This window comes from Kogia breviceps, chromosome 12 (genome assembly GCF_026419965.1).
Source record: "Kogia breviceps isolate mKogBre1 chromosome 12, mKogBre1 haplotype 1, whole genome shotgun sequence".
Taxonomy (NCBI): Eukaryota; Metazoa; Chordata; class Mammalia; order Artiodactyla; family Physeteridae; genus Kogia; species Kogia breviceps.
In genome coordinates, this window is record NC_081321.1 from 94,342,376 (window position 1) to 94,588,267 (window position 245,892).

A 245,892-nucleotide genomic window follows, 5' to 3' on the forward strand; every position below is an offset into this window, starting at 1 on the left:
CTTGAACTCGAGCCCAGGGCATGTCATTTCACCACCTCCCCTTTGCTGGAAGCTGTGAAGACTGAGGGATATGATATTTTGTGCCCAGCTTGGTGCTGGGCCGGTGTCCAGGTTTCTTAGATGCCCAGAACAAGTCTGCTGGGGAAGCCAGACCTGAAACAGTGCTCCACTTCTGGGCCGAGGGATGCCCAAGCTACTGCAGGAGGCCGTGGGAGGAGATTCTCCTGGGGACGTTGGGGGCAAGGGAAGTGTCTCTGAGAGCACCCTTTCCAGGTGGCAGGAATCCCCAGGCAGGGGCACGGCGAGGTGGAGGTGAGTGTGTGTGAGCAGTAGTGAGGATTCCGTGGGGGTGGAGAGACAAGGGCAGAGAGTCGGCTAGAGAGGCAGGTGGGGGAGAAGGGGAGGCTGACATTTTCAGGGTAGAATCGACGGGATTTGAGGGGAGTGACAGAGTAGCTAAGCAGGTGAGTCATGGGGATGATACATAGGGCTCAGGGATATATATGCCTAGAGCAGTGACAGCTGGGAATGGTTTTTACATTTTCAAGTGGTTGGGAAATAAAATCAAAAGAAGAAGAATAGTTCACCTTGAGTGGTCATAAATGAAGTTTTATTGGAACACAGCCATGCTCATTCCTTTACACAATATCTATGGTTGACTTTATGCTACAATGGCAGAGTTGAGTAGTTGAGACAGAGACCCTGTGAGCAGCAAAGCCGAAAATATTTACTATCTGGATCTTACAGACAATAGTTTTCCCATCTTCGGCTTAGAGGGGACTTTCAGGCAGAGATGAACAGTAGGGGGTGATGCAGAAAAACTGGATGGGTCCAGGTCACCAGGGCCTCCTTCTTCCCTGCCCAAGAACTGAGCTTAAGCTGAGAGCAAGTGGGGACCACCTGGGGTTCAGGGAGGAGAGTGACCTGCTCAAATGAATGCTGAAGAAGCATCAACCTGGCTGCTTAGCAAGAATGGATAAAGGTGGGCCCGGAGCACCTGGAGTAGGAAGACCAGCAGGAGGTGGCTCCAAAGGTCGTGGGAACATTTGCTGGGACCTGTAGCCTTGAGGGACCTCCCTGCCCTGTCCCGCTCTCCTTTGCCGATGGTCTACAGTGGTGCTGCTGCATAACCCAAGATGCCTTGCACACACGGGTGGAAGTGATTGCTCAACGGGACCCCCAGAGCGGAAGCTTGAAGCCCACTGCCCTGGAAGGGCAGGAAGCACATGGAGGGCGCCTCGAGCCCCGAACAAGAGCATTAGGAGCCAAGGTGTGAAACGGGCACTTGGAGAACTAATGCTGACCGTGTAGCAGGAGAGGACGCCCCAAAGGTGGCCAGGGCCTGTGGGCTTTGAGTGCCCGCTGCGGGGGGAGGGGAAGTTTCCGCCCAGAGTCAGTGGGCCATGCCTGGGGGAGAGGGAGCACACAGTTGTGTTGGTCATATGCACGGATGGAGGGGGTCAGAAGGATACAAGTAAGCCAAGGCCCAAGGCCCACAGACCAGTGTACATCGGGGATCTTTACCTACACACAGACCTGTGTAGACGCAGTAACAGGCCCAGCGCTATGCGCGCACCACAATACAAAACCAGGCCTCTGCCCACGGTCACAAATGCGTATATACATCATCACAGACGCCCAGGGCCAGGCACGCACACAGTACAAGACCTAGAGGCCTCTCCGCACACGGTCACAGATGTGTGCACACAATCACGATCCAGGTACACACAGGCACAGTGCCCGGGATCCACGCCCATGCGCACACGGGAACAGACCCGGGTACACGCCGCAGGTCACACAGACCCATTCACACTGCAAAGCAGACACACGCATCCAGGCGCACACAGAACCGGACACGCTGACGCATGCACATGCCAGACACACACACTCTCCGACCCGCTCCGCCTCCCATCGCACACACACAACCGCACAGGACGCACCGGGCTGTGGGCCGGCGCACGCACGGTCACAGGCAGGGGCGCGCGCGCGCACGCGCGCGCACACACACACACACACACGCGCGCACACACACACACACACACATACACACACATACACACAATTTGATCGCACGCGCGGGAGGCGCGGAGCGGCGGCGGCCCGAGACTGCGGTCCGAGGCACCCCCGTCCCGGCGCTGCGAGCGGAGCCCGGCTGGAGGCGGAGGGGAGGGGGCGCCGGTGGGGGCGGGGCGGGGGCCGGAGCCGCCCGAGCCCGGAGGGAGCGGCACCTCTGCGCTCGGCGCTCGGGCCTCGGCTCCGCACCCCCCGCGCGCCTCCCGTGGGGCCCTCCCCGGCGCCGGTCTGCTCGTCGGGCCCCCGCCGCGGCCCCGTGGTGCAGGCGGGCGGCCGCGCCTGGCCCGCGGGACGGGGTGGAGGTGGGGGCGGGGGGCGGGGGGCGGGGATCGGGGCCGGGCCGGGGCCGCGCCGCCTGCGATGCCGGGCGCCCGCCGCAGCCGCCGCCGCCGGAGCCCGGGATGGGGCGAGAGGTTGCGGCGGACGCCAGCATCTCCCCGCCGGGGGCCCCGGGGGCCGCGGAGCCGCCGCCGCCGCTGATGCCGCCGCTGCTGAGACCCGGCGGGCGATGGGTGAGTTGACCCTGGCGTCCTGGGGACCCGAGCCGCAGCCCCTGCATCCCTGCACTCCGGCCCTCCGCCTCCATCTCCGCGCCTCCTCCTCCGCGCTCGCTGCGCCCCCAGCCACAGCTCCCACAGACCCTCTCCCTGAGCATGACCTTTGGGGGCGGGGGCGGGAGAACTACGCTGGGGGGCCGGGGTGGGGGGCCGAGATGACGGGCGGATGCAGAGGCGGCTACTCAGTTCTGGCGCCCCCTCCCCCAACCCGGCTGCTCAGCGGAGCTTTCCGTGGCCCGGGAGGGCAAAGCCTCATCCCCTCGACCCCCCACCCCCGGCCTGGGCTGGGGGCGTCCCCGAGCCTCGGGGCTTGAGCCAGGCTTTGTGCGCTGCGCCCCCGACAAACCTCCCGCGCGGCGCGGGACTGGGGGTGGGAGGCCTCAGCGCCCGCCTTCCCCCATCCACCTCCCCCAACCCCGGGTTGCGGCGGCGGCGGCGGCGGCGGCGACGGCGGCGGCGGCAGGGGCCCAGGCGCTGTCTGGGTGCTGGGAGGGTGCGGAGGCCGGGACCAGGCAGAGGGGAGTGGGGGAAGAACCCCAACCCTTCCTGGTGAGGGGGCTCCCGCTCTTTCCACTGCACTGCCCAGGGCGGGGGAGGCAACCAGGCTGGGGGAGGGCGCTATAAATATCTGCAAATAGTGAGTTCTGGAAACGGGGTGGGGAGGGGAGTGCACCTGGATTATACTGGGGGGCGGTGACTGAGCTGGGGTGCCAGAGAAGCAGAGATGAGTCTCAGCCAACCCTGGTGACCCGAGGTCGGGTGACTGTCTAGGCTCTAGAAGACTTTCTAGAAGGCGCAGGGACACTACCCCAATGAGCTCTCTCCAGGGTCCCCCAGTACTGGTACTCTCCACCCCAGAGCACTCCTCTTCACTCTTGGGCCACCAGGCCAGACCTTCCTTGATGGGGGAGTTGCGGGCGGGCGGGCACTGTTGTGTCACCTCCCGGGCATTTACTAAAAATCCAGGCAACGGGCCAAGCCTGAGGATGGAGGGAAGAGCAAGACAAGTGCCTCCCCACCCCCTACCTGGAGGAGCTGGCAATTCTGTGGGGTTATCAGCGCTAAAGAGATAGGCACAGGGTCCTAGGAAAGTTGGAAAAAGGGGCTGCCAGCCCAAGGGGGAGAGAGAACTTGCTGGGAAACACAAAAGGAAGCTGGAAGGGTTTGCTTGGTGGAGAAAGTGGGAAGGGCATTCTGGGAGGAGGGATGGCGTGAGCAGAGGCTCAGAGATGTACGTGCTGAGAGATGGAGGTGGGGGATGGTCAAACACTGCGCCAGAGGCCAAAAAATCAGAAGCCAGATGAAGAGGGGGAGCCAAGGCTGGAGGGAAGGAGGGCCAGGTGGAGGCGAGACGGCGGGTCACACCAGGGAGCTGGCACGAGGACAGCACAGTGAGGGGCTGCCTTGACTGGGATGGCGCCATCTGGCTCAGCTGCCCCCCTTCTGAGGGTCTGCCCAGTGCCCTTGATGTGGTCAGGGCTGCTTGACCCACACTGGTGATCCCCTTTACTGTGGAAGCTGGACCACCGCAGGCTGGGCAGCTTTCGGAACCTCAGTTTCCACCTCTGTCACGTGGGGAGAACCCTCCCCAGAGTTGCGGTGAGGACCGCACGAGATGCTGCATGCTGCACCTGAGAAGCACTCGGGAAGCGCTGGCTGCCGCATCCGTATTTTGACCTGTAAAACAGGGACATGGATACCAGCCGGCCGGCCACGTCCACTTCATGGCTGGTGGTGAGGATCCCGTGAGGGCTGGATGTGACTAGGAGGTAGCCGAGGCCTGGGGGAGCTGTGTGTCCATGTCCTCCTTCTAGGAGGAGCAGTGAGGAGTGACCGGGGACGGGGGGGGGGAAGGTCTGCACAGACAGCCTCCTCTTGCCCTCGTGGGCACCCACCACCTTCTGGCCCCCAGCCATGCCTATCAGGGGGCTCTGCTCTGCTCCCCAAGGCCAGAGCCTCTTTGTTCCCCACACAGCATGGTGCACCCCACTCCCAGCTAGCTCTAGTCTACCACATGGGGACCAGGGCTCCCTTCCAGAAGTTTCTTCATATATTCTGAGCAACAAACATGATGTCCTCCTGTGAGGGGCACTGTGCCGGGCACCCAGGTGGAGAGGACACAGGCCTTGCCCCCCGGAGATTGGAATCTAGTTGGCCAGCAGGTATCCCTGGGCACCCGTGGTCTGCCTAGCTCTGTGCTGGCTGCTTGGGGGTAGGGGGAGAGTCTCAATAATTGTGCCACGAGGCAGCCAAGTGCAGAAGTTAAAAAGCAAGGATTCCAGATCCAGTGGCCCAGGTTCGAATCCCGATCCGGTCACTTCTTACCGTGTGACAGTGTACTAGCGAGTCTGCCTCCCTGCGCCTCAGTTTCCTTGTCTCTAGAATGGGGATGATGCACATTATTGCTATTTGAACAGCCTGGTTCCATTTCCATTGGGCGTTCGCTGCCGCCCTTCCTGAATGAGTCTCCCTCTTCGCCCCTGCTTCCTCAGAGACTACACAGCCTGCCCCAGTACATGTCCACTTCCGTTTGTCTTTCCCTCTGTCTGTGAGTCCCCATGGGCCAGAGCCTGCCTCTCTGTACCCATTGCTTGAGCAGGGGCCAGTGGTATGCTGGCGACTGGGTCTCGAATGAGCCGGGGTGTCTTCCTTCCACCCTTCCTTCCCCTTCTCCATCCCGGACGGAGGACACTGACCCTCCAGAGGGCAGCCTCACTTGCAGCAGAATGGTCACAGGGACCTTGCTTGTCCCCACCTTCCAGAAGGGGAAAGAGAGGCTTCAGGAGCGGGTGGGAACTTCCCAAGAGCTGGAAGCGGGCCTGGGGGGTGAGGGGGTGGAAGGGTAGTGGCCCGCGGTCCTATGATCTAGAATGGGCTGACAAGGGGGCCCAAGGTTTTGCCCATAATCCAAGAAGTTAACAGAGCCCCCAAATACTTTTCCTTGCACTGCTGAAATTCCCCTGTTGGCTCACTTCTTTTCATCTTTTCCATAAAAATAAAACTCGAACAATAAGAATCATTCACATACCTAATTACTCTGTTGCTTTATGAATTTAGAGCTTATTTGGCTAAGACTTTGGTTCCCGCTGCAGTGGGACTCCCGGGGGTGGGGTGGCATGCAGGGTGAAGGCCAGGACAGAAGGTAGGAGTCTGTGTGGACACTGGGGCCTCCTGAGGGCCCAGCCTCTGGCTACCTCTCTAGGCAGGCCAGGAACTTCCCAGAAGGAACAGGCCAGACAGCGTCTGGTTGAGGGAGGGTGGCCAGAGGCAGTCTCTGGGATTCTGGTTGAGAGACCCATGATGGAGGACTTTCCAGTCATAATAATTTGCTGCTATTTATCGAGCACTTACTATGTGCTGGGCACTGGGCCAAAGCACTTTGTCTGCATTTAGAGTTGCCTCTAACTTCCCTCGAGGTAGCTACTATCAATATCATTATCCCATTTAGCAGTTTGAGGGGGCCTGGGGCCCAGGGACGGGAAGTGGCAGGTCTGGGATTATGTCCAGCCTGTAGGACCCCAAAGCTTGATGGGGCTGCCTGTCTAGGCCCCCTCAATCACCCAGAGGTGACTGTTCTCTGAGGCTTGGATGCCTGAGACAGCTGCCTCACCCGGGCCCTGCCCTCCAGGCCACCCTCTTCAGGGCCCCGGTGCTACTTCTTTCCTCCCCAGAGCCCTGGGACCCTGCGTCAAGAGGGCCTGCTCGGCCTCACCTGGGCAGCTTTTGGTGAAAGTACGGATTTCCCAGGCCTCACCCTGCCCTGCTGAGTCAGAATCACACCATGGGAGGGAGGGCTGGAAACCCTGATTTGAATCCCCTGGGGATTCAGAGGCCTGTGGACTCCAAGAACCACCGCTTAGTCCCATGAATTCCAGGATGAGACCCCCGCCCTCTGGGACCCAGATCCCTGTGACTCAGCCCCCTCCTGTGTTCTCGGCCTCGGCTCCACCCCCAGCCTCAACCCAGCTCCGCACACACTATGCCACGCCCCCCGCCCGCTCCTCCCCTCCTTCCGCCCATTGCTTTTATCCCAGCACCTGCTTCTGTCGCTTTCTCCAGGGAACAGGTCCTGGGCTGGCTGTGGAAACCCCAGGGCTTGCTTAGTACTTTGGCCAAATCCCTCGTCACCACTCTTCCCTTGTTCCTGGGGACCAGCACACGGTCTGGGTGAACCGTGGTGACCAGGGAAGGGGGACCAGGGAGCTGCCCATTAAGGCGGGGGACTCGTTCCTGGGCTGGGCACACAGGCACTCGCTGGGGGCTGGCACCATGCCTCACGCAGAAGAAGCACTCGGGAAGGTATTTATTTATTTTTTAAAATTAATTAATTTATTTTATTTATTTATTTTTGGCTGCGTTGGGTCTTCGTTGCTGCGCGCGGGCTTTCTGTAGTTGCGGCGAGCGGGGGTTACTCTTCGTTGCGGTGCGTGGGCTTCTCATTGCGGTGGCTTCTCTCGTTGCGGAGCACGGGCTCTAGGCGTAGGGGCTTCAGTAGTTGTGGCGCAGGGGCTTCAGTAGTTGTGGCTCCCGGGCTCTAGAGCGCAGGCTCAGTAGTTGTGGCGCATGGGCTTCCTTGCTCCGCGGCACGTGGGAACTTCCCGGACCAGGGCTCGAACCCTTGTCCCCTGCATCGGCAGGCAGATTCTTAACCACTGTGCCACCAGGGAAGTCCGAGAAGTATTTCTTTAGTACTTGTTGAATGGTAATTTTGAGAGTGGAAGGTAAGGGCCACTTCCGGAAACAAGGCAGATTGGCTGGTTTAGGTGAAAGATAGAGAAGGTGCCTTCTCGACCCATCGCCCAGGACTGTGAATGTTAATGGTCGTAACTCATATTTACGGCACACATGGGAACGAGATGTTGGTGCTTTCTTGCGTGATTTCATTTCAATACCTCAGGGGCGATGCACCAGCTCCCGCAGCCAGACCAGAAATCCAGGTTCCAGCTTTCCTCTCAAGCCTTTTCTGCTGCTGTCCCTCTGTCCAGAATGCCCTTCCCCTCCTCTCCTGACTCATCCTTTAAGACTCCTTCAGGGAGCCACTCCGTACCCCTACCCCAATGGCAAGGCTGATCCTCCTCGCCGGCCATTTCTGTCTGTCCGTCCCCATGGGATGAGAATCTTGTGCAGGACAGGTCTGTTGAGGGTCTGGCAGGGATGCCAGTGGAGTGAACAGATCGGACTGGGTCAGGGGACTCGGGCGCAGGTCACCAGGGCCAGCAGTGGCGTTGCTTTGCTGTTCCTTGTGTCTAGGTGGCAAAGGGAGGGGATTCTGGGAAAGACCAAGCGACCTCCCGGCGCAGCTCCTGAAGGCAACTGGAAAGTGCAGCCCAGTCGGTGACTGTGACCTCAGTCCAGAGAGAGGTCCATACTGGGGAGCTTGGGGCCACCGGGGAGCTGAACCGGCTCATTTCCCAGAGGGAAGGTGGGATCCCGGGGTGCTTGGCGCTGACCCAGACCTTTGTGGTCTGTAGGAGTAGAGCCCAGGGCTGTGGGGCTGCACCCCACCCCCTTTCCTCTCCCAAGCTGGGGAGTTTCTCAGTGGGGTCCAGCTTAGGGGGTGGATGAGAAGGAGTCAAGGAGAGCAGCGTCCCCAGGGCTCAGGCCTGCCCTCTGGTCCTCCAGTGTGGGAGACAAAGCTCCTTAGGAAAAATGTGTGTTGCCCCAAAGCTGGCAGGAGATCCATGTCAATAGCTCATTCCAGCAAAAAGGTGCACAGGAAAAAACTCCATAAGAACTTAAGCCAAAATGTTAGCCCAGGGGGTGGCGGGATGGTGGGTGGTATCATCCTGTTTCTTTCTCTGTGATGTCCAGATTCCCTAGAATGTGTGAGAAACCTTTATAACCAGAAAGATGAAGTAATATTCTAAAGGAGAGGGGTCGTGGGCTTCCCTGGTGGCGCAGTAGTTAAGAATCCACGTGCCAAGGCAGGGGACATGGGTTCGAGCCCTGGTCCGGGAAGATCCCACATGCCGCGGAGCAACTAAGCCTGTACGCCACAACTACTGAGCCCACGTGCCACAACTACTGAAGCCCATGCACCTAGAGCCCATGCTCTGCAACGAGAGAAGCCACTGCAATGGGAAGCCTGCGCACCGCAACAAAGAGTAGCCCCCGCTCGCCACAACTAGAGAAAGCCCGCGCACGGCAATGAAGACCCAACGCAGCCAAAAATAAATAAATTAATTTTAAAAAAAGAAAAGAAAGAGTGCCGTGAGAACAGCCACCTCCCCATTTTTTGGATTCTGGGGTCACTGCTTGTGGGCAGCCTCCAGGGGGACTGGCTGTGGGGCCTCAGGGTGGGAGTTGGCCCGTCCCAGGCGCATCCCCCAGAACAGGTTGCACACGTGGCAAACGGCTTGCGTCTCTCTCATTCCTGGAAATCGGGTCAGTGAGAGTCCAGGCCTGGGGCTACTGGGATGCAGCGCCCCGAGAATTCCGTCCCAACCTCTGACTTCCTATGGCGCCAGTCCGGCCTTCGCTCCTCTTCTCCCATGGACCCCACGTTCCAGCCTCGGGGCTGTTGCTGTGCTGGACCCTCCACCTGGAAAGCCAACCCGCTCCACCCCAGGTGCTGCCACCCACCCAGGAAGCCATTCCTGCCCCTCCCAGCCAGGGGTGACCCCAGAGCTGTTGGCTTTACCCCCGCACCCCTGTGCCCAGTGTGTGGGCATAGCTGTTGACTGCCTTCCTGACGGACTCCTGCCTCGAAGCGCCTTTCCGCAGTCCTGCAATGTGGTCAGGTTCTCCTCTGTGGTAATAGTATTCCTAATCACAGCTCAGCCCTGAGTCCGGGTGGGGACTCAATCTCTGACTCCCCCATGGCCCCTGACTCTGTCCCTGGTACAAAGCACTCATTCATTCATTCATTCAGCACTTAATCACCAGGTGCCCCCTGTGTGCCAGGGGCTGGGCTAGGTGCCAGGGCACAGATCTGCCGACTGCAGGGTGTGAGCGTGTCTGTTTCTGTGCATACTTTTGTGTGTGTGTGTGCGTCACCAGCGCATGTACACAGCAGGAGCACCTCCGTCATCTGAATGCGTGTCCCTTAGGCTGTGCCCATGTGTAACCTTGCCAGTCTTGAGCATGCCTAGCTAATTCATTCGGCAAGCGTTTATTGAGTGCCCACAAGGGGATGCCAGGCCATGACCCTGAAGATGAGTGTCCCAAGGTCTCTGCTCTTGGGAAGCGCCCATCTTGTCGGGCCATCCCAGTGCGGACTGGTGGGGACAGAGGCCGGCAGGGGTGGGTCTGGGCAGGATGGCATCCTGGACGGACGGGGAGAAGGGTGAGGAGGGGCATTCCTGCCCAGCTGTGGGTGTGCTCTGCAATCCCCCGATGGCCCTGGGACCCCAAGCTGACCCTCCTTGCTGGTTCGCTGCTCCGAAGTGCTCCTGAAGGCTGATGGGGCTGGAACACGGAGTTGTGGGCTGTGACCCCTGCTGCCAGTGCAGGGAGGAGAGTACAGTGCGCTGAAGAAGTAGCATGTTGGCTGGAGAGCCCGGGCTGCAGAACTCTCCATGAGAGGAGAGCCTCGGGACCAGACCCCAGAACACAGCACCTAGAAGTAGAACCCCCTCAATTCAGAACAGAGAAACTGGATTATGGAACCTGGAGGGGGGAAATGGAGCAGCAAACCTAGAATGCGGCCTTCTGGAACGCGGAACACTGATATCAGTCAGAGCTGGAAGGTCGAGTCCGTGCCCCCAGGGGTCAGTGGGAAACTGAGGTCCAGCGAGGATGGGGCGGTCCTGCACCTTGGTGAGCAGCAGTGGGCATGCACGAGGTCTCTGCTGAGCCAGGCCCTTCCCATGGCCTGCTGGTACCTGACCTGGGACAAGGCATGTCCCCTCTCTAAGCCCCGGTCCCCATCCGCGAAGTGGGCTCGCGGAGATGAGCTGAGATGAAGCCCATCCCCTGGGAAGGGGGCGCTGCTCTGGGCGCCCAGGGTCTCCCGGGAGGTTAGCAGAATTGCTGAGACTGGGACCCCAGCCACCTGACCCCTGGAATGACCTTCTCACCTGTGGTGATGCTTCCGTCACTGCTGTTTCATCCCCTCTCTCCTGCCCCACCGTCAGTGGGAAGTTTGAGCACTGGCAGGCCTGTTCCAGAATGCTCTCTGGATCCAGCAGGTGGGAAGGACTAAGTAATTAAAGGAGCAAGAACAGATTGGTGGCTTATGAAATTAAGGAGCAGGGCCCAGTGCCTGCAGCCCTGCGTGGTGTCCTCTGCCATTAGGTGACTGAGAGTCTGACTGAGAGTCCCCGGTGGGGACTGACCCAAGGAAGCTATGGCCCCTCGCAGGCAGGGGCGGACAGAGAGTAATCGCGAAGGGAAAAGAGAAAAGGCTCATTGTTCGGCCTCGACAGGCTCACTGGGTGCCCAGAGCCGCAGAGCCAACCAGCTGTGCACCTGCTCCGTCAGAACCACTCCCAGCAGGAGGTTAATTGTGGTGCCCAGGTTCCCAGGTTGCAGGAGCCACAGGCTCTGGGCCAGGCGCAGCCCCACAACCCTCCGAGGACCCTGCAGGTGGTGTTACCAGCCTCCCTACCAGGCCTGGAGAGGGTAGGACTTTTGCTTGGGGCCACAGAGCTAAGGGCGGCAGAGCCAGGGTTCAAGCCCATTTCTTCATTCAGCAGCGGCTGCTTGAGGCCAGGCCTGGCTCCGGGCACCGAGCACACAGCGGCGAGCCGTGGCGGGGAGGATCCTAACCTGCCCGGAGCCATTGCTTCCTTTTCCACCTTCTTCCTTCCCGTGCTGCCTCCCAGCCATCAGCCGTCGTGTCGCTGAGCACTCGGAGGATGGAACCATTCCCTTCACCACCAGCAGCCCATTGGAAGAGACCCTTAGAATTCACGTAGATGGCTTCCCTGGTGGCGCAGTGGTTGAGAATCCGCCTGCCCATGCAGGGGACACGGGTTCGAGCCCCGGTCCGGGAAGATCCCACATGCCGCGGAGCAACTAAGCCTGTGCGCCACGGCTACTGAGCCTGCGCGTCTGGAGCCTGTGCTCCGCGACAAGAGAGGCCGCGACGGTGAGAGGCCCGCGCACCGCAATGAAGAGTGGCCCCCGCTCGCCGCAACTAGAGAAAACCCTCGCACAGAAACGAAGACCCAACACAGCCAAAAATAAATAAATAAATTTATTAAAAAAAAAAAAAAAAAGAATTCACGTAGATGAGCCGCTTCACTGGGGCGTGCTGAGCCCGAGGTCACATGGCAGGCAGGACTAGGACCTGCAGGCACTTTTCCAAGCCCCAGACCAGGCCTGAGGGCCCGGCGGTATTGACTGAAAAGTGCAGGTGTGTGAATTTGGGAGGAAGGTCTTTCATTCATTCAGCAAACCTCTGTGTCAGGCGCTGTGCTGGAGCTGGGGGCCAGGGGAGTGGGGTCGGGCCAGGGTTGAAACAGCTCGGCTCTTCCCATCGCCTGGGGTCAGGGAGACCCGGAGCAAGTCTAGTTCAGCTGAACCCTCCCCAGACCGGTGTGGGGAGGGGGCGTGTGAGATCACACAGAAACATCGGGCCTCCTGGAAGATCTGGACTTTATCCTGAGGACACTGGTTCCAAGCTAGGAGGGGCAGCGTCAGATGGGGCTTTTGCTTGGCTTACAGGCACCTGGCTGGGAGCCCTCTCGGGAAGGCCACTCCTGTTGTGCAGGTGAGCATTGGTGGCGGACACAACCAGCGTGGAACAGTGGCACAGGGAAAAGGGTGGGGCTGGAGAGGTATCAGGGCATGGAATAGACAGGCCTAGTCGTGCAGGGTCAGTGAGGGAGGATTTAGGGCGGTTCCTGGGTTCCTGGCATGGGCGGCTGGGTGGATGGTTACATCCCTGACGGGTTCCAGAGGGAGGAAAGTTGGCAATGCCCGAAGCTGGACAAGCATCCTGGGTGCCAGGCGCAGGTCACAGGTTATCAGCTCAGGTTGTTGGAACAACTGTTCGAGCAAGTTCTTTGCGCCCTTTTTTTTTTAAAAAAAAAATATTGATTGATTGATTGATTTTTGGCTGCGTTGAGTCTTTGTTGCTGCGCACGGGCTTTCTCTGTTTGCGGCGAGCGGGGGCTACTCTTTTTTTTTTTTTTGCGGTTCGCTGGCCTCTCACTGCTGTGGCTCTCGTGTTGCGGAGCACAGGCTCCGGACGCGCAGGCTCAGCGGCCATGGCTCACGGACCCAGCCGCTCCGCAGCATGTGGGATCTTCCTGGATCGGGGCACGAACCCGTGTCCCCTGCATCGGCAGGCGGACTCTCAACCACCTCACCACCAGGGAAGCCCACGGGGGCTACTCTTCATTGCAGTGCGCGGGCTTCTCATTGCGGTGGCTTCTTTTGTTGCGGAGCACGGGCTCTAGGCGCGCCGGCTCCTAGTTGTGGCACGCGGGCTCAGTAGTTGGGGCACGCGGGCTTTGTTGCTCCGCGGCATGTGGGATCTTCCCGGACCGGGGCTCGAACCCGTGTCCCCTGCATTGGCAGGCGGATTCTTAACCACTGCGCCACCAGGGGAGCCCCTCGCGTCCTGTCTTGCAGTGGAGGGCCCCGGGCATGATGGGAAGCGACTCTGAAGCCCAGGTCCCCCCCTCCCTGCAGCCTGGCCCAGATCCCACTGGCTCTGCTCCTCTCTCCCTTACCCAGCCGGCACTCGGGCCTCCCGCATGCACAGGGGTACCCACCACCTGCCTCCCTGTACACGTGGGGAGGTGCCCGTGGGAGTCCTTCCACTCCTGCTGCCTAGGAACACGGGGGCCAACCTCTGCCTCCACCCTGGGCATGGGCACCGCCCCGCCCCCCACGTGGGCACTCACCTACCCCGGCCCCCCAGGGTGCAGCACATGGGACAAAGTGTCTCCAGCTGTCGCTTGATTCTGTCACCCACCCTGCATCCTGCCTGTGCTTGAGAAAAGCTCCACGAGGACAGAGGAGGGGTGGGGTGTTCCCTCCCCTCTCTTCCCCCACACTCAGGCCTGCTGGGCTGGAGATGGAGCTGAGGCTCCGAACTGAAGTGGCTCTTTGTACATTGTCCCTGGAGGATGGGCGAGCCTGGCGGGAGGGGCTGGCACCGCCGGGGCTGCCTGGGCAGGACGGCGCTGATCTCAGCAGGGCTGGGGGGGCTTTCTCTGGAGCGGTGGAGGGAGCCCTGCTAGGTGTGGGCATGCACTGGCGGGCCTGCTGCCTCAGACGCCCCCAAACCAGATGACACTTGCCACCAGGGGTCTAGCATCACTTCTCATATGAGTTCCGTTCACATCCAACAGCTGTTTATGGAGCTCCTGCTCTGGCCAGGCCTTGTGCTACGGGGTGGGAAGCAGCAGTGACCGATGACTGGGGCCCATGGTGACCCTGCTCTCACGTTGTTGACATTCCAAGCGAGCAGGGTGTGGGTGGGGGAGACAGACCACTAACACATACACAAGGAGACAGATAGCTTCCGCGGTGAGGAGTGTTGTGGAGCAGACGACCCGGGAGGGGACGGCCCCTTAGAGCAGGCGGCTGGCATGTGCAGGTCTGCGGGAAGGGCGTTCCAGGCGGAGGGAACAGCCAGTGCGAGGACCCTGAGACGGGTGAGCCTGGGGTGTGGAAGCGATGGGAAGGCAGGGACTGGGGCTGGAGTCAAGTGGACAAGGGAGGCGAGGTCAGCAACGATGCAGGGACCTACCTGATGGCCAGGGCCTGGGGGTGCCGAAAGGAGTTTGGATTTTATTCTGAGTGTGATGAGGCGTTTGAATAGAGGGATGTGGCCTGATGGGGATTTGCAGTGACAGAATTTGTGGGGCTCGGTGCCAAGTGAAAAGGCAGGGGCCCCTTGTTCAAAAATGAAGAATTTCAAGATGGAAAATAAATAAAGGCAAGGGGAGCCAGTGAGGAGGAGGAGGAGTAGAGGCGTTTTGGAGGGAGGTGCCAACAGGCCTAGCAACGCCCCAGCCAGGCCAGCCAGGCACGTGGTGAGGCTCTGTGGAGAGCCGGCATGAACCTCAGCCTAGGAGACCAGCGGACTGGTCTCTGTCAGGGTGCTTTGGGTGTTACCCCGTTTAACTCTCCCGAGCTGAGGGGCTGGCATGCTCCCACATTGTAGACGGGCCTCCGAGCTCCAGGGATATTGAGTGACCTGCCCAGGATCACACAGGGGGTCGAGAAGGCGCAGGGGCCGGATTTGAGTACCGGTCCCCTGGAGTTTGGATTCCAGGGAGCTGCCGCCCCATTGCTCTGTCATTGAGCGCCCTCTCTCCTGAGAGATGGGGCTGGGGGCATCTCACATCGTGCCGGGCCCAGAAATGAGTTCTTGTAGAGGCAGGAAGTGCTCAGCCCCGGCCTGACTGGCCTTGTTTTTGCTCGCTCTGAGTCTGGGAGGTGTGGGTGTTCTGATTTCCATTCCACAGATGTGGAGACTGAGGCAGGGCAGGGCTGGTCTCGGCCCCTGGACTTGTCTGCTCTGGCCGCCCTCTCTTCCTGACGGGCCAGGGTGGGTCATTTGGGTCTGGAAGGCCGAGTGGCTGGGAGGTGGGCCAGGAGCTGCAAGCCCGAGGTGCAGGGGTCTCTGGGGGGTTTTCCTCCCCACTGGCCTCAGCGGGCTCCGTGAGGATGTGAGCAATAGGCCTGCGTGGGGCGGGGCTCCGTCCACATTCGTTGAAGGACTGGCGGCGTGTTACTGTCCTGAACGGGAAGAAGCCGGGTTCTTCTCACTCCTTCCATCAGAAGCTCTATTAATGAGTAATCGTCTGCCTGAGTCATTACTGCAGCCTCCTGCCGTCTAGGCTCCACCTCGGCTGGACCCTGACCTCCTCTCCCTTCCTCCTTTCTCTCCCTTTCGGCACCGCACACCGCCCCGCCTCTCCCAGCCCTCTCCCTGCAGAGATGACCCGGTCCCTGGGCCCTTGGGATGTCCCTCTACTTGGGGGTGTCCTCTCAACTCTCCTCACTTGGGCCTCCAGCCACCCTACTGGGTGGGGCTGACCCTATGTGACAGAGGGAAACACTGAGGCACAGGGGACTGCAGGGCAGGCAGACAGACCAACAGGAAGTTTCTCTCCCTAGCAGGCTGGGGTTGAGGCGCCCCTGCAGCGCCCTCCGCCCCCCACCCCTCCCCGGGAGGCGAGGGCTAAGCTGGATTGTGAGGTGGGGGAGGAGGAGTCCCAGGGGTATGGGGCAGTGTGTTGAAAGGCCTCTGATGCATCCTACCCTCCAGCAGCACGAATGCTGGCAGCTCTGCCGGCCGGCGCCCTTCTGCGCCAGGGCCTGAGTTACTCTTCACCCTCTCCGGAGGAGCCCGGAGAGGGCCGTTCCTAACACAGAGAACTAATGCCTTGCCAGTGGTGGACTTGGACGTGGAGACAGTACGGTAGCTGTTTGGGGGTCTCCTCTGAGCCCTCTGACTTCTCATCCCTGGCCAGCCTCTTTTCCCACCCCCGGAGAGCTGGGCCCCCGTGCAGGTGAACGGCCCAGGTTCTCTAATGGGCAGAGTCGGATTCAGACCCAGGTGCCCCAGCTCCTCTCCCCGCCCCCAGCCCCCGCCTTGTGTGAGCTACTGGGTCGCACCAGTGGAGCGGGTTTGCTTCCGAGCTCTTCTGCATGGACCTCCGTGTCCCATCCGCGTCCCGCTAGACGCGCCCGGCAGCCCCTTGGGAGTCAGGGCACAGGTCACGGTGACCTTCTGCCCAGAGAGCGAGCAGGGAGAGACTCCAAGAGGAGTTGGGCTCGTGGTTTACTGAGCACAGGGCTCCGACAGGCCCCTCACCTGTGACACAGAAACACCGGATGCCCTCACTTCCTCGGCTCCTGGCTTCGGGGAGCGGCTTCCGCAGGGTGAGGCCGCCTTGCCGTGCCCCTCGGTTACCTGTTTGTACCTCGCAGATGAGGAGACTGAGGCCTGGAGAGGTGAGGCCACCCAACTGGGAAGAGGTGGAGCCAGGAAACGAGCCCCGACGACGGGCAGAGCTGGTGTCAGGCCAGGCCAGCGTTGGCTCACCGCATAGCCACCCAACTTCTGCCTGTGCTCAGCTTGGGGGTTGGGGGACAGCCTCCAGGGAGAAACAGCTGCCATCAAGCCACGTAGGCCGGGAGCGGGGTCAGGGAGCACGGTGCAGCCGCCGGGATGGGGCCCTGCCTTACCTGTGGCGTGCCACGCTGGGACCCGAGGCAGGTACTGGGTCAGGCGAGGGGAAGGTGGGCCTGGGGGTTCCAGGGAGGTGCCAGGCAGAGATCAAGGCAGGGTGGGGTGGTGGGGAGCAGGAGGGCCGAGGGGCTGGGTCGGGCACTCTGCTGCCCCTTAGAGGGTGAGTCAGGCTGGTCCCTCAGACTCTGAACCCCTTTCCTCACCTGTGATGGTGATGGGGGCTAAAGTCAGAATCAGATTAGAGCTAAAGCACTCAGTGCACCTGCCAGAGAGAGGGTCTGGGATAGGCCTCAGGTGGGCCCTCTTCTTCCCCCCGTACGGTGACAGGCTGGTAGGGGTGGCCACGGGCGCGGTGGTTTGTGTGTCCCCGGGCCATACAGCCAGGCCCAGCTGGCAAACTGCAAGCAAACAGAAACCCCTGAGTGGTGGGTGCAGTCTGCGTGGGACCCTCCCTCACTGTCTCTGAGCTCCAGGCCAGCAGGGCTAGGGAGAAAAGAATGGGGAAGGTGGGGATAGAAGTTGAAGAGAGGGGAGGGTGTGGGCAAGAGGGCAGTACACACGGGCAGGCGACAACCCCTGGCAGGGGGTCTGCAGGAGTCAGGTCCCCTAAGGAGCTTCAGGCCGCCAGAGCTCCTCAAGTCCAGACCTGGCCTCAGAGGTTTCTCAACGTTTTAGAGCACCAGACCCCCTTCAGGCTACTGGAGACCCCGACACGGAACCCTGTCTAGGGTGATCTGTTCCCGTTGGGGTTGGTGGGGGATGGGAAAGGGCTCTGGGGCTCCTTCAGCTTTTCAGGGAACCCTGGGTTTTGTGAAATGCGGTTTTAAGGCAGTGCAGCCCAGCCTTGAGAGTGCCACGGGGGAAGGGGGCCTTCAAACTGTTCCAGGGGGAGTCGGGGGGGAGGGCAGGGGGCAGGGAAGCTGCAGGCAGAGGGGTTTGGGGGAGGGTGCAGCTCTCCTGGGCACGGGGCTCTGGTGGCTGGTCTGGGCGTGTGCCAGAGCCAGGGAGGACTGTGACCCACAAATGCAGGCCCACGGGCTCCTGCTGGGGCCCGGGGCAGACGTGCAGGGGCCTTTGGCCCAGGCTAGGCTCAAGGCAGCAGCCTAGACTTTGTGCGGGAAACCCTGAATGGGAAGCCGAAGCGGTGGCGTGTGCTTGTGAGTCCTGCTGGGGCCTGCTGAGTCTCAGTCAGGTCCCCCAACCCCCGTGCCCCTCTCCTCACTGCCCAGCTGCCTTGAGGATAATGGAGTAAGGCTAGCGCACGCAGCACCCGGCACCCACGGGCACTTGCACTCAGTAAGTGCCAGCTGCCCTGAAGAAGGCGGTGGTGATGGAGGCGCCGTCTCCTGGGAGGCATGTTCCGGGCTCGCTGCTCTCCAGCCCTGCCAAGCTAGAGGGTGTAGCTGTGTTGACCTCAATAAAGAGGTAAACTGAGGCCAGCTCAAAGAGGTGAGGACTTGCAGTTTGGGACAAGCAAACTGGAGCCAGCTACGAGCGAGTCTGTGGAGGGTTTGGGGCAGGTCATATTTAAGGGTAGGGACTGTAGAGGGGAGAGTTCAGTGAGGGTTTGTTAAAATCAGAAACAAAAGGAGACCAGCCTTAAAAACTTCTTGAGCAGACAGAATCGGTGTAGTCACACAAACAAAGCTGAATCTGGTCCACTTTGTGAGACCAACTCGACCTGGGTCATCTTCCATTCTGCCTCTGGCAAAACTTTACAAGGGTGATAGGAGGCAACCTCTGATCAACCCTCCAATCCAAGAAAATTCCATCGCTGTCAGTTTTCTGGAAATCCGGCATTTACGGGAAATCAAGTCTCCTGGTCTTTAAGTTTTGTCTCCCTGAGGGCACATGCGTGAGACTCTCCATTTTACATCCTCTGTTTCTATTTTAGATTGAAAATCTTTCACAGCAGCCTTAGGATTGCTGAACCAAGAGGGTGCTGACCAAGCTGGGGTGCCCAGGCTTCCGCCTAAGGAGCCCCTGAAGTGTGGGGAGTGTCCTCGCCACTCCTCGAGGCCCTACACGCCCTCACAAGACTTGGGGCCCCTGCTTTGCTGCCGCTGCACTGGGGTTCCCAACACACAGGCTTCTGTGCCCTTGGCCCAATGCCTGGGCCGCTGTCCCGACTCTGCGCGGTGGCTCCTTCTTGACCTTGGGTCTCGTCTGAAGTGTCCTCTCCTCGGGAGGCCCTCCCTGCTGCCTGGCATCCTCTGTTGGCCGGTTCTCTCATTTGTCCTCTGTCCCTCCACTGGACTGAGCTCTGTGACGACCTCATGCCCCCATCTGGCTCCTGCTGCACCCCCAGCTCCACTCCCGGGGCCGGTCTGCTCTCCCCACCCACCCCAGGACAGGGCAGAAGCGCCAGCGGCCCGACCTCAGTCCTCATATGCCCGCAAGGCCCTCTCGCAGCCCCGGGGTGGCTTCCCTCCACCCTGGCCCAGCGCCCCCACATCCCCGTGCCTGAAATTCCGCCGTACTGCTCCTCGCTATGGCTTGTCCCAAACACTCACTGAATGTCTGTCTGTCTGGGCCCCGGGCTGGGCGCGGGGAGCACGGGCCCCACCTGACTTGGAGAATTCACAGTGTGGGAGCGGAGGCTGGCGCAGCAGGGGACCGGCCCAGTTGCTGCTGTGGTTGGCTGTGACAGGGCCGAAGCAGGGGTTGGAGGAGATGGTCTGGTGGTGCCCGGTCACATGGAGGGGGCTTAGGGTTAAGGTTAGGGCTGGGGCGCCTTGGAGGGGTGCCCGGTCACATGGAGGGGGGTTAGGGTTAGGGTTAGGGCTGGGGCGCCTTGGAGAGGTGCCGGATATGGGAACACCTGTTCTCAACGCCCACAGAGCCCTTTCTGTGGGGTGTTTGTATATCACCACGTCTAGCCCCTCTCCTTGTCCCCAGAGCCACCCAGGAGTCCCTGCTTCCACCTCAGAGGCCTCGGTCTCCCTCCTCCTGTGACAAATGTTCACCGTGCGCCCCTCACCAGCTGTTGTTTCACACACACTTCCTGTTCCAGGCACTTTAGATACGCGGACCGCTCACCACAGACAGCCCTGAGGCATGGACGCCATTACAGCCCCATTGCACTGATGAGGAAACCGAGGCGCAGGGAAATGGCGAAGCCCTGCCGTCTGGCTGCAGGCTCTGGACACTTCCTCAGGCGGCCTCTGTGCAGACCCAGGCCTCAGCCCCTCCCCCAGGCTTGGGGCAGTGTGTGTCCCGGCCTTGCACTGCACTGACCACCGGCACCTGCTTGTCCTCCACGGCTCTACTTCTGCTCTTTTTCCTTCCCAGACTTTCCCCAGGCCCCGCCTCTGCCCCCCACCCTCGGTCCCAGGATGCCAGGCCCCAATCCCCCCGGGGCTGCACCTCTCCTCCCGCTCCCTCCCTCAGTCGCCTAGGATTTAGCAGGTACCCCATCAACAGCTCACCACTGCCCCTCACTGCAGCACCACGGCTGTCCTGCTGTGTCCTCCCCGTCTCAGCTCCTCCTCCACTCCCACAGGGCGGGTGCCTGGTAGACCCGGCTCCCTGCCTCCCTCCTGCAGTCTGTCTAATCCTGGGCGGTCCAGTGGAGCAGCCGGTAGCACATGTGGCTATTAAAACTGAAACTTAAATTCGATTATTAATTAGTTCCTCAGTCTCCCCTGTCAATTTCAAGTGCTCAGTAGCCACACGTGGCTAGCGGACGGCGCATGGACAGCCCAGGCCTAGACGTTTCCACCATCGCAGACTGTGCTGCTGGGCAGCTCTGGAAGCAAACAGATGGATCGGTTGCTCCACCCAGAGCCTTCAGTGGCCTGGGGCTCAGGCCAGTGTCACCTCTCCCTGCCCCCTTTAAAAGTGGAGGCTGTGTGGGTCTCAGACCCTGGAGAGCGCTGGGGTTGCACAGATGAGCAGAGGAAGGTGATTTACAAGGTGATTTACCCTCTGAGCCTCAGTTTCCTCATCTGTAAAATGGGGACACTAATTCCTACCTCTGAACATGGTTGTGAGGGTCGAGTATAAGTCACACCCCCAGCTGAGAGCTGGCACAGATTTAAGCACGTGCTGGATGGTGACCATCGAGTTAACATGAATAAGGCAAGACGGAGGCAGCTTTCAAGGCAGGGGTCACAACAGCTGTGAACTTCGGTTCCGGACGGTGGGGGCCACTGCAGGCTTCTGAACACAAACACCCCGCTGGCTGGTGCCTGAGGATGACTCATCTGTTTAGCCTCCAATGCTAATGTCCAATAGGACATTCTGGGATGGTGGAAATGTTCTATATCTTCACCGCCCATGGGCTTTTGGGGACCAGAAGCTGATGTCCTGGGTGGGCCAGTGACCAGTGGGGAGAGGGGAGGAAGCCCCAGGGAGTCGAGGGCGGGTCCCAGCCTTGGAGACTAACTTTCCCAGGCACGTGCTAGCCACTCTGTGGGCAAGTCCTCAGGAAGCTGAAGGGGCTGCGATCAGGAGGAGTGGGGAGGGGTTTGGAGGAAGGAGAGAGAGGGCCAGGGTGCACAGGGGCTTGCTGTGGAGTAGCAGGGAGGGGGTGGGCTTCAGCATGGGCGTGGGACTGAGCCTTGAGCCAGGCTCCCACCTGGGAGCCGAGCCAGCAGAGAGAGTGGGGCGCAGACCCCTGTGCCCAGGGAAGAGGCCTGGGTGCCCCGTCCAGCTAGTCCAAGAACTGGCTCCCAGTATGGCTCTGCCTCGCCACTCTCGGCCTTGGTGTCCTTATCTGTGGATGAGAAGAGCAGCAGCTGCCCCCACCCCCAGCCCATGGTAAACAGGTTTTGCCAGGACATTCTGGTCACCTGGGTAGAGGAGTCCTTGGCCGGGGCTGGCTCCTTGAGCCGATTCCCTCTCTCCGGGGAGTGCCAGGGGAGCAGAATTCCTGGGGACTGAGGGTCATGAGACACCAGACCCGCCCTTGGCCAAGACATTCATGCTTGACCTGAGACTAGACTCCCAAGTCCGCAGCCCCACTGGGCTCCAGGTCTACCCGTTGGCAGGTGCAGGATGCCTGGGGAGTCTCAGTGTCCATCTGCTTCATTCCCACAAGCCCTGGCTGGCTGAGCAAGTAGCTTAGCCTTTTATTTATTTATTTATTTATTTATTTATTTATTTATTTTGGCCACGTTGGGTCTTCGTCGCTGCACGCGGGCTTTTCTCTAGTTGCGGCGAGTGGGGGCTGCTCTTCGTTGCGGTGCGTGGGCTTCTCATTCCGGTGGCTTCTCTTGTGGCGGAGCACGGTCTCGAGGTGCGCGGGCTTCAGTAGTTGTGGCCCACGGGCTTAGTTGCTCCGCGGCATGTGGGATCTTCCCGGACCAGGGCTCGAACCCGTGTCCCCTGCATCGGCGGGCGGATTCTTAACCACTGCGCCACCAGGGAAGCCCCAGGCTAGCCTCTTGAAGCCTCCGTTTCCTCAGCTGCAAAATGGAGACACACATATACCTTCCTTCAGGGTTGGCCCCATGAATGTGCCCCTGATTTCTCTCCAGCCCTTGCATCGGCAGTGCCTGGCTCACGGCAGGTTCTTGGTAAATGTCCGCCAGCAGCCAGGATGATGTACCGGCTGTGGAGTGATCCCAGGGTGTCGGCTTGTTTTTTGTGGAGCCTGCCTGATGGATATGAACCCAAGGAATGAATAAAACAAGGAGAGACGAAGGAATAAACACAGCGTCAGCTGTTTCTCCCATCTTGCCAGAACTCTGGAATCTCTCATATTCTGTAGCCACCTCCTCTGCCTGTCTTCTCCGTGTGGGATTATGGAACCTCACGTTGGAAAGACCTTTATTTAGTTTCAGAGTCAGGTGGTGGTTGCCGTCTTCTGATCCCTGAGACGCTGATTGGTTCTGCTTAACCCCAAGGAAGAACCCAGAAGTGGTAGCGGAAGTTCCGGGGAGGCTGATCTAGGCCAATAGAAAGAAGAATTTCTAGCAGCGCAAATGGCCTGGAATGGGCGGTACTAAAAATTGGGCAAGCAGAGGCCAGATGGGCACTTGGCAGGGACACTGGCCTAGGGTGAAGGTTTGGGCGATATTCTTTTTCCAGGGTCCTTCAAACCTTGGGAGAGGAGTCTGGACCCTCCATGGGGCTCCAGATTTCCCAGTTCTGGCCTTGGTTCTGAAAGCCAGATGAGTCACTGAGAATGCCCTGCAGGGTGCTGGGTGCCAGTCCGTAGTAAGCAGCCCCCCAGTTGGCCCAGTCCTTTAACAGAGCTGGCCAGCAGCAAGGCCTGGCACACGGAACTGGCAGAGCCCTTTGGTAACATGGGGCAGAACGGGGTTGGGGTGGAAGTCAGCTTTCAGCTGAAAGTCAAGATGCCCTTCGAAGCAGATGGGTGGCGGTGAGGGTCCATCTGAAGGTACTTTGGGGTTGGGGGTTGTAGATGGGCCAATTCCGGCCAGGAATGGAGACCGAGGGTGGGCTGTGCGACCTCCAAGATCCCCCCATGGATATTCCAAGAGCACCCCTGGGCACCTACTAGGTGTCAGACCTGTTCACTGCTGGCCCCTTCTCCCCGTTGGAGGAGTTGAGTGCCCTGCGGATCTCCCAGAGCTGAGGACACCAGGGATCACAGCTGTCACCAGGGTGTCGTAAGGCAGGTGGGGAAGGGGGCCAGAGGGGTGGCAGACAGGGGAAGGGGCCATTAGGACAGAAGCTGCTGAACCACAGAGGAGGCTGGCAGGGGCCAGGGTGAGGCTGGCCAAAGGCATCCCAGGGCCGAGCTAGGACCCTGGTCAGCGCATGTGAGCTCAGGACCACGGAGAGCTCCACGGGAGACTCCTGTCACCCGGTGACAGCTGTCGGGGTGCGGCTGCACCCGGGAGGCTGCTGCCCACCTGGCTAGCCCTGGAGTCACAGCCTGTGGCCTCCAGGGAGCACCTGTCTTCTCTCTGGCCAGGAGCCCCCACTGGACTCAGCCTGAGCCCAGACCCCAAGGTTGTGACTGGGTTGTGGGGTGAGGCTTATCTGCTCCGTCTCTCACCTCGTAAGCTTATCAAGCAGAGCTCAAGGAAAGAGGTCACAAGGAGAAGGGAGAAGTGGCAAGAGGGAGGGAAGGAAGAAAATCTGCCCAGCTAGAACCTTCTGGGCATGGGCACGGCTGCAAGTCAGTACAGAAAGAGGAGGCCCAGGGTGGGCTGGTCCTGCCACTATCCTGGGTCTGGGTCAGCCTCCTGCATCCATGATTATCTGGCTACCAGGAAGTCCCCGGCCCATCCCCCATCACCTTCACGCCGGAAACCCAGGCCCCTGGGGCTGGGAGCCACTCACGGAGCGTGTGTGTGGGGAGGGGGAGGGGGACACTTCTAGGGAGGCCCCCAGAGAGCTTCACGGTTCTTCCCTCCTTTCCTTGGAGCCCCAGGATGCGGGTCACTCATTTCCCAGCCCACCCCCATCAGGCTCAGGTTCTGTCCGGGCTCCACTTGGGCTCCCGCTCTGCTCCTTGCTGCTCTTAAACAAGGCAGCACCCACCAGGGCCCAGGCCCTGCCAGGGGCTCAGCTGCGAGCCTTTGCACCAGGGGAAAGTCTCATCATTTTTCTCAGCCTCAATTTCCCCACCTGTAAAAATGGGGCGATCACAGTCCTCAGTCTCCCAGGGTTGGCGAGACTTACATGAGACCCCGGGCGCCAATGCTTATTTATTTATTTGGTTTCTTATTAGAAACTTTTAGATTTGCCATTCAGTCTAAAAAACGGATCTGAAGCACTTATCAAAATACTTGAAGACAAGATAAAAAGGGATCGGGCCAAGAAGAATAAGTTTAAAAAACACAGGCAGCTGTGTGCGAAGGTGTCCCGGAAAACTTGGCCTGTGAGGCACTGACTTGCTGTGAGCCTCCTAGCAGCCCGAGCGATGAGGGAGACGCACTCGATTCCATGATTCTTGGCAGCAAGGCAGGCTGGGGCCTTATCAAACGGCCTCACCCTGAAGACCCCAGTGATTAAGAGGGGACTCCCAGGCACTGGTGAGTTTGTCTTCTGAAGCGCACAGCTGGCCAGGTGTAACTAGATCCTGAAAGCCAACCTGACCAGGGAGCCAAGGGGCAGCTGGGTCAGTGCGACCTCAGCAGGGCCGTAGGGGCCCCTTTGCAGGGCGTCCGTTTGCCTCCCTGAGTTTCACTTACCTTCCTAGGGCCTTTGTTCACTGCTGCCAGGGAATTTAGTCTGGGCGGCAGCCCCGGCCTTGCCCTTCACCGCTCACGGCCAGTTCAGTCCAGCAAGGGCTGGGGTTGGGGTGCCCCACAGAGACACGCCCCACGTGGGGAAAAATAATCCGCCAGAAGTATCAGGGCTGCCTTGCCAGGTCCTAAAAGCCCTCGGGTGGGTCACTCTGGAGGCTTCTGCAGTGTCGCCTTGTGCCCAGTCCCCACCCCAGCAAGAGCTCCTATCCGCCTGCCTCTGTTGGGCCTCAGCCCTTTGCCTCCCCCCTCGCCCTGCCGGCCTGGCCAGCCTGGTCCCGCTTTACCAGAGCAGGGCTGGCACCCATGGTGGGGAGAGGAACCTGGAAGACCCACTTCAAGATGTTGCCAAGGAGCAGCCCTCCCTCCTGCCTCCCAGTGGAGAGCTGTCCCCGCTCTGCCCTGGGGCAGCTGACATTTAGCAGAGGTCAGGCCCTCACCCCCGACTGTCCTGCCTCCTATAGTCAGCTGTGCCGGCACCCCGATGGCAGGCTCCAGGGCGTCAGCATTTAAACTGGTGGAGGGGGGACGTCTGGGTCCTGAGAGCACAAGTACCGCCCTGGCCAGCGGGATCGGCGACTCCACTGCTCCTCACTAGCGTACGCAGGACTCCTCACCGACGTGAGGCCGGGGAAGGCGGGCCTCCTCCACAGAATGAAAGGGTTGGTGGAGATGGTCCTTAAAGTTTTGTTCTGGGTCCAACATTTCATGATTTTGCACCTTATGGCCATGTAGCTTAGGGAAAATTTATGTTGGAGTCTTCCAGCCTCGAGCTTTGAAAGAAGCGAAAGTTTATTGAGCGCCTGCTGCACAGCAGGAACTCTGTGCCCATTTCACAGATGCAGAAACTGAGGTTCAGAATGGTGAGGAGCCTTGCTTAAGTTAGGATATGGAGGGGAGGGCGTGGCAGGAAGGCACCCACATGACCCCGAGGAAGAACCAGAGACGTAAGGGGAAGCCACAGAAAGGACAGCGTCCCCTACAAAGGGATCTATGGAAGGGGACATGAAAACACCAGGTGCCAAAGGCCGGTTTCTCTCCCAGCCCCTCCTGTGACTCTGTAGGTCATCCCAACCAAGTATGATAATAATTATAAAAAACTGAGAACAGACAAATTGCATGTAAGACCGGTGATACACCTCAAACACATGAACTGTTTATGGCTGGATATCAATCTACTGCCTTGCATGGGGTAATGAAGGGGAACTTCTACTTAATTTTGTTCTTTAACTATGTTAGAATTAAAAGTGTTCCCCTGAGACCTGGGAATTTTTTCAGTGAAAAAGGTTTGTCAATATAGCCACAAAAAAGATAGATAAAGACACAGAGAGATGGACAGATAGAACGAGAAAGCACCCTGGGTGGTGCAGGGAAGGGACCCCCACCTCCGCAGCCTGCAACCCACTCTCCCCCTCCCTTGGGGCCTGGAAGCCCCCCGGGGCAGGTTCTGCATTGCAGCGTTGCGCTTTTCCCAGGATGCATTTTGTTCCTGGAGCAAAGCCTAGCAATGCAGCTGGTACAGTCAGGGTGGGGTGGGCCAGGTGCTGGAGCAGGTTGCCAGGGGGATGTGTGGTGACCTGGTGGTCTCGGAGAGGACAGGTTGTGGGAGTGGAGGGGTCCTGAGCCTGGTGGGGTTTCCTTGATGCTGGGGCTTCCAGGGGTCCTTGGTGCAGTGAGTTGGACTCACAGGCTTGACTTCTAGAGGAGTCGCCTGGAGGTGACTTCCTGCAGGGTCACCCGGCGCTCGTCAGGACATGCACAAACACGGTGGCAACAAAGCCCTCCCCGTTCCCTCCCTTAGGAGAAGAGCCTCAGGCTCCCCTTGCCCGGGTCTGCAGACCCCTGACCCCTCTGCTGTCTCCCTGTTTCCTGCAGGATGAAGATGAGACGCTACAAGCTCTTTCTCATGTTCTGTATGGCCGGCCTGTGCCTCATCTCCTTCCTGCACTTCTTTAAGACCCTGTCCTATGTCACGTTCCCCCGAGAACTGGCCTCCCTCAGCCCTAACCTGGTGTCCAGCTTCTTCTGGAACAATGCCCCGGTCACGCCCCAGGCCAGCCCCGAGCCGGGCAGCCCCGACCTGCTGCGTACCCCTCTCTATTCCCACTCGCCCCTGCTCCAGCCGCTGTCGCCAAGCAAGGCCACGGAGGAAATCCACCGGATGGACTTGGTGCTGCCCGAGGACACCACCGAGTACTTCCTCCGCACCAAAGCCGGGGGCGTCTGCTTCAAGCCAGGTACCAAGATGCCGGAGAAGGCGCCATCAGGGCGGCCAGAGGAGAAGGCGGAGGCGGGCGAAGGCGCGTCGGCCCGGGGAGCGGGCCGGCAGCTGCTGAGCAACCGGCAGCGGCCGGGGGCGCGCGCGCGGCGCAAGTGGGTGGAGTGCGTGTGCCTTCCGGGCTGGCACGGGCCCAGCTGCGGCGTGCCCACCGTGGTGCAGTACTCCAACCTGCCCACCAAGGAGCGCCTGGTGCCCCGGGAGACACCGCGGAGGGTCATCAACGCCATCAACATCAACCATGAGTTCGACCTGCTGGACGTGCGCTTCCACGAGCTGGGCGACGTGGTGGACGCCTTCGTGGTGTGCGAGTCCAACTTCACGGCCTACGGGGAGCCGCGGCCGCTCAAGTTCCGCGAGATGCTGACCAACGGTACCTTCGAGTACATCCGGCACAAGGTGCTCTACGTCTTCCTGGACCACTTCCCGCTGGGCGGGCGGCAGGACGGCTGGATCGCCGACGACTACCTGCGCACCTTCCTGACGCAGGACGGCGTGTCGCGGCTGCGCAACCTGCGGCCCGACGACGTCTTCATCATCGACGACGCCGACGAGATCCCCGCTCGCGACGGCGTGCTCTTCCTCAAGCTCTACGACGGCTGGACGGAGCCCTTCGCCTTCCACATGCGCAAGTCACTGTACGGCTTCTTCTGGAAGCAGCCGGGCACCCTAGAGGTGGTGTCGGGCTGCACGGTGGACATGCTGCAGACGGTGTACGGGCTGGACGGCATCCGCCTGCGCCGCCGCCAGTACTACACCATGCCCAACTTCCGCCAGTACGAGAACCGCACGGGCCACATCCTGGTGCAGTGGTCGCTGGGCAGCCCCCTGCACTTCGCCGGCTGGCACTGCTCCTGGTGCTTCACGCCCGAGGGCATCTACTTCAAGCTGGTGTCGGCCCAGAACGGCGACTTCCCCCGCTGGGGTGACTACGAGGACAAGCGAGACCTCAATTACATCCGGAGCTTGATCCGCACAGGGGGCTGGTTCGACGGCACCCAGCAGGAGTACCCGCCGGCCGACCCCAGCGAACACATGTATGCCCCTAAGTACCTGCTCAAGAACTACGACCAGTTCCGCTACCTGCTGGACAACCCCTACCAGGAGCCCAAGAGCACAGCAGACGGTGGGCGGCGGAGCAAGGGTCCGGAGGGAAGGCCGCCCGCCAGGAGCAAATCGGACGTGGTTGAAGGCTAAGGCTGCATGAGCTTATAGGGCCGGTGGCCGGGGTAGGGGGGTGGGCAGCTGCCCCCCGGTTACCTTCCTGTCTCCTTCCGCCGTCTGGGTGGCTCTTAAGAGAACCAGGAGCGGATAGGTGGGGGAGTCTCTCGTACTCGAGCCCTTGTGAATCCAGGGTCAGGCCTGTGAGCTCAGAAAACATCCTTCCTCGTCAGGAGAGGAGAGCAGGCCCTTTCACCCCTCCAAGAGTGCTGCAGCCAGGAGGTGCCAATGGAGAGTGCATGGTCGTTACTGGGGGGCAGGGGAGGGTGGGGAAGGCAGCCTGCAGGAACTCCCTAGGGCAGCCAAGTGGCAGCTACGGTCCCCTCCGGGGAGAAGCCCACCATTCGGCCTCCTGGGGCTTTGGACCTGCAGTGGGAAAGGGGGATGCCGGGAGATCCCAGGGCTCTGTAAATAGATGCATTTGGGCCCAGGAGGAAGAAGGGACACCAAGGTGGGAGGGTATGAAAAGTGGCAGCTGGAAGGAAGCCCCGATGGATGCTCTGTAGTGTCCTCAGGAGTGCTGGGCCAGAGGGAACAGGGACCTCCACGCCCCTGCCCCGCAGGACCCGCTGCACGGATGGCCCTGCGCCCCCAGCCCCTCCGGACCTGACACGGGTGTGGGGCCTGGGGAAGCCTGGGAAGTCTTCCTTTTGGTTCCAAACCTGGCCTTGACATTCCTTCTTACTTTTGATATCACTGTCTTGTGGGCTGCCCACCCAGTCTGTGCAAGACCAGGAGTCCAGTTCTCAGGGTGGGACGGGACCGTCAGCCAGCCTAGTAAGTCAGACCTGGGGGAGGAGCCTCCTCCTCCCCCATCACCCCTTCCCGCTGGAACCCACAGCCCCAGCTCTCCACCGTCTCAGGTGGGGTCACCCATGTGCCCCTCCTTGGGGCTGGCTAGGGGCCGGGAAGGGGCCATGAGGCTGCCCTGGGCCCGAGAGGGACATCAAGGCCAGTTGTATGTCATCTCATTCCTTAGTTGCCTCGTGGGGGAGGGGGATGTATTGTTAGAGTAGATTCTAAGCTGCTGTAATTAAGAGACCCCCAAATACAGTGGTTTAAGCAGACAGAAGCTTCTTTCTAACTTATCTCTCCAGGGGGAGGCTGTCTGGATCTGGTAGGGCCGCTCTGCTTTCCTTCATCACACTTTCCAATTCTGGGTAGAGTGGTTGCTCGAGCTCCCACCGTCACACGTGCGTCCGTGTCTGAGGGAAACAGAAAAAGGCATGCAAGCGCACACCCTTCCTGTTAAAAGCATGAGCCAGAGAGGGCACCGTCACTTCCGCTGGCATCTCACTGGCCAGGACTTAGTCACACGGCCACGAGGAGCTGCGAGGAAAGCGGGAAAAGTAGTTTTCAGCCGGGCTGCCCTGTTCATTTATTAAAGGACGGAGGAGGAGAGAATGGATACGGGTGCAGGAGCATCTCTGGCACAAGGGGAGGAGGGGAGAGGGTAGAAAATGACTGTTGCAGTTGTAGATCCTGCTCGCATGTTCAGAGCTCCTAAACCTGCCCCTGCCCCCCTCACTGCCAGCCCAGGGCCGGGGTGCAGTGAGAGCCTGCCACTGTGGGCCGGGAGAGATGCCCCCTCCCCGAGGCCCCCTCAGATGTCTACCCAGTGATGCCGGGTCGCAGAGCCTGCCTGTGGAACCATACGTGTTTGTGCGTGTGTGTGCGTGCGTGCGTGCGTGTGTGTGTGTGTGTGTGTGTATTTATGGGCATGGGTGCATGCTTGCTGTATACTTGTACGTGACTGTGTCGGTGCGTCCCTGTACATATATGCTTGTGTGTGGACGTGAAAGCAGAGCCCAGGCTACCCTTCCCGAGACCTGGCGCCTGGGGCCGCACCTCCTGCAACTTCCCCAAATGACTGAGGCAGAAAGCAAGCTGGGGAGCCCAGAAAGCCAGGCTAAAGGGGATGCTGGGTCCGTCTGTCTGTCTGTCTTGCAGTCCAAGGAATGAGAATCCTCCCGACCAGAGTGCTGTAGGGCTGAGAGCCCACCACGACCCCCCGGCCCCTTCCCTCCACCCCAGCCCCTCCAGCCTCCAGCCGGGACTTTCTTGGGGTGTCTTATTGGGGGTCTCCTGATGGGCCGGGAGAGGAGGGCGTCTCCTTTGCCACAGCTCTGCCTGGGGAGGCGCCGGCGTGGGTGTGGCGCGGGGAGCTGGCCGCGGAGCAGTCTCGGGCGGGCGGGCGTGAAGCAGGCGTGGCGGTCCCTCCCGTCGAGGGGGTGTCCCGAGGGAACCCTTCCCTTGGAGGTAGAGCAGCCCCCTTCTCTCTGGCCCCTCTTGCGGCTAAGGGGCTCAAGAGGTCAGGGTGTCCCAGTGGCTCTGGGTCACCCAGGCCAGGGTGACCTGGCCTCTCCTCCAGCCACGTTTGCTCCCCGCCGGGCGGGCAGTCCACGGGGGCTTCTGACTCGTGCCTGAGCCCCAGCCCAGGGCCCCCCTCCTTGACAGCTTCCTCGCCCCACGCCCCTGGCACCCTCTGCTGCTGCAGGGATGCCCCCCTCCAGGCTGTCAGGGGTCCCTGGCCTCCAGTTCACCAGCTCAGGGGCAGGGGAAGGCAGAGGGGAGGAGCTCAGACCCGCCAGGCCCCACCTTCCCTCTCAGACCCAGGACGGCCGGGCGCGTTCACGGTCACCGCCAAGTGGAGGCCTGGCCATGGAGCGGGGCGCACGGCTGCCAGCGTGCTGTGGGGGCCAAGGCGTGGGGTTAAAGAGTTTCACTTGTAGGCACGTCAGACGCTGGGAATTTCGGGGGCAGGGGAGCCTTGGGCCACTGCCCCAGTATGAAGGGAAACCAAACTGTGAATGTGGGCGCCAGTGCACTGCTGGCCCTGGCGCCGTAGCCAGCTTTCTTTCTCTGGGAACCACCCGCCCTACGGCCTCCAGACTCAAGGAGGCCCAGCACACCTTGGATCATGTTGTTTCCCACAGGCAGGCGTGGAAGAGCTTTGGGGACAGAGGTGACAGGGTGGGGAGACGGGACTTGCCCAAGCAGCGGGCAGGGTCCTGGGAAATGTGTAATTTAAGGACACCAATAATAATAATAGTATTATTTTTTTTGTAAGGGAAAATCAATATGTACATTCTGAAATCATTTTCTCTGTAAATGGTTGGATTTCATTTCACCCTTAAAGGGATGCTTAAAGGAGAAGATAATATTAATAATAAAAACAGCTACAAAGTCTGCAGTGTGTGCTTGAGTGGCCGGTTTGGGGGTGCTCTGGGGCAGGGAGGGGCGCGAGTGGGTAGCTCTGGTCTTGCTGGGTCGGTGGGCTGTGAGCCTTCCTGAGGGCTGGACAGTGAGTGGTGAGGGAGGGGCCGTGCTGAGCGGCTTCATTTAGAGATGCAGTGACCCCCTCCCCTCGCCCCGACCAAGGGAGCATCTGTCCCTCCCACCGGTGGACACGGGCCTGGAAAGGGAGGCCGCTGACAGTCCTTCACAGAAGGACCTGGCCTGGCGATACCCACCCTCCTGAGGTGGGTGGGGTCCCCTTTGGGGATCTAGATGAAGACTTCTGCGCCTCTGGTGAGAGTGGCGCGATTCTCCCGCAATTGTGCTCTCGGTGGTCTCCCTCCATACGCCTGTCAGGGGTCCTAAGGCCACACAGCCACTTGGTGGCAGACCAGGGCCAGATCTGAATTCCCAGGACTAGCCCTGTCACCAACCCTCCGGGGCCCGGTAAGGGCGGCAGCCTCCAGGATGGGTCATCTCCCCTGTGGAGCTAATCTGGACTTGTGCTGTGATGGTGTCTGGGCTGTGGAATGTGGGGACTTCCTGACAGCTCCCTCTAGGCCTTTTGGATCCTGGCATTGTCCTGGGGAGGGGACCCTCTGGGTATATTCTAAGGAGAGTGTCAGAGATGGTGAGAGCGGACACACTTTGAACTCTGCCTTGGTCCCTCACGGGGTAGCTGTGAAGCAACTAACTGTCCGTGGGGAGACTGAGGCTGGGGATAGGGAGAGGAGGGACAGCAGTGTTGGTGGCTGGAGCAGGGGCTAATGCCTCCTGAGCCCCCTGCAAATGGCCAGGCACTGTACACACGTAACTCTGATGCCTGGACTCCCGGCCACACCCCCAGAGCCCAGGAAGGCGCCCGCAGGTGCAGGATTGAGCAAGAGTGGAAGAGATGTAGATATCGCATCTTTCTGGAAGAGAGCGGTGGTGACCCACTTGCCACTTAAGATAAGCTTACAGCCCTTAAGTCACACCTGAGGGAATTCCCTGGCAGTCCAGCGTTTAGGACTTGGCGTTCCCACTGCCGGGGCGGCGAGGCCAAAAAAACCCCAAAAAGTCTGAGAGGGAATCGTGACCATCATAAACGTTTACAGACATTATTTATTAAATGCCTATTTTGTGCCAAACTCTGGGCTAAGCGTGTTCCCTCCCCATCATTCCCATTTTACAGATGTGGAAAGTGAGGCTTGGACACATTAAATAGGCAGTGAATGGCAGAGTCAGAGTTTGCCTAAACCCAGAAGCCGAGCTCTTAACTGCCAAACTGCACTCCCTCTATCAGCATCCACTCGGGGAGGAGGAGGAAGGGGGAGAAGAGGCGAGGAAGCGATGAGGAGGAGAGGAGGGTGGTAATGCCTGTGTCAATGTTCAGACGCCATCCAGGCTCCTAACTGAGCCCGGCACGGTGCTGGGTCACCACTGGACACCGAGAGCGAGGACAGTCCCCGTTCTCAGGAGGACCAAAGTCAGTGGGGGAACACAGACAGGTAAGCACGACCTCAGGACGGTGAGGTGAGGCTGGCGCAGAGTCCTCGGAGCCCAGGAACCGGCGTGGTGCTCTGTCCGTGAGCATCGGGTACAACGCTCCCCCTCAGCTGGCCGTCCAGGAGGGTGTGGGGTGCTGACGGGCTCCATGACCTTGGGAAGGACGCGTATTCCCTTCCAGACTCAGTCTTCTCTCTGGAAAAATGGCCCATAGAAAGCTTTACTGCACGTAGAGGGTAAAATGAAATAAAGGGAAATGCATGGCAACCTGTTAAGCTCCATCGGGATGGAAGAGACAAGAGCCAAAGTGATGAGTGCAGTCAACACCAATCATCAGCCACCGCCCGGCCCAGTTCGCTTTGCAAGTCGGAGCTTCAGCTGTGTGCACATAAAACCCCCAAATCCCAAAGGCCCATCGTCCGGGAGCCCATTGCAAGTCCCCACCCATGTGCCCCAAATCATGAAACATCCACACATCTCTGGTTTAAGCTCAAAGGAGTGAAAGGCCTTGCCCAGGGCCAGCCTTCTGGCCGGTGTCCTTGGCCCCTCACCTGCTGTTCTAGTGAATTTCCAGAGACTCTGTTATTGCAGGAAACGAACTCTTTCAAATTCATATAGTCTTTTAATAGTTTTTTTTTTCCTTACTCTATTGCTTATTTATTGCTGTAACACAAACCACCCTGAAATTTAGTAGATAAAACAACCATCTATCTGCTCCCAGTTGCACCATTCAGGCTGGGTTCAGCTGAACAGTTCTGCTCAGCAGCGGGCGGGTAGCTGCTACAGGGACGCACCCACCTGCTCAGACCTGACCTACATAGTTGGTGACAAAGAAAGGGATAACGCACAAAAGAATGAGCCTGTCAGCCAGTTAGCCATCACACACACAGACGAGACTCCCCCAACCTCACAGACCCACTGAGAAGATGCTCTGAGAAGAACCCCACATCACCCATGAGGTCTACTGCCAAAAAAGGCATTGCCTGACGATGATCCCAAGGAAGCATCACACAAACCCACACTAAGGAACAATCTACAAAATAATGGCCCTTCATATATATACCCCACTTATTGCCTGCAACCCTGTCCTGCAGTATTTGTGAGAAAAGCCCACCCCTGTATCAGTATCACAGACAGACCATCTTTATATATATATATATATATATATATATATATATATATATATTTGTTTGTTTGTTTTTGGCTGCACGCAGGCTTTCTCTAGTTGCGGCAAGTGGGGTCTACTCTTTGTTGTGGTGCGCGGGCTTCTCATTGCGGTGGCTTCTCTTGTTGTGGAGCATGGGCCCTTGGCACGCAGGCTTCAGTAGTTGTGGCACTCAAGCTCAGTAGTTGTGGCTTGTGGGCTCTAGAGCACAGGCTCAGCAGTTCACAGACCATCTTTGAAGCACCTCTCCTAGACTACTGAAAGCTTCCAAAGACAAAACATCAACTGTGACACAGATCACTACCAGAGTGGCCTCGACATGTGGCTCGATTGTCCCCATCATCCCAACTGGTCAAGGCCAGAGAACTTCCCGGTCAAGTCCAACCAAAAGATCGATCCAGTCTCATGAGCTGAACTGCTTTAGCCACTAAGCTGTGGGGTGATTTGTTACACAGCTAGTTGTGGCCCTACATAACTGATACAGTTTGCTTTCAGTTAATGACAGAAAAGCCAACCCAAACTAGAAAAGCAGAGAAGGAATTTATTGGCTTGCTGGGGGTAAAGTTCAGTAATGGCGAAGGCTTTGGATCCAGCTGGAGGCAGAGCTCAGTGTCACATTGTCATCCAGCTCTCTCTGTGGCTCAGCTCAGTTCCACATCCCAAGCTGTGTTGTCCTTATTCTCAGATGGGTTTACCCCTCATGCCTGCAAGATGGCTGTAGCAGCTCCAGGTCTCACACCATCTCATCTTGTGTACTCAGCACAGAAGTAGAGCTCCTCTCCCTAAAAATCCTGTGCCTGGATCTCACTGACTTGGATGTGGTCATGGGATCATGCCTTGAGCACTGAGACTGGAGGGGGTTGGAATATACTGATCGCCTTATTGCAAAGGAGGGGGGATGGTCCCCCCCAAAGTGGCGGCAAAGATGTCACCATTGGTACAACCTCAACTGCCTCCATGAGGCCTTTTACCAGCGCTTGGTAAACTCCTCTCCTGGATCACCTGTGAAATGAGGCTCTTCGCAGGACAGATTCCAGAGTGGTTGTGAAGATGCTCAGAGCTTGGGACAAAGCCTGGAGCACTGTGAGAGCGTCATAAGTGTGAGTTATCATCGTCATGACTATGTTCTCCCGCTCCATTTCCTCACGTGGGGCATCTGACACACGGATCACACAGCCTGTCTCAACACCCCTTCCCTCAGCCTCTGTGGCTTCCTCTTCCTCCTCCCTGACATTCCTCCTTGGTTGCCTTTCTGGGCTCCTTTTATGCCATGCACCCCTTCAATAAGGGGGCTCCCCATGGCTTAGTCCTGGGACCACTGCTCTGCTTACAGTATATGACTCTAGTCAAGGTGGCGTCGGCTCACTCTCTCCAGGGAGTCCCCTCTCCTGAGCATCTGGTCCGTGGATCCCACTGTTAAGATGAGTCCCCAAGGTGTCAAGGTCACCTCAGACACCAAGGAGCCACATGGAACTCAGCTTCCCCACGGGCCCTTCCCCCAGTTCTGTACTTTCCATCCCATTGATGAACCTTCATTTTCCCAATCACAACAGCTGGAAATCTGAGAGTCTTTCTTGAATTCTCCCCAATAGTAGCTCCCGTTCTGCCTGAATGTCTCCAATGATGCCTTTTCCACACGGACTTAGAATTGACTGCTTTTGTGTTTGTCTCCCAGAAACAGTTCTGGCACAGCTCAGTGGCTATCAGAGGAGTGGATGACTAAACAACTCAATGCCACTAAACAGCGGAGGCGCCAGGATGTGAACCCGGGACTGTCTCCAGTGCTGTCTGATACCCCCCACTTCCCTGACCCCCTGCTCCTTGGTCACCCCACTCTGCCAGCCCGAGGGCTGGCGTTCTGTCACAGGCACCCTCCCTGCCCACCCGAGGGCAGTAGGTATTCTACGGCCCAAACTTCCTCCTCTGCAGGGCTTGCCCACGGGATCGGCTGCCCCGCAGCTATGCACCCAGCCTGGCCCCGACTTGCCACTTCTATTGAGTAGCACACTGGATCAGCCTCTGCGGCGTAATTAGAACCTCCAGCCTGTCCTGCCAGGCTGCCTCTCTGAAGACCCAGCGTGTCTCACACAAGCCCCCTTTAGGGGGCTCTGCCTTGTAGAGGGTCACACAGGACAAAGCCAGGCCCTCATCCATGTGACAGGTCCACCAGGGAGGCAAAAATAACAATCCTCTCCCTTCCTTGATCTGCTCTGCCCGCCACTCCCTTGTCCTTCCAGGAACGGGACTTCTAGACTTTCTCCCATTTGGTTCCACAAACATTGGTCAAGGCCTGGGGCGTAGGTTGAGGGGTGGGAGGAACAAGACACGACATTCTTGAGATTTGTACGAGGCAGAGAGTTTCCGGATTCACCCGTTCCAGTTAATGAGACCACGTCTTGGGACAGAAGGCTCTGCTGGGGGTGCTCAATTCAATAAAACTTTCAAAGAGGCCCCTTGATCGTTAGCGTTTGAAGCGATCTGACTAACGTGCTTAGGAGGCAGTTACCTTTTTTGCAAATCCCGGTCAGCCCTCAGGAAGCCCCACGGCTAATGCACTCAGGCACGTGACCCTGCTCCATGACCATCAGTCCTCTGGTCTGACGCCCGCTGGTCCTACCACCATATCCGGGCCACTACTTGCCTTTCAACTTGACTCTCCGCTCAGTTACAGACTGCTGTGTGACAGGCCCTGAAGAAGATATAGAAATGGACAAGACACATTTTCTGCCTTCGAGGAGCTCAAAATCGATTAGGAGTAGACGGGGGTTTCCCGACCTCACCGCTGCCAACATGGTGGGTCAGAGCGTTCTTTGCTGGGGGCGCTGTCCTGTGCACTGAAGAGGGTTTAGCAGTATCCTTGAGCTCTATCCGCTAGACGCCAGTAGAATCCACTCCCCCAAGTGTGACAACCAAACATGTCTCCAGACATTGTTAGAGGTAAGGACCTCTTGAGCAGGAGAACCCAACCACTGCGCATCTGCTGTGTCCACGCCAGGCCCTGTGCATATGCGATCTCCTGTAATCTGAATAGTATTTGGGGGGGGGGGTTCCTCCCACTTTCCAGCCTGCGAGATTGGAGGTGGGGAGCCTAGGATTTAGGGACATTAAGGGTAGAATTTGCTCAATGGCACACAGCTTCCCAGCTGGGATTTAGGACCGGGGTTCCACCAGCCTTCTCGTGGTGCAGCACTGCCACCTGGTGGGAGAGCCGGGCATGTCCGTGACCCGCTGTGCTGGCTTCTCTTATCTCCTTTCCTTCCTCTTTCTTCCTTCTCACTGGACACCACCCAGGATATGAGGTAGATTATACAAATACAGGCCACAGAATGGAAAAGCAAATGTATAAAAATCAGAACCGTGGAAAATGATAACGATAAAAGAAAACCAAACCTAGGAAATAACTCAAAACGCTGAAGGCAGTGCTGGGGGAATGTCAAAGTGCTAAAGGCAGACAGAGGAAAGGGATCCTTTTCTCCCCTTTTACAGAGGAAATGAAGTTTCCAGAGCTTGCATGGGAGGTGTCCTCTGACACCAGGAAGAACACTGGTGGAGGACACCCCTCTGGGGCATTTGTCTTGTCTACCAGCAGGGCTGCGCCTCACCTCTGGGTCCCCAGCACTCTTCCCAGGGTCTGGCCATGCTCACTAAATCCTTGCTGAATTCTACTGACCCGAGATGCACGTGGTAGCTCACCCTTCCTTGGGTGACTGGTCTCCCGGGCCTCTAACTGGCGTTAGAATTAGTAGCAGTAGATGTTGCTATCTGCTCCACCGGCGTGTCCCCAGTCGGGCCCCAAGGACTCAATTACTGGCCTTGCCATACACCCCAGACCTTGACCTGGAAATGCAGAAATCATCCGTTGTTCTTCCTTTGCCCTCTTCCAGTCTCCCTCTACTAATCCATTCTCCATGCAGGGCTGCTGCCAGCGCATACAGGCTTTTGTGCAAAATTGGGAAGGGCATCTCTTCCTCGAGACATTTTACTTCCATCTGTTGGAAAATTGCCATAATGTACTGATTTCATTAGAATGAGACACATCACTGCCTTCTGCTAAAGAAATGTCATAAGAAACATACAGCTCTACAAGGTCTAAGATGTGACAGGTGCTCCTTGGATGTGGTGTCCTTGTGCAGTATGTAACCTGAACAACCACACCCAGCAGCCCTGTCTCTACATTCTAGATCTGATTCTATTACCACCCTTTCCCAACTTAAGTATAGTCTATAGCTACTCATCACCTACAGTGCCAAGTCAAAGTTCCTAATGCAGTTCCAGGGAGACTTGCGGAGGGCACACTCACCCGGAGGTTGGAAGATGTAAAGTTGTCACAATATTCTGAAGAACTGGAGATGGGGTGCTTACAAACACACAAGAATTTAATATATGATCAAGGTGGCATTGGGGGAAAGAAGGATTATTTCATAAATATCTGACAGCCATTCAGAAAAAAGGCTAATTACAACCCCTCCCTCACTCCTTACACCAAAGTGAATTCCAGATGAATACACCACAGATATAAAAATTTTTTAAAGTACAATTTGGCCAGTACTTTCTGTCTCTGGGTGGCTGTACAGTTGAGTGTGTGTGTGGGGGTGGGGTGGGGGGGTCAGTAGGGAGGATTGAGCTGGATAAACTCCCAGGTCTAACAGCGGTGACAGCTGCCATTCATTCATTTCACCCCGACTCTAAGCCCAGAGAGCTCAGCCCACCACACCCATCTGCCTGCTGTAGCACTTTCTCCTTGACTGGAATATTCTCAGCTCTCGGACACTCCTACCCCCTGGGTGTGGGAGCCCTGCAGGTCCCAGCATCCCTCAGGAGCCCACCTCCCGGGCTGCACCCAGGCCTTCTGCTTCAGTTCCTTTCCGGGCTGTGGAAGTATTTACCTTGGACTTGAGCACAGCTGTGCTGTTTTGGTTTCCTTGTGCTGTATTTTAAGGTTTGGTGCTTTGTAATTGGAGCTGGGAAGATATGTCAGAGAGGGTATTCATCCTGACTCTGGTGGGCAGTCAGGCTTTGTCTCCGAATCCCATTCCTTCCTATATCATAGGAAAAATGCTCATGAGGCCTTGGCAGACTCAGCAGACTAGAGGAGCCCAACGGGTCATGCAAACGAGTGAACACCCATGGAGGAGACGAGAGGGAGCGGTGTGGATTGGGGTAAGCTGGGTGGCTGCTCCTCAGCATAGGTGGGGAGTCCAGTGCTTCCAGATCTTCTCAACATTCGAGCAAACCTGGAAAGCTGTCTTTTATAATTGTCTGCATCTTACAAAGCTCTTTGTGGAGCAAGGAGAACACTTCTCGGTCCAGTCCAGCACGTGGACCTCCAGTTTGCCCCTTGAGGAGGTGGAAGCTATAGTCGGCCTGAGTGGTGCTGCCTCATCTGTAAGATGGGTACATTGATATACAGCCCTTGCAGGCTGTAGCAGTGATCCAGGGGGATGAAGGATGTAAAGGGAAACCAACTAACATTCATTGAGCGATCGCTCTGGGCTGGGCACGGTACTCAGTCTTCCTGTCCTTCTCCTAAGCCCTGAAATTCCCTGTGCAGAGGTACACAGGCGGGAACTGGGGAGATGGGATCTGGGCTCTGAGCCCACCCATCTGCCGCCCTGGCCACCCACTCCTGCTGCCTGCCAAAGGGAGGTATTCCGTGAACAAGCCTACGTTCCCTTCGCCCATTGCAACAGCACCTGGCACAACGTGGGCAGCAAAGATTTCACAGGACAACGGGGGAACCTCACTCCTGTCCAGGGGTGTCAGGTTTTAGTTTGGTGAACACAGGATCAATGACGTCTGAAGACAGCAAAGCCCGTTAGGAGAGGGTTGGCTCTCTGAGAATGATTTCCAGGTCCCTGGCTGCTCACATTCCAGAGCCTCACTGATCTGGTTACAGCCAACATCTCGGTCATTCTGGGTAATAAGAGCAAATGCACCTTCACTCCACCCTGAGTTCCCCTGGGAGGGCTGCGGAGGGCTGGTGGGCTGGACTGAGCCTTCTGTCTTGTCATCCATCCCGAGCCCCAAGCATTTACAGAGCGTCTCAATTTTATAAGGCATCCTCCCGGGCAAAGTATAGGGAATGAGACTGGAAAGACCCAGGCCTCCGGGCTCTCACTCTCTCTGCCTTCTTAGGGAAGGCTGGGGCTGCCCTGAGCCACCCCTCCTGCAGGTAAAGGGGTACCTGGCCCGCTCTCACTCTCCCCTCCTGCTCCTCTGTGACAGCACTCCAGGGAGGGCTTACTCACACTGGCATTTTCAGCTTCTCTCCCTCTACTGGCTCCTCCCCTCCCCTGCTTGAGGCTAGAACAAGCACCAGCCAACCCCAAAGCCCAAACGCACTCAACGCAACCTGCTTTTCTTCCCCTCTAACTGTCCTCTCATCTTACTCTTTCCCTTCTCAGCAAAGTCACTGTGTGTCTCTCACTTTCCATTTACTCTTCAGCCCCTGGGCCTCTGCCCCCACCTCTTGCTGAGCCAGTCAGTCAGAGACTAGCTCCCACCTAACAGGGGAAGGATGATATGGGACTTGCTGGGGCACTTGGCCTCTGTGACCACACCCTCCTCCCCCCAAGCCTGCAGGATACTCCTGTCTTCTGACTGGTCCTCTCCAGCATCCTTTGCTTCCGGTTGGTGTCCCCAGGGCTGCTCCTCCCCTTCCTCCACCCTTGTCCTGAGTGACTTCATCTATAGCCCTTGGATGGTTTGGAGTTTAGACCCTAGTCCCACCGCTTATGGCTCTTCAAGATCCCATCTCCTTGGATGCAAATGGGACGAGGACAGTCTTATCCTCACAGGACTCTGATGGCAGGTGGGGGTTGGTGCGTGTGTCTCGGCACAGGCGGAGAGCTCAGGAACTGTTCACTCTTACTGTCCATTGATGACCCCTTCGAGGGACACCACAGTGGCCTGGGGACTGATCTCCTGCAGGTCTCAGCCTGCCTGTCCTGTCGAACCAGGTAGAGCTCTGAGAGTTTGGCACCATGGATGCCTGTGGGTGCCAGATGCCTGTCCCACTGCCCCACCTCCGGTGTCATGGGAGCATGGGGCGGGGGCAGGGAGGAGACTTGTGACTGTGGAAATAAAGAGACCCTGAAGAGTGAGAAGAGTCCGGGGGAGCTGATCTGAAGGGCAAACCCCTCCCTGCCAAGGGACCTCCCTTCTTCCCTCCTAAAAATAATGTTCTGTAGAACAGGAGGATTAGGAGAGACATAAAAGGTCCCCTGGCCTTCCAGCTGGGAACGTCACCAATTAGATTTATTTGCGTAACAAAATTACTTCTTTAGGGCTTCCCTGGTGGCGCAGTGGTTGAGAATCCGCCTGCCGATGCAGGGGACACGGGTTCGTGCCCCGGTCTGGGAAGATCCCACGTGCCGCGGAGCGGCTGGGCCCGTGAGCCATGGCCGCTGAGCCTGAGCGTCCGGAGCCTGTGCTCCACAATGGGAGAGGCCACAACAGTGAGGCCCACATACTACAAAAAAAAAAAAAAAAAAAAAAAAAAAAAAAAAACAAAATTACTTCTTTAAAGAGCAAAGTAGGGCAGCCTCGAAGAGCGGAAAGAACACACATTTTGGAGTAAGACAGACCTGGGCTCCACAGCGAGCTTTTTCGCTGCCTGGCTCAGTGTCTTAGAGAAATGCCTGAACCTTTCTCTGCTTTGGTTTTCATCATCAGGATAATCATGCTGACCAAACAGGAATGTTGGGATTAGACGTAACACAACATTTGTAAACTACTCGATCCAGTGTCTGACACGCAAGAGATGCTTAATAAAGGCAGATGTAGAGGCTGGTGCCGTCTCAGTGTGAGTGTTTCTCCCACACCAAGCCAGCCCTGGAAGAATGATGCCTAAGATCCCAGATGCCACACGCATCATTGCTCTTAAATCTTAAGCCTCCTCAAGGCCCCCATCTGGGCCCCTCCCTTTCCTAGAGGTTCCAGGGGTTCACGGTCTCCCCAGTATTGATGGGGCTCCCTATGCCACGGAAAGTCTTCCTTTACCCGAGTGGGGACCCTGGGGCCCTGGAAAACTGCCTTCTTTTAGCAATTTGGAAGGCCTGGAAGATGTTCCTGAATAGGCTGGAGCAGAGGGGCAGCAGAGCAATTGCTCAGGCAGGACCCTGAAGCCACGGTTGACCCTTCTATCTCACCCCCACATCAGCAACTTCTGTGGCTCTACCTCCAAATACTTCCTGGATCTGACCACTCCCCTCCACATTGCCACCTCCTGGTCTGAACCCCAGTCCTCTCTCCCCTGGGGTTTTGCAGCAGCCTCTCGACCAGTCTCCCTGCTTTAGCCCTGCCATCCTTCCGTTAGTCTCAAAGCCAGACTGATCCTGTGAAAAATAGAAGTCAGGGACCCTTTTCACAAAGATGGCGCCGAAAGGGAAGGAAGCCCCTGCCCTCCCAAAGCTGAAGCCAAAGCAACGACTTTGAAGGCCAAGAAGGCAGTGCTGAAATGAATCCACAGACACACACACACACACAAGACACAGCAGCTCCAACGGCAGCCTAAATATCCTCGGACGTGCGCCCCCAGGAGAAACAAGCTTGACCGCTACACCAGCACCACGTTCCCCAGACCACTGAGCCTGCCGTGAAGAAGAGAGCGATACACTTGTGTTCACTGTGGAGGTCAAGGCCATCGACACGTATCAGACAGGCTGGGAAGACACTTTTATGACATCACATAGCCAAGGCCAACACCCTGATGGGGTCTGATGGAAAGAAGAAGGCATATGTTCAACCAGCTCTGACTATGATGCTTTAGGTGGTGCCAGCAAAATTAGGATCATCTAAACTGCATCCAGCTGGCTAATTCTAAATATAAATTTTTTCACCATAAACAAACAAACAAATGGAAGTCAAGTCCCATCACTCCTTTGCTCCAGACTCTCTGGTGGCTCCTGTCCCAGCAAGATTTCCCCTCCCCTGCCCCTGATAAGGACCCCCTGTCCTGCCTCTTCCCCCCCCTCCCCGGACGCCCCCCCCCCCACGCCCCAGCCCTTGCTCACGCTCTCACGCTATTCCCCATGCACTGGCCTCCTCCCTGTTGCTGCTAGGACAACAGGTGAGCCTGAGGGTCCGCCTGAAGGCCAACACCTGGAATGCCCTTCCTGAAGGGGACTCAGGTCCCCTTATCAGACAGGCCTTCCAGCAACACTCCAAGTAAAAAAAGCAACTCCTTTCTCTCCATCCTCTCACCCAGTATTTCTCCTCCCAGTCCTTCTCACCTCCTCTCACATCAGCCCCCACTAGAAGATGAGGACTTGATTTCTCTGTCCCTTGCAATGCCTGTGGCAGTGCTTTGCACATTAGACACCCCAAACAAGGATTTGTGCAAGAATAAATGGATGGGTGGGCAACTGCTCTGTGTAAGTGCCCACCCCTTCCTGAGAGATGCCTTTTAAATCCTCACAAAAGCTGAGAGGGGCTGAGGAGGTTGGGAAAGTTGTCAGAGGGCGGGCAGCTCTCCTCCAGTGGTGGAGCTGCATCTGGAGCCGCCTGGGTCTGATTCCAAAGCCTGCCTCTTCCCCTCTCCCTCTACGGATTCCATAATGACATGGCTCCTGCCCTCAAATCTGATGAGAGACAGAAACTAATATAGCAATTAAAAAACAGTGCCTGGCAAATAACAGGCGCCAATAAACACGTTTCGTTGTTTGAAGGAGCCAAGCCCTAACGACGGTGTGCAGACATTTCTGTGGGGCCCGAAGGAGACACCTAAGTGTGTTGGATGAGGGGCGAGGAAGGGGTTGTAAAAGACTTCTAGAGGGGGACATTTGAGGGGGACCTTGAAAAGTAGGTCCTTGACAAGGGTGCGGGAACAGCACGGAGGGATGAAAAGAAAGCCATCTGAGAAAATGGAAGACCTTTAAAAGCCACGATATGGAATACCCTTAGTGTTAAACCTCCCCCAGGCACCCCCATGGCTCCAGCCCGAGATCAGCAGACAGTGCTGGGGCCTGACAGGCTACAGAGCTGGCAGCAGGTTGGGGGACTACACCGCACAACGGCAACACCCTTCCCTTCCCCAGCTCTGCCCAACCCGGACCACCGCTCCTCGACTGGGCGGGGCCCGAATGGGTGGGCGGGTCCCGAATGGCCTCGGCCGGCCCGTCCTTAGGTGACGTCACGTACGGAGGCGGGACTCCGGCCTGTGGGGCGGAGCCGCGCAAGGGGCGTAGCATGACGCAGCTCCTGGCCCACCCCGAGAGAGGCATAGGCCTGGAAGACCGGAAGTCCTCCATCCCCCGCCTGCCTCTAGGCTCCGTTCGGTCCCACTCCTCAGCTCCGTGCGCAAGGTCGTGTCCCGGAAGTGAAGGGGCCATGTTGGTGGGTGACCCCAGGAGAGATACCGGGCGAGAGGCGAATCCCGAGGAGTGGAAGCGCGCGCGGTTCGCAGGTGAGTGAGGGGTGGAGTAAGGGCCGGGGTGGGGGGCTCTCCACGCCTTCTCTCAGGGCCACTGTCTGCCCCCCCCCCCCATCCATCCCGGGCCCGGGCTACCGGCCTGGTCGTCTGGGGTCTCGCCCCAGCCCGCCCTGGGCTTTCCCCTGGAGGCCGCTCCGGGGCCCCGCCTCAGCCTCCGGAGCCATCCCGGGGCCCTTGAGCCGGCCTGCCCCAGCCTCGGGGTCTCTCCACCCCGGCTCGGTGCGACGCCCCGCAGGGTCGCGGGAGGACCTGGGGACCTGCCGGGGCCCAGCGGTCCACTCGCCGGTCGACCTTGTAGTAACAGTCCTCGCGTGATAATCGCCTCCTACTTCGTAAAGCACTTATCCTGTTGATTTCTGGATTTATCTCTCCCACTCCGGGAGGCCCTTGGGGCCGAGGGGCGCTCTTCTACAGCTGAGGAAAAAGGGACGCGGACAGTGGCTTCCTCAAGCTCACGCAGCAAGTTATGAAGGCCGGAGGCTGATGGCTAGCCGACTTTGGGCCCAAAGTCCAGACCTTTTTGCCAGTCAAATACCTCTTCCAGTCAGTCTCAGTTCTTTATTTCATCAAGAGGGATGATGCTTTTTTCCACACAGGGACGTTGTGGGGGTTGGCTCTTTCGTTCAGCTTCTTTTTTTGAGCCCTTAGTATGTGCCAGGCGCTGTGCTGGGAAAGTTTGTAAAGCACCTGGAAGTGCTGTACACATGGTAAGATCCCAGCAAATAGCAGTTATCATTACACAGGCAGGCAGAGTTGGGGTCAGGAGTGCCCCCCGCCTTTATAGCTGGGTGCCTGTGGGCAAGTTACTTCCCTCTGGGAGCGTCAGTTTCCTCCATTTAAAATGGGGATACTGACGATGGGATTGTTGATGGAATGAGAAGAGTTGTCATGTGGGATCTGCTTAGCCCATGCGTGCTACATAGTAAACACTCCATAAGCGTCAACGCTTCTTGTTAGGAACCTTGACTACTTCATAAATTCCTCAGTTTAAATGTGATAATGGATGACAAAGCACTTTACAGATGGTAACCCTCTGTGATTGTGTAAGGCTTTATTGTTGCCGAAGGACGATGGTGACAGTTGATGTGTCTCTAATTCTAATACTTATTGAGCACTTACAAACAAGGGTAGGTAGCACTAATAATATTGATACCTGTCCCTGCTAGACTGCTTAGTATATGCCGAGTGCTATTCTAACCACGTTTACATACATTAACTCATTTAATCCTCATACAAACCATATGGAAAACACAATTTTAATCCTCATTTTACAGATGAGGAAATAGGGTAAGCCCGGAGAGGTTAAGAAACTTGCCCAAGGTAATGAGCTCATAAGCGGTGGTGCCAGGATTCAAGTATGACCGAGACCCCTCGTCTCCAACGACTCTAGACCACCCCTTGTGGTGAACTTCAGTTACAGGTGCTTTACAAGTGATATCTCAGGCAATTCTCACGATAAGCCTATGTGGTAAGTACTGTTAGCATGTATAGTATTGATACATAGCAACGTGTAAATGTAGACACAGCATTATCTGGATTTTAAAAGTGAGGAAGCTGATGCTCAGAGAGGTTATGCACTTTGCCCAAAGCTATATGGCAAATAAGTGGCAGAGCCAAGATTCAAGCACACACGGTCCAGCTTCCAGACCCGGGCCTTTCAGCATAACCGGTGGTTTCCCAGGAGCAGGAGTTGGTAGGCTGGGATATAGTCCCAGCCGCACCACTAAGTCATATTGTGATCTTGGGGGGGGGGTCTCTAAGACCTAGATTAAGAACTACTGAATTAGATAGTCTCCACAGGCCCTTCCATCATTAATTCTGATTCTAGGCTTCTCTTTCTTCCCTTCTGTGTATAGCCTGACGCCCAGCCCCTGTCAGTCCCCCATGGCCCCATGGAGCCGAGAGGCGGTGCTGAGTCTCTACCGGGCTCTGCTGCGCCAAGGCCAAGAGCTTCGCTACACTGATCGAGACTTCTACCTTGCCTCCATCCGCCGTGAGTTCCGGAAAAATCAGAAGCTAGAGGATCCTGAGGCCCGGGAGAGGCAGCTGGAAAAGGGCCTCGTATTCCTCCACAGCAAACTGGGAGGGATTATTTAGGATCCTCTCCTTTCCCCTCCCATCCTAATTCAAGGGAAAGAGGGAAAGAGGAAAAGGCACTTTTTGTCCTCTTTCCCTCAAGGGAAAGAGGACAAAAGTGCCTTCTATAGACACGCCTGCCTCTCTCCCACCTCCACCTCACAGATGCGGTAACAAGCCTCAGGTAGGTAGGCCCTTGTTCCTATAGGTTTCATTTTTTCTGTTGCAGGGGACCAGGAGAGGCAGAACCTTTCCTTTTAGTGACCACAGCCCTTTAGTCATAAATCAATGGAGGAAAATACAAACATATTAACAGAAGTATGTTCCCTTGTTAAGAAAAAAAAAGGCCCTGAGTTTCAGGCCCCACCAGGAGACCATTTTGTTTCATAAAACATTTTACATATGAAAATGCTAGAAAAGACATTGGTTAAAACTATTAGAGCTCAGTTTCTGGCTGCCTCATTCTTTGGTAGATTCACTTCTATTGAGGGCAAGATCATGTTTCCCCAAACATAACTAGACTCTGTTGCAACAGTCTCTAAAGCAAGCATAGTGTACAGACCTTGGAGGACGGTGCCTTCCTGACACTGCTGCTAACACCTGTGGGACTTAGGGTAAATCACTGAATCTGTCTAGGCCTCCACTCCCTCATTTGTAAAATAACAGTACCTACCTCTTCAGCTTATTGCAAGGATTAAATGAGACAACTCAGAAATTCCCAGGTGGTCCAGTGGTTAGGGCTCTGCGCTTTCACTGCTGAGGGCCCAGGTTCAATCCCTGGTCGGGGAACTAAGATTCCGAGGGCCGCATGGCGCAGCCAAAAAATAATAATAATAATAATAATGCACACAAAGTACTTGGAATGGTTCTTGGCCAGTGGTGTGTTAGTTCTGTTTCCTTCCCATGCCAGTGTGATAGTCCCAAATGATTGTATCGAATTCAGCAACTTCCTGTAACCAAATGATTGTATCGAATTCAGCAACTTCCCAGAGGGCCTTCTCTGGCCCTGGCATTCTGGGAGGCTCTGAGGTAGAGATGAATGATGTGGCCCATCAAGGGACGGGTCTCATGTGGAGATCGACGGGAGGTAATTCCAGGGTGAACAGCTATGTACTAGAGGTCGGGTAAAGAGCTTGGAGACAGGGAGATGCCAAAACTGTGCCTTGGGGGCGGGGTGGCGGCAGAGGAATCACGGGTCACTATAGAGAAGAGGACATTTGAGGTCTGCCTCAAGTGAGAAATAGAAGCTTGCCGGGCAGATGGGCAAGAAGCAAGTGTGGAGGTGAAAACACAGACTACCACATTTTATAGTCCGCAAACCCGAGTCCAGAGTGGCTCGAATGGTGCACCTGTAAGGCAGGTGACCAGAGTGGAGGCCGGACCAGGTCTGGAAGGACATCGAATCCCATTGAGGTCGTGATATCTGACAGAGGGGGACCCGTCAGAGCTTTGTCAGCAGGGGAGTGGCGTGGATGAGGGATTGTAGCAGTGGCAGCATGGAGAATACATTGGTAGGGGATACCAGAGGCCGTGGCTCTGACCAGGGGAGCCGGAGGGACTGCGGCGGTCGGGTGGCTCGTGAGCACACTGTGTGCAGCGGCGGACTTGACCAGGCGGGAGCTGGCTGCAGCAGGCGGAGAGAGGAGCGAGCGATGGCCGTGAGGTGTGAGGCGTGCCAGCTGGGTGGACGGTGCTGGTTTTAACAGAGGGAAGGCCGGAGGAGGAGCCTGATGTAATGGCTTTGGGTCCTCCTCGGCCACTCAGGTTGATGGACAGACTGGCTTTGGGGAGTAAGGGGCCAGGTGAGAGATGATGCCCACAGGGCCGGCCTGCCCAGGAGAGTGGAAGTGAACACTGAAGGCTTTGTGTTCCTAGACTCTTGACTGAGTTGGGTTACAGGTGCCGCTACCACCTCCTCACTGCCCGCCACCCCCACCCTCGCCCAGAATAAAAAAGCCATGGAATCAGTAGCTCATTCATGCAACAGATATTTGCTACGTGTCAAATACTGCTGGCCCTGCGGACACAGCAGGGAATGAGCCAAAATGCCCCCGGGAAGCATATGGCCGAGTTTGAGTGGTTAGTGAAGAGGAGACGTGTACGAGGAGGGGCTGCAGCCTACTTGGACCCCTGTAAACGACTCCCCAGCCCCGTTAGCTCCAGGTTCAACTCTTGGCTGCACAACTTTCTGACATGGTGACCTTGGGCCATTACTTTACCTCTGCCTCAGTTTCTTCATCTGTAAGTTGGAGATAACAATGTGACTGATCTCATGGGATTGTTGTGAGGATCAAGGGAACTAATGGGTGTAAAATGCCCAGCACATGGTACACACTCAGTATATGTTAGCTCTTCTCAAGTGTACTCAAGCCGGATGTTTAAGTCACATGCCCTTTTCAAGGAGAATAAGTTGGAATTTTCAGTTCTGTGCTGTCATCCTAGGAAGATACAGGGCCTCCATTACTCATCATTCCCACTGTAACGGGGTGATGAGTATTACTATTCCCTTTTTTTTTTTTTTTTTTTTTGCAGTATGCGGGCCTCTCACTGTTGTGGCCTCTCCCATTGCGGAGCACAGGCTCCGGACACGCAGGCTCAGCGGCCATGGCTCACGGGCCCAGCGGCTCCGCGGCACGTGGGATCCTCCCGGACCGTGGCACGAATCCGTGTCCCCTGCATCGGCAGGCGGGCCCCCAACCACTGCGCCACCAGGGAAGCCCCACTATTCCCATTTTTGTATCTGAGGAGACAGGTTAAACAACTTGTCTGAAATGTTCCTAGAGTTCACATTCCCCATCCTCAGCCCTGCCCACCAGGACAGTGTTCCGCCTCCTCTTTTTTTTTCAATATTTTAACTGTTTGTAAGTGTACAGTTCAGTGGTGTTAAGAACATTCATATTGTAGGGACTTCCCTGGTGGCGCAGTGGTTAAGAATCTACCTGCCAATGCAGGGAACACGGGTTCGAGCCCTGGTCCGGGAAGATCCCACATGCCGCGGAGCAACTAAGCCTGTGCACCACAACTACTGAGCCTGTGCTGTAAAGCCCACGAGCCACAACTATTGAGACCACGTGCCACAACTACTGAAGCCTACGCGCCTAGAGCCCATGCTCCGCAACAAGAGAAGCCACAGCAATGAGAAGCCTGCCCACGCAAAAAAGAGTAGCCCCTGCTCACCGCAACTAGAGAAAGCTTGTGTGTAGCAATGAAGACCCAATGCAGCCCAAAATAAATAAACAAATTTTAAAAATATATATTCATATTGTTGCGCAAGAGATCTCCAGAACTTTTTCATCTTGTAAAACTGGAACTACATGCATTAAACAACAGAGCTCCTCCAGGCCCCTCCCCTTGCCAGGCAGAGCTCCTGCTTCCCGCAGGCTCTCAGGTAGTGCGGCAGAGCCTTAGCGGAGGGTAGACTGTGGTTAAATAGTTTCAGTTGGAACAGATTGAGTTCAGTTTTAGAATAGAAACTTCGATCTCCCTGTGGGAGCTGTGGATGTTCTTTCCTCTTCCAGGTCACCAGGTCTTTGACATCACCTGGTCCTTGGATGGGGCAGGGAGTATATTGCACTAGAGTAGAAAAGCCTTTTCCCAACCCTGCTCAACTTCATAGTTTTGGTCTTAATCCCAGGATAGCATCAGCTTGGGTTTCATAGGCCATTCCTGGCTCCATCTCAGAAGGTAAAATGTAACTCACAGGACAGTCTGGATTGCTGACTGCCTTCTGGAAGCTGACCTTTTGTCCTGTGGGTGGAGATCTTAAAAGACTTAATGATGGCCCACATTTGTAGTCCTTTTACGGTGTATAAAGTGTTCACATACGGTATTTTAGTAGATATGTTTTCCTCACTACAACCCTACGATTTAGGCCATGCAGGCGTCATTATCCCCATTACATAGCTGAGGGGTTAGGTAACTCACTTGAGATCACCCAGCTAATTAGTCAGGGCTCAAAGGCAAGTACTCAATCTGAAGATTTCCAACTCTAAAACCCAGGCTCTTCTATTACGCCACCTCAGTGCCTTGCTCTCACCAGTCATCAGAGGGGCAGAGGGGCCAAGGAGCCAGAGAGGCTGCTTCCGGCTTCTGCGCGGAGGGAGAATGTGCCTTGCTTGCTCTGCTGCATCACATGCAAGGATCATTTAGAGCAGCGGTCCCCAGCCTTTTTGGCACCAGGGACCGGTTTCTTGGAAGACAATTTTTCCCCGGGCCCGGGTGTGGGGGGATGAGGGCTCAGGCGGTGATGGGAGCGCCGGGGAGCGGCAGATGAAGCTTTCCTCGTTCGCCCACCACCCACCTCCTGCTGTGCAGCCTGGTTCCTCACAGGCTGTGGACCACTACCGGCCCGCGGGTTGGGGACCCCTGATTTAGAGGGTGGTCCTCCCTGTTGTAAATACATCTCTACAGGTTATTTTGTTTTATTTTATTTCAGTTTTTAAAATTTTTAATTTTTTTTGTGGTACGCGGGCCTCTCACTGTCGTGGCCTCTCCCGTTGAGGAGCACAGGCTCCGGACGCGCAGGCTCAGCGGCCACGGCTCACGGGCCCAGCCGCTCCGTGGCATGTGGGATCCTCCCAGACCGGGGCGCGAACCTGCGTCCCCTGCATCGGCAGGCAGACTCCCAACCACTGCGCCACCAGGGAAGCCCTATTTTGTTTTAAAAGCAATAAAACAGTGGTCATGGTTTTGTATGGGGAACTGTGTAATGATCAGCTTTGTCCTGATTGGATTACTGTGCCTCAGATGAGTTTATGTCCCATCTCTGTCTCAGTGGCCACTGGAGGGAGGATGACTAGAGTTCTTGCCTGACCCCACCTGTAAATACAGAGTTTAACTCTCCTCCTCAGCCTTGTTTGCTCTGTGCATTTGAAGTGGGAGTATATTTTATTTGGCTAAGCAGTCTCTCATGTCCCTAAACCTGAAGCTCCTATCGACGGTAAAAGGTGGAGAAAAGAAAAGTGCCATGGTTGTGAACTCTAGTTAGGGAAAAAAATAATTTTGGGATTGATAGCGACTCTTAGTTAACTCAATTGCTGGAATAAGTAGAGGCAGAAATATTTCTCTCTTGTTGACAGGGGAGGCCAGGGGCATGACATGCAACACTAGCAATACCCAGTTGTAAGGGTGTTAGAAAGAATGTTACTTCACACTGGAAGATGCACCAGTGATCTTGTCCCTCTCTGTCCTCCCGTTCTAGGTATATTGGTGAATGGTAAACAACTGTTTTTCCCTACATAGTTCCTGGCGTACAGGACACGGGAGGTAGGAGAAGTAGCAGTGTTAAAAGCAGTGTTCAGATTTGAGCCACTTTGCCGTCCTTTATCTGGGTCAGGCCCAGGTTTCTAACTCCATGGGAAATGGGCTTACTGGGAGACTAGGCGAACTTCAGTCAGGATGACCCCATTGTTGCCAGGGAGCAAAGGCGTGCTCACCTCGCTCCAGCACTGTATGGAGGCCAGCCTCTTCCGCCTTGTGCCCATGAGCTCTGCTCAGGCGACCACATTTTTAGTTCATTTTCCAAGCACACTTGAGCAGGTGGATATTTTGTTTTCCAGTTAACAGCTGAGTCTGCAGTGACCGTTCTGTTTATTCTCAGTCTCTGTCACAGTGCCAGGCTCACCTGAGCTTCTTGGTGCCCCTGCACACTTTCCCCAAGAAACAAAGCATTTGTTAAGTGGGACTGTCCACAGAGAGTTCTTTTCTTCTTTGGATCTTTCTCACATATGGACTTGTAGTTTTGTCTCCGTGTGCCAGGGTATTTAGTCTGCGTTGTTGTTGTTACTATTATCTTTCGCAAAAAATACGTAGAATAGGAACAGTTTGACTTGGGTAAGGGGAAACATGATATAGTAGAAAAACCATCATGCTAGGAGTTGAGAGGCGGCCTGAGTTTTGCATATGGCTTTGTCATTCCTTTTCTCTGGGACCTCTAGCAAGTCACCTCCCTATGTGTGAAGTGATGTGATGGGATTAGATGGGTTTCTAATTAATTTACAACTTCTCAGATCTAACCTTCCATGAGCAGTGGTCAGAGGATCAAAATATGATCTGCATTGTAATGTTGGGAAGGGGTCCAGAGGGTTGTATTGCGTGGGGGCAGGGTACTTCACTGTCATAGGAGAAGGGGTTGACAGTGAGCTTATTATCGCTCTCTGTAATCTCAATAGATTGGTGGGGAGGTTTTCCCATGACTAGCACGATCATTTCCTCCGCCTTGCATCCAGATACATCAAGGGACACGATACCTCCCTCCTGACCCTAGAACATGGAGTGCTAGAGGCAGGAGGATTTGGGTTCCTGGAACTCATAGAGTACCCTGAAATTGTTGGGGACTGGCCTGATTGGGGAGGGAGGAGGAGGGCTGGTTCTCAAGGTCCAAGGTGGTGATGGCTGTGTTCTGCCTTCATCCTCAGGTGAGCAATGGCAGGCGCTGGTGAGCGCAAAAGCAAGAAGGATGATAATGGCATCGGGACGGCCATTGATTTTGTGCTCTCCAATGCCCGGCTGGTGCTGGGGGTGGGTGGAGCAGCCATGCTGGGCATTGCTACACTGGCGGTTAAGCGCGTAAGTACACTCAGCCAGAGGTTGGAGAGGTGGTGAGGCTGCCGAGTGGAGCCGACTTAGAATAAGACTTTGATACTGCTAGTGGAAATGTGACCGGTAATTTGGCATTATTAGACAAGACCTTAAGAGGATTCAGTAAATCTACTTGTAGGACTCCGCCCTAAAGAAGCTGTTGGAGATACAAATAAAGTTTATCCCAGTGGGTGAAAAATTGCAAATAATCAAAATATCCTTCCTTGACTACCTCATTTAAAATAGCAGGACTCCCACCACACATTTTTCCTACTTCTCCTTCCTACTTTACTTTTCTTAACACCTATATCTGCATGGTTTAGCTTGTTGATTATGTATTGCTTGTATCCCTCTGCCAAACTGCAAACTCCATGAGGGCAGGGATTGGGTCTCTTTGGGTTGCTGCTTTATTCTGTGCACCTAGAACAACTCCTGGCACAGAGTAGCCATTCAGTGATGTATTTGTTAAAATGGATCAGTGTTGAACATTACCGTACTTTCATAAAGTACAGTGTTGTATAGTTAGAAGTTGTACCGTAACGTTCAACACTGATCATTTTTAGTGATATGGGGGAGTGATAAAAATGGTATGTAAAAAAAATCAGTTTTCAGAAGTATATATAGAGGAGGATCCTAATTACACAAATATATATTTTCAGAAAGAAATATACCAAAATATTAACCGTTATCTCTGGGTTATGACATTATGGATAAATCTGTTTCTTATTTATATCATTTAGTATTTCCTGAGATTTTCTGTGCGGAGCAAAGTATTCCATAATCTAGAATAAAACAAAGTTATTGAAAAATAGTAGCTGAACTCATTAAGGCAAAGCTGCTGGGAAGGAGGGAAACAGGAAAGAAGGTCATGTGCTGGGTCCTGTCTGCTGTTTCAGATGTACGATAGGGCAATCAGTGCGCCTACCAGCCCCACCCGCCTGAGCCATTCAGGGAAAAGGAGCTGGGAAGAACCAAACTGGATGGGCTCCCCCCGATTGCTCAACAAGGACATGAAGACAGGCCTGAGCAGGTCCCTACAGGCCCTTCCCACAGGCTCCTCGGCCTTTGACACAGGTGAGGGAGGCTGGTACCCCTTCTGGGACTCACCTCGGGGCTCTCAGTGCTACTCATGCATTCAACACATTTCTTAAGGACATACGTGCCAGGCACCATGCTAGCCTTTTGTGCCAAGCCCATCTCCTTTGGGGCTGAGGCAGCCATGGCTGAGCAAGCACGGGAAGAGCTCACGTGCCTCTCTCTCTTGCCTTGGCAGATACACTCTGCCTGCCCCGGCCCAAGCCATTGGCCAGGAAGGGCCAGGTAGACTTGAAGAAGTCACGACTCCGCATGTCCCTGCAGGAGAAACTTCTTACTTACTACCGGAACCGGGCGGCCATTCCTGCTGGCGAGCAGGCTCGGGCCAAGCAAGCTGCCGTGGACATATGTGCCGAGCTCCGGAGCTTCCTGCGGGCCAAGTTGCCTGACATGCCACTTCGGGACATGTACCTGAGTGGCAGCCTCTATGATGACCTGCAGGTAAGCAGGGGGTTCTTACAAAGGGCAGGGTTGTACTGACCAGGATGCTTCTCAGTAGGGCTGTTGGTACAGGAGATCAGTCTCCCAGGCTTGCCAGAAAGGTTAGTCCTACTGCGCCTGAATTCCACATACTGCGGTAGCATTTGGAGATCCCTGCCTTTAACGTTTTTTGGTTTTTAGTCATACTCACAACTTCTAGGAGGCTGTCAGAGGCCTCCTCCTTCCTATATTCTTGTCCCTATCTTTCCTTTCTGGCTTTCCTTCGGGCCGTCAAGGCCTGGGGGATGTCATGGGTACTTCTGTGTCCAGAGGCAACGTGGTGTGTGGAATGAGCACAGGCGCCAGTGTCCGGCAGACCTGGGTTGAAATCCACACTCTGAATTGATATGGTCACGTGGAAGGATTCTTAGTTTCCCTCTTTGTTGCGGGGGATATAAGATGGTGGGACGTGTGTTTGGGCAAACTTGGCTCTTGGGCAGATTAAATCCCTCAAAACCTTTTTAATTCTTCTCCGCCAGGTGGTGACAGCCGACCACATCCAACTCATCGTGCCCCTCGTGCTGGAGCAGAACCTGTGGTCGTGTATCCCCGGAGAGGACACCATCATGAACGTCCCCGGCTTCTTCCTGGTTCGCCGGGAGAACCCAGAGTACTTTCCTCGTGGTAGCAGTTACTGGGACCGCTGTGTAGTAGGGGGCTACCTCTCTCCAAAGACAGTGGCAGACACGTTTGAAAAGGTAGTGGCTGGCTCCATCAACTGGCCGGCCATTGGGTCCCTCTTGGACTACGTGATTCGACCGGCCCCACCCCCAGAGGCTCTGACTCTGGAAGTACAGTATGAGCGCGACAGGCATCTCGTCATTGACTTCCTGCCATCAGTGACCCTTGGTGACACCGTCTTGGTGGCCAAACCACACCGGCTAGCCCAGTATGACAACCTGTGGCGGCTGAGCCTGCGTCCTGCCGAGACGGCGCGCTTGCGGGCTCTGGACCAGGCCGACTCGGGCTGCCGCTCTCTGTGCCTCAAGATCCTCAAGGCCGTGTGCAAGTCCACTCCGGCCCTGGGTCACCTCACTGCCAGCCAGCTCACCAACGTCATCCTCCACGTGGCCCAGGAGGAGGCTGACTGGTCTCCAGATGTGCTGGCTGACCGGTTCCTGCAGGCCTTGAGGGGCCTCATCAGCTACTTGGAGGCCGGAGTCCTGCCCAGTGCCCTCAACCCCAAGGTGAACTTATTTGCAGAGCTCACCCCTGAGGAAATAGACGAATTGGGATACACTCTCTATTGCTCACTGTCTGAGCCGGAGGTGCTGCTGCGGACATAGGGCAGGTGAAGGCAGGTGTCGAGCGGTCAGGCCCTGGATTCTCTGTCAGAAACACTTGGTTCCATAGTTGATGCCTCACAGGGGCCCTAGGTGCCTCCCGTCTTTGGTGGTCATCGCGCTGGGCACTTCATGCCGGTTAGAAAGGTATCCCTCTCTCCTCTTTCTCACCAACCATTTCTAGTTTTGTTACCAAACACTGTGCTCCCTACCCTTCCCCTCCCCCTTGCTCCAGGCTAGTTTATCTTTGAATGAATTGAGAAGGTGGAGGGAGCACTGGCCTGAGCTGTGGAGACCACTTGGTGTTTCGCATTCGGGCACAGGTCTGCTGTGTCTGCCCTGCCACCTGCCCCTTTTCAGTGTCTTCTCTTTTTCCACCTGTTCTGCTTTTTTTTCCGGAGCACATCTGCCTAATCAAGATGCTGCCTTGTAGTTGACTGTCACTGAAGTTATGATTGCATGTTTCAAACTGAACTCTGCAGAGAGCGCCCAGAGAGTATTTAGGGTTTCTAGGGGTAAAGCTGGTGGAAAAGCTGGCCTTTGACCCAGGTTCCTGGAAAAGAAGCCCATCCCCCGCCCCCCCCCCCCACCTCTTGACCAACTCATATCCGTAAGTGCTAAGAAGGTCTCTCACGGGAGCACTGTCGTTGCCGCGCACGGGAGTGAGGGCTCAACATAAACTGGATGCATAGTTATTCGGAGACTGTGTTTCTTAGTGGCCATCAGTGAGAGTGTAGAGTGGGGGAACCTGGAGGTGGTGGGGTGGAGAGGGTCTGCGTGCCTGATGTCTGTGCCTCTTCTGTGGCTGGTCCAGCCCAGCACCACCGCGTGCAGGAGTCAGACAGAGATCGGGAGGGAAGGGGCTGCTGTTTGTCCCCTTCCTCACCTTCTTGCCAATTAGGACAAGGCCTTCAAGGACACAGTCTTAGTGCTAGAGGTTCAGCTAGACAGGCGGCTGAATGTCAGTGACCATGTTTCTCCCACGTCAGGCCCTGCCTTTCTAGGATTTTGCCTTAGAGCAAGAACGGGCCCAACAGCCAGCCCTCCGCTCCCCAGTGTCTGTCACAGGAACGCGACAGGGGGGTTTGCTGAACTCTCCAGGCACCTCCAGAGGCCAAAGGGCAGGCACATATGCACAGACCTCTTCCCCGTGTCCTGTCTCTCACCCAGCACCTGGGAAATCGGTGCTACCTAGGAAGAGAGCATATGGCTAAAACACATATGAGAGGGAGGTGGGTACTTGCCACGTTCCTTCTTGTTTCCCGCTGCTAGAATTGCACTATTTATTGCAATGTAAAAAGTATCCTGAGAGTGGGGAGGAAAGTTTAATATACAATGTCAGTGCATCTTCTTGTTCTGTGTTTATTTTTTTCCTGTTTGTGCCAAGAGGCTGATGATAATTCTGTTTCTGAGCTGCCCATCCAGTATTTTGTTCTCCTCCCATCAAATCCTATTATTATTTTTATTCTTTCTACCTCTCCATCAGTGAGGTTCTGGTGAAGCTCTCTGCAGCTGTCTCATTCCTTCCCAATGACCGCGACATGAAGTGACTCTTTAAATAGCATTGAAACCTTAGCTTCCCTTTGAATTTAAGGTAGAGCTTCCTGTCCCCTTTTTTGTCCTGGATTAGGAGGTTGAGAACTAGGGTTAACCTTGGCTGTATCTGGAGACTGTTCTGCCTCTTCTCTCATATACATGCAGAGCTTCCCTAAAATGGCTCAGTTGTTTCATTTGTATGAAGACATTGAGAGAGAATGAAAAATAGAAAGCCCAGAACCCTGAGCGAAATTCTCCATCCTGGCTGGTCATCAGAATCAACTTGGAGTTTATAAAACACTCCTTATGCTTGAGTGCTACCCGGGGGGATTGGTGCAGAGGATGTCCACAGAGGGTGGAGCCTGGCACTGCCGGTTCCAGTGCGCCCATCTGGTGTCACTGGAAAGAAGGGAGAGGGGAGGGCTGAATGTGTTGGAAAAGCATGGGTTTGTCTTCATTCAGATAAAGGATTTGGTTTTCCCAATGTGAATATTATAAAACCTATAATTTTCCCAAGCTGGAGTCTGACCAAATTCCATATAAAACATTGGAAGGAGAGCTCAAAAAAAAGGATTTTAAAGATCAAATCCCAAATTATCAAAGCCAGTGTAATGGTGATTTGAGTTTATCTCCTTTTAAAGAGCATCTTTCTAAGGGCAGCTCTGTCTCTTACCTATGTTTCACAAAACCAAAAACCATAACTGCCATTTCACAAGCAAGAATCTCTTAGAAGTCCTCAGAACTAGAAGCGGTGGGAATCCTTGGCTCAGGTCCTGGTGGGTTTGCTGAGATGGGGCAAATCTCATCATAATACCTGGATGACAGTCAAGTGCTTTGAGATTCTTGGTTGGAGGAGGGGAATACCCCCCCAACACACACACACACACACACACACACACACACACACACACTTTTTTTTTTTTTAATCTTTGGGGAAAGATGTAGGGCCTTTTCCTGCTTTTCTGCCTTTCTACTCGGTAACTCCCACCTTTGCCTGAAGTAACAGCATCTGCTCCTACTTCTCCATCTGGAAGTGTTTTTGTACCATCTAGGTTAGCAAAGCACATAGTTAGCCTAATGCTTGAAAAAAGACTCATCTTGAAAACCCAATCAATTCCAAAGTGTATTTTTTGCTTTTCCCTGTTGCCCCTTCCTAAAATATGAGTTCAGGACAACAGTATTTTTCTTTATACGCTTGGTTGTGACTTTTTTTTTTTCAAATAAAAAAATAATTGAAGCTCATGTTTGGAAAAACTGTTGTTGAGGCCTACAGTCTTTCCTCCTAGGCTCAGCCCTTGGTGGTCCTGTTCACACTCCAGATTAGCTGATTTTGCTCCCTTCTACTCCCCTCAAGTTGAAAGCTCAAATGGTTTTGACAAGCAATCAGCTTCAGGATCAAAAGGTCCTAGAGAGGGGCCGGGGGGGAGCTGGGATTCCTGCATGTGTCCAGAGGCTCTGCTGTGGCACATCTTTGACACTTACGACCCTGGTTGAGAACTTCTGCTCTCACAGGATTTGTGAGAACCCTTCTCTTCGTGCTGAAGCTCAAGGCCAAAGAGAACGAACGGTAAGAGGACTTAGGACTAGAGCTGTGAGGCTGTAGCCCTTGTAGATACACTTAGCTGATTCTAAGCGGCCAAAATACCAGAGATGTGAGTTCCGGGGTTAACTGCATATAGCGTGGTGTTTACCTTTTCATTCTGATCACATTATGCTCTCTATGCTTGGCCCCTGAGGCCAAGTCCACAACCTGCCTTCCAGTCACTTGCTTGCCCTTCAATAATCAGTTGATGTGTTTAGCTGATAGATTTGGAATCAGTCACCAGTCTTTCTGTCCTGTCTTGGCTAGGTCCATATTGAAGCAGCTTAGCCCTGAGACTCAGAAAACTACTGTCCTTTTTCTCCTTGAGGGAGGAAATAAAGCTGGGGAACATGCTGTCCTTCCACAGCATGGGAAGAAGAAAATCCTTTCCAACAGCTTTGACTTGTGTGTGTGGTATGAAACATTTTCCTACCGGAGTGGGACTGGTTCTCCATTTGCAGCTAGAGGACCTTTGAAGTGCTTGATCTGGGTCACCATAATAGAAAGGATGGGACAAGGTGCCACTGGAGTCATTCTCCCACCCCTCTGCAGTGTCAACCTGGGGCAGCATTACTTTAATTCTCAACCATCTGCATGGTCATCTGACAGCGAAAGGAGGACATGCCCCGAGGGTCCTTTGTAAGATTTGGGTAGTGGCTCAGGGATTCTTACTGCCTTTGCACTGAAAGACTAGATGCTTTATATATATCTAGATACTACTGATTCCCCAAGGTGGGGGGGGGGGGACACATCAAGCATCCAGTATGCTTTGCATATACCAGTTGTTTATAGTTGTTGATTTCAGTAAATAATAGTCCTCTGAGGAAGCAGGATGATGTAATGAAGATGGGGAGGGGGCCTTCGGAGGTGTGTCAGAAGACCTAAGTTCTAATAATAGTAGTAATAACAACCATTTATCCAGCACTTATCAGATACCAGGCGCTTAGCTCAGTGCCTTATATAATCTTACTTCACTCTAACTGTAAGGATACTCACCATTAGCTTCATTTTACAGCTCAGGAAACAGACTCAGCGAGGATAGGTCACTCAACCAAAATGTCTCCGCTAATAAATGGGAGAGCCAAGTGTTGGGGGTTTCCCCCTAAAATCTCTTATAACTCCTACCCCATACTGCCTTCACTGGGCAAGACCCTTCATCCCTTTAGTCCTCAGTTTACCATTGTAAAATTGCTGGGCTAGACTGAATCAAGTCAATGAATGGTCAGTAACGTAGGACAGTCCTTCCCAAATTTCTGACATCAGTCCTCAGAAGTAACATTTGTAGGGCTTACTGAAAGGAATGGAAACAGAAACTCAAGGTTTCCGCCCCTGCCGTGCCTGACGAGAGGGCTGGAGGGTGGGGGAGGGCTTTCTTGTTGCTCTTAACAGTTCCCCAGTAGAGAGGGCAAGTTGTTGGCCTGACCTGGACTGCGGCCTCCAAACACACAAACTCCGGCAACTGGTCATTAGGAGGACTGGCTGGGAAGCGGTTATGCCTGGGAGTTACAGCGTTGGGAGCTAATTGAAACTACCCTAGAGTGAGAGATAGCAGCTGAATAAAATCTCTCCTTCTTCTTAGAGGAACTGAAACTACATAAACTGAAGAAGTTCCCATGTGATAGTCTGCATTCTTCAATAAAATAGCAAACTTATATTTTAGCTAAACGGATATGTAAAAATACGATAGGTTAGACTATAGGCATACGCATTTCCCCGACTCGCCTTTGATGGTAGGTGCGCAGACTGAACTCATCAGCCTCCCCTTTCAACTACTGAAGGGCTTGCACGTCCTCAGTACTTTGCAAGTGTTCGTTTGCGTATGAAAATGCACACGATATGACATTTCCTTTTGCCTAGTTTCATCTTTGGGTCTGAACCTGGTCGCTAGTTTGGAGCTTCACTGAGGACGGCAGGAAAGGACTGCAAGGGCCGGGGCCTAACGCCACTATTTGGGACACACTGGGCCACGGCTGCCTGGGGCAATCCTGACCAGCTGCAAGTGGGCAGGCCTGAGGAAGCCACTCCAAAGCGGCGTCACACAGGAGATCCAGCGAACCGCAGAACCAGACGGCTAGAACCGGCCGCTCCGCCCCTTCCCGCGCCGATCAGGGGCCTGAGCCAATAGAAACTCGAGATATATATGACTCACCATGTCTGACCAATCATCTTGATGCGCGCTCTCCTCCAGCATCTCGCGCGAGAACTAGGAGACCTCGTACTTCACAGTAAAAACCTTTCTTGGGATGAAAGACTTCTCACTCCGCCCTTCGGCTAACGCCGGAAATGAGTGTGGAGGATCCCTCCGCGCTCCCCGGCGGCGGACGGGAGTGACCCTTTGATCTTAAAAGCCTTGTAAAGTAGTGCGCCTTTTTCTTGAGGCCGTAAATAAAAACAATTCATTCTCTCTTCACAGCTACGCCCTAGACTTAGAAGTCGGAGATTGGAAACGGTAGGGGCGTCGAATAGATGGCAATGCGTGGGTGGGAAGCGCGAGTCACGTGACCGCGGCGGAAGGATGTGGTCTGTGATGCGTCCTCACAGGGGGCAGAGTTTATAAAGGAGCCGCGCTCGGCGTCTCGCCGCCATTTTTCCTTTTTCTGTCTATGTGTGTAGTTTCTGCTTGCGAGTGCGCGGCATTTTTCCTCCGCTCCCCCAGGATCCGCGGCCACCATGGCGTATTAGAGGCAGCAGTGCCTGCGGCAGCATTGGCTTTTGCAGCGGCGGCAGTAGCACCAGGCTCTGCAGCGGCACCCCCCAGCGGCTTAAGCCATGGCGTAAGTACTGGGCCTGCGCCTCTCTGGCCGTGCGCCCCCGGGTCGGTGAGGGGTTTCTGCCTGCTTGGGGGCGGCTGGGCGGCTTCGCGGAGGCGGGAGCGGTTTTACGAGCGCCCGGGACGCGTGGTGCCTGCTGCGCCCGGGACGCGTGGTGCCGGCTTGGGTGTCCCCAAAACGCCGGCGCCCTTGGGTCGGGAGCCCCCGGCAGCCCCGGCCCCCCGAACCCGCCGGGTTCCACCTGGCGCCCCGCGAAACGTGGCAGCAACCAAGATGGCGGCGGAGGCCGCGGCGTGAGTCACGGGGGGCGTGGGCGGGGCCGGGCGTCCAGAGCCGGATTTGGACGTGCGGGTGTGGCGGCTTCCTCTTCTGGCCGGTTTGGGGAACGGCCGGCGTCCATCTTGTGCAGCCTGATGGACGCGGGGTTGACACGATGGCCTTGGGCCACGTGGTCCCGATTCTCAACACCGATTGGAGTTCTGTTTTGGCCATCTTGCCTCATGGATGAAAAGATGAAATTCTCAGGCCGGCTGTTATTTAATGGGACTTGGTTTCTGATTCGTATTCAGGCTTTTCAAGGCATTCAGCAGCAGCGTTGCTGTAACCGACAAAGACACCTTCGAATTAAGCACATTCCTCGATTCCACCAAAACTTCGCAACATGGCCGAGATGAGCTTCCTGAGCAGCGAGGTGTTGGTGGGGGACTTCATGTCCCCCTTCGACCAGTCGGGTTTGGGGGCTGAAGAGAGCCTGGGTCTCCTAGATGACTACCTGGAGGTGGCCAAGCACTTCAAACCTCATGGGTTCTCTGGCGACAAGGCTAAGGCGGGCTTCTCCGAATGGCTGGCTGTGGATGGGTTGGTCAGCGCCTCAAGTAACGGCAAGGGTGAGTGGACTTCTTTTATCTGCTGGGGGGATCTGGCTATAGTCTTGCACATTTGACTCATTGGTTCCAACTCTCTTTAATCTTTTGCAGAGGATGCTTTCTCTGGGACAGATTGGATGGTGGAGAAAATGGATCTGAAGGAGTTTGATTTTAATGCTCTGTTGAGTATAGATGATCTGGAAACCATGCCAGATGAGCTTTTGGCCACGTTCGATGATGACACGTGTGATCTCTTTGACCCCCTAGTCCAGGAGGCTACTAAGGAGCCCCCCCAGATAGTGAACCCAGTAGGCCATCTTCCAGAAAGTTTGCCAACAACTGACCAGGGTGCCCCTTTCACTTTCTTACAGCCTCTTCCCCTCTCCCCAGGGGCCCTGTCCTCCACTCCAGATCATTCTTTTACTTTAGAGCTATGCAGTGAAGTGGTGATCTCTGAAGAAGATAGGAAGCCAGACTCGACTGCTTACATTACGGTGATCCCTCAGTGCGTAAAGGAAGAGGATGCCCCCTCAGATAATGATAGTGGCATCTGTATGAGCCCTGACTCGTATCTGGGCTCTCCCCAGCATAGCCCCCCTACCTCCAGGGGCTCTCCAAACAGAAGCCTGCTATCTCCAGGTGCCCCTGGTGGCTCTGCCCGCCCCAAACCCTATGACCCTCTTGGAGAGAAGATGATAGCAGCAAAAGTAAAGGGTGAGAAACTAGATAAGAAACTGTAGAAAATGGAACAGAACAAGACAGCAGCCACTAGGTACCGCCAGAAGAAGAGGGCAGAGCAGGAGGCCCTCACTGGTGAATGTAAGGAGCTAGAAAAGAAGAATGAGGCTCTGAAAGAGAAGGCAGATTCCTTGGCCAAGGAGATCCAGTATCTGAAAGATTTAATAGAAGAGGTCCGCAAGGCAAGGGGGAAGAAGAGGATCCCCTAGATAGGGTAGTCAGGAGAGCGTGTGCTTGTACATAGGAGGCTAGTGCTGAAGCTGTGTGTTTTAATAAATTATTTTGTAGTGAAAGTACTTCTGCAGACTGCTGCTTGGTTTTCTTGCTTCTGGTAAAGAGCCCGAGCCCAGTCAATCCCCAGAAGCAGCATCTCGCTGTGGGGTTGGTTGTCGGGACTTGAAATTTAAGCCCAGAGTGAGGTGGGGTTTTTTTTCCCTGACACTGTTGGGCTGTATGTCAGGGTCACTGATGACCCGTTGGACCCCTGAGGCTAGGAGTTGGGCTAGATTCCCCCTAAGTAGGTGGCTGGGTGATTTCCCCAGAACCAAAAACTGTTTGACCCACCCTTGGGTGCGAGTGAGGCTGGGGAATGTTAGCCTAAGGAACAGGGTGGCAGAGAAGTGGAGCCTAGGCTCCACCTGTTCCCTCGATTGTTGCTTTGTGCCAACACTAAGTACCCAGATAAGGCCCCACAGTCTTTGATCTGGGTGCACAAGGGGATTAGGTTTCACTGAAAAGCTACTGAAATTCTCTAGAGGCCTTCCCAGAAGGCTCTATTTAGGGAAAGATGGCTTCTCAGTTTTTGTTGGAACAAACGGAAGAGCAGGGCCGTAAGACTGGCTGCTTCCCTGGCTGGCACCTGGGCAAGCTGGAAGGCCTGCCATCCCTGATGTCAGAATGGAAGGGCACTGGAGCCACGCTGCATTGTTGCGATCCTGGCTGGGAACTTTATTGCAAGATAAGGGAGACACCTGTTGAGTACGAGAGTCTGAGCCCAGCCTGGGCAGGTTTCTTCTCTCCTTGTGTCCTTCAGGGCCTGCTGAGGGAGGACCAGTTTTCCATTGTGATAGATGACGTAGACGAGAGGCTGGGATGAGGGTGATGCAGATGTGGCACCAGGCACTGTTCTAAATACGCAGTCCCTGTGGTGGCCCCGTCACAGGTCCTACAGCAGAGGGTATTTGGAGTTGTAGAGCCTGCTCTTTGAACCCAGGTGCTCTTTGAACCCAGGGTTATGGGCTTTTGCCTGTTTTGCCTCCTGTGGTGGGGCCAATATTTCCCTGACCTGCTTTCTGATGCCTAACAGGGTAGTATGGGAGAAGTAATGCTGGTGGCCCAGATGGGAATGCTTCCCCAAGGCACCAAGGGAGTAGGTGTCACACGTGGACCTTGGACCTGGTGACCTTCGAGGTCTTAACTTCCTTGAGCTGGGCTTCAAAGGACAGGGAAAGTTGTGGACACAGAATGGGGAGAGCACCCTGAGAAAGCGCCTCGGCGGTGGGGACGAGTGGGCACACGGTCCCACCCACCTCTCCAAGAGGGCTCCTCGGCCCCAGCTGTTAGAGGAAGTCACCTGATGGGGATCCGCCCAGCTCCTGCGGGAACTTGTTAAACCTCCCCCCCACACACACACCCTGGTGGAGGTCCCATGTGGCAGTCCTGCCTTCTCCTGGGTCTCCTCTAGGCAAATGTCAGCTGCTCCTCTTCCTCCCGGCCCTCAATATGGCACCCCAGTGTCCTCTCACTTGGTTCCTGTTTTTCCCAAAAGATTGTCAGTCGCCAGGTGGCTCTTGCACCGGCCCCCCCCCCCCTCCACGGTGGCACATCCTCCTTACCCCATAGTCGGCACGCCTCCCCAGCCCCCCCTGCCTTCTCACCACCTGCAACGGAACGGTCCAGGGTGTTAACAGTACATTCTGGAGCCCGACCCACAGGACCAGTGTGTAGGGTGAACGCTAACGTCAGTCATGCCTAGGGGTCACGGACACACGCCCAGCCCACTGGTGCTACTCGGCGCAAACATTAAGACTTATTGGAGGCCTTCCCTGGGGGCGCAGTGGTTGAGAATCCGCCTAGCGATGCAGGGGACACGGGCTCGTCCCACATGCCGCGGAGCGGCTGGGCCCGTGAGCCACGGCCGCTGAGCCTGCGCAAGACTTACTGGAAAACTCAGAGACTACTCGGCGCAAACATTAAAACTCAGAAGCGCAGGACCCCTGCTCTCGCCCTCCCGCGGAGGCAGGCCCCTCATTCCACAGCTGGGGAGGGGGCAGGGACCCACATTCTACACCTGGGGAGGGGGCAGGGACCCGTTCGTGATGACATAACAGCAGGTGTGTGCCTGTTAGAAGGGGGCCCTGGTCAGCCGGTTCTTCAAGAGACCTAGTGGGCGAGAAGCTGAGGCTGCTGCTTGCTAAGCTGCTTCAAAGAGGGAGGGGATGAGCCTCCAAGGACATCGGAGTGTCTCTCCTCACAGGGGTCACTGAAGCTCAGCAGGCGGGAGGAGAGCTTGGGAAAACACCCCCTCTCCCTTCTTGGAACAAGCCATCTGAGGACGGTGGCACAATAACGGTTTGGAGTCATGACACCTCCTCTTCTTCCCCTCTCGACTTCCTGGATGGCTGGTCTGCTTCCTACTCGGAGGCCACCTGCACTGCAGACAGGACAGGCGCCAACTCTGCCTCAGGCAATCCTGTGGTCCCCTCCTGTCCCCACTTGAGATGGAAAGCTGGCTAGTAACCAGGGGTCTAGCTGTGTGAGGGGTCCCACGGCGGGGTCCCTTCAGAAGTCCTCTACCAGACAACACATGTCCCAAGGAGCCTTTAGGTGTGCGGGGGGCGGCGCAAGGCAAGCCAGACGGAGCCGCCTGGAGGCCTCCAGGGCCCCCTCCCCAGAAGGGACCCCTGGGCTTCTAGGACTTATCACACTGAAGACCCAGCTGCGCAGCACCGCCCGCTCACTCGGGCTCAACAGCACCTGCCCCGCGCTGCCCCCGCTGGACGCGGCCCGGCCTCCGCCTTCCCTTGGTGGGGCAGCTCTGGGCCCGGCACCTCCCTTCTGCTTGGCAGACCTCCGTGTAAAACCCTTTCTTGAGCTCACCTCCTGTGTCGCCCCTCTAGTCCCCACCTCCTGTGACAGAAGTAAGAAAAAAAAGTGGCCTTTGATCCCGCCCCCCCGCCCAAACACACAAGAGCACAAGCCCTGGGCACTGGGCTGAGGCAGCCACGCTCCCTCCCTCAGCTTCCTCAAGAGTTGCCTTCTCGGCTGGGGCTGCCACCCCAGGGAGAGGAGGCCTGCGGGGTCTGTGGATGGGTGAGCTGCTCTCCGGTGGTGCCTGCGCTGGGGCTGGGCTGCAGGACTTCTGACCTGGAGCCCTAAGAACCAGCTGGGAGGTGGGGGACGGAGGGAAGGCTCCTCGGTGCCAGAGGAGGGTGGAGACACCCTGTTAGAGCAGCACACACAGCCCCTGGGCCACGTTTATTAGAACCTGGAAGCCCACCCAGCGGCCCTCGTCCTATCAGAGGTGTGGTCCCCAAGAGCCAGGCCTCTCCACAGCAAACAGCCCCGAGGCCCTCCCTGGCCAAAGCAGACAAAACAGTCTGACGTGTTCCTTTCCAGCAGGCAGGTGGCACCTCCCGAGCCTGCAGATGTCAGTTCGGGTCTAAGCGAAGGTCCTCCCCTGGGGTTCCAGCTCACCAGCTCCACTCCACGGCTTTCCTGAGCCAGGCTGAGAGGTCCGAGGAGGCTGTGCCCTCCCGGGAGCCTAACTGCCGAAGTACTCCTGCTGGAACTTCTGGAAGTCTTCCTCGGTGAACACGGTGCCCTCGGCCTTCTTCTTCCTCTTAGTCTTGCCCACAGGCCGGTCACAGGCCTTGCGGCCCCGGTCCTGGCGCACAATCTGGGGGTGTGTGAGAGTCAGGAGCCCTGGGTGGTGACTCCCAGCCACACAACCTGGTGCGGCCGACCAAGTGCCACCCTCTCACCTGGCCCTCACACCGTCCCGGGAGGCAGGGCACGCGGTTTCCATTTACAGAGGAGCCAGCGGAGGCCCACAGGGGTCCCAGGGGAGCAAGGCCAGGCCCAGCCTCCCACCTTCCCCGCTCTGCTCTCGGCCCTCCAGGGGGAGACCCCTCACAGCACAGCGGGGTGTCCAGCTCTTAGGAGCCCGGAGGGGGCCCCGCCCTCCAGCCTATGCTCAGGGCTGAGACTCCCACGGATCCCAGGAACAGCCTCAGTTCTCACCCCCCAGGTTCCTTTCCACAGCCCATCCCCCTGACGAACCTGCTGGGTGACGGATTCGGCCACTGTGCTTCTTGCACTAGTCATAAACCTCAGGTTTACTCCAAGGTAACCTCGACGCTCTCGCTTCTGGTACTCAGCTGTGGATGGCAGGCAGGGTGGCATCATTTCAGATTCACTCCCGGGAAGCCTTCTGGGTCCCTTCCTGGCATCTTCCCACTCCACTCCCACCTCCCATGGCCCTGCCAAAGGCCCCGTCGTCCCTTCCCCAGGCCACTGCAACAGGCTGGGCTCTTCTGTCAAAACCCCACTCCACAGAGATCCTGCTCAAAGTCCCCCTGGGTTCCACCTGCTCAAGCGATTTACTCAACAGAGGTGGCCTGGGCACTTACCGTGTGTGTGTGTCAGGCACTGTTCTAGGTGCAAGAACACAGAGCAGGAAACAGAACAGACAAAAAGTCCTGCCCTCATGGAACTTCCATTCCATGGGAAGAGAGATGCTACACAAAGTAAACAGTATTTCAGAGGGTGATCATTTTATGGAGAAAAAGAGAATATAGTAAACAGAAATGAGAAATGCCAGGGGAGGGTTACAATTCTATACAGGAGGTTCTGAGAAGGCCTCACTGAAATGAATTCTGAGCAAAGACTGGAGAGAGAGAGAGTGACACTGTGGGGGAAGAGCATTCTGGGTAGAGGGAACAGCCAGTGCAAAGGCTCTGAAGCAGAAGCGCGCGCGCTTGCTTGAAGAACAGAAAGTGGTTGGACAGAGGGGAGAAGCTGAGGAGACGAAGCTGGAAGGAGCAGATAGATCATGTGGGGCCTCAGCAGGCACCGAAAAGCTCAGGCTCTCACCCTGGTGGGTGCAGGGCAGAGGAGAGACAGGTCTGACTCAGGATTTTACGGGATCACTTTGGCTGCTATGGTGAGAACAAGATTACCTGGGGAGGGGGCAGTGGAAGGGAGACCAGTTAGGAGGCTTCTGCAATAATCCAGGCAAGAGATGGTGTAGCTCAGACCAAGGTGGCAGCCACAGTGTTCTTTAGGTTGGCCACTGACGGTTGAGAGGGTCCCTTCCGTCCTCAGTCATGTGCCATGACAGGGCGGTGGGGCGGGGGCTGGGATGGAGGAGTGACCTCCCTCGGGCCCCTTGTGTGCCGGCTCCACACCAGCATCACTGTGACTCAGACCAAGCTCACTTTCCTGCCTCCACACTTTTGCTCATGCTGTGTTTCCTTGGAATTCATAGTTCTTTTAACAAACAACCTGAACACCTTTTATGCACCAGGCCCTGGGGTTTCAAAGACACACTAGGAGCTCGCCAAGTCCTGCCACAGGTCAAAAATACCCTGCTTTCCTGCCCACTCCTGCTCCTCTTCAAGTCTGTAGGTCTCGTTAAGTGGCGCCACATCCCCCAAGATATTCCTTACTCGCTGACTCCCTCTTCCTCCATCCTCACAGCCAATTCACCACTGACGCCATCAATGCCCCCTCCTCACCGCATCTTCCACCTGCACAATTCTCTTATCTGTGCACCATCACCACTGCCCACGCACGCCATAGCACCCTGAAGCAGTAGGTGGGATCAGGGCTCTGGAGACAATCTGCCTGGTTTCTACCTGTACTATCTGGGCAGGGGCCTGTTTCTGCTTCTGTAAAATGGAAGTAATGATTGTGCCGACCTCACAGGGTTGCTGTGAGCAATTACATGAGCAAACATTTGTACGAGGCTTAGAACAGCACCTGGCACACGGAGTATTAATTTTATTTAATGCTCCGTCTCTGACCCTCGTTCACTGTATGTCACTTTGACCAGGCTTCTTATTTTCAAAACTTCAAAGGCAATAAACTTCTTTCTGACTCCGCATATGCCATTCTCTCTAGAATACTCTTCCCCCGGTTCACTCGTATACTTCTATCGGGTCTGGGCTTAAATGTCGCTTCCTCAGAGAAGCCTGATTTGGCCTTTCATTCTAAGTCCCTCTCAGAGCACCACAGTCTTAATGCATAGACACCATCACAGCAACCATACGCTGATTCTGAAACTCTTTGATGCCTCTCTCCCTACTAGGGCTGTAGACCTTGAAGGCCGGGACAATGTGATTCGTTCTACCTCCGTGTTCCCAGGGTCCCGCCCCGCGCCCGTCGCACAGCGGGTATTCTAGAAACTCCTGGGGAACATTTCAAGCCCTCACTCTAGCGCCCCTTCCTCCAGGGCACCGCCCCCCGACCCCGGGAGCAGCGCGTCCAGCCCCTTCCCGAGCTCACCCAGCGCCGATTTGGGCACCTTTCCCTTGGCCGAGTTCCGCAATTTCTGGGCCTGGGCCGCCTTCGCCTTCCGCGTCCGCTTCATCGGCGCCTTGCTCGGCTTGGTTTGGCCTGGCGCGTCCCTGGGGGCTGTAGGGGAAGAGAGGAACCGACTCGGTTCGGAGGGCGCTCAGGGTTCCCATCCCACCGAGGCTAAGCCCGGTCTGGATCGTTCGCACCCTCGGGGCTCCTGCCCCCAGCCCCTGCCGCCTTCCCGCCCAGGCTGGACGTCTCTGGGAAGAAGCTCCTCACCCTCAGGCACCCCCAAAAGCTCCAAACCCCGCCGCAGCAAGGAAGCCGACATAGCGGTGCTTCGCTCCACCCACACGCCTCAACTACTTCCGCCTTGGCCTCCCTTGTCGTTTCGGTGGAAACGCGAGCTAGAACAAAAGGTTCCGCAGTGGGCGGGCGGAAGTGCCCTCCTTCCTTAGGACGCATGCGTTAGGTTTACCACTGGGCGGGATCTGGAGGCGGGGCCAACGCGCCGAAGGACGCATTTGTCGTCCAATCGCAACCCAACCGACCCTTTGGGAGCCAGGCCCCGCCTTCTCCCGGAAGCCGTCCTCCTCTAGCCCAGCCTGGTGGGTCAGTCCTCTCGCTCAGGCGTCTCCGTAGTGGGCGAGGCGGGGGGCGGGACGGAGTGTTAGTACTCTCAATTTTTACAATAAAGGGGAATGTATTTTTGGAAGTATTTTTTCATATACTTCAACCAGAGCAACATATCGCACAGATCTAGTTCGGCATGAGAATCCAGCTATCTTCCATTAGAGACGTTTGCAAAAATGCAAAACAATATCAGTGTTTTCCCACTATTTTGTTTTGTTTTGTTTTCATTAAAATATGTCACTTATGTTAATATGTGGGCTTTTTATTGTTGTTTTAAATGAATTAATAAGTATTTTTTAAAATTCTGTTTTAGTTTCTAACGTGGTAACTCTTGTTAGTTACACATACAAAAGCTCTTTGGGATCCTGAATTTTTTTAAGAGTAAAGAGTTCTTAGACAAAATAGCTTGAGAACTTCTGGCTTAGAAATTAGTACTCTTCTTGCTGTGGGGAGGAGACCTGCCTTGTTCACTGTTCCATCTGCAGCTCCTAGCCCACTACTTGGCGTGCAGAAGGCACTCAGTAAATCGGTGGTGAATGAGGGGGAGCCACTGAATTCACCGTACATACATGTTCTGAGATCCTCTTGTATACCTGACACTGTAGAGTGTAGGACATGGAAATGACTCAGTTGGTCCTTTGTGAATGAACCTCACTAACCTCCATCAGCTAGTCCAGGAAGGAAAAACCTAAACAGACATTAATAATAACAAACACTGTGTCAAGGCGCTGTCTTAAGTGTTTTACATTTGTTAACTCACTTATACCACCACCGCCCTCCCCTCCTCTGGAGCAGAAACAACTGCCTTCCCCATTTTACAAATGAGGAAACGGGCACAGAGAGGCCAAGGAACCTGTCCAGGTCACAAGGTGGTGTCAGAGCTGGGAATCAAGACAGACAGCCTGGCCTGAGCAGTTATGCACTGCTCTCCAGTGCCAGCCACCCAGGAGAGTATTGCTGGGGCGCTGGGTGGGGGTCAGGAGGACTCTGGAGGAGAAGAGGAGCTGACCATGTAGGAGGAGAGCATATCACGCAGGAGGATCCTGTAGTGAGGGCATGTCCCTTGGGACAGGAGTGGCCCCAGAGGAGCAAGGAGGGCTGCATGGTTTCATTGGCATCAGGCTCCACGGATTTGCCCTGAGGGATGTGGGTCCCCTGGAGCTCAGTGATGCTGTCAGACAGGCTCTTTTTCTCCTGCTTCTGAAATAGCCAGATTGTTTTTAAATTTCTTTTATTATCTTCATTTATTGTTTTATTTTAATTTTTTTTTTTTTTTTTTGGTTGCACCGAGTCCTAGCTGTGGCAGGAGGGCTCCTTAGTTGTGGTATGCATGTGGGATCTAGTTCCCCAAGCAGGGATCAAACCTGGGCCCCCTGAACGGGGAGCATGGAGTCTTATCCACTGCCCACCAGGGAAGTCCCACTCATTTATTGTTTATTGACTGTTTCCTCACCCATCCCCCACTGTAAACTCTCCAAAGGCATAGATCTTTCTTTGTTCACTGTTACATCTCTAGCGCCTGGAACAGAGTCTGGCATATAGTAAGGGCTCCATAAATGCACGAATCAGATAGACGAAGGCAGAGATGTCCAGGTGGGATGAGTGAGTCTGCCCCTCAGGAGGGCAAAGGACCAAACTCCACCGTACCTTCTTTCTCCTCCCGACCTGGGATGGTCAGAACACGGTCCCCAGGGTGGAGGGACTTTTTGTGTGCCAATGTCCCAGCGAAGCAGTAGATTCCTGCAGCTTCTCTGCCAGACTCTGGAGGGGCCGAGCGGCCACTCTGGCCACTAGGTGGCGCCGCAGGACAGCTTTCTCGCACGGCGCGGCTCCGCCGCCGTCCAGGCTGGGGTGTCCGAGAGTGGGGTCTGGACGCCCCTCGACGTCAGCTGGCTCTTTGCGGCCAGCCCTGCGTGACCCTGGCTTCCGGCTGTCCCTGCCCCGCTGCCTTCCAAGGCAGAACCACCAGGCTGGGCTGCCCAGCGGGGACGTGAGGCTTTCTTCCGGAAAGGTGTGCACATGACAGCTGAGCACTCACTCGCTCAATCCCTTAATAGACGGTGCCTCAGTTTGTTCATCTGTTAAATGGGGCTTAGCTCCGTAATAAAGTGGGTGTGAGGAGCCAGTAAATTAATACGAGTAAAGCTCTTATTACCCGAATTAGGGACTGGGTGGGTCAGTGATATTACAGATGGGTCCGCCTCACTCAGCAAGAACGAGGTGCCCGCATATGGGCACCTAAGTTGGACCCCTGATGGGACAGGTTCTGAAAGGGCAGCTCCCTGCTGCTCTGTCCCTGTCCCTGTCGGGGGTGGAGGGCGGGAGTCTTGAGGTCTCACAGGTGGGTTCCTGTCCTGGTTGCCTGGCTTCAGGGTGCTTTCCTGCTCTCAGCCTGTTTCCTCATCTACACGTGGAAACGCTGGGCTCCTGCCTGGCCCTGGCCCTTCTCTGGATGCCCCTCGGTGCCTGCTCAGCCCAGGCCCTTGGCCACACAGAAGAAGCATCACAGTGAGGTGACCACCTCCCTAGCCTCTGTTGCCCACGTGCCCCATCCCGGTCTCCTTCCTGGCCTTTCTGGAACCAACTTAACCTCACCAGGCCTTGGTGGGGGGAACCCCAAGGCTCAGAGGGAGGTAGGGTCTTCTGCAAGGTCACAGGGTATTTCAAGAGCAGAGGGAAAACTAGAACCCAGGTCTCTGGGTCCTGAGGAAGAGCGTGAGTGAGCATGTGTGTGACCTTTCCGAATTGTGTGTTGGGGGGGACACCTGGGATCTTGGAATTTGCTTTTGCCTCCCCATCTTTCTGTGTGTCTCTGTCTCCTTATCTCTGACTCTTTCCTTCTCTTCCACAGTCACCACCCCCCTCCCCCCAAGTTCCTGGCCTTTCCCCACCTTCAAATTGAAAACCCAAGTGGAATTTCCAATTGCTTTTTCTGATCAGTGATTGCCTGGCCCTCTCCCTTCTCTCTACTGCCTGGCCCTGCGTTACTTCCGAGGCCCCTCTCCCTACCCCCCTCTCACTTCCTACTCCTGCCATCAGTGGCTTTGAAGTGTGTTCACAAGAGCTCTCAAGAGGAAATCCATTTCTGTGCTGTCTGGTTCTAAATGGACGAGGAATGGGCTCCTCTCAGCCTCTGGTTTCATCACATCCCTCTCAGGGTCTCTGGAGCTTTCTTTTCTGAGCGGTGATGCTCGCGTCTCAGGTCTCATTTCCTCCGGACCAGGCTGTCACCAGGCAATCACTCCCCCTCAGTCCCCCCGGGTGGGGGAGGGCACCGTGGGCAGGGCTGGGGGAACCCCCAGGGGGCTGGGGCTGATGCAGAAGCTCTGGGCTTCACAGCCTGGGCTCACACAGCTGTGTACCCCAAAGCAGGCCACCTTCTTTCTCCAGACCTGTTTCCTCCTCTGTGAGTTGGGCTTTGAGAAATATTGTCCAGCCCTCCTCCCACGGCTGAGGGTGGTGGGCACCCAGAGCTCCTGGATCCGGGGTCCTGAGGTCTGGAGGGAGCATGCGTTCTGGAGCCAGGCTGTGTAGGTTCCGCTTCTGGCTTTTTCATTCACTAGCTGTGTGACTTTGGGCAAGTCACATAACCTCTCTGTGCCTTGGTTTCCTCATCTGTATGTTGATTATAATAACGGCCCCTACCTTGCAGGGTGGCTGTGAGGATTGAGTACAAAGTATATACTTGGAACAGCATGTTGGGCACAGAGTAAGCACTATATGTTTGAAAATAAAGGATTGCCGTGTGGGCCAGCTGTGTGCCCGTGGGACCCGTGTCCACGTCTGTGAGTGTGATCTGCACATGTATGTAGCTGCTGGACCTCCATGCTCTTGTGATCAGCACAAGGGGAGAGTAATGCTCAAGACCCCGGAGTCAGCGGGTCTGTGTCCAAATGCAGCCTTTGCCACCTACCAGCTGTGTGATCCGGGGAAGGGCTCTTGTGGGGGCTGGTGGTGTCTCCCTCAGGGGTGTGTGGAGGGGGAGGGTGCACTGGGAGTTAGCATGGCATGTCCTCAACACCAGGCCTGGCACTTAATCATCTATTCACTCAATAAACAGCTGCTGAGCGTGTACTAGGAGCCAGGCCATGTGCAGGGAAGTGGATTTTAGGTGAACAAGGGATCTGGATCCTGTGCTGCTCACACACTCGTGTTACACTGTCAGCAGGTGTGAGCCTTTTCTGCCTCTTGAGGGCCTGTGTTTGTGACCCCAGGCTTTGTGGAGTTTAGGGCGGTGCCCGCAGACAGTCCCCAGAGACTAGACAGTCCCCAGGGACAGCAGCCTGTCTGGGGGTGTCCAGGCAGAAGCAGAGTAGTTTCTTTTCAACGATTTGAAAAGACAAAATTGCTGGCATGACTGATTTTAAGAACTTAATAAAGACACAGGAGGAAGCTGCTAGAAATTCTCCACGGAGATCTGGGGTCAGATAGTGACTCTGGGTGGGGGGGTCCAGGGTGGAATATTTTTTTCAAGGGTGGAATATTTTTAAGGGCTCAACGCTGACCAGCCAGAGGCACAGTTCTGCCACTAAGCTGCTGTGTGACCCTGGCACATCCCTTGGGCCTCAGTTCCGCCTGGGGTGAGATGGGAGGAGTCTCCCAGCCCTGCCAGGTCCCCAGGGCCACTGAGAGGTTGTGAGGTTACAGGCAGAGGAAGGGTGAGCTTGGAAGCGTTAGGGGAGGACTTGAGGGGCCCTCAGGAAGCCAGCACCCCTGCCTCCAGCCAACTCTTGCTCTGAGACTCACCACCACGGAGGGGGTCAGTTTGGGAGTCGTTGGGCAGAGCAGACCTTGAGGACTTGTCCTCGCTGTGAGATCCTGAATAAGCCCCTTCTCTGCTCGGGGCCTCAGGGTCCTCATCTGGGCAGTGGGGACAGACGCCAGGAGTATAGCGGTTGTGAAAGTGTCAGAATAGGGCTCTGGGTGGAGCAGCAGAGGGTGAATGGGGGGGGGGGGTTCTGGCTCCCCAGGGACTGGGAAGGATTCCGTCCCTTCCAGCCTCAGCTTTTAAATTCTAATTACATCTCCATTAAAATGCAAATTTCCAACAAACACCCGGAATGGAGGCCCTGTTGTCATGGCAACTGGAGTCTGAGGTTGGGGAGAGGGGAGCTGGTCTCCATCTCCTGAACCTTCCTGACCAAGCTGGGGCCTGCCTGGGAACCCCACTTCTCCCCCTCTCAGAACTCTGAGCATTTCATCCACAGCTTGGCGGTCTCCTGCCCTGAGGCTCGGTGTTTAGGGGAAGCTGGGTAACATTGCTGAAGTCATTTCCCCTCTTGGCCTCAGTATCTCCATTTGCGAATTGGGGATATGGGCCTCTCTTGTAGGGTCGTCCTGGGGATTCCGTGATTTAACATGTAGGACATCAGGGAAGAGGGCGTCTGCCCTCCAGATGCAGTTCCAGGGTACTTGATGAAGCCGTGGCCTGGGCCCCTCCCCGTGAAGAGCAAGGTGTCTCTTGCCCTGGAGTTCTAGCCTCTGCTCCATCCCTGAACCAAGAGCCGAAAGAGTGAGAGTGACCTTCAAGGCCTGTGTACACTCAGTTCTTCAGGTTGGAGCTTCCTTTACACTAATACTGTAGCCGTTTGACTCTTTTCTTAAAAAAACATCTTTATTAGAGCATAATTGCTTTACAATGGTGTGTTAGTGTCTGCTTTATAACAAAGTGAATCAGCTATATGTATACATATATCCCCATATCTCCTCCCTCTTGCATCTCCTTCCCACCCTCCCTATCCCACCCCTCTAGGTGGTCACAGAGCGCCCAGCTGATCTCCCTGTGCTATGCGGGCCACTTCCCCCTAGCTATCTATTTTACATTTGGTAGTGTATATATATGTCCATGCCACTCTCTCACTTCATCCCAGCTTACCCTTCCCCCTCCCCATGTCCTCTATGTCTGCATCTTTATTCCTGTCCTGCCCAGAACCTTTTCTTCCCGTTTTTTTTCCCATATATGTGTGTTAGCATATGGCATTTGTTTTTCTCTTTCTGACATTTCACTCTGTATGACAGACTCTGGGTCCATCCACCTTGCTACAAATAACTGAATTTCATCTCTTTTCATGGCTGAGTAATATTCCATTGTATATATGTGCTACATCTTCCTTATCCATTCATCTGTTGACAGACACTTAGGTTGCTTCCATGTCCTTAGCCATTTGACTTTATGCTGTTCTTTCCTTGCAAGGGGGATATGGGTGCCTAAAAAGTGGTGGGGGGGGATCTCTCTATCCCCAGTGGGTCTGAAAACAAGGGAGGATAAACAGAAAGAACTTTGGGAAGGGAAAAGAGCACTGGTCAAAGAAGCAGGAAGGGATGGCTATATAGAGGAAGAAGTTGTTTCCCTTTTTGCCTCTGTTGCTAGGAAGCTCAGGTTGGATAGCATGATTACCGTACTGTAGTAATAAATGTAACTGATTACATTATTGTACTACATTACTCTATTATTCAACTGTAATGTGTCCATTTCAACTTTCTAATATATCTAGCCCATTCCTGTTCCCTAAATTGTTTCTAATCTTTTATTTCATTTTCTAAGAAATCCTCTTTAGAAATAGCTGAGAGTATAAATGGTAAATTAACAATTATGACAGAGAGAGAAAGAATGAACATGGGCTGTTCTGTGCAAACCTTTCAGCTCCTGAACTTCTGGGTGATTGTGGCCTTATGCTAAGTGCTGGGAGGGGAAGATGGGTGGGGAGTAACGGCTGTAAAATGCGACTGATGATTGATTTTGAGTTCTTGATGCTAAACTGGAAAGATTGCATCCCTCCAAGAACAAGGCTGGGGCTCTAGGGGCTGGTCTTGGAGGGGCCAGATATTGAACAAGACAGGGGCTCAGTTCTCAGAAGTGGCCAGAGAATGTGCATTAACTCTCTTACCAATCATGACTGGACAGTGCTGGTGTTTACATCAGCTCCCCTACCTCTACTGCTGCTTCCTTTGCAATTAGGTAGGGTCGGAAGTTAGTTCTGGCTGATGGAGTGTTGGTGGAGGGGATGATGCCACTCTGGGCCTGGCCTGGCTCTTGAAAGCATCCCTTGCGAGCTTCAGCTCATGTTTCTTGCTACCATGACCTTGGTACATTATACTGTGGATGGCAGAGGATGGTCCAGTTGAACTGTGACACAGATAAGCAATAAACTCTTTTTAAAAAAAAATAAATTTATTTATTTATTTATTTATGGCATTGGGTCTTCATTGCTGCACGTGGGCTTTCTCTAGTTGCGGTGAGCAGGGGCTACTCTTCATTGCAGTGTGCAGGCTTCTCACTGCGGTGGCTTCTCTTGTTGCGGAGCACAGGTTCTAGGCGCGCGGGCTTCAGTAGTTGTGGCTCACGGGCTCTAGAGCACAGGCTCAGTAGTTGTGGCGCACGGGCTTCGTTGCTGCGTGGCATGTGGGATGTTCCCGGACCGGGGCACGAACCCGTGTCCCCTGCATCGGCAGGCGGACTCTTAACCACTGCGCCACCAGGGGAGCCCAAGCAATATACTTTTTTTTTTTTTTTTTTTTTGCGTTATGTGGGCCTCTCACTGTTGTGGCCTCTCCCGTTGCGGAGCACAGGCTCCGGACGCACAGGCTCAGCGGCCATGGATCATGGGCCTATCCGCTCCATGGCATGTGGGATCTTCCCGGACCGGGGCACGAACCCGTATCCCCTGCATCGGCAGGCGGACTCTCAACCACTGCGCCACCAGGGAAGCCCAAGCAATATACTTTTGTTGTTATAGTTTTTATAGCTCTGGGGTTTCAGGATCTATTTGTTACACAGCACGGCCAGTTGCATCCTGACTAACACACCTCCCAGTTCCTCTCCTGGCGGTCCGCAGGCGCCTCCAGGAGATCAGGCTGGGGGTCTCGAATGACCTGTGTCATGTGAGGGTTATGAACAGAGGCAGAACGAGGAGGGACAGGCTTTGTCATGGCTTCAGGGTCCTGTGTCTGCTCAGTGGTGGAAACCCTGGTCCCCTGCAGGCTCAGGCTTCAAGAATGCAGAGGATGAAGAAGCCTGGAGCTGGAGCTTCAGGCCTATGGGTGTACTGAGGCTTTGGCAAGGCCTCTGGAGCTTCCTCAACCACAGAGGAGGAAACCCCAGGTCCTGAGATGCTCAGAGGGGGGACTTAGAGAGGAACAAGGGTCAGAGGCTGGGGCTCTCATCCCGCTGCTGGGAGACTTTGCTCTCAGCCCAGGAGAGCAGCCCTCTTTGATCCTCTTTGCCCACCCATGAAAAGAGAAGGTGTGAAATGTCTGAGTCTCTTCACCCCACACAGGTGGAGCTGAGGATGCAGAGGGGACAGTGGCTGGGCGGGTGGTGGGGACGTCCCTGGAGCCCAGAGCCCCTAATTGGGTGTGTCCTGAGAGGATGCCTCCCAGTCAGGAGCCTGGGATCAGGAGTCAGATGTGGCCAGAGGGGAACCGCAGGATCTCCCAGAAGGAAGCAGTGTTGTTAGAGATTTGCACAAATAACTCCACCGAGGACCCGCAAGAGGGGCCAGTTCATTCCATCCCAACCCAGCTGGTCCAACCCAGCCAACAGTCCCAGAGGGTCTGCTTTTGCCCGCTGGGCTTTGGAGACACAGAGAAGGAACGCTCTGTCCCCACCACCGACAAGGAGCCTGGTGGGGAAGACGGGAGACAGTGCCCCTTGGCTGTGTGATTAGGGCTGGCAGGCCTGAGGAAGAGGGGCTGGGAGTGGGGGGGAGCATCTGTTCGAGGCCTTGTTCTCTGAGGGCAGGACTGGCTACCTATTTGTGGATCCCAGTGCAAAATAAAAGTGCAGGACCCCTTGTTCAAAAATAATTGAGATGGGGGAACTTCCCTGGTGATCCAGCGGCTAAGACTCCGTGCTCCCAATGCCGGGGGCCCGGGTTCGATCCCTGGTCAGGGAACTAGATTCCACGTGCCACAACTAAGGGTTCGCAGGCCGCAACTAAAAGATCCTGCATACCGCAGTTAAAGACCCGGCACAGCCAACTAACTAACTAACTAACTAAATATTAAAAAAATAGGGCTTCCCTGGTGGCGCAGTGGTTGAGAGTCCGCCTGCCGATGCAGGGGACACGGGTTCGTGCCCTGGTCTGGGAAGATCCCACATGCCGCGGAGCGACTAAGCCCGTGAGCCATGGCCGCTGGGCCTGCGCGTCCGGAGCCTGTGCTCCGCAACGGGAGAGGCCACAGCAGTGAGAGGCCCGCATACCGCAAAAAAAAAAAAAAAAAAAAAAATATTAAAAAAATAATCACTATTAAAAAATAATTGAGATGGTGAGCTGAGAACAGAGCATTGAACTAAGCGTGAGGCCCTTCGGGGGGCGGGGGAGGGGAGCCCCGTGGGACTGTGCCTGTCACACCCCAGTGATGTTGCCCTGCCCAAGGGCGAGGGCACACGGGCTGCCTGGAAGGGTTTTCTAAGGCGCTCTCACCCCACCCTCCCAGCACGGGAACCAGACAGCCTGGCTCGGGTCCTGTGTGAGACCAGGGGCCAGAGACTCGCCCTGCCTGTGCCTCAGTTTCCTCATCTGCAAAAGGAAAAGAATGACACCCCCCTTCTAGGGTTGTGAGGACTCAGGAGTGCTAGCATGTAAAGCCTCGAGCCAGCGTGGGGCAGTGATGGATCCATAGGTGGATCACCGGGGATCTTCTAATTACCATGGCCTGACCCCCAACACCCCACTCCCTGCTGTTCCCTCCACAGCACTTACCATGGTCTGACCACCAGATACTTTACTTCCACGTCTTATTCCTGTTTGTCGTGTGTCTTCTCAATCATGATGTGAGGGCCACAGAGCTTCTATACACCCTTTTTTCCCCTGAGTCTTTTGATTGAAGCCTTTAGTCCATTTACATTTAATATTATATGTAATAGGAGTGCACTTATTGCCATTTTGTTCATTGCTTCAGGTTGTTTTTGTTGTTCTTCTCTGTTCCTTTCTTCTCTTGCTCTCTTCCCTTGTGATTTGATGACTTTCTTTAGTGTTACGTTTGTCTTCCTTTCTCTATTTTGTGTGTCTGTTATTGGTTTTTGGTTTGCGGTTACCGTAAGGTTTTATATAACAACCTGTGTATATAGCAGTCTCTTGTAAGTGGATGGTCGCTTAAGTTTGAGTGTGTTCTAAAAGCACTACATTTTTGCTCCCCCTCCCACATTTTATGTTTTTGATGGCATATTTTACATCTTTTTGTTTTGTGTATCCCTTAACTCATTATTGTAGAATAGACGGTTTCACTGCTTTTGTCTTTTAACCTTCGTACTAGCTGTATAGGTGGTCGTTCTACTGCCTTTATTATATGTTTGTCTTTTACTGTGAGATTTTCTCTTTCATAATATTTGTATTTCTGGTTACGGCCTTTTCTTTTCTTTTTAAAGGAGTCCCTCTAACATTTCTTGTAAGGTTGGCTTAGTGGTGATGAACTCCTTTAGCTTTTGCTTGTCTGGGAAACAGTTTATATCTCGTTCTTGCCTGTAGCCGCAGACCCTCAAGTGGTGCCTGGCAGATGTTTGTTGAATGAATGAATGAATGTCAAGCCATTTGTTAGGTGAAAAATATTACTGAGCACTTACTATGTGCCGGAGACTGTCTCCTCATTCAGTATGAGCGAGGTTTGAGGCAGGAAGTGTGACAGGGGAACAGGGTGAGTGTGAATGTGAGGTGCTAGAGCCTGGTGTGATGGGTGGGGTCCAGAGGGTGTCCACAGACTCAAAGACAGGGAGATGGGTGGGAAGGCTTGGTTGGGAGGAGAGAGCATGCATTAGTTGTGTGGCTGTAACCTGTCATTGGGAGCTCACTCCTTAGCGGGCAGCCTGTTCCCTGGCAGGATGGCTTTCAGACTTGGAGAGTTCTCCCTGAAGCTGGGGTAAAGTCAGCCCCTGGTGCCCACTGTCTGCCAGCGTCTGTGCTTGAGGTCCCGTCTCTTGAATTGCCTGGACGGAGGCAAAGCCCAGCCTGAGGACAGTGCAACTTGCAGCCTAAGTCTAGGAGGGCGTCCTGGGTGACAGCCCCCCCGGCCCCCCCACTGGGGCCCTGGCTTGGTGGACAGTGGCAGGAGATGTCCCCAGAGGGTCCTGGCAGCTCCACTCAGCTCCTCTCCTGAGAAACAGGTAAAAGGAGGCTGGTGAGTCCACCAGCCCTTGGCTGAGCCATCCCAGGCTGTATGGCTTCTACATGAGCTCAGAGCTCTCTCTAGGGCCCCAGACTTATGTCTCCATGGCCTCCTGGGCGTGTCCTCTGCTCTTGCATGTTGCATAAACCTCTCAGCCTCAACTTGTCCCAACGGGAGTTTGCTTTCCTCCCCCAAACCTGTTTCTCCTCTCCTCTGTCTCACGCCACCCAGAAACCGGCGAGGAGTGACTCCCGCCATGAGAGGAGTCACCCGTCCTGTCCATTCAACTTTCTAAACCACCTCAGACTCTCCTGTCTCTCCACCTCCAGGACAGGCCAGGTCATCAGCCCCTCTGGACAGCCTCTCATCTGCCTCCAGGCCTGTCCCCCTTCAGATGCTTCCTTGTGGCAGGAGTTGCTGGGCACCTTTTGCCTGTCCAGCTGGTGGCCCATGTGGCCTTTAGGGCTGCTGATGCCCCATCTTCTGGCCACTGGGTTGGCAACACAGCCCCTCCCCCCCATACAAACCTTTGTGCCTGGGGCCCCATGGCTTTGGCTTCTACACGAATAGGCTCCTAAGACCCCTCAGCCCGGGGGTGGGGCGCTAGGCTGTGTTCCCCACCCCAGGTCTGGTCCCAGAATTGTCCCCTGTTCTGCTTCTGCTCTCCCCTCTTCTCTGCCAGATGGCCTCCTTCTGCGTCCTCCCAGGCCTCGTCACTGGCTCCCACCCCTTCCCCACCCTCCCTGATGCCCCCAGGTGGTGAAGGGCATGACTCTGGAGTCAGCTGCCTGGGTTCAAATCTTAGCTCCACCATCTATGGGCTGTGTGACCTTAGGCAAATTACTTAAACTCTCTGTGCTTTAATTTCCTCATCATAAATTGTGCTTAACCATAACGTCAACCCTGTAGGTAGTTGTGAGGATTAAATGAACACATTCTAAGTGCCTTAGGGACGTCGTTGTCATGGTTTTGGTGCCTATCCATTTACAGAGTGCCTTCCCAGTTAACATCCGGTCCTCCCACTTAACCTGTGACACAGATGTCTGACCTATTTGACAAATGAGGAAATTGAGATTCCCACATACTCAATGCAATGGAGAGCCTGGAACTTGGTCAGACCTGGGTGTGAGTTTAAGTTAGGTCATTTCCTTTGTGTCTTTGGGAGATGCCCTGCCCCGTCTACGCCTGTTTCCTGATCTTTAGAGTCAGGATTATAAACCTTACTCTGCAGGACTCTAAGAACCCACTACTTCCCATGTATGTTATCTTCAGCCAGGTTACTCTCTCTCAGTGCCTCAGTCTCCTCATCTGTAAAATGGGGCTGATAATACTAGCACCTACGTCATAGGACTGATGTGAAGGTTAAATGAGGTAATACGTGAAAGTGCTTTGAGCAGTGCCTAACTCACAGTAAAGACTGTAAAAATGTCTGCCCTTATTATTATAAGTTGATGAAATTTGCACATAGGCACAAGATTTCCCAAATACTTCCAAGAGGTTCATCCCTGGAGTGTCAGCATCCTTGGATTAGACATCTCCTGGGATTCCTTGTCCGAGATGCGGTGGGTGGGGGTGGGGGTGGAGGTAGAGTTTATGGGCAGCGGCTTCGAGCCAGAAAGAAAACCGTTGACTCCTGGTTATGCCTTTTACCTACCTTATGGTCTTGGGCAAGTCACTTCCTCTCCTCGGGGCCTTGGTTTCCTCTTTTGCAAAACACGGATGGTAATATTGAGAGGTCAAAGTTAAGTTGGATGCAGTGCCTGCCAACAGAAGACCCTCAAGAAATGATTGCATTGATTATGATGCTCCAGCACACAGAAGGCTGTCCCCAACCAATTCCCTGCTGTGTGAGTGAGCACTGTGTCTTTTAAACTAGTGGGAGGGTTCCCCAATACCCCCTTCTTCCTCCACCAGCTGCCACCCTGCCCTCTGCCAGCACCTTGTTTGTCTCAAAGTCCAAGTCTGATGGAGGGATTCCCTGCAGGGAAAGTAGGGGACACACACAGTCCCAGAGGAAAAGGGGACCACGGCCTCTCTTTCTCCCTTCTCTGAAACAGGAAAGGAAGTCCTCCCTCCCTCTCGGAAACTATTGAGCATTTCCTCAGACTCCAGCTCAAAGCTCCTCAGAGACCCAAATGAATTAAAGATGTAATTAAATTAGGAATCGTTCATTATTTGAAGGCTGGGATTCTCTGGCGGGTGGGGTGGTGGAGGAGAGGGAGTGGGGCCATCTTTCTGCCAGGGCTGATAGATTCTCTCCTAAGGGATATGTATGGTCAAGCTGGGGCCCAGGGGCCTGGAAGAGAGAGCCAGCCCCCTGCCCACCTGCTCCCACTCAGAAGGACATCCCTGCCGTCTCGGGCAGCTTCAGGATGCCCACTACCTCCCTGGACAACCGGGCACCAAGGCCCTTCCTCTCTCAGCCTCAGTTTTCTCATCTGCAAACTGAGACGAAGCAGGGAGGGAGGATTCTATTAAACTTCCCTTAAGGTTGCTGTGTGCAGTAAGTTTCTGTTGGAGAACTTGGAGACCTCTCCCTCTGAACACCTGCAACACTCTTCTTGCTAGAAAAGTCAATTTGCACCCCTCGTCTCCAATCCTCGGATATTTAGTCAAGTGTTTCTTCGGTTCAGCTCACTCACCTAAATGGAAGGGAAACCCAGTAAATGGGCACGACAGACCCTATGCTGGCTGCTGGGGATACTGAGATGAGTGTGGTACTTCCTGCCCTGCAGTGTCCAGCAGAGGGGACAGAGAAGCTAGGCCTAGAAGGAGAAAAGGGGGAAGGAAGGCACTTCAGGTGTGTGGGGGGAAACAGCATGTGCAAAGGCCTTGGAGGCATGAGACAGCATAGGGAGGGGGCAAGTGTAATTAGAGCATGGGGGGGGGCAGCTGTGTGCCCGGGAACGAGGCTCTGAGGCTGGCGTGTGATAGGGAAAGGGAGGGTTAGCATTCTTCTGTGCTCCCAGAGGAAAACAAAAATGTTCAAAACTGTCAGGAATGTGATGGAGCTGTCAGGAGTACATGAAATAGCCACGTACCCTGGGAAACGGAAGTCACAGCTCTGTTCTGTGACAGCGTGAAAACTCACAATCTTTTCATCAAGATGGGTAATAAAAACACAGGAAAACCAGAAGCGTTTTGGTTCAAGTCTGCGGAGGACGTTACTCTCAGCCTTCCCAGTTTCCGCCCTCCGGCCTGGATTCATTTGTGCGTGTCAACACTCGCCCAGATTTGCAGACATCTCACTCGGCCTCGGATCTGCGACTTGTCAGCCATCTTTGCTGTGGTGTTCTTGGTCACTGTGGGTATTTGAAAACTATGTCAAAGGAGAAATCGCTCTCTCTCCCTGAAAATCTTTGGCTGAGGCCACCTCCTTCACAATCCCTGTCCTTTGTCTCCATCTCCCCCTTCCTTCTCACCGCTACCTCATCCCTCAACCCTGCTGAACTGCTGGGAGAGGTCTGGGTGGGAATGGACCCTGTGCAGGCTGGGGAGAGGCCATGGAGAGGTTCAGCACCACGGACAGCGACACAGCCCACGATCTACAGGACGGGATTCTACAGGTTTATGACCGGGCCGGTGGGCTGGCCTTGCATGCGAACTCAGGAGGTCTGGGTGCAGGGAGCGGGGTTGGGGGCTGATGATGACAGAAGAGCTCCCTGTGGGTCCAGAGATGATTTCGCCAAGGGAATTCTCTTTCTCCTTTTCTCCCAAGACCCTCAGCCACCACCCCCTACCATCAGCCCCAGTTCCATTTCTTCCTTGTTCTGCAGGACCTGGCTTGTACTCTCTCTCGCTCCAAGCTCCACTCTCCCTTCTCCAGGCCCCAGCCTGCCTGCCCCTGGGCACTCAGTGCCACCGCCTCAGGCCCTCACCTCTGTCTCCTGCGGGAGTTTCTGGCTTGGCAGTCACAGGAGGCTCTGGTGGGGCTCATCTACTTGCATGCTGTGTGACCCTGGACAAGTGTCAAGCCCTCCCACCTGACCTCCTGAAATCAGAAAGGGGCAGTTTGGACCCTGTTATTTCTGAGCTTGGAGCCAAGCTCCATGGTCAGCTCCTGGCAGCCAATACACTGGTGGGGAGAGCCGTAGGCAAAGGCAGGATGTGTTCTGGTGGCTGCAGGAGGGCACAGGCAGGGCCCTGGGGGCTTGGGAGAGGGAGAGGCAGGGGCTCTGAGTGTGTGTGCCTGTGTGTGCTAGGGAGGGGAGGGGAGGGCGGGAGGAAGAACGCAGAGGAGCTGCTGGACCAGAACAGAAGAACCCCTTAGCCTGTATATTTAGCTCATCGAGGTATATAAACAGAAGCCTGGAGCCAACCTAACGCTCCACCCCCTGTCCCGCCTCCCCCCCCCCCCCCCCCCCAGTGAGTCATCAGCGCTGCTGCAGCTAAAGTTAGGCTCCAATCACAGGCTCCCTCTCCCTCTTTCCCTTCTTCATTCTCTGTCCCCTTACTGCCTCCCTGTCTCCTTATCTTTCCTCCCCATCTTTCTCCTCTCCTCTGCTTTCTCCCTAAATCTCTCTCCTCTTGGATGTTCTAAACTCGCTCCCTCCCTGATCTGCCCGTTCCCTCACTCTTTCTCTCTCTCCCTCGACTTTTCCACCTTCCTCCTCTTTCTCGTCCTTCCCTTTCCCTCTGTCTCTCTAAGTCTTTCTCCCTTCATGAGTGCCTTTGAAAAAGGGTATTTTTGCTCTTGTGTTTGTGTTTGTGTGAACCTAATAACAGTAGCGCTCAAGTGGCTGTGTGTACTTGAGAGGGAGTGTGAACGTATCTGTGCGAATTTGTGTTTTGCTGTGAGGGTGTATTTAATAAAAAGTCTATCTGTTTGGGTGTATGTGTGAGGCTGTCTGTGGTGTTTGTGGTGTACACACAGGGGTGTGGGGATTGTGTATCTCTGTGTTTCTTCTTCTTTGGGGGCGTGCAGCTCTATACCACGGAAGTGAAAGCAGTGGAGAACCCCTCTCCAGTTTTACACAGAGGCTTGGGGTGCGGGGGGGGGATGGCCAGGTCCCCAAAGACTGGGAGCAGGGTGGCTGCAAGCTCCAGACTATCTAGAGAGCGGACCCAGGCTGGGCTTTTGAGCTCTGTCGCTTTCTGCTGTGTGACCTTGGCCGGTCTGTTGGCCTCTCTGGTCCTTGCTTCTGCATCTGCCAGAGGAGCAAGGGAATGCATGGATGTGGAGGTGGTGAGGTCATGCTGGTTACCAGGACACCTGAGGCCTCTCCATCATGTGTGTGCTTTTTTACTTTAGTGGGCTGGCTCATACTGCTTCCCCACTGTGTATAGATAATTTGACGTTCAAACAGAATCGGAGGCTGGATTCTGTGACCCCCCCCACCCCCCACTGGAAGTGTCCCCCCATCTTAATCTGTGGATGGCTGCTCTCACCTTCAAGGTGCATCTTGAAAGCCACTCTCTGCAGGAAGCCTCCCAGATCACCACTGAGGATGTGCACCTGTGTCCTCCGTTCCCCCGTGGGCCCCTCAAACACCCTGACCGTGGTCTGTGTCTCTGCCCTAGATGGAGGGATTCCTGGAAAGGTTTTATAAAGGGAATGTGTGGAAGAGAATGGAAGATGAGAGATAGACGGAGGGGCTGAGGTAACGGGGCAGCTGGAGCCCCGGGCTCTGCTCACCCAGAGGGAGAAGTAAGAGTCTGGGCCCTCAGCTGGGTAGGTGGGCCCAGATGTCAGGGGCCATTTGCATCAGGGACCAAGGACCTGCTGAGAAAGCATCAGTCCTCCGGCCCTGGAGTGTGCGGAGACCGATGGGCCATGTCCCCTCCCAGCCTGGTCGCTATGCAGCAGCCAGGATGATTTTTTAGGGTCTGAGTCTGACCATGTCCCTGACTACCTCGCTTAAAATGACCCCGCCATCCTCACTGTCTATCTTTCTCCCCAGCTTTATTTTTCTCTACAGGCTGATCATATCTGATGTACTACATATTTCACATTTTTATCTTACGTATTTTCTGACCCGCTGACTACAATATAAGCTCCATGACAGGGCAAGGACTTCATTTTGTTCACTGCTGTACCCCCCAGGGCCTCAAACTGTGCCTGGCACATAGTTGGGGCTCAGAGAGGAGCTGCTAAATGGACACAGTGGCCCTGTTACAGCCTCCTGTGCGATATTCATTCATTCATTCATCCATTCATTTATTCAGCAAGCCTCTGCCACCTGCTCTATGCCCAGCTCTGGGCTTCTTTGCAGGGGTCCCAGTCCGGCAGGGGCAGGGCAACGTGCTAGGCCATCAAGTCAGGGTGGGGGTGAGGAGTGAGGGACCTCTGACTCGTCTGGTGTGACGGGTGGGGGGGGGGGGAAGAGACGGAGCCGGCCTTGAGGATGCAAAGGCGCTCTCTAGGTGGAGACATTTGACTGTGGCTTTTCATCTCCTCCTCTCAACCCCCAAGACCAAGGCCAAACAGAGGGCAGGACTGGGGATTGTTCTCCAAAACCCAGAGCTGGCATAGGTACAGACCTGGTCCCAGGGCTGGGGACCTGGGCTCCATGATTCTTCCCGGGGGGCCAGGGGTGGTGGGGGGTAGGGGAGTGGGAGGTGGGGTGAGATGGGTTCCACTTTTAACAAAGATCAGAACCTTAAAGGAAAGGAAGAATTTCGACCACGCAGGGAGCTCTAGGAGCTGCTTCCTCCAATGCCTATCCTGAGCCAGCAGGGGTCCCGAGGTTGCAGGGTGAGGGCTGAGGCCAACCTGTAGCAGCCTCTCCAGCCCAGGGCCCCTCTCCCACCCGCAAAGCCCCCAGTCATCTCTCCTTGAGGGCGACAGTGAAGGTGGCTTCCCGGAGGCCTGACGGCAGGGGTGCCAGCCTTTGTCCAGCGGAGGATAAAGGCAAGAGATGCCGGCTCCATTATTCTTTCTCCAAACGGCAGGAAGGGCCGAGAGAAGAAGACAGTGAGAGCATGTGTGCGGGGAGACTTACACACACAGGATGAAGACAGACGGAGAGTGAGCGGCCCCCCGAGTTAGGGAGACAGGGAAATACTGGGAGGAGAGGTGGACGTGGACAGAGGGGGGTGCAGCAAGAAAGACGGACAGAGTGAGAGAAAGAAGAAGACAGAGAGGCAGCTGAGGAGGAAGGGAGACGGGAAAGAGGAACAGGACAAAGGAGAAGCATTCCCACAGAGACAGAGACAGAGAGAAGAAAGCAGAGGCTGATTTCCCTTGGTTCCTCCTATCGATCTCCCCTCCGGCCCCATTGTGTCTCTGGTCTCTCCCTTCACCTCTCTCTCCCCGTGTCCTTTATCTCATACTCTCCCATCTCTCTCGTTTGCTGTGTCTCCCACACTGTGCCTGTCTCACCCCCCATCCCACTGTCTCTGCCTTCCCAGGCTGGGAGGAGCCCTGGGGGGCTCTGCTGGGGGAGACGTCAGGTACCACCGTCCACCTGGGGAAGGACCAGAAAGCAGGGCCCTCCCTCCTTAAGTTTCTAAGTCCTGTCCCTCTCCCTCCAAAACATCCCTCAAGTCTGTCCCCATCCCTCCTGTCAGCAGTACAGCCCAGGCTAGTTCGGTCTCCGGGCCCTAATCCTGCCTTCTGCGATGGGCTCTCACGGGGCACCCAGGTCCGGGCTTCCACAGCAAGCCCTGCTCCTTCACAGCCCGAGGCCTTTGCTCCTCCCGACCCCTGCCTGAGATGACCTTGCTGCAGTATTCTGCCAGGAAAGCCCTCGCCCACCCACTGCCCACTGCCCCCCACCAAGCCTTTAGAGGGTTGCTCTGCATGTGGAGCCTGCTGGGACCCTCCGCCACCAGAGAAGACGGCTTCCTTGTGGGCCCCCTTTCTCCACTGCGCTTACCACCAGTTGTCTGAGCGCGGCCATCCCCCTGCTGGGCTGGGTTTCATTTGTCTCTGGACATCCAATACCTGACACGTAGTAGGTGGTTCATAAATGTCACTGAGTGACCACCTGCAGTGACTGCCCACCTCAATTCCCTTATCAGTAACATGGACCTGGAAATGACTGTTTCCGTGCTGGCATTCAAGGAGCGCACTGAGCAAGTGCCGAGCGCCTACTGCATGCCGGGTTACGCACGCTGGATGTTGTGAGGCACAGAGGGGGTGACTGGCCAATGGTCAAGCGCTAGTCGGACGTTAGCGGGTTTCTGGTGTCCTGTCTGGGCTGGGGTCTGGGCGGGGCTGCCGTTGTCTTCTCTGACGTTCACCCTGGAATAAAGCTGCTGCCTCTCCTTGCCCGCCCCCCGGCCCCCACCCACTGCAGACTTCTGGGGCATACAGCAGCCCTGTCCACTGCGCCCAGACTAGGTTCTTCAAGCTCCATCCGGGAAGCTTCTAGGGCAACAAAGGCTGCTTTTGGCTGTGAGGCAGGGGTCTCCCACCTGGCAGGAAACGGGGGGTCCTGAGATCCGTCCCCTCTGCCTATGCCCATCTTCAGCCTCCTTCCTGGGCAGGTGGAGATGGGTCTCTATCCTCCCTCTTCTCTCTCCACACACACACACACTCACTCACTCACTCACTCTGGCACAGAATCCTGTTTCTGCTGCTCATTAGCTATGTGACAATTGACTTAATTTCTCCGGATCTTGGTTCTCCCATCTGTAAAATGAGCTTCATGATTCCTCCCACCAGGTTAAGTGGGGGGATGGAGGACATGGGCACCTGTCCGGGGGAGGGGCTGCCTCTCCTCAGCTGGGTAAGATGCTGGACCACCGCCCTTCCGGCCCGGGCGGGATTCCTGTGGCTGCAGCGACCCTGAAGGGATGCCAGTGTCCTCCCGGGCCCCTCTGGCCCTGACCTTTGCTTCTGCCAGTTTAGTCCAGTTGGGGGATGGGCTGGCTGACCTGCCAGGAGGCTGGCCTCGTGCACATCGGCTCCCAGGGGGCTTCATCCCTTTCTTGACATTCCCACACTGAAAACCCCACTCTCACGAGGCCTGCGTGCATCTAGCGACTTCCTGGGGGCTTGTGGGGAGAGCCCACTGGCACACCGGAGTCCTCCTCTGTGGGGGCTCCTCTCCAGGGGTTCTCCTTCCCTGTGACCCCATCTCCTCATCTCCTCTCCTCTCCCTTCACTCTCTGCTCTTTCCCCTCTGAAACTTCCGGTTCTTCTCTCCCCTGGCCAATCCAGCCACGACCCTCCAGACTGGGCTCTGGGTCCGGCTTGGCCTCTCTGAACCCTGCCTCTGGGGGGTCCAGCTTTGGCCCACCTTCCCTCTGAGTCTGACTCCAAATCTCTGCCCAGTTTCATCCGCAGTCAGCATTTCTGCTACCTTTCTATCTTGTCATGTCCTTCAGCCCTGGCACAGGCCCGGTACACAGTAGGTGCTTAATAAAAGCTCTTGGAATGTTGAAGTTCATTTTCTGCCGTTGGTTTTCTTCTATCCCTAGCTCTGATCATGGTGGGCTGCTCCCAGGGCCTGGTTCTTAGGCATCCAGGGTACTGGGCCGAGAGCAGTCCCTCTCCATGCCCTGGTGGAATGTGCTCGAAGCGGCACGGGGTGGCCCACGTGGGGGTATCTCAGGCCATCCCCTCCCTGCTCTAGTAGGTGGGGTTATTCTGCCTGTTGGGAATCTTGGAAACCTTGACTCTTAGAGTTTTTGAACGTTTTTTTTTAAAAAAATTAATTAATTAATTAAATTTATTTATTTTTGGCTGTGTTGGGTCTTCGTTGCTGCGCGCGGGCTTTCTCTAGCTGCGGTGAGCGGGGGCTACTCTTTGTTGCGGTGCACGGGCTTCTCATTGCGGTGGCTTCTCTTGTCGCAGAGCATGGGCTCTAGGCGCGGGGCTTCAGTAGTTGTGGCTCGCGGGCTCAGTAGTTGTGGCTCATGGGCTCTAGAGCGCAGGCTCAGTAGTTGGGGCACACGGGCTCCGTTGCTCCGCGGCACGTGGGAATCTTCCTGGACCAGGGCTCAAACCCGTGTCTCCTGCATCGGCAGGCGGATTCTTAACCACTGCGCCACCAGGGAAGCCTCAGAGTTTTTGAATCTCAGAATCCAGACGCCTTGTTAAGAGCACAGACTCTGGAGCCTGCTCCCCTGAATTCAAATACCAGCTCTGCCATTTATTAGCTGTGTGACCTTGAGCAAGTTACCTAACTTCTCTCTGCCGCTGGTTCCTCATCTATAAAATAGTAGTGACAATTTACAAGACTGCGGAAAGGATTAAACGCGTTAATAATATTTGTCAAGGGCTTAGACCAGGGCCTGGCACAGAAAAATGCTTTGTAAGTGTTTGAGAAATAAATCAGTGTGGATTCTGAGGATATCGGAATCTTTGTCTCTGTACTCTTTGGATCTTTAGGCCTGGAAGGGACCTATCTCATGTCCTAGGGCAGGAATCCTGACCCAGCTTCCTTTAGTCTCATCTTGCTTATCCCCACTGACAGGTGTTCCCTACCCTTCCAGCCACTACAATTGCTAGAAAGTTCTCCTCGGGGACGGGCAGAGAAGCCCAGCAGCTGCTGGAAGAGGGAGTGAGGCCCCAACAAGGATTGGGTCTTGTCCCTGGGGGAGGAGATAGGGAGCCTGGCCCAGCTGTCAGGTGGGTGCACTAGGGGACTCCGGGCTGGGGGCCATCACACCTACCTCCTGGCAGGGCCCTGGCAGGCTCCCGCTCCCAGGGCACGGCCGGGCCTAATGAGTGTGCACGGCTGCTGCAGCCTTCTGCAAATACCAGGCCCAATATAAATAGCAATAATGAATAAATGAAGCTCCTGCAGCCAGCAAGGGCCTCCAGGAGAGACTGCCACAGCCTTGCTTCTTGCGGAGACCTGGAATTGCACTCCCATTCGCCAGCAGGTCTGAGGGTCGCCCCTCACCAACAGCCCTTCCGTGACCTTCAGTCTATGTGCGCCCTCCATGTCCACAGAGCCCATCCCAGTGCTGAGCGGTGGGGTGGACAGAGGAGTGAAGAAGTGGACAATGAGGGTTTTAGTTGAAGCATAAAGCATTTAGGTTGGACATAACGCAGGACTTCCTGCCAGTGTGGATGCTTGAAGGAGGCTGGGAGGGGTTGTTAGTCCTGGCGAGACAGGGAAGGGACTTGGATCATGGAGGGGGGCGCAAATTTCTCCTTAAATCTGAAACAGATCAGAGATGCAGAGAACAAAGGAGCTGCCCCAGGAGGTGGTGGGATTTATGTCACTCCAGGTATGCAACTGGGGTGGGGGCAGCTGAGCAGTCACTTTGGGAGACCGTGACTGAAAAGCCCCAGTCCTGAGAACTCACCGTCTGGTGGCTTCTCAGGGTCCCGTCCAGCCTTTGAACTTAATGTAAGTGTTGCCAGAGGAGAATGGAGAGGAAGCGAGCGATAGTCGACATCTTCTCCCTGCCTTGCTGCCTGATCTCGTTCACTCTCCCAGGCCTGGGGCTGTCCAGCGGGGCACTCAGCCGGTCAGGGCATGGAGTGCCTGCTCTCGCCACCTCATTCCCACCTCCATGTCTTTGCGCATGTCCTTTCTCCCCTCTCGATGCCATTTCTCCACCCACCCCCTCTCCTCTTATCTCAATCCTGCACAAGCCTTTGAGGCCCGGTGCAAGCCTCTGGCCTTTGATGAGGTCTTCCCCGAGACTCCTGATCTGAAGCCCACTCTATTCTGAAAGAAATCCATCCCACCGGTGGACACCTTCTGGTCTGCTTAGTTCATGCCTGTGAGACACCGCCTAGCCTGGTGTGTGCTTAGAAGACCTTGTACTGTGGTCTGGTGACAAAGGTTTGTCTTGTTTCCCTGGACAGACGGAAAGGTAAGAAGCGATGAATATTTGCTGAGCACCTACTATGCGCCAGTCACGGTGCTAAAACCTTTTTAGACTCCTCTCATTCTGCAAAGTGAAAACTTTTACCCCCATTTCACACATGAGGAGCCTGAGGCTCAGAGACCTTAAGGGGCTTGCCCAAGGCAAGTCAGGAAGGGGCCAAGCTGGGATCAAGCCTGAAGGTACCTTCACCCAACATTCTGTCCATCTGCCAGACCAAGCGGTACCAGGTCAGGCTTCAGTATCCCCCCACCACAGCCCCCAGCTCAGCAGGATGCCCCCACCCACCAACCTCCAATAAGATGAAGTGGGGGTGGGAGAGCTGAGCTGAGGTTCCTGACCCCTCAGGCTCCTGTGGCCTGGGCTGCCCAGGGAATTGGCAAGGCTGGGGCATTTGCAGCTGGAGAGAGGCATCTGTTCCACTTGGGAGCCCTCTTGGGAGCCTTCCTGGAGGAGGTGGCTTTTCAGCCAAGCCTTGAAGGGTGGGAAGAAGCTGGATGTGGATGAGAAGAGGCGAGGCTGCCTGGGCTGTGGAGTGACCTTTGGAGCTGAGTTCTAGCCAGGCTCCACCTTATAAAAGCTGGTGGTCTTAGATGGGCAGCCCCTCTCTGGGGCAGTGAAGGACCCTCCCCACCCTTCTCACAGCATCTCGGTGAGAATCCGGACTGTAATGTGGCCAAACCAGGCACCTGGGGCTTGGGAGTGGTCGGTAATAGGGTCCGTCCCTTTTTATGCATGACGCAGCCCCAAGGTTGAGGGGATAGGACCCTCCCCCAGGCACGACCCTGAATTTTAAGGAGGTGGCCTCAAGACTGGGACCTACCTGTCCACTTGGGAGAAGTGGGGGCTCACCAACCGTGGCCGTCAGTCTGTCTGTCGCCTCCACGCCTCCCCCCTCCAGCGTCCCGCGCCTGCAGCTTTCCCCGAAGACATTTGGTGTCAGTATAAGGACGGCTTTGCCTCGCACGCGACGCGGCTCGGTCTCGCCGCTGCCGCACGTCCCCGCACCGCCGGGCGCTCGGGCTCCTCCGCAGCCCCCGCCGCGCGCAGACCCCGCGCCTCGAGCCCGGGGCCGGAGGCGCGAGCGCAGCCGCGCCGGGCGAACCCCGCGTCCCCGCCCCGAGCCGCCGCCCGCGCGGCTCCCCTCCGGGCACTTGCCCGCCGCTCGGTCCCCGCAGCGCCCCCGCCCCCGCCCCCGCCCCCGCCCCCGGCCCCGGCCCCGGCCCCGGAGCGCCGCGCTCCCGCCCGCCCGCCGCCTGCCGCGCGCTCCAACTCCGGCTCGGTCCGCGGCTCGTCCGCGCTGCCGGCTTCTCGCCGCTCGCCGGAGCCGCGCGACACTCCCGCCAGCCCGCCGCCTCCTCCCGCCATGGCCCGGGCCCCGGGGCCCGCCGCCCACTGCCCGCCGCCCCTCGCGCCCCGGGGGCTCAGCTGATCCTGAATTGGCGGGGGGCAGCTGGCGGGGCTGCGGGTCCCCCTCGATTTCTGTCTTCGGGGGGCCGCGTCGCCCCTGTGGCTCTAACGTGGACGACCCCCCGCTGCCCGGCCAAGTCCATGCCAAGGTAGGTGGGGTGGGGGCGGGGATGGGGGGAAGGGGAGGCAAGGGAGGGCTCCGCTCCATGCCAGTTTCTTGGCGCGTCGGGTTCTTTCTTTATTGAGGCGTTTATTTATTTATTTCTGGGGACCGGTCCCTCACCCGCGCGTGCCCATCAGGCCGGCCCCCCACCCCGTGCCTTCGGGGTAGGTGCCTTGGGAGGAAGGACGGGAAACTTTGACCGGTCCCTTCTCTAAGGCCACGAAAGTTCTCTCGGTGCCAATGCTGAAGCCGGCTGAGCCAGCGCTGCAGAAATTTATTCAACAAGTCAGGCTGCCGGCCGGGGGCTGTCAATTCCTTTGCCCCTAAGCTGCTGCGGCTCTGCGGCCAGCGGGACCATAGCTGGTGCCAGTGTCCAGGGGGCTGAGCTGGGAGTGCTGGTGGAGGGAGAGCCGCAGCAGGGGATGGAATGGGGGACATCCCAGGCAGCCTTTAACTTTCCTCGAGGCCCGGGTCCGTGGGGGGGAGAGCCGGCCCCCTCTCTGGTCAGCACCCAGGGGGTGCCCAATTCCTCGGTGTAGGAAGCCAGGAGGGGGGTTGGCGCTGGGACTCTAGGGGGTAAAAGGAATCCTCAGCAGGTCGGGGCTGGTTATATAATGAGTGTTCATGATGATCGGGTTTTAACTGTCTGCTGGGTGGTGTGTGTGTGGGATGTGGGGGGCAAGAGGCCTTGGCAGGGAGTGGGAGGGCCTCTGGGGGAGGTCATGATGCCTGGGGGAGGGGGCTCTTGGATGGGCCCAGGCGGAGGCGTCAGTCAGCTGCTCTGCTTGTGTCTTTCTTTCCCTTTAGGGTCCTGGGGGCTCCTGAGCCCTGGATGAGACTGGCATTTGGAGAGAACCCTGAGCCGTATTCTGGCCCTAGGAGTCTATGTTCTGGGCCCAGGTGTATGCATGTGTGCGTGTGTCCCGATTTGCGTGTGTGTATGAGAGAGAGAGAGAGAGAGAGAAAGAGAGAGGAAGCTTGCTTGCGTCTGCCGTGCAGTGTGATGGGGTCTGACACGCCATGTGAGCAGAATCTGGGGTGCTCAGGTTGGCCTGACCAGGGAGCCAGTCCGTCCTTCTGTCTCTCGCTGCCTGGGGGATTTACGCAGCAGATACTGGCACCGCCTAGGCCTCGGGTGCTGTGTAGATGGAGCTGTGGGTCCGTGGGCCAGGCCCCGCGGGAGGGGCTCTCGCGGAGGAGTTTGGGCCTGCTTCCCCACCGTCTCAGTCCTCAGGCCCTGCCCGTGCTGTGCGGCCACCTCTCGGATCAGTGTCTCCCCTCAGCCCCAAGGACTGGCTTTGGAAACTCTTGTCCACCCTTGAGGACAAACTTTCTGTTCAGGCTCCAGGACCCCGGCCTGGGATAGGGACTGGGCGGGGGAGTCTAGAGACCTCCCCGTCCCCTTCTCACCTCCACCATCCGTGCTGAGACCAGAGCGAGAGGATCCAGCAGGTGTCAGGGCAGGTGGCACTGAGTGGGACCGATTCTGGGGCTGCAGGCTGGTGGGCAGGAAGAGGAAAAGGGAAGAGCGCATCCTGGGGGGATTGCTGAGCTGGCTGGCACCAAACTCGCTCCCGCCCTCCCCAACACACACACCCCGGGGCCCTGGGTACCACACCAGGACCTCTGAGCTCCGTGCCTGGCTTCTCAGAGCCGGCCAGGCCTGCCTCCGGAGCACTGTGGAGAGCAGCTTGGGGGAGGGGCTACCGGCCTGGCTGAAGGTCCCTCCTGGTTCCTCTGACCAAGGTTCTCTGCCCCCTTCCCCTCCCACCCCCATTCCAGGTGCTTCTGAGAGGGCATCTTCTAGGCCCACCAGGGGGCACCAAGCAGCAGTTCCGTATCCCTGTGCCCTGACTCCCCTTGACCTTGGGTGGGGAGGTGGCTGCCAGAAGCCCTCCTCTCCACTCGCTGCTGTCTGTCGCTGGCTCCAGACAGCCTGACCCTCGTGAGCCCACAGCCAAGCTGGGAGCAGCTTCAAGGCCTGGCATGGCTGCAGCCTCCCTGCGGTCCTGGACCCAGACCCACATCCTGAACCCGTGGGGGGCCGCCTCCGACTCTCCTGCCCTTGTCTCCCTCCACTGTCGTCTCTGCCACCCTCACCCTGTGCCCCGAGTGGGGCTCCCCAGGAAAGTCTGCTTCTGGGCGCTGCTCTGTCCCACCTCCAGCAGCTTCTGAACAGGGTCCAAGGCAATAACAGGCCCTTGTGGGGCTCCTTGAGTCGCGTCTGTCTCCCCCTCGGCTGCCTTGTTCTCTGGGTGCCCAGCCCCCAGCTCAGGATGCTCCAAAACCTTGTCTGGAAAGAGAGGCTGCTGGGCTGGGTTGGGGCTGCAGGGGGAGCAGCGCCCTCCTCCCCTCCCCTCCATCTTCTCTCCCCCTCTTCTGGCTCCCCCTCTTCTCTCCTATCCTCCCTTCCCCTTGCTCCTTTCCTACCCCTCCGCTCCCTCTCGTTCTTTGCTACAGAATGTTTTCTTCCCGAACGTTCCCAGGATGTGCTCTTGCCTTGTGCCCGCAATCCTTATGCGCCCAGGAGTGCTACGGCTGGGTTGGGGGCTCAGAGACAGCCCAGGGAGCTGGGGGCATGGTCTGGGGGCACATGTTCCATGATCCGTGGTCTTTGGATCTCTGAATGTGTGAGTGTGTAGGTCTGTGGGTCTTTACGTCCATGGGTCTGTGGATCTGTAGATCTGTGGGTATATGTGTCTGTGAACTCGTGGATGTGTGGATTCATGGGTCTGTGGGCGTAGGTTCGTGGCTCTGGGGCTCCTGATATCCAGAAAGATGTGGGCTGAGTCTCTCCCCCTCATGGCTGCCAGTCTAAGGAAGGAAGAAAACAAAGCTGATTTCCTGATTCCCTTCTCTCTCTTTCTCTTTTGTATTTGTTAAGCACCTACTATGTGCCAAGCTCTGTTCTGGTCACTGGGGGACATAGCAGTGAACAGAAGGGAACGGACAAAGTCTTGGAGCTTCTGTGCCCCTGGGAGCAGCCTGGGGCATCCCCTGTGCTAGCTGCCGTGTGGGCACATGGCCATAGGGCCTGATTTCTTCTTGTGCTCTCAGAAAGGAGAACCAGGGCTGTGTTTGATGCATGTGGGGAGGGGTACTTTGGAAGCACGAGGTGTTTGGATACCCTTGGAGCAAGTGCTGGGAGCTTCTGGGGCTCCTTGTGCAGGAGAGGAAGAGAGGGAAGTGGTTTCTCCAGGGTGGAAGCCACAGTCTTTTGGGCCCAAGGTCAGCACAGCCCTGGCCCTGCCTTGCAGACCTTCTCCTTTCATCTTGGAGGCCCTCCCTCTACCAAATCCCCCTTTCCTGCACTCTGGCCTGGGCAGCCTCGCTGATGATGCTATTTGAGAAGAGCCTCAGGGCTTTCCCTCTCCTCACCCCTGACCACTAGCCCTGATGAGCAGTCAAGGCTGTGTTTCACTCATCGTCGGTCCAGGGACTTAGGCCTCCACCCTGGATCGCTCAGCTCTTGTCCTGGCCGGGAGACACGTGAGCCAGTCCATGGTCACAGGCCTGGCCCCGAGGGGCCAGGCACTTAGCATCAGGGGAGCATTGGCCTCTCGTAAAATTGGGATAATGACTTGCACCTTAAGGGATTTTTGTGAGGCTTAGAAATGTCTCTACAGTGCCTAGCATGGGGCCTGGTACAGGGAAGCCGTTTTTCTTTCATTAAGGTACTTTCTGAATCTCTTTTCCCATTTGCTGTCCCTTTTGTGAGGGAGAGGAAGAATCCTGTTCTGCATTTTATACAAGAGGAAATGAAGCTTGCTGAGACTATACGATGCAGAGAGGGTTAGAGGTAGGACTCGAACCTGGGCCCGGAGGCTCCTGACCCAGTGCTCTCCTACTAGAATACTCTCCCTCCATCAGGGGCCACGTTCACCCTGATTTGTGCACTGAAGTAAGACCCAAGGTCCTAATTACTGCAGAGTGAGTGAAAAATGATCAGCAGAGTCACCTGCTGGGAAATGTTGAAACACACTGATCAAGATTCAAACACAGCCTCACTTGCTGGTACTTGTCATGAGGCCGAGGGCCAACAAACAAATGATGATGCCTAGTGACAGACACATGGACAGGTACTGGGGGAGGGGGAGGGGGAGGGGGCTGCAACCTTCTGTATACAGCCCGGCCTGGACAACCCTTTAACAGGGAACCTGGATTTGGACCTCCCAGATCCAAATCCCAGCTCTTTGACTAAGTAGCTCTTGACCTTGGGAAAATCCCTTAATCTGTCTGTGCCTCAGTTTCTTCCCCTATAAATTGGAGAGGGCAAAAGTGCTTACTTCACTCGGTTGTAACGAGGTGCCTGGCACATAGTAAGTGCTCAACAAATAATGTTGGCTCTGAGTCTTGTTAGCCATCATGGGAGGGGTTGCTGATCCAATTCATTTAACACTGCAAAACTGGGAGGGCGAGCTGTTGATTTTGGTGACAGAACCAAGGTGGCTGCAATATGTGGGCAGGCTTTGCCGGCCAGACCAGAGCAAGTTTTGTGTCAGGTTCTGCACTTCGAGGCCAGATTTCAGCCATTCCTCTTTAGGCTAGAGGAGCCTTGACTTGGCTGCAGCTCCCCTGAAGACGATCAGAGGGGCCCAGTGGACCACATGCCCCATAGTTGCTTCGGTCTGACTGGGTTGCCAGCTGGGCTCTGGGGCTCCCAGACTGCATCAAGAGAGATCCATCTCTGTCCCTGAATAATCAGGCAGGTGACCTGTCTGCTCTACTCTGGGAGACTTGGTGCAAACCTGGTCCAGTCCTTGCGGAGGAAAGGAGGCAAACTTGAGCGTGACTGGGGAGAGGTCCCAAGGAACAGATGAGCTGGAAATTGACACCCAAGGAATGCATGAGGGTGCTGGTGACAAGAGGCCTGGGGCAGATGAGGCTTGGGGGTGGGCGGGCTGCCGTCACACATCTGCAGGGCTGTCATGCAGAAGGGGGAGCAGACAGAGGGTTCCAGGGGCTCGGAGACACCGACTGGAAGATTCCGGGAGGCAGGTTTCCCGCAGCCTCATAGAGACTTTTCTCCAGGCCTCTAGATGCAGGCTCTGCTTTGGTGTGTGTGGTGTGTGAGTGGCTGCTGTGGTGTGTGTCTGTGTGTCTGTGATAATGAGCGTGTGAGGTGTGTGAGCGCATGTCTGTGTGAGTAAACGTTGTATGTGTCTGTGTGTGAGTGTGTGTCACTCTGGGTGTGTGCCTGTGTGTGAGTTTGATCGTGTCTGTCTGTGAGTTTGATAGTAAGATGGATGTCTGTGTGACTGGGTGTCGTGTGAGTGTGTAACGGTATGTATGTCTCAGCTCTGGGCGTGTGTGCTTGTGTGTGTGAGGGTATGTGTGAGTGTGACTGTGTGATCTTTGTGCTGGTGAATGTGTGTGGTGATGATTAGGCCACTTCAGGGGTCCCAGTCTTTTCAGAGGTTCCCTGTGTAAAGATCTGGAGCCCACAGGGTCTAAAACCAGACGCTGTGTTTCTGGGACGCCTATGTTCCAGGGGTCTGGAATTGCGTGGCTGATGGCGCTTACAAGCGTGGGAGACCATCACGGGCTCATTGTGTGCTGGCCTAGTGGCTGGTGGCGTGGTCAGGTGCTGATGTGTTACCCCAGTTCACCCTCCCAGCGAGCCTGCCACGGAACAGCCGACACCCTCATTTTATAGACAGGGTATCCGAGGTCCCTGCCAGGCTGAGCCATGTGCCAAGGGGGGCTGGTGTCAGAGCCGGGACTCTGACACAGGTCTTGGCTTCCGGCGCCAGCGCTCTGAAACACACACTACAGAGTGTAAGGTGACCGTAATTAATATCTTGGGCCTCTAAGGTTCTGGGTGATTCTAAGATATTCTGATTCTGAGATTCCTGGATTCTAGAATTCCCGGACTGAATTTGTAGCTTGTTCTTCGAGCTGTGACATTAGCTGATGTGTGGTTGTTGACAAAGGGATAAACAGGTTGCTTATTGTGTGTGTGCACCTGTGGACACACACGCATGCACATACACACACGTGGCCTGGGGTGACCCGGCCAGGCCTCAGGTCCTTCTCCACCAGGACTCTGAGCTCTGCAGACACAAGGCTTCCCCATACTACACTCTAAAGGCTCTGGAAGGCTCTGGGAGGCAGATTTCCCCAGAGACTTGGGAAGACTTGGAGGGTCTTTGCCCACACTGGGGGTCTCGGCTGGACCAGCAGCTATATCTGCACTGCCTGGTGACTTAGGTGGGAGGGAAGGGCTGGTTCCAGGGCACCTTCCCTTGTCCCAAAGTGGTGCCTGTGATGGTTCAGCGCTTGGGCTCAGGGGTTGCAGACCTGGACTGGGACCTTGACTCTGCCCTATACTAGTTGCGTGGTCTCGGGCACTGCCGGACTTCCCTGGTCCCTGGTCTGCTTCTCCGTGAAGTAGGAATAAGCATGGTCTGTACGTCATGGGGCTGTGCTGGGAATCGACAAAAACAATGCGTAGAAAGCCCTCTGCCCATTGCCTGGTACAGGGTCCGACTCAATCAGAGCCTCTGTGATGCTGTGATGATGGTGGCGGTGGTGGTGACAGTGACGGCGGTGATGGCGGTTCTGGTGGTGGTGACGGTGGTGATAGCAAAGAGAGGGCTGGGGTGGCAGCCCCGGGGGATGGCACAGCTGGCCCCATACACGCTTGGACAGCCACCTTCGGGGGTCCTAGAGAGCCTTTCCATCGAGGTTACGTCGCCTCTTCACAGGGGCCTCTGCAGAGGGAGGCAGGAGAGGAAGCTGAGCTTAACGGAGAGGAAGGCTGAGGCTCCAGGAGGCCAGTGGGGTCAGCAGTGGCGGGGGGGTTCTAGACACAGGGGGGTCCTCCTCCTGCCCCTGCTCGTGGAGGCCAGTCGAGTTACGACACCCACTGCCTGCGGGGCCCCCTGGGACCATCTAGAGGGAGGAGGCTCTGGCTGTGGAAGCAGCTCCGACTCTGGGGCCAGATGGGCCTGAGTTGGAATCCACCAATGCTGCCACCTAAGGCAAGTCCTCTGCTCTCTCTGAGGCTCCATGTGCAGACAGGTTGGAGCCCAGGGGGCCCCAGGGGCCAACTGCCCAAGAGCCTTCCGCTGTAGGCCCAGGGGCAGCTGGGGCCACGAGCTGGGCGGCAGGCATGGAGCAAAGGCAGCTGGGAATGGCGAGCAGGCCCGAAGGCTGTCACCTGGGCAGCCGCGAGGGGTCCGCGGTGGAGGCTGGGTGGGCCCTGGGGAGCGGGTTGGTGGCTTTGGCAGTCGTGGTCTCTAGGAGCCCCGCAGCACGCGGGGAGAGGTGTGAGGGCAAAGGACAACACAGTGCGACAGCTTCGAACAGGGCCGAGCGAGGCAAAGAGCAAGTTGGTACAACGTGGACGGAGCTGAGAGGGAGGAGAGGAGGAGGCTCTGTGTGGTCCCAGAGGCCCCGACAGCTCCTTCCACCTCTGCGGTTGCAGGCAGGACTTCGGCAGAGCTAGGTGCGGTGATACGGGGGCCAAGGCGAGGCCAGGCTCTCCTGCCTGTAAAATATACCTCAAATCCACCGCCTTCCTTTCACCTCCGCCAGCATCCCAGGCCAGCCCAGTCCATCTCTCTGGTCTCCTTCGGGCATCCTTGCCCCACCCCTGCCCCTCCACCCTGTCTCCCTTCAGCCCACAGAGGGACGGCTTAAAAACAGAGACCAGAGCAAACCAGTCCCTGCGTGAAAACCGTCCTGTGGCTTCCTGTTGCGCTTGGACTAAAACCTGAGCTCCTTCCGTGGGCTCACAGTGGGCCCTGCCAAACTCTTCAATTTCATCCCCCCTCCGTGCCCCTTTCTCAGCCACACTGGTCCCGTTTCTGTTCCTTAAATGCTGAGCGTTCCAGCCTCCCAGCCATTCCTGGTACCTGGGGGGCTCTTGCCCGAGACCACCCATGGCTGGTGACTTCTGATTCTTGTTTCTATCGTAAAGGTCTTTCTTTAGAGAGGCTGAGGTGGGTTCTCCCCACCCCCACCTTTCTTCCTTGTTTATTTACTTCCCAGCACTTTTTATTTATTCACCAAATATTTATTGAGCACCTAGTATGCCCCAGGCACTGTTTCAGGCTCTGGGGGATACAGCAGTGAATGAAACAGACCACAGTCTCTGCTCTCTTACAGCCTCCTTTCAGGTCGGGAGACAGACACTGAATCATAAATACATAAATTTTACGGCACGTTCGGTGGTGATAAGAGCTATGGAAACCCAGAGAGAAAAATGAATTGACCCGTGTGCCTCTTTCCCTTGCTGGAGTGAAGGCTGAATGAGAGCTGGTGCCCAGTCTGACTTCTTCACCAGCCTAACCCCAGAGCCCTCACAGTGCCTGCACACAGTAGGTGCTCAGGAAATAATTGTTGGACAAATGAACGAATCGTCAGGGCCTGGGAGAACGGCGGATGGGAGATGGGGAGAGGGTGCTCCCCGCAGAGGGAGCCGTGTGAGCAGAGACCGAGGGGAGGCAGCCGCCGCCCTGGCACCTGACGGGGTCGAGTTTGTCGGGAGCGAGGGCCGGTGCGGGGAGCAGTGGACTTGGGCTGGCACGGCGGCGAGCAGACCTGCAGCCGTCCCGGGGAGGATGTTTTTCCGCCCAGTGGTTGACACGTGGAGGGCCGAGGTGCCTGGGAGCTTATGTAAGGCCCGTGGCTGTTTTCCTAGAACCAAGAGCAAAGCCCTGAGCTCCGGAGAAAACTCTGCCTGTCTGACCAGCCGGGCGAAGTGGCAGGAGGCACCAACTCCCAGGAGCCAGAGAGATGTCCAAATGTATCAGCTCTGGGCGGCTCAGCTGACTGCCCAGCGGCCGCGGGCGGCAGCCGGGTGGGTGCCAGGGATCTCTTACTCCTGGTGCCCAGCCGGGCGCTGCCAGGGTGCCAGGGCCCAGGAGACCCCAGTGGGTGAGGATTCAGGGATTGGTAACCTCTTGGGTGAGGTGCGGAGGGGCGGGCCCTGCCGTTGGCTGGCTGAGGAGGGGCTAAGCAAGGCCCCAGTCAGTCATCACTGAATCTGGTGGGGGCTGGTGCTGGGCTTCTGGCCCCTAGACATGTCCTAGTTCAGTGCGTAACCTTGGCATGCCCCTCCCTTCTCAGTCCCTCCATCTGCTAAATGGGCCTAATAAGGCTTCCGGGGTTGTAATGAGCATTAGACGAGGCTGCGATGTCAGAGTACCTCTGTGTTGAAGTCACGACCAGCTACGTGATTTGCAGGGCCCAGCGCGAAATGAGAATGTGGGCCCTTTGATCAAAAAGTATTAAGGATTTCAGGCTGGTGACAGCCGGGCTTTAAACCAAGCACAGGGCCCTTCTGAGTGCTGCCGTGGGTGGGTGCCCGTGTGACACACCCAGGAATCCAGCCCCGGTGGAGCTCTGTCTCTGCTGTTACCTGGCTGTGTGTCCATCCTGTCCCTTCTCTGAGCCTCAGCTTCTCCATCTGTAAAGCAGAGAGGTTGGTGTGTGAGGGCTCTGGGTTCTCAGCTTTGTGGGGCAGTGGGTGGGGGTGCCTCTGGGCTCAGCCGTAAGTCTCGTCTCAGATGTCACTTCCTCGGGGAAGTCTGCCCTGATTCCATCCTGGCTTGCCCGGGTACGCTGGTATCTGGTCCCACGGCACCCCAACCTCTGCTCTGGAACACACATCATCCTGGCAGTAATGTCTGTCTTTACGATCACTTTCACCTTTTTCCTGCAAATTTTCTTTACCTCCATGATGCAATAAATACACAACTCTAGTCTCATTGGAAAAAACCAACCGACCAAGCAACAACTCACAACGGTATCACAGCTACACTCTAAGAAGGTTTTGTTCTCCCCACTTTCCATCTCCCCAAACCGAGGCTCAGCAGGGTTGACCAGACCTGCCCCAGGACCACCAGCTCTTTCCTAATCCTCACGGCCAGAGGGAGGCCGAGGGCCCTGAGGCTGGGCTGTCTGAGCCGTGTCCCCCTGTCGGGGGCAGGCGGGTCGCGGAGTGACTGCCAAGCTTGTCCCCTGCCAAGTGCCATCTCTTTTTCTTCCGCAGGGCTCCCTGCTCAGTGCCGACATGGCCGAGAGCTCCCCTCTGCCCTCCTCCCCTGCTGCAGCTGAGCCAGGAATCACGGAGCAGCCCGGGCCCCAGAGCCCCCCTCCCTCCCCTCCAGGGCCGGAGGAGGAGCCCCTGGACGGAGCCGATCCAGACGTCCCTCACCCAGACCTGGCGCCCGTTGCCTTCTTCTGCCTGCGACAGACCACCAGCCCCCGGAACTGGTGTATCAAGATGGTGTGTAACCCATATCCTTTGCGTGGCCTGGGTGTGTCTGGGTCCTGCCCGGGGCCCGGCTGTTCCCTCTGGTCGGGGGGCCTGAGGCCGCAGGGCTCTGGTGGTGGTGAGAGCCAACACACGTGCTGGGTCAGGGGACACCTTGCTCGGGCCGTGGAGCTCGGATGGATGAGGACCTGGTGTCCAGCTGATGTGAATGTTCTGGAAGTTGCCGACGACCGTGGGAGTCAGTGCAGTGTCTCGCTGGCTCAGGAAGCCCTCAGGTGTGAACCTCAGGTCTGCACCGGGACGGAGGAGGCAGACCCTGGCCCGTGGCCCAGCTGCCAGTGGCTGAGCCATCTGGTGGGTGGTGACTACAGGGGAGCATGAGAGCCTGATGGGGAGCCCAGGGGCCTGGACTGGAGGCAGCTGACCCCAGCACGCAGGGCGAGGCTCCACCCACCTCGCCTCCTACAGTTCTTCCCGCCTCCACCTGCTGCCTCTTGTCTGCTCCAGTCACCGCTGCTCAAGACCCTTTACTGTTCCCATTGCCCTGCAGGAGCAGAGCAAAGTCCTAACCAGCCCCCCTAGGCCCTGCCTCGCTTACCTCACTCTGCTTCCCGAGCTCTTCCAGGCCTCAGGGCCTTCTCACATGCTCTTCCCCTTGAAATGCTTTCCTTTCCTCTTCACCTGGCCAGGTCCTTTGCTGCATCCTTCAAATCACAGTTAAGTGCCACCTCCTCAGGGCAGCCCTCTGTGATTCCCCCTTAGCCCCTCCGTTTTATCAGCCCCTCCGTTTTAGCCAGTATGTGATTCTGAATCTAACCCTTGCCTCCTCCAGGGTGCTGTCAGGTGATCAGGACACAGACCAAGCCTGTCTTGTTCACTGCAGGACCCCAGCACCCGGCACAGTGCCTGGTGCACCACGGGTGCTCCTGTAGTGTTCGCTGGGGGCGTGTTGGCAGTGTCCTCGCTGGGTCTCCAGGAGTGAATGGAGCGGAGGCTTCATCATGGGGCACTCAGGCTGGGCTTTCGGGTCTTGGGATGGGGTGGGGAGGGGGATGTCATTGATCAGGTGCTGAGGGTTTCAGGCTTCTTCCTTGGCCAGAAACCTCCCTCCCGCCCCTCGTCCTTGGGAGGGAGCTCAGGGAGGGGGCAGTGCTTAACGTAGTACTTCTCAGTGCGGGCTCGGTTGGCATTTTGGGTGTGACAGTGTTTTGTGGTCTGAGCTGCCTTGCACAGTACAGGACACTTGGTGTTCCTGGTCCCTAAATATTGGTAGGTAGTGGCCCTCAATCATCGTGACAACCAAAAATGACCCTTCGGGCTTCCCTGGTGGCGCAGTGGTTGAGGGTCCGCCTGCCGATGCAGGGGATACGGGTTCGTGCCCCGGTCCGGGAGGATCCCACGTGCCGCGGAGCGGCTGGGCCCGTGAGCCACGGCCGCTGAGCCTGCGCGTCCAGAGCCTGTGCTCTGCTAAGGGAGAGGCCACAACAGTGAGAGGCCCGCGTACCGCAAAAAAAAAAGAAAAAAGACCCTTCGCATTTCCGGACGTTGCAGGATTCTGCTCCCCATCAAGAACCCAAAGGAACATGGTGGACATGTAGGCATCAGGGTCAGGACCAGCAGGCCTGGGAGCGGGCGGGGCGGTGTGGGGAGTCTGCCCCAGACAGACTGTCCTGAGCGCCAGTGTCCCTGGAGCCGAGGGGCCCTGGCTCAGAGCCAGCTGCCCTTTGAAGCTTGCTGCTCCCTGACTCAGCTCCTCACCCAGCCCTGAGTCACCGCCTGACTCACCGGAGAGCCAGAAGGCTGCTGGGACCCTCCACAAGCTGGTGAGCTGGGGTGGGAAAGGTCTGCTCACCCAAACGTCAGCACCACTCCCTGCCTGCCTGGCCTGGGCCTTGGGCATGCACTGTCAGCAGGGTTTCAGCAGGGAGGACACTGGGTCTGAAATGTCAAGGGGTCCACGGTGCTGTTTGGGTTTTTTTTTTTTTTTCCCGTGGTGCTGACTCATGGGTAGGTGGCGTGTGGAAAGCATTGGGAACCAGGGTGAGACAGACCCATGGGATGGTTCTGCCTCTTATTTGCTGTGTGACCACAAGCCAGTTTCTTAGCCTCACTGATCCCCAGTTTCTCCACCTGTCAAACGGCGGTGGTATTTAACCACTTCACAGGATTGCACTGAAGACCAAAGCAGTACATGATGCGAAAATGGATCTTAGTAAACTCGATAAACTGCTACACATGTGGTTATCACTCTTATTACCTGTGCCCAAAAGGTGAACAGAGCCCTCACATACAGCTGAGCAAACACTGCTCGTGGGAGATTCAGTAACACATTGGGCATCAAGTCTTCAGATAGAACGTAATGCCTTCAGAGGACGTTGTTTCCAGGGAAAATCAGATTCTATCTCTGTGATTTAGGTACATTTGTGTCCGTTACGCTGCTAGTACCCATGCCCTCACCCGTGCAGACACTGCTAATCGATAACAGCATCCTCCAGCAGGGCACCCGCGGCAGCATGACTAATCAGCTGGAAACCTATTTTCCGCCCTAGATTAGACTCTGAGAGCCTTTCTTAGGCGTGTAACTGGCTGCATGTGGGAGAAGGGCCAGTGGTGGGCTGTACTCACTCTAGTTTCCCTTCCCTGAGCTTTAGTTTTCTCATCTCTATAATGGGACGATTAAAGGTGATTAGAGATGGGCTTCCCTGGTGGCGCAGCGGTTGAGAGTCCGCCTGCCGATGCAGGGGACACAGGTTCGTGCCCCGGTCCGGGAAGATCCCACGTGCCGCAGAGCGGCTGGGCCCGTGAGCCATGGCCGCTGAGCCTGCACTTCCGGAGCCTGTGCTCCGCAACGGGAGAGGCCACAACAGTGAGAGGCCTGCGTACCGCAAAAAAAAAAAGAGATGATTAGAGATGATTCCTGCAAAGCACCCAGCCGTGTGTCCAGCACAGAGGAGGGCTCAGGAATGATAATAACAAGAGCTGGCGCTTACTGTGCTGAACGCTTTGCCTGAAGTATCATCTTTTAACCCTTATAACCACCCCAAGAGGTGGGTGCTGTCAGAGGCTCAGAGAGGCTGAGTAACTTTTATCCAGGTTGTGCAGCCAGGATGTGGTAAAGCTGGCGTGAAATCCTCAATTTCTCTGAATCCCAGGCTCAGCTTTTATCCAGGACACGGCTGCCCCCTGCGGAGCCTGGAGACGGGGTTCTCCCCACTCCACCGGAGCAGGGATGTTGGCTTTGCAGTCCCAGGTGGCCGGGCAAGGGTCTTCCTGGGTTCCAGTGTCTACCTTCGGCAGCTGCCTCACTGTGCCCTGCCAGGGGCTGCCCCCTGGAGGAGTTCGCAGCCCCCTGCCTTCTGGCATGCTCCTGGCTGCTGTTTCCCCGGCACCAGCCAGCGCTGAGTCAGCGCTTCCGCCGTGGCGCGAACCAGCCATGCACGGTGGAAGCCGGTTGGCTATGAAGGCTGCCTCTCTGCTGGGCAGGGGGAGGGCGCCAGCCTGGGCCGGGAACGGGGAGCCGCCAGCTGCCAGTGACCTTGGATAAGTCACTTCCCCTCTCTTGCCCTCAGTCTCCCTGTCTGCAGGTTGGGGATACTTGGGCAGTGAAGTCAGGAGAGGCTGCCTGGGGTGCCCATTTCCCTGCTGCCTTTGTCAGGAAACATCTCAGGGGTGTCTGTGGGGACGGGGCTCCATGTTCCTTGTGGGGGGGCTCACTCGCTCTGTGCTTTCATGGCTGTGGTCCTGGTTCTCATCTGCCGCTCTGTCCCACTTCTGTTTGCTTCTGGTCCCCTGCCAGGGGACCCTCTGCCGCTAGGGTGGGATCTGTGGGTGCTCTTGCTTTGAAGTCCACCTGGCTGAGACCCCTGCCTTGCAGACCCTCTGAGCCCCTGGGTCATTACTGGGCAGGAAGAGGGCCGGGCCCACGGTCTCGTCATAGCCCTGTGGTGCCAAGCCTTGTACTGTTCACTGTGAGGGTTCAGTGTGTTGGTTCTGGGGTGAAAGGGATCTTGTTCATCCATCCTTCACTCACCCATTCATGAGCTCGGTCAAGAAGCCTTTACTGAGTGTGTGCCGTGTACCAGCCACGTGCAGAGGACAGCTATGGCCATTTGGGGCAGGAGAGGGTCACTCTGGCTCCCTTGGAGAGATGTCAGCCAGGAGACCATCATTAGAGGGGACCTGTGGGATGGTGACAAGGGATGATGGTGGCCCAGGGTGCTGGTGAGGTCTGGAGAGGGGCGTCTGAGTGGAGGTGTGGCTGCTTTGGGGTTGGTGTTGGAAGGAGAGGACTTAGAGGTGACCGCTGGGTCTGTGGCTTGGTTGAGTGTGAATGATGACCTGCTCCTGGCTTCTTGGCCGAGAGGCCTTTGTCTTTGCTGAGCCTCTGTTTGCTCATCTGTGAAATGGGAGCCTCTGCGACATCCCCCGCCGCCACCGCCACTTGGGAATGTCAGGGGGTCCAGTGAGAATTCCAGGGCAAGCATTGACTGGGCAAACTGTTAAGTGAAGAGTGGCAGCTCTGTGCACTGTGGAGCTGATGATGGAGCTCTCAGGGTTAGGGTGGCTTGGGTGCCCTGGTTTAGGACAAGAGTCCTGAAGGCTGGCAGGGAGCTGGGCCCCGCGTCTTTGACGATGGTCTGAGAAGGTTGTGGGCTGGGCTGCGGTGTTGGCGGGGGTGGGAATGTGCTGGCTCTTGCGGGGAGAGGGCATGATGGCTGGGGAGTGAGACGGGGGCAAGCCTGAAAAGCCCAAACCATGGGGAGAGAAATGGAGCCGTCACCAGCAGGAAGTCCTCTCTCCCATCGCCCTGCTCCCCTGCTCTGGCCATTTAGTCCATCCCCCTGCCTCTGGTGGGCTACCTCTCAGTCCTGCTGCACCAGACGGGGCCTTGGGCCTCTTGATAAGGACGTTTAGGGCCTCTGAGGGCTCTTGACTATCAGGAAGTCCTCCTTAATCTAACCCCCACCCCTCCTGTCCTGAGCCCTTTCCCGGTGTCTGGGCCCTTGGGAAATCCGGGCGTGCATTCCTCCACCTCTTCCTGTCTAAGCAGGTGGCTCCCGGGATCTCACCCCTCCTGCCCCACTGACAGGTGGCGTCACCCTCCCTCTCCTTCCCTGCACAGTGGAAAGAGCACCCAACCAGGAGCCTAAAGCTCGGCAACCTCGGATGAGTGCCTCTCCCCTGGACCCCTTCTCTCCTCCCCACTCGCCTTCACCATCAGGGGGTCCTGGGGCTCCCAGCATGGAAGCGGTTTGTCATTTGTCAGGTACTGTTTCCTCCCTCCCTGCCTGCCTTCTTCCGTTTGTTTGCTTATTCATTCCTCGCTCAACAACCTTCAGCGGCCCTCTGTCACCCCCAGAACTGTTTCACTTAGCCTGGATTCAGGGCCTCCATGATCCGCCTGGTTGGCCTCCAGCTGCCTTTCTGCTATTTCCCTTCACGCACTCTGCTCTGAAGCCCGAACAAGCTGCTGGTGTTTCCTGACACCCCTGCTTCCCTGGCTTTGCTTCTGCTGGGTCTGCCCCCACCGTGCCCTCTCCCCCATCTCCATGGTGCCAAATCCTGCCAGCCCTACCAGCCCCAGCTTCCTGGCCGCCACCTACAGGAAGTTTTCCTGGATCTCAGCTTTTTCCTCTCTAGGCTCCCTCAGCCTTTTATCAGTCCTTCCCTATCTTAGTTTCCTCCTGCCTCAGGGAATTGTTTGCTGCTGGCCTTGTCTCCTCCTCCAGGCGTGAGGCCCCAGAGGGCTGGACCTGTGGCTCTCAGTTTACTCTGTGCCTCCAACACCCAGGCCTGGCACAGATGGGCTTTCTCATCACTTTCCGGTTTACGAAGTACTTTCCCGCTCGCCATGACCTCTCAGATACTCTCAGCTCCTCTCATGCAGTGGCAGGGCTGGGAGTGTGCTAACTCCCCATTCTACAGCTGGGGAGACTGAGGCCAAGGAAGGGAGCGTGAACTGCCCGAGGTCACATGTTGAGTAGTCGGCAAAGCCAGGGCAGACCGGAGCCCAGGACTCTCAGGCCAGGGCCTGCTCGCAGCCAGGAGAGGGGTTCTTTCGGAGAAGGTGTCCCCTCCTCCTTCAGCCCTGGCCCAAGTGGAAGGCCCAGACAGACGGCAAGTGTTGCTGGAAGAGGCAACACATGTCTGGGAAATTGTCCGTTTCCCTCCATCTGGTGTAGAGAAGGTTGTTTTTCTCAGAACTAAAAGTCAGCATCAAGTTATGCCCTGGGGATGTTCATGGTAGTCAGAGTGGATGCTGCACGCTCATTGGTCAGCAGGGTAGACTGCACGACCAGTTAGAGGAGCCTGGCTGGGCCAGGGAGAGCCTGACTCACAGGGCAATCTCAGGTACTGTCACCTGGAGATTTATATATAAAGAGAGCTACAGGGGTTTTTCCTGGTGGCGCAGTGGTTAAGAATCTGCCTGCCAGTGCAGGGGACATGGGTTCGAGCCCTGGTCCGGGAAGATCTCACATGCCATAGAGCAACTGAGCCCGTGCGCCATAACTACTGAGCCTGCGCTCTAGAGGCCGCGAGCCACAACTACTGAAGCCCGCGAGCCTAGAGCCTGTGCTCTGCAACAAGAGAAGCCACTGAAATGAGAACCTCACGCACCACAATGAAGAGTAGCCCCTGCTCGCTGCAACGAGAGAAAGAGAGAAAGCCTGTGAGCAGCAACGAAGACCCAACACAGCCAAAAAAAAAGAAAGAGAGCTACAGGTGCAGAAGCTGCCCCTGACCCCCAGCCTGGGAGCATTGGTGAAGCCTACCTGGAGGGGGGGACATTTGGCCTGGGTCTTGCTGCATGAGTAGGAGTTTTCCAGGAGAACAGTTGAGGGATGGTATTTTAGGCAGAGGGAATTGTGTAGAGAACAGTGAGGAGTTTAGTGTGGCTGTAACAGTGTGAGGCAGGAGCTGGATAGCAGGGTATGAAGTGTCAGGTTAGAGCTTGCTCTCTGTCTTGTGGGCACTGCGGAGCCATTTAAGGGGGTCCAGCAGGGATAGGACATGAGTAATTTCATTTATTAGCCTGGTCCCTCCCTCCTGGAGCAGAATGGAGGATGCTTGAGGGAGAGAGACTAAGGTCTGCAGACCAAGCAGGAGGCACCTATAATGAAGATTGATTGATTGATTGATTGATTGATTGATTGATTCAACAAGTGTTTATCGAAGCCCAGTTTCAGTAGTGTTGCACACTGTTCCAGACTTGAGCGGAGGTGCGCCCAGGGCTGTTCAGCCATGTTGGGTGGGACCATGGTGTACCAGGCCTGGACCCCAGCAGTGACCCCTAGGAGTCCCCAGCCTGATGCGGGAGGCAGAGCCGCACCCGGATCATACTCCAGTGAAGAAAAATGGGGTAAAGACCAGGCAGAGAGACCCTGAGGGGCTGAGGGCACCAGGAGGCTGCAGTGGTCAGCCCATCCTGACCGGGGATGCAGCAGGAGCCATCAGTGGAGAAGAGGCAGGGCAGGAGAGATTTTGATGGGAAGTGGGCAGAGGGGCATGGCATCCCAGTTGAGGAAACAGCTTGGTCAAAGGCTCCAAGCCAAGCTGGGGTCACCAGGGCTGCTGATTATAGCCTGGGCTGCGGGTGGGGAGAAGACAGGAGTGGAGGCTGAGCGTGCAAGGACGTTCGGGGTCCAGCTTCTGGAAGGCTGTGCTGGAGGGGGCGCTGCGTCCCCTAAGGGCCTCCCGTGCGCTGGGTGCAGCTCAGCGCCCTCCTCGAGATCGCCCGTTTGCTAGTCGAGACCAGCTCGTGCGGGCCACCCAGGCTGGCGGTGGCGGAGGCGGGTTGGGGGGCAGCCTGTGCGCCGGCCCTGTGAAGCCCGAGAGCCCAGACCAGGGGAAGTCTCCTTGTGACTGGTGCACAGCAGGAGGATTAGAAAGGGCTGGCTAATGAAGAGTCAGCCCCCTCCTGGGGCATTTAAAACGTGATAGGATTTTTACTCGTCCGTCCTGCCTGGGCTGCAGCTTCGTGTCAGAAGCCAACTTTGACCTGTCGCCTCCCTCACACCGCGTCATGGTCCTGTGGGGAGACAAATGGCCCTGTTTGTTTCCCTTGAGAGAAATCGATATGTCCTTTTAATCAGCCAGAATGTCTTCCTGCTCATCTCTCTCCAGCTCTCCTATAGGGCTGCCTTCCACATTTCCGCCCCCAGCTGCCCTGTGGAGCTGTGCCCTGCTCCCCCCGTCTCCCTTGTCTCTCCCCAGGTTCAAATCCTGACACTGGTGCTTTACTGCTGTGTGATACTGAGCAAACAACTGGACCTCTCTGGGCGCCAGTTTCCATCTGGCTCATCTAGCTGAGAAAGCAGGAGGAGAAGGCTCGGCTGATGGCGAGGTGCTGTATGAATGTGGAGGCGCTGGGCTGCGGAGAGAGGCCGAGCCCACGTGCAAGCCCCGTGACCTCAGGCTGGTCACTCCTCCTGTCTGCATCTCCGTCTTCTCATCCTTAAAATTGTTGGTGAGGGAGGGTTGAGCTGTATCAGCTGTGATTTTTCAGTCGGGAGTGATTTTGCCCTCCGGCCACATTTGGCAATGTCTAGAGATGCTTTGGCTATCACAGCTTGGGGAGGGTGTGCTACCGATTTCCAGTGGAGAAAGGTCAAACATCCTACAACGCACAGGACAGCCTCCCACAGCAAAGAATTATCCAGCCCCAAATGTCAAGAATGCTGAGGCTCAGAAGCGCTGGCCTAGGTGGTCCCCGAGATCTCTTGAAGCTCCGAGAAAGAACTCTGAGGGTCTTGTGAGGAGGAGGGCTGAGGCTAAGGGTGGGAATCACTCAAAGAGGAGTCGAGGACGGTGCTGAGTCCCAGCCGGAAGGGTTTCCTGTGGTCCCGTAGACTTGGGTTTGAGTCCTGGAGCTGCCATTTACTAGAGAGTCACATTCCCAATCACCCTCCCATATGCCCACCCATCCATCTGTCCCCCATTCACCCATGCACCCACCCACCCATCTCCCCACCCTCTTTCTTTACTTCATCCATCCATCCACCCATCCATGCATCCAACTTTTCATCTCTGCATCCATTTATCTGCTCACGCTCCCACCTATCCACCCAACTCTTACATTCGTGTATTCATTCACCCATCTCCCCAACTATCTACCCATTCAATCATCCATTCGTCCAACTACCCAAAGGCCCCACCCCCACCCTCCTACCTACCCACCTGTCAATCCATTCAGCCATTCAGCCATTCACTTGTTTGGCAGATGCTGAATCCCCAGCTCAACCCTGTGTTGGGCACCATCCCTCTCTCCTTGTACTATTTACTTACAAGACCTTTTGTACCCGACTTATTCTCCTCACCTTCTGATAGACTGTGAGCTCCTTGAGGACAGGTGCCATGATCCATTAGTGCCTGTCTCTGATTTAGCTTTGACCCTCAGCCCTGCACATAGCAGGTGTGCAGCAAAGCGTTCAATGAGGTGCATCCTAGTAAACAAGGTTGGAGGTGGAGGTTATATGGACAGAGACGAGGCCGGCCCAGAGCCCTTACACGAAGGAATGCCGAGCCAAGGAATCTGGAAATTCTCTGGAAGGCAGCGGAGCCACGGAAGGCTTTTGGTTTGGGAGGAGCCCTCAGGCTGCTGCGTGGAGGATGTGGCAGAAGAGACAAGGCTGGAGGAGGAGACTGTTCATGGACTTAGGGGTGAGACAGTGCAGCCTGCCTGGGCAGTGGGGTGCCGAGGAGAGGGTGGAGAGGTGAGATTGAGGGGGTGAAGAGGACAGGTCTCTGAGATGGACATGGGATGAGGGGAAGGAGGCCTCTGAAGGGTTCTAGTCTGGACGACTCACAGGATTGGTGGTGGTTGGGGGGTCCTTGTTCATGGGGGTGGGAAGTTCAGGGGAGAATTTGGTGGTCTCGGGAGAGGAGGACCTATCCCGTCTTGGATGTGATGGATTTGAGGTTCCCAGAGACATCCCAGAGCAGTGTCCGGGAGGCCAGGTCAGCAGGGAGTGAGCCTGTAGCTGGACCAGACAGGACCTGGTCAGCCCAGGGACGGTTGTCAAGGCTCTGGGAGAGGGTATGGGGTCAGGGGATAGAGAAGGGACATTGGGGACTGGGGAGCCTGAGAAGGGCCAGCATTCAAGGGGTGGAGTCCACGAAGCAGGAAGGGCATCTGCTCAGGGGCTTGTGGTGTCCCCAGCGCCCAGGAGGAGAAAGTTCTAGAACAAGGGTCTTAAACTAAGGTTCGTGAACTTGGATGGGGACAAGCTGCATGTTTGTTTTCACTGACTTCTGACTGAAATGGAGCATTTCTATCTATTGTGAATGGAGGCAACCAAGCACGGTGGGGTCCCTGGAGTTCCTGCGACTGTCACCAGTAGCAGTGACCGATATTTCATATTTCCGCGCCACATCTTGGTCGTTGTAGAGCTCTCGGAATGTCATTGACAGTCATCCCTGCTTCCCAGGCAGATGGTATCAGACCCGCCCCAGCTCTGGTTATTCGTTGTGTTGATAACGAAACACACCCCCATCACAAATTTGTTTTTCTAAAAAATATTTTGACAACTATTTTAACAGAGCTGGCTTCCTTCCTTTCTAATACTAAGCATTCTTTTAAGAACAATTTTGCACTTAAAAACATTATTCTGGGGCTTCCCTGGCGGCGCAGTGGTTGAGAGTCCGCCTGCCGATGCAGGGGACGCGGGTTCGTGCCCCGGTCCGAGAAGATCCCACATGCCGCGGAGCGGCTGGGCCCGTGAGCCATGGCCGCTGAGCCTGCGCGTCCGGAGCCTGTGCTCCGCAACGGGAGAAGCCACAACAGTGAGAGGCCCGCGTACCGCAAAACAAACAAAAACAAAAACATTATTCTGAGAAAGGGCTCATGAGCTTCCCCAGGGAGACCGGCCGTGCCCAGTGCTGCTGCCTGGGGGGTGTGGAGGATGGTGGGCACGCGAGTTAGCATGTGTACGTGCGGGAGGGGCTACGGGGCTCCATGGGAACGCACACATGAACGTGTGTACGTGGGCGGTCGGGGGCAGGCAGGGGAGATGTGTGGTGGGGGCAGGCCCCCAGGACCAGCCCTCACCTTCTCTGTCTGTGTCTCCACAGAGTGTTTGCTCATGGTTTCTGGAGGTCAGGGACCATGTCTTCTTTATTTGGGGCTCCCGGAGCCACTGTGGGCCAGACAGAGGGGACCCTCAGTGAAGAGGGGATGAATATATGAATAGTGAGTGATGGATGTTAAAAAGGAGGGGAGGGGGAGTTCAGGGTGGGGAGGGAGGCTGCAGATCCCTCTGGTGTAGAAGTCCCTCCTTAGCCTCCTTGATGCCTCCAAGTGATGGGGACCTCACTCCCTCCTGAGGCTGCAGATACCCCTGAGCTGCTGCTCCAGGTGGGCCTCTGGGCACAGAGAGGGTCAGACATGCTCTGCCCTTGGAGAGCACAGCCTGGTTGGGGGCGGGAGGCTAGGACAGACCACACCGTCATCAGGGGGACGTCCAAGCTGCTGGGAGGGCCCAGGGGAGGCATGCACACCCACTGCCTAGGACTCCAGGAGGCTCCCCTGCAGCGCACCTTCTTTGTGGATGGGCTCCTGAGGCTGGGGCAGCTCACAGACAGTGGGACCCTGGCCCCCCAGGGGCCCTTCTCTTCAGCGATGGCTGAGGTGTGACGTCTGCAGAGTGTACTTGGCTGGAGCTTCTTTCCTGTGGACCATCCGCCCCGGGTTTTCTTCCAAGCTGACGGCCCCAGTTCCCTCACCATTGCCTCCCCCACTCCAGCTGTCTGCACTGGGCACGGAGGCCTGCTGGGCATCTGGGAATCAGAGACTTTGGCCAAATTCAATGAGTTGTCAAATTACAGGGACTCTAAGAAGTGGGCTTGGGGGCAGGGACAAGGAAGGGAGAGCTCACTCCTAAGGGATCTCAGCCCACTGAGGCTCTATAGCTTATAATCAGAACCAATCAGCCTGGGCAGGGCTGTGTGTCATGTGGGGAGCTCCCTGTTGCTAGAGGCATGTAAGTGGAGAGAGGCCTAGGACCATCTGCCCAGCGGGTCTCTTCACTTTGTGGAACAATTTTCTGTCTCAGCTCAACAACTGTGACACCTTGGGCAAGTCCTGCCGTCTCTGGCAGGACTTTCATTTTCAGATCTGTTAAGTGGGTGTGATGATGTCTGCCATGCCTGTCTCCCAAGGCTGCTGTGGTTTTGGACAGAACAAATCTTTAAACAAACAAAGATGGAATGGCGTGAGGTTCAACTCTGGTTCTGCCCCTTGTTGTGGCCTTGGGCAAGTCTGTGAAACAAGGGTGGCACCCTTCTCTTGCAGGGCTGTGGTGAAGGTGCCCTGGGGGTCCGTCACAGCTGGTGCCCCAGCGGGTGCTTGTGTTTTTTTAATTGTTGCATTTTACTTTTCCTTATAGCTGTGATTCTTTATCATTTTTGGTAACACTTTTTATTGAGATAAAGTGTGCTTGCAGTAGAGCTCACAAATCTTAATGTCCAGCTCAAGGCATTTTTCCATATACACACACTCCTGTGACCCCACTCAGGCCAAGAAGAACATCTCCAGCCCCGCAAGCTCCCTCACCCCCACCTGCGATGGACTCTCCCCCAGAGTTAGGGCCGTTCTGACCTCCTTCCCTATTGGTTTGCTTTGCCTGGGTTTTCGCTTCGTGTAATTGGATTCGGACGCTCTTTGCTCTTTGGCATCTGGCTCCTGTTGCCAGCGTTATGGCTGGCAGCTCCATCCGTGCTGCTGCCGTAGTTTGTTCTTTTTCATCACTGGGTAGTATTCCATCAAAAGGATGTACCACAGAGTTTCTCAGCCTCGGCACAGTTGACATTTGGGGCTGGATAATTCTTTGCAGTGGGGCTGCCCTGTGCATTGTAGGGTTTTGAGCAGCGTTCCTGGAATCCACCCATCGGGTGCCAAGAGCATCCTTCAAACCTCCGTTGTGACAACCAAAAATGTCTCCAGGTATGGCCACATGTCCACGGGGGGCCCAAATCATCCCCAGTTGAAATCTCCTGCCCGACTCATTCTCCTGTTGATGGACACTTGGGTTGTTCCCGGGTTGGGGCTGTTAAGAGTCGCACGTGCCTTTCTGTGGACTTATTTGGGCATTTCTCTGGGGTATGGACCGAGGGGTGGTACAGCTGGATCCTAGCATAGGCTTATGTTTAGTTATAATAAATGCTGCCAAGCAGCTTTCCAGAGTGGTCGCTGCTCATAAAGATAAGTCGAATGAATAAATGAATGAGTGAATGGATACCCTCTTTAAAGCCCAGGACCTGGAGCATAGTTGACATTCAAAACGGTAACCGCTTTTACGACATGGCCTCACACCACGGCGGGTCCTGGAACATGGAAGCACTCTGGACATCTCCCGGGCAGGAGTGGGCCTGGTTCATCTCAGTACACTGATGCACAGGCCAGGTATACAGCAGGTGCTCCATGGATGCTTGTGAACCTGGCCTCGGAGGATCAACGAGCTGGCCCAAGAACAGGGATCTGGAGCCTCGGGCCCTGGTCTATGGAGGGCCAAGGCCTGTGTGCCCATCCTTGGACTCCCCGGGGACGTATATGGGAGGGATACTGTATAGGGGCTGGCCCACTTTCCCTGTCTCCCTGGTCCAGGAGGCTGCAGCTTCCAGCCCCCTTCCTCCGCTTGATTTATTTAGACAGCTGAGGTGCACCCTGGGAAATGGAACTGATTTCACATTTGACAGAAATTAAAACAAACTTGGCCGCCCCAGCCAAATCCAGCACTCCCACCCCCCACCCACCTTCCCAGAGCCCCCCAAATTACAGAAACCATGACTGTCAGCTGGGCCTACAGGATGGAGGGCGGTGGTTGCCATGGTAACTGTGCAGGCCTTGGCTCTGGCTCCTGGAGAGGGAGGCTGCCCTGAGGGGCCTGCTTGGGCTTTGGACACTGCCCAGCTGGTCCTTCTTCTCTTTGGGAAGTGGCAGGTTTGAGGGGGCCCCTGGCATTGTGGCTTCCCTGGTGACCCTGTCCTCCCAGATCACACCCCGGCCTTCTTAAGACAGCAGCCAGGCATGGGGTGGACTGGGGGCCTTGAGGCCAGCACCCTCTCCTCACTGGCTTCCCCTCCTGCCATCTCCTGCACACAGGTCCTTCCTTCCCAGCCATGGCGGGGGTGGACTATCCCCCTTCCTGACCCCGCACTGCTGACCCAGGCCCAATCGGGAGGAGCCAATGTGGGCGAGAAGGGAAAAGCAAATATTCCACAGAGCACATGCCAGTCCAGGCCCTGTGTCTGGGACCAGAGAGCATGTGGCCGAGAACAGGGGGTTTGGAGTCAACAGAAGCAGGTTCAAATCCTGCCCTTGCCACGTACCAGCCATGTGACCCTGGGTGGCTGTGGCTGGAGCCCTGGAGCCAGCACTGGTGCCTCAGTTTCCTTATCTGTAAAATGGGGGTAACAATAGTTCCTGCCGGTTGGGGGGAGTTGGCTGAAGTTGCAGGGCGACTCTCCACGTTGCCAGGCCTGAATTGATTGACTGTATTTAAAGGCTGTGAGTGAACGTTCAGCACTTGGAAGACAGCCATTGTCTAAAGGGTTTGTGACGGAATCTGTTATTCTTACTCAAGGTCACGTTAAGTAATCTGCAGATAACTGTGGCCTGGGATTTTCAGTCCTTTGCTGGTGAAGTGGCTTTTTTTTCCCCCCAAAGCCAAAGAATGGGAAACTCTGGACCCTGTTATAGAAGAGGTTGACAAGGACTGGGGCTTCCCCTGTTGCACACAGATGACAAGCCCCAGTCCTGTCTATGGCTACGCGGGCTCTGTGTTCTGGGGCCCCGGGAATAGGGCCTGGACTGGCGTGTAAGGTTTAAATGAAATACTCCATGCTGTTTGATTAGAAAGCTCCTTGGCAGACAAACACTCAAGAACACTTGAGATGTGTTTGCCATTGTTACCATTATCGCGTAGTTAACCTGGTGCCGGGCACACAGCAGGCGCTCAGTAGGTGTGCATTAATTCACCGCTGGGCTCTGAGGCCCCAGTTCTGAGGGCCATAGGAGGCACTGAGAGCAGAGCAGGGGGTGCGGGGAGATGGGCCGCCTCCTAAGGCGGGGCTGGCAGGAGGTGGGGCTGAGGTGGGGGCAGGGGTGGAGCTGGGAGGGGTTGAGGGTGACCTGTGCCTAGTGGCTGCTACACACGCAGAGCCTGGACGTTTGGGGACATGTGGGGTTTTGGTAGAGTTTGGAATCCAGCCGTGGCTCACGGACCCCTGTGGGCGGGGAGTCTCTTGTCAGAGGGTCACGTCTGATCCAGGCTCGCCGTGTTGCTGGATGCTCTCTACCCCTCTGTGTCCCCTCTGCGCAGTGGGGGATGGAATCAGGGGCTCTCCGAGGACCTGGATGAGGTTGTTCTGTGACAAAGGTCACCCAGAGAGGGATGCAAGTCTGGGCGATGAAGTGGGCAAGGGGGCAGGGTCCTAACTGCAGAGCCTCAGGTGCCAGACGGGAGCCCTGAGCCTCGCTGTGGGAGGTAACGCAGGGCCGTTGACAAGCCCCTGCCCTCGTGGAGCTGGCACTCAGGCCCCTGCCTGCCCTGTTCCCCGGAAATCCCTTACCACCCTCTCTGGGCCTCTGTCCTCCCTCACATTGTCCCAGAACCCCGGAGCTTTGCCTGATGGCTTTTGGATCAAGTCCGTGCTTGTGACCAATGATGGCAGCATTGGGTGTTGGGCCAGGCCACCAAGTTGCTCAGCCCGCGACCTGTACTCCCTTTGACGTTCCCCGATCCCGCGCCATGTGGTCTGGTTTAACTTCAAGGAGGGCTGGTGCCTTTGATCCCCAAGCCAGTGGGGAGCGTGTCGGGAACCACGGGCAGCGATGCCAGCTCTGGCTTGACTTCTGAGCCTAATGGGCTCCTGGAAAGGGCCCAGGCTGTGCCATCTGGGATTTCCCCCAGCGCCTCGGGGCAGGGCTGAGACTGTGTCCATCACTGAGTGTCTGAAGCTGAGCAATCTAGAGGTGAAAGCCGTTCCATCTGCCTCTTCGACGGATGAGCCACAGAGGCACACCCGTGGCGGCGGCTCCCGCACCACTGAGTCAGACCGTTTGGGCCACTTACCGACTGTGTGACCTTGGACAGGTGACTCCAGCTCTCCAGACCGTTTCCCCACCTGCCCCCAGTGGGCTGTCCCTAGGGGCCTGGCATGCAGTAGTAGTGATTACTGCCAAGTTCATTACTGTGATATGAGCTAGACCAGGTGGGTGGGGAGCACTTCCGGAGGGGATGCTGAGCCATCACTGTGTGAGTGGGGAAAGGTGCTTCAAGGGAAGCTTCAACAAGAGGTGACAAATGACCTGGGCTGTCACCTGAAGGATGAGTAGGAGTTTGCCTAGTAAAGATGGTAGAAGAAAATACATGCAAAGCGTATGCTTGGGGACAGCAAGAAGTTCAATGCATGCAAAGGCTGGTGGGAGGTAAGGCCAGAAGAGTTCGGTGAGGTCAGAATGTAGGAGGCCTTGAGTGTCAGGCCAGGGAAGGTGATGGGGAGCCGTGGAAGGTTTTTGAACAGGGGAGGGGTATCATCAGAGCTGTGCTTCAGCCGGATTAATCTGGCACCCTGGCACCCTGAAATAGCTTGGGGGCAAGAAAAGCAGGCTCTGGTTTTGTATCCCAGCTCTGCCTTTTTCCCAGCTGGGGTCCTTGGGCAAATTGTGTTCCCTTTTGTGACTCAGTTTCCTCACTTGTAAATGGGGCTTATAACAGTGCTGGAGGATTAAATGAGGTAACACTTGCAAAGAGCTCGGATAGTGTTGGCCACACAGAAAGTGCCTGGGGATTGTGTGCAGGGCAGATCGGACGGGCAGAGACCAGAGCTGGAGGCTGTCGGGGAGGCTGTGCAGGGTCCAGGTGAGAGATGCTGAGGGTGGGCTGAGGCCTCAGAGAGGGGTGGTGAAGACACAGGGAGAGATGGGCCCTCCGTTACAGAGGAGAGCAGGCCTGGTGTGAATCTCAGCACCGGTGCTTTCCAGCTGTGTGACCTAGGAGAGGCCCCTTGTTTCTCCGAGCCTCAGTTTTCCTCCTCTGTAAAATGGGCCTGCTGACCTCCACCGCCCAGGGCCTTGGTGAGGAAGAAGTGGGAGTGCCAGGCTCCTGGGAGACACACCTGCCAAGTGCACTTTGAACATGAAACTGGCGGAAAGGGCAGAGAGAGCAGAGAGGTGGCTGGAAGGAGAGCGAGCACAACAGACAGCGGGGCAAGGCAAGGGGGTGGGGGACGTTTGCTGGCAATTAGAACATTTGAACTTCTAAAAACTTTAATGATGAAGCTGCTGCCGGAGCCATGCTCAGGCTAGAAGGGGGCCCTGGCAGCGACTGAAGTTAATTACAGGCTGTGGCAGGAGAGTGACAGAGGTTTGGGGGGGGCAGGAAGGAGCAGGGCTGGGGCGAGGAGGGTCCCAGGGGAAGGCGGGAGGGAAGGCAGCATCCCAAGGTAAGCAGGGGCCGGGGATGGGAGGGAGTTCGTTGCCAAGGAAACCGAGTCAGTCTTCCATCAGGCAAGAGGTACTCCCTGCCCCCTGCACTGGATGGGGTCTGGCTAAGGGTCTGGCCTCCATAGCTACATCTGAGCTCAGGGCAAGGGCTTTGAAATTGAGGGGCCAGGGCTTTCATTTGAGGACACTCAAGAATCCTTGGGTATCAGAGTGGGCAGTGCCTCGAGAGATTTACTTAATCACAACAGACATTTACTGAACTCCTCCTAGATGCCTGTCCCTGTCAGGGCTGTGAATGTAACCCCCCCGTCCCCCTGGAATGTCGGTTCTACTTGTGGATAAAGACCACGAGCGTGTCAGCAAGATAACTTACGAACGACCCAGGCCCTCAGGTCCCTTCGAGCTCGGGCCCCCCTGGTTCTAGGACTCTAGGTGGATTGGGAGGGGTGGCACTGAACATCAGTCGACCGTGTTCTAAGACTGGGCAGGAACCAGTCAGGCAGGAGGAGGGTGTTAGTGAGGAGAGCGGCCTGGCCTGGGGACCCCACTCATCTGGGTCCAAGCACGTGCCCCTGAGGCCCTGCCCAAGGCTGGTGGCTGCAGGAGACCTTCTGCCTGGACAGGCCCGAGGAGGCTGAGCCCCACCCCTCCCGGTGCAGGGACTGGGGAGGGCCTAGGCACAGACACGCCTGAGTCTGGTCGTGAGTTGTAACGCAGCCACAGGAGAGGAGAGGAGGACAGGGTGTCCAGCCAATCTCAGCCACGCTGGGCGGGCCCTCTGCAGGCTTCAGCTCCAGGGGTCGGACAGAGATGGAGGGGCCGTGGGGTGGGGAGGCAAAGGGTGGTCAGAGAAGGGAGGCAAAGACAGTCAGAGAGAGGGGGTCAGAGACAGAGTGGCTGGGGTAGTCCGGAGATGGCCTGCCAGTTGGGCCTCTGGGGAGGCCCTTCTCCCTTTCTGGGTCTGAGGGGAACTCTCAGGCTGGGGCAAGGCGGTGGGGCATCCTGGCAGGCAGTGGCTTGGTGGGGTTTGGGTTCCCTGGTGGATTTGGCACGTGTGGTCCTGTCTGTTGTGAGAGGGGTAGGCTGGCTCCAAGGTCTCCAAGGTCTTTGAAAATGTGGGCATTGACCCATCAGGGGAGGCACCTGGAGGGAAACGGGGTGGCCCTGTGTTTGTGGTGGGTGGTGCACCACGGTCCCCCAACTGTTTTGTCCTTGACTTGGTGCGCACATGGTTTGAATGTATCAGCATGCTGGTGATCCTGCTGAACTGCGTGACACTTGGCATGTACCAGCCGTGCGACGACATGGACTGCCTGTCAGACCGCTGCAAGATCCTACAGGTGAGGCCGGCTGCCATGCCCCGCCCATTCTTGCCAGGCCCCGCCCATTCTTGCCAGGCCCCGCCCCACCCTGCCCACCCACATCTTCACCACCTGGCCTGCCCTCTCTCTTGTCCTCTTCTTCCTCACTCCCAGCTGGTCTTGCCCGTTTCCCTTCCATCCTCTCTATCTCGAGGTCTCTGCCCTAGTCCACACCCACTTTATCTCCCACCACCAGCTTCCTCCTGTTCTCCCCACCCCTATCCCCCCATCCAGTAAAGCACAAGTGACCGGACACTCCCTGCAGAAAACCTGCCCTTTGCTCCCAGTGCTCATGGAATAAAGACCAAGCTCCATAACTCTGTCTATGCCTTTAGGAGTGGCCTCCCGGACCTCTCCTGTTCTCATCTCACCGAGGTTCCAGATGGAGGCCTGACGTTTGGTCCCCGTGGCACATGTACACCCATAGTGCAGGGTGTTAGGTTTATACCCATTTTACAGATGTGGAAACATCCAATTCTGTCTCCCTGAGAAAGTCAGATTCCTCCTGGGAGGAATTGCACTCTGCTTCCTGTCTTCCCACAGGACTCAGTGGTTCCCAAGCAGCCCAAGGCCTCAGGTTCCCTTGGGGCACTAGTTAAAGATCCAGACCCCTGACCCATCCCAAACCTGCAGAATTAGAATCTCTGGGGTGGGTCTGGGGTCCAGGTGGGTAGCATGTTCCTCAGCAAGCCCCAGGGCCCCGGGTAGAGTTAGAACCAGTTAGCCTCAGTGGGTACTAGGTTGGCTTCCCTACCTGGTGGTGAGTTTGCCAAGCACTCACCTCTGTGTCCCCAACACCCAGCCTATGTGCCGCCTACAGAAGGTGCTCAGCGCCCATTTGTTGAATTGACCGGAGCCCTCATTGATCCTGGGAAGAGGAATTCCACCCAGGCCCCATCCTCAGGAAACACACACTCACCTGAGCGCATGACTAGGGACATATTGGGGGCCTCCTTTCTGAGCGGAAGAAGGCAGCACCGAGACCTGTGCCCACTGGGGTGTCAGGCCTGTTCTGAGAAAGCTCCTTCCACGTAGGTTTTGGAGTCAGACAGACCTGAGTGTCATTTCTGGTCTGCCATTCACTGCTGTGTGACCTGTGGCAAGTCACTTAAACAATCTGAGCTCCAGGTTCCTCATCTGTAAAATAGGAGCATTCGTGGCACCATTGTGAGAATTGAAGAGGTCAAGTGTCTAGCCCAGCGCATGGCGATTATCAGGGAGACCCCCTTTGCCCCGCTCCCATCTGGGTCCCTTGTCATTACGCTTGCGTTTAGGGAACAAACAGAGTGGGCTGGATGTCCCTGGGCAAGCTCATTCTCCATTCTGGGCCTCAGTCTCCTCATCTGTGAAATGGCTCCATTGGACGAGGATCTCTGAGGTCCTCTCCCTGCCTAGGAGAAGAAGTTTCCAGATCTTTCCCTGGCCCCTCGTGTCCGTGCCCATGTTCCCACCTCACACCACGGCTCTGACCCTGGGTCCTGCTCCAGAACCTCATGCTGTCCCTTGCTTCTTGCTTTCCTCCGGCCCCTGCAGGTCTTTGATGACTTCATCTTTGTCTTCTTTGCCATGGAAATGGTGCTCAAGATGGTGGCCCTGGGCATTTTTGGCAAGAAGTGCTACCTTGGGGACACATGGAACCGACTGGATTTCTTCATTGTCATGGCAGGGTAGGTAGACCGTATCAGACAGGTCCTAGCCTCTGATACATGCCAGACATAATTTGAATAATCCCTGGGGCTTCTTGGTAATATTGATGAAGCTGTGTGGTATTGTCTGGGTCCTTCCTGGACGCCTGCAAAGGAAGGAATTATGTCACTTCCCTGAATGGCCTGGACAGACAGACATTCATACCTTGCCATTCGGGTAAATCATGTGTCTTCCTGCACTGTCAGCTGATACTGGGTCTGTTTTATACTAACTATGACCTTGAGAAAGCCACTTAACCTCTCTAAGCCTCAGTTTCCTCATCTGTGAAATGGAGATCATATAATGAATAGTAGCTACATCAAAGTGAACACCCAATAAATGTTAGCTATTATTATTTAAAATATTTATTTGTTTATTTGGCTGTGCACACGGGAGCTCCGTTGCCGCGTGCGGGATCTTTAGTTGCGGCATGCGGGATCTAGTTCCCTGACCAGGGATCGAACCTGGGCCCCCTGCACTGGGAGCACGGAGTCTTAACCACTGGACCACCAGGGAAATTCCAGCTATTATTATTATTATATCAATCTAGATCTCTCGGCAAGTCAGAGATCCAGCACAGACTCAAGTACTGTCTGACTCCAAACTGTGGTTATTTCTGCCAAGACTTAAGCTACAGTCAGAGGATGGCTAGGTGACAACTCAGCTTGTTTGGAGCATATTGGACTCTGCTCTGTGTCTTGTCCTTGCTTTCCTGGGTCAAACCAGGCTGGTGGCCAATTCACACATTCATCCAACAGCCAGGGGCTGACTGCTCCTACTAAGTGTCAGCGCTGTCCTTGATGTGGGGTATGGAGGATGGCAAATGCAGACATAGGCCTTGTCCTTCCCAACTACTGTCTGGAAAAAGGCATCCAGCAGCCACATGGGTGAACATGCCACACGCTGAGACCAGAGCTCTGGGAAAGTGTGATGATTTTCTGAGAGCATTTCTGGGCCAGGCTGCAGGCTCGGGAGCTTGAGGACTTGCCTGAGGAGGTGACACACACACAAGGGCTGAAGGATGAGCAGGTGTTAACCATGCCCAGTAATGGTCAATATGGCAGAGGTGAGAAGGGGGGAGACAAAAAGGCTGGAGGCCCACGAGTGTGTGTGTGAGTGTATACACGTGTCAGTATCTGTGAGAGCATGTACATCTGCATATGTGTGCATGCCAGCATACGTGTGTGACGCCCTTGAGAAGGGGCAGGGAGGGTGGCCAGGCACATGGCTGAGACGGGGAGTTGCTATCACCAAGTACATGCTGAATTCCACAGATGAGTCCTGAAGGGCAGTGGTTCACTCACTGGTGTTCTTTAAAATGTGGCAGCTCTTCTGAGTATCCTTTCCCCAGAGCTGTATTCAGTTTCACAACCACATTATCAGCGATGATTTAGACCAAACTAGAAGTTAATGCTGGGGTTCCTATGCTGGGAGATGTGTCACCCCTTTGTCAAATTCTTCATTCTCATTCTCATTTTGGTTTGGCTGGAGGACATCCTTAAGTAGTTTTTTTTAAAAAGAAAAGGTGTTTGGATAGTGTCATTTTTCAGTCTTGCCTGTCCGAGCATATATTCCTTTGATCTTTGTGGGTGAAGGGCAGTTGTTGTCTGTGCTGTTCTAGAGTCATAGTTTTTCTCCCTCAGAACCCTGCCCATGATACCAGCCAAATCAACACCATAGTATTGCAGCTGAGGCCACTATAGATCTGGTTCTTTTTTTCTTGGGAGACAGCCTGCTTTTTCCTTGCTAGAAGCTTGTAGGTTTTCTCCTCACCTTCAGAATTCAGAGATTTCACAAGGGCAGGTGTAAGAGAAGAACTGCTCCCTGTGGGGCCTTTTGGAACTCAAGACTCATGTATTCCTTCAAGTCAGAAAAAAAATCTTCTGTATCTTCTTTGGTGATTGCCCATTCTTCTCTGCTGTCTCCTGGAATTCCCAGTAAGTGGTTATTTCCCTCCACCATTCTCTGCATTTTCCCTCATTTCTCTCACAGATTTCATCTGTACTTGGAGAGAATTCTTTGACTTGGCCTTCTGAATCACTAACGATGTCCCTTCCTCTATTTACTGCCCCTAATGGAAGCATTCCTCTCCTCTGTGTCTTTTTAATTCCCAGGATTGCTTCTGGCTCTTGAATTTATTTTTCAGAGCAGCTTATTTTTATGGATACATTATTCACTCGTATCTCTTTGTAGATACAAATCACCCTTCTTAAAAGTCCTTTCCTGATCCTGAAGTCAAAGTGTAATTTCCAAAAAGTTAAAAGAAATTACCCTCACACAAATCTTAGAAGGAACACATATCACAGATTTATTCAACTCATTAATGAGGAACAAGCAGGATGGTAATCGGCAGAATTATGAAGACAGGCACTGGAGAAAGAATGTGGGGATAAGAGGCAGTTAGAATCAAAGCTGGTTAACAGCCTTATAAGGTCATAAAACATAACCTTTGGGGTTATCTTTCATATCGGGCAGAAATCACTTACATGTTTGATAGAATTCACCCGTGAAGCCATCTGGTCCTGGACTTCTGTTTGTTGGAAGATTTTTAATCACAGTTTCAATTTCATTACTTGTGATTGTTCTGTTCATATTTTCTATTTCTTCCTGGTTCAGTCTTGGAAGGTTATACCTTTCTAAGAATTTGTCTGTTTCTTCCAGGTTGTCCATTTTATTGGCATAGAGTTGCCTGTAGCAGTCTCTTAGGATGCTTTGTATTTCTGCGGTGTCTGTTGTAACTTCTCCTTTTTCCATTTCTAATTTTATCGATTTGAGTCCTCTCCCTCTTTTTCTTGATGAATCTGGCAAATGGTTTATCAATTTTGTTTGTCTTCTCAAAGAACCAGCTTTTAGTTTTATTGATCTTTGCTATTGCTTTCTTTGTTTTTATTTCATTTATTTCTGCTCTGATCCTTATGATTTCTTTCCTTCTGCTAACTTTGGCTTTTGTTTGGTCTTCTTTCTCTAGTTCCTTTAGGTGTAAGGTTAGATTGTTTATTTAAGATGTTTCTTGTTTCTTGAGGTAGGCTTGTATAGCTATAAAACTCCCTCTTAGAACTGCTTTTGCTGCATCCCACAGGTTTTGGATCATTGTGTTTTCATTGTCATTTGTCTCTAGGTATTTTTTGATTTCCTCTTTGTTTTCTTCAGTGATCTCTTGGTTATTTAGTAACGTATTGTTTAGCCTACATGTGTTTGTGTTTTTTATGGTTTTTTCCCTGTAATTCATTTCTGATCTCGTAGAGGTGTGGTCAGAAAAGATATTTGATATGATTTCAATTTTCTTAAATTTACTGAGGCTTGATTTGTGACCCAAGATGTGATCTATCCTGGAGAATGTTCCGTGCGTGCTTGAGAAGAAAGTGTAATCTGCTGTTTTTGGATGGAATGTCCCATAAATATCAATTAAATCTATCTGGTCTATTGTGTCATTTAAAGCTTCTGTTTCCTTATTTATTTTCATTTTGGATGACCTGTCCATTGGTGTCAGTGAGGTGTTAAAGTCCCCCACTATTATTGTGTTACTGTCGATTTCCTCTTTTATAGCTGTTAGCAGTTGCCTTATGTATTGAGGTGCTCCTATGTTGGGTGCATATATATTTATAATTGTTATATCTTCTTCTTGGATTGATCCCTTCATCATTATGTAGTGTCCTTCTTTGTCTCTTGTAACATTATTTTGAAGTCTATTTTGTCTGATATGAGAATTGCTACTCCAGATTTCTTTTGATTTCCATTTGCATGGAATATCTTTTTCCATCCCCTCACTTTCAGTCTGCATGTGTCCCTAGGTCTGAAGTGGGTCTCTTGTAGACAGCATATATATGGATCTTGTTTTTGTATCCATTCAGCAAGCCTGTGTCTTTTGGTTGGAGCATTTAATCCATTCACGTTTAAGGTAATTATCAATATGTATGTTCCTATGACCATTTTCTTAATTGTTTTGGGTTTGTTTTTGTAGGTCCTTTTCTTCTCTTGTGTTTCCCACTTAGAGAAGTTCCTTTAGCATTTGTTGTAGAGCTGGTTTGGTGGTACTGAATTCTCTTAGCTTTTGCTTGTCTGTAAAGCTGTTGATTTCTCCATTGAATCTGAAGGAGATCCTTGCCGGGTAGAGTAATCTTGGTTGTAGGTTCTTCCCTTTCATCACTTTATTAAGTATATCATGCCACTCCCTTCTGGCTTGTAGAGTTTCTGTTGAGAAATCAGCTGTTAACCTTATGGGAGTTCCCTTGTATGTTATTTGTCATTTTTCCCTTGCTGCTTTCAATACTTTTTCTTTGTCTTTAATTTTTGCCAATTTGATTACTATGTGTCTTGGCATGTTTCTCCTTGGGTTTATCCTGTATGGGACTCGCTGCGCTTCCTGGACTTGGGTGGCTATTTCCTTTTCCATGTTAGGGAAGTTTTTGAATATAATCTCTTCAAATATTTTCTCTGGTCCTTTCTCTCTCTCTCTCCTTCTGGGACCCCTATAATGTAAATGTTGTTGCGTTTAATGTTGTCCCAGAGGTCTCTTAGGCTGTCTTCATTTCTTTTCACTCTTTTTTCTTTATTCTGTTTCATGGCAGTGAATTCCACCATTCTGTCTTCCAGGTCACTTATCCGTTCTTCTGCCTCAGTTATTCTGCTCTTGATTCCTTCTAGTGTAGTTTTCATTTCAGTTATTGTATTGTTCATCTCTGTTTGTTTGTTCTTTAATTCTTCTAGGTCTTTGTTAAACATTTCTTACATCTTCTCGATCTTTGCCTCCATTCTTCTTCCGAGGTCCTGGATCATCTTCACTATCATTATTCTGAATTTTTTTTCTGGAAGGTTGCCTATATCTACTTCATTTAATTGTTTTTCTAGAGTTTTATCTTGTTCCTTCATCTGGTACATAGCCCTCTGCCTTTTCATCTTGTCTATCTTTCTGTGAATGTGTTTTTTGTTCTACAGGCTGCAGGATCGTAGTTCTTCTTGCTTCTGCTGTCTGCCCTCTCAGAAATCACTTACAAATATTTCTGAGTTTACATGTAATTGCACAGCAATTAATTAATTAATGGTAAAGAGTGAATCAAACAAAGGTATATTCCCCTAGATGATGAAATAATCCTTAGATAGGTCTGTTAAATAATGCTCTAAATGATATTGTGAGAAATACCGCCCTCCCTTTGCTGTATTTCCACGTTTTAGGATAATTTTTCTTAACTCCTGTTTCAGGGAAGTCATTTTTTTTTTTTAAGTCAGTATTGCATGATTTATTTATTTATTTATTTTGCCTGTGCTGGGTCTTCCTTGCTGTGCGCAGGCTTTCTCTAGTTGCAGTGAGCAGGGACTACTCTTCGTTGCGGTGTGCAGGCTTCTCATTGCGGTGGCTTCTCTTGTTGCGGAGCACGGGCTCTAGGCACATGGGCTTCAGTAGTGGCAGCATGCGGGCTCAGTAGTTGTGGCACACGGGCCCCCGAGCGCAAGGGCTTCAGTAGTTGCGGCACGTGGGCTCAGTAATTGTGGCTTGCGGGCTCTAGAGCTCGGGTTCAGTTGCCCCGCGGCATGTGGGATCTTCCCGGACCAGGAATCAAACCCTCATCCCCTGCATTGGAAGGCGGATTCTTAACCATTGGACCGCCAGGGAGGTGCCCCCACTCTGCCCTTTTGACTTGAAGAGTCTCCTCTATTGCTTAGTGATTTCCCCCTCACCGTCTGCTCATATTTATAAATAAAGACTCTGAAGATCTAAGCTGAGCAGAGTGAGGAGCTGGCCTGGCTTCAGCATTGTGGCGAGGTCTCCGTCTGATGTCTTCTCTTGGTCCTTGGGGTGGGGTCCACAGGCCAGCATCCTCCTGGGAGTCAGGGAGGGCTGGGTGCATATGGAGTCCCCTAGGGCCCCATGCTTGCTTTAAAGCTCTGCTTTCACCATTTTGAAATTCTTAATCCGTTTTGAACAAGCGGCCCTACGTTTTCACTTAGCACTGGGCCCTGCAAATTATGTAGTCAGTCCTGGCTTAGGGGGCGGGTTCAGTGAAGACATTTTGTGAGTCATGAACAGCCCCGTGTGGGATTCTGGGAACTCTGGTGACCCAGACCTACCCCTGTCCTGGGTCCTTCCTGTCCTTTGTGCCTAGGGATGGTGTGGGTGCAGAGGGCAGGATGAGAAGCCACAAGCCTGGACTCTAGAGCCCAACCCCCCGCCCAGTCCCACCCAAGCTCGCAGCTATAAATGTCCTGTTTCCCGAGTAACCGGCCTGCCATCCCGAGGATGTTTTCTTCCTTCCTGCTCCTCCTCGTCCCCAAATTACTGGCTCCCTCTTCAAGCGATGGAGGAGACAGAACCTCTGTACTGGAAGGTTCCTTAGAGGTCAGAGGCTTCACTTCCACATCCATTCGGCCCCTGCTTGTGTGCTGCCACTGGGGGCAACTCACAAGGCAGCCGATTGCAAACTGGGACAGCCTAATGTGCTAGGAAGTTCTTTCACGAAGCTGCAATTTGTCTTCCTGTAGCTCCCACCTGATGAGACCACTCATTCACTTACTCAGTCACAAAATCAGCATTTATTGAGCACCTACTACACGCCAGGTGCTGTGCAGCGTGGACACGAGAGGAACAAGACAGATGCTGCTGTGATTTCATGGAGCTCCCGATTTAGAAAATGGATGGGTATAAAAGAGATAATACAGTTCTAAATAACTTCTAAATTGGGACCAATGTTGTTGCAAAGAAGTATAGAAGGGCCATGAGGGCGTGGAATGGGGGCCTGATTTAGACGGCAGGGGAGGCTTAGTGTACGGGCTTCCTGAGGAAGAGAGGCTGGGCGGGGGTGGGGTGGGGGGTGGGGGGTGGGGGTGGGGGTGGGTGGGGGAGGTGTGTGTGCAAGAGCTGACCAGACAGGGCGTGGGGGAGGGTGTCTGTCAGATCCCAGGGATCTGGGGCATGGGTGGGTGCCGAGAGATGAAGCCAGAGACGGGGGGCAGGGGCCTGATCGCACAGAGGGGCCTGGAGCGCCTGGATAGGTGCCTCCCCGACAGACTCATGACAGCCTTCACAAATTGGAAGGCGGCTCTTATCCTCCCTGAGTCTCCCCAGAATCTACCACCATTTGTCAAAGGACAGGTAGGTGGCCTCACCTCCTGGACATACTTCAGGCTGTTTTGGTCCCTGGCTGGGGAGCAGGACCCCAACTTTCCAATGATGACTTATGGGGGGAGAGAAGGGACTGCCCTTGCCCCAGGGTCATGTGGGATCATGGTGACCTGTGAGGCGCTGTGCTACCTACCACCCCTAGGTCGTGTTCACTTTCCAAGCCAGGTCTCTCCCACCCTGGAAGTAAACACAGTTGATTTTTTTTTTTTAAACCACAAATACCAAATTTTGCATTTATTGTTATTCATTCCATCTTATAGGGATATCTTGGAGTCTCGATTCAGTCACTCATTACCTTTATTTCCTGTGCTTGATCAGCACAGGACAATGAGCCCTGTGGCACCTCACTAGAGACTCTCTTCCAGTGTGTGACAAAGCATGGGTAAGAGTTGAGCCTACCTCACTGTCTTGTTTAAGCTACGCTTTTCTGCCTTAGTCCATTAGGAGGCCGTGAAATATTCAATGACATTCTCGTTGAACTTGAGATTTTCTTTATCTGTGTATGTCCCTTGCTGCATCAAGCTGGTAAAACTACCGCCTCCCCTAACCAACAACATGAAATGGCCGTTGACGTCTGTGGGGAGTGGCCTGGGTGCCTCTGTTAAAACCTTCCCCAAGAATTCTGATGACTGGTGTCTGTGGTGGGGTTGAGCCGGGGCTCTAGGGCTGGACTGTAGGGACCTTTCCAGAATGAGGCTGAGCCAGAGCCTTTGCCAAGGGCACGGCTGTTGTGGGCCCCGCCTTGGAAGAGTGCAGGGAACAGTAGTGGCCTTGAGTCTGATGTCCCTTGAAAGCTCTGACTATGATGGTATCCTGGAAAGGACTTCGGTGTAGGAAATGGAGCAGCTGAGGGACGGGCGTGCGCAGATCAGGAACGCACAAGCTCCCCAGTCCTCAAACGTATGTGCAGCCTTGTACCCCTTCTTAGCGCCCCTCAAAATTCAGAGAGTGACAGGATTACTGGGGCACTTGTTAAAATATAGATTCTTGGGCCTCACCCAAGGGATCTAGACCCAGCAGGTACGGAGGGCCTAGGAATCTGCATTATATGCAAATGCCCAGGTGGCCCTGATGCAAGTGGGTCTAGTTCATTTGACCCTCACAGAGCCGCTCAGTGGGAGTGCTTCAAGTGGAGAGCATGAGTCCCAGTTCTGGAAGCCGCAGGAAGGGGGAGAGGCGTGGGGAGGGCTCCATCTCTGATCTGTGTCCAGGATCTGAATTAATGCTCATGACAAGCAGACGTGCTGCGTCAACGGAACAGTGGGGACCCCTTGTGAGAATTTCTATCGTCGTTAATAATATTAACACAAATAGCAGTCATGTCTGGAACACTGCACCTTGGCCAGGGAGGGAGAAGGAGAGGCTGGACCAGGATCTATCCCACCCTGGAAACAGCTTCTCCCGAGAGTGCGTGGGGAACAGCTTCCCCAACCTGACTCCTACAGGCTCTCGGGAAACAAAATGTCAGTGAGAATTGTTCCTCATCCCTGGTCTAGAGCTTTCTAGGAAGATCAGGCAGACATGTCCCCTCTGTGGTTGCCTGCTGAGAGTTCCTAATGTCCAAAGTGCCCCATCAGTGGGGCTTTAAAAAGCAGAGGGAATTGAATCGTCTTAGGCATTATCCAGGTGATAAAAATAAGAGCATCTCCTGTTTGCTGAGTACTCACCTTGGGCCCGATGCTGTGCATTATCTGGCTTAATCTTCAGACTAGCTGTGCGAGGGAGGGACTGTGGTCCGTTCCATTTCGCAGATGAGGCACAGGGACAGGGAGTGACCTGCCCGAGGTCCGGGACTGGCAAGGGGCAGAGTCAGGAGTTGAACCCAGGCAGCTTGGCTTCGTGGGCTGGGATCAAATCCTGGTTCTGTGTAACTTGCTGGGTGTATTTGTCAGGGATGCATTTAGCTGCAAGTAACAGAACATATGACCAACAGTGACTTGTGCAAATCCTGGGGTGTTTTGTCTGACATAACATGATGTTCTGAGGTCAGTGGTTACCAGTGAGGGCTCTGTGATGTGGGGGCTGATGTCCTTGTGATTTTCCAGGTCTTTCTTTCATGGTCACAAGGTGGCGGTTGAAGCTGTGGGCGTCGTGTCTGCACTCAAGGCAGGTAGGGCGAAGGGAGACAGGGCTATGCCAGCCACGCCTGTCTACTTGGATCTGGAAAACAACATTTTCTTTTCTGGATCCTTCCCCCGTCCCAGCATGCTCGGCCAGAACTGGATCTCATGGCCATCCTTAGCTACAAGGGAAGCTAGGAAAATAGAAAACATCATTGAATTTGGGTAAATCAACCAAGAATCGTTCCCTGGGGCCAGGCAAGATTGGAAGACAAGAGAATTCGTATTGGGTGGGCAGCTCTCTGAGTCTGCCACATGCCTCTCCTAGGGTCTGAGTTTCTTCGTCTGCTCTTGGCCAAAGCTGTGGCCCTACCATGTCTCCAAGTCCTGGTTGGAGCCTTGGGAGCACTACCTGGGCTGACTGTGGGTGCACATGATCTGTTGAGAAATCGAAAGTCAACTACCAACCTGTGTAAGCTCCACAGAGGCCCATGCCCGCCAGCAGACCCGCTGTGGTTACCAGCATCAGAGAGTCACCACTGGGCTGTTTCCAGAAGCCTTTGCTGCCGGCCTCCCTCCTGCACGGCTCTGTGTGCATGATCTCTGGGTCAGGGAAGCACTCCACGTGTCAGCAGGCCCAGGGCATCCTCCTGGCTCTGCCACTGACTTTACACCCTGCTTTATCCTGGGCGCTACAGGTCTGTCTGCTCCAAGACCTGCATGCTGTGGGGCAGGGCTGAGGGTGAGCCACCGACCTGGAGTCCCTGGAGCCTGGCCCTGAGCCAGCATGGTGGAGAGGTTCCATGACATGTTTGTTTTGTATCTTTGTGCCCAGTCACTGCAGAGCTGGGGGATCTGGGGTCATTTTCTTGTAGCCGAACTGGCCCTTGGGTGGGTGTGGACCTGGGAAGGTTCCAGGGAGAATCCTGGTGTGGATGATTTTTCATTTGCATATGGAGAAAAGTGGGAGGGAGGGAGAGAGTGATGATCGCTGCTCTGGTCCGTTTCCATGGAACAGGATGCTAGACGTCACGTGGGGGGGGGCGGGGTAGGGGGTAAATCACCAGAGATTCTCAGGCTCCAGGTTGACAAGCCAGACACCAGTCAATCATAAATCATTCAGAATTCTCTCAGTTATATGGACAGGAACCTGCCGAACCTTGTTTAAGGGAGTTTATCATCTCCTTTACTGAAAGTCGAGGGGTCTCTGACTTCAGGACACGCTTCATCCAGAATCCTGAAAAAGATGTCAACAGGCAGCGTGTCCTCCCGTCCCACAGCTCTTCTCATTCCTCCGTGTCGACCTCCATCCCTGGAAGCTTTCCTGTCAGTGGGGGGGATGGCGGCGGGCAGCCCTGAGTGCCCAGTCTCCTCCCTCTGGTTCAACAGAAAGACACCTTTGCTTTCTCAGCCACTCCAGCGAGGGCGGAACAGAGCCTCCTTGGCTTGGATTGGCAAGTGCTCACCCCTGAACCAATCACTGTAGCCTAAATGCGGCAGCACTCTGATTGGTCAGACCTAGGTCAAGACCCCTCCCCCGGCACTGGGTGTGGGCTCGACCTCTCTCATACCACGTGGCCTAAGAGTGGGGAGGAGGGACTTGGAAAATCCCAGGACTGTTACCCTACAAGCAGAGAAGGGTGCTCTAGGTAGGCACAAACCACTGCTGCTCAGGTGGGTCACCAGAACTAAAGTTTCCTGACTGGGCTGGGCTCTCTTATATCCCCACAGTCCAGAGAACTTGGGGTTGTTAACCCCATTCGCCAGATGGGGAAATGGAGGCTCAGAGAGATTAGCAGCCTGCCTCAGGTCACACAGCCCGTATGGACCAGATCTGGGATGTGCTCAGGTACAACCGTCCCCAGAGCCCATGCTCACTCACAATATGCAGGGTTTTACCTTTTCAGAGGCCAAAATATTCTAGCTGATCTCCCCTGGAGGACTTGGGCAGCCTCACCGGCTCTCAGAAGGATGTGGGTGAGTCTCGGGAGAGGGACCTTTCCCTCAAGCTGTGGTAGAGCCAAAAGAATCTCTCTCTGGTTTCCAGCAGCTGCGCCCAACTACCGTGGTGCCAAGACTGCCCTGGAGTAAGGGAGCTGAATTTTATGGGAGGCTCATCAGGAGGCATATTTGGGATGTAGGCTAAAAAATTATATATTGTTGTTTGCCTGAAGTTCAAACTTAACTGGGCGTCCTGTATGTATCTGGCAATTCTACCCAGAGATAAATAAAGTCACTGGAGTGTTGTCACCTGAGTGGAGCCTTGTCGAGAGAAGATCCAGGGTCTCCTGCTGCTGAGGTCCCCAAATTCTTTTGTGGCCCCCAGTTCCCCCTTTACTCTGAACTTGGCCTGAGTTGGTTTCAGTGCACCAGTTTCTTTGTCAAGCGGGCTAAAGAAACCCTGTTCTTCTGGTCTCAGGATTTGTGTGGGGATATGTGGGTGAAAATGACCCAGAAATCAGAAAACGCTGGCCAAAGTCAAGGGTTAATGTTATCACTCCCTAATTCTCTCTTTGCATTATTTCCTTCCTCTCTCCCTCCACTGAACACCTACTATGTGCTGGGTACCAGCATAGTAGCATAGGCTGGTGGTCTAGCTATCAAGCAACACAAGCCTGAGTCATCACAGAACTGCCTCCTGACAGATGATCTGCCATTTCCAGCATCTCAGCTTCCTTTCCATTAGCTACATCTTACATTACATTTTAAGAAAGCCCCCGTGGGTCCCTTGTAAAGATTGAGGAAACACCCTATTTTTATCAGCAAAACACAAGAATCATCTCCTGGGAGGGGCATTTCCTGGAAAGATGTTAAGTCTCAGTCATTTTATGGTGCTTCTTGTTAGCTGCAAGCTCCTTTTTTGTTTTCTGATCTTGTCCCTCCAGTTATTTGTTTGACAAGCTGGCAAGGGAGCTGCCTCCAAGCCAGGCCCTGGGCCGGGGGCTGGGGACTCAGCTAGGACTCTGAGCTAGCCCCTGAGGAACAGGGGCCGCGACAGCACCCCTCAGGGCCAGAGGTGCCCTAGTAGAGGCACAGTGGGACACAGCGCAGCAGAGTTCAATTCTGCCTGGGGGTGGGATCTGGACAGCAGGGAAGGGGATCCCAGGCAGAGGGACTAGCAAGTGCAAAGGCGTGTCGGCTGGAAACAGCCTGGTGCACTCTGGGAAACGGAGATGGTGGGTGTCCCTGGACCGCAGGGCAAATGGTGGGCGGTGCTGGGGGTCATGGTCAGAGAACTTCCAGAGGCCCTGACTGCCTGGGCTTTCCCCGGCAGGAGGAGGGATCCAGGGAAGGGTTTAAGCAGGCATCACGTGATTCGTGAGCCAGTGTGAACCGAAGCAGCAAATGAGGCTGTGATATAATAATAGCTGGCTCTTTCTTGTGCCAGGCCCTGTCCTAGGCACTGAACCCATATGTGAACGCATTTCATCCTCCCCACACCCCCATGAGGTCAGTTCAGTGACTTGCCCAAGGTCACGTGGTGCACTAGCAGCGGAGCTGGGCTTGGAGCCCAGGCCCCACGCTCTAACCACGGGGCAACACTGCCCCATGGATGCTGGCTCTACTCCACGTGCTGCTGATCCAGTTTACTGGTACTTACTGGCCACCTGGCCAGCTGTGGGAGGTGCTCACGCCTGGCCAGATGACTGATGAGGTGGGGAGGGGTCATGCAGAGCTCTTGGGTCCCCCAGTACTCAGCTGGGTGACCTGGGCTCTGTCTGAGCCTCAGCTTCCTCATCTGCGTTGGGCGCCGTAATCCCACCGTGGGAAGGGGTGTGAAGTGCTTGGCACATGGTGAGTGCTCCAGAAACCCCTCCGAATCAGCAGGACTCTGCGTTGCCAGTGACAGAAACCCAACTCAGATGACCCCCAAGGCCCAAAGGGCAGGTACTGGCTTGCGTGCCAGGGAAGAATAGAGGGCAGCTCTTCGATTCGGGTGCAGCTGGAAGGAGTGCTCGAACCATATGGTCAGGATCCTGCTTCTCTCCAGTTCTGGCCTCAGCCTTCCTTTGTGTTGGCAAAACTCTCGGGCCACCACGGAGGCAAGATGGCCATTAGTGCCTCCGGGTTTCCTGGCGGTGGCTTAGCCAGGAAGAGCACCTCTTCCCTGCAGTTCCGGCTCAAGGACTGGCTGCCCCTCGTGGCCCATCCTGAGCCAGTCATGGTGGCCGGGGAATGGTTGTCTGCTGGTTGACCAGGCCTGGGTCTCTGGGCCTGTCCCGGGGGCCAGGGGAACTGGCAGTGGGGCAGGGTGGCCCCTCAGCAGGCATCCATGGGGAGGGCCCTGGAGAGCAGATGTCCGCCCTGCCTGCCCACCCTGGCACGGTCCCCACCTCAGCACGGCCACATCCGAGCCCCTCTCCCCAGATGACATGACACCCCAGAGCTGGGTGCAGTCAGCCTCCTCCTGGGGTGATGTCAGGACGAAAGTGCTTGCTTTAAAGCAAAATTACTTACCTAATTAGGCACTTGGGAGCTGGCAGGAGGCAGTGGGGGTTTTTGTTGATTTTTTTTTTAGACTTTTAGCACTGAAGCTGCACCATAAAGTAACTGTGTAATTAGGGATTAATTTCTCACTCCCGCAAGTGATGTCTTTCTTGGGGCCTAAGGGAAGTCAGCCGGGTGGTTATTCACCCACAGAGCGGCCGTCTTCACCCTCTTTTTTTTTTGGCGGTGGGGGATGCTCCCTTAGCTTTCATCCAGTGGGGAGGAGGAGGAAGGAGGCGGAAGGTGGCTGCTTCTGTCACAGGCGAAGGCTCTTCGTGCTACGTAGATTCCCCGGCGCCAGCTCTGCGTGGCGGGGCTGGAGCGGGGTGCGTCCGAGAGAGGTGCCGGTGCAGTAACCAGCATCCAGCCGGTCGGGCCATGGATAATGCTGCAGCCCTGCCCTCGCCGGTCCACGTCTGAGGCACACAGCCCGTCAGGGCCCCTGCTGGGACTGCAGCCCAGTTGCAGGGTAACCTGCTCATGACCGGCCCCTCGCTGGCTTTTCCCTCTCTGTGCCTCCTGGGATCACCCCCCAAATAAGCTGCTGCTCCCAAGCCCTTGGCTGAGTCCGCTTTGCGGGAACCCAAACTAGACAGGAAGTGTGAACAGACTGCGGAAGGAGCCAGAGCGGAAAGGGTTGAATTCAGCCTGCCGTGCAGGGAAGACGTGAGCAGGGCTTCATGGACCAGGGCGTCTTGAAGGATGAGAGGGAGGAGAACAGGCAACGCGCAAGGGAAAGGGGGCAGAGGATCGCGTGTTTGGGGAGCTCGGCGGGCCTGGCCTGGTGCCTGAGGTGCCTGGAGTAGGAGCGAGGGGTGTGGGGAAGGGGCCGAGACCAGATTGCAGGGCCGTGAAGGGCAGTGGGGAGCCGCTGAGGGTTTAAGGCCAGGAGTGACACAGCTAGATTCGAGGGGTTTTTTTGGCTGCGTTGGGCCTTCATTGCTGCGCGCGGGCTTTCTCTAGTTGCGGCGAGCGGGGTCTACTCTTCATTGCCGTGTGCGGGCTTCTTATTGCGGTGGCTTCTCTTCATTGCGGAGCACGGGCTCTAGAGAACGTGGGCTTCAGTAGTTGTGGCACGAGGGCTCAGCAGTTGTGGCTCGCGGGCTCTAGAGCTTGGGCTCAGTAGCCGTGGCGCACGGGCTTAGTTGCTCCGCGGCACGTGGGATCTTCCAGGACCAGGGCTTGAATCTGTGTCCCCTGGATTGGCAGGCGGATTCTTAACCAGTGCGCCACCAAGGAAGTCCCTAGATTCAAGTTTTAGGAGGTTTGGACTAACGGAGGATGGGCCGTGTGGAGGGGGAGCAGGGGGCTGCCGCAGCTGTCAGCAGAGAGGGCTGGGCGCCGGAGCTGTCAGCGACTGTCCCGCATTGCGGCTTGTCGGTGGTGCACCGTCACCATCAGGACAGTGTGATCCCAGGGCAGAGACTTAAACCTGCAGTTCCCACCTCCCGGCTACTCGCTCAGCCTCTCTCTCTCTCCGGCCTTGTCCAATGTCCAGCTTTCTATCCTCTTCCCCTCAGGGAATGAGAACTACTGGATTCCTCACTGCACACCTGCTATTTGCTCTTTATCACTGAAAGCATTTACAGCTGGTCTTGCTCTGCCCGGGGAGATGCGGCTGCAGCAGGACACCCTCCCCCGCCACCCTGATAGGTTCATGAACTATAGAAGAGAGAGTTAGGACCTGGGAGAAACGTTTAGGAACTGAGATACCACCAGCCGCATGGTGCAGCCAACAAACAACCCCCCCACCCCCCAGAGCCAAGGTCGTTCACGCTGCTAAGAACTTAGTGACTCATCGCATTTCTCCTTTTGACTCAGCTGCCAGGAAGCTCAGAGCTAAGATCTTGACACTAAATCCTCCCAGGAATTTCTCTTGAGGGCTTTTCAGTGGGGACCGTGAGGGCTGCAACTGATTAATTCTTAGGGGAATTTTTGTAGTAGAGGATCAGGTCGGAGGTGAAGGGAAGGGACTGGGTCACAGTGTCGCTCTGGGTCTGCCAGGCTGTGGCTGCTGAGTCCCCTCCAGAGATGGGGACAAGAGTCAGATCAGCCTCCCATGAGACGGGGTCTAGGAGGCGTGCAGACCCTAAAGCTTACTAACTCTGGGTAACTGTGGGCCTCGGTGACACCCGGCCATAAGTTGTATCTCACTCAGGACCCAGAGGCCAGCCCCCTGCCCCACTTATTTTAGAGACAGGAAGGTGAACCTGAATCCTCACCGCGGGGCCTGACTACACAGCGCATCTGTAGTTTCCCGTTCTTGCCTCCCAGCCTATCCTGGGGCAGGGGCCGTGGGGGGCGCCCCTCACTTAATTAAGAACCAGTAGTCCCAGACGGCGGGCTATGGGTTCCTTGAGGGGGCGATGGAGGGGCACAGAGCCCGCGTGGCAGAGTGGCGCGGGAGAGGCAGGTACCAGGCAGGGTTGTCCTGAGGGCTCGTGCAGCAGGCAGGCCCTGCTGTGGCTTGGAGCCGTGGGCCCGGCCTGGTCCAGGGCAGCAGGGAGAGGGACGAGGTGGAATCTGAGAAATGTAGAGGGGGCTTGAGCGGATTAATACAGGTGACACACACGAGAGGCCCTCAAAAACCATTCGCTTTTCTGTCTACCCATCGTCTGTGAAGCATCTATTTATTTCTCTGGTGAGACTTCACGGGATGGGAAGAAATCCTGGGCTGGCACTTAATGGATCTCGGCAGGTGTGCCCAGGAGCTCCTGGGACGTAGTACCTGCGTGGGTTCAGTCTGGCGTGCGCTGGGATCTCCCACCTCCAGCACACCCAGCAAAGCATAAAGTGAGCCCACTGGCAGGAGGGAGAGAACCGGGAAGAAGGGAGAGGGTCTGTGTTTGAGAGGCGGGGGCCTGGGGGAGGGGCTGCCTGCCATGGGGTGGCTCTCCTGGGCCGCGTGCGCGTGTGCTCGTGCGCGTGTGCTCGCCAGTGTGAGAACCCGTTTGTGTGCCCGTGTGTGCTGCCTCCACAGTGCCTCCATCACACACGTCTCCCTGGCTGCCTGGAGAGCTCTTTCTACCAAATACGAAAATGACACTTTGGCTCACCCACGCGCGGAGCCCCGACGCTGCCGCACGCCCTCGGTGCCCCCTTCCAGATCACCCGCTGCCCCTGGGCGCCTCAGCCCTCACCTCCTCTGCCTGGCTGCTGCCCCCCGCCCCCCCTCACCCCCTCCTCGGTACCCCTGGTCTCTGTCTCCAGTTCGTAGGTCTCTGTCACTTTTTTGGTCATGTCCCTTCATCTGAATTTGGGCCCTGGTAGGAGTGAGCGTGGTTGAGGGTGTCCAAGGAGTTAGTGTGTATGTGTGTGCGCACCAATGATTGTGTGCAGGTGTTTGACTATGTGTTGCATTTGTGTGTGTGTGTGTGTGTGTGTGAAAAAGGAGAGAGAGAGAGAGCACACGAGCATGGGAACCGGAGCCTGGGCCCCAGAAAGCTGGGGGATGGATGGATGGAGGCATTTCAGGCAAACGGAGCTTTCACTCAATTACTCTTCAATCAGCGGGAGGGGGCGATGGCTCCACAATGATCGGGCAGGTTTGCATGGTGTGTAGGAAAAGCCTTCACTTCCCGCTGATGGCGGTGACAGGTGGAGCTGGTGGCAGTGCCGGAGTCCCAGCGTGGGGGGCCCAGGTCCAGTGACTGGGACGTCTGGGGTCAGGCTGGGGCTGCAGGCCCCTGGGACCTGTCTTTCAGAGGGGGAAATGGGGGGCAGGTAACAACTGAGCAAGAAGGGTCTGATGGACGTGCAGGAAACTACAGAGGGGACACCGGAGATCTGCCTCCCCTGGAGATCTGGGGAGGCCTCCTGGAGGAGGCACCTAGACTGGCCTGGTTCATCATGGACACAGGTGTGGAGAAACTTCCAGGACTCCAGGGGCATCTGCACAGAACCCGAGGAAGGTTTCAATGGACAGAGATGATGGAGGCGTTGCAGGCAGAGGGGACAGTGGGAGAAAGGCTGGGAGTGGGCCCCGCGAGTCTGGAGCTGCCGCCTTGCAGGGTCTGGCTGGGTGGGCGTGCCCAGGAGAGAGGGGTTATTCCTGCAGGCCAAGTACAGTTTGTGCCTGGCCTCGCTGAGCCGGCAGCGGAGCTGGGAGTTGGGCAGTGGGCGATGGGTGTGAGGGGGTGGAGGGGGGCAGAGCTGGTGTGACTCCTGGCTTGAGCCTCTACCCGTTTGCTGGGTGACCTGGGACACGTGGTGTCACCTCTCTTACAGCCTCATCTCTTCATAAGTCTGGGCGTCTAACCCTGCCTTGGGGGGCCCCTGGGGACTTGGGGAGACAGAGGGACTGGGGCTCCACTCCGGCCTCTGCCCTCAGCCAGATCTTCGCAGATGCTGCTGCTGTGACTGTGATGTCCAGTCACCGTCTGGGCTCAGCCTGGGGGCCTCTCAGCGGTTCCTCCGTTCTCCCCTCTGAGGAATGGGGCGAATCCTCCCTGTTTCAGAGGCTGCCCTGGAAGCGGGGGCAGGAGCGGCCTGGCACAGAGCTGGGCATGCGCTGGGCCCAGGGTCTCTGCTCCTCCATTCCCCTCTGCCCCCGGCCACCCCTGCCGGGACCCTCAGGACGGCCCGCGAGGTGGACATCAGCTGCGCTGCTTACAGAGAAGGAGACAGGCCCGAGGAGACAGCCCAAGGCCAGAGGGCTGACTGGGGCTTAGCTGGGTTTCTGACCTCTTTTTTGACCCCGTCCAGACAGGCGTGGGCGTGGCTGGCCCGGCCGTGGCCCTGCTGTCCCCGTGCTCTGGGCCTCACTCTTCTCCCCTCTCTTCGCAGGATGGTCGAGTACTCCCTGGACCTCCAGAACATCAACCTGTCGGCCATCCGCACCGTGCGCGTCCTGAGGCCCCTCAAAGCCATCAACCGTGTGCCCAGTGAGTTGGTGCCCCCTGCCCTGCCCCAGGGCACTCACTCGCTCAGCAGAGGCTGACCCGTATCTCCCCATGCCAGGCCTGTGCTGGGCACGGGATCCTTCAGTGCCCGGACAGATGTGGGCCCTGCTGCCAGGGGTTCGTGGGGCACTATTTGGGCCTGAAGATGCTGGAAGGTGGCCCTGGCACCTCTGGGTCCCAAAAGGACTCGGACTGCAGCAAGTACTGGCTTGTTGGGGACAAGGTTCCTTGTAGGGGGGCTGTCCAGGTGGCAGGTGTGTGAAAAGAAGCTGCTTGGTTTGAGGGAGGGCATCGTGCAGCATTGCACTGGGGAGGGGCTTCCAGACCCCCCACTTGTGCTGACTTGGAGCTCAAGCTCCCAACCCACCCACTCACCCCATCCATAGGTTCATCCCCCACAGGTCCATCCACCCGCTCCCCTGTCCGACCGGCTGCCCATCCATCTGTCCGCCCACCTAGTATTGAGAGAGGTTATCTGATAACAAAAAAACCTGACAGCTGCCCAGAATCATACAGCTTTCAGAGCTTTTCATCTCTGTGATTTCTTTGGAGCCTTACAGTTCCCCTGGCGGGAGGTGGGTTAGTCTCATGAAAAACTGAGATGAAAAAACTGAGACTTGGAGACTTGAGGTTACTTGCCCAGGAGGTCTCCTGACTCTTTCCACTGCCCTGTGTCTGGAATGGGATGGGGATCCAGGGAAGGAGAGGGGGAGGACCCTGCCTGCAGGGGGCTTCAGCACTGATGCGGAAGGTCAGGAACTTTTATGAGCATCTACTCACCTCCTGTGTGCCAGGCTCTTGACATGCCGCTGGCTGACTTAACCCTCTGAACAACCTATGTGAGGCTCAGAGAGGTTAAGTGACTTGCATAAGGTCACACAGCAATTCAGGGGCAAGGCAGGGATCTGAGCAGAGTTATGTCTGTCCTAAGCCCAGCTCTTTCCCTGGCTCTGTCTGACCCCTTGCTTCTCTTCCCTGCCTGAGCCTCAGTTTCCCAATCTGCAGAAGGTGAGAGGGCTCCTGGCACCTCGTCCTCCTCCACAGTCACCACTGACCCCACTCTGCCAATAGCCAGGCTTGGGGCCTTGGGGGTCCCTGCCACTCGCCCTGCCCACCTCTCTGCAGCCGTCCGCTGTGAGTCCCTGCCGGGCCAGCCTGACTCTGGGCTCGCAGAGCGTGTTGGTCAGCCCGGACAGGCATGGCTGGCCAGTGGAGGCTGTGCTCTGGGATATTTGTGGAGCAAGGTGACCTGGGAGGGCAGGTTGGCACAGGTTGGGTGAATTACATAGGGGGTCCTGGAGTGCTGGGGTCTCAAGGTCGCACATACAAGGTCACCTCCCAACACACGAGCCTTGACGTGATGGGAAACTCCAGGGGCCCCTGAGAGTTGCTGTGAAGGTCCTGAGGGAGGGGTTGAGAGTTGGGGGTGGGGCTGGGGGTGAGCGGTGAGAACCAAAGCTGTGGGAGAGGGGGGAGGAGCAGTTCAGCTTTATCACCTTTGCCCCTCCCACTGTCCTGGGGAGACTCCCTCGGGGGCAGGGAAGGGACATCCAGAGAGGCCATCCTAGGTGGCAGACTGTCTCTGTCCTTCCCACTTGCCACCAAGCTTAGAAGTCTCCTTAAAGGTTACCTTGTTCAAAACCATCTTTACCCCTTTTCATAAATGTGGAGAATGAGACCCAGAGAGGGCCATGACCAGCCCAAGGTCACACAGCAGGTTAGTGGCAGGGACTAAACGGGAGCCTGTTTCTAACCAGCCCACCTTGCCCAGGGGTGCATGTTCATCTCTCTCAGGCGCCACCTCCTACTGGGAAGCTGACCACAGGGCAGACTTTGTTCCCTCAGCGCCCAGAACTATGCCTGGTGTGTGGAAAGCGCTCAGTAAATAGGTGTGAAGCGGACCCGCTGGCCGAGTTTATCGAGTAGCTGTTCCGTGCGGTCAGTGCTCAGACGGAGGGGTGCCGGGCCTGTGGAGCTTATGGGGGTGCAGGGAGGGGCAGGGGGGGTGGCACTGGGGGCCTGAGGTGGAGCCTGAGCTGAGACCCAGCGGAGCATATGGCGAGTGACCTGGCAAAGGAGTGTTTTAGAAACGCCTGGCCGAAGTGAAGGAGTGGACACAGAGGACGGCTCTGGCAATGTGGTTGAGCCGTGGCCAGGCCAGGCGGGGTGGAGAGGAGCAGGTGGGCAGAAGCCCTGGTCCCCACCCTGGAGAGTCACGCAGGAAGCCCAGCGTCTGGCCTGGGCGACCTCAGCAGGGAGGGCACCGGGCAGGGGCCACATCTTTGCTGGGCGCCCCCTCAGCGCTCCCCATTTCTGTCCCAGGGGAAGGCAGGGGGTGCCCTCAGGCAGCAGCCACCATGTGGCCACCGTCACGCTCCTAGCCACGCAGCCCACAGGCCCGGTACCCTTTCCAGAGGTGCGGGTGCATGTGTCGGGGTCACACAGGGGCGTTTGTACACGATCCTGCATCCTGCTCCCCCGTCAGGTCTCGGGATCTGACAGGCATATGGGAGCAGCGATGTGACAGGACATTTCAGAAGAGCTGGTCTGGATGGGGGGCAGACAGGATAGACACACAGGCTATGGGCCTCTCTCTCTGGGTGGGTTTCAGTACACCTGTGCGCGCGTGTGTGCGCGTGTGGGTGTGAGGGTCTCTGGATCTGTGAGAGACCATGTGCTGTGTGTATATGTGCGTGCATGTGTGCGGGGTGTGGGCCCATGTGCCTCTCCTCCCTGCCCTTTCCGCCCTCTCTCACTGCCCTCGTGAGGAGCTCATTTGCAGCTCCTGGCTGTAGGGGTCACTTCCAGGTCCCCAGAGCCAGTCCGTTCCCTTCTCTGGAGAAGGGAGGGGTTGGGCCCTGCGCTCGCTCCTGGAGGTTCCGATTTTGGAGGCTGGGTAGCCCCAAGGGCCCAGAGGGGAGTTCGGGTCTTTCCTTAGGGGCCTCTTTCCTTCTAATAGGCCTCACGGGGAGGCCCAGGGTGGCCTGAGGTGGGCAGTTCTGTTTCCACTCTGTGCTGATTCCGCCTCTCAGCTGACAAATGAATCTCGAATCTTGCTTTCTCAGAACCTGGAAGCACAACGCTCCAGGATCCAAAATATAACCGATGCGCCCCCCTGGAAAGGGACCTTAAGATAAATCCGTCTTCATGAACAACTTGATTAACAGGAGCCGCAGGCTGTTGGAGCAGGTCCTGTGATCCAGACCCTCATTTACAGAAGGGGCAGCGTCCTTCCCAGGTGCCAGGAGTTCTGCCCACGGTCAATGGGGAATGAGTGGGAAGGAGGGGGCACAGAGTCTTAGAAGTGTCTCTCTGAGAAGTTTGGTTGGTTGCCTTCTTTTTTCCTAGATGTTTCCATGAACTTTCCAGGTCCTCCCATTTATTTATCTTTAGAGCCGCTTCTGCCCTGGGACTCCTTCAACAATAGCCTGTAGCTTTCAATCTGGCCACTAGATGGCAGGCTAGAGAATTGGGACTAGGCAAAGTGAAATTATGGGTTATTAATTGCAAAGCTGTGGAGAGGGGGGTGACTGCCTGTAGTTTAAAAAGTAGTTTAAAAACACGACCAACCAGGAAGACTCAGTTGGGTTGTCAGGGAATGTAATTTCTGCTTCTTAACTCTGCGGGGAGCCTGCTGTGTGACCTGGGAAGCCCCTGGGTGTCTCTGGGCCTCAGTTTCCCTACTTGCACAAAGGAGGAGGAGGGACTGATTAGATGTGTGGTTCTGACTTTGTCCAGGATGGTTGGGGCACCTAGGAGTTGTGGTGCTCTTTACAGAACCTCGTTAAAAATATGTCCCTCCACCCGACTCCTGCCAGGTCTGTCCTGGCCACTGAACCATTGGTGGATAAAGGGCAGGAGATAGTGCATGGGAGAAGGTTAGGGAGGCAGGGAAGAAGCACTAGACTGCCAGTCAGGAGGCTGGGTTCTGGTTCCTTGCTGTGTGACCTTTCATAAATTGCTATCCCTTTCTGGGCCTTGGCAAGATGGGGCTGGATTATCTCTGAAAGTGCCCCCTCCTGGCACCAGCGGACTCCAGTCCTCACCCAGCCCTCAATCAGCTGCAGTGCCTCCCAAAGCCCATTGGCCAAGCCATTTAAATATGAAAAGTTCTATTTTCTCCAGTAAGAAACTAGGGCAGTTACTGCTAAAGCCTGAGCCGGCTGAGTCTGAGCTGCTGGCCCACATCTGCACCCTGCTACTGCACACCCCTGCCCAGTCTGTGGAGGGGGTTGGGAGGGAAGCCTGGGGAGCTCGGGGGCGGCTGCTGGGGATGCTGAGCCTCGCCTGGAGGCCTCTGCCCCCTTCCTGGAGCCCCGTCCAACTAACCACCCCTGGGTCAGCAAGAAGCCACCTCTGTGCGGGGGCCTCTGGGATGGGGCTGGGCTGGGCAGGGCCCAGGGACAGGGAGGCAGAGCTGACAGTGCTGTGGGTGAGGCTCCTGTCCCGCCCCCGCTGCAGGCAGGACTGGAGATTTACTCTGTGCTGACAGGCCCCGGTTCTAGTCCTTTCACCTGCCTGTTGTGGGACGCTGGGCCTCTATTCCAACGATAAGATGGGGTTAATAATAGCAATTTCCATATGGTTTTGTAAGGATGAAATGCCCTCATGTGTGTAGAGAGCTTAGCATGGAATCTTGTATGTAGTAAGGGGCCAATAGGTGCTACTATTATGAAGAAGGTGCTGAGAGCATTGGGGGTGGAAGGTGGAGGCGTCAGGACCTCTTCTCAGAGGCTGGTCTTAGAAGATGCTTAACAAGGACACAGAGGGCTGGGGAGGGTGGTCCCTGCAGATGGAGTGGAATTGCATGTGCCAAGGTGGAGAGCAGGAGCTGTCCTGGGAACAGTGGGGCTATTAGACAGAGGACTGCATGTCATGGGGAGGTGGGAGGTGAGTGTTCCACATCTTCTAGGGATTTCCTAATAAAGATAAATGGCAAAATTTATCAGATGCTTTACATGGGCTGTATCATTTCACCTTCATAACAGCCCTAGGATGTTGGTACCATTGTGATGCCCACTTTACAGATGGGGAAACTGAGTCAGGGAGAGGTTGAGTAACCGGCCCAAGGCCACACAGCTGGCCAGAGCTTTTTGCTCCTTTTCACAACCTCCTTCCTTTCCTTTTAGTGCGTAGGCATCTCAGCCACCCACTCCATCTGCAGGGGATCAGGAAAGACCCCTGCCCACATCCAAGGTCAAAGTAGAAAGGCCCCGTGGGCTGAAGTAATGCCCTCAAGGCCCCTTCTCTTCCCATCTACCCCCAAGTTTGGTGTGCCCCAGACCTCCGAATGCCTTTCACTGTCAGGGTGCAGAGTTCTCGTGGTGCCAGGCCCCAAGCAGCCCGAGGGGGAGGAGTCAGGGCAGGAAGGAGGATGGCACAATGGTTAGTGCCGAGCATGGTGTCTGAGTCACCCTGCCAGCATTCAAAGCTTGGTCCTGTGTTAAATAGCTGCAGGACCTGGGGAAAGATTCTTCTCTTGTTTCTGACCCCTGTCTGCACGAGGGGGATGGCACACAGCACCTTCATGTGGGTTAGTCCGCAGCGCCAGGTATAGAACACGTGCCCTGTGAACTGCCCCATCCCTGCCCTTTTCACAGAGGGAGAGTCCCAGTGTTGGGGCTACAGACTGCTGCATCCAGAGCAGTTAGACCAGGGTTTGTGCCTGGGATCTTGGCCAGTGGCTATACCTCTCGGACCTCAGTTTCTCCATCCATAAAATGGGGTCCCAGCCCTTCCTCGCTAGGCTGTGGGGCAGCAAAACATCCTTATGACATCTGCTCCTAGAAGGTGCCCAGTGAAGCTGCAAACACCGTACGTTGATCACCTGGGGGTCTCATACTCCGCATCTATTGGCAGTGGGGCTGGGGGACCCTGAAACAGAGCTTGCACGAGAATGTCAGCACTTCCACTCTGTACGTGTGTTTAATGGGACTTGGGGTGCAGGACCTTGGACTTCAGACTGTCTGTCCTTGGATCCCACAAGGGTCCCCCAGCGGCCCTGAGGAAGAAAGGTCTGGCAGCCCCCAAGGAAGGAAGGGAGGGAAGGAGGAAGATGGGGAGAGAAGAGAGAAGAGGCAGTGGAGGGGCCCAATTTCCCCAGGGCTGCTGCCTTTCAGAAGAGGTGGGGGTGGGCGGGAGAGCATCTGGCCAGAACATCTGATGAGAACCTGGCTTGGGAACAGTAAAGAGCAGCCCGGACCGTGAGAGGAGAGATGCTTGGGGTGGGGGTGGGGTGAAGGTAGCCCCCTCTACTGGCACCTCCTCCGCCGGGGTCAAGTTCCGTTCTACAAATCAGGAAGGAGTGATTCGTGGACAGGACACAAGATTAAGGGAGAGAGGCACTGTGTATGCATTCATTCATCCATTCATCCAATCATCCGTTCATCCAAAGTAGCATCCACTAAGGGGCAATGGGGCCAGGCCTTGGGCCAGCTGTGGGGTCATGGAGAAGACGCAGATGTAGCGCCGTCTCTGCAGGCAGACACTCAAGCCAGGAGCTCTGGGCCGGGAGACGTGTTTTCTAATGGAAGCATCAGGGCCGAGGGGAAGGGCCACCAACGACGTACTTTGAGGAGGCTTCAGAGAGGAGGGGGCACGGGACGTGTGAAGAATGAGTAAGAGGGCAGCAGGGGCCCCAGTGTTGGGGGGACCTTCAGTGGCACAGGACCAGGCCCCCCCTCTAGGGAGTGAGCCCTGACAGCCTTGGGGAGGAAACCAAGGCCTCCCCTGAGGTGGAGGGTGCAGGGCTGCAGACTCCTTGCCTGGGGGTTGTTTCTTATCTCAGGAGTGGGCACTGAGGCCCCTCTTCAGCCCACAGGCCCCTCCCAGGCTGGGCTGGGGCCAGTAGCTGTGTCCTCGGCAGCCCAGCCATATGCTGCCTGGCCCGGCCTCCCGGTACCCACTGAGCCCCTGATTAGTTGGCACTGGCCGTGGCAGGAGCAGCACACGGCCTCTCCCGGCTGCTCAGCACCCTCCGCTGGCCTGGCCAGACCAGGGAGAGAGGGGGAGCCCCCAGGCCAAGCACAGCCTCGGCGCCCCTTGCCCCGGGCCTGGCTCCCCTCCTCCTGGCTGCGGGCTGTGCCCCTGGCAGAGGCTGGTGCGGGTTCGGCTCTTTCTACTTGAGCTGGCCTGGCAGAGTGGCCTCGCTAATGTGGGCTGACAGTTCCTGTCTGCAGAGAGCACCCCGGAGCCCCAGGGGGGTTGCCTGTCAGGAAGCACGCCCCCGTCTTCCTCCTGGCCCCCTGCTGCCACCAGGGCCCTCTGCCTCGCTGCTGCCCAGCTTTCCTTAGGGCAGAGGGTCTGGTCTGGGGGGTCCCCGGCGAGAAGGGGTGAAAAGGCTGCACAGCTCCAGCAGTTTGCCCACCTGTCATCCAGCTCCCCCAGCTCCTGGCTTTAAATGCCGCCTAGAGACCATTTCTACCCTGACGCCACCCACGTGATGCCCCAGGCCATACTCCTCTCTCCTGGACCCTGGACCCTGAGATCCTACGAAGCGACTTCACATGGGATGTGGGCAGTGAGGCTTGGGAGCTAGACTGGAGCCTGTGAGGGGGGACGGGAGGCAGCTGGGATGAGGATTGACACTTTCCGCACGGGGGTGGCTGGGCTGCTGGAGGCTTCTAACTTTGGGGGCACCCCACTCTGAGGTGTCCTGGCCTTGGGGTGTTCCTGAGGCTGGACAGGAACCACCGTCCTCTTCTGTCGAGGAGGCTGCTGGGGCCCAGAGAGGGCAAGCTCTGTTTCAAGGATGCCCAGCCCGGACTGGGACCCAGATGTCCTGTTGTGGGTTGATGCTTTGGGTGCTCATCAGGGTAGGGGCTCCACTGTATATTCTGAGGACTCCGGGGTCCTCTTTCCCTTCTGAACTAGGGAAGCAGGGCCCTCAACCACGCTTATGGGTCGCCTACAGCCTGCCCTCACCAAGGCACACCTGGTCCCCACCCCAGGCTGAAGGCCTGAAAAGTCACACTAAGAGAGCAGAACCAGGTAAGCTCATCCTGAGAGAGGAAAAAGGAGAGCCATGGGGGAACTAGACGCAGGAAGCCTTCCTAAGTATCTGGGGGTGAGAATCAGAGAAGACTGCCTGGAGGAGGAGGAGGCTTTGGCTGGGGGACGGTTTGGAGGGAGATGAACAAGAAGGATGGTCCAAGGCAGATGGTGATGGGTCTTAAAGGCAGTCTCTCTGTGTCTCTCTTTGTCTCCATCTCTGTTCTGTCTACAGTTCTCTCTCTGTTTCACTTTCTGTCTGTCTGTCTCTCTCTGTCTCTCTCTCTCTGTCTCTCTGTCTCTCTCTCTGTCTCTCTCTGTCTCTCTCTCTCTGTCTCTCTGTCTCTCTGTCTCTGTCTCTCTGTCTCTGTCTCTGTCTCTGTCTCTGTCTCTCTCTCTCTCTCTCTCTCTCTCTCTCTCTCTCTCTCTCGTACACAGTGCCAGACTGTGGGCATAAAAGGAGGATTAGCTGGGCTCTCGCGGGGTCCTCCCTGGCTCCCTAATCGCGTGGCTCCTGTTTCCTGGTGCGGAAGTGATGAACTCGTTCTGAGTCCCTAATTAGCTAACTATGTGGTGGCTCTGTGGCCCTGGGGCTCCCTGGGCCCTGGGTGGGGGGCTGCTGTGAAGTGAGCTGCGGCCCAGCTCAGCAGAGGGAGGCAGGAGGGGAGGAGGGACGGGGCTGCCTTTCAGGGAAGCCAGCGTGGCAGGTTCTCAGGAGCCTTTCAGAATTTCAATGTCCTGGAGAACTGAGAAATGTAATCAACTGAGCAACAAAGGCTGGGCCCAGCGAGCAGCCATGGAGAAGCCGGGCTGGGATGGTGCCGAGCTGCCTCCTCCAGGCCTTTCTGACCTCACCCCTTCTCACAGCTGCCCCCTGGCCCTCCGTGTTGCCTCCTGCCTCCGTCCTGTCCTCCAGGATTACTCCTTCTCCTTTAAAGCCCAGAGCTGATCAAGCGCTCGGCCTGTTCAGAAATCTGCCCATGCACCACCCTGAGCAGCCACCTAACAGAGAGCCCCGCTCTCCTTAGACCCCCAAGCACAGCCTGCATGTCCTCTCTGCATGGTCACCCCTCGTGCCTTTGCCACAGCTCCTGGCATCCTGCAGGGCCCAACTCGAGTCAGCCCCTCCAGGAATGTGCCTGGAGCTGCCCTCACTGCCCAGGCGTGGTCCCTTTCCCCAATACTGTGGTCCCCTGACCCCCTGCTGGTAGACTGCAAGCTCTACAAGCGGGGGTAAAAACTGAGGACGTAAAAAAATGAGGATTTTCGCTTCCCCATGTGCCCAGCACTGTGCCTGGTATGCAACAGTATTTATAAGTGTTTGATGAGTGAATGAATGATGGGGCATCAGAAAGGCCTGCAACTGGCTTAACATTTGGATGGATTGCAGGGTGCTTGCTCTGTTTTCTCGCTTCCCTCTTCTGCACACCCCCTGGCTACCCTGCAGTGGGTGGGGGGCAGATGTGGCGAGGGTATTGAGCCTTCACTCGCTCTGGCTTGCTCTCAGTTGGAGAGCAGGAGCTTGCAAGGGAGCCCCACTGCCTTTCCCAAGAGGAGGTTGACCTAGTTTTGTGGGGAGGGAGGATGGGGGTGGGCATTAATTATTGATTGGAAATCACTCCATACAGAGCTCGTGATGCACATCCCAAATAACTACCCTCATTAATAACTACCTCAGCCATCACCCCTGGAATAAATAAAAATCTGGACAGGGCCACTGTTCTCCTTGTCACCATCCTTCCATCCTCCCCTCTCCAATATTCCACTCCCTCCCTATGACTTAGCACAGTATTCACTCACAAGCAGTCATTCAATAAATGTTGGTGGAGCCTCTGCTCTGGGCCAGGGCCTGCTGGGTTCCAAGAACACTAAGGTGACATAGACACAGGCCCTGCCCCAAGGAGGTTAGAGCCAAGTGGAAGAGACAGGAGGGTAAACAGATGACTACACACTAGGGTTAGAAGAAGATTGGATGTTGATGTAAATGGTGCCTTCAAGGTTGTGCAGTATGTAACCTGCACAACTGTACATGGCACAACTGTACTTCCTAGGCTAGGGCAGAGGTGCTGAGGTTGCCCAGAACAGAAGAGAGAGGGATGGGGTTAGAAAGGGTATGGGAAGTCTTCACAGAGAGAAAGCAGATCCTTAACTGAGCTGTGGTGGCTGAATAGAGGTTTACCGGGCACAAGAGAGGCAGAAGAGTGTTCTAGAAAGAGGGAACAGCATGAGTATAAAAGCATGGAGGTGTGAAATCCCATGGTAGCTTTATGGAACGTTAAATAATTTGATATTGCTAGACATAGGGTGCACACTGGGGATGGAGGGAGGGAGAGAGGAAGATGAGGCTAGAGAGGTAGGCAGGGTTCACAGGAATCACAGGATCTTGGGCGGTGTGCACTCAAGGGTGACCCACCAGCTCTTGACACTCCTCGGGGCTACAAACAATTGTGGGGACCTTCTTCCCAGAAAAATTCATGGCATCATACTTGCATACTTTACAGCAATTCCATAAGGTTCATGGACCTTCTGTAGTCCTTCCAGGGACCTCCCCCAACCTGCCAGGGGTCCACAAACCACAGCTTCTGTAACTGATAAGAATGCCAGCTATTTTCATACATAGTGATGACATGCCCAGATTTGTGTTGTAGAGTGTGTTATCAGGAATCACTCCCTCTCTGTCCTGGGCACAAGAGAGGCAGAAGAGTGTTCTAGAAACAGGAGGAGGGGCAGGTACAAAGGAGGAAGTCTGTCTGGTGGCCACTGAGCAGGCTGAGGACAGTAAGGAGCCCCTGCCCATATGTTCCACCTCTCCTTTCACCGCCCCCTCTCTGTTCCTCTAACCCTGCTCTCCCTCTGTCCTCTCTGGGACCTCTGCCCCTGTCTGCCCATCCCTCCACCCTTCCCTCTCTCAGGTATGCGGATCTTGGTGAACCTGCTCCTGGACACGCTGCCCATGCTGGGGAATGTCCTCCTGCTCTGCTTCTTTGTCTTCTTCATCTTTGGCATCATCGGTGTGCAGCTCTGGGCGGGCCTGCTGCGCAACCGCTGCTTCCTGGAGGAGAACTTCACAATGTGAGTGCAGTCCCACCCCCACCCCGTACCCGCCTGCCCCGGGCTCCCGGCCAGCTTTAGCTGGGGGATCAGTGGTGCTGAATGTTTCAGGGCTAGGAAGGTCTCCACATTGAGACCTGGTCCCAATCCTTATTTCCAGTGGTGCAGAGAGATTAAGGGATGTGCCCAGGTGGGTTGGTGGTAGGTCTCTCATGAATGGCTGGACACCAGAATGAGCACAGAAGTCCTCTGAACTCTCAAAATTGGTATCAAAAAGTCCCAGGCTGGGGCTTCCCTGGTGGCACAGTGGTTGAGAGTCCGCCTGCCGATGCAGCGGACTTCCCGGTCCGGGGAGATCCCACGTGCCGCGGAGGGGCTGGGCCTGTGAGCCATGGCCTCTGGGCCTGTGCGTCCGGAGCCTGTGCTCCGCAACGGGAGAGGCCACAAGGGTGAGAGGCCCGCGTACCGCAAAAAAAAAAAGGTCTCAATCCAAATTAGGCCCTTAGATGCTAATTCAGTACCTAGTGACTCTTACTTAACACATAGTTTTAACTTACTTGGGAATTGGCACCAAGAGTGGAAGCAGCAAACGAGAAGGAGGTTGGGTAAGAGGAAAAAGGGCAGTTAAGATCCAAGCAGAAGTGATGACAACAAGGAATAAAGAGACAGAAAACCTTAAAAGCAGACATGGAAACTGGCTTTCTAATTACAGCACAGACATTCCTATCAGTGACTCTGAGTCATCAGGGAAAGGTCGGCTCACATTCGGCCCACGTGTGTCTAAAAGCAGTGGGGTGAGCAACTCCTCAGAGAGATGATTGTCCAAAGCTATGTAAACAGAAATCAAGCTTAGGCTCTTGGAGGAGTTGCGTTGAGTCGTCTGAGAAATGTGACATCTACAGAATCTCAGTGACGAGGGATAAGCAGCATCTTTGAGTGTACATACATGCCCATATGTATTTGGACATGACTATACTTGCATTTTGTTTCGCTAATATGTATTAGTGCACTCTTGCTGTGTGCCAGGCCCCAGGGAGACTGCAGTAAAAAAGCATTTTCATTCATCCTGTCACTCGACAAACTCATCCAAGTGGCAGCTCTTGCCCAGCCTGTGCTCTGGCCGAGGACGCAGTAGAAGGTGGAGTTCCTGCCCCTGGGGAGCGAGGACTGCAGGAGGGACAGTTCCTGCCCCTGGGGACACTGCACAGGCGTGGGCTGGGCCTCCCTCTTGGCCTGACTGTTGGTTGTGGGGATGGAGCTAAGCTGGAGAGCCAGGGGGAAGTCTGGGGAAGGGACTGACCCACCCATCACTGTGGAAGAACAGTAGGGTACCTGGGTAGATCAGGGACGGGGCACCCTTGTGGGTAAGAGCCCTGTGGGGGGCAGGGGTGCCCTCACTGTGTCAGTCATTTGGAAGAGGTGGCCCCGGAGTCAGGCCCTGGGGCAGCAGGAGAGGAGGACCCCGCTTCTCCTGGTCTGGCCTTCAAAGATGGAGATGGGTAGGTATGAGCTCTCAGCTCTGGGTTCAGGTCTCATCCAGGCCCTTCCGTCCCATATGGATCTTTCTCTAGGTCATTCCGACATGGCCCCCTTCTCATTAGCTTAGCCCTGACGTCGTCTTGTCCTGGAGACCTTCCCTCACCACCCCCTCCCCCAGAGCCTCTATTGCCTTATCCTGCTTGATTTTCTTGGCACTATCTCTGTCTGAAATGATGTCACTTGTGAGTTTATTTTCTTGGTTGTTGGGTGTCTCTAGACCAGTTTGTTTACTTGATTAGCAAGGATAAAGTGTTCCCGTGTGACAGGGGCTGTGGAGGTGATGCTTGACTTTTGATCCCATGTGGAGACCAGGAAACGGAGGCTGAGAGAGGAGGCTCTTGCTCCAGGGCACCCAGCTCAAAGTGAGAGATGGAATTAGAACCTGGGTTCCCCTGACTCTAAAGCCTGCTGTGACTGCCCCCCAGGGAGTGTGCGCGACGCATCCCTCCAGACAAATAAGCCCCTCAGGAGACCCCAGATGGTCATTTGGAGTGTTCTTGATGAGCACAGAATCAGGACGATGTCACCCAGCTAGGAAGTGGCAGGGCCCGGAATCTGAGCCCTGGTCTGGTGTCCTCTGCAAAGCATCTGGTCCCTTCTTGCGGATTCTGTCTAGACATTAATGCACACACATAACTATTTACACCCCAGACAGGTTTTAAAAATGAGAATTGCTCTGGCAGCGTGTCTTGAGTGTTTCTCACCAGTGTTTCTTATTCCATGAATGAACAAGAAGCTGGCGAGCCGGCTTCTGTTGATGGACCTTGCGAGGTTTCCAAGTTTTTGCTCTTGCATACAAGCCTGCAGGGAGCATCGTGTATGCTTGTGATCTTTGTGATCAATGGCTAGACTCATAATTTCTAGTCAAAATGTAAGGCATTCCTCAGAGCTATTGCGGGTTTGGTTCCAGACCACCACAGTAAAGCGAGTCATATGACTTTTGTGGTTTCTCAGTGCATATTATGTTTACACTATACTGTAGTCTATTGATTGTGCAACAGTATTAAAAAAAAGAGCATACCCCAATTAAAAAGTACTTTATTACCAAAAAGTGCTAGCCATCATCTGAGCCTTCAGTGAGTTGTAATAGTAACAACAAAGATCACTGATCACAGATCAACACGGCAAATACAATAATAATAAGAGTTTGAAATATTACAAGAATAATCAAAACGTGACGGAGACACAAAGTGAGCAAATGCTGTTGGAACAATGGTGCCGACAGACGTGCTCAATGCAGGGTTGCCACAAACCTTCAATTTGTGAGAAGTGCAATAAAGCAAAGCTCAAAAAAACCTAGGTATGCCCCTGTGTTCATTTTTTTAAAAATACTGTTTTTGGTTAAGGTATAAATTACACTCAGTAGCGGGCACAGCTATTAAGTGCTCAGTGAGGTTTTACCCGGGTTGTACATCACCGTAAATCTACCCTGAGAAACTCACTGTCCCCAGCAAGGCTCCCTCCTGCCCTTTCCCAGTCACCTTCCCCCTCACCCCAAAGTAGCAGCTATTCTGATCTCTGTCACCATAGATTCCCTTTGCCTGTTTCTGAGGTTTCTTTAGATGGAATCATATAGGCCGTTACCTGTTGTGTCTGCATCTTTGTCTCAGTGTCTGTGAGTTTCATCCAAGTTGTTGTTTGTGTATTTCCTTTTTCATTTTTTTAAAAACATCATCTCTAGATTACTTATTTTTTTTTTAAAAAATATTTATTTATTTATTTATTTATTTTGGCTGTGCCGGGTCTTAGTTGCGGCATGGGGGATCTTTGTTGTGGCCCACAGACTCTTAGTTGCAGCGTGCATGAAGGATCTAGTTCCTTGACCAGGGGTCGAACCCGGCCCCATGCTTTGGGGGCGTGAAGTCTTACCCACTGGATCACCAGAGAAGTCCCTCCTTCTTTTTCACTGCTGTGAGGATTCTGCTGAGTGAATATACCACTATGTGTTTTTCCATTCTCCTGTTGATCTAGGTGGTTTCTGGTTCTTTGGCTCTATGACTGATGAATATACTCTTGTCCATGTCTTAGGGTGGATATGGCCATTCCTTCTCTTGGGTAAATTCTCAGGGGTGGAATTGCTGGGTTAAGGGAGTGCATATGTTTATTGGCTTTAGTAGATTTTGCCAAACTGTTTTCCAGGATGGTTGCCCTAAATGTTCGCTAGCAAAGTCTGAGTTCCAGTTGCCCTACATCCTTTAGCAACATTTGGAATTGTCAGTCATTTAATTTTTACTATTCTAGTGAGAGTGCAATGGTGCCTTATTGTGGTTTTAATTTGAATTTCCCTGATGACTAGTGGTGATAAGCACCTTTCCGTGTGTTTATCAGCTGTTGTTGTATCTTCCTGTGAAGTGTTTGTATGGTCTTTTGCCATGTTAAAGTTGGATTGCCTTTCTTTTTCTTATAAATTTGTAGCGGACCTTTATAACCTGGATTTGAGTCCTTTGGTGGATATATATATATTGCAAATATTTGATTCCAGTCTAAGTTTTCTGTTTTCACTCTCTTTCTTTAAAAATATTTTAAATTTTGTTCTTTTTCTTTTAAATTGTTCTCTTTTTCTTTCTGTTTTTTATTTCTTTTTAAATAAAAAGTTCTTTTTGTTCTTTTATATATTTTTTCTGTCTTTCTTTTATTGTCTTTAAAATTATTTTCTTTTTTCTTTTTGTTTTTCTTCTGTTTTCACTCTGTTTTTCCCTTCTAAAATATTTTTTATTGTTTTATTGTTTTTTATTTCTTTAAAAAATTTTTGTTCCTTTATATTTTTTCTGTTTTTTCTTTTCCTTTTAAAATTTTTTTCCTTTTTCTTTTTGTTCTTTTTCTGTTTTCACTCTCTTAATGGTGTCATTTGATTGACAAACAGAAGCTCTCAGTTGTAATGAAGACCAGATATCAATCATTTTCCTAGTGTGCTTTTTGTATCCAGTTTAAGAAATCTTTTCTTAACCCAAGGTTTCCAACTGTCCTCCAGTGTCTTCTTTTAGAAGGTTTCTTGTTTTTATCTTTCACATTTAGGTCTATATTCCATTTCAAATAATTTTTAGTACGACCTGTGGTCGGGGTCAAGATTCATTTTTTATATGGGTGACCGATTGTCCCAACACCACTGATGGAGAAGTCCATCCTTTCTCCACTGAATTGCAGTAGTGCCTTTATTAAACTGTCAGGGGACCATATGTATTTGGGTTGGGTGTCTACATGTTAATTGTTAATGGATGTTGTTGCCAAATTGCCCTCTAAAAAGGTCATGTCACCTTCACTCCCACCAATAGTGTATTAGCTTGTTTGCACTCACCCCATACTCAATATTATCAGCCCTGAAATGTTTGCTGTTTGGATGGATGTAAAATGATCTGATTGTTATTTTTGTTTGTATTTTCCTGTTATTAGCGAGGAGAACATCTTTTCCTGTATGTTGGCCATTTTGATTTCTTCTGTGAATTTTCCATTCTTTTGTCCTTACCCCCCCCAGTGGGTTCTTTTTCTTATTGAGTTATAGGAGATTTTAATATGCTTTAGATGGTTATTTTTTATCTGTTTTATACATTGCAAATACTTCATCCCAGGGGATGGCAAACTTTGGCCTGTTATCGTAAACAAAGTTTTATTTGGAACACAGCCATGCCACTTGTTTACTTGTTTCTTATGACTGTTTTCATGTTATAATGGTGGAGTTGCATGACCGGGACAGAGACCATGTAGTCTGCAAAAAAATACTTAGTATTTGCCCCTTTATGGAAAAAGTTTGCCTACTTTGTATACTATTGTTTGTCTCATAGAAATTTTGTATATAATCAATCTTGTCAACCTTTTCCTTCATAGATTTTGGATTTTATGTGTCTTATACAAGAAGGCCTTACCTATCCTGAGTTAACAAAAATATTTCATATATTCTTGTAGTATTTTTGTGGTTATTTTTGTTGCATTTATGCTTTTTAATGCACCAATTTACTATTTTAAATTTTATGATATATTTTATTTAACCTAATATATCCAAAATATTATTATTTTCAGTGTGCAATCAATATAAACAATTAATGAAGAGATAATAGACATTCTTTTTTCCTTTTGATACCATGTCTTCAAGACATGTTTATGGTGTGAGGTAAGGATCTAACTTTTTTATTTTCCAAATGGATAGCAAATGTCTTAACACCATTTACTGACTAGTCCTTCCATTCCCCATGGACCTCAAAAGGTGTCTCTATAATATACTAAGTTCTCTTCTATACCTGGGTTTGTCCCTGTGCTCGGTGGTGTTCCACAAATCTTTCTGTTCCTGTTGCAATACCACACTATCATAATAATCGTACTTGTATTTTGTTCTCCTGTAGAGCTGAGCTCCACTCATCTTTATTCTTTTAAAAAACTGTATTGACTATTCTCCCATTCATATAAATCCTAGAACCATCTGGCCAAGTTTCATAGACAAAAACAGTTGGGATTTTGATTGGGATTGCAGTGAGTCATAGATTAGCTCTACAGGATGGGCAGGACAGGCATTGTCATCTCTGTTTTACAGATGAAGAAATTGAGGTCCAGAGAGGAGAAGTGCCCAGCCCAAGGTCACATAGATGGGAGGGGGGGGCAGGAAGGTATCTTACCTTCATCTGTTGAATCAGTAAAATTTAGCATTTGTATATTAAGCACCTACTCTGCGCCGACTGAACAACGTGTGGGTACTAGGGATGCTGAGACCCAGTCCTTTCCCTAAAAGAGCTCCAGCCTCCCAGGGGAGTTGGGTGCATTTTTCCCCAAGAGCAATAACGGGGAGGAGTGCAGGGCCCAGTCTTCCCTGAGGCTCCCCCAGGGAAGGTTCCCTCTTGTGGGGGGGGGGACCCTGGAACTGCCCACAGTGGGCAGGTGGGAGTTTTTGTGACCATGGCAGAGGTGGGGAAGGGTGTCCCAGGCAGGGGGAACGGCATGTGCGAAGGCCTGGAGGCGACGATGGCATGTTGGGCCAGTCTTGCCGTGCTGTGTGGCAGTGACCCCTCCCCTTCTCCTCTTTCCCCACCATCACCTGTGGACAGACAAGGGGATGTGGCCCTGCCCCCCTACTACCAGCCGGAGGAGGACGACGAGATGCCCTTCATCTGCTCCCTGTCGGGGGACAACGGCATCATGGGCTGCCACGAGATTCCCCCGCTCAAGGAGCAGGGCCGCGAGTGCTGCCTGTCCAAGGATGACGTCTATGACTTCGGGGCGGGGCGCCAGGACCTCAACGCCAGTGGGCTCTGTGTCAACTGGAACCGCTACTACAATGTGTGCCGCACAGGCAGCGCCAACCCCCACAAGGGCGCCATCAACTTTGACAACATCGGCTATGCCTGGATCGTCATCTTCCAGGTGGGGCCCATGGGCCTGGCATCGGCCCCCATGCTGGGGCTCGGGGTGGGGAGGGGTAGGATGAGCAGCTTCACCTGGCAGGCGGGGCTCTGTGCCGGGGGTTTGCCACCCGTGTCATTGAAATCTACCCGTGCTGCTGGCACAACGGGCACTATCGTGCCCATGTTACAGACGGAGCAACTGAAGTTTGAGGAAAGGGCTGTAGGCCCTCGGGTGTATTGCCTGATGCCTCTGGGCCTCAGTTTTCTTATCTCTAAAATGGGGGTAATAACAGCTCCCCCCCACCCACGTTGAGTGGCTGAGAAGAATAAACCAGATGATGCGAGCCGAGCCTGGCGTGCACTGAGTGCTCAGTCAAGGTTGCCTTCCTGCTGTCGTCAGAAGGAAGGATGGGGCAGATGCAGAGGGTGGTGGCTGAGAAGCCTCTGAGGGGTCTGCTTGGCACGCTTTGCTCCGGGAAGCAGCAGGATCTCAGAATTCAGAGCTGCAAGGTGTGATGTGATCACAGCCCAGCAGCTGCGTTTTGGGACCCTTCGGCCCGGAGAGGGTGGGTGGCAGTGGCCTGGCAAATGCTCTGTGCATTTGCCAGAAGTGAACAAGACCGCGGTGCCGGGGGAGGGGGGGGGGCGCGGCAGCGTTCGTCTCGCCCAAGGCTCCTCTGCTTTCTTCTCTGGGAAAACACGTGGGGGACAGAGTCACACCAGGCTTCTCACAGCCCCCTTGCCGGGCTCACCTGAGCTGTGCCCCGACCCTGCCAGGTGGGCTCTGTTAATCCCCCACACCGGGGAAGCGGCCGAGGCTCCGAGAGTGGCCCGTGGCGTGAGCTGGAGCCGCAGCCCAGGGCCCCCTGCTTCCAGTCCTCCTGCCTTGGTGTGGAAGACTGGAAGGTGAGGGGCTCTGGAGCGAGAGGGACCGGGTTAAGTCTCTGGTCCACTCCTTCCTGGCTGTGTGACATTGGGCAAGCGTCCTAACTTTCTGAACCTCAGTTTCCTCACTTGCATGTTGGGGATGAGGGTGGCTGCCCGGTGGAGCCCTTGGGAGAAGTACGAGAGGGGGACATGTGTAGAGTGTCCCGGCACACAGTGGGGCTTCTGTCTGGGGCAGCTTCCCCTTTGCTGTCTGCCTTTCTGGAGGCTCAGCCGTCTCAGGCTCTCTCTCTCCTCCTCCGCTCTGCCCTGGCCGCAGGTGATTACTCTGGAAGGCTGGGTGGAGATCATGTACTACGTGATGGATGCTCACTCCTTCTACAACTTCATCTATTTTATCCTGCTTATCATAGTAAGTGTCAGGGGAGCCGGGGGCTCTCTGGGCAAGCTCAGGGACCCACGGGCCAGGGGACCCCAGAGTGGGGGCGGGGGTCTTTGGGAGTCCCCAGGGTGCCCCTTCAGAGCCCGGAGAGCTGAGTGGGAGAGAGCAGGAGGGGCAGCTTTTAAATGCAGCCGAGCAAGCAGGTGATTGAGGGAGCCCGTCGCGGGTGGCTGTGGAGGCATCCATCACTTCCGATTGCTTTCATTTCTCATTTCTGGGCATTTAAGTCCACCCGCCGCTCCTGCTCATGTTTCTCTGCCTCGTGGTCTCTGGGAATACATTCTCTTATGACCATAGCAGGGATGCAGCCTCAGGATGGAAGCTTCTCAAGGGCTCCAGCACCTCCCTCGTTTCCTGGGGCGGGAAGAGGAGATGCTGCGAAACGGAAGCCCAGGGCTGCTTCCCGGGCAGGGTCTGGAGGGCAGGCTGAGCCTGGTTGTGAACTGGTAGAACTCCCTGAAATTCTCGGAGGGACTCCCAGCTCTCGGGCAGCTCTGTCTTGCGGGGGGAGACCTGGAGATGAAGGGGTGCTCTCTCCGCCCCGAGAGGGCTCCCTGTCTGGCCGGCCCCTCCCGCCTTGCCCTGCACAGTCTCCCCAGAACGAGCTCATCTACCTTGTCATGCCTGACTGCAGCTTCAGCCACGGCACAGTCCGCAGACGGCAGGGTGATTCACTCCTGGGAGAGTCCGCTGCTGGCTCCCTGCTGCTGCAGGGCTGGGATCTCTGGCTTCCTGGCCGTGGGAGAGAGCACGCTTGCGGCTCCGGGGCAGCACCCCATCCTGGGCTGCTGGGACTTTGACCTGGGGGCTCAGGACGAGCTGACCTGAGACACCCCCGCTGTTGGCTTAGCTTCGATGCCTTCCTGGGGGTGCTGGGGCCTTGGACCCATGAGGAGACACCACCCTAGATGGAAAGAGAGGGACCCAGGCTTTGTTCAGCGTTGCCGTCCATCCTCTGGCTTGTTCATTCCCTAGCACATTCAGGGAAGCCTGCTCTGCGCCAGGCCCTGAGCCGAGTGCTGGGAACTGAGCGATGAGTCAGGCCCTCCCTGCCCCCTGGGAGCTCACAGTCTTGTGGGGGAAGATGGGCTACAGCAGACAGGTACCAGACTGCATCTTAGGAGCCACCACCGAAGGAAGCCCGAGAGGCTGAGGGAGCCCCCAGGAGGCCTCTCGCCCGGCTTGCAGAAGGGATAGGGGAAGTGAGAGGCTTCCTGGAGGAGGTGATGCCAGAATTGAGCCTTAGAGGCTGGAGGGGGAAGAGCCAGAGGAAGAGCCTTCTGGGCAGGGGACGCCTCACAGAGACCCTGGGGCCAGACAAAATCCTGCAGTGGAGGGACTGTGAACCACTGAGGTCGCAAGAGAAGCCTTGAGTTCCAGGGAGAGGCTGGAGGACGCTTCATCTGCTTCTCCGGATGGACTTAGGGGTGGAGTCTGGGGTTGGTAACTCCCAGCATGACCCTGGGCAGGACCCTTTAGCTCCCTGAACTCACAGTGAAGCGGGGAACGGTCATGGCACCTGGCTCACGGGCCCTGGGGAGGGTTAGAGGAGACAGAGCCTGAGGCTGCACAGCCCCTGGCACACAGTACGTGCTCAATAAATGTGCCCTGCTGCTATTATTGCTGCGATTATTGGGCCCCGGGTGGCCCTGTCACAGGAGAAAGGGTGCTGGTAGGAGGCTGAGGACGCTGAGTTTTCCAGGCGCTGGGAAGCATCCAGCGAGCAGAGGCGGAGGGACCGTGCCGTTCTTTTACCCTCACAACCCTGGCCACGCGGGGTCACCTGCTTGTTTCCCAGGTGTGGAGCCTGAGCCCCAGAGAGGTGAGGTGCCTGGCCTGGGCCACACAGCGGTGAGGGGTCCTCAGCCTTTGCACGCAGGTCCCCAGTGCCCCTTCTGATAGCAGAAGTCCTCAGCTCTTCCGAGCCTTATGTTTTTGATGGGGAAATGGAGGTCCAGAGGGCATGGCGAGCTGCCTGGTTACCCAGGGACAGCAGCCACAGAGGTGGGCTGGGTAGAGGCTGCCAGGTGTGAGCCCCCAGCGGACAGGGTCCGTGCCCCTCACACAGGCCTGCCGAGCGGGTCTCCAGGAGATGCGAGAGAGCAAGTGAGTGGGGCATCTTCTTACTTTAGAGGCAGGGGATTTTCCCAGAGTCCTCTGGGCCAGGAAACCCCCCCCACCCGCCCCCGTACCCCCCTCCTGAGCCCCAGCTCCCCAGCTATGCTGTGGGAGAGAGGAAGGAAGGGGGACCAGTGACTGGGGCTGCGGCCTACAGGAACCTTCTGGCGGGCAGCCTGGAGGAGGGTGAAACGCACACGGCCCCCTCCCTCTGGCAGGCGACAGTCTGAAGCTGAGTCTGTTCAAAGGCTTAGCATGTGCCTGGGAGGAGCCTGCCTCTGGAAACTGGGGCTCTTCTGCCTGTGGTGGCCCCTGGAGCTGGGCCCTGGGACTCGAGGTGGCAGAATTCCTAGCACTAGCCAGGTAGCCTTTCCCCATCCAAGCCCAGATAGAGACACCCAGCTAAGCCCTTTCTGAGGGAAGCTTCTCTTTTCTTGTCTGGAGGCCCAAAGTCAAGGCCGTAGTGAGGGCAGGGCTGGGGAGGGACTCAGGGCCCGGGTAGCCGGAGGGGGGCTGTGCCTCCCTCCCTGCCCTCAGCGTTGATGCCAAGGCCTAGGGGCCTGAGGGGAGAGGGCTTAGAAGCAGGCCTCAGGGGGGCCTGGGGAGCTGCCTGGGCCACCGCTGTCCTGAGCCCCGGCCTCCTCCCAGAGCAAGGCCTCAGCGATCTTTTCCTGTCCCTATCTGTGCCCGTGCCTCTCCGTCTCTCTGGGCGCTCCGCCCTCCCCTCCTCCCTCCCTGTCTCCACCCGCCCCTGTCACTTTGTGCTTCCCACACCCTCCGTTTCTGTCCTCTCTGAGCCTGTCTCACTCTCCCCTGGTGTCCCTTCTTGCCCTTGTCTGTCTGTACGCCCCTGTCTCTGGCTGGCCCTTTCCCTGTTCCACGTCTGGGGCCCGCCCCGCCCCTCCTCCTCTCACCCCACCGTCCCCCCTGTCCCTGTCCTCTCCTCCCGTTGGTCACAGGTGGGCTCCTTCTTCATGATCAACCTCTGCCTCGTTGTCATAGCGACCCAGTTCTCGGAGACCAAGCAGCGGGAGCATCGGCTGATGCTGGAGCAGCGGCAGCGCTACCTGTCCTCCAGCACGCTGGCCAGCTACGCCGAGCCAGGGGACTGCTACGAGGAGATCTTCCAGTACGTCTGCCACATCCTGCGCAAGGCCAAGCGCCGGGCCCTGGGCCTCTACCAGGCCCTGCAGAGCCGGCACCAGGCCCCGGGGGCAGCCGGCTCCGCCAAGCCCGGGCCCCACGCCAAGGAGCCCAGGCGCTACAGTAAGTGGCCCGCCTCCCCTGGCCTCCAGGGGCTGGCCTCCAGGGTGCCCCGTGCAGGCCTCGTGGGCCTCTAGCTGGGGACTCAGAAACAGCATTGTTTGCAAACGTGCCCTGTCTTCCCAGCACAGGCAGAGGTATCCAGCAAGTTCAGAACCCGGATCTTCCGCTGTGGTAGCTCCAGTCCACACCCCGGGGTTCCCTGCCCCCTCTCCCGACCACCTGCTGGTGCCTGGCCTGGGCTAGCCCTGTGTTTGGGGGACCTAGCCCTGCCCTGGAGGGATTTTCTTCTGATCCCACATGTGCACAGGGACCCGGGCTCCGCCCTGGGAGCCACGCTTGAAAGAACGAACAATAGTCTGTCCTTAGTCTTGTGAAACTATAAAATCCGTCCACCACTGTAGCCTGTCTCCATTCTCATCCCGCTGATCCCGCCTGCGTTCCTGTGGCCGCCTGCCTGCTGGCTGGCACACCTGAGCAGCGATGTCGGGCACCTGGAATGAAAGGGCCGTGGCCAGCCCCGCAGAGAAGAGGCAGGGCGTGCTGGGGACACACGAACACTGTGATCTGCTCCTGCCTTAGGGCCATTTCTCCTGCTCGACTGTAGACGGTCCCAGAGAGCTAGCAGCGTAGGCTTAAAAAGGGGTTTCCATTCATTTCTCATCTGTTCTAGGAAACAGTCCTGCGAAGGGAGCGGAGTGGGAAATATTAGCCTCAGTGTTCAGATGGGAAAACTAACGTCCAGAGGGATGAAGGGAGTCACTTCAGGTCACACAGTGTGTCAGTGACAAAAGCTCGGCATTGGGGACGTCAGAGTTGCAGGCTCTGCTGAGCCCACCTCTAGGGGGACGTGAACCGCTCCCGTAGGAGGACGCAAAGGGCCACAGGAGGTGGGCCCCAGCCCAGGCCCAGTCCTGCCCCCAGGCGGTGCCCACAAGGAAATCAGCCGCATCAGCCCAGAGTAGGCGCAGCTGTGACGGTGGACGGCCCGGCTCCCCCGCCGTGGAGTGAGGACGAGGCCGTGCGCTGTGGGAGCAGCCGTCCCCAGGCCCTGCCCCCGCAGGTCTCACGTTCTGGGAACCTGAGGTTCTGGGAGGCAAGCTGGAGAATTCATCCTCAGAGCTGCCGCCCAGCCGCCCCTGGGGGCCCGTCGTCCAGGCGTGGTCTTGGAGGCTCCAGGTGGCCCGTGGGCTGGCCCAGCACGTGGACAGGGGAGCTGGGGTCGGGCAAGGCTGGCACCCCGTGTTCCTGGATGACGTGGGGAGGGGTGTTTACAGCTCAGGGCTTCCTGCTGCTGCCCATAGTCCTCTCCGTGGAAACCTCGTGGAGAGAAGCCCCAGACAGGCTTCTGCAGGGAGGCCGTGCCGCCTGCCCTGGGCCTTCGTGCCTCCGTGCCTCCCCCATCTCCCTTCCTTGGGAAACAAGTGTCGGGGGGCCCAGCCCCATGTACAGTTGGGCTGGAAAGGGCTTTGCCGTGACCTCCAGCACTGAGGTGGGCCCACCCCTGGGCTTCTGGCTGCCCCACCGGTCTAGAGGGAGACTGAGTCAGAGAGCCTTGTCCAGACATAGGGAGGTGTTTGGAAGCAAGTGTGGAAATGAACGGTAGACATTACAGGTTTTTCTTTCCCTTTAACATTATTTATTGATTTTTTTTTTGCTATGCAAGCCAACCTGTGTATTCTAGGAAAACACAGACAAATATAAAGAAGGAACCAAACTATCCAGAAAGAGCCTCTCTGACACCTCTTTGAAATGGTTCACAGAATACAGAACATGGGTCCAAGACCGGCCTAGCTTCTCGCACCCTCCCTGGGCAGCTCGGGGGATGACAGCTCCTGCCCCCTCCCAGGGTTAAGCCTGACTCCGCTGTGCGGGGCGCGGGGGTCGGGGGAGTCGTATCGTAGTGGGTGATGCTTCTAGAGCAAGGGCTTGCCCCTGCCCGGGGCTCCTGCCCGCTTCCTCCCTGGTGATAGGCCCCCCCACGTGGGCAGGAGAATTGAGGAATGCCGAGGCCACCTTGGCTTCCTCTGAGGGGTGTCTACCCTCCACAATGGCCTTTTCAGCCGTTTTCCAAGCTCCATGATGTCATGAAGCAGGACGGAGGGCAGGGGCTGGGGTTCCTGGAGGGTCTTTCAGTGACCAACCTGGGGCCACGGGCCAGGAAGTGACAGGGTGAGGACTCGGCTCTGGGCTCGTCCCGCGTATTAACCAACAGAACCCGCCCCACGGCCCCGGTGTGTGGGTGCCCCTGGTCCCCGCTTTTCCTCAGGGGCCAACAAAGCCCAGAGGGTGAAGCTGTTTCCCCAGGAACCACGAGCCCCTCGGCCTCCAGGCGGGGCTGGCGGGTTCCAGGCAGACCCCGTGGGCACACGCGAGTGGTAACCCAGGTTGCGCCGGGCCTGGTGCGCGCGGGGGCCGCCCCCAGCGGGACCAACCCCGACCTCGGCTTCTTTTCCAGAGCTGTGCCCCCGACACAGCCCCCCGGACTCGACGCTGCACATGCTGGTGCAGCCCATCTCTGCCATTCTGGCCTCCGACCCCGCCAGCTGCCCCCGCTGCCAGCACGAGGCGGGCCGGTGCTCGGGCCTGGGCGGCAGCAACTCGGGCCAGGAGGGCTCGGGCTCCGGGGGCTCGGGCGGCGGCGAGGACGAGGCCGGCGGGCACGGGGCCCGGAGCAGCGAGGACGGGGCCTCCTTGGAGCTGGAGGACGAGGACGAGGAGGGGCGGGCGGACGGGGCCGCCTGGCTGTGCGGAGACGTGTGGCGGGAGACGCGAGCCAAGCTGCGGGGCATCGTGGAGAGCAAGTACTTCAACCGGGGCATCATGATGGCCATCCTGGTCAACACCGTCAGCATGGGCATCGAGTACCACCCGCAGGCGAGTGTCGGGGGGTGGGGCCCGGGGGGCCTGGCACGCGTGAGCCCCGGCCTGTCGGACACCCGCTGTCTGTCCTCCCCTGACCTGGGTCCACCTCCGCCACGTGACCTCAGTGCCCAGCCCAGGGCCAGGCACAGAGGGGGCGGAGCTCAGGGTCAACGAGCGACCGAATGGCCCCTTGGGCTGTGAACAGGGGGATGTGGTTCCTTTCCCTCTGAGCCTCTCAGCGTGGACACCAGGTCCCCCACAACCCATCCCCCGCCAGTCCCTGCAGAGTCCTAACTTCCATTTGTCGCCTCTCCACGTGACCCTCCTGTCTCTTCTCTCCAAAACGACTGGAGTGGTCTTTCCAGAGGCTGGGAGCGCCCCTGCCCCCAAACTTCCAGAGCCCCCGCTGACCTTGGCACAAAACGCAGACCTTTCCACTGACATTCAAGGCCCTTTGTGCTCCACCTGCGACCTAGCGATACCTTCCGCAGGGGAGACGCCCTCCTGCCCCTCACGCCCCCCACTTACTCCCCGCCTCCCCGCAGCCCCACGGCACTGAGGGGCCCCAGGGTTGCCCTGCAAAGGCTGTCCCCTATCTCCCTTCTTGGCCAAACCTGTGGTTTCTTCTGTCTTCAGCTCTGGGTGCGTGGGGCGCAGGGAGGGTGTTGGCTGCGTCGATTGCTGTGTCCCAGGCCCCCTAGGCCATCGGGGGCACTGCTGGGGGTTCACAGGTGAGGTGAGTTCAGAGAAAGGGTCTCCAAGGGGGGACAGCACGTGGAGGAGGGCATGGCTTCTGGGAAGTAGCTGGAGCACCGGGAGGATGTGTACCAGAGGGTATTTGTGGGGACACAGGATGGAGGGCTCTGGGGGCTTTGCACAGATGTCCCCAATCTGTAGGTCCACCCCGGGTGACAGCCTGGACCAGTCCAGCCCTGGATCCATTTGGAAAAACATCATTTTCTGGCTCCCACTGTCCCCCAGCTGCTAGGTGGGGTCCCTCCCTTAACCTGAACCCCTTTCCTATGAGGCACTCCATCTGGCTGTTGGTGACCCTGAGGCCCAGGGAGGGGATGTCACTGACCCAAGGTCCCATAGCCAGTCAGGGGCCGAATTTGAACCCACATCTTTGTGTGGCAAGACTGACACCACCGCAGAGTTTAGGGTTTCGACACCTCCTTGGCTTCCCCGTGGCCCTCTTTCTGCAGCCCCCCACCCCACCCCGCTGTGCCCCGTGGTGGGGCCACACTCTCATTCCCCTCTTCATTCGCTCACCAGGCACAGGCTTCATTCAATTTACTTAAACGCGGCCCCTGGGGCTGCCGCCACGCTCTGCTTGGAGCTGCCTATTTGCCAGTTATTCCGGCTTAACTAAGTGTCTCTGGGGAGGGCTGGGGAGGCTTTCTGCAGGGTAAGGCTGGTGAGACAGGCAGGCTGCACCCCCTCGCCTAGGATCCAGCCTTCTGGCCATCCCCGGAGAAGGCCCCACAGGGAACCTGCACTGTTGGGGTGCTGGCTTTAGCTTCTGGGTGAGGCAACACCACGGGCACCTGTCCCAGTCCTGCTGCACCAGGGCCCAAGCGCCATCCCTGCCAGTGGCTTGCGGGACCAGCTCGCAAGAGCCAACTTTCTCATGATCAAGGATTTTGCAAGCCCATCGTTATAAACAGTTGGTAGCTTGAAATTGGCCATGGTGGGTGTATTTACACCATGGAAATTGACATACGCTGCAAATCAGGGCTATTTTTCAGAGGCCCGTTTGCCAGCGTACTACTGGTTCCTGCCTTCCCAGCCATCCCTCCACGGCCAAACACGGTGGCCAGGGTGGCTCCATCCTCTGGGTCCAGTTTCTCCCTCTCTCCGCAGCCCCAGCCTCAGGCCAGGCTATGGTCCCTGCCCAAGCCTCCTTAGGGGCTTCCTGCCTGGCCTGTCCCCCCTCACTCCTTCTGCCACGTCCTTCTGGGCAAACTTTCTAGCCTCCAGGCGGGGGAGCCTCTTCTCTCTGGCACCTCAGGACCCTCCCTGGCCTCCTCATCTACGAGCAGGTGCCCTAACTTCGTGCCCTTTCCATCATAGGGATCGGCTCCCTGGCACCTACTAGGCACCAGGCCCCGAGCCAGCCTGGTGTATTGAGTCCTCACAACCAACCTCAAGACAGGTATTAACAGCCCCCCCTCCGCTCCCCCGCAACCCCGGCCGCACTCCGAAGACCACCGCCAGAGAGCTGCAATCCGCCGCTCCAGCTCTGGGCTCCATCCCTGGTTCTACTGTCGACTGGTAGGGTGGCCTTGGGCAAGTCACTTGGCCTCCTTCGTCCAGTGTCCCCCGTCTAGAAATGGGCACACGGGCCCCCTCCTCCCCGAGTAGCTGGGAGGGTTCGATGCATTAAGAAGCCTGGCGCATAGTAGGTGCCCACTCGTTAGGAAAGACTTGTCAATCTTTTGTTGGAGCCTTACACCACCCTTGGGGTAGGTTTACCAGCGGCCGTCTGGAGCCTCAAAAAATTATTAATTAAGGAAAAAGCGAGGGGGAGGGAGAATTTTAAAAATACTCTCTTTAATGCAGCTCCGAGTGGCAGCCATTGTTTGGCCAAGCTCTGCGCAGGGCCTGCTTGTGGGGGGCGTGGGTAGCTCTGCTCCACGCCCCCAGCTCCCAGACGCTGCTGGCAGGAAGCCCTCCAGCCCCTGAGGTTGTTCTGAGCAGCCCCTGAGGCGCTGCCTGCAGAGAGAGGCGGCCCAGGGCTGCCAGGGGGCAGGGAGAAAAGGTGGGGAGCGGGGGAGGGGGGAGAGGCCCCTGAACGCTCGCAGCCCCTCTCCCGCAGAGCAGTGGCCGCAGAGGGGAGGCATCGTGGCGGCCCCAGCCGGCAGGGAGCTTGGTGTGGCCACCGGGTGGGGGCCCGTGGGGGGGCCGGTGGTGAGGGCAAGACAGAGCCTGGGCATTGCTTTCCCGCTCCATCTGTGAAGTGGGGCCACCCCGGCCTCTGTGGTCACAGGTGCTCGAATGAGAGGTGAGACTGTGGGTGCCTGTGGCCTTTAGGTGGCCACTGCTGCCAAAATCACAAGGGAGTGTCACCAGGTTCCTCGTGGCCACAGCTACTCCTTGCAGGGACTGGCCTAGGAGGAGGTGACAGGGGAAAGTGGGGGTCAGCCAGGCAGTGGCCTGTGTGTGACCCATGAGGTGGTCAGATGGTGCTGAAGTCGGCATAGCCCTGGAGGGGAGTGGGCCCAGAACAGTCTGTGACTGAGGCTGCGTGACTGGCAGGCGGGCGGGGTCGGCCCGGGCAGCCAGATTTCTCTGTCATCATTTGCTGTCACATATCTTCCTGCTGTGATCCTCTCGGCAGCCCCCAGGGCAGGCGGGGTGAGTGTCTTGTCCCCACTGGGCAGATGGGGAAACCGAGGCTCAGAGAGGCAGACTGGCATGCCCAGCGTGACGTGGTGAGAAGCTGAGATGCTGAGGTTGAATTGGAGGTTCCAGGAAGCCGACGGGAGCCGGTGGGGAGGCACTGCTCCTGGGAGCAGGCTCTCTCAGCCACTGCCTCTCCCAGAATTCGCCCTTCCCGGCCCATGACTCCTCCGGAGCTGCACAAGGCTGTCCTGGAGCTAGAGGATGCTCGCCACGTCAGACAACAAAAAGAGGGTCAGGCTTTATTCTCTTTTCAGCAGTCTCATCAAGTCACTGCCAAGCCAGATCTGGGGTGACTCTGGGAAGAGGAAGGTGGAGTGGCTTAGTACCTGCCATTCCAGCTCTGTGAGGACTTACGGGAGAGAGACACCAACATGAACTGCAGCTGGGGAAGGCTTCCTGGAGGTGGTGGCACTGGAGATGGATCCTGAAGGACGACTGGGATTTCATTAGGCAAAGGAGGGACAGATGCAGGCTCCAGGAGCATGGGCATTCCTACGAAAGACCCTGAGCCCTCAAGGAGGATGTGTACATAGGGCAGGGCAGACAGCCCAAGAGGCCAGAGGCTGTCCATCCATGAAGGATCTTGAGACTGGCTTTATCCTTAGGGCGGTGGGGAGCCATGGAAGGTTTGTAAACAGGGCAGTGACATGTCCGTGCTGAACTGGAGCCCGAAGTCAGAGAAGTAGCGCAGGTGAAGGCACCTGGGCCATGGGGAGGTGGGGCGGGCCAGAGGGAGGAGACCTGGGTTTGAGATCGGATTTTACCACTGCCTGGCTGTGGCCAGGGACAGTCACTTCTCTCTGAGCCTCAGGTTTCCTGGCTGTAAAATGGGGATACTATAGGGTAATGTTTGAGCCTAGACAGGATAATCCGTGGAAAGTGCTTAGCACCGCCTGGCACGTGGGAGGTGTTTCAACACCAGCTGCCATTGTTATCCTGAGGATGGTGTTGGACCCAAGGGGTTCCTGGGGGCAGCTTAGAGACCCCTGCCCAGCTGGGCCCTTATCTGGCCCTGCAGAAATGGCCAGAGGCCGGGCAGCTGGGCCTCCCAAGCCTGGCGTCCAGCAGGGATGAGCTGGCCCTGCCCCTGCCCCATCTCCCTCTGCTTCTGGCCTCACCCTCAGGTTGCAGCCCCTCCTCATCGGCCCTCTATCCTCCTGCCTCTGGCTTAACCCGGTTTTTCTGCCCTTCGGCACCTCCTCTTCCATGGCGTGGGTCTTTGCCATCTCCAGCCACCACCTCTCTGCAGTCTCTGCCTGTCTGTCTGTCTGTCTGCCTGCTCCCTCTCACTTTCTGGCTCTGTCTCTGGCTCACAGTGTCATGATCTGGGTCTTTCCTTATGTGTTGATCTCTGTTTTTCTCTCTCTGTCTTGTCTCTCCACACCCTGCATTTGCTTCTCACCCCCTGGGTCTCTCGGTCCACCTCTCTTTCGAGTCTCTCTTTCTCCATCTCTCTCGTGGCTGTCCTGTCCCTCTCCACATACCTCCCCCTTTGGTCTCTCACTCACTGTGTCTGTATTTGTCAATCTCTCCGCCCCCGCCACCTTGCTGTCTCTCTCAGAAAAATGCTCGCAGGAGTGATGGATGGTCCATTAGAAAAAGATTAACAGGTGTGCGCTGGACTAGAGAAACAGCTGTTGTGAGGGAGGAGGGGAGCGAGTGGGTGACCTACCTTTCGGTGAGAGCAGAGCTGCGGGCTCTGCATCAGTTGCAGGTGGGCGGGAGTGTGTGTGCAGCGCGTGTGGCCCAGAGCAGGGTGACTGCCATTACGGCCTGTCAGAGTCCAAATCTTTCACCTCTGTTTTGGCAGGCTAGGAAATTGATGGCTCTGAGTAGCATCTGGGCCCCGGCTCAGCCAGGGATGCCGGGCCCCAGCCCCTCCCCCACTGGGGGCCTCTCTCGGGGTCCCACTCCCCTTTTGGAACCATTTTATGAGTCAGATGTAATTACAAATGGAAATGGTACCTTCTCCTTCGATCTGGCCTTGAGAGGAGCTGGCAGTTTTATTAGATTTCCCAGGCACCAGGTGGGAAGCGGGAGGGCTGGGTTGTTATTTTTTTTCTCTTCTCCTTTTGGCCCAAGTACAATCAAAGTCACGCGCCTGAGGCCCTGTTGCTCTGTGCCGCTGGGTGGGGGGTGGGAGGGGGTGGGGGGTGCTGGGCTGGGGTGGGCGGTGCTGATGCTGGGAACTGTCCTGCCTCCCAGCCCGAGTTCGGGCTGGTCCCTTTGCCTGGACAACCTTCTTTTCTCCCTGTCACCCACTCCCCCTCTCGGCTTTGAGGTCTCGCTGAGATGTCGCTTCCTATAGGAAGCTGTTCCGGACTCCACTGCCCTGTTCCCCCAAACCACCCTCAAGCAAGTTCCCTCTGTTTTTATCACCGCTGAGTGGTTTGTTAACTTGCACGATGGACTTTGCCAGCGGAGCCTGCACTTCTCAAGGGCGGGAAGAATGTGCTGATTCATTCACCATCGCCCACCCTGGGTAGCACAAGCCCAGCCCCTGACGGATGCTTGGGAGACCTGTGGCGTGCATGCAGTGAGGAGCAGGTGGATAGGATGACGGATGGACGGATGGACGAGTCTGGGGCGGGGTGGGTGTGGATACCGGGAGAGCAGTTTGGAGTCCGACTTGGTGGCTCTGCCACAGCCTTGCCGGGTGGCTCTGAGCAAGGCAGTTCCCTTCTCTGAGCCTCAGTTTCCTCATCTGTAAAATGGAGTTGCTAACAGTGGCCTCACAGATCGACTGTCAGGAATCGCGTTGGGGTGGAGCTCAACACGGGCACATGTTCAGGCCTAACAGATGGCCCTTCCCTTCTCCGTGATTCGGGCGGGAACAACCCGGCTCAGGGTGAGCAGAGACCAGGCACTTCACCAGTCCTGGCGGGGCCAGGGCTGGGGGAGGGGCAGGGAGAGAAGGGGCTGGAGCCTCGTATGGCCCTCATCTTACTCCATCCCCTCGTTTTATGGATGAGGAAACTGAGGCCCGGGCTGTCGTGAGGAGGACCTGGAACCCCACCCACAGTCGTGGCCAACAGGGTGGCCTCTTTCATACACTGGGGCTCCTTGGGTGGTCCCACTTGCAGGGGTGTCACCTACTGCTAATAACCAGCAAGTAAACAGCTCCAGGGGCAGAGGTTGGGTCTGTGGCCAGAGGGGCCAGTCTCCCTGTGAGCAGCTGGTGACTTTGACCCTTAACCTCTCTGGGCCTTTGTGTCCTCCTCTGAGAAGCGGGCGAAGTAAGCCCCACCGACCAGGTGGTCAGGTGGATTGAGAGCCGCGGTGGCACACACTAGGTGCACGGTCTCTGTCCTCCCTTCACGGGGCAGATGGTCTCCGGCCACCCACAATCCTGAGATGGCCATTGCTAAGGAAGGAAGGAGGTGGGGGGAAGGCGGTGTAGGGAGGTCTGCACAGGCAGGGGTTAAGGGTGGAGACTTGGAGCCAGGCTGCCTGGGTTCAGACCCTGGCTCTGCCCCTTACTAACTGTGCAGTCCCAGGCAGGGGACTGGCCTTCTCTGAACCTGCTCCTTCATATGCATAGTGGGCTCTTGTGAGGGACTAGGTTACATGACGCCTATGGAGTGCACGGGCAGGTCCCACAGCACGTGCCCCCAAAATGGGTTAGGGTCGTGGGCAAACGGGGTTTCCGCAGCCACTGGTTTGCCTTCTTGTCTTGCTCTGTGTCTAGCCACGTAACCTCTGGCTGGCTTCTGAGACTTAGTTTCCTTATCTGTAAAATGGGTATCATAACGTGGCCCTTGGTGTGCGCTACCAGCATCATCGTCAACTTTGTGGAAGGTCAGCCCCACGTGTTCCCATCTCGGCGCACCTCTCAAGACAGCAGAGACGGGGCAGAGTCGTAAGGTTCTTGAGGCCAAGGACAGGGGGAGGCTGGAGCTCCGGCGAGGACACTGACCTGCAGGTCATGGAGCCGGGGTGGCAGAGCCGGGCCTCCCCAGAGGTTCTAGAGCCGACGGGTGTCCCAGCTGCCCTCTGGCCTGACCGGGTCCCCGTTTCCCTTCCCCAACACCCCCACAGCCCGAGGAGCTGACCAACATCCTGGAGATCTGCAATGTGGTCTTCACCAGCATGTTCGCCCTGGAGATGCTGCTGAAGCTGGCCGCCTTCGGGCTCTTTGACTACCTGCGGAACCCCTACAACATCTTCGACAGTATCATTGTCATCATCAGGTGCCAACCTCCCCCCCCCAACCCCGCCCCTAGCCTGTGGGCCTAGAAACAGAACGGGGTGGGAGGGGGATTTAATGCACCGACCCCAGCCAGTAAATGAAGTACATAAGGTCAAAGGAAGCTAATTACACTGAAATACAGTTATCAAAATATTTGAAAATTTGTGATTGAGCAATATATGTACTTCTGGATTAATTCATTAAATAGCAAGATCTAGCAGTGGGTCCGTGACCACCAGCATTCCAAAGAAAGGATGAGCATAAATAATATCTGGAAACATCTGTATCGGCTGTCATGTGATAGAAAAGTATCCGTGATTTCGATTGGCCACAAGGTCATAGGAAGTGCTCATTCTTTGCTGTCTGTTGTTGACGTTCATAATCAAAAGAGTGTTCAATCTCAAAAAGAGGTCAGTGATATTTATGGGCCATAGACTTCTTGCGGCGCGGGGTTGGGGGGGGGGGTCCATGGAATCCAGGTTCAGAGCCCTGGCTTTAGGGTGCCACGAGACGCAGTGACCTGTGAAACAATACCCATTGGATGAATGAGTGAATGAATGGAAGCTGTCCATCTCTCCGCCCACCTGGCCTCTCCTTCTTCCTTGGCCCTCGTCTCCTCCCGGCCTCCCTCTGACCCTGCGTGCCTCCCTCCCCTCCCCACCCCCGCCTGGCGGGCTGCAGCATCTGGGAGATTGTGGGGCAGGCGGACGGCGGGCTGTCGGTGCTGCGGACCTTCCGGCTGCTGCGGGTGCTGAAGCTGGTGCGCTTTATGCCTGCGCTGCGGCGGCAGCTGGTGGTGCTCATGAAGACCATGGACAACGTGGCCACCTTCTGCACGCTGCTCATGCTGTTCATCTTCATCTTCAGGTGAGTCCCGCCCACCCTGGGGCCGCACCTGCGGGGCCTGCCAGGCCCGTGGGCAGAAACCTGGGGGAGTGGGGCTGGTTGAGCTTCTCCGGGCAACACCCCAGAGCTGGATATGAAGCCTGGCACCATCACTTAATCCCCTCTGGTTCTGGGCGAGTACTGCCCCTCTGAGCCTCTGTGTTCACGTCTGTAAAATGGGACCAACACGGGCCCCTCTCCCATCTTAGGGGGTTGTTCTGAGAAGGAAACAAGGTGGGGGAGCAGAGAGCTCTCTGTGTGTGTGAGTCCCTTGAGCCACCTCCGTCTCTCCCCCAGCATCCTTGGGATGCACATCTTTGGCTGCAAATTCAGCCTCCGCACGGACACGGGAGACACAGTCCCTGACCGCAAGAACTTTGACTCCCTGCTGTGGGCCATTGTCACGGTGTTCCAGGTGAGCCCCAGCATGTGTCCGTGGGTGTCTGGGGAAGGGATCTCTCCCGGGAGCACTGTTTGGAGGTGCCCCCAGCCTCAGAGAATCCAGGCAAGAGCAGCGGCCTGACGAGGAGGCCCCTCAACCCCGGCCTCCAGTGGCCCGGCTGGCGCAGCACCGGCTCTGGGAGCTGGACGGACTGCCCGGTGCCCGTCCGCGCCCCCTCGCTCCTGCCCTGAGACTGTGGGCTTAGGATTCTTCCCTGAGACTGTTTCCTCACGTGTACTGCGGCCGTGGTTGAGTGGGTGTGTACACACAGGTGTGGTGGGGGCAAAAGGAACAAAGAGAAGGCAGGGTGGGCTTGTGCCCTGGGTGGTGGGATACGGTGCTGAGAGGATGGGGCGGAGCGCCGGGCAGTGGGGAGCGCGCGTCAGGGCAGGAGTGTGTGACGCAGGCCTCGAGGGTGTGGGCAGGCCAGGCAGCAGGAAGAGCAGTGTGTGTGTGTGCGTGTGTGTGTGCGCACACGCACACGTGCATGATTCTGCGGCTCTGCCCCCAGCTAGGGCCATGGTTTCCGAGGACGCTGGGTGTGCCCGAGCGTGTGTGAGAGGATGCTGTAGGTGCTCATGGGCTGCGGCGTGCCTGCACCGGGGGCACCCAGTGGGCTGGGGGGTCTAGAGATACTCAGGGGCTGAGCTGTCATCCCCCTTTCCTGCACAGATCCTTACCCAGGAGGACTGGAATGTCGTCCTCTACAATGGCATGGCCTCCACCTCCCCCTGGGCCTCCCTCTACTTCGTTGCCCTCATGACCTTCGGCAACTATGTGCTCTTCAACCTGCTGGTGGCCATCCTGGTGGAGGGCTTCCAGGCAGAGGTGACTATGGCCCTGGTGGAGGAAGGACCCCTGTGGGGCCTGCACAAGACTGGGCGGGGGTGGTCTGGATGGAGGAGGACTGCGATTCAAACATCTAGCCGGCAATAGGTCTCCAGAGGAGGGGGTTGCCAGTGAGGTGATGAGCTTCCCATCACAGGAAGCATGCAAGTGGGGGGGGAGGGGGGCGTCTGCATCTAGGATCCCTGCCTCTCCCCCAGGGGTGAAGGCCTAGGCTTCTCCATCTCTGAGATCCTAAAGTCCCCAAGATCTGGGATTCTGGATCCTGCCTCCTTCATTTTCTGAGGCTTTGGGGACACTTACAATCAGGCAAATGTGGGTTTGTGGCCTAGGTCCTCATTAGCTTCTCGCTTCCCTTTTCTGAGCCTCAGTTTCCCCATCTGTAAAATGGGGTGGGTGAAAACACCCATTGAAAAATTCAGGAGGGAGGGAAGGGCTAAGCTGACTTTCGTTCCAATGTGAGGGACGGTCTCCCAGGGCGACGCCAATCGCTCCTACTCGGACGAGGACCAGAGCTCATCCAACATGGAGGAGTTTGACAAGCACCAGGAGGGCCTGGACAGTGGCGGAGGTAAACGGACCTCTCCTCGTCACCTAGGAGGCCAGGACTCTTCCCCAGATCTAGTTGGGCAGAGGGCACAGCATCTGGTTTCCCCTCAAGCCAAGGCTCGGGACTGCTAATTCTCTATGGTTTGTTGTTTACATTTATAATTGAAAGAATTGCTAAATCTCCAAAGGTCAGTGACATTCATGGCTCTCCTGAATTCTAGCCACAGGGGTGGCTGCAGCCCACCCTCACCCCTCCATATAGCTGGCCTGTAGCAAAGAGCCTTGGGCCTCAGGATACCTGGGTTTTGTTTAGCACCACTGCACAACTTGGAAGAAACCTCCCAGCCCATGCTGTGTCCTTCTCAGTTACCGAGCTAACCAGGTTCTGCCTTCTTCCTGCACTGGGCATGGGAGTGAGGTTCCTATGTTGGGTGAAGCTCGGAGCTGGCCCTGAACACAGAAGGCAAGGGATCCACTCATCCAAAAATAAAGCTGAGAGCCTTGCAGATGGGGCAGAGGGGAGGCACATGTGATGGGGTCCAAGCAGGAGGACTTCCTGGTGGAGGAGGTCTCTCCAGAAAAACTCTTCATTTCTGTTACTGTCCCTGTCTCTTTCTTTGTCTCATGGCTTCTTTTGCTCTTGTTCTGTCCTCTTGTCTGCTCCTCCCTCTGTCTCTATCTGAACCCTCCAGATCCCAAGCTCTGCCCAATCCCCATGACCCCCAATGGGCACCTGGACCCCAATCTCCCAGTGGGTGGACATCTGGGCCCCACTGGGGCTGCAGCATCCGCCCCCCGCCTCTCGCTGCAGCCAGACCCCGTGCTAATGGCCTTGGGCTCCCGCAAGAGCAGTGTCATGTCACTGGGGAGGGTGAGCTACGACCAGCGCTCCCTGGTGAGTCCTCGTGGGGTGCTCTGTATGGCTGCTCCCTGCTGGGTGTGTGCTGAGGGACCCTGAGAAGAAGTGTCTGCCAGTCCAGCCTCAGACTGGTACCTAGGCTTAGGGCACCAGACTGCCCAGCCAGAACCAGGCAGGGACCATGTCTATTGCATTCCTGGGTGCCCAGGGACAGAGCAGGACCTGGCAACAAGGAATGAGTGAATGAATGAATGAACAGTGCCAGTGGGTCTGGTGTAGAGAGTTGGGTTTTTGTCTTAGCAGCAATGTGTAGGGTTAAGAGCTGGGCCTTGGGGTTGGGCAGACCCGAGCTTGTATCTGGCCTCTGCCACTGCCAAACTTTGTAAACCATGACCAAGTTACAGCCCTTCTTGAGCCTCAGTTTCCCTTCCTGTAAAATGGGAAGATGCCCTGACTTACTGTACCTTTATCAAGGGAAGGGAGCTGGCAGGAGGGACATAGCCACACAGTGGAGGTGCCCATGTGTCTGTAGATGTGGACGGAGTGAGAGGCAGGGCAGGGAGAGGACCTTGGGGGTCTAGCCCCTTCTGTCACCCACTGGCCGGGTGGGCGGCCCTCTGTGGGCCTCAGCGGGCGTGCAGGCTCCCTTCAGCCACAAACCTTGGGTGTGTGTGGTGGCGCTGACCGGAGCCCCGGGCTTCCTCCCAGTCCAGCTCTCGGAGCTCCTATCATGGGCCGTGGGGCCGCAGTGGGGCCTGGGCCAGCCGTCGCTCCAGCTGGAACAGCCTGAAGCACAAGCCCCCGTCGGCGGAGCACGAGTCCCTGCTCTCGGCGGCGGAGCGCAGCAGCGGCGCCCGGGCCTGCGAGGGCGCCCGGGCCTGCGAGGGTGCCCGGGAGGAGGGGCCGCTGCGGGCCGCGCCCCTGCACGCCCCGCACGCCCACCAAGCGCAGCACGGTCCCCACCTGGCGCACCGTCACCGCCCCCACCGCCGGACACTGTCCCTCGACACCAGAGATTCGGTGGACCTGGCCGAGCTGGGGCCCGCCGTGGGCACCCACCCACGGGCTGCCTGGAGGGCGGCAGGCCCGGCCCCCGGGCACGAGGACTGCAACGGCAGGATGCCCAGCATCGCCAAGGACGTCTTCACTAAGATGGGCGACCGCCTGGCTCGCGGGGAGGACGAGGAGGAGATGGACTACGTGAGTGCGCGAGGCTCTAGGGGCCACGGAGGGGGCCACGAGGAGGTCAGCTGGGACGCAACGGGGAGTGGTCGAGGGGCGGCGCTGGAGTGGGCGGGACCGACAGGGGTCCCGCCTAAGGGAGGCGCCTGGCCCTGGGGAGAGCGCTTCAGGTGGGTGAACAGGGGGCGGGGCCGGAACTGCCCACCTCTGAGCTGGGCCCGCCCCTGGGAGAGAAGCCCTCCCTGACCTCCCTGGGTGGGGCGAGGGTTCTGGTCTTGCTGGGAGAGTTCGGAGGACATCCAGTGGCCCCACTTTGCTGGATGGCCAGGGTGGGTGGAGATGAGCGGCTCTGGGCAGCGCTGACCCGCCAGCACCCCGTCCTCCCTTTGCCAGACTCTGTGCTTCCGCGTCCGCAAGATGATTGACGTCTACAAGCCTGACTGGTGTGAAGTCCGCGAGGACTGGTCTGTCTACCTCTTCTCCCCTGAGAACAGGTGGGCAGGGCCAGGCTTGGGGTGGGGTTAGAGTTGGGGGTTGACAGGTCTGGGAGGGAGAGATTTCTGCCAAGCCAAGCAGGGCCATTGGCGGGGCGCGGTGGGGAGGTAGGGGGGCGGGCGGGTGGTTTCCCATACCCCAGAGGACCTTCCCGGCCGTGTAGTGGAGGGTCTGCAGGGGAGGAAGGGGTTCGTGTGGGGGCTTTCCTGGGCATCTCCTCCAGTCTAGGCCATCCTGTGCTGGGCACCAGGTTGGATAAATCTTCCGGTAACCTGGGGTGCTTCTATCTGGAGGGGGGCATCTGAAGGCTTCCTGGGGGAGGAGGCCTTTGTGCTGGGCTTTGGAGGCAGACAGCATTCTGTAGATGAAGAAGGGGTGGTAAGGAGGTGGAGGCTGGTCCAGGTGGAGGGAGCAGCCCTGGGGAAGGCCTTGGGGCAGAAGCTGAGGGTATCAGACAATGTGTCCATGCAGCTGCAGGACAAGGCTTAGAGATTCGGGCCAGTGTTTGGAAAGCTTTGAGTGCCAGGGCTGGGCGGGTGACCTTCACCCTGTGGTGCCAGGAGCTTGCAGCGTGGTCAGCAGAGGTGGCTTCAGGTGGGCATCCGGAGCAGAGACCTGAAGCCGCCACCTATTGTGTGGCCAGATGAAAGAAGGGTCAGCTTCCTCTAGGCCACCCCGGTTCTCATGTGTTCCTGGTGCCTTCCTCCTGGCCAGGGTAAGGGGCAAACTGACACTCACGTGGCCCCCTGCCCAGGTTTCGGGTCCTGTGTCAGACCATCATCACCCACAAGCTCTTCGACTATGTCGTCCTGGCCTTCATCTTCCTCAACTGCATCACCATTGCCCTGGAGCGGCCCCAGATTGAGGCCGGCAGCACGGTGAGTGACTGGGGCTTTCGGGCGCTGGAAGGAATGAGGCAGAGGGGCCGGTCCCCGGGGCCTGCTGGGGGCCAGCATGCTGGGCTGAGCGGGTTGGAGAGCCCGGCGAGACCGGAGGCCGTGGAGGGAGATGTGGCCGGGACCGTGCCTCTGGAGAGGGGGCCACCTCCTTGGACTGTGAAGTGGCAGCCTCTCCTGGGTGCCCCTTGGCTGAAGGCAGAGGCTGACCAGTCCTGGAAGACCCTGGATCCATGGCATCTCCCGGGTCTTTCAGGAACGCATCTTCCTCACTGTGTCCAACTACATCTTCACAGCCATCTTCGTGGGCGAGATGACACTGAAGGTACCTGGCTTCACCTGGGACCCCTCCTCCCCCTTCGCCGGGGCCCCAGGCCCTGGCCCAGCCCTGCTCAGCTTGTCACTCACCTGCCCCTCAACAGCATTCCACAGGTGGCCTTGGAGGCTCACCCCCACTTGGTCCCAGCCACTGGGTTGGGCTCCTGGGACTGGGGAAGGCGGGATGCGGTCAGCTTCGTGCCCGCCGCCCAGGAGCTCACAACCCGTTTCCAGTGTCGTGGAGGTACCTGCTGGAGGTGCAGGGCACAGGGGGAGGGTTCCATCTAGGATGCTTCCCAGAGCACGTGGCTTCAAATTGGGTTAACCAGATGTGCAGGGAGAAGGGAATGGGGTGCTTCAGGGAGTGGCTCCCTGGGTAGGGGAAGACCCATAGCCCGCCTTCAGAGGGGCTGGCAGGGCACGTGTCCGCTCCAGCCCACCGCTCCCGGCTCTCCCACACCTACCTGACTCTGCCCCTCGCCCAGCTGATCTCGCTCTACCCTCTCGAGGAGTCCGGCTGACCCTGCGCATCGCCCCGCCCCCAGGTGGTCTCGCTGGGCCTGTACTTCGGTGAGCAGGCGTACCTGCGCAGCAGCTGGAATGTGCTGGATGGCTTCCTTGTCTTCGTGTCGATCATCGACATCGTGGTGTCCCTGGCCTCGGCCGGGGGAGCCAAGATCCTGGGGGTCCTCCGGGTGCTGCGGCTCCTGCGCACCCTACGACCCCTGCGGTGAGGACCCTCGCATCCGAGGGTGGGGGAGCCCTGCACTGTCCAAGGAAGCCCCCAGGGTCTCCGTGGACCCCGCGCTCCGGCCATACACACCCGCTCGGTCCTCCATAGCGCGTGCCGAGCACCGCTGAGCAGGGCCAGGCTCACACCTGTGGGCCCTGCTCCTGGGGGAGGAGCCTGGAGCAGGCGCTGGAAGGCGGGGGGCTGATGGTGGCCCCCAGGGCTGCTATCCACTCCCTGTGTGTCCTTGGTGGCTCACTGCCGTCTCTGGGCGTTGATATCTAGAGGAGGGTGTGGTGTGGATCCCAAGGGGTTGGGGTGAAAGCCCAGCGCCTTGCTGTTCATATAGATCTGGAGCCTGGGAGCCTCTGCTCTGGTGGCTCTGGGACAAGTGGGGGTTGACTTCAGGCCTGGCTGACGGCTAACGGTGCCCTTGATCCCTTCTTTCCTGCAGTGTCATCAGCCGGGCACCTGGCCTGAAGCTGGTGGTGGAGACACTCATCTCCTCCCTCAAGCCCATTGGCAACATCGTCCTCATCTGCTGTGCCTTCTTCATCATCTTTGGCATCCTGGGGGTGCAGGTGAGGGGCACCCAGGCTGGGCAGGGGCTGGGGTGGGCTCTGTAGTCAGGGAAGAGGCTCCACACTCCTGCCCAGCTCTCCAGAGCTTGTGCCAGGTGGCCCTGGTGGAGCAGCCATGGTCCCCGCCAGCAGGTAGCTCCCATTCCAGGGCGGGAGACAGACACAGCCCAAATGGCTGACTGCAAGGCAGGCTGGGTAAATGGGAGCACAGGGGTGGGCTGGGGACAGTGGGGAAAACATCCTGAAGGAGGCGTGGCCCTGGCACTGGGCCTTGGAAGACAGGAGGTTTGGGCAGGTCATGGCGGGGGAAGGTGTGTCCGGGGCCGATGGGCAACGTGTGGGGAGGCGGGACCAAGCAGGACACGTGTGGAGAGAGAGCCCCGGGGCTACGGCTGGCGTGGAGAGACGAGCCGGACCGAGTGGGGAGAGACCTGGGGTGGCAGCTAAGGAGTTGGGGCTTGGCTTCTCTGGGGTAGGGGTCATGGAGGGTCTCTGAGCCATGCAGGGCCTTGAGCTGACTCAGATTTGGGGTTGGGGCCCAGCCCAGGAATAGAATGAGGCCTCAGGGCTGGACAGCGAGGAGTGGGGCAGATCACAGAATGTGTGTTGGGGGGTGGCCAGAAAGGCCTGGGCCTTCTGCGGTCTGAGCTGCTGCTGACACTCTATTTCTTGAGGGTCTGAACCCTGTGCTGAGGCCCCCAGGCTGGTCATGTGTTTGGGGCTGTAGGTTTGGAGGAACCCCATGCACAGGTGTCCTTTGGGGTTGCTGAGAGATTCCCAGCGTGGCCTCCTGGGCAGACGGGCTTGGTGTGGACCCTGTGTGGACAGTGGCCTTGCCCCTTCCAGGCAGTTGACATGGAGAGGGCTTGGGTCCCTGGAGAGGGTCCCTTTACTTCTCTCTGTCTCTCGGGGATGTACAGGCAACTTTCTCGCGTGGAGTCAGTGCCGGAATCCCCAGTGTGGGAACTGGTGTCTGATCTCTGGGGTCTGTGGAAGAGCTAAGAATCAGACAGACCAGGGTGTGAAGCTTGGCTCTGCTACTTCTTAAACCTCAGATGACTTTGGGAAAATTGCCTAACACCGCTGGGCGTCAGTTTCCTCACTTGTGAGATGGGATGCGAGCAGCCCCGCTTCATGCCCGGGGGACTTGGAGAGACGGTGGGATGGAGCGGTTGGCTCAGGCTGTACGAGGAGGAAGTGACCCCGAGGGGCGGGGCCCTCTTCTGAGTTGCACTCCCCCTCCCCGCCTCCCCCGCCCCCCCGGGAGCACTGGCAAGATGGTCACTAACCCTGTGACCCGTGTCCCTACCCCTAGCTCTTCAAGGGCAAGTTCTACCACTGTCTGGGCATAGACACCCGCAACATCACCAACCGCTCCGACTGCGTGGCCGCCAACTACCGCTGGGTCCACCACAAGTACAACTTCGACAATCTGGGCCAGGTGAGTGCCCCCTTCTGCTCTTGACCTGACCCATCCCCGGTGGGTGGGGTGACAGCTCTTTGGTGCCGACAGCCCTGGGATTACAGACCAGGCTCCAGTCCTCCCCTGCCAGGGCTTCTGCTTTGCAAGCCTTGATTCCCTTTTCTGCAGAACGGGTAGGGGTAGAACTCACTTCACAGGTAGCATGAGGCTCAGGGACCGTGAATACAGAGTGTCCAGCAGGTGCCTGGCGTTTAGGAACTGCTTTAGTGGACATTGGTTCCTGGCCCCCAGCCCCTACCCGGGGGGCCCTGACAGGCATTTCTGGAGTCAGCCAGACCAGGTGTGAATCCTGTGGCTCTGCCACTTACTGTAGATGTGGCCTCTCTGAACCTCAGCTTCCCTGTTGGTAAAATGGGAATGTCACAGGCCACCGTACAGGCTGCGGCAGAGATTAAAGTGTATCAAGCTTCTGGCCCAGGGTGGATTGCTTCTCCCATCACCCATCTCCTCTGGTCCCTACTCTAGCTGGCAGGCAGGCCCCTGCCCAGTTCCTGCTTGGCCCTTGGTCCCCTCTCCTGGGGGCCTTCCAGGCTCGGCCATCTGGGTAGTGTCCCAGATGGGAGCGCCCAGCTAAGAGCTCCTCCCACCCCCAAACTGCTCCTGTTTCTTGAGGGCCCACCTAGGTGACTGGATATGACCAGCCTGGGAGCGCCTTCCCCAGTTCACACGGGAAGGGAGCAAGGACCCAACTCTGGGTGGCCCAGGGCCCGGGCCTCTCTGCTGAGGACCGTCCAGCTGTACCCACTGAAGCTCTCATCCCAGGGATTCCACTCCCCGGGCCCCCTGGGAAAGGAGCTGTGGGGTCTCAGAGGGGCAGTGAGTGGCCGGGAAATGGGGTCAGGAACTGGGTCCCAGTTACCCCGCCCCTCCAGATTCTCCAGACGTAGTACATTTTCGAGTTCTTAACAACTCAGGCGTTGGTAAGACAATGTTTTATTTTTTTTAATTTAAAAAATTTTTATTTTGTTCTAAGTTTTAATTATTCATGTGCCCGCACCACGCAGTATGTGGGATCTTAGTTCCCCGACCAAGGATCGAACCCGCGCCCCCTGAATTGGAAACGTGGAGTCTTAACCACTGGACTGCCAGGGAAGTCCCAAGACAATGTTTTAGAAGAGCTGTGCCAGGAAGCTGAGGGAAAGCCACTGGGGGCCCTTCATGATCTTGCTCCTGACCCCCTGACCTCAGCGCCAGGCGCAGGCCTGGCTGCTACAGAGCATCCCCAGCTCTTTCCCATTCTGGGCATGCTTGATGCCAGGCTGATGCCCTGGGACCCCTGAGTTGGGTGTTCTCAGCCTGCAGAGCCGTGTGGAAGGTTACAGCATGGCCTGAAACCTTGGATTCCTTGTTGGGCCATTATCAGCAGTTGCCCTCCGGCTGGTATTGACCCTCTCGCTCTGTTTCAGTGTCCTCATCTGTAAATAGGGACGGTGATAGCAGGTCTGTGATTCCAAGGTCCCAGGCTGTCTGTACTTCAGGCCTCTGTGATCCAGGGGCTCACGGGGACATTTGCCCCTTGGTGTGTGAGGGCTTCGTGTACCTCCCTGGCAGGGAGGGCTCCCTCTTTGTCCCCTGCCCTTCCCTCCTCCTGGGCCTGAGTCCTTTCCGGGCAGCCCTCGGCACCATTCCCGCCCCGGAAGGGAAGAGGATGGGTCTGTGCCCTGGAGGGGTAGGAAGGAGGGGCCGGTTCAGGGCAGGAGACCTATCCTGAGGATGCTGTGGCCTGCCATCTGTAGAGGAGCCTTGGCTGGCTGTCTCCTGGGGATCACCTCTGTTTCTAAAATCTGTTAGTTGGGGCAATTATTGCCATTTACGGGCAAAGAAGCTGGGGCCCAGAGACATTAAGTCACACAGCCGGTGAGTGGTAGAGCTTGGGCTGGTCCCGACTTCTCTCCCGAGCTCCTGTTTTCAGGTGCCAGAGGCAAGCTTGGAGTGATGGTGGCGGGGCCCCACATGTTTGCCAGGAACCTTCCAGTTTAAAGTCTCAGCTGACCCTCCCAGCCAGCATGGCAGGCAGTCACTGAAGTCTTAGCGCCATTCCGTGGGTGAGAGGAAAAGACCTCATGAGTTTTCTTGTGCAGTTAATTTCAGAGCTGAGACTGGAGCCCAGGACGCCGGGTCCAGCCTCATTCTCTTGCAGCAGTGCCTGCAGGGCATATGGCAGGCACACAGTGCATCCTCAGAAAAGGTTTGTCGGTTGAGGACACAGCTCTGCCCTGGACACAGAGGCCTTCCTCTGTGTCCCTCTACCTCCCAGAGCTATGGCGGGGGCCAATGCAGCCGGAACTGCCCGCGCCCATTGCCCCTGTACCCTTTTCTCCCGTGTTCCAGGCCCTGATGTCCCTCTTTGTGCTGGCCTCCAAGGACGGTTGGGTGAACATCATGTACAATGGACTGGACGCCGTCGCTGTGGACCAGCAGGTGGGTGTGGCTGGGCCAGGTCCGGCCCGGGCAGTGGGGGACGGACACGGTGTCTTCGGGGCCCCGGGGTCTGAAGCTGGTGTTTCCCACCGTCAGCCACAGCCTGCCCCTCCTCGTCCTGGCCTGCACCCTGCCCCACGAGGGCCGCGCCCTGGCTGGTGTAAGTCACTGCTCTCTGTTTGCCTCTTCAAACCCGCTCTGTGCAGGGCGAGTGCTGTGAGCTGGCCCCGCCAGGAGGGCTGCAGAGCCCGTGTGTGGAGAACTGAGTGTGTGGGAGGAGGCCGGGGGCCAGCCAGCTCTGGGGACGGCAGGTGCAGGCCTGGGCTGGACGGTGACGTGCTCAGGGAGTCCTGAGGCCGGGGCCAGGGGTAGAGGCGGAGGGGGAGTGGCAGGAGGCGGTGGCACTGGGAAGAGGGTGGGAAGGTCAGAAAGACCTGCGCTGCAGGCGGAGCTGAGGGCAGTGGGTGTCGGTGAAGGGGTTATAGCGAGGTGAGCTTGCGGGAGCTTCCCGGGGCTGCTGGCTGAGGATGGATTTAGGAGTGGGAGGGTGGAAGGGGTCAGGCTGGGCCCGAGAGGAGGCCCGAGCCCTCGCTCCCAAGATACCCCTGAGAGTGGGGATCCCCTCTGGGGCTAGGCTGGGACTTCAGGCAAGACACGCGGCTGACCAAGCCCACTCAGTGAAGGAGTCGGGGCTGGGGCAGCGCCTAGGCCTGTAAGCAGTCTCGGGCTCTTGGCCTCTTGGGCCTCACCCCGTAGACTCTAGAGCTGGAGGTAGAGGTGGGGCTTGGGGATGCGGGGGGAATAGAGCACGTGGAGACATCCCCCTCCACTCCTTAGTCTGTACCCTCCTGCCTGCCACCCCTACCAACACACACACACACACACACACGCACACGCACACACACACAGACTGCAGCAGGGCTGTGCTCTCTCCTCTGCTGGCTGCTTTGTTTCCTGCCTTGCTTCTAGATGGATGGATGGGTAGCTGGAGGAGTGAGTGCGTGGATGGAGAGGTGGGCGGCTGGACAAGTGGGTGGGTGACCAGTGGACGAATGAACAAGTGGATGGGGGATGGGTAGACGGTGGGTGCGCGGAAGATGGCAGATGGCGGGGAAGGGGAGGGCTCTCTCTGCTGAGCACCATACTTGTGCCAAGCAGGGTGGGCACTTCCTACCTCTGCCTCCTTCAAATCTCCCAGTTGCCCAGGAGGCTGCTGCCGGTGCCCCCACTGCACGGAGGCGCGGCGAGGTGGGGCGCGCCCCGCACAGTGGGCCCCCCCCCCACCGGTGCCCGACCAGCCTCCCTCAGCCCCGTCTGGTCCCCGCAGCCCGTGCCCAACCACAACCCCTGGATGCTGCTCTACTTCATCTCCTTCCTGCTCATCGTCAGCTTCTTCGTGCTCAACATGTTCGTGGGTGTCGTGGTGGAGAACTTCCACAAGTGCCGGCAGCACCAGGAGGCCGAGGAGGCGCGGCGGCGCGAGGAGAAGCGGCTGCGGCGCCTGGAGAAGAAACGCCGGAGTGAGTGGGTGACGCGGGGGGCGGGGCTCGGGGGGCGGGGCTCAGGGGCCGAGGCCGGGCCGTGACCCCAGCCACTGGGGCCTTTGGAGCCAGAAGGGAACAAAGAATATGGTCCCCAGGCCCCTGGCCTTGCCCTTCCCCCAGCATGCACCTGTCCGGGTGACCTGACTCCTCTCGGTGTCCACCCGGAGTCTGATGGTGACCCCACCACCCACCTGAATGAGGCCCTGGCAGCTCAGTCCAGGAAGAGGGCAAGGGCAGAGCCTCGATGCCCCGCCCCGAGCTGCGGGATCCCTGTCCTGCCCCCAGCAGACCGGACCCCCCCCCCCCCCCCGCCATGGGCACGATGGGGAGAATCAGTGCCCTCGTTGCCACCTTCCCTCACATCCTACCCCTGAAACCTCAAGGCACCCTGGCTCGGGGCAAGAGACCTAACTCTGATTCCCAGGGCCTGGGGTGGACGGGCATCTCCTCCCCCTTGCTTCCTCCCTCCCCTCCACCTCTCCCTCCGTGTGCTCTGCCTCCACCTTGGCCCCAACCCTCTGTGGTCTGTGCTGCTCTCCCCCCATGCCGCCCCACACCCCCTGCAGAGGCCCAGCGGCTGCCCTACTATGCCACCTACTGTCCCACGCGGCTGCTCATCCACTCCATGTGCACCAGCCACTACCTGGACATCTTTATCACCTTCATCATCTGCCTCAATGTGGTCACCATGTCCCTGGAGCACTACAATCAGCCCACGGTGAGCCTGGCCTGGCCTCTGGCCCGAGGTCACGTGGTGGGGTTGGGTCCTCAGCAAGACCCCACCCCGGGGATGGGGTGGGGCAGGGTCTGAACCGTCCCCACTGGGGGTCCTATGCTCAGGAGGCCCAGGGCCTGCCTGGTAGGACAGATGAGTGAGAGGGAAAGGTCACTGGGTCCTGGTGAGCAGGGTGGGGCGGGGGTGTGGGTAGGAGGGAGGACATTTGGACCCAGCCTTGAATGTGGGTGACGGTGGCTGTAGTATGTTCAGTGTGACTCTGCAGGGCACACTGCAGATATTAACTCTCTAATCCTCACGGTCGTAAGGTGTGTCTGGGAGAGGCTTTTGTAGATGAGGAAACCCGAGGCTCAGAGAGGTAAAATATGCGCAAGTGACTCAGCCAGTGAGTGGTGGAGGCGGGACTGGAACTTTGATTTGCATTCAAGGCCTGCCAGCTGGCTCCACCACGACTGGGCATATGAGCCTGTGGGAGGGACAGGACCACTGGGGCAAACACTGCGGTAGGAGAGGTTCCCAGCTAGTTGCAGGCAGTGTGCGTGAGGGACACTTGAGGGGTGCGTAGGGACAAGTCTTCTTAAAGACTTACTGGAGTGGGGGAAGGAGGGGGGAGAGCAGAGCCTCCAGATGAGGAATTAGTATCTTATTTTAAATGGTAGGAGAGGAATATTATGAGTGCAGGGAGAAGGAAGGCAACCACTGGTGGAATAGAACAGTAATTGTAGAACTTCTAAATGAACATGAGGAAATGGAATAGGGCTTCCCTGGTGGCGCAGTGGTTGAGAGTCCGCCTGCCGATGCAGGGGACACGGATTCGTGCCCCGGTCCGGGAAGATCCCACATGCCGCGGAGCGGCTGGGCCCGTGAGCCATGGCCGCTGAGCCTGCGCGTCCGGAGCCTGTGCTCCGCAACGGGAGAGGCCACAACAGTGAGAGGCCCGCGTACAGCAAAAAAAAAAAAAAAAAAAAAAAGGAATAATAATAGTTCACATTTACCAAGTATTTATTCTGTCTGGTCTTGGGCTATTACCCCATTTAATTTTTATAGTAACTTTCTGAGGTGGGTGCTATTATCATCGCCAATTCATAGATCAGAAAACTAAGTCCCAGAGAGGTCAAGTGACTTGCCAAGGTTACACAGTGAATAAGGAGTAAGTGCTGAGTCTGGATTCAAATCTAGGCAGTCTGGTTCTTAACCACAACCCTTAACCATTACCCCATACTGCCTCCATAGAGCGGCAATTGGACCAAGCCAGCAGAAATAAGGAAAAGAAAACAGCAATGTAAAGTAAATCGTACACATTAAGTAAGGTGGAAAGCATGAAAGTAGATATGTAAATCATTGCATTAAATGTGAATGGAGTAAATGTTCCCCTTAAAAGGCAGAGATTTTTCTGGCTGGAGTAAAGTGGAGAAAGGTCATGGGGCCTGGCTCATGCTTCTCTTTGCTGCCCCTGCAGTCTCTGGAGACAGCCCTCAAGTACTGCAACTACATGTTCACCACTGTCTTTGTGCTGGAGGCTGTGCTGAAGCTGGTGGCATTTGGTCTGAGGCGCTTCTTCAAGGACCGGTGAGCAGCTGGCCTGGGGCAGCAGAGAGTGGGCTGCAGGACGGGGAAGCAGTCCTGACCTCGGGGGAAGCCTGGAGCAGCTGGAGGAGGGGAACCAATAAGTGTCTGGGCACTGATGGCCAGGGACCCCAGGTGTGTGCTGCCTACAGCCCTGATGGGTGCAGGGCATTCTCCTAAGCCCTCCTCAGCTCATCTCTTGTGGGTCTTCCATACCCCACAGGCAGAGCAAGGCATGCCTCATGCGAGTCCTTCTTTTCAGAGGGAACACGTTGGGCTCAGAGAGGTTGATGGACTAGCCCAAGGCCACACAGGCGGAGCATCTGGCTCAAGATTCAGACCTAGGAGTCAGAGCCCATTCTTCTTTCCCTGCAGAGGCCAGAGATGTTCATTCAGCCTGGTCAGCCTCTTGCTTGAGGGATCAGAGGCTGTGGGGGGGCAGAGAAGGAACTGGAACCATTGGGGGGCTGCAGGGGCTGTTAGGGATCCCCTTGGGCCACAGCAGGAGGGTAGAGAGCTGGGAAGTTCCTCCCAGCTGAGGCGTGTCTAACCCCCAGTGCCTCTCACCCTGCTTCTCACTCCTGCCCTCCTGTGCCCGGCCGCGAAGGTGGAACCAGCTGGACCTGGCCATCGTGCTGCTGTCGGTCATGGGTATCACGCTGGAGGAGATCGAGATCAACGCAGCGCTGCCCATCAACCCCACCATCATCCGCATCATGCGGGTCCTGCGCATTGCCCGGGGTTAGGGGCGGGCGGGGCACCGGGTGGGGACAGGTGGGGGAGGGCTGCGGGGGCAGCATGGGCCTCCTGCTGAGCAGGGGGAGCAGGAGCCAGGAGGAGCCCGTACCTGATACACACTCGACCCACCATCCCGTGGGCACACACGCACCCTTGTCCTGACAGCTCTGTACTGCACCCTGCACGCCCCCTCCATATAACACCCTGATCCTTGCGGTCCAGTCTCAGGTTGGGCTGAAAGGAACCCAGTGCTGCTGGGAAGTCGCTGGGTCCTCACCAGCATTTCTCCAACACTGCCTGGGCTGCGCTGTCCTTGAAATCCTCTTTCTTCTCCCAGAAGCCTCCCTTTCTCCCCAAGGCTGTCCTCACACTTCTTTCAAAAACCTCCGGCCTCAATGCTCACCCTTCCACCTGCCCTGCCTGTTGCCCCCAGATTCTGAAGTGGTGAGGGGGCCGGTGGAGAAACTCCGCAGTCACACTGGGGCCGCCCTCTCCAGCCAGAGAGAAAGGGAGAGACCCCAGGGCCACTCAAGCGTCGGTCACTGTGGCCTCCTCGCAGTGAATTACGCACTCACACACCTAATGTCCCTCCATTCCCACTGTGCCTGCCCCCCTTCTCTTGGACTTTTTTACACCAACGCCCCGACCTTGGGCACACATGGTTTTTGTGCCCCCCCACCCCCCACCCGGCCGCCCCGTTCAGCTGAACCCACGTGCTTGTGGTCCGGCATCGCAGAGCTGTCATCCTTGATCTCACGCTCCTCCACTCGCTCACTGTCCTGCATTCACACACGAGCACATACGTGCACACGCCTGTCCCCACTGGCCCGGGCTGAGCGGGCCGGGCTGGTGTCGCCCACAGTGCTGAAGCTGCTGAAGATGGCCACGGGAATGCGGGCCCTGCTGGACACCGTGGTGCAAGCTCTGCCCCAGGTAAGAGCTGCTCCTTTGGCCCCTCTCTGGGGCCCTGGGGGGCATGGGCCCTGACTTCCCTGCTCTCCAGACCTGCCGGAAGCCAGGGCAGAGTCCCACCTCCAGAGAAGCGAATGTGAGCCAGGGGCTGTGAGAGACGGGCGGGGCCCCCTCTGCTTCTTTCTCCCTGATTCGCCAAGCGCTTGCCCACGCCTGCTGTGTACCCAGGTTCTGCCCTCAGGAGTCACCAGCCTGGTGGGGAAGACAGAGGCCTCAGGGCGGTGTGGGGAGAGGCCCTCACCCAGGGGAATCAGGGAAGGCGTCAGGGCACTTTGAGCTTGACCTTGTAAGGTGGCTTGGTAGGAGAGGTGGTGATGTGGATGGAGAGGGGACAGATGTGACATTCTAGGAGGGGACAGCATGAAACCCTGACCTGGGTGAGAGCCCTGGGAAGTTAGGAAAGCCCCCCACATTGGTGAGCGGAAGGGAGATGGGTCAGGGCCACAGGGGGTGCATCTTTCGTCCTCCTCGGAATTCTGCACTCCCAGGCTCCCCCTCCCCGACTGTCCTGACTACTGATGGCTCCCCTTCTCCCTCCCCTCGGTGTGGTCTCACCTCACTCTGAGGTGAGCCTCATATACATTCATTTATTCATTATGACTCACCTAGTCTTAAGGAACTTTAAGTGTCTTAAAGTAAAAGGCACGGATACAGCATGCTAAAAATGAGGATAAAAGATTAACAGTCCAGGGCAGGTGAAAGCAAAGCTAAGTCTCTCAGGAACCTGGGCTAAGGATGTTAATGAGTTCCGTTCTCGAGTTTGGTGGGAGCTTCCCAGCAGCCTAGCTGCAAAGGGAAAGTGACACGGCTTACAGCAGGTCTGGGTGGAAAGCAAAGGGCCTTCATTCAGAGAGCTGTGGTCTTTCCTAACATGAAATCCCTTCAAAGGAATTTGTCACATGGGAGACGGGGGGGTGAGTGCTGGGCTGGGGTGGGGGGTGTAGACAGGAAGTGGGTTGGAGCCCAGACTCAAGCCCTTTTGACCTGTGGTCAAAGCCTCATCCCCCGTGAGAGTCTGGGTGTGTGACTCAGTCTCTCGTGCCTTGGTTTTCTTGCCTGTGAAATGGGGGATGATATCAGCACTTACCTCAAAGGGGTGTCGTGAGGTTTAAAATAGTGAAAGCTTATAAAGCACTGAACGGTACCTGGGTCATAGGAAGTGCCAGGTAAGAGTCTGCTAAGGGTGGAAATGGGGGTGGCAAGTGTGTCCCCCAGCCTGCCTGGCCTCCTTGCCCCTCCCCCTCCCCCGTTCCCCTTGTTCTGACCCCTGGGCATCCTCGGGTGGTTTCCAGGCCAGCACTGAGTTGGCATAGGGCACATGGAGATGCCTAGGAGGTCCCAGCCTCGAGTAGGAGACACATGACAGTAATTATACTTTAAGAGATGCGTGTGCCAAGAACCATGTGTTGGGGTGAGGGGCTTACCCCTCACCATCTACTAGCTGACCCTGGACATTTCCTCGGTTCTATGTAAAGTGATATGAAAATGAAACTTCAGCCCCATCCTTCCAGGCTTTGCCTCAGGCACTCAGAGGGAGGAGGCATCAGGGAAGGCTTCTCAGAGGAGGTGACCCATGATCTGGGTATTGAGGGGTGGGGAGGAGGCATTTAACAGGCAAAGACAGAGAGAGGGTCTTCCCTGCAGAGGAAACAGAATATGCAAATGGGGTCTGTCTTCTGTGTGGTTGGAGTCGGGGTGGAAAATGAGGCTGGGAGGGGGCCCGCAGGGCTGGATCACACAGGCCTTAGATGCCAAGACAGCAAACCTGGGCTTTGTCCTGTAGGCAATGAGAGCCACAGGAGGCTCTGGGTAAGGGAGGCCTCAAGCAGAGCTGCCTTTAAGAAGGTTGCTCTGGTGACCGTGAGGAGAATGGATTGAGGGAGAGGCTGGAGGGAGGGAGGCTGTTGAGGAGGCTGCTGTAGCTGTGCAGACTCGGAGATGCTGAGGGCAGGGAAGAGGGGGAGCTGGTAGGAAAGGTGAGGTCGAAGAAATGCTGACCTGGGCCCGCACAGCGTGGGAAGCTGCGCTGAGGCTCAGGCCCTGCCGGATTCCTTCCGGCAGCTGGGGCCTCACATCTGGCCTCAGAGGTACTCAATGAGTGCTTGTTTCATTAATGAATGAGAATCATTTAATTAGTCAGACACTGTTGGTATGATTGTAGCACAGATTGGAAGGAAACCCTTGTCTACAGCAGAGAAGCATTAGGAGTCTGTGATTAACATGGTTTATTTTTCAGCAATTAATGCAAACATCCTTGGATTATATTCATGCAGGTCTTCTGAGGGTTCTTGGAGATACTTCATTTGTAGGGCAGGAACATTTTTGAACCTTATCTCATCCATAACATGAGTTAAAGGTGGTCTCTGGACTATGGATAGATTTGAAATAGGTTTGGCATCTGCGATGTTTTTCTCCCACAGGAGCTGTGGGATGGGGGTGGCTGTGTTTGCAGGAGGCTTCTGGGGCCCCCAGTCTTGCATGATTCCTTTGTTCACTCCACTCTGTGGCCGGGGCCCGTGCTGGCCTGAGGAAGCAGATCTGAATTAATCCAGCAGAGACTGTCTCTGCTCTCAAGGACTTCCCAGACTGGCAGAGACAGTGACAGGGACACACCAGTTACTCTCATGCTGTCAGACTGCATCCTGGTCTGCCTGAAGGAATCCAGGCAGGCTTCGTGGAGGAGGTGGCATTATTGCTGCACCTTCCTTTCCTCTCTCTCTCCATTCATCTGTGGGATGGTACTAACCACACAGGTGTAGCAACTGTGTGCATGGACCCTGGGGCCAGCCTGCTGGGCTTGATCCCAGTCCTACCACTTATTAGCGATGTGGCCCTGGGCAAGTACTTCACCTCTCGGTACATCTGTTCCTTCACCTGAAGAAGGCGGGTAAAAGACAGTTCACAGATCCCTGTGCGCAGTAATGAACGTGGAGTGCTTGAAACTGGGCCTCTCACAGCAAAGGCTCCACACGTGTTTTATTATTGTCCTGCGCTCTGTGCCGGACCTGGCCTGCCCTCCAGGAGGTCGTGCGGGGGTGGCAGACACGGACACAGAGCCTGGTGAAATGTTACAGCTGCCCCGACCCTCAGGCTGGTCCTTTGCCTGGAGCCTGCCACCCGCCACCTCCCCAGGCCCTGCCCAGTCCCGCCTGCTGTCCCCACAGGTGGGCAACCTGGGCCTCCTCTTCATGCTGCTCTTCTTCATCTACGCTGCCCTGGGAGTGGAGCTCTTCGGGAAGCTGGGTGAGTGATGCCTGAAGCAGGCCTGGGGTTGGGGGGTTCGTGGAACAGGTCTGGTGGGGAGGCCTGAGACACACTCCCCCACCAGACTGTCCCGTCAAGGTCTTTGTACTGGGGAGATGCCCCCAGGGCAGGCCTGGGGGTGGGGGTGGATGGGCGACCCTCAGCCATCCACATGCCCCTCCCAGTGTGAATAGGAGCTTTGGAGAGACGCTAGCCTGGGTCCGCAGGGACACCCAGGCCTGTGCAGTGGACCGCCGACTTGGGGCCCCCCAACTGTCTGGCCTCTCAGGGATGCCCCTTCCGGCTCCACCTGCTGGTGCCCGTCCAGAGCCAGTGCCGCCCCAGCAGGCAGAGTGGCCGGGGCACAGACCAAGGGCCACACAGCCCACATCCAGCCCAGCCCTGCACAGGGCTGGCTCCAGAAAGTGGGGCTCCCTTGGGCACTGGCCCTTACCCACCCCATCGTCTCTCTCAGGAATTGATACCTGGGTGGAGGGAGGAGCCAGGCTCACCGGAATTGGAGTCCCAGCTTGTGTGCCATCTCCTCGAGCCTCGGTTTCTCCATCTGTGGGCTGGGCACAGTCTGCACGCACCTCTGAGGTTGTCGTGGGGGTTCTGAGATGAGGCCGAGAGGCAGCAGCGCAGGGCGGCCCGGGCTGACCCCACTCTCCTTCCAGTCTGCAATGACGAGAACCCATGTGAGGGCATGAGCCGGCACGCCACCTTCGAGAACTTCGGCATGGCCTTCCTCACGCTCTTCCAGGTCTCCACTGGCGACAACTGGAACGGGATCATGAAGGTACACGTGGGTGGGCTGGGTTCCGGGTGCTCACAGCCAGGGCTCCCAGGCCCTCTGCCTGCCCAGCGCCCCGTCGCACACGGGAGGGGGGTGCAGGGCACAGAGAAGCAGGACCCTGGGACCCTGTGCCCGGGACCCTGAAGCACAGGGAGGTGGAGATGAGGCTAGGGTCTCTGTCCACCCCTGGGTGCTGCTCTGGGGTCAGTGCTCAGATTCTAGGGGACACGACTCCGCCCGGGGCCAGAGGGTCCTGGGGGCCCACGGCCAGGGCCAGGGGCTCCGGGCACCGCCCCTCCGGGTGCCAGGCCCTCGGCGTTGGCCTCACTGCCCGTCACCCAGCGCAGGCCCCTTGGCTCTGGCCCGCGGTCTGGCCTGGACCGGGTGGGGAGGGGCTCACGAGGACAGAGACGAGGCCCGGGCCTCACCACTGCCTCCCCGCCCCGCCGGGTGCAGGACACACTGCGGGACTGCACCCACGACGAGCGCAGCTGCCTGAGCAGCCTGCAGTTCGTGTCGCCGCTGTACTTTGTCAGCTTCGTGCTCACGGCCCAGTTCGTGCTCATCAACGTGGTGGTGGCCGTGCTCATGAAGCACCTGGACGACAGCAACAAGGAGGCCCAGGAGGACGCCGAGATGGACGCCGAGCTCGAGCTGGAGATGGCCCACGGCCTGGGCCCCGGCCCGGGGCCACCCGCCGGCTCCCCGGGGGCGCACGTGCCTGGCTGCGGGCCAGGAGGGGCGGGCGGCGCGGGCGACGCCGAGGGCCACCTGATCCGAAACTGCTACTCGCCAGCCCAGGTGGGCGGGGCCCGGAGAGGGCAGCGGGGTCGCCGAGGGCTGGGAGGGCAGCTGGGCCGGGGGCCTCGGGCAGAAAGCTCTGTTGTTTCGGGCCCCACTCGCTCAGCTCCACTGAAGGGGCGACCCTGTGATGAGGGGTCGGGCCCAGGCCACGGGCAGAGAACCAGGAGGGCAGCTGTGCCCACCCACCCCGCCGTCCCGACCCGGCCGATAATCCCGCCTGTCCCCACCCCGTCCCCGTCCGCCTAGGAGAACCTGTGGCTGGACAGCGTCTCTTTAATCATCAAGGACTCCTTGGAGGGGGAGCTGACCATCATCGACAACCTGTCCGGCTCCATCTTCCACCACTACTCCTCGCCTGCCGCCTGCGAGAAGTGTCACCATGACGAGCAGGAGGTAGTGGCAGCCCCGGAGGGAGCTGGGGCCTCGGGGTGGGGGGCCGGCCGGAGGGGAGAGCGGCTCTGGGCGGAGGCCTGGCCGCGCCGACTTGGCCGATGCTGCCCGGGGGCTGTGGCAGACCTGCCTCCCCGAGCCCGGGCTGGCCTGTCCGTCCGCTCAGTGCAGGCCCGTGGCGTGGCCTCAGGAGCTACGAGGACCCTCTCTGTGTCCGTACACAGTGGGTGCTCAGGAAGGGCCCACCTTGGTGGTGGGCTGCTGGGGCCAGCAAGAAGCCCGTGTGTCACCTCTGGTGCAGTTTGCCTTTTCTGTGACAAACTCCAGGTGGAGTTTCCCGGATGGGCATCCCAGGGCGCCCGGTGGCCTTGGGCCTGTCTTTGTAGGCTCAGGCGGGCTCTCTCCCCTCTCCCCGGTGGGGCCCTGAGCTCCTTCCCAGGGGTGTTCCAGCCCCTGGGAACCCCCCTAACCTGAAGTGGCTTCAAATTCCCCAGGGTCGGGGCTTCCCTGGTGGTGCAGCGGTTGAGAGTCCGCCTGCCGATGCAGGGGACGCGGGTTCGTGCCCCGGTCCGGGAAGATCCCACGTGCCGCGCAGCGGCTGGGCCCGTGAGCCATGGCCGCTGAGCCTGTGCGTCCGGAGCCTGTGCTCCGTGACGGGAGAGGCCACAACAGTGAGAGGCCCGCATACTGCAAAAAAAAAAAAAAAAAAAAAAAAAATTCCCCAGGGTCCTCCGGGCTTGCAAACACCTCTGCACGTGCGGGTAGCCTGCACAGGGCCACGGGTGAGTTAGACCCAGCCAGCCTCGAGTGGCACTTGGCCTGGGGGCGAGCAGACCAGCTTTGGTTCACAGCTCATGGCAGCTCACCTGCCCTCCAACCCAGCCCAGGCCTGGCACTCTGCTGGCTGTGACACCCTCGTGTCATCTCCCACCCCCTGCCCAGGCTGGGTCCCTGCACAGGGTGGACATGCTGTCCGTGCTCAGATCTCTGGTCCTCTCTGACCACTGTCCTGCATCTTTCTGGAGGACTGGACTACCCCATCCCAGCCCCAGGGGTGACCCGATGCTGCCACCTCTCCCTGCAGGTGCAGCTGGCCGAGACAGAGGCCTTCTCCCTGAACTCAGACAGGTCCTCGTCTATCCTGCTTGGCGACGACCTGAGTCTGGAGGACCCCGCAGCCTGCCCACCCGGCCCCAGAGACAGCAAGGTGAGTGCCCCCAGTGGGCTTCTGGGCAGGAGGATCTGTCCTTGAGCCTGGCCTCTGCCTGCTGTGCCAGAACACTGCTCCTTCCTGGCTCACCATTTAAGTGGCACCCACTGTGTGCTGGGCCCTCATCTCCTGTTGATCAGATGAGGGCCGGGAACAGAGAGGCGGAGTGATTTACCTGAAGTCACACAGCAACGAGGCCAGCCAGGGCTCCAATCACAGCATCCAAGTGGCCTTGGCCACTCTCTGTAGCCTTGGATGTTTTTGATCCACTTAATGGGAGTTGTCCCTGGCAGGCCAAACGTACAAGGGGGCCATAAGGCTGAAGAGTTGAAATAGGTGCAAGCACCTACTGTGTGCCAGACTTGACTTACACTCAGTGTGTCCATTCCCCAGCTCTGTGCGGCAGGGATAATGTGGTTCCATTTCACATGTGAGGACATGAGAGCTCCGAGAAGTGAGCTAGCTTGTCCTGTCACACAGCCGGGCAAGGCAGAGCAGGGAAGCCAGCCCTGGGGCTGGTCCCCAACCTCTGCCCTCGAGGTGGTCAGTCTGAGGAGGCCAGGAGGGCTGGAAGGGCCACTATGTTGATCCTGCAGACTCGGGCAGGGGAGGTCTGCCACCTGGCTTGTGACCTCAAGGCCAGGTCATTCTTACCCCAGCTTGGGGATGAGAGAGGGAGCCCCTGGCCTGAAGTTAGGGTGCAGTGGCCCTGCCCTAAGAGAGCCTCGGTGCCCCTGACCCCTGACTCCTGGGGCAGCCTGGGTTTGGCACCACTGCCCCCCAGGGCTGTCCTCCATCAGCTCCAGGAAGGCTGGGATGGGGGGAGTGGATCTTGCCAGCCCCTCCCTGCCCCCCTGTCCCCTCCCTGACAGCTGACAGCTCCTACAGCTCCTGCCACCCATCTCCAGCCCCTTCCTGTATCTCCTGCACCCTGCACTGTTTTCCACACAGGATGTTGGGGTGCACAGTTTCTAGGGCCTCGTTGGGCTCAGATGGGTGCTGTTTTATTAGGACTCAAAGAATAGTTCGTAGGGGGCTCATCTGCCTTGGAGGGAACATTGAGGCAGCTTTTGAGGAGCTTACTGTGCAGAGGTCGCCTTGGGCTGCAGGGTTGAGAAAGATTAGGGCCCAGGGAGTGCCAGGAAGGAAGGCTGGCAGCTTCTGGGTGCCAGGCCCCAGAAGGAGGGGTTACTCTCTCGCTTATGGTTGTGAGAACAGAGACTCAGCCACAGGAAGGGACCTGCCCAGGGTCATGCTCACAGGGAGGCCCTGCAGCCGCTTGGCCAATCTTCTGGTGCCTTCACCCGCCTAGACTTGGCTTTTTTACTGGCCAGGGTCTGAACTAGGCACTTGGCTACAGAGACAAGGAAGACCCTCAAGGATCTCAAAGTCATGAGGGGAGTGAGTGGGAAACTGCTACCTGCCTGGGACATCAGAGAGGGCTTCCTGGAGGCGGGGCCCTTTCACCCAGGATTTGGAAGATGATGATTGCTGGCCAGGTGGCGGAGGCGAGACGGCCATCCCAGGCAGTGAGAGCGACCAAGCAAAGGGCTGAAGAGCAGGGGCCTGAAAGCAGCTGTGGCAGGCTGTCCCCCCTCCACCATCCTGCCCCTTTCACCTCCCTTTTCCTGTAGGGGGAGCCAGATCCGCCTGAGCCGATGCGGGTGGGGGACCTGGGTGAATGCTTCTTCCCCTCATCCAACACGGCCGTCTCGTCGGGTCCGGAGAACTTTCTGTGTGAGATGGAGTCGATCCCATTCAACGCCGTACGGTCCTGGCTGAAACACGAGAGCACCCAAGGTGAGGGGTGGGAGCCCCGTCAGCTCCCCACAGCCCTGATCTCGGGTCTTGGCTTCAGAGGGGGCGGGCTGAGTTTTTTCCTTGGTATTTTTGCCTAGACTATTATATTGAGTCCAGAAAGAACCAGATGGATAACTGATAATAAAAGATAGGATTTTCAGGCCTGATAGAACAATGACAGAAGATCAGGAGCCAAACAATACAGAGAAATGAGATCATAATTATACCAGAAGTCTAGGCTAGTGGAAGATTCATGCTGAGTGTCCTAGAAGCTGTGGTGAAAGAGGAAACACGTTGGCACACACAGCTCATCAAGCAGAGTGAAAGCTGCCTAATTATTGAAGGGTTTTTCTAGAGCTGAATTCGAGAGGTGTTTATCCCACAGATTGTCACACAAGGTGATGCTGAACAACAGGAAGCCTGTTGTCCTCAACAGCCCTTTCATACAAAGCCCCGCCCTCAGCATCCTCTCTTTGCACTTTGGGCTTGTGGCTGGGCTCTGGGCTGGGGGACGGAGGACTCAGTTGACTGGTCCATCACGGACTTACCTTCACCTCCAGTCCCCTTGGAGGGTGATGGGATCTGGCTTCACAGCACTGGCTAGGGAAGGGGGCAGAGGGGTGAACTCAGCAGAAGAGGGGCCCCCAGACCCTGAGCTCACCCCAAGTACTATTCTGGGAGGCCTGGCCTTGAGCGCTTTCCAGAAACTGGGGGTGGAGTGACTTCTGAGGACCTTCCCTAAAGCTGATGGCCTCTGGACAGGACATGATGGCTGAGGGGCCAAGACCCCAGACTTCCTGAACCAAAAGTTGGGGCACAGGACCCAAGAGCCGTTCTGATCCAATGAAGTCCCATCTTCTTTACCTAACCACTCATTAGCATTTTTCTTAAATAATAAGACATAGATTAGGAATCCCCCTACCTGGGGACATTCAAGCTTCCACCTTCATCCTGGAAGGCACTGAGGGGACCGTGGACAGAGGTTGCCCCCGCAGACCGGCCCCAGCTCTCATTTCCCCCTCGCCCTCTCCTTGCCCCTCTCCATCCCCAGCACTCTGTCTGCTCTGCCATCCTGCCTGCTGTCCTAGGGGGGCCCCCAGGCCTGGCCAGACCTCCTGGGTGTCAGGACCTTGGAGGGGTGACTGTCATAGTGAGCACTGCTTTGCACGGGGCTGGGAGCTCCACAGCTGCCTCTTGCTCTTATAGCCTTCTCTCCACTCCTCGAGGTGGGCAGCCGGTCCCCATTTCACAGAGGAAGGAACCCAGGGGGCCTTGAGCCTGGTCTGCTTGGCTCCAGAAGCTCTGCCTTTGCCTGGTGCCCGTCCTCCCAGGACTCACACGGGCAGGCTCGGTGTTCCTCTCTTGCTTTCCCAAAGGGGACACCAAGGCTCAGAGAGGGAGCCCACGGTCTCCCGGCCAGTTTGTTAGGTGGCCCCTTCCTGCCACCACCCTCAGGGGCCTGAGCCTGCTCCCAGCTCCCTCTTCTCCCTCCCCAGCAGCGCCCCCGAGCCCCTTCTCCCCGGATGCCTCCAGCCCACTCCTGCCCATGCCCGCCGAGTTCTTCCACCCTGCTGTGGCCGCCAGCCAGAAAGGACAGGAGAAGGGCGCTGGTGCCGGGACACTCCCCAAGATTGCCCTGCAGGGCTCCTGGGCGTCCCTGCGGTTGCCCAGCGTCAACTGCACCCTCCGTCAGCAGGTATGGCCCCTCCCAGCTCTGAGAGCTCTCCTGTCAGGGGACATCTGAGGGGGGCCCTTAAGTCCAAGGTGGAGGAGGAGGGGATGGGCCCAGCCAAAGGCACGGGGCACGGCGGTGCTGGGGGCACTTGGGAAAGTGAGGGGGTAGTGCTGAGACTTGAGGGAGGAGGTGGCCCTAGAGGCTGATAAAATGGGCAGGGCCGGGTCCCAGGGCATCTGAGGACAGAAGAGTGTGGGGTGGGCCCGGACGGCGGGGTTGGGGGGGGTGCCTGAAGGAAGGTCATGGGGTCTAGCTTGAGGGGATGAGGAGGGGGCGTTGGAAGGCTTTGCAGGGGGTGGGGTGGAGCTCTGAGGGGGTTGTGGTGTGCTTACTAGGAACGGAGGTGGGGGGCAGGTCTAGGTCTGCAGGGCCACCTGTATTGGATTGGCCAGGGCCACCACCTGGGCACCCACAGGGCCCAGAGCGCAGAGCAGAAGGGTCTGCGGACGTGACGTCCCTCTTCTGTGGGCGGGTGCTGGGGGAAGGGACCAGGTTTCCGGGAGAGGCACCCTGCGAGAGGGAGGGCGGGGCCCGGGGCGATGACAGAATCCCTGCCTCCTGGGGTTTACCGTGTAGTGTTTAGTGCGTTGCAGGGATGTGGGAAGAGAGAAGATACACCAAAAGAAATGCATGGAAAGTACAGTCTGTTTGATAGTGATACGGAGAGCGCTGCACAGGGAAGGGAGCTGTGCGGGGAGCAGGGGCGTGGAGGGGCTGGGAAGGCTGTGAGGGGTGAAGTGGGTGGGTATCGGCCGGGAAGAACTTTCCAGGCGGCAGCCAGAGCAGAGGTGCGGGTGGGGGTAGGGCAGTGGGGTGGGGCCAGGAGGATCCCGGGGAGCAAGGGGGAGGGTGGTGGGAAGTGTGGTCCCAGAGGGGTGGGGTGGGGCCCAAGGGCTTTTACCCCCGGTGAGCCCGGAGCCTACGCCGCCCGCCGGGGGCCAGGGTCTGATGGGGTCCGAGAAGGGTGACGCCGACTGTCCCCCGAGGGTCGGGGAGTGGGGTGGGGCAGGGGGCCCGGGTCGGAGGGCCACCCAGGAGCTCAGACAGGTGGTGGCAGGGCGAAGGGGAAGCCTGGGAGGCCGCGTGTGATCCGAGGGAGCTCCTGAGGGCTTGGAAGGAGGGCTGGGCGTGCCCGCGTGTCACCGGGAGGGGCGGGCTGCGGGACACCGGGCGGCCCCCCAGCCCCTGTGACCTCCCCGCAGGCCACGGGGAGCAACACGTCGCTGGAGGGCAGCCGCAGCAGCTCGGCGGGCAGCCTGCAGACCACGCTGGAGGACAGCCTGACCCTGAGCGACAGCCCGCGGCGCGCCCTGGGGCCTCCCGCGCCCGCCCCGGGGCTCCGCGCCGGCCCGTCGCCAGACGCCCGCCGTCGCCCGAGCCTGCGGGGCCGAGGCTCGTTCAGCCTGAGCGGGCTGCGGGCGCATCAGCGCAGCCACAGCAGCGGGGGCTCCACCAGCCCGGGCTGCACCCAGCACGACTCCATGGACCCGTCGGACGAGGAGGGCGCGGGCGGCCGGGCCGGCGGGGGCGGCGGGGGCGCGGGCAGCGAGCACTCGGAGACGCTCAGCAGCCTTTCGCTCACCTCCCTCTTCGGGCCGCCGCCCCCGCCGCCCGGCCTCCCGTCCGCGCGCAGGTTCAGCAGCACCAGCAGCCTGGCCGCCGGCCCCGGCCGCCCCCGCGCCGCCGCCCGGCCCCGAGGCCTGGCCCGCAGCCCCTCCTGGGCCGCCGATCGCCGCAAGGACCCGCCGTGCCAGGCCGATCCGGCCGCCGCCCGGGGCCCCTGGACGCCCGAGCCGCAGCCGCCACCGGGCGAGCCACAGCCCGGGGACGCCGCGAGCCAGGGGAGGAGATGAGGGCCGCCGCCCGCCCGCCCCGTCTCACCTTCTTTACCTCAGGAGCCAGGGGCAGACAGCAATACTTCGTCCGCGACCTGGGCGCCGCGCCGAGCCGCCGGGGCTGGGGGAGGAGCAGGGTCCGGGTTGCCGAGGCTCACATGGGCTCAGCATGGTCCTGCCCGTGCATATACGTGTATACATATGCATATACATAGAGACAGACATATATATTTATTTATTTTTTCTACTGAGAGCTTATGACTTCCAGAAAGTGCTAAAGTTGGGGAGTGCGGGTCCGGGCCCAGACGGGGCTTTCGCCTGGTGTTTGGGACCCAGGCCAGACCCACTCCAGGGCAGAAGGTCCTGCCGGGGCGTTGGCAGCCGTGATTTCTGGCGTCTCCCCTGGGCTGAGAGTAGCTTGGAGAGGGCTCTCAGGCCTCCGAGGGCCCCGTGGCCGGGGAGACAGGCCCAGAAGAAGAGGTGGAATTCAGGGTGCATTTTTTTCCTTTAAAGAAGAAACGCTGCTAAGATCCCGCCCGTCCGCGTGTTGGGGTGTCTGTCTTGTTCCCGACCGTCTCGTTGTTGTGACAGTCTTTTGTAGATGCCCCAGAGCACACAAACTCTCTTAGTCAACCAGTTCGGTGTCTTTCTTTAGAAAAACCAGGGGTGAGTAGTATTTTTTTTAGGGCAGGGGTGGGGGGAAGGGTGGCTCCAAGGCTGGGCAGGGGCCTCTGCCTCAGGTGAGGTCCTCAGCCCGGGTGGCTTTGCCCCGAGGAGGCTGAGGGCAGCAAGGCTGCAGGAGGGAGAGGAAAGTTGGAGGCATTAAGCAGATGAGATGCTTGGAGGTCAAGGGAACCCGCCTGGTCTGGGCTGGTCGGGCTGCCCCTGGGGCTCCTGGGCTCGGGCAGTCAGTGGCTGGTTGCTTGCTTATTGCCTTTTATCCCCCAATTGGACCCTGAGCCACGGCCATTCCAGGAGGTGGTACCCTGCCCCCTCCTCTCACAGCCCCCTGTCCCCTGAGCTACTCTGCTGCCCCGCTGCCCACCCTCCATGGAGTTCAGGGTGAAGCAGATCTGACAGGATTCTAAGCAGGGGTGATGCCCAGCCTGGCACCTGGAGACCACATCCCCCATCCTCCCCCACTGCTTGTCTCTGGGTCTCTGTTTCATACCCATCACCCCCATTTTCCCAAAGCTGCAGTGCTTCCCAAATGGGTTCACGGACGGGTATTTTTTTATTTGACTAGTTATGCATTTATTTTAGTGTTTATTAGAAAAAAAGCAGTACACTGAACCCATGATTTCACAGACAGATTGCTGAGGTCAAGGCTAGGTTTTTGAGCAGTGAATGGACTTGAAGTCAGTCTGAAGAAGGTTGGGAAATGGTGGTGGAATGGTCTGCAGACACGCAGGGGTCATGGGGTGGGAAAGGCTGCAAGTTGGGACCCACTGTGCTTCAGGAATAATCAGGCCCTTTGCCTGTGTGAGATGGTCTCAGTGGCTTCAGCTGGGCCCTGCTGAGGAGCCCTTGACCTTGTTCCCAAACCCTGACCTTAAAGAGTCTGGCTTTGGGCTGGGCTGCAAGTTGTGGGGAGGGTCTGCTTGACGGACTCTGGGTGTCTTCTGGGCAGCATAGGGGCCCCTGGGGCCTGGGCATCGTGCACAGGGAGAGGGCAATGTGGCCTGCAGAGCCTTTCCCCCAGAGCTGGTGGGGGGAAGGGTTGCCAGGCCTATTTTACACCTGAGGAAACCAAGGCCCAGGGAGGTGAAGGGGCCACCCCAGGATCCCCCGGGGCCTAGGGCGCCGTTGGGGGGCCGGCATCTGAGTACCTGGAATGTGAAACAGTGACCCTGTGTTGCAGAGCGGGCGGATTCAGAAGGCACAGCCTGGCCGCGGGCCTCTTTTGGCAGGGGGGGAGTTGAGACCTGGATTTGCCCCTGAGCTTCTGGAGCCTCCTTCTCCTCGCCCAGAAGTGCAGTGGTGGGCAGTCCTCTTCGAGGGGTCGCTATGAGGACACACAAGGCGATGCCCAGGTGCTGTGCTCCCTCCCAGGACGGGAGCCTCCAGGGTGGGAGGTTGGCTGGGCCTGGGGTCGTGTCCCCTCCTTTCCCCAGTGGCCTGTTGGCTGGTGAGGGAGGCCAGGCCCAAGCCGCCTGCCTGCTCCGGAGAGCCTTGCGCTGGCTGCCTTTTCCACGCCCATGGCTTCATCACGGGGGCGCTCACTCGTCTGGGGAAGAAGAGGGCACGGGTAGCCTCGCCCTCCCTCCCAGCGCCATGCTGGCCCCAGCCATCGAGGTGGAGGGGAGGCCAGGCACACAGTGGCCGCGCACGGCAGCAGGGAGGTGGCCGGTGGGACCTGAAGGGACCGTGTGTGGACCGTGTGTGGAGGGTGGGTTGGCGTTCATGGGGGTGGCATCTGACCCCGGTCAGCGGCTTCCGTCTTCTGGGCTCAGGTGTCATCCTGTTTACTCTGCACGGTGGCCCTGAGCTGTGTGCACTGCCTCTCCATGCACAGACCAGGGAAGTGACTTTCTTGGTGTCACCGGGTTATAAGTGGCTGGGCAGGGAACACATCCCGGGCGAGTCTGACCCTGAACTGAGTGACCCCAGAACCAGCAGACACGTGGGAAGAGTGATCCAGGCATCTCCTGAGCGATGGTGCGAGGGTTGCACGGAGCAGGGTGTGTCTAGAGGTGGGAATAGCTGAACACGGAAGAGAGAAGCTTTTCCTGAGGGAGTTGTGGGAGATGGGGCTGGGCTCCTGGAGGGTCCCAAACGCTGACCCCAGGCACTGCACTTGGCCTTTCTCCTGGGAGCTACAGGCGATGGGAGACCAGGGAAGCTGTGATTGGCTGGTCAGGAAAAGCCCAAATGGCTAAGGGTTGGGTGAATAGCCCCTTGGCCCTCCCTGATCCTGTGGCCTGTCCATCACAAAAGCACAAACCTACCCTAACTCACGTGGCCTGGCCCTGCGGAGAGTGGGGACCCTGGTGCTGGACACCCCAAGCTGTCTGTTTGCAGGCTTCTGCAGAGTGGTGGCTGGTGGGCCCCTCAACACCTGTACAAGGGGACCCAAGACCAGATGGGGCATAGTCTACCCGGCCAAACCCTTTTCTTGTCGCCTGCTGGGCCTCCTCCTGCACCAGGCAGCCCCCTAAAAGTGGACGAAGTGTGCACAGTATCAGCCTGTCTGCCTGTCTTCCCCCCAAATCTTCCCACTGGAGCTTTCTGTTTCTAGGGCCACCTCTGGCCCCCTTTGCTGCGCTGTGTAAGGGCTTGGGGTCTTAGAAGCCACTCTTTAGCCCAGATACACATACTCTTTTTGTCTCTGCGCAATAATCAGTGTTCCTGGCAGAGCCCGGGCCGTGCTGGGGTTTAGGGAGGAGACAGAGGCCACCTCCTCCTGGAAGCCCTCGACCCAGCCCTGCTGCTGTGACTATCGCACTCCCAGTCGCTGTACAGTTTCTATGGTGTGAATAAACTTCCCTCCTAGTTGCTGATGGCGCCGGTACCTGCTGGCCCAGATGGCCCGGGATAGAGAAATCAAGCGGCGGCCGCCACCAGTGCTGTTTTGAATAAAACCCAGAAGCTTATTTCAGAATTTCTCCATGTGTCTGTGCTGTTCTTTCCCCAGTGGGGCGGGTGTAGAGTTGGGGGGCTTCCCAGGGGGTGGGGTGGTGATGTGTTCATCATGCCCAGGCTGTGGGGCCTGGAGTGTCTGGGACTTAGAGACACCCATGAAAGTGTCCTCTCGTGGCTGGGGTATGGGTTGGGGACCGTGGGCTGGGGAGGAAGCAGGGCCTGGCTCTCGCACTCTGGTTCTGTGGCTAAGATGCTGGACCTGGGTGAGAGGGTCACAGAGAGTAATAGTCTACTCGCCTGGCACTGTTTCCTGAAATCATACTATGGGTACTTTCAGGACTGTTTTGCCTGCAAAGGACAAAAACCAGACTCAAATGAAATTGAGAATAAAAGAAAGAAAGAGCCAGAAGAGAGGAAAGGAAGGGAGGGTGGAAAGTGAGAAACAAGAAGGAAATAACTTAGTGGCTCAAGTAGCTAAAAAGTCCAGAGGTTGGGCTTCCCTGGTGGCGCAGTGGTTGAGAGTCCGCCTGCCGATGCAGAGGACACGGGTTCGTGCCCCGGTCCGGGAGGATCCCACGTGCGGCAGAGCGGCTGGGCCCGTGAGCCGTGGCCGCTGAGCCTGCGCGTCCGGAGCCTGGGTTCCGCAACGGGAGGGGCCACAACAGTGAGAGGCCCGCTTACCGCAAAAAAAAAAAAAAAAAAAAAAAGTCCAGAGGTAGCGTTGCCTTCAGGTGCAGTTGCATCAAGAGCTGCAACTGTGTTGCTAGGATGAAGTCTCTCTCCACCTCTTGGCTCTGCTTCCTTCTGTGTTTGCTTCCCTCCTCTCCTAGTGGCCGCCAGCAGCCCAGGCTTTGGGCCTGTCTGCCTATCCCCAGATGAAAGAGAGCTCCTCTCCCTGACAGTCTGGCAAAATTCACGGAATCTCATAGGTTGACTGGGGTCCGTGCCATGCTCTGATTGACCAGGTCTGAACTCTGGGATCCAGAGATGGGGGTGACCTACCTGCATCGTGGCCTGAGAGCAGGAGAGGGAGGAACTGTCAAGGTGAACCGCTGTGCGCTCGTTGGAAGGAGGGGATGAAGGCTGGGCGTGCAGCAAAACCTCGCCGCGGGCTAAGCTCCCTGCAGCTTCGTCCCTGGGAAGGGCATTCTCATCTCCGCCCTTCAGATGAGGCCAGGGGCCCTGAGACGTCCAGAGACCGGTCGCCTGGTCGTCAACAAGCTGTGGGAGCAGAAGAGCCAAGTGAGTGGCTAGAGGGTCTGCCTGGTCCCCACCAGCCTTTTCTGGGCCTCCCATCCCCCCAGCGTGTGCAGTCTTTCCTCAGGGGCTGACCGGGGGTCTCGGCGTGGCCAAGGGAGGGACACAGGGATTTCGCGTGTGATCTCCAACACTGCACCTCCCTCTCTGAGGCCCCACCCACTCTGGAGAACAAGGTGAGCTGAAGTCACCGCACAGACAGGCCTGTAACCCTGGCCCTGCGTGATCCTGTCCGCTCGGCCCTGCTTTCCCCGTTTCTGCTCCGTGATGCCCTTCTGGTGGCCCCTGCAGCTCTGGGAGATGACAGAGAAATCACTGCAGCTGTCTATGCCCCTCTGCATGGTACCCACACGCACGCTCCCAGCTGCCAGCCGTGCTGCTCTGAGTACCATGTTTTCCCTGCTCCGGGTGTCTAGAGGGGAGCCCTTCCAAGGCCTTTCTACCTGGGCATCGGCCTCGCGGTAGACAGAGCAGTGGGGCCAGGGAGAGAGGCGACACCTGGTGAGGGCCGCTGTGCACGCACTCTGTGCACGTGTGCCGGCCACGGGCCCGCCCCTGCTCCTGGACGGCCTGCCTCCGTCCAGAGAGGGGTGTTACCCTCATTTTCAGCTGAGGAAACTGAGGCAAGGCAGGCTGCCCACAGAGCAGGCCAAGTGCAGGTCCAGGCCCCAGCCTGAGCCTCATTCATCACCTGTGAGACCTGGTCTAGCTGCCCAGCCTAGGATCTCATGGCCGAAGGGTGCAGCAAGCCCTGGCTCCCTGGGGAGACCCCCTGCTCCAGCCCCCCCTCTCCCAGCCCCTTGAGGCAGACCTGCTGGACTCCACGTGTCCAAAATCTCTAGATGGCTGTCCCCCAACACCTGTCCCTCCCTGGAAGGCTGGGTCCCAGCCTCGACTCCTCCCTTCCCAGGGACCCTGGCCTGAATCGGGCCCACCTCACACTTGCTTCCCTCCTGCTCCCCGGCCCAAGCTCCTCCTCATCCAAACACCTTCATCCCCTCCCAACCCTCCCTGCTGACCCCCATGAGGGCCATGTCCCTCAGCCCCGCAGCTCACCCTGCTGAGCCCTGTGGAGGCAGCTGTCACTAGGACCATCCCTCCTTCTGGAACTCTCTCCTCCCTCCCAGCCCCCAGGCTGTCCCTGCCTCCTGGTTCTCACAGGAGCCTTGGGGCCAGGCCCCTCCTCGTCACCCTTTCCAGGCCCCGTCAGTCTCTCTCACTCTGCAGACCACCCGTGCGCCGCCAACCCCATGTCTCTTCCCCAGTGTCCTATAGGACGAGGCCCACCCTCTAGACTCCCCTGTTCCCTTTCTCCCCACCCCTGGGCTAACTCTTACTTATCACTTCAGGTCTCAGCTCAAACGTCACTTCCTCCAGGAAGGCTTCCTGGCTGCCCCATGTCTTTGCCCCCCAGCTTCCTCTTCTCCTCCACACCAACGCTTTCCCCCCATGCCCTGGTTTGTTTCCTGAGCCCCCGTCACACTGCATCAGTCGGAGGACTGCAGCCATGATCCCTTCTCCCAGCCCAGAGCCTGGTGCCTGGTTGAGCCTCAGCACATGTCAGCTACATGTCTATGTTTTGGAAGCAGAAGGGATTTTCAAGACTAACTGAGCCCTTCCCTCATTTTTCTACCTGAGGAAACTGAGGCCCAGAGAGGAGGCATGGCATGTGCCAGGTCACACAGGGAGACAGTGCCAGGGGTGACGGTGACCCGCACCGCCCCTTCCATGGCCGGGGAGCTAGCTTCCAGCTCTGCCGCTGAGGCCGGGTGGGGGGCCCTGGGGAGCAGAGCCGTGCTTTATTTTCCTGTCCCTTACCCGTTTATACTGGAATTAAAAGCAAGCTGCTGTCAAGGAGAGAGGCTGACTTAAAAAAAAAAACACAAAGAACCCAGAACATTTTAAGAGAATGAAAAACTTTGGCCATCAGCACTTTTAATTTAGACCTGAATTCATGAATTTTAACCAAATAAACACTGGCATGTTAGGTCCTAATATATGGACGATTATGCAAAACTACTATTATGACTGTAGTGAGAATTAGATTCTGACTTGGAGGTGGTGTTCCAGGAGGGAAGCATCCTCTGGTTTCCAGTGCTGTGACCTCGGATTGTCATTGCCATGGTAACGGGGCTGCCCTAGGAGTCTGTGGATAGGAGGCTGGTCCTGTAGGGAGGGGGGGCCAGCCCGGGCTGGGCTGGGCCAGTGCAGACCTCCAGGCCCCACCTGTGGGCTGGGCCTGGGCAGCTCTGTCCCCTGGGCAGCCCTGAGCCTCACAGGAGAGGGGACAAGTCACCAGCGGGAGGGGTGGGGTATGAAAAATCAGCAAGTGCACAGTGCCCCAACATCACCCACATCTCACTCCCCGCCCTGATGGCTCTTCACTTTCATCTTTCAATAGATGTTTGTTGAGCACCTATTATGCGCTAGGCCTGTGATAGGTGCTGGGGATACAGCATGGATGGGTCTGCATCTCAGAGGGGCAGACAGAAAATAGACAGCAGACAGACACATGAGTGAGGTTGTTTTAGAGCCTGCGAGGGCCAAGAAGGCTATGGCCAGGTGATGTGACAGAGAGTGACTGAGGGGAGGGGTGGTCAGGGGAGGCCTCTCTGGGGAGGAGTCTTTTGAGCCAGGGCCTGAAGGACAAGAGTGGACAGCCATGCAAATGCGTTGGCCACCCCTCAGAGAGTCGGGCTGCCAGATAAAATCCAGGACGCACGGTTAAATTTGAATATCAAATAAACCACGAATAAATTTTTTAGTGTAAGTATGTCCCATACAATATTGGGGACTTACTTACACTAAAGTTATCTGTGGTTTGTCTGAAGTTCAGATTCTTTTCTTTAAGTTCAGATTCTTAATTGTTAAATCTGCCGAGCCTATCAGAGAGGTGAGGTGACTTGCCCAGGCCCAGAGCAGTGGAGCTGGGCCCACACCCTGCCCGGTGACCTGCCACCCTGCCCCGGCCCTCCTGGAAGCCTGCCTGCAGCCTCTCTGCCAGTCTCGACCTTGCAATCTCTTCTCACTCTGAGCCCTCTGAGCCCACCTCTGCCTGCCCCGCCCTGTTCCGTGGCTCCCTGCCCGGAGGCCCGCTGCTGCTCTGGGCCTCACCCTCTGACCACTACGCTGTCCCCGCCGCCTCCCTGCCCTTCACCCGGTCATTGCTCCCCAGCCTTCAAGCCCCATCTCGGGGGTCACCGCCTGCAGAAACCTTCCTGCAACTCCAGGTGGTCTCCACCTTCTGACGACTATCAGCTCTTCACTTAAAAAAAAAAAATTAGCAGGCTTCCCTGGTGGCGCAGTGGTTGAGAATCCGCCTGCCGATGCAGGAGACACGGGTTCGTGCCCCGGTCCGGGAAAATCCCACATGCCGCGGAGCAACTAAGCCCGTGAGCCATGGCCGCTGGGCCTGCGCGTCCGGAGCCTGTGCTCCGCAGTGGGAGAGGCCACAACAGTGAGAGGCCCGCATACCGCAAAAAAAAAAAAAAAAAAATTAGCTATGTGTTTTTTGTGTGTATGGTAAAATATATATAACATAAAATTTACCATTTTAACCATTTCATTTTCACCATTTTTAAACGTGCAGTTCAGGGGCATTAACATTCACTAGGTTGTGCAACCGTCACCACCATCCATCTCCAGAATGTTTTCATCATCCCAAACTGAATCTCTGTGCCCAACGCCCCCTCCCCCTCCTCCCAGCCCCAGGTACCCATCATTCTTCCTTCTACGAGGTTGACCACTCCAGGTAGCTCATATAAGTGGAATCATACAGTATTGGTCTTCTTGTGACTGGCTTCTTTCACTGAGCATAATGTCTTCAAGGCTCATCTGTGTGTCAGAATTTCCTTCCTTTTAAAGGCTGAATAATATTCCATTGTACAGATACAGCACATTTTGTTTATTTGCTGCTGGGTGTCTGGGTTGTTTCCACCTCTGGCTGTTGTGAATAGTGCTACTGTGAACATGGGTGCACAAACGTCTCTCCTTTCTCCTGGGTGCAAATCTAGGAGTGGAATTGCTGCATCGTATAGTAATCTTGTGTTAAATTTTTTGAGGAGCTGCTGTGTCTTCCACAGCAACTGCACCAGTTTACTGCCCCCTCCGCTCCTCGCTTTCGTGTGAAGCTTGGCTAATATTTGGATATATTATCTATAGATGTTTGCCTCTCTTTTCCCGTCTTCGTTTCCTTTCCTCTCTTTTTAGCACACTCCAGCCTCCTGGCCTCAGGGGAGGTGAGCTGCTCAAGACTTCCTGACTTTTATTTCCAAAACACAAAGGAGAACTTGGAGAGTCTGGGGAGGGAGGAGGAGAGAGCTCCCAGCAAGGAGGAGAGGGGGAGTGGGGATGGGGCGTTGCCCCTCTGCTCCAGCAGAGGGTCCTGAGCTCTGCTCTCGCGGGACTGGGGTCTGTCCCCAGGAGGGGTGGCTTTGTGGAGCACCTGCCAGGCCGAAGCATCCTAGGGCCACACGCGGCTCACGGGCTGGGGGGGTGGGAGGGGAGGGGAGGGGTCTCTAAGGCCTGGACACCGCTGAGGCAGATCCCTGGGTGGGGACAACCTCCGAGGACACAGAAGTGGCATTTCGGGTCTCTCTGAGCTCCTGGGCCGGGAAGCCTCCCTCCACACACGTTGCACTGACCCGTCCATCTGTCCGGTGTGTGTGGGTTTGCAGCGCCCCCCCCGCTGTGCCCTCTCCCAGGGTCAGGTCTGATCTTCTCCCGAGCAGCTGCCTGGGGTCCCTGTGCCCCGCCGGAGCCAGGCCGACAGCTCCTGAGGTGTCCTCAGCTACGATCCAGATGTAAGCTCCTGGGGTTGAGGCTTTTGAGTCTCCCCTGGGCTATGCAGGGCGCTGGGGGGAAGGTCTGCCCCCGTGCTGCTGCCGACACCCCCGCTCACCCCATTTCAGCCCTTGAGCGTGGGCCTTCCAGCTTCACGTCCTCGTCCCTCTGTCTCCTCTGCTGCTCTCCCTCCCTCTCTGCCCCTCTCTGTGTATCATCTCTGCCTGTCTCTCTCTGTCCATCTCTGTCTCTCTGTCTTATCCTATTTCCCTCCATCTCTGGTTCTCTGCTGATTTCCTGACCATTTGCCCCTCATATTTGCAATAATAGAAAGCACATCACCGGCCAAGCGGCCACCCCAGGCCCTCTGTGTTCACAGTCTGTGGCAGGAGGATGCTGTGGTCTCCACGTGGGTTGAGGGCTGAGTCACAGCCTGGACCCGATTCTGTGCTCTTCCCTCCTCACACGGTGCATTTTGAGTGCACTCTCGCTTCCTGTGTCTCAGGGGATGGAAAGGGCACTTAGGTCGGCGTCCCTGTCCTGCCACTGAGTGACCATGGCCCAGAGTCATGCTTCTTGGGCAAATCAGGGGACAGCCTGCCATGCTGGTGCTGAAAATGGCCAGCACCGTCCCCGAGGAAAGGAGAGCCACCCGAACTTGTCAGCTAAATGCAGAGCTGGGGGAGTTCTCATCCCCACCCCGGGGCACCCCGTGCTACACACTCCCCGAGGGGGTGTTCCGCACCAGACGCTCCTTCCAGGAGGACAGAGAGGCAAAAGTCAGGAACTCAAGGCCCCAGTCAGCTTTGGGACAAGAACCAGGCCACCTGCAGCCATGGAGACGAGCATCTTCCTACCCAGGAGGCCACGCCAAGGGACACAGGCACTGTCACTGTGGTCATCTCCGGGAGCCAGAGGGGCATTTGGAGAACTAGCAGCCAGGAGGGCCGTTCCCAGCTGGTGATGGGCAGGCCCTGGGTGTCTTGCCCAAGGAAGCCGTGGTGGCAGCTTCTCAGATGGCTCTCAGTGACCCTGCCTCCTGGTACTCATGCCCTTGTACAGTCCCCACCCCCTGAGTGTGGGCTGGACCTAGTGACTTCCTTCTAATGGATAGACTATGGCAAAAGCGATGGATGTCACTTCTTTTAATTCATTAATTTTTGACTGTGTTGGGTCTACCTTGCTGCACGCGGGCTTTCTCTAGTTGCGGTGAGCGGAGGCCGCTCTTCGTTGCGGCGCGCGGGCTTCTCATTGCGGTGGCTTCTCTTGTTGCGGAGCATGGGCTCTAGGCACATGAGCTTCAGTAGTTGTGGTATGCGGGCTCAGTAGTTGTGGCTCACGGGCTCTAAAGTGCAGGCTCAGTAGTTGTGGCTCAAGGGCTTAATTGCTCCGCGGCATGTGGGATCTTCCCGGACCAGGGTTCGACCCCGGGTCCCCTGCATTGGCAGGTGGATTCTTAACCACTTACGCCACCAGGGAAGCCCAGGATGTCACTCTGAGAGCAGTCGGCAAAAAGTCTGGCTTCCATCGTTCTTGCCCTCTCTTGACCCTTTACCTCCATGCTCTGATGGAAACTGGCCGCTATGCTGTGGGCTGCCCTGTGCGAGGCCCATGTGACGAGGGATTGAAAGATGCCACTCTCAGGCCAATATCCGGGGGGACGAGGCCCTGAGTCCAACAACCTCCAAGGCACTGACCCTGACGACCCCCACTCCAGTGAGCTTGGAAACTGACCTCCCTCAGCCGAGCCCCAGCCAGTGTGTGGATTGCAGCCTTAGGGGACCCCAAGCCAGAGAGTCTAGTTAAGCCATGTCCAGGTTCCCATCCCACAGAAACTGTGAAATCTTAGGTGTTGTTGTTTTAAGCTGCTAAATTTTGGACTAATCTGTTATGCAGCCACAGATAACTGGTACAAGTACATACTGTACTGTGTTATGAAATCATGTCCTGTATTATGTGAAATTTTACAACAGGAAGATTAACCTATAGTGGAAACCACATCAGAACAGTGGTTGCCTCCCTGGAGTAGGGGCAGGACTGCCTGAAAAGAGGCACGAAGAAACTTTCTGGGATGATAATCATGTCCTTTATTCTGATACAAGTTTGTGTTACATGTTTATATGCAAATGACTTTTAAGGTTTGTGCATTTCATTGTATGTAAATTTCACCTCTCAAACAGTTAACTATGAAGCATTTAAGGGGAATTGGACTGATATCATCAATTTACTTTGAAATGCATCAAAAAATAAGATGAACTGATGGATGGATATTGCTAAGGCAAGTATTATGAAATGTAAACGGTAGAATTCTACTGTTATCTTATCTGGGTATTCACTAAAAAGTCTTTCAACTTTTCTGTGTGTTTGAAAGTTTCATAATAAAATGTTTAAAAAAATCACTCATTTAGCAAATACAGAGTGCTTAATGGGAGAAAATTAGAATACTAGCATTGTGGTCTGGATACTAATTCTAATCAAGGTTTATTATGTTAGGCATCTGATGAGGCTCTTTCACATGTGTTATCTCATTTCATTCTTAGGGCCAGTGCACAGGAAGCAGTGATGATTCTCAGTTTATAGATGGGGAAACCAAAGCACCAAGAAACCAAGATCGGAGTGCCTCCATCAAGGTCATGCGGCAAGGAAGCCACAGAGCTGGGAATTCCCCGGGTTTGAATTTCCCCAGAAGGTTTGAGCTGTGTCAGCCTAGAGGTGTCACGGCCTTCTGGGCCTCAGTTTCCTAGTCTCTGAAGTGGAGATGGAAACTGCTGCATCTGGTGAGATAGGTCACTGTGGCTATGTTTCTCAAGGGCAGCTCCGCAAGACTCCGTGTCGTAGCCACAAGAAGCTGTGGAATGCACTGTGAGACCCTTCAGTGCGTGAACTTCACCTCTGCGGCCCTGCTTCCTCCACCAGGGGTGGCGCACAGTAGGTAGCTCAGGACAGGTAGATGCATCCTTCCTTAGAGGCTGGCCTCCTCTCCTCTGCGGCTCCCACACTCGGCAGGGGTTTCTGGGGCCTCACTCCCACGTGGTCAGATCCCACAGGGGACGGGACTTGCTGTAGAGGTAGGTGGTGATGTCTCACAGCCCCAGGGCTCCCCAGGGCCTTCACCCCCATCCCTCCCTTCACAAGGAGGGAGGCCGCTCAGTCCATCTGGAGCCCTGGCCTGAGAGGAAGCCTCCAAGCCCCTACTTCTGAAAGGATCAAGGGGCACAGGAAACGCCCCTCAAATGCCTACAAAGCCCACATTTTGTCTTGGGCTTTGCCCACGCTCTTCCCCACCTGAAATCCCTCCCGGCCTTCTCTGGCCCCCCATCTGCCTCTCACCCCGGAATCGTTACATGTTACATGTCCAGTGTCCCCACATGCTTCTGCAAGCAGGGGCAGAGGTGGAGCTGGGGGTCTGGGCACAGAGCGCCGGATGCCGGCTCTGTGCTTCCATACGGCCCTTCACCCTCATGCAGCCTGGTGAAGAGGATGTTATTATTCCCACATCTGTGGACAAGGAGATGGAGGCTTAGAAAGGTGAAGTGACCAGTCCAGGGCCCTCCACCAGTCGGGGGCAGCACTGGGGTTCCAGCTCTGACCAGCCAGCACCGAGATCTGTGTTGTTTTTGGCTGGCTCCACAGGGTTTAAGATGTAAGTGAAAATGAACTACACTTCCCAGTTGTCTGTGGGCTTCTGAGTATTCTTTTCTAAAAAATTAATTAATTAATTAATTAACGTTTGGCTGTGTTGGGTCTTTGCTGCTGCGCGTGGGCTTTCTCTAGTTGTGGCCAGTGGGGGCTACTCTTTGTTGTGGTGCGCGGGCTTCTCATTGTGGTGGCTTCTCTTGTTGCGGAGCCCAGGCTCTAGGCGCACGGGCTTCGGTAGTTGTGGCTCACAGGCTCAGTAGTTGTGGCACGCGGGCTCAGTAGTTGTGGCTCGTGGGCATTGGCAGGTGGATTCTTAACCACTGCACCACCAGGGAAGTCCCTTCTGAGTATTCTTAACAGCTAATTACTGGGTTCATCTGTGTTCACAGCTTTCCCACTGCTCTTTAACCCTAAAAACCCAGAGGCTCTACTCCAAGGTGGGGTAACCAGAGAAGGAAGGAGCAGAGGAGGAGCATTTTTCTCTGGAATGCAGGGCAGTGACCAAAACAGTCCCCATCATGGTCAGAGGGCTGGCCCAGGCTGCAGGATATGTGGGGGGTTGACAGGGATGCCCTGGGTTGATGGTGACCCTTTGCACCCCATTCCCACAGGGCCTTCACCTGCAGTGACAGATGCAGCTGGGTCGTAACCGCAGCGCCCAGTGCCGGCTTCCTCTTCCCTCTGGAATTTATGACCTGTGGAGCTCGGGATGGGAAGGGAGTAGGAGATGATGGGTTTTTAAGTGGCACTTTGTTTCCCAGGAGCCTGGCCTCCCTGTGGCCGTGGAGTGAACGCTGAGCAGGTGCAGCCCAGTGACCATCGATCTCCCGAGGCAAGTTTGCAGCCCTGGTGCGGGTATGTGGGGCTCCTCTGTCTGCTAAACTCTTCTGGGAACGAGGCCAGGCCGGGCCGTCCCTGCCGTCACCCCCTCCCGTTCCGGCAATTCCCCCAGGTGTGGGGTGCGCTCAAACACTTTATTTTGGGTGGGTGGGAGTCAGGCCCAGGATCGTTGTGGGGAGGCCGGCACGACATTCCAGAGCAAAGTGCAGAATTCTCAGCCCGTCCCTCAAGGCTTTTCCCAGACTGGGCCATCTTCCCCGAACCTCTGGCTGGGATCCCATCCTCTGGGATATGTCAGGTTTGCCATCGTACATGAGTCTGAATGAAAAGATTTCATCTAGTTTTGAATGATGAGAACTAGAATAAAAATAAGAATATAGCTGATTCACTTTGTTATACAGCAGAAACTAACACAACACCGTAAAGCAATTATACTCCAATAAAGATGTTAAAAAAAATAAGTTAACTAACAATGTTTCAAGAAAGAAGAATTGAGAACACAGACAAGGGGGGGAAAGGCTAAAAAAGTGATCAGAGAAATATGAAGAAGAGCCAAATAGAACTTCTAGAAATGAAAAACGTAATAACTGAAACACAAAGCTCCACAGACGGGAGGAATAGCAAGTAGACCCAGCTCCGGAGGGAATCAGTGAACTAGAAGATGAAACAGAAGCAGCTACCAGAATGCGTAACGCAGGACAGAAGGAAAGACCGAAATGTGAGGTGGAGGCTAAGACGAAAAGGTTGGGGTGAGAAATAAATGCACAGCTACTTGCGGGGCCAGAGGGAGAGAACAAAGAACAGGAGAGGGGGGTCAATACTCAAAGAGGTGATTGATGGCTGAGGATTTTCCAGAACTGATAAAAGACATGAATTTCAGTTCAGAGCACACAATAAATCCTAAGCAAGGGATTAAAAAAGAACCACACTTGGACCCGTCACAGTGTTGCAGAATAGCAAGGAGATCTTACAAGAAGCTGAGAGAAGAGAAAATGACCCACCTGTGAATGACAGTTTGATGGAAGGCAAACTCCTTAACGGCAGTGAGAGAGGCTGGGAGCCTGGAAACCAACATCATCAAAGACTAAAACACAGGTCAATGAATTGTCCGCCTGGAATCTGTAACACGTAAACATATCTCTCAAGAACAGGATGAAGACATCTTCAGAGAAAGCCAAGAGGGGCACAGTGGTCCTTCACGAGACCCACTTCTAAAGGAAGGTGATTCCTGAAGGAAGGAGGGCCCCGGGGGCAAAAGCAGGGGGCGAAGAGATGGTCCATGTGTGGGAAGGCCTGAAGTTACACTGATTTGTAGAGCAATCCTAATACTGTCTAATTTGGGGGATAGAGAAAATGTCCAAGATTCTGGTACTTCCGGATGACGGTTTCGATGCCCTTTGGAGAAATACTAAATATCACCTTCTTTGAGAAATGTTTTCTGCTTTGCCCGTACCCCAGGTGCACACTTTGTTGACTTGCAGGATGATTCAGCACCTGGACAGGAGCCCGGAAAATGCTTTCAGGCCCCAAACTCTTGGCCAAAGGAGAGAGTTCCCAGGATCTGGTTCCCAGCCCAGTGGTTCTCACCTGAATCACCTGGAGGGCTTTTTACCATCTGTGTCCGATTCGGCCTGAGAATCTACATTTCTAAAATTCCCAGGTGCTGCTGGGCTCAGACCCCAGTTTTGAGAACCACTAGTCTAATAATCGCAAGTCTCTCTGGTCTGTTGCAGGGTTAACACCCCTCCTCCAGGAAGCCTTCCAGAATGCACACACATCTCATGAAGCAAGGACTGCTTTATTTATTTATTATTACCGCTGCATTTTCATCATTTGCCTGCTCAGAAAAGAGCAGATGCTCAATCAGTTTTCTTTGAACTGCGCACTATATAAACTTAAAGGGCATATTCCGGCCAGTGGGTCTTTGAATGGGGGGTTCAAGTCAAAGATAGAGAAGGCTGGGACTTGTCCCCACCAAGAAATCACTCACACACACACACACACACACACACACACACACACACACACAGCCCATTTCCCTTCACCAGAGCTGCCGTACCTCCTCTGCCCCTCAGCAGGCCTTCTTGAGTGCCCACTGCGCGCCGGGCCTGGCACTGGACTCTGTTGGTCCTGCTGTCCCTCCGGGGCTCCCCAGGGCCTACAGCCTCGTGGCTTTTTCTAAATACAAGGTCACTGACTCTGGGATGCTTCTAACTGCCCCTCCTCCTCCAGATCCCGCTTCATTCTCCACCCTGAAGGCCATGTCCCTTAGGGGTTGGTTCAGAGTCCTGAGAAGTCCTCAGTCCTCCCCAGCATTGAAGCTGTCAGTGCCTGGCAGGGGGGCTAGGTGGAACGCCACGGGCAATTGATCCCAACAAGCTTAAGACGTCCCGGTTCCGGGAGAAGGCCCTGCTGACAGGAGAGGCAGCTGCCAGGCTGCGGGCGGACTCCTGCGGGAGCAGCTGTGAGCCCTCACCTGGTGGGGCGGGAGGGAGGAGGATGGGGCTGGGCACGTGGGGGCAGCAGTCCCTCTCCTGGAGGGGCTGGAGGTCTGGGTGGGTGCTGCCCTGAGAGGCGCCCAGAGGACTCAGGGGTCGGAGGGGGCAGTGGGGGCCGCTGGCGACGCCCAGTGGCTGATTTCTGAGGTCACATTAAGAAGACGGGTGGCCTGTCCCGGGGCCGAGAAATGAGTCCCTTTGCAAACCTCTGAAGGGCACGAACCAAACGTGGAGGAGGAGAAGCTTTATACAGAGTCGTTCAGGAGAATAATGAGTAACGGGGCGGAAACTGAGCCGATTTCAGGAAAGGTATCTTGGTTGTGACATCTTGTCTGGGCTGAAGCTGGCTCTGGCAGGGAGAGGATCCTGGGGCATCTGCTGCACCGGGCGTGGGAGGGGCCCGGGGCCCTGGGGAGGCCACTTCTCCAGACGCACACTTGGCTGTGAGACGGCCCTCCTCCTGGAGCAGCTCATCCCGAGGCGGGTCAGACCCGGCCTGCGTCCCCTGCCCGAGCAGGGCAGGGTCACAGCTCTGGGGCTGCCTGGGGCCAGGAGGGGATGGGGGCCCCAAGAGTGACAGCTTTCTGACAGGAAAGCTTGGTGTGGCCTGGGCCCTCTGCTCTGCCCGTGGGGGACCAGGCAGGCGTCAGCAGCCACCCTGGGAGGGCCCGGGTCACCCGGCAGGGTGGAGATTCAGACACCAAGCAGGCTCGTGTCAGAGCCCAGCTTTCTGTTTAGGGGAGCTGGACCTATGGGGACCTTGGCACGTGGCCATGTCTTCGGGAGCATAGCATTTCCAGAGATCTCCCCGCCGCATCCAGGAGCCTGGGGGAGCGTCTACACCCTGGGACTCACTCACAGCTCCCCGGAGTGACTCGGTCCCTGGGGTGCTGCCCCTCCTTCCACGCAGGACCACGTGCCAAGGCGGTTTCGGCCCTGGGGACACCCATGACTCACGCTCCGATGCAGCGCCCAGGCTGCTCTGTGTGGGGAGGGGTGCCCTCGGGGAACCCAGGAGGGGGCGGCAGGCCTGGGGTGTGGAGGGGGGGGGCCCTCCCTCATGCCCAGCCTCCAGCACGCCTCCCGGGGAGGCAGGAACTAATTGTCCCCTTCTGCAAACGAGAAGGCTGCCGTGAGGCCTCGCCTACCTGGGTTCCTCAGCTGCTGAGTGCAGATAGGGTTCGAACCCTGACTTCCACCACGTGCGAGGCCACTCATCTTGCACTGTCGTGAGTTATAAGACCAGTTGCTTCACCACCCCCGGTCTCTCCCAGAAAAAGGAGTCAGGACCTGATACCCACTTCCACAGGGGTCCAGCCTGGCCCTTGGGAGGTGCTCCTGGGCACCAGCGTGGGCTGTTTTCCTGGGTCCCGATGAGGCCACTGGGCTGTGAAGCAGGGGTGTCCTCCTCATGCAAAACAATTGGTCCCTACGGTCCCCACACCCTGGCAGTGACTTGCCTTGACCTCTGTCTCCCTGTACAGTCTGGCTATCCTGGACCTGGTCTGGAAAGTTCTTCCCTCCTGCAGGCCTCACCCACCCCAGCAGCCAGTGCCTGCCCTCCCCCACCACCCTCCCCTCCCACCCCTCCCGCTGCCCCCCCCCCCCCTCCAGCCTTTCCTCCCCTCGCTTCCGGCCCTCCACTCTGGAACAGCCTTGCTGTTGGCTTTGCAACTTTCTTGCTATCAGAAGGCAGCACTTGGAACTGTTTGCTTGTGGGATTTTTATTCACCCATGAAACTTGGTGCTTGGCAGATGGGGAGTAAGAAAGAAGTGTGAGTGTCAGCTCCGCCTCCTGAGCAGACCCTCAGGTCAGCACGGGCTCCTGGGCGAGCTCGGCCTGCCCAGAGGGGACCTGCAGAGCTGACAGCACAGTAAGCCACGTCCCGTCCCCGTATAGATTTGTATTCAGGAAAGGCTTTCAGAGAAAGTAATAAAAAATGAAGGAAAAAAAAAAACCCCAATGCGTCCAAACAAGATTTCTCATTAGTTTGAAAGACAGACTAGGACCTAGGTCTATAATAAAGCAGCTGGATTGTGTCCTGATTGAGTTGTCTGGCACTTGGAAGTAGCACTGCAGCTCCATCCTGACCTTCACAGAGGTCTCCAAACACAGCCGGCTGAGGCCCAAAGAGACCCCGCCCATCCCCCATCTCTTTACCCATCACAGAGCAGGCCTCTGGCCCTCCCAGCCTCCCCGCGGGTGCTGGTGGAGGGGCCGCGTCTTCTCCTTCCGGACCACAGCATCCTCCCTGCTGGCTGGCGATCATCTCCCTGCCTGGAGTTAACCCCAAGGCTGCCAGGCCCCTCAGGCCGCCCTCACTCGCCACCCTTTCCTCTCCTGCTCTTGCAACACCCCGCCCGGTCATCCGGTAAGAGGCTGGCTGCCCCCCTGCTGACTTCCTGCCCGCTGGGGCACCGATGCCATCGCTCCTGCTGGGCCTGCTGTCCTGGGCTCAGGCTCGCCCTGCGGCTGTAATTGGAGGGGGTGAGCACCCCTACGTGGGTCCTGTGGATTTGGACCATGTTCAACTAGGAGTCATTTCTCAGCTCAGATGTGTCTTCTTCCTGGAGAAAGGTCCCGAAGTGCCTGCTAAACAACATACAAAAGCAGCTCAGGGCCCTCGGTGCGCAGCTTTGGTGGTGACACCAGATACATCAAAACGAGAAGGGCCATTTATCTTCTGTCTCTGGAACAGAAAGCAGACGCTTAGGCCTGAGACTGTATAATATGTGAATGGAGTCGCTGTTACCTGCAGCGGACAACAGAACCCTGACTTGCGGAAGCAAGGCCTCCGGGACAGCCTGCAGCGATCATTAGAGAAGCTTCTACGTGATCTTAAATTAGTGAGCACGTTTAATGGCCTCTCCCTCCCTTGGGCTCTGGGTGTAACGGGTTCCCGCCCTGGACGGCCTCATTGCCACTCCTCCGCCACCTGCAGGCTGAAGCCCTCGTCCGTTCTGGGACCTGCCCAGGCCCCCAGCTCTCCCTGCTCAGGCCTTGAGCTGAAGGGAGCTGAGCTTCAAGCCCCGAGAACTTTGCCTCCTAAATGTCTCTGGGGTCCTTCCGCTGCCGCCAAGACCTCTGTGCCGGGTCCCGTTGTCATCTCTCCCTTGGACCCCACGGGGTCCCCTCACTCGCCCTCCTCACTGACCCACGGGATCTATGTGAAGCACGAATGAATCTGACTGCACCAGCCCCTCATCTTTGGTGGCTCCCCAGTGCTTTTGGCACAAGACTCCCTCTCCCTAACATCAGCTGCCCTGTGCCCAATCTTCCAGGCTTCTCTCCGTACCCAGTCTCAAAACTCCATGCTAGCTACAGCACGCCACCTGGCTCACGTCGCCCCCGCCCCCCAGATCTTTGCTTATGCTGGTCCCTGGATGCCTGGATGCTCTCCCCTCCCCAACTGCCTGGGCTTTGCTGGAGAGTGACTACTGGTTTTATAAGAAGTGTCTGTGGTTTTTCCTCTTCCAGGAAGTCCTCCTGGAGCTGCAAAACCCTACCCCCTCTCACTATGCTATGTCATGGCATCGCCTGTTTTGGATTTGTCTGACCCCAGTGTCAGAAAAGATTTGCTGTTTCCTCTAAAGGTGTCTTCACCAGGCAGAACTTGATCACTTGGTGCCCTTGAGAGAGAAGGGGTCCAAAGGAAGCAAGGGAGGGGGCCGGGGAGAAGGCCTGGCTGTCGTCTCCTTGCGGCACTCCCACCCCACCACACCCCTGGCCACTTGGTGACTGCAGACATTTCCCTACAGGCCCAGCAGACACTGCAGGGTGGGCTTGGGAGCTGTACTGCTGAGCTGGGCATTGGCTGTGGAATAGGGTCAGGGCATCAGCTGGAGGAATTTGGTGAATTCATGATAACAGCAAAGCAGGATAAGCATGAGAACATTTTATTCTTCAGGGCTTTAGGGAGGGAGTTTCCTGCACAAATAGGCCACCCCCCAACCCCTGGGACCCTTGGGACTGGTTAAGCAGGAGTATTTAGTATTCATCTATTTTTTTTGGGGGGGGGGTACTTTGTTAGATTTAACATATTCAGTTAATATTTCTTGAGCACATATAGTGTTTCCATACATCCTAAAACTCTGCCTGTTATTTCACTCATATCACTTCTTGTGATCCAAGTAAGAGGCCTGTGAAATCTTCATCCCCATTTTATAGATGAGGAAATGGAGTCTCGGAGGGCTTGGGAGACTCATCTGAGGTCTCGTGCAGGCAGTGGCCCGGCGGGATGCTGAGCACCTTTTGGGCCTCACCTGGCTCTGCTGCATCTCCAGTTCCTCCCAAGGCTTGACTTCCTTCTCTCCTGAGTCCCCAGGACTGACTCAGACAGTTCGGCAGCCCCAAGTCCTCTGGGCCGGATCCTCCGGCCTCACCCTCCCCAGGCGGGTTCAGACCTCCGCTGTACTCCCCAGGTCTGCCTTCTCCAGAGCATCCCAGATCCTAGATGGAAGAAATGGGTTTAGAGCCTGAGTTTGGAACATCCTAGCTAGGTGAGCCTGGGCGGCGTGTTCCAGAATACCAGAACTCAGGAGGTGATCTTTCTTAAGTCCGCACTTTTTTTTTTTTTTTTTTTTTGCGGTACGCAGGCCTCTCACTGTTGTGGCCTCTCCCGTTGAGGAGCACAGGCTCCGGACGCGCAGGCTGAGCGGCCATGGCTCACGGGCCCAGCCGCCCCGCGGCACGTGGGATCCTCCCGGACCGGGGCACGAACCCGTGTCCCCTGCATCGGCAGGCGGACCCTCAACCACTGCGCCACCAGAGAAGCCCCTTAAGTCTGCACTTTAAGGAAGGTCTGAACTCCTGGGAGATGGGGCCTGAGATGCCCCGGGAGCTAGGAAGGAGGAAGACACACACACACACACACACACACACACACACACACACACACACACACAGTCTTTACTTTTTACCTGCAAGGCATGTAACATGCAAAGTGCACAAATCTTAAACCATAGTTTGATTTGCTTTTACCTACATGTACCCCCGTGTAACTGTAGCCTATATCAAAATATGGAAGAGCCCCCTTGCCCCTTCCCACTCAGGCCCAGCCCTGCCCCCCCACTGAGGTAACCACTATTCTGACCTCTATCATTCTATACCAGTTTTGCCTGTTCTTGAACATATAAATGGAATCATACAATGTAGTCTTTTGTGTCTGGCTTCTGTGAGACACAAGACAAAGTCTGTGAGATTCATCCATGCTGTTGAGCGTCGTGTATCAAACATTTGCCCCTCTTTCTCTCTGAGGCGTATCCACTGTACAGGTGTGACTCAGTTTACCCATCCTCCTCCCAGTGGACATTGGCCCATTTCTACTCTTTGTTTATTCATGAATGTGGCTTCATTATAAATGATGTGGCAGCTAAAACATTCCTGCCCTTGTCTTTGGATGGATGGACGGACTCTTTTCTCTTCCTTTTTACCCAGAGGTAGAATTTCTGGGTCAGAGAGTGGGTACGTGGGATTAACCAGTGGTGTACTAATAAATATCTAACCAACAGCTCTTTGGGGAGAAAGAAAAAAAGTCCTGCTGTGTAGTGCTGGCCAATTTCCACGGCATAAATAATTCCACTGTGGCCGATTTCAAGCTACCCAAGTGAAGTCACTGTACCTAGATTTGGAGAGAGAGTCACGACGTCAGAACTTGGAGCCCGCAGGGATCCACTCGGGATCGCCACCGGGGCTCTTTTCCTCTGGAACTCGTTCAAGCAGAACAAGGCCTCTGAACCCAGAGACTGGGCTGCGTTGTTTCCATTCACTGTCCCTTCATAGTCACATTTGCTCTTCTGCTGTCACCCTAGTCCAGTCTGCGGGTTCAAGGGCGGTGTCCGCCTCTCAGCAGAGCATTAGCGGGGGCGCATGTTCGTGTGGCCGGCGGTAGGAATCGGTGAACCGTGGAGACTTGTCCCATCCCCCCCCGGAAGTGTCCCCTTGCTGCCAACTTTGGAGGATGTAGGTCTTACCATTCTTAAGGAAACCGGTCAATTCCTTACAGAAACTGAGGCTCAAAGAGCTTAAGGGGCTTGATGACTGCACAGCTAATGAGAGCGGCCAAGTTGAATGGCACCTCTAAAGCTGGTACCTGGAAAGGAAAGATATCATGTCAGAGGAATGAGCCTCTGATGACATTTCAGCCTCCTCCGCAGGCCGTCGGGGAAGGAACGGCCTCACACCCCTCGTGACCCCCCAGAGCTCCCTTGGAAGGCTGGGCCGGCCAGCCAGGCCTTTCTGCCTCCTCTGAAGCCTCCATTCCCAGCTGTGCAGCCGCAGGCGGTATCTCACAGACGCAGCCAGCCAGCCCTCAACGAGCTGTGTGAGGGGAGACTTTTCAGTCCAGGCACGCAGCGGCTGCTAACAGACACGCTGCTCTGAGGGCCCGCAGCCTCTGAGGACACATCTGCTTCCCAGAAGGCTTCACGATGTGACAGTCTTCCATCCCGGCGCCCTGTCTGCCCTGGGGGGTGGGGGGGGAGTAGTGTTCCCATTCCTCCCCAGCTGCTCCCCTCTGTCTGTCCATCAGGCGCTGATGAGCCCTTGATTCCCCCCCTACAGGCGCTTCCTGGCTCCCCACTGCCTGCAAGAGAAAGTCCAAAGTGCCGTGTTCATCGTCTTCAGGGCCTTACAGATGGTGCACACGCGTGCTTCCCGGAACCCCTCCTGTCCCTCACCAGCCGGCCCTTCACCACGGACTTTCCGCGCCTGTGCCCTCTGCGGAGCCTGGACCCCCGCCTCCATCTGGTGGGCTCGGCCTCGTAGACCCGGCTCAACAGCCTCTCTTCTGTGCGGCGCCTCCCCATCCCTGGCAGAATTAGCCCCTCACCCGGCACCGTTGTATGGTAACAGGTAGGGGGCGGCTGTCTCTAGTCTGCCCCTCAAGGTCACAGACAAGGTCATCTTCTTCTTGGTGCCTTGGTGCCTAGCCCTGAGCCTGGCATGTAGCAGAGGCACTCAGGAAATGTCCACGGTTTACTGAGAACAGGTGAAGAAATATCTTGGGGCTGAGGACCACCACCAATACCTCCCTGCCGGAAGGTGGTCCAGGGAGGGGGCGGGGTGGGGCGACATTTGGAGTCCTGTCCCCGAGGAGGGTCTCCAGGCCCTGCCGTGGTGGCAGCAGTGGGAGGAGCCCCAGTCTGAGCTTTGTCACAGGGCCCCCTCCCCGAAGGTGGACTTGGGGGGTGGTCTCGCCTTCCTTTCTCCAGCCCGGTGGCAGAGGAGCTGGCGATGAGGCAGGAAAACGTGGACTTTGCAGCTGTGCTTACCCGGGCCGCTCCCTGCCTGCCTGTCTCCACGATGCGGGCAGATGTTCCCGGCTGCGGGGCGGTTGTCAGACACGGGACGAAAGGCCCCAGAAGAGGACCTGCTGCCCCGGGTGCTTGGCCAACAGCAGCTACTGTCACCTCCCCGCTTCCCCGGCCGGCCTGGCGCGGTTCTGCCCCAGCCTTGACCCAGCCTCGCCTGTGTGGTTTCAAATGCAAATAAGAGATTTCCTTCTGCTGTGTTTCTCCCAGGATCATCATGATCTTCTCCTATAAAAAGACTATAGATGGCTAGTGGGAAGCAGCCGCAGAGCCCAGGGAGATCAGCTGGTGCTTTGTGACCACCTAGAGGGATGGGATAGGGAGGGTGGGAGGGAGACGCCAGAGGGAGGAGATATGGGGATATATGTATACGTACAGCTGATTCACTTTGTTATAAAGCAGAAACTAACACACCATTGTAAAGCAATTATACTCCAATAAAGATGCTTAAAAAAAAAAAACAAAGAAGACTGGGAGTTAGATTTGGCAAATCACAGCAGGGGCACTAGAATTGGGGCAGGTTTTTTTTTCCTTCTTTCTCAAAAGGTTTTTGAGATGAGAGTCTATTAACACCCTGACCTTGTCTGAGCCCCTACTGGAAACTCTGATGAATGAATATATGTGAGGAGAGAAATAAAATGGGAAAGTGAACATCAGCCCGAACAAAGCGTAAGTTCTGCTTTTCACATCTGAGATCACGGTGGCCTGGGTCCGAGGCCTGAGCGTCCCCGAGACTTCACTCCTCACATCTGAAGCAGACTAATCATGTCCATCTCCAAACACTGCTGGGGATCAAATGAAATCAGGTGCAGAGACAACGCTTTCTACGCTGAGAAACAGAGCCTAACCACTGACCATGAAGGGTCTTTTACCATTTAAGAAACGTGTGGTCTATCCAGCCCATGGAATATTATTCAGCCTTTAAAAAGGGGGAAACTCTGGGGCTCCCCTGGTGGCACAGGGGTTAAGAATCCGCCTGCCAATGCAGGGGACACGGGTTCAAACCCTGGTTGGGAAACTAAGATCTCACGTGCTGCGGGGCAACTAAGCCCGCGGGTCACGACTACTGAAGCCCGCGCGCCTAGAGCCCGTGCTCCGCAACAAGAGAAGCCACCGCTCTCCACTACTAGAGAAAGCCCGCACGCAGCAACGAGGACCCAACGCAGCCAAAAATGAATAAATAAATAAATGTATAAAAAGGGAGGAAATTTGGACACACGTTACAACATGGATGAACCCTGAAGACATTCTGCTCGGTGAAATAAGCCAGTCATAAAAAGGCAAATCTGATATGATGGCACTCATACGTGGTACCTTGAGGAGTCAGGTTCACAGAGACAGAGAGTAGAAGGGTGGGTGTCGGGGGCTGGGGAAGGAGGTATGGGACTTAGTGTTTGCTGGGCACAGAGTCACAGTTTGGGAAGCTGAAAAAGCTCAGGGGAGGGATGGTGGTGGCGGCTGCACAACCCTGCGGGTATACTTAATGCCGCTGAACGGAACCCTTCAAAATGGCTAACGTGGGAAACTTTATGTTACGTATATTTTTACCACCGTAAAGGGTGTGACAGACACTTTGGGAATGGAAAATGAAGGGAAGGAAACATACACCTCATTTCCAGAAAAGAAAGGTTGTGTGTGTGCGTTTGCTTTATATAGATGACAAGTAAAATAGAGGGAAAAGAGAGAAAACGATAAAAGGAAGGATGTCAGTCCACCAGGCTGTGGTTTTTATAGCCTCTGGGTCGCTGTCCTTCACATCGGAGAAAAGCGGATATTGCTTGTAACATTTTTAAAGGTCAAAACCAAGCGAAGCGTCAGCCTACTGCCTAAACGCATGATAATAGCAAATTTAAAAATTAATGACAGAGTCCTTCCTGCTGACCCCCGGTGCCAGCGCAGAGGCACCACTGTTCTCAGATGCCTTCCGCTGCTTCTATGCTCAGGAGCAGCTCAGCGCCGCCTCTCACCATTGTTCCCGGACAACAGCACATTTTGAAATGAAAAATGTTCTAATTGGACACAGAGGAGACACCTTCTGGATTCTGAGCCCGGATGGGAATAAAAATTCTACTCAGCTGAGGGCAGCGGGAAGAGAGATTCGAGGAGTACGTCCTGGGGGGCCCTGAGTCATCTTCAAACACCCTGAGCTGCAGGAGCCCCTGTGAGATCTGGCGCCGGTGGAGTGGGGAGGGCGCAGGGCCGGGGTCGCAGGGCTGCCGAGCCCCCGTTACAGCCAAGCGCTCTCCGTACAGCATCCGAGTAAGCTCTCCCAACCCCCCTGGGTTCATCCTGTTTCCCAGATGAGCAAAGCAGCACTCACAGAGGCCGAGCTTGCCCGGGGTCGCCCGTTCTAACACTCAAGCCGAGCTGGGCTCAATCCTTGCTCTCCCTGATGGCAAGAAAGGAGCTGAAGACCGAGGATCCACTGCAAGCTGATATCTAGGAGGCCTTGGGGAAGTGTGTCTTCATTTGCTCATTTTTTGGAAATGGGGTTAATTTCTGCACCAGTCAGTACTGAAACCAAGTGGGACCCTGTGGGCCTCCTGGGTGCGGAAGCCTTTCTGTCCCACAGTTTATTGTTTGTTGGGGCTAGATTCCAGCCTCCATGATCTTCCCTGAGTCCCAAAGGGCAGATTAGAACAATTGCTAATCAGGGAAGCGGAGGGAGATGCAGAGACAAGGGAGGAACAGCCAAGAAACCATAGTGCAGCCTTGGGGCAGGGTCCTGGTTCCGCCTCAAGGGATAGGCATAACAGTATCTTTGAGCTCTTTACAGAACTAAAATCCCCAACAAATGGAAGATGTTAGCATTCTTTGTTCCAGAGGAGACCACCTGAGGCCAGATTAAAGGAACCAGAAAAGCTCATCAGACCACCTGAGGCCAGATTAAAGGAGTGCAGGCCCTGCGCACACCCTAATCTTTATCAGCAACCCCGCCCTTGAACCATTGTCATAAAACTCCTCACCAATTCCTCCCAGGTAGGGACACACAGTTTTGAGAGGCAGGAGCCCCGCTGTGTTCACCCCTTTGCCTCGCAAAGCAATAAAGCTATTCTTTTCTACTTCACCCAAAACTCTGTCTTGGAGATTCGATTCGACATTGGTGCACAGAGGCCTGAGTTTTCGGCATCAGTATGGTGAGGTGCTGCTGTGGTGAGGTCTATGTGTACCAACTGACACACACGCATGCTGCCTGGGGGCTCTGCTGTGTCTCCCTGCTCTGGGACCCTGGCTGTTCCATGGCAGGGAACACGTGACTTTTAACGTAAAGGCTTCAGCGACGTTTTAAGTGACGTGGCCGCACGTAACCTCCCGGTGAGTGGCCGTGCAGTTTTGCTCTGCGTGGGGGGAGGAGGGGACCAGGCATATCTGGTTCCACCGTGTTTTTCCGCTTGCTTCGTTAGGTTGTTGTCTGGATGGAGAGAGGGAATTGTATGACGTGCACTTTGTTAAACATCAAGTCCTCTGCAGGTGTAAATTCCACATGTGAAATATAAATGTAAGCTACTAACGTGCTATCATTGTTGTTATTACTGTTATTAATACGCCTTCCTGTCTTTCACAACATCCAAGAATCAGCTGTGACCATGAACCCAAAGAGGTCGTAGGTGCTCTCTTCCTGTCAGGACAGAAGGCTCTGAGCCGACCCTGGCACTGTGGCTGGGCTCTCTGCATTTGACTTCTGCTGTACTCACTGCCATTAGAGCTTTTTCTTCCTCTGCTGAAGTTTCTGTCATTATCCAATCCCAAAGCCACTGCAGCATCAGAATTTTAATAGACTTGGGCCCCAGAGCCTGATAGCAAAACATTAGGACGCACAGCTACGGATGCAAAGTGCTGTGTCTTTTACATTGTGACTGAACACTGTGCCTTTTAAACCATTCAGTGGGGCCCCAGGGCCCTGCAAGGGCAACGGAGAGGTTTCTGGGAAAACATTTCGTGGTGGAGCGTCATTTAATTGGCTCCGTTTTTCTGTCCCAAAGTCATGCCATCAGTTGGATACCAGGGCTTTAGAAAAAACACATCAAGAAAGATTTGACAGCCTCTAAAAGTGCCCAGATGTCTGTCCTTGAGGTTCATGCCTGCAACTGTACTTCTTTATTCTCTCCCTCTGAAGCTCTTTCTTTTTGCTTCTCTTTTCTAGCTAATGGTATCTTCTTATCACTGTTCTCCCCCATCGTCCACCCCTCACCCGACCTGGACGCACGCACGCACACACACACGCACACACACACGCACAGAGTTAGCTCTGAGTACTTTCTCTTTGCACTTCTCTGATGGCAAGTGTAGTGTCATGTATTTGCAAGAATACTTCTTTGGCCTCAAGCAGATCCGTGTTCAAATCCAGCCTCCGACTTGTACTGGCTGTGTGCTCTTGGGCAGTTCCTTAACTTCTCTGAGCCTAACGTCCTCACCATAGCCTGGGGAAGGCAACGCCTAGTTTGCAGAGCTTGGTGTGACGGTGATTAATTTCCTCTTTTCCTTCCTCCCTCTCCATCTCCCTCTCCCACCACAGCCCTGGCCCTAGGCCCACAGTGCCCTCCTCTGGGCTTCCCAGCCCCCCATGTGTGTCCCCCAGTCCCATGTGGGTGGCCCTGGCTCGCCCTGTGCTGGGAGGGCCTCTCTCCCCCTTCTGGAGCTCGTGGGTCAGGCAGAGCTTGGAGAGTTGGGGTGCTGGGGCTCTGGCAGAGGAGCAGCCCAGGAGAGGAGTGGGGTATGAGGGATAAAGAGGATCTAAAATGTCCCGCTCAGGACACAAGCTGCATCAGCTTTAAGAGATGTAAAGGCGAAAGGGGGGATTCCTTATTATTGCTTTTGGCTCTTTGGATTGGGCTTCTGGCCTGTGACTCCATTCAGAGGCTGGTCCACGTGGGTCCACGACTCCAAGAGTCACCTTCACGTTGATATTTAGTCCGTGTCACAGCTCCGTCCCTGGCGTGGGTTCGTCCACGGCCCCGCCTGTGCCAGGCACTCAGGAAACCCTGGTTTCCGCCCAGGACCCCTTCCACCAGCTTCTCGGTCACGGCTCCGCGTGGCATCCCCTCAGGAGTGCCCTGCGCACAGCTTCCCGTCGGGGCTCCCGTCGTCCTCGGCTCACCCGCCTGGGCCGCCTGCTCAGTCATGCCCTGCCCCCTCGCAGCCTTCTCCGCGCCTCTAGGTAACCTGGACTTGGGGCGCTTCAGCTGACCTGCAGCCTCCTCAGGTTGCCGTTTCTGCCTTCGTGGGTCTGCCTCCCCCTCATCACCCCCGTCTGCTTCCAATACCCACCTCGCCTTGAGACCTCTGGCGGGAGGGGCCGTGCCACAGACCCACCAGAGATTCAAGACTCTTCCTAATTAGGCCGGGGCCTGGCCCTGCTCCACGCCAACTGCTCACCTTCACAGGGCATCACTTAGTTGTCTCTGGGGCATCCGATGCTAAAGAGGCCACTGGCTAAGGAGCCATCCTGGACCAGGGGGGTCGGCTGACTGCCCGAATCAGCCTGGTTCCAGGGGCACGGCCCCTCTTGAAGGGGTTCCTGGACAGGCCGTTTCCTTCCTGGTGGGAGCTGATCCTCCAGTCTGGCTTGGGAGGGTCCAATGGGCGTCCCCGCCATGGTTTCTTTGACCCAGAGGTGGCCTCTGCCCCCTATCCCTCCCCAGAAGGATTCACTTCAATGCTCCATATTCCCACAGCAGCACCCCCTGCAAGACCACAGAATGTCAGAGATTGCGGGGGGGGCACTGAGACCATCCAACCTAAGGTCCTTGTCTTACAGATGGGGAGCTGGGGCCCAGGTCACCTGACTCGGGGACCAGCCAGGGCCAGAATCTGGTCCTCTGACTCCCAGCCAAGCACATAGGCCTCCTCCAGTGCCATCCCTGCACAAGCAGCTCAGGGCTTTGCTCTAAAATGAGCCCAGACAGTGGGATTGCCTATATGGTGCCTCCTCGCCCCGCTCCCCGCTGGAGCCCCTGGTAAGGCCTCCCCGTGAGACTGACGTCCTGGCTTGCACCTGGCCGGCCCGGCCCAGGCATCCTCCACGCTGGCACTAGGCACCATCACTTTACAGGAGCCAGGTGTCTTCAGACCTCCCAGATCTTTAAACACTAGGACCTTGTGGACCACGGAAGGAAATATGCTCTCACCGCGAGAGGCACCAGGGCACCAAGGGAACCTTTGAGTCTCGTGTCCTATTTCGGCTCATTCTGAGGTCTGAGTCCACTGCGTTAACCTGAAATTACTGGCTCCTTCTCTTCTGCAAGCCGGCGTAGCATGAAGCATGGAGGTGGAGTTAGACGTGCATACTATGTGACTCCACTGTTTGTGGGTAGCGAGATCCAGGCCCCCAAAATGAAAGTCACCCTGAAATCCAGGCCAAGGTCAGTGGCTGCCACGGTTTGGAGGCAGAGCTGACAGAAATCACAGTAGATGTGATTCGTCTTGGCCCGTCCCACACTGTGATTTGGGGAGAGTTTATTTATAAGAATGAAGTCCATCTCTACCTCGTCAGAAAGCTGTAATTTTGAAAATTGCAACATGTCATGGGGTGATGCTGCTCTGAGAGAAGTTTCTAGGGGCCAATGAGGAACCAAGAAGGAGAATCAGAAAGAAAGAACAGGCAGAGCATCCACAGCCCCCTCCAGGGGAGGAGTTCTGCCTCTGGTGTGGCTGTTGTCCCATCTTGATGGTTTCTCTTTCTCAAATATATCCTTCCGAGACTCTGGCTGTGCTCCAGGCACTGTGCTAGGTTCTGGAAGCAAGACACTAGAAAAGGGGCAGAGGCCCCTGCCTCTTCCCCAGCTGCCTTCTGTGTGGGTGCCCCCTGGGCTCAGGACACCCTGGCCTGATTGACCTTCTTACTTGTTCCTTAAACAGCTGAGCTCATCTCTGCCTCGGGGCCTTTGTCCGTGCTATCCTCTGCTCAGGATGCTGGTTCCTTGTATCTTTTCGTGACTGGCTCCTTCTCATCACATAGGTCTCAGCTCAAAGTTACCTCTTTGCTGGGGTCTTTGTTAATTGGTGTCATTCACTCTCTGGCCTGTTTTCAGTCAATCTGTTTTATTTTCTTTACAGCTCTCACCACTCTCTGGGATTCTGATTTAGTTGTTTGTTGCCCGTGCCCACTAACTGGGCTGTAAGGTCCATGACAACTGGAACCTTGCCTGTCTCGTTCTCCACTAGATCCCAAGAACTTTCCTAGAATAGTGCCTGGCACAGAGTAGGTGCTTGGTAACTGTTCATTGCTGAATAACGTTCCACAAATAACTCCTGAGCACCCACTGTGTGCCAGGCACTGTGCTGGGCACTAAGAAGTTATAAGTAAATTGACAATTTACTGTGCTGCCAGACACACTGCATTTCATTTAATCTACGTAAGTGCCTTGTTAAGAGGGAACTGCTATGATTTCCATATTGTAAAATAAACCATAAATGTAAATAACCTGTTAGAGTAGATTATATTACTGTTGCCAATTATTTGCTGCCTTAACTTGAAAGCGTTCCCACTCCCCTGCCAGGGACAGCAGGCTTGGCCAGGCGGCTTACTTGGTAACTTTTGCCAGAAGTTTTAAAAGTCATCGTGTGGTTCCACCATTGTTCTTTCCTTTCTGCCTTGAGAGCACATCCCAGGGACGGGCTGCTCCTTCAGCCTGGATCTCAAAAAGAAGATGCTGTGGATCAGAGCCTCAGCTGACCAGCAGCTGAGGTTTAACCTGAGAGAGAAATAAGCTGTGGTGGTCATAAGGCACCGAGAATCTGGGGTGCTTGTGACCACAGCATAAGTTAGCGAGAGCTGATTAGTACACCGGCTATAAGAATGTTGATCAGGGAAGGCTTCTGGGGGGAGGGCACAGCTGTGGTTAGCTGGACACCCTAATGAAGAGATGGGAGGGCGCTGGGCAGCCTACATGCACCCACGCAAGCGTTCTGGCCACACACGATTTCTCCTCTCCGGGTTGACGGTCACCAGGATGCTGGTGTATTGTTTCTTCAATGGACACCCCCTCCCCCAGGGTTATAAGCAGGCCCCAACCTGCCTCTCCAGCCTCGTCTCCTCACTGCTTTTCTCTTTGGTCCCCCCCCATATTCCTTCCTGTCTCTATCCTGAGTTCACCACAAGAGCAGGCATCTGGGGAAATGACTTCATCTTTCCAAACCTCAGTTTCTCCGTCTGTAAGGGGAAGGATAATGAGACCTCTTGGGATTCTTTTAAGAATTAAATGAGTCAACATGGGAAAGTGTCTGGCCCTCCTTAGGTGTTTGTTGAATGAGTGAATGAATAAACAAATGAATGAATAAACACTTGAAGTCTGGTGCCAAAGAATGAGCCGGCTTATAAAAGAGTCTCTTTTGATTTGGGTTATTACAAATCAGTCTCCTCCGGCTTGAACACTTCTGGAAAAGCTAATAAAGCAAGCATGTCTGAACCTGCAAAATCGAGACGGCGGCGACCTCGGCAAGGGGCAGCACTCCCATGAGTGTCATTTTGCAGCAGTTACAGCCTCACCTGCCCGAGGCAAGGACGGAGGAGCCAGTGCCGGCCGGGGCCCCTGAGCAGAGAGACGAGTGCTCCGCGCCAGCTGCTCTCTTCTGAATACTACTCCTCGGGATGCAGGCTCCCAGGAACAGGGCAATTGATTTCCGTATGGCAGACACAAAGGCCCACGCAACATGGGACTTGGAGAGACACTGCAACAGTTCATCTTTGCCAGGCACGGCGTTGGCCCTGTGTCTTTTTCAAAGAAGGCAGCCTACCAGTTGGCTTGATACCCCTTGGGGGATTCTGAAAACCCAGGCACTGAAAAATGCTTCTCCTTGCCAACTCATTGAGCCACAAATGCAGCTCGAACAGCACATATTTGTTGCAGAACTGCCTATATAATAATGTCAGGTCAGCCCCAAATCCCAGGACTGTGTGAGGTGTATGGGAAACATGGAGATGGGAAGAGAGAGCTAACATTTATTGAGCATCTACTATGTGCAAGGCACCTTGTAGACATGTTTTCGTGTAATTCTCACAATAACCAGGCAAGGTGGGTGCTATTAACTCACGACGCAGGTGAAGGAACAGAGGCTTGGGAAGGCTGAGTAGTAGGCCTAGGGCTGCAGAGACCAGAACGGCGGAGCCTGAGTCTCACCCTGCCGCCTCCCGTGAGCCTGCACAGCCTCCCAAAGGTTGCAAGGGAACGTGAGGAGGGCTGGCCTCTGGCCACACTGCGCTCTCTCGGGGGCGGGGCTGGACTGAGCTAGGGGGGAGCCTGGGGAAGGCGTTGCTCTTACTGAAATGTTTGCTCACATGTGAATAGAGGAGAGGCTGTGTGTGGGAAAGGGGGACTGTGACAGGCTGAATTGTGTCCCCTAAAAAATTACATGCTGGGGTTCTAACCCCCAGTATCTCAGAATGTCTTTTTTTTACAGAGGTCATCAGATTGAAATGAGGTCTTTAGGATGCACCCTAATCCGACATGATGGCGTCCTGACAAAAAGGGGAAATTTGGGGCTTCCCTGGTGGCGCAGCGGTTGAGAGTCCGCCTGCTGATGCGGGAGACACGGGTTCGTGCCCCGGTCCGGGAGGATCCCACATGCCGTGGAGCAGCTGGGCCCGTGAGCCATGGCCGCTGAGCCTGCGCGTCCGGAGCCTGTGCTCCACAACGGGAGAGAACACAACAGTGAGAGGCCCACGTACCACAAAAATTTAAAAAAAAAAAAAAAAGGGGAAATTTGGACACGGACACATGTGCACAGGGCAGACACGTGAAGAGATGCGGGGAGTTCGCCATGTAAAGGTGGGGGCTGGAGGGAGGTGTCTCCAAGTGAAGGAACCCCGACGACCACGACGCTTGCCAGCTGCCACCAGTAGGCGGGAGGGAGGGAGACCTGGAACAGATTTTCCCCTCGCTGCCCTCAGATCACACCTTGATCTCAGACTCCTGGCTTCCAGAACGGTGAGATGATAAATTACTGTTATATTAAGCCACCAAGCTTGTGGCCAAGGAGCCCTAGGACACTAATACAGGGATGACGGTGGTGGCTCAGCTTCCCCTCTCTTGTGGGAGCCCTCAGCTCTGGCCCTCAGCTTGGACAGGCCACTGCGTCAGCGAAACCAGCTCGACCCCCCTTGGACGGCTCTGGTGACACCAGTCAGCCCGTTGGAAGTCCCCGCCCCCATCCCAAGGGAGCTGCGGTGAAGACTCGTCTCTCACCCTATCACGTTTCCCGTAGACTAGGGAGTCGGACGGGTGCCGGCGGATCCGCAGGGGCCAGCTGCAGACACAGAAGACAGAAATCCCAGAAAGGCAGACGCTCGTTCCCAACCCCGGCCCGCCCCCTAGATTATTTTAAAATTCAGACTTTTAATAATCAATTGCTTGTGAATATCAAGCATCTCTGTTTACTGTATTTTTCCATGCCGTGATGGTGATGGGCTGAGACGCTGTCGAATGCTGCTCCTGTTCTCATGTGAAACAGCAGAGCGAGGCTGCAAACCTCAGCAGAGTCGTCATTGAAATTCACCCTGTTAAAGATTGTCATCTAGGCATCGAGGCAGACTCAGAGTGGATAATCACCGCTGCCCCCTTCCAGTTCATCTCAAGAACGTGAGGTATTCTGGTCTTTGTGTAATATTGTTTCCAAAAGCTCTGGCTTTTAGGGGAAGGAGCGGAGGTAAATGAGCCACGTGAAAACACTAATTTCCATATATTAGAGATGATGAAATCTGTTAATGGCTTAAACAAAGCGAATCTACAAGATTAAGAATGTAAGAGACAATTTTAAGGGCAGAGACTCCATATTGAGTTTTTGGCAACTGATTAGGATGCTGATGCTTCCCTGTGCCAGGAGAGGGGCTGGAGGCGGCACAGCTGGCGGCAGGACAGGATGCCTCCTGCATCAGAAACCCGGGGGAGGCGTCCCGCCCGCTGCTCCGAGCTGTGTGACCTTGAGCCGTTGACTCAGCCTCTCTGAGGCTCCGACCCCTCATCGGCCTCGCTCTCCGAAGAGCCATGAGACTAAAGAGAGATGTATTCAAGTGCTTTGCCAACCCTAAGGTGTCCCACAAACGTTAGGAAGCACAAGGCCAAGGGGATTTGAACAGACTGAACAGTGAAAACCTTCTGAGATGAATAACCGTTAAGCACAACAAACTCATGTGCTGAGATTTTCCTCCTGTAGCTTCCTAAGATGCCCTAAAAGAGGAAATCTACAGGCTTCGGGATGAGGCTTGTCGGCCAGCTCCCAGCTACACGACAGGAGCAAGAGCCTCTGGACCTTTGGTTCCTAAGTTGCTTGCCGTTACCGCCCCCACTGGGGACCACAGCTGGTGAAGGGCAGGCACCTGCCGTCAGAGGAGCCTTGACGATTTAGTGGCCAAGGTAGCAGGACCACACTCTGCAGTGGTTCCCAGCAGCCCAGTAAAGCTGCCCTGGGATCCGTCCGGCCACAGACAAGACGGCCGTGCGCGCAGAGGAGCCCACTCCCCGAGGACCGCCAGCCCGGTCCCCACCGCAGCTTTGGGGGAGAAGGCGGGGAAAGCCCGTCCTCCCCGTGGGCTCTCACGGCCTCCAGAGGCTCCTGTTTATTCAGGGGTACAGACACGGATCTCGAGGCGCGCTGGCATCTTCTGTAAGGGCACCTTGTCTCAGGAATGTAGGAAGTTTGGGCTTCGTGTTTCCCGTGTCCTCTTTCACGGTCCCCACGAGGGGAGGTGTGCCTGCCGGCCCTGCCCCGGATCCTGCTGCGCTCCCGCTGAGGCTGGGCCCTGCCTCCCAGCCTCCCATCCGCAGACTCACCTCCCTCCCCTACGACCGACCGCCTCTTTCAGCCGCAGACCAACTTCTCGGTTATTTCCCTTCCGGCTCCTTGTCCAAAGGCTCCGCAACCGCCAGCTGACATGGTCCGCAGCGGGTCTGTATTGACTGCCATCCGCCCTGTGAAAGGGACAGGCTGCTGCGCCTTCTGTGCCCCCGCGTTCCCGGTGTCGCGTTGGTTTGCCTCCCTCTTGCTAGTTCTCTTTCTCTTTGGAATTTGTGCTTTGCACGCTGTGTATTTATTCACTCACCTTCGGCTTAATCTCGTGTGTTGCTGTTTCCGGTTCAGTCCTTTCTCTGTTTTTGGTTTTTTGGGGGTGGAGGGAATACAGGTGGGACAGACAGGTTGAGGGTTAATAGAAGCAGCTCCTCTGGGGACTCCCTGGGACTCTCTCACACAGAGAGTGTGGATGTAAAGCAAATACCACACCATTGGCCCAGAGATAATGAAACTAACCACCAAGAGTCACTATGGAGAAAGAGCTCCCCAACACTTTTTCTTTTTTAAAATATTTATTTATTTGGTTGCTCCAGGTCTTAGTTGCAGCAGGCGGGCTCCTTAGTTGCGGGCATGTGAACTTTTAGCTGCAGCTAAAAGTAGCTAAAAGCTACATTTCTTCATGACTGGAATTAGAATACATTTTGAGCCAAAAGACAATGAAAATATTATCAATACCTACCAAAACTTGTGGTTCAATGCTGAAGCCACTTCAGAAAATAGTTTGTCAATTCCTCAAAAAGTTAAACATAAGAATTACCATATGACCCAGAAATTCAACTTCTAGGTATATGACCAAGAGAAATGAAAACACATGTTCACACAAATTCATAACAGACAAAAAGTGCAAACAACCCAAATGTCCATGATGAATGGATAAACAAAATGTGTTAAAAGCAGTATTATTCAGCCATAAAAAGGAATGAAGTACTGATATATGTTACAACATGGATGAACCTAAAAAACACTATGCTAAAGGAAAGAAGCCAGACACAAAAAGCCAAGTATTATATGATTCCATTTATATGGGATATTCAGAATAGGCAAATTCATGGAGACAGAAAGTAGATTAGTAGTTGCCAGGGGCTTGGAGGAGGGGGAAATGAGGAGTGGCTACTAACAGGTATGGATGTCTTTTTTGTGGTAATAAAAATGTTCTAGAATAGGATAGTGGAGCCTTGTGAATAAACTAAAACCACTAAATTGTACACTTTAAAAGGGTAAATTTTATGGTATGTGAATTATATCTCAATTTTTAAAAATTGTGGGGCTTCCCTGGTGGCGCAGTGGTTGAGAATCCGCCTGCTAATACAGGGGAAGCGGGTTCGTGCCCCGGTCCGGGAAGATCCCACATGCCGCAGAGCGGCTGGGCCCGTGAGCCATGGCTGCTGAGCCTGTGCGTCCGGAGCCTGTGCTCCGCAACGGGAGAGGCCACAACAGTGAGAGGCCCGCGCACCACAAAAAAAAAAAAAAAATTGTGGATTGCAGCTATGTAAAGGAAAATGTATAGCCTTAAATGCATGTATTAAGCCATTCTTAATAGTTCCTATCAAGAATACTTTCTAGTTTACTTACTATTCTTACTAGTAAGAATTCTATACTAGTTTGCTTGCCATTCCTAGTAACAAAGATATGCTTGAAAATATCTGCAAGAAACACAGACCTATGAAAAGCAATAAAGCAGATTTTAAAAGAACCAAGTAGAATTCTAGAAATGAAAAATACAATAACTCAATTAAAAACCCGCTGGGAAGATTGAACAACAGATTAGACATAGCTGAAGAGAGAATTAGTTAACTGGAAGGTAGGTTGGGAAATAATTACCCTGATTCATGCAACAGGTATGCTGAAGTATTCTGTTGTGAAGTGTCATGATATCTGAAACTTACTTTCAAAGGGCTCAGCAAAACATGTTTTTGTGTGTGTCTACCTAGATAATGTGTATACAGACATACATGTGTTTAGCAACAAAGGGAGATAAAGCAAACATGACAACATGTTAAAATTGGTGAATCTGAATAAAGACTATATGGATGTGCAATGTACAACTGTACACTGAACATTTTTATAAACTATTCTATTCTAAAATTTTAAAATGGTAAATTAGCAAAATGGTAACACTTACAATAGCATAAAAATATCAAGAACAAAGAATTAGGTCTTTAAAGAAGAAACAGAAGCCCTCTGTGGGGGAAACAATGAGCCTATCGAAAAACATTCGGAGAACATTTATATGGACATAGAGATATACCATGTTCATGGATTAGAAGATTAAATTTTAAAAAATTCCCCCAAATTGATTAATAGACTTAATGCAACTTTGTTCAAAATCTAATAGGGCTTTGGAAAGAACTTGACAAGATGATTCTGTAATGCATATGGAAGACAAAAGGGCCAAGAATAGAAAAACCTTCTTAGATTCCAAACACTACACACTGTATTTTTTTTGTATCTACCTCAGTGGTGGCTCTTTCTCAGCTCCTTCATTAGTTCCCCAACTTCTTCCTGATCTCATGTTAGAATGCCCCAGGGCTCAGGCCTTCAGCTCTTTTCCACTATCACACTGACTCCTTTGGTCATTTCATCCAGTCTCATAGCTCTAAATAAAAATCAACTACTAACTCTCAGCCTCCATTCCAATCTAGACCTGTCTCTCAAACTCACTCTCATATCCAACTGTTTACTTGATATCTTTAATTGGTTATCTAATAGACATCTGATATTTAACAAAATGGATGCCTCAATTTTTGTTCTGTCTTTCCTCATCTCAGTTGATGGCAACTTCATCCTGAATTTTAGTTGCTTAGTCCAATACCTTGTGTTCATCTTTGACTCCTCTCTTTCTCTCATATATTTTATCCAACCCATCAGCAAATCCCTAAACGAATCACTTCTCACTTTCCTTTACTATGCACACCCTTGTTTGAGCCACATCAGCTCTTACCTGGCTAACTTCAACAGCCTTCTGATTGGCTTACCTGTCTCATCCCATGTCCCCACACTAACAGTCCCCTCTAGTTCTTAACCGAGTTTGCAGGATGAAAATCAGTTTTGATTTGGGAGTGGCACCCAGGACATTAGAATACTTTTTAAATGTCTCATACTTCTTCAAAATTATCAGATAGTATTTTACCCTTTGGTTAGTAATTGTTGAAACTGAGTGACAGGTACATGGAGCCCTTTACACTATTCTTTCAAATAAATATGACATAAAACAAACAGAAGCTTCTCTGGTGACTCTACTACTTTTTTTTTTTTTGGCTGCACTGCTTGGCATGAGGAATCTGAGTTCCCTGGCCACTTCCCCTGCAGTGGAAGCACGCAGTCTTAACCACTGGACTGCCAGGGAAGTCCTCTGGTGACTCTAATCTGCAGCAGGATTGAGAAACAATGGTCTGTAATCCCCAAACCAGAGCATTTTCCCTATAAATAATTGAGACATTTCTACCTGAAAGGCAGTCTTAAAGAATTTAAAAGATACATGTAAGATGAAAAATACCAAATT

At 56.1% G+C, this 245,892-nt stretch overlaps 6 protein-coding genes, 1 long non-coding RNA gene and 1 other non-coding gene across 12 annotated transcripts; 5 read left to right on the forward strand and 3 right to left on the reverse strand.

Annotated features, from left to right (window-relative positions):
• Window positions 1-2,445: 2,445 nt before the first annotated feature.
• MGAT3 (beta-1,4-mannosyl-glycoprotein 4-beta-N-acetylglucosaminyltransferase) lies at window positions 2,446-31,584 on the forward strand. 2 transcript variants are annotated; one of them, XM_059082417.2, is made up of 2 exons: window positions 2,446-2,585; window positions 26,772-31,584. In XM_059082417.2, the coding sequence occupies exon 2, from the start codon at window positions 26,773-26,775 to the stop codon at window positions 28,369-28,371; it is 1,599 nt and encodes a 532-aa protein (XP_058938400.1). In that variant the 5' UTR covers window positions 2,446-2,585; window position 26,772; the 3' UTR covers window positions 28,372-31,584. The 2 variants fall into 2 exon arrangements, with proteins under 2 accessions (XP_058938400.1, XP_066866338.1); XM_067010237.1 differs by lacking the exon at window positions 2,446-2,585 and adding an exon at window positions 25,386-25,558.
• A 12,886-nt stretch (window positions 31,585-44,470) lies between these two features.
• MIEF1 (mitochondrial elongation factor 1) lies at window positions 44,471-59,020 on the forward strand. Of its 2 annotated transcripts, XM_067010238.1 has the most exons (6): window positions 44,471-44,690; window positions 46,574-46,710; window positions 53,210-53,360; window positions 54,269-54,446; window positions 54,646-54,908; window positions 55,427-59,020. In XM_067010238.1, the coding sequence occupies exons 3-6, from the start codon at window positions 53,217-53,219 to the stop codon at window positions 56,231-56,233; spliced, it is 1,392 nt and encodes a 463-aa protein (XP_066866339.1). In that variant the 5' UTR covers window positions 44,471-44,690; window positions 46,574-46,710; window positions 53,210-53,216; the 3' UTR covers window positions 56,234-59,020. The 2 variants fall into 2 exon arrangements, with proteins under 2 accessions (XP_066866339.1, XP_058938404.1); XM_059082421.2 differs by lacking the exons at window positions 44,471-44,690; window positions 46,574-46,710 and adding an exon at window positions 46,889-46,977.
• Window positions 46,602-46,814, forward strand: LOC131767220 (mitochondrial ribosome and complex I assembly factor AltMIEF1). The gene has a single exon (XM_059082440.2). It carries the CDS (start codon window positions 46,602-46,604, stop codon window positions 46,812-46,814), a length of 213 nt encoding a protein of 70 aa, XP_058938423.2.
• Window positions 59,021-61,205: 2,185 nt separating the features above from the next.
• On the forward strand, window positions 61,206-64,019 carry ATF4 (activating transcription factor 4). Its single transcript, XM_059082426.2, has 3 exons — window positions 61,206-62,122; window positions 62,689-63,006; window positions 63,097-64,019. The coding sequence occupies exons 2-3, from the start codon at window positions 62,781-62,783 to the stop codon at window positions 63,723-63,725; spliced, it is 855 nt and encodes a 284-aa protein (XP_058938409.1). The 5' UTR covers window positions 61,206-62,122; window positions 62,689-62,780; the 3' UTR covers window positions 63,726-64,019.
• Window positions 64,020-67,168: 3,149 nt separating this feature from the next.
• Window positions 67,169-70,694, reverse strand: RPS19BP1 (ribosomal protein S19 binding protein 1). The gene is made up of 4 exons (XM_059082439.2): window positions 70,522-70,694; window positions 70,231-70,359; window positions 68,005-68,102; window positions 67,169-67,621 (listed from the first exon to the last, which is right to left on the reverse strand). Exons 1-4 carry the CDS (start codon window positions 70,571-70,573, stop codon window positions 67,487-67,489), a joined length of 414 nt encoding a protein of 137 aa, XP_058938422.1. The 5' UTR covers window positions 70,574-70,694; the 3' UTR covers window positions 67,169-67,486.
• Window positions 70,695-85,021: 14,327 nt separating this feature from the next.
• On the reverse strand, window positions 85,022-94,770 carry LOC136792226 (uncharacterized). The gene is made up of 2 exons (XR_010835694.1): window positions 94,535-94,770; window positions 85,022-85,280 (listed from the first exon to the last, which is right to left on the reverse strand). It is a non-coding gene; the product is annotated as an uncharacterized lncRNA (long non-coding RNA).
• Window positions 94,771-94,982: 212 nt separating this feature from the next.
• Window positions 94,983-210,295, forward strand: CACNA1I (calcium voltage-gated channel subunit alpha1 I). Of its 3 annotated transcripts, XM_067010240.1 has the most exons (37): window positions 94,983-95,270; window positions 105,285-105,532; window positions 124,181-124,292; window positions 125,847-125,980; window positions 144,450-144,547; window positions 155,467-155,626; window positions 162,175-162,490; window positions 163,676-163,768; window positions 166,876-167,182; window positions 169,638-170,056; window positions 177,488-177,639; window positions 178,320-178,505; window positions 178,821-178,938; window positions 179,638-179,793; window positions 180,289-180,382; window positions 181,053-181,255; window positions 181,928-182,419; window positions 182,795-182,895; window positions 183,651-183,774; window positions 184,049-184,117; window positions 184,656-184,840; window positions 185,295-185,421; window positions 186,737-186,862; window positions 189,236-189,325; window positions 190,653-190,845; window positions 191,436-191,587; window positions 193,065-193,174; window positions 193,779-193,912; window positions 194,772-194,842; window positions 198,046-198,124; window positions 198,802-198,923; window positions 199,377-199,721; window positions 199,971-200,117; window positions 201,199-201,321; window positions 202,959-203,124; window positions 204,621-204,820; window positions 206,062-210,295. In XM_067010240.1, exons 2-37 carry the CDS (start codon window positions 105,306-105,308, stop codon window positions 206,710-206,712), a joined length of 6,582 nt encoding a protein of 2,193 aa, XP_066866341.1. In that variant the 5' UTR covers window positions 94,983-95,270; window positions 105,285-105,305; the 3' UTR covers window positions 206,713-210,295. The 3 variants fall into 3 exon arrangements, with proteins under 3 accessions (XP_066866341.1, XP_066866342.1, XP_066866343.1); XM_067010241.1 differs by lacking the exons at window positions 105,285-105,532; window positions 124,181-124,292; window positions 125,847-125,980; window positions 144,450-144,547 and having other exon boundaries at window positions 95,069-95,270; window positions 204,624-204,820; XM_067010242.1 differs by lacking the exons at window positions 94,983-95,270; window positions 105,285-105,532; window positions 124,181-124,292; ... (2 more) ...; window positions 155,467-155,626; window positions 162,175-162,490 and having other exon boundaries at window positions 163,705-163,768; window positions 166,919-167,182; window positions 204,624-204,820.
• Window positions 126,443-126,515, reverse strand: TRNAW-CCA (transfer RNA tryptophan (anticodon CCA)). The gene has a single exon. It is a non-coding gene; the product is annotated as a tRNA-Trp (tRNA).
• Window positions 210,296-245,892: the final 35,597 nt, after the last annotated feature.

Excerpts from the sequence above, each read along its gene's own strand:
- CACNA1I (XM_067010240.1), top strand. The coding sequence starts at position 105,306 with ATGGCCGAGAGCTCCCCTCTGCCCTCCTCCCCTGCTGCAGCTGAGCCA. Across the intron at positions 179,794-180,288 it reads TGGAGGGCTTCCAGGCAGAG|GGCGACGCCAATCGCTCCTA; the intron begins GTGACTATGGCC and ends ACGGTCTCCCAG. Across the intron at positions 184,841-185,294 it reads CGCACCCTACGACCCCTGCG|TGTCATCAGCCGGGCACCTG; the intron begins GTGAGGACCCTC and ends TCTTTCCTGCAG.
- ATF4 (XM_059082426.2), top strand. The coding sequence starts at position 62,781 with ATGGCCGAGATGAGCTTCCTGAGCAGCGAGGTGTTGGTGGGGGACTTC. Across the intron at positions 63,007-63,096 it reads CGCCTCAAGTAACGGCAAGG|AGGATGCTTTCTCTGGGACA; the intron begins GTGAGTGGACTT and ends AATCTTTTGCAG.
- LOC131767220 (XM_059082440.2), top strand. The coding sequence starts at position 46,602 with ATGGCCCCATGGAGCCGAGAGGCGGTGCTGAGTCTCTACCGGGCTCTG.
- RPS19BP1 (XM_059082439.2), bottom strand. The coding sequence starts at position 70,573 with ATGTCGGCTTCCTTGCTGCGGCGGGGTTTGGAGCTTTTGGGGGTGCCT. Across the intron at positions 70,360-70,521 it reads GCTTTTGGGGGTGCCTGAGG|CCCCCAGGGACGCGCCAGGC; the intron begins GTGAGGAGCTTC and ends CTTCCCCTACAG. Across the intron at positions 67,622-68,004 it reads CCGAATCCGTCACCCAGCAG|ATTGTGCGCCAGGACCGGGG; the intron begins GTTCGTCAGGGG and ends ACACACCCCCAG.
- MIEF1 (XM_067010238.1), top strand. The coding sequence starts at position 53,217 with ATGGCAGGCGCTGGTGAGCGCAAAAGCAAGAAGGATGATAATGGCATC. Across the intron at positions 53,361-54,268 it reads CTACACTGGCGGTTAAGCGC|ATGTACGATAGGGCAATCAG; the intron begins GTAAGTACACTC and ends CTGCTGTTTCAG. Across the intron at positions 54,909-55,426 it reads GCCTCTATGATGACCTGCAG|GTGGTGACAGCCGACCACAT; the intron begins GTAAGCAGGGGG and ends CTTCTCCGCCAG.